Source organism: Rhinatrema bivittatum, chromosome 15 (genome assembly GCF_901001135.1).
Source record: "Rhinatrema bivittatum chromosome 15, aRhiBiv1.1, whole genome shotgun sequence".
In the NCBI taxonomy this organism is placed as follows: domain Eukaryota; kingdom Metazoa; phylum Chordata; class Amphibia; order Gymnophiona; family Rhinatrematidae; genus Rhinatrema; species Rhinatrema bivittatum.
The window spans coordinates 23,480,875-23,724,667 of NC_042629.1; the positions used below are offsets into that span (position 1 = coordinate 23,480,875).

At 46.2% G+C, this 243,793-nt stretch overlaps 1 protein-coding gene across 3 annotated transcripts; it reads left to right on the forward strand.

Annotated features, from left to right (window-relative positions):
- The first annotated feature begins 91,259 nt into the window (after positions 1-91,259).
- On the forward strand, positions 91,260-227,873 carry USP25 (ubiquitin specific peptidase 25). Of its 3 annotated transcripts, XM_029577895.1 has the most exons (26): positions 91,260-91,433; positions 95,334-95,411; positions 97,608-97,752; positions 102,776-102,899; positions 104,873-105,035; positions 137,470-137,556; positions 138,002-138,139; positions 139,266-139,342; positions 142,363-142,436; positions 142,939-143,087; positions 150,927-151,054; positions 157,176-157,271; positions 159,696-159,857; positions 163,422-163,639; positions 163,919-163,989; positions 165,108-165,336; positions 166,196-166,396; positions 172,326-172,465; positions 182,039-182,152; positions 183,822-183,917; positions 208,544-208,722; positions 209,044-209,122; positions 212,341-212,420; positions 214,186-214,309; positions 220,314-220,509; positions 227,116-227,873. In XM_029577895.1, exons 1-26 carry the CDS (start codon positions 91,392-91,394, stop codon positions 227,286-227,288), a joined length of 3,363 nt encoding a protein of 1,120 aa, XP_029433755.1. In that variant the 5' UTR covers positions 91,260-91,391; the 3' UTR covers positions 227,289-227,873. The 3 variants fall into 3 exon arrangements, with proteins under 3 accessions (XP_029433755.1, XP_029433756.1, XP_029433757.1); XM_029577896.1 differs by lacking the exon at positions 183,822-183,917; XM_029577897.1 differs by lacking the exons at positions 182,039-182,152; positions 183,822-183,917.
- Positions 227,874-243,793: the final 15,920 nt, after the last annotated feature.

Genomic DNA, 243,793 nt, shown 5'->3' on the forward strand with positions numbered 1-243,793 from the left:
CCCAACCATTTGTACCTTTCACAATAAACCAAATATGACGTCTACTTGCTGATAGTTGGAACAGAGTGTCAGCTGCTGAGTGACAACTAGGGAGGAGGGTTGAGGGAGTATTGTCATATCGAGAATGTCCACAGGCAGCAGCAGCTCTCTAGCAGAGGTCTAGAGAGCTGCTGCTGCCTGAGACCAGGCAGACTTCCACAGACTGGCTAGAACCCCTATACTGGCATGGCTTGGGGATCTGTATAATCTGTATATAGGTAATATCTAGATCCCGAGGGCAGTCCACTATTGGGATGGCAGTCAGTCTGTGGAAGTCTGCCTGGTCCCAAACAGCAGCAGCAGCAGCAGTTTCTAGGCTCTCAGCTCTTCACCTGTGGACATTCTCGACAAGACACTACTCCCTCACTCCTCCTCACTAGTTGTCACACAGCAGCTGACACTCTGTTCCAACAGACAGTACACAGCGATGTAGACGGAAACGGTTGATTAGTGTACAAGTAAAGTGCCGAAAATGCTAAACAAAACCTGTCCCCTCTTGTATGCACAGGAAAGCTATTGACCTACATATGGCAGAAAGAAGGTAGCCCTACCCTGCCAGCGCCTACAATGTCAAATGATGCGGCCTGGAGGGGCAGCCTCTATCTCTGCTGTGCATGATATGATCAACAGAAAGGAGGCTAAGGAGACCAGTGACTGAAAAAAGAGATTCTCAAATAGCACTGCCTCCAGACCTCTGGCACCCACCGCCCACCAAACCAACCCCGCCCCCACCACACACACAACCCCTTGCACTGGGTACCTTACGATATGCTGCCACTAAACCCTCATCCATTCATCTGCATCAGCCCAATATCTATGCTATTAGGTGGTTCTTGCCACTCCACGTTCCTGCCATCCCAGCATACCCACATTCAGTGGAGAGCTTCTTAACACCCACTTCCTCCCTCCCTAAAGTGACAAGCCTCAGTGACAGCTTAAGCTCTGGGTAGCCTGCACACCCTCATATAACTGGACTATTAGGCCCACTCCAAGTACTAGGTCGAAAAGCCTCCAATGCGGGAGTTGCATGGTGTGCATTACAGGCAATTGTCAACTAATATGCACACTTGTAAGACTTGATATAGGATGTGTTACACTGGCAAGGTTTACACCTCTGCCCTTCTCTCAATGCTAGGTATAAACAGTGAACAGACTAGGGGAAACCTTAGAGTACAAGGTCTGAGGCCATGCATACTGCAACCCATACGGTCAACTCTCAGAGGTGCCCCTTCTCAAGAGTGAAAGCACTCGATCACTGCTGTCCAAAAGCAGCAAGTACAAAATGAATGCACACACACTGCCTGCTCTGGGGAATGGATTGTTGTGGTAAGGGAGGGATCTCCTAGTGCATCAGCACCCCCAGAGACAGAGATTGACAGAGGGTAACACAGCATGTCACTCATCGAATTGCACATTGACACACTTATCTTTTGAGTATTACTAGCATCAGTAGTGTGGGATATACTTAGTTTTTGGATACTTGTCATGTACTTGTAGCCTGGATTGGCCACTGTTAGAAACAGGATGCTGGGCTTGATGGACCCTTGGTCTGGCCTAGTATGGCAATTTCTTATGAGTACGGACTACCTGTAGCAATTTGTGCACCTATACATGGGCAATGCATATGTTCCTGGAATGTTTGTCATCAAACAACATTGATGTGTGTGGCAGCTTGACCATAACTGCTAATGAGGTAGTTGGATTCCTTCCTCAGCACTGACTGTATACCTGGCCACATAAAACACACCTGTCAGAGGCATATATTACACCTACTTTGTCTGAGGTACTAACATGGGCCCCTCAAGGCCTTAGGTGGCAATAAATGCGTGTCTGGCAAGAGAACAACACAGAAAGGCCATTAACCAACATAGCAACCACATGAGACTTCTGGGAGTAGGCCTATACATTCAGCACTGTGTGCTGTGTACTATGGAGGCAGCTTGTAGGCTCATGAAGTCATCAGCTGACAACAGTTTCTCTAGCCTTAATGCTTTACCCAGAGCAGATCATTGAAAGTGTAGGAGCACACCTGCCCTGCTCACCATTAACTGTAAAAGTGACTTATACCACATGTGTTGCGATCCCGGGCCGTCCCCGGGACCGCCACTCACCCTGTCACGGTGCCCCTCCAGTTCCGCCGCGTTTTCGGGCCGTGCAGGCCCCAAGAGCGGCGCTACCACGCCGCGCTGGCTGCCGGTGTTCTCCGCGGATAGGCCCCAGCTTTTAAAGGGGCCAGCGCGGGAAACAACGGCACTGCCCCCCGGATGACGTCAGACGCTCAGGGTATTTATACCCTGCACCGTGAGGCCTTCCTTGCCTTGCAACGAGGTTCCAGGTTTCCTGTCTTTAGTTGCTGCATCCTGTGCTTCCTTGGTTTCCTGATTCCTGATTCCGGACTGGCTTACGACGACCCTCTGGCTCCTGATCCTGATCTGGCTTACGACAACTCCTCGGCTTCTGACTCTGGACTGGCTTACGACGATTCCCTGGCTCTCAACTCTGGACTGGCAAGCGGCGATTCCCTGGCACTCGACTCTGGACTGGCAAGCGGTGACTCTCTGGCACTTGACTCTGGACTGGTGAGCAACGACCCTCCGGCACTCGACCGCGGATCCCATCTGACTCTGCCCCCGCTGGCTCTCCTAAGTCCCAGCGGCCGGGTTCCTACGGGCTCCTCCTGGGGGAACTCCGGCTTCCAGGGTGAATCTCCTAAGTCCCAGCGGCCGAACTCCTACGAGCTCCTCTCGGGGGAGGCTCGGCTTCCAGGGCGAAGACTTCCTCACCACTGTGTCAGCTCCATCCGTCTTCCTCTCCCTTGCCTAGCCCTTGGTCGCAAAGGGCTTTCCAGGGCCTTCCTCGGGCCAGCCACTTCTCCGTCCTTGCCGCCTCCCGGTCGGGGCTACTGCTACTACCTCGCAGTACTCCATCCTCCGGTCCCGACCGGCCCAAGGGTCCACGAACCCAACAGATTGCAAGGCCATGGACCCGGCGGACCTGGCCGGCCTCAAAGCCATCCCGGGCATAGCCCAGAAACTGCAACAACAACAGTCCTGCCTCGATACTCTGATGTCAGCAGTCCAGCGCCTGGCGGATCGCGTTGAGGGGACCTCTGCAACTCGCCCTGTAGCATCCTCGTCCCAGGCCAGCACCAGTTCGCCTGTCCCGGTACAGATGCCAGCACCGCCTAGATATTCCGGAGACCCGAAGGCGTGTCGGGGGTTTCTCAACCACTGCTATATCCGCTTTGACCTTCTGCCTGCTCAGTTCTCTACGGACCGGTCCAAAACGACCTACATCATTTCTCTCCTGGACGGGAAACCCTTGACCTGGGCTTCTTCCCTCTGGGAACGCCAAGACTCCCGGTTGAGTAACCTTGTACTCTTCGTCAAGGCCTTCCGGAGGATTTTTGATGAACCATCCCGAGCCTCCACGGCCGCCTCAGAACTCCTCCAGTTGCGACAGGGTAATCGCCCCCTAGAAGAATATGCGATGGAGTTTCAGACCCTGGCCACTGAGCTGGCCTGGGGGGTGGACAGCCTACACGGGATATTCCTGGAGGGTCTTTCCCCTCGGCTCCAGGATGAACTCGCGGCCCGGGAGCTCCCGGACGACCTCCAAGAGCTCATCGAATTGGCCGGACGAGTGGATCGACGCATTCAGCGCCGTTTCCGAGAGCGAAGGTCCGTGCAGGGACCGGTCGCCCGTCGTACCACGCCACCTCGGGCCCGACCTTCACCTTCTGTGACAGCTGCCGTCCCGCCGGAGGAACCCATGCAGTTGGGCCGAGGCCCTCTCTCGGCTGAAGAACGAAGGCGTCGACGCTCGCAGGGCCTATGCCTCTATTGTGGTGGTAAGGGGCATTTCCTGGCTCGCTGCACAGAGCGTCCGGGAAACGCCAGAACCTAGAGTCTAGCGGGGAGTTGACTCTAGGCAGTATCTCTCCGGACTCCCCATGCACTGTTTCAGCTAAACTCTGTCTTCCTGGAGGAGGGTTCGACACCCTGGCGCTGCTCGACTCTGGGTCCGGGGGGAATTTTATCCTCCATGATCTGGCGCAACAACTGCAGCTCCAGATCCTGCCTCAAGAACCTCCCTTGCGGGTATCATCTATCCAAGGGGTCCCCCTTCCAGGGTCCATTACTACTCGTACGCGCCCTCTCCAGCTTCAGGTCGGGCTCCTTCATAAGGAGGAGATCTCTTTCCTCATCCTCGAAAGATCCATTCATCCGCTCATCCTCGGACTGCCCTGGCTAAGGAAACACTCGCCAGTAATCGACTGGCACTCGCTTCAGATCACGTCTTGGGGACCAGCCTGCTCCCACAGTTGTCTTCCGGCTCGTCCGCTTCAGACCCTTCCGCTTCTGACAGCCCCGCTGACAGTACCACCACAGTACCAGGCCTTCTGGGATGTCTTCTCTAAGGAGAAGGCTGAGTTACTTCCTGAGCATCGCCCCTTCGACTGTGCGATCGACTTACTGCCAAATACCACGCCTCCGCGTGGTAGAGTTTACCCTCTGTCCTTGCCTGAGACCAAGGCCATGTCTGCTTACATCAAGGAGAATCTAGACCGAGGATTCATAAGACCCTCCAAATCCCCCGCAGGCGCCGGCTTCTTTTTCGTGGCCAAGAAGGATGGGTCCCTTCGGCCCTGTATCGACTACCGGGGCCTGAACCAGATCACCCGACGAGACCGCTATCCGTTGCCCCTGATTCCGGAACTCCTAGATCGCCTGCAGGGGGCCCGTATCTTCACCAAATTGGACCTTAGAGGGGCATACAACCTCGTACGGATACGACCGGGAGACGAGTGGAAGACCGCCTTTAATACCAGGGATGGTCATTATGAGTACCTCGTCATGCCTTTTGGTCTCTGCAATGCCCCAGCTGTGTTTCAAAATTTAATGAACGAGGTACTGCGCGACCTCTTGTACACCTCAGTCATAGTCTACCTGGACGACGTGTTGATTTTTTCCCGGGACCTTGAGGAACATCGCCAACACGTGCGCCAGGTTTTGCTAAAATTACGAGAAAAACCGACTGTATGCCAAACTGGAGAAATGCCAGTTCGAAGAGGAATCCTTGCCCTTCCTGGGGTACATCATCTCCTCGACTGGTTTCCGCATGGACCCCGATAAAGTTGCAGCTATCCGGAAATGGCCACAGCCTATGGGGGTAAAGGCACTCCAGCGGTTCTTAGGCTTCGCCAACTTCTACCACCACTTCATCCCGCAGTACTCCACCTTGGTGGCTCCCCTTACGGCTCTCACACGCAAGGGTGCCGATGCCCGGAATTGGACTCCAACCGCCGTACAGGCCTTCCAGATTCTAAAGGAGGCTTTCCTTCAAGACACCTGTCTCCGGCACCCGGATCCAGTACGCCCGTTCATAGTGGAGGTGGATGCTTCCAGTGTGGCTGTAGGGGCCGTCCTGTCCCAGATTTCCACAGACGGTAAAGCTCGACCATGTTCCTACTTCTCCCGGAAATTTTCGCCTGCCGAAAGGAACTATGGTATCGGGGACAAAGAACTACTGGCCATTAAATTAGCCTTTGAAGAATGGCGCCAGTGGTTGGAGGGGGCCCAACACCCAATCGTAGTGTATACGGACCACAAGAATCTGGCGTACCTATCCCAAGCACAAAGATTTAACCCCCGACAGGCACGCTGGTCACTCTTTTTTAGTCGGTTCAACTTTTCACTTTGGTACCGACCGGCGGCCAAGAATATTAGGGTGGACGCTCTCTCACGTACTACTGAAATGGAAGACACCTCTGAACCCCCTCAGTACATTCTGGATCCAGCGAAGGTCCAATTGTCTGCCACCGACTTAGCACCTGCCGGGAGGACGGTAGTCCCACCGCTCAAGGAAAAGGGTCCTAGCTTGGGTGCATGACTCACTGACGGCGGGTCACCCCGGGATCTCCCGGACTCTGGAACTACTAACCGAGTTCTATTGGTGGCCACGGGTAAAGGAGGATGTCCGTCTTTATGTCCAGTCTTGTCCCACGTGTGCACAGCAGAAGTCCTTACCAGGCCGTCCCTGGGGTCTCCTTCAGCCACTCCCTGTACCCACGGAACCGTGGACGCACATCTCCACGGATTTTGTGGTAGAGCTGCCCCCGTCCCAGGGTAAAACGGTGGTGTGGGTCACCATTGACCGTTTCTCGAAAATGGCTCACTTTGTGCCTCTGGCCAAGTTACCCACGGCCCCGGAGTTAGCTGAACTGTTTATCCAGCACATCTTCCGTCTGCACGGCTTGCCGCAGCACATTGCCTCGGACCGAGGGCCCCAATTTACGGCGAAATACTGGCGGGCACTCTGTAGAAAATTTGGGGTTCAGTTAGACTTGACCACGGCATTTCACCCCCAGGGCAACGGCCAAGTGGAGCGCACGAACCGAACCCTGAAGGCGTTCCTCCGGGCTTTTGTAGGGGAACAGCAGGACAACTGGGCTGCCCTTCTTCCGTGGGCAGAGTTCTCTTACAATCGCCATCGACACTCTGCCACGCTACAGTCTCCCTTCAAACTGGTTTATGGAAAGGTTCCCAAACCGCCACTACCGTTATCGATCTCTACATCCTCGCCAGCGGCGCAATTGACGGCCAGCCAGATTCAGCAGCTTTGGCACTCCACACAAGAAAAGCTCCGTCACACCGCCGCACGCTTCAAGGCTTATGCGGATAAGTCTCGGCGACCTGCCCCAGTGTTTCTGCCTGGTTCAAGGGTATGGCTCAGCACCAAGAACATCCAACTTCGCCTGCCCTCCATGAGACTAGCGCCTCGTTACATTGGTCCTTTCCAGGTAGCCGAACGTGTTGGCGCGGTTTCCTACCGCCTGCGTCTTCCCTCTACCCTTCGCATCCATGACGTCTTCCACGTCTCTCTCCTCAAACCGGTGGTCCTCTCCCGCTTTCGACCCTTGCCTCCGAAGCCCACTGCTGTTACTTCTGACCCGGGAGCCACGTACACGGTTAAAGAGGTGCTGGATGTCCGGTTCCGTCGCCATCGCTGGGAGTACCTCCTGTCTTGGGAGGGCTACGGGCCCGAGGAGAACTCGTGGGAACCTTCCTCTCATATCCTGGATAAGGATCTCCTTCGCCGGTTCCATCTGGCGCATCCGGCCAAACCCCGGCCTCCTGGGAGGGGGCGCAGGGGAGGGGGTACTGTTGCGATCCCGGGCCGTCCCCGGGACCGCCACTCACCCTGTCACGGTGCCCCTCCGGTTCTGCCGCGTTTTCGGGCCGTGCAGGCCCCAAGAGCGGCGCTCCCACGCCGCGCTGGCTGCCGGCGTTCTCCGCGGCTAGGCCCCAGCTTTTAAAGGGGCCAGCGCGGGAAACAATGGCACTGCCCCCCGGATGACGTCAGACGCTCAGGGTATTTATACCCTGCACCGTGAGGCCTTCCTTGCCTTGCAACGAGGTTCCAGGTTTCTTGTCTTTAGTTGCTGCGTCCTGTGCTTCCTTGGTTTCCTGATTCCTGATCCCGGACTGGCTTACGACGACCCTCTGGCTCCTGATCCTGATCTGGCTTACGACAACTCCTCGGCTTCTGACTCTGGACTGGCTTACGACGATTCCCTGGCTCTCGACTCTGGACTGGCAAGCGGCGATTCCCTGGCACTCGACTCTGGACTAGCAAGCGGCGACTCTCTGGCACTTGACTCTGGACTGGTGAGCAACGACCCTCCGGCACTCGACCGCGGATCCCGTCTGATTCTGCCCCCGCGGGCTCTCCTAAGTCCCAGCGGCCGGGTTCCTACGGGCTCCTCCTGGGGGAACTCCGGCTTCCAGGGTGAATCTCCTAAGTCCCAGCGGCCGAACTCCTACGAGCTCCTCTCGGGGGAGGCTCGGCTTCCAGGGCGAAGACTTCCTCACCACTGTGTCAGCTCCATCCGTCTTCCTCTCCCTTGCCTAGCCCTTGGTCGCAAAGGGCTTTCCAGGGCCTTCCTCGGGCCAGCCACTTCTCCGTCCTTGCCGCCTCCCGGTCGGGGCTACTGCTACTACCTCGCAGTACTCCGTCCTCCGGTCCCGACCGGCCCAAGGGTCCACGAACCCAACAACATGAGGCACAGCAGAGGACATAAGCTCTTCCTGATTCCCCACAAGTTGTGGAAGGCATGTGGATCAGCAAGGGCCTGCAACCATTACATCATGGAAACATGTGGAGTGACATTGCAAATGGAACTATCTGCAAGCTGTTTGGTATAGGAGTGCTCAGCCTATGTGCTTTAAGGATGGTAACAGATCACACCAGGACCATAAGAGATACCAACTATTGCTCAAAGCAAAATACTCTACATATTTTCTGGGTACATACATACGTAGATACAGCTGCACCACATGACTTTCAGTGAGCTATAATGGTCGAGCTTTGCAGCACCCAGCTGAGTTGGGTGATTTGAAGGCAGGAGATTCAAACACACCTAACCATTAGCTTCTACGATGTCAACCTTTGCTCAGGAGAGATGTGTGTGCTCTTATTTTATTTTATTTATTTATTATTGTTATATACCGACATTCATCTCAATTGAGATATCACACCGGTTTACATTCAGGTACTGTAGGTATTTCTCTATCCCCAGAGGGCTTACAATCTAAGTTTTTTTGTACCTGAGGCAATGTAGGGTAAAGTGACTTGCCCAAGGTCACAAGGAGCAACAGCGGGACTTAAACCTTGGTCTCCTGGTTCATAGTCCACTGCTCTAACCACTAGGCTATTCCTCCTCCCAAAGGTCATTAAGGTCATTAGAAATTATAAGGTGATGGTGACATCTCTTGAGCTCATAGGAAAATACAAGTGAAGCCAGGACACCATCTGATTCCCAATCCTGCCTTCACAGAGCCGGACATGAATCCTGGTGTAAACTCACCGAGAAGCTAACCGAACTGACATGACATCACAACGGGCAAGACCCTCACCTTCTGCACATTATCATTTATAAATTGCATAGGTGGGTGTAGTATGGTACATGTGTGTCGGGGTGCATGCAGCCACTAAGAGGCATGCTACCTTGGAAGGACCTGTGCACATTGTGGGAATGGCACCAGGTAGCACAGGCCCTTTACCCAAGGCTGTAAGGGAAGACATGCTACTAGGGCACTCTGTTTTCAGCAAAAGGGTTGCTAACTGGCTCCAATTTTCAGGACAGGTAAATCCTGCCCTGGTTTGGAACCCATTACATGCAGGAATTTCATCGGATTTCCCTGTAGCTTTTCTGAGCAAAACCAAGACTATCAATACCTGCATGCATGGGAGAAAGACCAGGACTCTAGCAACATATCCAGGAAATCTGGATCCAGTTGGAAAACCAAGTCAGAAGTGGCTCTAAAACTGGTGAAGTAGTGGTGTCAGCTATGTCTTGGCATGCCCATGTGACAGTAAGTCGACCTAGTACAGGTGTATAACTTCACATGCACACATTTATCAGCTATGGAATGAGGCAGTAAAATGGGAACTCTGTCACTGAAGCCTTTAATTGTCTACCTGTACCTTTAGGCTGTGCTTTTAAGCTTCAGAGCTATTTGATATTTCAGCATTTCTAGACCTGTAGCTCTCCATGCTCGAGGACCAGCTGGGGTGGCATCACACTTGTGGCACTATCTTATCCACATGTGAGCGCTAGGATGGGGTCCGCAGGGAGGGCCAACAAGTGCTAGCTAGGCCAAACTATGAACACTGTGTTGGCAGTCATTCACAAACTCATGTGCCACAAATGACTCTTTTTGTGTCACTATGAGGCATAACACATTTTGGTAGCCACCTGATTTGATGTCATCTTTACTTTTACAACTGTTTTTCCAGAACTCTGAACAACTCATTATCAAGACGAATCCCAAGTAGGCATACATGTTTTCTATTACACAGTGACCCTGACAGAAAAACAATGAGAGAAAGAAAGATGATAGCGAGAAGAGCAGCAACTAACAGTCTACTGGCCTCCCTTCCCTAGAAGGGTATGTGGTAGGGGAGGCCTATCAGACAAAGTAACGTTGTATAAGGTTCTGGCGAAGCTGGCTGTCACTCAGTGTGGTGTCCTTGGCTCGTGTGGGGACACATGGGGGATCCGGGGGGAAATCCAGAACTATATCCATTCGAAGTCCATGGTGTAGAACAAGATTATGGAAGACACAGAAGAGCAGCAACTTTGGGAGGGGCATACATTATAGCTCCAACCATCTTGTCCAAACAATGAAATCGACTTTTGAGAACTCCAAAGGTGCATTCGATGACACAGCATGTAGCACATAAGGCCTCATTGTACCTCATCTCTGCCAGCATGTTGGGAATGGCAACGGGGTGAGAAGCCAGGTCCTGTAACCATACCCAGAATCTCCTGCAGCAACAACAGATTTAAGCCATCAATCATAGCATTGTTACTTGCAGATCTGGCTTGCAGACCACAGCATCCTATAAGACTGTATAAGGTAGTCTGTACCTTTCCCTGAGCCTTAAAGGCTGATTTGCCTAGCTTAAGTGCATGTCACATTGTTCTGGGCCAGTATATGTGCAGGATAGCAGCCAAAAGTAGCTCAGCTCTTCCGGACTACTAAATTGCAACTGGGAATTCCAACTAATGCATGCCAGGCCCTCGCAACTGAGCTAAGGCTACTGGTGTGTAGTAGGCTGCCAACCTTGAAGCAATTCATAAGAGCTGCCACACCTGTATTAGCTGAAAAAACGGTACCTCATTGCATGATTACGTATGTCCCTGCCAGCTCTGCAGTAGGTCCTCCATAGAAACCAATTTGTGAGCCCCGACACAGGGAATATGCCAGGCCTCCAACATGTACATCACATTGCTTCTGGTTGAGATGTGTGAGGCTCCAGACAAATTGTGGTCAACAATCTGGATGACGCATCACTAACCGGCCATACGTGATCATGCAGTGCTAGCAGTGTGGACAATTCAAGCTTGTCATTAACCAGTGAGATTGAAATAGCTCCCAATGGGAGGATAGGAACAGGGCCATTTTGAAAATTTACATGTTGAAAGTGTATAGTGCCTGTTCACACGCCAAGCTTTAGGGCCAGTGTATTGTTTGCCATCACAAGATTAGCAGGCCTCTGCAGCATGGGGAGTAAAAGCCAGGCCCTGGGGCAATGGCCTGCAGACGTAACTATACAAGCCACTTCTCATGGCAGTGATGCTTTTCCTACCCCCCTAGCCACCCTCCATGTCCGTGCCATTTGGCACAAACACATAGCCAGAGATGGAATATAGAAAGAAGTATCTCTCTTACCTATGAGCCAACAGTCACTGTACAGGCCATCCTCAAAATTTTCATACAGGCCTGATTGCCTAAGTATAAAGGAATCGTGTGTGGCTCCTGGCTATCTGGCCATCATGTCTCGAGCGTCACAGACCACCTGCACGTTGATGGAGTGGAAGAGCTTTCTGTTGCGGTACATCATCTCCTCCCTGTCATGCGGTGGGATGATGGCCACATGAGTGCAGTTGATAGCTCCCAGAATATTGGGAATGTTTGCGAAGGCATAAAGGCCTCTCTTCAAGTCCATCCTGTCCCGAGGAAATGCTATGTAGCAATTAATGTAATCTAGTCAGAGACTGCTGTGATGACCTGGTCCAGACAGCGTGAAAAAATGGTTTGGGTCATTCCCCCGATGACCCCTACTGTCATTTGGAAGGAGCCAGTTGCCATAAAATGCAGGGTGGCCAACAGTTTGGTGAGGCCAGGTACTACGTGGGACCTTTCGGTCACCGGATCCAAATCCTCTCAGATTTCTTCATATAATTCCAGGATAGCCTGAGAGCTGAGGCGATATCTGCAAACCACATAGTCCTCTGGCATGCCCAGCAAGGATGTTCGTGGAGGAAAAATACGTTCCCTGTATCTCCTCCGCCGTGGCCACCTGTGTGCCAGGCACTGCCCTGGGCTCCGACGCTGCGGGGCCTATGGCTCAGCCTCTGTGCAGGGACTTCCTTAGGAGGGCTTGGAACATCCCTTGCCTGTTCTTGAGGTTGTCTGCGACGAGCCTCCCAAAGTATCCAGTATTCCCAACAACTAAACTTGCCACAAACATTATGGCTTTAGGAAGCTAGACCAGGTAAGAACAAGTGTTTTTATTGGGGCAGGAAGGCCTGGTTGGTGTGTCTATCATTATTCCTCTTTTTTATCGCGCACAATAATACCGCGATCACTGATATCGGCTGCAAGAGTGAGATAAATAGTTTTTTCACTGTACCGAAAAAAAAAAGGTATAGTTATTTCCAGCATTAAATCCTGCGATAATGTGTATTACTCTATCGTACTCCGCACTAGAAGATCCTCATTTCCATTTACTCTGCCCAAACTCCTCCTACTCAAATATTCAGTTTTTAATTTGCATATGCATTTTGCATTGGATAATTTATTGTGCATGTTACGGCGTTATTGTGTGTGTTATGGCGTTATCGTGTGCAATAAGGCCCTAATGTTAAATGATAAATGACCCTGTGAGCCTGCAAGCTTTACGGAGGATGTTCGTCAATATGAATGCACAAGTTGCAGCCTGTTTGGGGGGGGACTCCCCTTTGCCGGCCAGTCCGTGGCACTGGCAGGCTCATGAGGAGATCCGTATGGTGGGGGTGGCCAAGTCCAGGTTGGGAGATGTAGGCCAATGAGAGATAACGGGGCGGGGGGGGGGTGCCATTAAGGAAGCGAGTGGCTAGAGCCACACTCTACAGCAGATGGCTAAAAGAAGGAAGATGTCAGGCCCAGGGATTGGGCCTTGACCTGCTCGCTGGTGGTAAGGCGATGGGGAGGGGTTTGGGTAAGCTTGCTGCATGGCGACCCACACAGGACTCCTCCTGGAGACTCCCTCCCTCACTCATACACGTCGAGGCTTGCGGGAGCAGGCCTCGGGACGATCCGCTTGGGTGGAGGCTTACTATGCATTTATTTGGCACCTACCAGGAGGTTAAGCACAGCTAACCCCGTAGGACTCGGCACCCCAAATTAGATTTCCTTGATAGGGCAGCTAATAAACAGCTGCGGCCATTTTGCATCCAACTACAGCGTTACTTTATATTTGTTTCCTGCTACTGTTTTGGTTCAACATCTGGGTGAGAGAGAAAGGGGGGGGGGAGGACCCCCGGGTGTCCAGGCTGCCCCAGTTATTACTTTGCTGGTTCAATAAAAATTATGTTGCAAAAAAGAAAATAATTAAAAAAATAAAACATAACACAGCATATACCAAATAATAACAAGATCACTGCCTATTCAGACATTACGACATGAACTGGCAAAAGGAGGATCTCCTTAAAAGAAAGGTCTTCAGGTCTTTCTTAAAACAAGACACTTTCCTTAACGAAAATGAATTCAAGAAAGCATGGGTTAAGCTCTGGAGATCACTGAGAGAGTGGTTGGGATTGTAGTGCTGAGGTGTTGGTGTGGAAGGGCAGACTGGATAGGATGCATGGTCTTTTTCTGCTATCACACCTTAAGGCACAGCTCAGGCATGCATGCATTTTGACTGTGTTCTTCCATTTTATAACATAATAGTTTCTTTTGAGATTCCAAGTCCCAGAAATCAAAACCAAATATTTTTGAAATTGTATTTCCTGGGAGTGCCATTTTTTTTAGTGTTTGCCTTTCTGGGAATGCACAGTGATATTTTTGTTTCTTATTTAAAAGGCACCATAAATATACACATCTGTAGGAAGTATTGAGGAAAGTTAGAGTTAAGGAGAAACAAATAAGGTATAGATCATTGTAAACAACAGACAATCACACAAAGTTGTAAGACTCTATGCTGAAGGCCTTCTAGTTTACGAGAAGAGAGTCCCCGGTGCTCAGGATGTATATGGAAGGGAACACAAGGCAGCGGTGGTTTACAGAGGTTGCATCAGAGAAGCCACAGCTTGGGTGGGGCGGGCAGATAACAAAATGGGATTTGTTTGGTCCGTACTCTCACTGCGATCACCGTTCAACAAAAAACCCAGGTGGTGGGCAGTCCATCTCCCCTTCTCCTGTGTGAAGAGTGATGGCACTGCCTGAAGCCAGACACTTGCTGTTGCCTGAAGATGTGAAAATGCAGACCTTTGACAGAGAAGGAAGTCATTAGCTTATTCTTATTCTCTCCCCCTTACTCTCTCTTTGCCCTTTTGGACAATGACAAAGAAAAAAAAATCATTTATTCCTCATCTATTGTCAAATGAATTCCTTAGCTCTGAAAATTCAATTTAACCCTGGCATGTTTTACAACAGATTAATCTGTTATTGGCACCATTTTGGCATTATACCAGCTGACAGATTAATTTGTCACTCTTGACTTAGGCTGGCAAAGCTATAAAAATATAGCATGGAAGGGTGCGTTCAACTTGCCCCCTTTCATTGACTCTATGGGATGCCTTTTCCTTAGCTAATGTCACGATTAGCATTTCTTAGAGCTAATTGTTTGTCTTTTGAGCCTGGAACAGCAGAAGTTAGAGCGTCCAACATAAGCAAATCACTGCTACAGCAGCATGCCAATGTCAAAGAGTTAATCTCTGTAAGATAAAACCTTTACTGCTAGAAACGCATGGAAATTTGTATTGCCAAATTTCTCTTTATCAGTTGATGCTGGTCAACATGTGTAGTTTATCTTTGTATTTCACTTTGCTTGTTCCATCGCTAAAATACCATTGTCAAGTCTTATTGAGTCCTTTGGTATTTCCTATAACGTCTATCCTTCCAAGATCCATTTCCCTTAGAGAACAGGAAATCTGTGATAGATTGTGCACAGCAAATATGCTGCCTTCATGAATAAACCATTGAAATCTCAAATGATTTGGATTATGTGAAAACTTCAGTCTGTGGCACTCAGTGATATTGATAGCTAGGCTGAGGCTAAAAGTAACTCAAGCAAAGCATAGTAACATAAAATAATAAACGGCCGTAGATAAAGACCATTAGGCCCATGCAGTCTGTTTCTCTCTCGTTTTTGACCACTTTGGGTAGCTGAGTATAAAACTTCAAATTGCCTACACCAATACCAATGTTTACATCACAGACAGCAAAACAGGGTATTTATGGGGAGCAACAAATATAGCTTTTATTTGCAATAAGATTTCATGGGAACTGATGGGAGATTATTTTAATTAAAAAATGAACAGGAGAAGGTTGGTGAGGGGAAATTACAGGATTCTCACATTTTTGTAAAACTATTACATTAATCACAAAGGCTATCCAGGGTCAGTTTATTTTAACAATTCCTCTAAAATTTGAAGATATCTAATACTATAATTTCTTGCTTATTACCGCCTTGAAAAAATTCGAATAAATCTGTGAACAGTGATCCAGGAAACACCGGACATCTTAATTTGCAGCAAAGGACTCAGTCACAACATGCGTGTAGTTCTCAGAGGTGAAATAAATGACATAGCCCCACAAAGTGCAGTCTTCTTCATACATGAGACTTCTGGTAAGGATGAGGGGGGAGGGAAAAAATCTCTGCTTCTCAAAAGCAAGATGAAAATCAGTTCTGTCTTAAGGAAGCAGATATTTCCTTCAGGGCTGATCCGGTAGCTCAGTGACAGTGCTGTGCATCACCAGTTAGAAGGTTCTCAATTTGATCCCCAAGTTAGATATTCCACTCGCCGGGAACAGGTGTTCAAAGTCCTCAGGGGGGCAGGGGAGAGGAGAATATCCTAATCCTTACTCCAGACAAGATTCAGGGCCCATGATTGCATGGTTCAGAGAGAGCCCAGGGCTATCACTGCAATGGCCACAGTGGGTACATTGGAGGGGGGTGGGGGAGAGAGATTTTTGGAAAAGGGGAAAATATCCCCAGGTAGTTGCAAATGAAGGCTCTTGGCGTCATTGTCCCAGCCCTGGTTTCAAATGAGCTGGAAGTTCAAAAGGGGCAGGAGAAAACTGGCTGCTCAAAAAAAACAAACCAAAAACAACTAGTCGATTGCAAAGATCTCGCTTTCCGGCAAATCAATTCTGAAATTAACGTGCAGGAAGGATTATTCACTGCTCACAATACAGACTGGAGTGGGAAGGTATCATTTTTGATCAAAACAGAGCGAGGATTGCTAGAGCCCTAGAGCCATACAAAAGGAAAGCATTACTAATACTATAAAGCTGGCACTATAGTTGCCTTATGTCTATGCCCATCAAGCTTCAAAGAATGAGTTTGCATTTTGGGGGAAAAAACATGTTTTTCTGCTGTAACTACTCCCACTTCCACTCCCTGTTGAGCATTAGCCCACTCATTGCAGGGGTGGGACAGGACAACTGGTAGGGCCCTAAAAGGGATCGGTCTTGAAAATAACCAGCACACACTCAAGGTGTTTTGCTGTAAACTCAAATCAAATCAAAGTTCAGCAGATAAAAACCTGTTGCGATTCCAGCCGCTTCACAACCGCTTCCACCAGAGGACCCCAATGAGCCCGGCTCCGAAATGTTCTCCAGCATTCTCTGGCTCCTGTCCTCAGCCTGTGTTTCTGCCTTCATGCCAACAGGGCATCTTCATGAGTTCATTCCCCTGGCTGACCAACCCCTTCTCTCCTGCCTGTACTACACCCAGACTCCAGCCCTGTCTTCGGCTTCAGCATTGAGTCCTTCTTGGCTCCCTGCTCTAGCCCTCTTTGCCTTGAGAAAGATCGATACTTCACGCATATCCAGCATAGCTCTCTGCTTCAACGGCAGGGGAGAAAGACTGCTACTTCACGCATATCCAGCATAACTCTCTGCTTCAACAGCAGGGGGAATGAAGAAAAGTGGATCTATATACAGACAACAACCAACAAGGACTGAATTACATAGTCTGGGTAAACAAATAAGCATGGGTGTAGCTTGCTTATTGCGGCGGTTACTACCCCTAACTAAGCTAGATATTTCACTTAGATGCAGTTCCAACACAGCTCTCTACATTAATGGTGGGAGTGGAAGGGAAATAGAACCAAAAGGTTACTAAGAGCCAAGAGAAACAGATAAGTATGAGGAAAAAAAAAAAAAGTGTGAAACTTGCTGGGCAGACTGGATGGGCCATTTGGTCTTCTTCTGCTGTCATTTCTATGTTTCTATGTTTGAGGCTTTCTCAAGCCATTCCAAGCTTTGTTTTATAGCCCTTAGGCCTTCTGACTCCAGCCTTGCTTTTCTCTATCTCCTGGCCTCTGGGCCTTCTGTTCCCAGCTTCCTAGCCTACTCTGCCTTTGGGTACTCTATGTTCCATGTTCTGTGTAGTCCTTGTTTTGGTTTGTTCTGTCTTGTCTTAGTCCCTATCTCCAGCATCCCACATCTACTCTGGCTTGCACTCAGTCCCTATCTGTTCCAGCGTTCCAGTTCCAGATATTCCTACATCCACTCCTCTCTTACCTGCACCAAGATCCAGTCTGTTCCTGCTGTTCCAGTTCCATCCTTACCAGCACTCAGGTTCAGTGTTCCAGTTCCACACTTACCTGCACCCAATTCCACTCTGTTTCTGCGATCCAGTACCACCCTTACTAGCACTCACTTCTAGTGTTCCAGCACTCCTGCCTCACTGGACCATCCACACTCCAGGAGGTGGTGTCTACAACATTCCTTCTCCAGCTGCCGTTCATTCACAACAAAATCTAGGCAGAAGCCAAAGTATAAACATCTAAAACAAAAAACAAGTTCTTCAAATTCAAAAGGCAAGAAAAGTATTAGTACAAATCCTTAGGCTGCTTAAGTTCCACAATGATAGGATCCCAGGGTCTTCCCGCAGAGGCTTTTATTTCTTCAGCCATAATGGGAACAGTCCAGGGCTACAGGGCAAGACAGAACTGAGCTAAGGATATTTGCCTATACCAGCCGCCTCCCTGCAGGTTGAGCCCTTGGGTTCTGGCAGCCGGCAGGACTTAGCCAGGGGCTGGTGTTGAGTGTAGTGCTGTACAGGAACCTGGACTGGACCTGGTGCTGGTGAAACTGAGTAGAAATGGAGTTGCAAGCTACAGGAATGGAAGCTGAGACCAGGCTGAGCTGGAGACTAGTGCTGGGCAGAACTGGTGATGCAGGCTGCAGGACTAGAGGCTGAGGTCAGGCAGGGCTGGAAGCTGTTACAAAACTGAGGTTGAGACAATGGTTAGGTACAGGAACAGGACAGGACAAGACACAGACAAGAGAGACTAGACCAGACAAATATCAGTGAAGGACCAGAGGCCATACACAGAAGACCAGAAGGTCACTTTGGCTAAAGGCCTGAGAAGGCTGCAGAGCTAAGCTGAAAGCAAAAGAAGCCACAGGGCTAGAGCCGAAGGCTTGGGAAATCCACAGAGCAAAACTAGAGCCGAAGGCTTGGGAAAGCCATAAAGAAAAACTGGAACAGAAGACTTAAGAAAGCCACAGAGAAAAACTAGAGCAGAAGGCATGGAAAGCCACAGAGCAAAATTAGTGCAGAAGGCTTGGAAAAGCCACAAAGCATTCAGAGACTTGGGGCCAAACAGAGAGCCGAATAACTCAATGACAAGGCCCCAAGCATAACCAGAGACAGAGTTAAATAGGCTGGGCCCTGCTGAGTCATGAGGTCATGGAAACTATAACTGGAGAGAGGGTAGGAGCAGCTCTCCGAGGACCTCTAGTGGTTGGAAGGCTGCATAACAGGCAGAATCACAACACCCTATGAGACCACTACTCCCCCCAAAATGATAAGACTAGCTGGCTTTACAATGAATGAAAAAGGAACAAGACAGTTTTTGTTTTGAACTGCTACTGAGGCCACGGATCTGCTGCAGGCTCCAAATCCATCAGTAACTTACAAAGGGAACTGAATATTATTTCATTTGATGCTGAAAACTGAATACCCCATTTGCTACAGCAACTGTAACGTTTTGGCCCATAAGAAATGCAGAGCATCTGCAAGAGTGCAAGGTTATCATGCCCTGAACATGACTTATTTTTTTCCCTTCTTGAGCTTACCATCTGATGTTAGCACCGGTCATTGTGTACGACTGAATATCTGCAATGAAAGATTGCAGATGCAATTTCTTAATATTCATTTGCAAATTCTTGCTTGCAAAAGTGCAAGGAAATCAGTTTTTATACATCTGTAATGGTTGAATGTCCCAATTAATTATTGTGAGCATGTTAAGAATAAAACATAATTTTTATAGTGCTACTGAATGTCTTCTGTATCATTTGTGATCCAGGTTGAGATCTGTCAATGGTTAACCTGAATTTGCTCAAATTATCAGGGGTAATTTTCATCCAGTTTGAATCTGACTTACTTTTTTTGTTGTTGAAATCTAGGTTTTCACAGCTTATTTTGGGTTTCCATGAATATTGGCAGTACTGAGCTGTTTGACAACAGTGCAAATCACTGAATACCTTAGATATTGGTGAGAAACTGAATGTTCACAATCACTGAATTTGAGCTGAGTCAAGAATGGTTCTAATTTATCTGAAATTAAGTCAAAGAAGAAAAAAACCCCAACCCCAAATACAATCCACCAGTTAACGGTACCATAAGCGCACTGTGGATCCTAAAATAAACGTCTTGAAGGGCCCAAGAAGAGCTGACACGGGGGCTGGCCTGGGCCCAATTTCTGTTTTTCTCAGGTATAATTGAGTCTGACAAGAACTCTTCGGGATTCTCCTAATAAATCTGCCATGCTACAACACTAAAAGCAAGTTGGAAAAGCCAAAAGCATTCAGAGACTTGGGGCCAAATAAGGAGCTCATCTTTGACCGCAGAGGACTGGGCTTAATAGTGCGAGCGTGGTATGAAGTAAATTAAGCAAATAACAGGGGGGGGGGGGGGCAGGTTTCAAAGCACATTCCTTGTGCAAATTTTCAAAGACAAACCATCCACATGCACCAGAAGTGTCCGTGTACTTTGCAAGCTGCTATTGGTGCGGATGGCAGAGACGGAGACAGAATAGTGAAAATCATATGTCCGCGTCGCTCTTTTTCTCCCCTGAGCTGAAGACTCCCACCATAGGAGTGCCCCCAGCCCCCTCCCCATCATAGCTAAAAGTCTGTACGCTCTGGAAGCCCAGCACATACTCTTAATTGCTCTGAGAAGGACAATTTTTAGACAAACCATAATTTGCCCTGGTACATCACTATTTACCTGTGCATATGGCTTGAAAACCCCCTCCCCCTTGCCAGTGCACATTTCAAGTGGTGCATGCTATGGTTCGCCAAGGGGAAGGAACCCTCAATCTTTGCAGACATCATTCTGCTTGGGTTTTCAGGCTATCTCTAACAGATATGTGTGAGATAGATTTGCACGCGCACTGCTTCAGTTCTTTGTTCATCTATCTCATGCACATTCACTAGAGGGGATTGCTGTGAACGAGAAATGGAGGTTGCCTGTTCCTGCTGCTTTCTTTCTTTTATGTCAGTGGCTGTGGTAGATAATAGCTGTAGGAGATGGCGTTGCATTGGAAGAAAGACAGTCATTTTTGTAAGGTAAAGATGTATACATAAGGGATTGGTATAATTAACTGAAATGACCATCAGATGCAACAGTCTGTTCAATCAATATTGCATTGTTTGACAAATAAAATGTATGTGACTGATACAATCTGAGAGCTGAGTTTATGTGTACACATGCATCTAACCTGTTGGTCCAGAATCTCACTGGTTACTTTCTGCATTTTATGGCAGTGCTGGTATTGATTGGAAACATTACTGTTCGGCAACCATTCGGAACAGGCTCCACGGACTTAAGAATTTACTTCCTTTCTAATTTTTGAACGGTTTTCAGAGGGCAGAGCTGCAAATCATGCTGTCCCCCAGAAACAGAGCACAGGAGCTGCAACCTTTACAGCCATTCCAATGATTCATTTGAGAAGTTTATGGCTTTGCTGTGTTGCTTAAAGAGGGCTTCCTTATAGGTAGAGTTCTGGCATAGAATTCAATTGTTGTTGCTGCTATTGTATTAAACATCTGATTAGATGATCCTAAAACTAAATGCCATCAAGTGAAATGTACAGTTCCAAATATTGCTAACTTTATATTCCCCATACCTTTATTTAAGAGGATTGGATTTAACGTGTGGAAGAGGTTCAACCAGATACTTTGTCTCTCTGACTGACGAGCACTGCCTATGGACATGCAATCAAAATTAAGTGCCATTGTGATGTCATTCAGAAGGGTGTGAGGACATCCCACCAACCAACTGCTCTGCTCCCGAGGAGATACGCATGATATCATGGCTGGTGTCATATCGAAGAAGGATTGACACAATGGGTGTTTCATTTGCCATCCATCTTTCACAAGGAAGGTTTTGTGACGAATTCTGCACAAAGGAATATTATTTCCAGGCCTTTGTGAGCACAAGAGGTATATTTATTCATTGGTATAACTGCTAGATGAACGGTAAGAGGGTAATCACATAATTCCCCCAGAGAGTACGTCGACAAAAGCATGGCGATTGTGTGCTGGAAAACATCTTAAGCCAAAAGAAATATGAAATTGCTCCAGAAAAAGTCTGTTTTCAATAAAACAAAGTCACAAGAGCCATTTTCAGATGGTCTTCTCTCATTTTCTTCCTATGGCAAAAGTGATCCCCCCAAAAATACAAATAAAATAATTCATCACTGACTCATTCATTTGTATCAATGATTTCAAACAGAGGTTGTGTGCCAGATGTTTGGGATAACTGTAACATAGCACTGATGGAGTTAACAGGTTGCTAGGACTGACCTCATTTCTTAAAGAATAGCTGCTTTTATGTCTGCTGTTGAAGCCAGAAGAAAAATATTAAATTATAAATTTTCTCATTTTATGGAAGGATTTAGAGCACTCTATTGTTTGCCAGTGACTTTATGTGTTCCAAAGATTCCTCATTCTGTTTAGGTCTTGCATCCACCAAGGCCAATATGCAAAAGTCTGGCATAGGAAAAATCAAATAATTCAAGCTATGTAAGCCAAACTTATTCACTATATCATTATAGTTCAGCTGCGATTTGACATGTATTAATTTATTTAATTAAACAGCAGGTTTTTTTGTTTGTTGTTGCTATTTTTGTTAGTTATTACATTCGCTGGTTGATTGTATTGGGGAGAAAAATATGAATCGATTGTAAAACCTTTTCTTATGTACTGCGATTAGTATCGCTCAGTGCATCAATGAATAAAAAAAAGATGAAATCTTAAACAGCTGCTTTGTAGCATGCGTTCTCAAAGAGTTTTCTGAAATATTGTAGAATGATTATTAAAATCCAAGCATTGGCTTGCAGGGAGGAATCACTTATTTAGTTCACCACCTCCTGCTCTTCAATTACATTGTAAATGTTTGCAGAAACCTTTCTCCAGGAGGAAAGTCTGGGAACTATCTCCCTGTTAGCCACCACTCTGCCTAAGTCCACAGAGACTTAATCCATTTACAAACGTGTGAATGATTGTAAATTGCTTTAGAGATCCTTTAAACCAATATTAGCTCTATCCCTGAATGTGAAAAGGGGAGCATAGGGGTCCTAGGCAGCATCCACAGCAAGAGAAAGACGGAGGTTTCTGTAAAGTAGGTCTCTCTTGGAGACTTTCCTGCCGCCTGGTTGTCCATTCCTAAGTCCTTGGAGGTCCCAATAATTGAGGAAGCACAGGAAGGAGGCTCTTCGACAGGTGGGTCTGGGCTTCCGGTACAAATGCAGGATTTACTCCACCCTTGAAAAGAGTTGCATGAAATGCTGCAGCAACTCTACCACATGCATAGCTGGGGGTGAGGCCATGTGCAACAAACCACGCTGATTAAAAGATAGAACGTTTATTTGCTTTTTTTTTTTTCCTCCTGTATTCTTCCTTCCAATTTTTGATTCTTTGCAGATTCTGACAGCTTTAATTGGATCCACATAAGAATTATCCAAAGACGATGCCAGAATGGAGACTTTGAGACCATTCGGGTCCCTTTTGGCTCCCTGCAAAACCTCTTTCCTTGCTTTCTCACATCCTGCCATCCCCAGGAAGTTGTCATGCACTGTCTGGAATAATGCCATCTCATGTAATTGAAAGAGCAGGCTTCATCTTTTCCTATTCTAGTGCTGTTCTTTGTCTGAGCACAGGCTTTACAGTAAAATGAGTATTTGACTCACAAAAGGAAGGTTAAATGAAATGGGAGAAGGAGTTCCCAAATTAGTTAAAGATACCAAGGTTTTAAAAAAACCCTTCAAATTCCTAAAGAAGGAAAGATAAAATGTGTGCTGTTCCTTGTGTATGTGTTGCCTGCATGTTGGGCTTCTGTGAACTGGAATGATTGATTCAGGGTTTTTTGAGCACGTAAAGACTAATTGTGTGAGGCAGATATGTGTCCAAGTGAAAGGCTGGAACCATTCCAAAGTTTAGTCACCAAAGCCGGCTGCTTAATGAAACACTGAGTATTGAAAGCTCTGTGCAAAATCTTGTGTGCTTGAAGCACCAAACAAAAACCAGGCAGAATGGGGAAGCAGAGCATTACGGCAAATTTTAGAACAACAACAAAACAAAAGAGAAACCAATTGATCTTTCATAATAGATTTTCTTTGGGATTTGGGTGCAATGCAAATGTGAAATATTCTAGTTTTCACGTGTGTTGTTTCTGGTGCACATCTGTTGTCCTACGGGTTTCCGGGTGCATCTCCTACCAAACATAAGTTTTTTTCAAAATCTCATCCATTCCATTTTGCAAGGCGTTTTTGGAAGACGTGCACTGTAATATAGGAATGTAACACATTCCTACTCCATCCTATTTCATGTGCATTCAGTAACACTCTCATGTAAAACTGCACAAAATAAAGGGACAAAAAATTCATGACTGGTGATCCACAAAAGTTGTTTTCATCAAATCTGAATCTGTGTGTTGCTGAATGAAGGAATGCTGCAGGAGAGCAGTATATCATCAGGACCCACTGATCCATATTGTTGAAACAATAAATAACCGGTCATCTGTGACTATCAAATCACAAGGAACAGCCTGGAAGGTGCCATGGACAGACCTATAAAAATAACCAGCCTTCTCCACCAGCGCCCTCCTCTGGAAATCTGTCTTCAAAAGAATTTCTTAGGCCTGGGAGAAAATCCTCCTTTTTTTGGGCAGCTCTTTTTGGTGAGAGCGAACTTTCCCCAAAATAGACTTGGAGGCCAATAGGGCTAGGAGGGACCTCATCCAGTCCATTTCGACCTCTAGGCAGGATCCGCTGCACTTAAACCATCCCCAGACATGTAACTGACCCCTTGCATCCCCCGCAGCCCCACACCCCTGCTTACCCTATTGTCATCAGAGAACAGCTGGTTACCATCCCCTCCTCTATGTATCCAAATATAATCTAGTCGGGTATGCTAATATAGTAAAGGCTATAGGGAGGGTCATCTTAGTGATAAAACCTGCATGTACAACTTTCAAGCTGATGAACTCTGTTGCAAAGGCTGCAGATACTTTTCACCCATGCGCACACCTTTTCTTTGAAAATTACCCTGGGCATAAGGTACCTGCAAACGTTTACACCTGCATTTTGTGTCCAGCTAGATTTTTAATGGAAAATTAGGAAATCCAATCTGTGTGTGTTATTTTCCACAACACCCGCCCCAGCAATAGCTCCCCCACATGTGGCTAAAAGCGTTGGCATTATGGGATGCTGCACATTCTGTTAAGAAGGGCAGTTTTCAATCATTTTTTGTGTGTGTAAATTTCTGCTGATGTTAGCGTTGTAATTATGGCTGCTCTAGGCTGATTGCCCCAGACTGCTTGAAAGCCTGATGCATATACATGCATACTTATGAAAAAAGTACAAGAAACACATACTGGCCACTTAAGCACACATCTTCTTGACAACAGAATGCAGTTTTGCTTAGTTATATGTAAGAATGAACCTAGAGTAATGACTCTCAACCTGGTTCTCAGGATCAGGCCCTGCCAGTTGGATTTTCAGGATATCCACAATGAATAAACATAACATAGATCTACATGCACTGACTCCATTGTATGCAAATTTGCATCTCATGCATATTCTCAACCAACTCTCTACACCCTACTCTTCACAGAAAGCCACAATTCAACTCAGAAAATTATGCAAGCAGGAAACCTTAATCTCTCACCTCTCTCCAGAGCTTAACCTTTTGGACCTCACAGACGTAGACACTGCCTTATCCTCATGGTCTAAAATAACAAGTAAAGTGGCAGACTTGACCTGCCCCCTTAAAACTAAGGTTATCCCCTCTAACAAGGACATGAAAAAACCTTGGTTCTCTCCAGAATTAAAATCCATTAAACGCGAACTTAGAAAAAGGGAACAGAGCTGGCGCAGGAATCCTTCCTCCTCAAACCTAGCATCTTTCAAATCGTTCATGCACCATTACAGGATCAAAATGCTTCAGACAAAAAAAGATTTCTACTCCCAGAAAATCCACAATTTCATCTTTGATCCAAAAGCCCTTTTCTCACTGGTTTCTTCTCTTACTAAACCTCCAGTTCCGGCTATCTCAGATAACAAAGCAGCTCTCAAATCCATTGAACTTGCCAACTACTTCAAAGACAAAATAACTAACTTACTGGTCGCCCGAACAACACTAACATCCCCGGGCCAATCATGTCCTCTTCTCACGGCACCCCCTCTCATCTCTAGGACTAATCAACCTTTCAAAACCTCATTGCCTCATACAGCATTCCTGGAGGAATTCGAATCAACTTCCTCACTAGAAATAGAATCACTACTGAGGAAACTAAAACCAGCCTCCCACCCTTTCGATGCGATTCCTGCCAACCTTCTCATCTCAAGCGCCACAGAAGTTTCTAAGCCCATCTCGCTTATCATCAATGCCTCCTTAGCACAAGGTCATGTCCCCGACCCTCTTAAACTGGCTATCTTAAAACCCCTTCTAAAAAAAAACTAACCTCTCCACCGACAACCCAGCAAACTTTCGTCCTATTGCAAACCTTCCTATCATCGCCAAGATCCTAGAAAGAATTGTCAACAAACAACTCTCCGAGTTTCTGGACAATAACAATATCCTCTCCCCAGCCCAACTAGGATTTCGTAAAACTAGAAATACAGAATCTCTCCTTATTTCTCTGTCAGATATCATCCTCATGAACCTGGAAAAGAAACGGCCCTGTCTTCTCATCCTCCTAGATTTATCGGCTGCATTTGACACAGTGAACCATCAGTGTCTCATGGACAGGCTAGCGGAGATCGGAATCAAAAATACCGCACTAAACTGGTTCAAGTCCTTCCTTCAAAATAGGCAATACAAAGTCAAGATTAACAGCAAAGAATCCCCCCCTTTCATCTCTTCCCTAGGAGTTCCTCAAGGTTCATCTTTATCCCCGACACTATTCAATATCTATCTTCTCCCCCTTTGCAATCTACTCTCCGATCTGAAACTTACATATTACCTTTATGTAGACGATGTCCAAATCCTGATACCGATCACCGACTCGCTGCAAAAAACCCTTCTCCATTGGAATGCTTGTCTCATCCACATCAACAACCTCCTCTCAAAGCTTAATTTGCTACTCAACACCGACAAAACAGAATACATCCTAATCACACAAGATGGCAGCGTACCACTAAATAACGTTCAATGTCCCCTACTTTCTCACCCAAGGTAAGAAACCTCGGGGTAATCATAGACAGCCAAATGACCTTCACAGGCTTCATCAACAACACAGTAAAGGAGTGTTATTTTAAACTCCAAGTTCTAAAACGCCTAAGACCCCTCCTCCATTTCCATGATTTTAGGTCAGTCTTACAAGCCATCATATTCTCCAAAATTGACTATTGTAATTCACTCCTTCACGGCCTGCCTGATATTTCACTCAAACCTCTCCAGCTACTACAGAACGCTACGGCCAGGATCCTCACAAAATCCAACAAGAGGGACCATATAACTCCAATTTTAAAGAATCTACATTGGCTACCAATTAAGTTTAGAATCCTTCATAAACTATTAACAGTCACTCACAAAGCCATACACAACATTACTCCTCTGGATCTTACAATACCTTTGCAACTCCACACCTCGGTCCGTCCAATTAGACTGGCCCAGAGAGGCACTCTTCAAGCACCCTCCATCAAGACCTCCCTCAGTAAGAGAGCTATATCCGCCTCGGGCCCCAAGCAATGGAACCTGCTCCCTCCTGAACTGAGGCTGGAACGATGTCCAATCACCTTTAAGAAGAGACTTAAGACTTTGTTATTCGAACAAGCCTTCCCATAACTACTCACTTCAGCCTTGGTTCTTATCCGCATCATGAGTACACTATCCAACTTGAGGCCTTCATAGTCCTCCCCTATTTAATTTCCCTGCTTTTCGCCCAAGTTATACAGACCCAATTCTCTATACTTGCTTCACCCATTTTATGTTTATCCAGGTTATTTCTACCCTATTCATTGTTTTAATCCAGGTTACTTCTACCCTGTTCATTGTAAAACAAGACTTTGTCTCTGTTATTTTTTGCTGGTTGTAATGAAAACCGAAGTGATAATTAATCTTGTTAATTGAGCCTCGGTATATAAAAAGTTATAAATAAAATAAATAAATATTCATTATGGATATCCTGAAATCCAGTTGGGTTGGTGGTCCCCAAGGAACTGATTGAGAACCGTCACTGGAGGACTGCTGAGAACTAGACTGCTGAGGACAGGGGCAACAACTGAATTGTGTAGTAAAGTTGAAGTACGATTTAGAATTTTCCGAGGCACCAAAGATCTGTACGGATTCTGCTTTTATCTACAATAATATTGACTATAGGCATGTGCATTATTTTAATTTGTTTTCAGTTTCTAGTGTGTGCTAAATTTTTTATTCTGCATTAAAATATGAGTGTGCATGAAATGGATTTAATGCAAGCTAAATCAAACTGAAAATGAAATGAGTAAGAAGAAAACAAAACAAATCAGGAAAAACAAAATGATTACCGAAAAAAACACACAAAAATGTACTGTACAGCACATATACTGTGCCTCCTGGCATTTAACTATCGTTTCGATTTGTGACATTTTCAAGGCCTTGAACCCCAATATTTGACTCTTACCCTTTCCTATATTATATGTAAACTTTCAAGGCACCAAGAACACACTCAGGAGGACTATGTAAAATATGTTATGATTAGTAGGGATAGCTGAATTAGCCTGACTTTGTCCCCTCCTGTGTAACCTTATTAATATTAAACTTCTGGTTTTCCATGAATTTCTAATCTAATCCGGATGCTTCCCAGGAAGCCAACGTTAGCATGAATTTGAAATCTTTGGCTTCTTTAGGTTCCATGGGCCTGTTGTCATATGATGTTCCCACACTATCCTTTTACTTTTCATCTTTTATATGTGACTTTGACATTCCACTTATGCTCTTAATGATTTCTTACACTTCCTTGATCACCCTCCTGCTGAGATAATGACTTCCATTTGTGATTCATCATACAAATATACCTTAGAGTCACCTTTGTAGACTCCATGCCCTACAGCTTTGTACTACCAAGTTTCATAAGTAAATTGTCACTGCTAATGTTTATATTGCTGGCTTTATCTGCCCTATCACTGTACTTTTATTGAGATGAGTAAAATCAGTAGTACTACATTTATAGTACAGGACTGGGGATCAGCTGAATTTTGATGTTTTAATAAAACATTGTAGGACTGCTCCATTTACAATGAAGTATTATACAACTGTGTAGTTAGTCATAGTTCATAGATTTTTTTTTGTGTAAATATTTTTATTGGCATTTAATATTTAACAAACATCAACTGTATACTCTTATCCATTTCTCTTATTTTAATACATAGAAAGAGATTCCCAATCCCCATTCTACCCCCATCCTTTGTCTGACACCCCCCTCCCCCCATTTAACTTTACATATCAATGCTGGGACAGTTACTGGTTAGTCTTTCTTACAATTCCCTCCCATTTCTCCAGCACCTGTATGAGACCTAGGGCCGGTAGATGTAGTATACTTGGATTTTCAGAAGGCGTTTGACAAAGTTCCTCATGAGAGGCTTCTAGGAAAAGTAAAAAGTCATGGGATAGGTGGCGATGTCCTTTCGTGGATTACAAACTGGCTAAAAGACAGGAAACAGAGAGTAGGATTAAATGGACAATTTTCTCAGTGGCAGGAGTGGGCAGTGGAGTGCCTCAGGGATCTGTATTGGGACCCTTACTGTTCAATATATTTATAAATGATCTGGAAAGAAATACAAGTGAGATAATCAAATTTCAGATGACAAAATTGTTCAGAATAGTTAAATCACAAGCAGATTGTGATAAATTGCAGGAAGACCTTGTGAGACTGGAAAATTGGGCATTGAAATGGCAGATGAAATTGAATGTGGATAAGTGCAAGGTGATGCATATAGGGAAAAATAACCCATGCTATAATTACACAATGTTGGGTTCCATATTAGGTGCTACAACCCAAGAAAGAGATCTAGGTGTCATAGTGGATAACACATTGAAATCGTCGGTTCAGTGTGCTACGGCAGTCAAAAAAGCAAACAGAATGTTGGGAACTATTAGAAAGGGATGCTGATGCCAGTAGGGCAGCGCTTCTCAACCAGTGTGTCGCGACACACCAATGTGTCGCCAAGCAACAGCTGGTGTGTCGCGGCTCCCAGTGTCCCACAGCCCCAGTTATATTTCCCTTTCCCTTTTTCCTGCCCCCGCGGGCCAATGGGAAACCTCCTCCCTTCTTCCTGCCCCCGTGGGCCAATCAGAAGCCTCCTCCCTTCTTCCTGCCAGTGGGAGAAGGAAGCCTCTGATTGGCTGGTGGGGCAGGAAGAAGGGGGGCATCTCATAGCCCAGGGGTGGGGTGGTTTGAGGGGGGCTGGGAGGAGTGACAATGTCCAGGCCCGTGGCAGCGAAGAAGCCCAACCCTGTGGCTGCTATGGGCTGGAAGTCCTGAAATTAAACACAGCGGCGAGCCACAAAGAAAAAAAGGTCAGCCGCGCCAGGAACCGCGGTAGAGTAGGGATTCCCCAAAGTGGCAGTGAGTCGCAAGCACGAAGAGACCGGTTGCTCCGGGGATTCTCTCCCCCCCCCCATTTTAATTATTGAGTATTATGTGATGTGTCTGCTATTTTGAAATATTTTATTGATATTTGGACAATTTTTAATAATTTTTACGAGTTCTAATTGTTTGACGTTATTCTGTTCATCAACTGTTTTGAAATATTTATTAATATAGTTTTACAGTTATTTCTCAGTGGGGATCTATAGCAGCTTGGCTTGTTCTGTTTTCCTAATAGGAGGTGTACTAGTGTTTAGGACCTGATTTAATATTTGCAGTGTTGCCTTTTCATAGATAGGATTGTTATGTGTTCCATAATGCAGGTGTAACTTTGTGCGGATTAGTTTGTGTGCATTATTGCAGATCCTGTGACTGTGTTAAGTGCTATATTTCTCTTTCCATTTCTCCAGGTTTGCACTGCATGCAGAGTGGCGTTTTTTGGTTTTCCATTCCAGTTTGTCTCCATATTTATAATGTTTGGTCTTTCTGTACTTGGTGAATTTAGGTTCTGTGTGTGTGCCCGAGCTGAGGTATTTTACTAGCAAGTAGACAATTGTATCAATCTTATTTGTTGTGTTTTCTCAATAGGATATGCATTAGTGGTAAATTACTGTCTTTTCATAAGGAGGGCTATTGTGCCTGGTAGTAAAGGGAGTTTGTTTTGCTTTTACTGAGATGTCATCAGAACCAGATTATCTTTTTTTTTGCATGGTGAGTTCTATGGGTAATGCCCTAGTTCTGCTCTGCATCCATTGTTAGGGGTCAAGGGTGTTCCCGTGGATGCAGAGTGTATGTTTACATATAGCCCCATGACGGTCATATGTTCAGTGTGTCACGCATGTGAGAACCATCTGTCAGGTGTGTCCCGGCCGAAAAAAGGTTGAGAACCATTGCAGTAGGGGGTGGGGATGGCGAAGGGAAGAAGAGGATGATACCAGAAGAAAGACATGATTATGATGCTGGATGAAGAAGGAAGGGAAACAATAATTTATTTATTTATTTATTTATTTATTTATTTTTAATTTTTATATACCGACATTCTTATATCAAATGCAAATCATACCGGTTTACATAAAACAGAAAAAGCAGAAAATATATTTCCATAGTCAAATACAATGAACATTTATAAAAAATTGTTAACAAGCCATAAGGTTAGAACTAGAGATGTGCATTCGTTTTTGCCGAATTGGAAAATTGCAATGAAATTGTCCAATTCGGCATGTTTCAGGGAGCCCGAAAAAAAATCAGGATTTTCCTGTTTTTTCGCAAAAATTCGTCTTTCCGATTAGTGCGCACTAACGGGAGTCAGTGCGCGCTAACTCCCCGTTAGTGCGCACTAAGTCCTGTTAGTGCGCACTAACAAAAACTAACAAAAAGTAACAAAAACTAACAAAATCTAACGGTTTTTGTTAGTGCGCGCTAACAGGAGTTAGCGCGCACTAACGGGGAGTTAGCGCGCACTAACTGGGAGTTAGCGCGCACTAACTAAAAATCGATTTTTCGCGAAAAAAAAAGACCCGAACTGAAAAAAAACGACATTTTCCATGGCGGCCGAAAAACGAAGAACGACACGAACACAAAAAACGATGCACATCTCTAGTTAGAACTTGGAAAAAAATAATGATGCCACATGGTGGGAGGAGAGTGAAGATAAGAGAAAGGGTTGATGAGGAAATGGGTGTTGAGCCACAATGAAGTGGGCCTTGTTGCAGGTGTGCCATAAAACCTAAATGTTAGGTGAAGCAGTGCTGTATTTATTTTTGCTCTGGGCCAAGGTGATCCCCCCAGCCCTCACTTACCCGGTCCAATGTGTAGGCACTGGTGAGGCTTTGATACAGGCCTAGGGCATGGAACTTCACCACAACCTCGCCCTCGTACAAAGCAAGGCTGATGGCTGCCCTTTGCCTAAACTTAGCCCATAAATAAGAGACGTAATGTACAGCTTACACACAACTAAAAACTTTTATTAAGCAAACAGAAAACAAATGTTGGTTCACAGACCGCACTGCACTGCCTTCATCCTTGACTGAGCTGATTAGTTCGCCTATCAGGCGGACCATTGTTGCCACTGCCGCTGCATTTTCTGTTCGAATTTTCTAGAGTTCCAAGGGTACAGGCTCCCAACCCTGGGCGACTGGCTCGTCATGATGCTTCACGCTTGACAGCAGGTTGACCACGAAGTCAGTGCCCAGCCCATCGATGGCAAAGACTGCCTCTCCCAGGTCATCCAGTACCGTTGTTGTCTCAGCTCCCCGAGTTTCATGGATAATCTGCAACAAGTTACATGTGATCAGTACCTCGGGCTGGGTCTTCTCGACAAAGGGGCTTGGTTGGCGCGGGAACTCTTCTGTTGAATTTGGAAAGGTGAAGTCTAGTGTTGGGGGAGACTGTGTCTCTCCCTCAACGCCATCAGCTTCACTGTTAACTCCTTGATCTGTGGAGATAGATAAACACAAGTCTAAGTTCTTTATATAGTTCTCAACTGTTGACCACCTAAGTGCCCAAAAGAAAAACATCATATGCAAACACAGTAGCACATTAAAAAATCATACCTTCACTCGGCCCTGTGTTGCACCTGTATGGTGCACCCATACCATCCACGACCTCTGGGCGAAGAGTGCTCAGGATTAGCTCCTCGATGGAAATCAAAACTATTTTGCATGGTGGCCCACCACCAGTCCTGCGGGCTGGCACCTCAATTTTTGTGGCCTTTTTTTTCACCTCCCTTCGTTTGTTATGCCAGCAGTGCTGGATTTGTTTGACATCTCTGTTTTTGAAGGACAGGGAGCTCACATCCACAGCTATGCTCTCCCAAATCCTTTTCTTGTTAGAAGAGGAAGCCTTTGATAGGAAGAGTATTTTGTAATTTTCACACACAGCTCGGCAAAGCAGTTCCTTCTCAGTGTCCAAGAAGCGAGCTTCATGTGATCGCTTCTTTGGTGCTTGGCAATCGCTGGGGCCTACCAGCTCTTCCTGAACTCCAGCCGTCTCTCTCCACCTGTACAAAGGGTTGCTTTTCAGCCATGATGATCTAACTCTCTACCCGTCGGAACTCTAAATGAAAAAAAATCATTGCATACATCAAAACGTTGTAAATCGAAATTACTTTGCAATTTTCAAAGTAACATGTAGGAATATCTACTGTCCACAAAGTGATGTCAATATAAATTTTCCCAGATGAATCCAACAAAACAGCCACATGGTTCAAAATTTTCAACAGTTAATGCAAGGACAACATGAACAAGGCACATGGGAGGGGCATTAACAGATAGCAGAACATGCATTTAATGGAAGGACAACAGGAGCAGGGCTCATGGGGGGAATTAACAGACAGCAAAACATGCAGTAATATGGTAGGAAAATAAAGCAGGCCACATATACAGCAGGAACTGCTTGGGTCCTGCTCCTCGCCTGGACGTCCAGGAAAGGGGCGCCTGGGTACAGGCCCATAATGAGTGCCTGGCTCCTGCTCCTCACCTAGACATCTAGGACTTGGGCACCCGGGTTCTGCTCCTAGCAAGGACATCCAGGAAAGGCGCGCCTGGGTACATGTCCGTAATGGTCACCCGGGTCCTGTTCCTCACCTGGACATCCAGGAAAGGCGCGCCTGGGTACATGTCCGTAATGGTCACCCGGGTCCTGTTCCTCACCTGGACATCCAGGAAAGGCGCGCCTGGGTACATGTCCGTAATGGTCACCCGGGTCCTGTTCCTCACCTGGACATCCAGGAAAGGCGCGCCTGGGTACATGTCCGTAATGGTCACCCGGGTCCTGTTCCTCACCTGGACAGCCAGGAAAGGCGCGCCTGGGTACATGTCCGTAATGGTCACCCGGGTCCTGTTCCTCACCTGGACATCCAGGAAAGGCGCGCCTGGGTACATGTCCGTAATGGTCACCCGGGTCCTGTTCCTCACCTGGACGGCCAGGAAAGGCGCGCCTGGGTACATGTCCGTAATGGTCACCCGGGTCCTGTTCCTCACCTGGACATCCAGGAAAGGCGCGCCTGGGTACATGTCCGTAATGGTCACCCGGGTCCTGTTCCTCACCTGGACATCCAGGAAAGGCGCGCCTGGGTACATGTCCGTAATGGTCACCCGGGTCCTGTTCCTCACCTGGACATCCAGGAAAGGCGCGCCTGGGTACATGTCCGCAATGGTCACCCGGGTCCTGTTCCTCACCTGGACATCCAGGAAAGGCGCGCCTGGGTACATGTCCGTAATGGTCACCCGGGTCCTGTTCCTCACCTGGACATCCAGGAAAGGCGCGCCTGGGTACATGTCCGTAATGGTCACCCGGGTCCTGTTCCTCACCTGGACATCCAGGAAAGGCGCGCCTGGGTACATGTCCGTAATGGTCACCCGGGTCCTGTTCCTCACCTGGACGGCCAGGAAAGGCGCGCCTGGGTACGTGTCCGTAATGGTCACCCGGGTCCTGTTCCTCACCTGGACATCCAGGAAAGGCGCGCCTGGGTACATGTCCGTAATGGTCACCCGGGTCCTGTTCCTCACCTGGACGGCCAGGAAAGGCGCGCCTGGGTACATGTCCGTAATGGTCACCCGGGTCCTGTTCCTCACCTGGACATCCAGGAAAGGCGCGCCTGGGTACATGTCCGTAATGGTCACCCGGGTCCTGTTCCTCACCTGGACGGCCAGGAAAGGCGCGCCTGGGTACATGTCCGTAATGGTCACCCGGGTCCTGTTCCTCACCTGGACAGCCAGGAAAGGCGCGCCTGGGTACATGTCCGTAATGGTCACCCGGGTCCTGTTCCTCACCTGGACGGCCAGGAAAGGCGCGCCTGGGTACATGTCCGTAATGGTCACCCGGGTCCTGTTCCTCACCTGGACATCCAGGAAAGGCGCGCCTGGGTACATGTCCGTAATGGTCACCCGGGTCCTGTTCCTCACCTGGACATCCAGGAAAGGCGCGCCTGGGTACATGTCCGTAATGGTCACCCGGGTCCTGTTCCTCACCTGGACATCCAGGAAAGGCGCGCCTGGGTACATGTCCGTAATGGTCACCCGGGTCCTGTTCCTCACCTGGACATCCAGGAAAGGCGCGCCTGGGTACATGTCCGTAATGGTCACCCGGGTCCTGTTCCTCACCTGGACGTCCAGGAAAGGCGCGCCTGGGTACATGTCCGTAATGGTCACCCGGGTCCTGTTCCTCACCTGGACGGCCAGGAAAGGCGCGCCTGGGTACATGTCCGTAATGGTCACCCGGGTCCTGTTCCTCACCTGGACGGCCAGGAAAGGCGCGCCTGGGTACATGTCCGTAATGGTCACCCGGGTCCTGTTCCTCACCTGGACATCCAGGAAAGGCGCGCCTGGGTACATGTCCGTAATGGTCACCCGGGTCCTGCTCCTCACCTGGACGTCCAGGAAAGGCGCGCCTGGGTACATGTCCGTAATGGTCACCCGGGTCCTGTTCCTCACCTGGACGTCCAGGAAAGGCGCGCCTGGGTACATGTCCGTAATGGTCACCCGGGTTCTGCTCCTCGCCTGGACGTCCAGGAAAGGCGCGCCTGGGTACATGTCCGTAATGGTCACCCGGGTCCTGTTCCTCACCTGGACGGCCAGGAAAGGCGCGCCTGGGTACATGTCCGTAATGGTCACCCGGGTCCTGTTCCTCGCCTGGACGTCCAGGAAAGGCGCGCCTGGGTACATGTCCGTAATGGTCACCCGGGTCCTGTTCCTCGCCTGGACGTCCAGGAAAGGCGCGCCTGGGTACATGTCCGTAATGGTCACCCGGGTCCTGTTCCTCGCCTGGACGTCCAGGAAAGGCGCGCCTGGGTACATGTCCGTAATGGTCACCCGGGTCCTGTTCCTCACCTGGACGGCCAGGAAAGGCGCGCCTGGGTACATGTCCGTAATGGTCACCCGGGTTCTGCTCCTCGCCTGGACGGCCAGGACTTGGGCGTCTGTGCTGTTCGTCTAAGAAAAACAAAACAAAACACCTCTTACATCTTGAAATCGAAGCTGGGTAGATCTGCCAGCAATAGCGAATACGAATGCCATGCACAAGTTTGCAGTATAGATGCAATCGAACTGAGCAAAAAAGGATTGTTCAATTCCTTGCAGCGATTTATATACTCCCCAAGCAGGATTATGATGCGAAGCATGATTCATATCGTGACGTCACGTAGGGGGAAAAATGTTACATTTCTAAATAATAATAATGATAAATTTGTAATTAACATTTCTCATGTTCCATAGACCCTATGCCCTTTTGCCAGAATTTCGGCGCACCAGCGATGCTATATGGACATCCTATGCAATAAAATGGATACCGTTAAGGATGCTTTTTTATGACCACTGTGCATGTTTTGGGCACCCTTTTCATTTGTGTTTCATTTGAATACTGCATCGAGTGCCCAGGAGAGGAGTCTGTGCGCGTGTTGAAACTGCAAGCACCCAGTTTGGACGTACAGTTATAGCGTGTCCGTATTACATCGACCTGTGCATTGGATGCCTTCTAACTTTCACACAGACTAAATGAGGATTAGGGTCCTTATCATCTGTCATATTCTATGTTTCTCTCGTCACCATCTTCCCCCTCTACCCTGAAACAAATTACTTGCAGACATCCCCTTCCTACCTCACTTCTGCATCCAGGTTAATAACTCATCTCTTCAGTGAGTGTTCCCATAACAATTAACTTTAGCTAGCCATCATTACCTTGCCTATGTACCATCAAAGATGCTTTGCTCAGCTGTAACCTGGGTAGGGCACCATACAAGTAATGAAATGTATGGCTCTATGTGGCTAGTTGCAGCATCAGGAAATCCAGGTTTCCTGTGAAATGGAACCCAGCTCAGGGGCCAACAAGGGTCTCTGGAGAGGGATTTCATGTCAGTCCTGGTTTTTTGATCTCCTGTTCTTGATTGCCATAGTGATGATTTCAGAATTTAATATACCACAATGCGTTGGAGTGTAGAGGTTAGGAAAAAAAGAGGAATGGACAAAACTCTTCGTCCAGAAACAGGGACATTGCGCGGTTCAACCAGATGAAAGGATGTAGCCCTATAGGGTCATCAGCACAGGCTTAGCTCAGTCCAGATTTTGCCTAATATGCTGATGGACTTTTCTTAAGAAATTGGAGCTACAAGTCCATAGAGGCTTAGCTTGCCTGCTTTTGGGGGGAGTTGGGAGAAGAGGCAAGGGGTAGGAAGGCTATATTAGTGGGGAAGGGGAGGAGACCAATTCAGCATCAACCAGGAACATTTGAGATCCCCCCAAACTATACTTAAGGCTGTATTTTAAACACAGGTGATCTTTTAGAGTTCAAAGACAAGAATTAAACTTGTAAATATGTAAAGCTTGCAGTGCCTGTACTGTAAATACTGCAGAAGATTGATCAGATGCATTCTGTGAAAGACAAGAACATGTCCTTAAATCTGGAACCTTTCAGCTATGTTTCATGATCCTTTTTCTAAGCAAAGATGTATCTACAAAACAGTATATATGTATCTCTTTGCTCTGTCCAGATCTCTCCCACAGAGCATGTTGGAATAATAGTATACATTTAGTTTTTAAAAGGCAGATTGGGTTTCAGCGAGCTGGAAAATTAAATTATCCTCGCCTACTTGCTTAATTGACTCTGAAACTACAGTATTTAAAAAATAATTTTGTTATATTCAACTCACAGTCTGCTCTCCCTTATATTATGTCCTTTCCCTGTCTTCATAAGAGACCTTGCACCCCAGGGAAATGGATGGACAAACCCATTCCCTGGTGCTTGACATCAACTGCAATCCCTAAGCAGCAGGAAATATCCAGGCCCTACAAAGTGGCAGGACCTCTTCTGAGTCTCTGCAGTGCTTCCTCTGCAGCATGCCCCAACCTTTTGACCCTTGCTACACAGGGAGCCCTGCTGCGGTGCCCATTAGCTGAGGCGCACGACAGTGGCCATCAGCCAGACTGCATATGTGCACATTGAAAACCCTGTCCAGTCATGCTTCTGCAAGCAATGCCACTACCCCGCCTTACTACTTGGAGAGAATTGTCGTTCAAGCAGTGTGTTCACCTCGTTTTAATGCAAAGGGTGCCCTCTAGTGGTAGGAGCGTGACAGTTAAAAACATGGATTTTAGATAACATTTAACCAAACAAAATCCCCCAACACATTTTTCTTCTAAACAATACATTTTTTATTAATTATTTTCTTAAAGAGCAGAAAATATGAAGATGTGCATATCGCTATCGATACTAGTCTGTCATCACAGTTTTCAATGTTATGGTAAAGCAATGTTTATATCCCAGGACCCACATGGATCTCGTGTGAACATCAGTAATGAGCTTTGTCTAGAAATCATAGATTATATCATCCCTCTAATCCAAGATGGCTGAAACTTGGAATCATTGGCCTGCAGAGGTGGTGGTGCCCAGAACAAAGACATAACTCAAGCATGCTTGGGACAGCAACAAAGGGGACGGTGGTAAAGCCAAGGTAAAGTTGAGGTCCAGATATTGAATAGAGTCTGCAGTGACACAGTAGGCTGGGATAAGTAGGCAGAGTGGATAGGCCAAGTGGTCCTACACTGTTGATGACATACTATTAGGCCATTACAGAACAGTGCGCTTTGCCGAGCGCACCGTTTAGCCCCCATTTGGCCGCGCGTTTTTGACTCGCTATTATTACCCCTTATACTGTAAGGGGTAATAGCATGTGGAAAACATGCGGCCAACCCCCCCCCCCCGAAACTAATAGCGCTCATCACATGCAAATGCTTGTTGATGAGTCTATTAGTTTAGTCACCCGAAATACAGAAAGTAAAATGTATGGCCAAGCCACACATTTTACTCTCAGAAATTTGTACTGAAAAGCAGAAAAAACTGCTTTTTTGTACACCCTCCGACAATATCATAGCGATATTAAGTCAGAGGCCCCCAAAATTAAAAAACACAAAACTTCTTTAAAAAAAAAAAAAAAAAAAAATCTGCCCGCGGGTTGGAAAACAGACCCCCAATTTGCTGGCGTCCGTTTTCCGATTCCATGGCTGTCAGCAGGATTGACAACCGACGCCGGTAAAATTAAGCGTTGGTTGTCAGACCCGCTGACAGCCGCCGCTTCCGCTAATAAGGAGGCGCTAGGGACGCGCTAGGGTCCCTAGCGCCTCCTTATTAGCACTGGCACAAATTTAAATACTGTATCGCACGCCCAGGAGAGGTGCCTGGGCGTGCGTCGAGAGAGCGGGTGCTCAATTCGGAGCGCTGGCTCTCCCACAGTTTTTTTTTAATCGGCCTGTGTGTTACATTTTTTTCAATTTAAAATATTTATTGAAAGAATCAACAAAGACAGCATATCACAAGCATATATGTCATGTTCCTCCAAAATTTATCATGTTTCCCCTGATCCCCCTCCCTATTGCGCTAAAAGCACAAACTGGGTAAACACAGCACATCATGCAATATAACTATAGATAAAAGATATCCATCAAACCACACATTATAATATTATAATCCGATTGAGAGTACCAATATAACAAACAGAAACGGAAGTTACATGACCATCTTCTCATGAGGGTCAGAAACTCTACCATAAGCCCTAATAAGTAGTGGCCTTCCAACTTATATAAGGGGTCCATACCTTCTCGAAATTAGAAACTGTGCTTTTACGCATAACAGTAATTTTACTTAAAATATATACTTTGTCAAGGTGCCGAATCATGTCTAATAAAGACGGCGCTCCTTGTGTTCTTCATTTTAGAGCGACCTCATCTCTAGCTGCAAGAAATATTTGATGTATTAGTAACTGATTTATAAAATTACCCTCAGAGATGGGAAAGTTTAATGACAGATTTCACATAAGGTGTCAATTCTAAACCTGTTAATTTCGCCACAAAAATGTAAACTGCTTGCCAAAATGTCATTATGGATGGGCAACTCCACCAAATATGATAAAGAGACCCCAGCACCCCACATGGCCTCCACCAACTATTACTAACATTGGGATACATGCAGTGTAATTTCTCTGGAGTCAAATACCATCTAAACAATAATTTATAAGAAAAATCAAAACCCAATCTTCTACAGCAATAGGTGCTATATCTCTCTCAGGCCACTATGTGGGATGTTTTTTTCTCTAATTCTTTGCTTAATAAGCTGTATATTTTGGAAAGTTCTTCCCTTTACTAGATCCTAGCTAACAACCAGAGAATGTAAAAAGTAACTCAGTTGTGCATACCTCAGAAAATTTTTATCATCTGAGGCATATTTACTCTTGAAGGCGTCCCATGATAGTATATGACTGCCCTCCCAAACCTGGCCAAGGTAAGAATACCTCTAGATACCCAACTCCTGTACTGATACACCTCCATTCCTGGAGAGTGGTCAAGGTTATGATATAAAGTTACTATAAAAGTCATTTCTTTGACCTGTAAGTGTCCCTCTCCATTGTGACCATATTCGCAAGGTATTAAGGGTGCTGGAAGGCATCACACGTATAAGTTGCCATGTTTATTTAGGCTGCCAAAACATCCCTGATATGGGCATCTCACCCACTAAGTTCTGTTCTTTGATCGCCCACTGCTTCTTTTTCCCTTGCCTATGCCAGTCAACCACCACTCATAGTTGGGCCGACACACAATACCAAACCAGATTTGGTGCCCCCAGACCACCTCTAAGTTTTGGTTGAAATAGTACCCTTTTAGCCCCCATAAGAGGCCATCGCTTCCAAATAAAGGAATAAATACATTTCTGCCATTGTTTCAAAATTTGGGTTGAAAGAGGAATTGGCAAGGATTGGAATTGATAGAGGAATCTAGGTAAAATATTCATAACCAAGAAATGAAACGTAAAACAGAACAGTAACTAACTAGCATATGATTCCCCTATGTTTAACAACTGTTTGAACCTTTTTTGAAACCCTGTTAATCCCCTTAACCTTGTAACCTTCGTATTTTTGTAAACCATTATGATGGCTTTATGATGATGAATCCGAATGACAGTATATAAAACTCGATAAATAAATAAATACATTTATGGTTGCTAATCTCCCAAGCCACAAGAGCCCTAAACTATCCCAGTGCTACAAATCCTTACATAAGGTATTCACCAGGAGTGTATAATTATATGCAAATAATTCTTCTGTTTTCTGGCCCAAATAAATCCCTAGATACTTAATATAGTCCATTTAAAAGGAAAAGCATTATGCAGAGATGCAATGGCATTCGTAGGGACCGAAACATTTAGAGTTTCAGATTTCTCAAAATTGATTTTAAAACCGGAGACCCTACTGAATCTATGTAATTTGGTCATAACCTCTTTTAGAGACTCCTATGGTTAAGATAGGGTAAACATAATATCATCAGCGAACAGTGAAAGATTATACTGCCCCTCTCTGATCGTAACCCCTTGAATATCTTTATTTCCTCTAATCCTTGAAGCAAAAGGCCATAAGAATAAAGAAAACAATAAGGGAGACACAGAAGACTGTGGAACCCAATCCGAAGGCCACGAGAAACTGAAGAGGAATCCCTTTTATAGGGCTGAAGCAGGAAGTTGTCATCAGGTGGAGCCAGCAACACTTCCTGTGGCTGGCCCTTTAAATATTGTGAAGAGGCGCGCGCCGGCGCCTAAAGACAAGCAGAAGAAGCAACATGGACAGCGGTGCTCTCCTGCACCTCGACGCAGAGACAGGCAGGCAGGCTTCAGAGCGGCCTCCAGGCCGCAAGACGACATCGGAGTGGCAGTGGCTCTTCCCTGCCGCTCAAGGAAGACTTCAGCGACGGCACCATGGCGCAAGAGCGCTGGTGGGTGCAGCCTCCAGGCTGCAGGTCTCGGCGGCGGCACTAGGCCATGAAGAAGGCAGGGAGAGGCAGGCATTGGCAGAGGCAGCCTCCCTGCACAGCAAGGACCCCGGCAGCGGCTCCCTGCCGTGAAGGAGGAGCAGCAGCGGCGGCATCAGCCCTGCCACGCAGGGCAGGAGATGGCCACGGCCTCCGGGCCGCGGTGAACGGAGTCGGCGGCGTCCTGCCGCGTCGGAGAGCGAGGAAGGTAGGGAATCTGTCCGCGGATACAGGCAGATTCACAACATGGACTACATATGGACTGTGCTTCTAGGATGGTATTTTTTAACAGTGTCCACATCTATTGCACACTTTGCCCTTTTAATTTTTTTAAACTATTTTTCTAATTTTAGCAAAGTTTCCCTTTTGAAAGTTTAGTGTTAGAGCCGTAGATTTACTTACTATCCCCTTCCAGCCATTAGTTCAAATTTGATCATATTATAATCACTATTGCTAAGCGGCCCCATCACCGTTACCTCTTTCACCAAATCCTGCGCTCCACTGAGAGATCCAAAATTGCTCCCTCTCTCGTCTGTTCCTGAACCAATTGCTCCATAAAACTGTCATTTATTCCATCCAGGAATGTTATCTCTCTGATGTTTCACTTACTGAGTCAATATTGGGGTAATTGAAGTCTCCAATGATTTCTGCACTACCAGTTTACAGGTCGATACTCTAAGGCCGCGGTAGAAAGAGTGCGGCAGTGCCTGGCGCACCCTCGTTCCCCGCACGCACAGTTCTCTTCACCTACCGCTCGATACTCTCTTCTAATTGCATGCAAATGCATGCCGCGTCTGCGAAGTGTTAGGGAAGCGATAGGCCCACGCAACCCATTTTACGGTATAGAGCGCCTATACAGTAACCTTGGTGCTCGGGCCTAACGCTTCACGGCCACGCTGGTATCTGTCATTTCAAATGTCATTTGAAATGACAGATACCAGGAAGTCGGGATTGCCGTCCCCTCTCCCCTCCTCCCGAAGCAAAAAAAAAGTGAAAAAAAAAGTTGTGAGAGAGAGAGGGGAGAGGACGGCAATCCTACGCTCGGCGACTTACTTTTGCAGCCCCCCTCCGGACATCGTGGCTTCCCCCGTGCCAGTTCCCCTTCCCCTCCTCCCGAAGCAGGGCGCGAAAAGCGCGAAGCGACTTACTTTTGCAGCCCCCTCCGGACATCGGACGACCTCTCCTGCCTCCAGCTGCTCGCGAAGAAGGACGCCTGCACGGCCGCTGAAGACGTGACGTCACATGCCTGACGCCAAACGTCGTGACATCACAGCGGCCGTGCAGGCGTCCATCTTCGCGAGCAGCTGGAGGCAGGAGAGGTCGTCCGATGTCCGGAGGGGGCTGCAAAAAGTAAGTCGCTTCGCCGCTTTACACTGCCAGTCCCTTCTTCCCTCCTCCCGGAGCAAGGCTGCTTTTCGCGCCCTGCTTCGGGAGGAGGGGAGGGGGAACTGGCATGGGGGAAGCCACGATGTCCGGAGTAGGAGGGCTGCAAAAGTAAGTCGCCGAGCGTAGGATTGCCGTCCTCTCCCCTCTCTCTCTCTCTCGCAACTTTTTTTCGCTTTTTTTTTCTTCGGGAGGAGGGGGGAGGACTGGGGCTGCCCCGGAGGCCAGCATCCATGGACGCGGCCAGGGCAGGTGAGAGGGGGCTAGGGGAAAGCTTGCCGCCTACCCTTACCCCTGCCTCTAACGCAGGGGTAGGGGTAGGCGGTAAGTTAGCAGGTTAAACGCGTGGCAAAATGGCAGCGATAGTCGGGGCGCGCGTTACAGTATCGGAGGGGAATAGCTAATTCCTTCATTATACAGCTAATTCGTTCATTTACATATCATATACATGCTGCGTGCGGAAAGGGTTATGCGTATGTTTTAAGAAGCGCTAAGGACGCGTGAAACTGGAGACTGTATCGCTGGATCGCCTTACGCGTCCGAATTGTGCGCTCCCAGCACGTTACAGACGGGAAATCTTCAACCGCACTTTACAGTATCGACCTGTTAGTTAGCTTCCCTAATTTCTCTCAGCATTTCACTGTCCGCTTCACCATCTTGGCCATGTGGATGACTGTATACTCCTATCACTATACTATTCCCCAACACACAAGGGATTTATTTATTTATTTAACAGCTTTTAATATACCGGCATTCATGGGGCACATCACGCCGGTTCACAATGAACTTGAGACAGGAGGAAATTACAAAAAACAGGGGTAGGGGGATGGAGCAGGCAAGAGAAAAGGGAGCGGGGGAGGGTGGGATAGACAGAGAGGAAGAGGAGAGAGCAGCAAAGAAGGTAGATAGGAGTAACCATAACTGAGAGGAAGAAATTTACAGCAGATTATAAGATACCAGTTGCAGAGATTAACTTATTTACAGCAGATTATTGTATACAAAAACATTCTTTTTGATAGTATGCTAAGGTGCAGGGGGGGGGGGGCAGGTGTCTAAGGGGGTTGGTCTCAGGGTAGGCCTGCCTGAACAACCAGGTCTTGATGCCTTTTTTGAAGGCGGGCAGGGAGGGTTCGAGACGGAGGTGTGTGGGGAGGGAGTTCCAGAGGGCAGGGCCTGCTATGGTGAATGCTCTTTCTCTGGTGGAGGAGAGGTGCGTGATTTTTAGAGGGGGGGTGTGCAGGGTGCCTGCAAGAGTGGATTTTGTGGGGCAGTAGGAAGAGTGGAAACGAGGCATTTCCTTGAGCCAGGTGGAGTTGTTTTTGTAGAGAATGTTGTGAAGTATGGTCAGGGTTTTATATTGAATGCGGAAAGGGATGGGCAGCCAATGCAGATCGATAAGAGTGGGTGTGATATGTTCTCTTCTATGGGTGTTAGTTAGGATTCTCACCATAGCATTTTGTAATGTTTGCAATGGTTTGATGGTAGAGTATGGGAGGCCTAGCAGGAGGGCGTTGCAATAGTCCAATTTTGAGAAAATGGTTGACTGCAAGACTAAACGGAAATCCTGTGTGTGGAGTAGTGCCTTGAGATTTTTAAGGATTTGGAGCTTGTAAAATCCCGCTTTCAGCAAAGACTTAATGTGTGGTTTGAAGTTGAGGTGTTGGTCTAGCGTGACTCCCAGGTCTCTTACCGATGTCGGTAGAGGGTGGGCAAGGGTGGAGAGGGGGGAGGTGGAGGGGGATGTGTGTTCATGTTTAGATATGATGAGTATTTCGGTTTTAGCTGCATTTAGTGCGAGGTGAATGTTGGATAATAGAGAGTTAATGGCGACTAGGCAGGATTCCCAGAAAATAAGGGCTTCATTGAGCGTTTTTTGTATGGGGATGAGGATTTGCACATCATCCGCATATATGAAGAAATATAGGATTTCAACCTATAAAAATTCAATTGTGCATTTAGTCACAATAGGGATCTTTATCCTGTTAGTCTCTATGCCATCCCGGACATAAAACACCACCCCACCATTAAGATGCTCTTCTCTGTCATTGCAATATAATTTGTACCCTGGTATAGCACTATCTCTTTGGTTATCCTCTTTCCACCATGTCTCTGAGATGCCAATTAAGTCTATGTCATCATTCACTGCTATACATTCTAATTCTCCCATCTTACTTCTTAGACTTCTGGCATTAGCATACAAACATTTCAAAGTTGTTTTTTGTTTGTATTTACATTCTGCTTTTCAGTTGTCTGGGATAATTTGAAATCTTTTAGCTCAGGTGATTCTTTACTTATAGGACTACTTAGACTACTTTTCTTATTATTGGAACCTCTCTGTTGGGATGCCCTAACTCTAATCATTCATTAGTATCCTTCGAATATTCCTCCCTTCGATCCATGCGCTGCTGAGCGACTGTCAGCTTGCCCCTTTGATTTAGTTTAAAAGCTGCTCTATCTCCTTTTTAAAGGTTAGCGCCAGCAGCCTGGTTCCACCCTGGTTAAGGTGGAGTCCATCCCTTTGGAAAATACTCCCCCTTCCCCAAAAGGTTCCCCAGTTCCTTTCAAAACTGAATCCCTCTTCCTTGTACCATCGTCTCATCTACGCATTGAGACTCCGGAGATTCTGTATTTCAGCTTTCTTCCTAAGAGCCTAAATTTGGCTTCCAGAACCTCCCTCCCACATTTTCCTATGTCGTTGGTGCCCACATGTGCCATGACAGCCGGCTCCTTCCCAGCACTGTCTAAAATCTTATCTAGCTGATGTGTGAGGTCTGCAACTTTTGCACCAGGTAAGCATGTTACCAGGCGATCGTCACATCCACCAGCCACCCAGCTGTCTACATTCCTAATAATTGAATAACCAACTGTGATAGCTGACCTAACCCTTCCCTCCTGGGCAGTAGCCCTGGGAAACAGCCTCGGTGCGAGAGTACAGTGCACCACCTGGAGAGCGGGTACTTACTACAGGATCATTTCCTGCTGCACCAGGTTGATGCTCTACGATCATGAGACCTTCTTCCTCCAAGGCAGCACAATGGCTGCCAGATTGGAGTTGGAACTTGTCTACTATGTCCCTAAAGGACTCATCTATATACCTCTCTGTCTGCTTCAGCTCCTCCAGATCTGCCACTCTTCCAGAGATCAAACTCATTCTCTGAGAGACAGGAGCTCTTTGCATTGCATGCACATGTACAATTTCTCACCGGAGAGAGATCTGTGATTTTCTTTTTAGTAACCATATTTGCTCCCTCGGCTATACTCCAGTACATCTAGAAATGCAAAAGCTCCTCTGGGTGCTAGGATTTATTTATTTATTTATTTATTTATTTAGGTTCTTTTAATATACCGATGCTCAAGACAGGTCTTATCGTACCGGTTTACAAATAACAAGGGGAAACCAATAAAAACATAGGAAGCGAAAAAAGTTACATTAAAACAGGGAGGTCAAACCTGGCTTTAGTAGAAAGAGAGAGATTAACAATTTCTTTTCTAAATGTAAAGAAGAGACTATCGGCAAGGGAGCCGTTGCTTTGCAGAAGAACTTAAATACATATATACATATATACATTGCAATGTTAATATACAGGGTGGTTCTAGAATAGCGGGTACTTAATGTAGATGTTGTAGGATATCTACTGCGGGGTAGAGTTCCTTACAGGTACCATGGATTTCTTCAGCGATAGGCTTGCGCGAAGAGCCAAGTTTTCAGTTTTTTTCTGAAAGTAAGATGACAATGTTCCTGGCGTATGTCTGGTGGGAGAGAGTTCCAGTGGTATGGTCCTGCTGTGGATAGCGCTCTTTTATCGATGGAGTTGTGTTTAGTTGAGCTGCAGGGAGGAGCTTGTAGGGCGCTTCTGTATGCATATCTGGTAGGTCTTGAAGAAGAGTGTAATTTGAGAGGTAAGGTTAGTTGTAGCGAGGATTGATGAGGCTATCTGGAGGTGGGAGAGGAGTCTCAGGTGGCCATGTAGGACAGTGATGTCCTTCCCCACCCCCCAAGCCGCACATTTTACTTTCAGAAATTAACGCCTTCCCAAAGGCAGGCATTAATTTCTGCCGGCACCGGGAAAGTGTACAGAAAAGCAGAAAAAACGGCTTTTCTGTACACCCTCCGACTTAATATCATAGTGATATTAAGTCGGAGGCTCCAAAATTTAAAAAACATACAAAATCAAAAACAAAAATTTTAAATCGGCCAGCGGCCCGAGGGTCGGAAGACAGACGCTCAATTTAGCCGGCGTCCGTTTTCCGAACCCGTGGCTGTCAGCAGGCTCGAGAACCGACACCAGAAAAATTGAGCATCGGCTGTCAAACCCGCCGACAGGCGCCGCTCCTGTCAAAAAGGAGGCGCTAGGGACGCGCTAGTGTCCCTAGCGCCTCTTTTTACCACGGGCCCTAATTTGCATCGTCTTCCCCCCTGAATCTCACACACAGGAGAGCGGACGCTTGCCCGCTCTCCTGTGACTTTTACTGAATCGGCCCGTATGTTACTTAACCCAAGTGAACTGTCTTAGCCTACACTGTTGAATAGACTATACATGTGTGTAGAGAAGGAGGAGAAGCATAGGAGCTTGAAAGAAATGCATGGGACTGGTATATACAATTTTTAGTTGAATGTGTACACCCTCTGTGTGTCTGTAACATCCATTTTTCCAAAAATTGTGGTTTAAAATGACTCAAAAGTGTGCTATTTAAAAGCAATAGGCAAATGGATGTTAATATGCAAAACATGTGCTGTGCTGTGTTTCTGAGGGTGAGGAAGGGTTCAGGTTTTGTGTATTAGTACCTGAAAATTCCCTTAATGATGATGTCATAGGGTGGTGATGTCATTCCTTTTTCCCAGACAACATTTACGAACATTCCTTTTTAACTAAAATAGATGTTTGAGCCATGTTCTACTTACATAAATACATGGAAGAGCTGACATAGCATTCATGAACACACAAAATCACTGAAAATGCTGCAGGGGTCAAGGTCATTCCAATTGCAGAAAGAAGGGGAGCAAGAACAGTGACATCTCCTTTCACCCTCTAACCAAATGCCCAGCCTTACTTTCGGCTACATGCACTAGCTTAATGTCAAGCTGTAATGAGCATTAGCGGCATTGCAGCTACTTCTGCACCAAGGCTCTGAGTTATAGCAAGAATACGACAGTTCCTTTAAGCAGAAACCCCAAAGCCCAGGCATATGCAGAGTTCAAATGAATGACTCAATTTTCCAGAAGGTGCATTCTGCACAGTTGAGCGTACGTGACTCAGGTTTATGAGCTGGCAAACAGTTCCTATTGCATGAGCTATTGGAAACCAGAAGTATATCATTGACTCGCACTGAATTGTTGTGGTCCGTGACAGATCTTCTTATTTCACATCCCATCATGCTCTATCGTGCTGGTTCTCGTTTTCATTTGCTATATTGTTTTTGGGTTGTTCTATGCTGAGATACAGAGACACCCATCCCCCTTCCTAACCAGAAATTTGTGTCCTGCTCAGTCAGGACTTACTTTGTTCCTATGGATCAGTCTTAGCAATTTGCACCTTTCAAAAATATCCCACATCAGACAGAGACCTAACTGCTAAAGTAGATCATTTGCATTGTATCCAGTATTACAAAATTGCAGAGCATCAATGATCACAGAATATTAAGAAACTACAGCAATACTGCCACCCACAGTACTGTACATGCATATTTGGATTTAACTGTTAGAAATTCACAATCATGGGTAGTCTTGTAGTCCATGCTTCTTAAATTTGTTTATAACCCTTGAAAAGTAGTCACAAATAAATGAAGTTATTCAAATAAAATGGCATCACCTACAGTTAGTTGGTTTTGCTTTAATTGTTCAAGTTGTTTATTAAAGAAAATAACAATACAGAAATAGCACATGGTATGCGGTGATCCTTTCGCCACATACAAAACAATGCATCTTACTTCCCCCTTGATGACAACATGTATATCTTACAGACAGGAACAAACCCCCTCCCCCAACCCCAGTCTTTCCGCCCACAGTAACACATTTGAGAGGAGGATACAGAACTATACCAAATCAAAGATGAGCAGCCTATCAGACCAAAAGAAATCATTTCCCAGCCATCCTGGTCCCCCAGGAACAGTGACTTCTTACAAGGATGGGACATCTAACACAGCACTGCGGATCTTAACAGGCAATATCTGAAAATATGTGTTCTAAACCTCCAAAAAATGTGTTTCCTTTTAGCCAATAAACCCGTTGCTGTCTTCTCCATTAGCATTAAGTTATGAAAGGCATGCCTCCATACCCGAAAAGAAGGAGCTTTTTCAGCTTTCCACATCAAGCTCTTCTTCTCTATTAGACTGTTACCTTTACCCTGAAATTGAAAAAGAATCAGGGTCATCAAATAAGACCCCTTCAGGAAAGAAAGAAATGTTTTGTCCAAGAATTTGTTCGAAGAATTCCTTAATCCCCTCCCAAAATTTGTGAATTGTGGTGCATGTCCCAAACACATGGCCCAATGTCCCATTGGCCAATTTACATTTCTGACATACATCTATAGCCACAAAACCAGCTCTGTAAGCCGGGTCCTAGCAGGAAACACATAAGCCTGTTTTAAAAATTGTAATTGCATTTCCCTGAAACTCACATTTGCTATTAATGCTTTGATATGTTTGAAACTGGCACTCAACTGACTATCTGTAAGTGTAATATAAAGGTCTCTATTCCACTTATCAAGAAAGGATCCAGAGCCAGGGTTGAATGAATATTGAGCAATGATTTATAAAGCCCAGAAATCCTTACCCTCCTGCAATCTTCAGACTGGAAGAAGTCCCTTAACTGATCCCAAAAGGACTCCTTCAAATAGGTAACTCCTAAACTATGAACATAATGTTGAAGTTGTAAGTATGCAAAACTATCTTTGAATGTGAATTCATATTTTTGCTGCAATTCTGGAAAAGATAAAATCATCCATCCACACCCAATACCTGTTGCAAATGAACTATACCTTTAGACCTCCACAAACCAAAGACTTCATAGTGCATCACTGGTAGGAAAGATTGGTTATCCTGAATCGGCAAATAAGGAGAAATTATTGGGGAGTGCCCCAACTGTGTACAGAGGTACTGCCAGGTTTTCCGCATTGTCAAAAAAAGGTCTCCAGTTTTAACTGAAGATGGTAAGTCCATATTGCTTGCATGCAATAAAAAATGCAGATGCAATGGTGAGCTTAAGTGTCTTTCCATTTCCAAGGGAGCATAATATTCTGTGTTCTGAAGCCAATCTTTAAGATGCCATAATTTACATGCCCAATTATAACGCTCTAAATCTGGAAGCCCAATAGCACCTCTTTCCCAGATGCCCACTAACTGGTTTATACTCAGGGTTTACATCTCTGCACAGGAATTTAGATGATTCAATATAACATCTGGAGATCTTTCTTGAAAACTCACAATGGCAGTAACTGTAATATGTATAACAACTTTGGAAAAATAGCCATTTTAAATAAATTAATCCTGCCAATCAAAGACAGTGTTGAAACTGTGGACCCTTGGACCGGGCCAAGGGTTGGTACTACCACTGAGGGATGGCCCCCAATGGTCCTCGTTGCCGGCTGGCGGTACAAGTGAAGATGACCCGGCTGGAGCTTCACCTATACCAGCCCTCGTTCCCCTCAGGTTGAGTACTTGGGTGCCGGGGCCGGCAGGTCTTAGGTGCAGGTCGCCTCGACGAGGACTGGAGCAGCAACAGGCAAATAAAAGGTCAGGAGTCCAGGTTGTGGCTGGCAGCAGAGGTGCAGAACGAGAATCCAATGCGAAGATCCAGGGCAGGAGGCAGACAGGCAAGATGAGGAACCAGGCCAAGGGTCAAGATGGGCAGCAGATGAGCAGAGACAAGGAAGCAAGCCGAAGTCAGAATCAGGAGATCAAGCTGAGGAAGGAAGCACAGGAACTGGAGGACGAGGAGAAGAACGGAGTCAGGAACGCAGGAACTGGAACGCCGGAACAGTACTCAGGAACCAAGGACAGGAACAGGATCAGAAACAAAAGACAGGAACTTGAAGACGTCAGGAACAGCAACTAGCACTCCGAGGAGGTGACCTGTTGCTAAGGCAAGGATCTGGAGACTGGGGTAGAGTTTAAATACCTCTCAGTCCTAACATCATCCATCGGGGCCGGGCCGAAGTTTCCCGCCATGGCCCCTTTAAGAGGCAGGATCTTCCAGGTACGTGCGTGCCTAGGGAGAGCCCCGCTAGAAGGAGAACGGCGTCATTCAGAGCCGCATGGGAGGTCGTGGCCAGCCGGCCAGAGGAGTAGCTGCGCCACGTCGGAGGAGGTAGGGGGACTGGCCGTGGCCTGCCATGGCCGGGAACCACAACAGATAGAGGGAGAGACTGCCAATGACTCGGTTTAGTTCTCGTCTGTGTGATGAAAGGTGTAATATTGAAATGATACAGTTTAGTGACATCTGCAGGAAGAAACAATCTCTAAATATAGAAACGAGTCCCCCGCCCATCTTAAAAGGAAATTCTAACTCCATAGGGGCTTAACCCGCGTCGATGTGCCCATAGCCTCAGATTTATCTAAATTGACTTTCAACCCTGAAAATGATCCAAAGGGAAAAAATTCACACATCAAGGCCTGTAAAGTCCCAACAGGGTCTGTAATGTGCACCAATATACTTGAACTCCACCTTCCCCATTACATCCGATTTAATAAAGTTCTAGAGAAAGAAGAAATAATGGGAGATAATGGTCAACTCTGTCGACTTCTTCTCTGAAGCAAAAACTTATGTGTCCATTCACCATTAATCAAAAGGGTAGCTTTAGGGGTGGACTATAACAATTGAATTGTTTTGAGAAATGTGCTCCCTATCCCCACTTTGTCCAAGACAGTGAACAAGTATTCCCAATTCACCCGATAAAATGCCTTCTCAGCATCAAAACTGATAAGTAAAGAGCCTACATTTGATCATCCAGTTGTCATTCAAGAAGCCAGGATCTTCTGAATATTCATCACTGAATTTCTATATCACACAAAACCCACTTGATTATCCAAAATTTGTTTGGGAAGCAAAGAAGCCAATCTCTCAGCCATTATTTTAGCTAGCAGTTTCAGATCGAAGTTAAGAAGTGATATAGGCCTATATGATTCAGGTTTATAGATATCCTTACCCGGTTTGGGGATCAGTAATCAACACCCGATTACCCCCAAAATGAAAAGTACCCTCTGCTAAAGCTTTCTCATATATAGCGGCTAAATGAGCCAACACTTTTCGCATAGTAACTGTAGAATTCACCTCCAAAACCATCCGGTCCAGGCGCTTTATAAATCTTAGCGTATTGAATAGTATATTGAATTTCATGAGTACTCACTGGTGCATTTAATCTATGTAGCATTTCTTCTGTAAGATGGAACATATAGATATTTTCTGAATATTCCATCTTACAGAATATTGTTTCATAGCAACTGAATCCTCTGCTTCCCTAAAATAATGAAGAATTTTAAGAAAACCTCTTATATTTGCTTCTTAGAATTAACTATAGATCCAGTATGATCTTTAACTGCAGCTATACATTTTTGCCCCTCCCATTTTTTAATGAAGGAGGCCAACAATTTACCCAGCCTGTAAATTTAAAGTAGAACATTGTGGTTTTGCTTTTAAAGAGATGATATTGATTGTACAATATCAGAAAGCATGCAATTAGGAGATAGAACAGAAACTATTTTTTTTCAGATGCACCCACAAGTGTCCTTTGGCAATACAACTCTAACCCTTAATTACCAAATCCATAGCCTAGGCGTCATAATATACTCCCAACTCACCACCATAACCCAGATCCAAGAAGTGACCAAAACAGTCTTTTCCCACCTCCGTCATCTACTGGAAGACACTGCCTTCACAACTGCTACCCGGGCCTGCATAATTTCCTGCCTTGACTACTGCAACTTGCTATATGCCAACACCTTAAACTACAACCTGAAGCTCATAGAGAACACTGCAGCCTGCATGATTATGATTGCAGAGTGAATCAAATAACTCCAATCCTGAAAACCCTACATTGGCTCCCATTACTCTACTGTACCATATTCAAAAATCTAGTCCTAATGTAACTCCCAGGCTAGTGTCCCATCTTAGAACCCCAAAGGCCACACCTCAAAGAGGGTTTAAAAGTATAAAGTCTTCTCCTGATGTTAAACCAGTCTGATGTCCAAGATTCCATGATGGGGGAGGGGGAGATGATCTTCTAGGTCCTTAGCATTGTTCAATAGTCAATTCAACATTAAAGTATCTTGTATATAGCAGTAAAAATCACATTGTTATAAATAGCAGTAAAAATCATACTGTTAGGTGATGGTGGTTTTCAATTTTTATTGATTAAGAATGGAAAGTTGACAAAATGTCCAGTTTCAAGTTACTATTGTTTACAATCCATTTTTACAGTTTCAGCTCTTCTCAATTAATCTGTGACTTTAAGGTTCCAGCTTAATTTAGGTTGTTACTGAGGTCAATTGATAGTTCTTATTCCTGATCCATTCCAACTAATGGGATACTAGTTTTGGAGCTTCCTCTCAGAATTTGGTGGGTAGGCTATTATCTTGCTGTAATGTTTGTCCGGTTGCAGGTAAGAACATAAGAAAATGCCATACTGGGTCAGACCAAGGGTCCATCAAGCCCAGCATCCTGTTTCTAACAGTGGCCAATCCAGGCCATAAGAACCTGGCAAGTACCCAAAAACTAAGTCTATTCCATGTAACCATTGCTAATGGCAGTGGCTATTCTCTAAGTCAGTGGTTCTCAACCTTTTTTCTGTCGGGACACACTTGACAGATGGTTCTCACATGCGTGACACACTGACCCATGATCATCACGGGGCTAGATGTAAAAGTACAGTTTGCATCCACGGGAACCCCCCTGACCCACAATAATGGATGTAAAGCAGAATTATGACATTCCCCATACAACTCACCCTACAAAAAAGATATTCTGGTTCTGGTGTCATCTCAGTAACAGCAACTCAAACTCCTTCTACTTCCAGGCTCAATAGCCCTACTTATGAAAAGACAGCAGTTTACCACCAATGCATGTCCTCTTGAGAAAACACAACAAATAAGACTGATAAAACTCTTACATGCTAGTAAAATATCTCATCTCGGTAACAGACACAGAACCGACCTAACATACTTCCAGGATCTGTAGTAATGCACATAAACTAATCCGCACACAGTTACACCTGTATTTTGGAATACACTCAAACAGGAGCAACCCTATCTATGAAAAGGCAACACTATAAATATTAAATCAGGTCCTAAAAACCAATACACCTCTTATTAGGAAAACAGAACTAGCAAGCAGCTATAGATCCCCACACAGAAATAATTGTAAAACTATACTAATAAGCAGAATAAATGTTTCTAAACAGCTATGAATAGAATAACATCCAACAATTAAAAACTCATAAAAACTATTAAAAATTCTCCAAACACCAATAAAATATTTCAAAAAAGCAGACACATCACATAATATTAAATAATTAAAATGGCAGTCAGTCAAGAAAAATAAACTTTAAAAGCCACCTTTACTTACCCCCTCCAGCAGCTCTCCTACTCCTCTTCCATGCAGGCCGTAGTACACACCAGAAGCAGCAGTAGAAGCTAAGCTCTATACTCATGGTCCTCTTCCTTAATGCCCATGTCTCTCACACACACACACACACACACCATACCAGTCATGCCCCCATGACCAGTTTCTGTCTCTCACACACCAATCATCTCCCAAACAGTCTTTGATACACACACCAGTCACCTTCCTGAACAGTTTCTCTCATGCCATACACACACACAGGCTTCCCACTCCTGTGTTCTACTTACATATACGGGCTTCTCACTCTCATAATCACTTTCTCTGTCTCACACACACTCACCAGTCTCTCACTCCCATGCTTGTTCTCTCCACATGCACAGGCTTCTCATTCCCATAATCACTTTCTTTCTCTCACACACACACACACAAACACACACCAGTCACCTGATCTCTCTCATGCATACACACACACACAGGCTTCCCACTCCCATGTTCTTTCAGATATACAGGTTTCTCACTCCCATGCTGTGTCTCACACACACCCAGGTTTCTCACTCCCATGCTCACTCTTCACATGCACAGGTTTCTCATTCCCATAATCACTTTCTTTCTCACACACACACACACACACACACACACACCAGTCACCTGATCTCTCTCATGCATACACACACACAGGCTTCCCACTTCCATGTTCTGTCTTACATATACAGGCTTCTCCCTCACATGCTGTGTCTCACACACACCCAGGTTTCTCACTCCCATGCTCACTCTCTTCACATGCACAGGCTTCTCATTCCCATAATCACTTTCTCTCTGTTACACACACACACACACACACACACACCAGTCTCTCTCATTTCCATGCTCGCTCTCCACTGCACAGGCTTCTCATTCCCTGAATCACATTCTTTCTCTCTTATTCACACAAACCAGTCTCTTTCTCTCATACTCACAGTCACCTTACCAACCAGTCTCTCACTCTCATGCATGCACACACACACAGGCTTCCCACTCCAATGCTCTCTCTCACATAATCAGGCTTCTCACTCCCATGCTTTCTTTCACACACATCCACCCCCACCCCCCTCAACAGCAGGCTTCTTACGCCCATGCTTTCTCACATACCCAGATTTCTCACTTCAATGCTTTTTTTCTCCCACACACACACACACACACACACACACACACACACACATCAGTCATCTCCCTGACTAATGTCTCACACTCTCACATACACATCAGTCATCTCCTTGAGCAGTCACTTTCATTGTCTCTCACATATACACACACATCAGCTCTCTGACCAGTTTCTCTCACTCACACGCAGGCTCTCAATCACACGCAGGCTGGCTGCTTCTTTTTCTCACTCACTTCCTCTTCCCCGCCCCTCCCCGAGCACAAATGGTAGCTGCAGCAGCCTCCTCCTCCAGCCCCCGCAAGCCAAGAAAGTAGAATACCATTGGCCGTGGGAGGCTCATGCTGCTCTCTCCTTTCCCGATTATTGTCTGCTTCAATTGCTCGGGGGCCAATGCTGCAGCCGCCGCTGCTACTTTATCACGCGGCACGGCTCTTTCTCCTTCCTGCGCACCGCTCAGTGCATCACTTCCTGTTCCGGGTCACGGGGGGGGGGGGGGGGCAGGCGCGGGAAGAAGAAAAGGCCAGCCACAAGTGCCACAGGTTTTTTTTAGCACTGCTGCCGTTCCCACTGGGCTTGAACGTGTTGATAGCCCGGCGGCAACGGCAGCAGGGAAGAAAGAGCAGTGGGAGAGACCCGGGAGCACGCGACACAGCCGCCGGTGCTTGGCGTCACACTAGTGTGTCGCAACACCGGTTGAGAACTGCTGCTCTAAGTGAACTTAATAGCAGGTAATGGACTTCTCCTCCAAGAACTTATCCAATCCTTTTTTAAACACAGCTATACTAACTGCACTAACCACATCCTCTGGCAACAAATTCCAGAGTTTAATTGTGCATTGAGTAAAAAAGAACTTTCTCCGATTAGTTTTAAATGTGCCCCATGCTAACTTCATGGAGTGCCCCCTAGTCTTTCTACTATCTGAAAGAGTAAATAACCGATTCACATCTACCCGTTCTAGACCTCTCATGATTTTAAACATCTCTATCATATCCCCCCTCAGCCATCTCTTCTTTAAGCTGAAAAGTCCTAACCTCTTTAGTCTTTCCTTATAGGGGAGTTGTTCCATTCCCTTTATCATTTTGGTAGCCCTTCTCTGTACCTTCTCCATCGCAATTATATCTTTTTTGAGATGCGACGACCAGAATTGTACACAGTATTCAAGGTGCGGTCTCACCATGGAGCGATACAGAGGCATTATGACATTTTCCGTTTTATTCACCATTCCCTTTCTAATAATTCCCAACATTCTGTTTGCTTTTTTGACTGCCACAGCACACTGAACCGACGATTTCAATGTGTTATCCACTATGACGCCTAGATCTCTTTCTTGGGTTGTAGCACCTAATATGGAACCCAACATTGTGTAATTATAGCATGGATTATTTTTCCCTATATGCATCACCTTGCACTTATCCACATTAAATTTCATCTGCCATTTGGATGCCCAATTTTCCAGTCTCACAAGGTCTTCCTGCAATTTATCACAATCTGCTTGTGATTTAACTACTCTGAACAATTTTGTGTCATCTGCAAATTTGATTATCTCACTCGTCGTATTTCTTTCCAGATCATTTATAAATATATTGAAAAGTAAGGGTCCCAATACAGATCCCTGAGGCACTCCACTGTCCACTCCCTTCCACTGAGAAAATTGCCCATTTAATCCTACTCTCTGTTTCCTGTCTTTTAGCCAGTTTGCAATCCACGAAAGGACATCGCCACCTATCCCATGACTTCTTACTTTTCCTAGAAGCCTCTCATGAGGAACTTTGTCAAATGCCTTCTGAAAATCCAAGTATACTACATCTACCGGTTCACCTTTATCCACATGTTTATTAACTCCTTCAAAAAAGTGAAGCAGATTTGTGAGGCAAGACTTGCCCTGGGTAAAGCCATGCTGACTTTGTTCCATTAAACCATGTCTTTCTATATGTTCTGTGATTTTGATGTTTAGAACACTTTCCACTATTTTTCCTGGCACTGAAGTCAGGCTAACCGGTCTGTAGTTTCCCGGATCGCCCCTGGAGCCCTTTTTAAATATTGGGGTTACATTTGCTATCCTCCAGTCTTCAGATACAATTGATGATTTTAATGATAGGATACAAATTTTTACTAATAGGTCTGAAATTTCATTTTTTAGTTCCTTCAGAACTCTGGGGTGTATACCATCCGGTCCAGGTGATTTACTACTCTTCAGTTTGTCAATCAGGCCTACCACATCTTCTAGGTTCACCATGATTTGATTCAGTCCATCTGAATCATTACCCATGAAAACCTTCTCCATTACGGGTACCTCCCCAACATCCTCTTCAGTAAACACCGAAGCAAAGAAATCATTTAATCTTTCTGCGATGGCCTTATCTTCTCTAAGTGCCCCTTTAACCCCTCGATCATCTAATGGTCCAACTGACTCCCTCACAGGCTTTCTGCTTCAGATATATTTTTAAAAGTTTTTACTGTGAGTTTTTGCCTCTACAGCCAACTTATTTTCAAATTCTCTCTTAGCCTGTCTTATCAATGTCTTACATTTAACTTGCCAACGTTTATGCTTTATCCTATTTTCTTCTGTTGGATCCTTCTTCCAATTTTTGAATAAAGATCTTTTGGCTAAAATAGCTTCTTTCACCTCCCCTTTTAACCATGCCGGTAATCGTTTTGCCTTCTGGCAGTATCCCGGGGTGAGTGCAGCTGGTCCCACGTCCAGCTGCACTCACCCTGGGATACTGCCAGCCCTCTCTGACGCCATTCTCCGTCTTCATGTTATGAACGCTGCCGCTCCTGCATGTGTGCTCTCACTAGGGATAAAGGTCCAGCAATGGGAAACGCAATTCGGCACCACTTGATGAAATCACCAGAGGCTCCCTAGATCTACCCAATAGCCCTGTTTCCCGGCACCTCAGCAACAGGTCCTCCTGCCTTGAAGTGTTTGTTGCTTTCTGTGGCTTGCCTCATTATCTTTCCTCATTGTCCTGCCTTGTCTTCTTGTCCTGTCCTGTCTTGCCGTCCCTTCTTGCATTGCCGAACTGTGTTGCCTTCTTGCCTTGCTCTGCTTTTCTGTTGCCTTGCCGCCTTGCCTTGTCTTGTCTGTCTTGACCTGATTCCTGGTTCTGATCTCTGATGTGGATCTTACTATGCTTTTGCCTGCCGCCTGGTACTAACCTTTGCTAAAGATGCTGTCTATTCCTCTGGACTGCCCCAGTCTTGGCCCAGACGTCGGATATTGATTCTCACTGCCTGCCCCTGACACTGGCATTGACCTGGATCTTGCCTACTCACTGCTAGCCCTTACTTCTGCCCGCATCCTGACTTCATCTGACTGCTCCTTACAGGACACTCGCCTAAGCCCTGCAAGCCCCTGAAACCAAAGGGCTCAACCTGCATGGATCGGGGCTGGTAAAGGTGAAGTTCCGGCTCCATTCCCAGTAAGGGTGTGTCCACCAGCTGTCGGTGCGGGCCTAGTGAGTTCTCCTACGAGGCTGCGTCAATTACACTACAGCCAAAGGGCTCACATCCGTGACCCTTAAATAAAGTCCCATTTTTCATACCTTAGTCCAAAGTTCTTACTCCTTTCCTTACTTCCCTCATTGGTACTGAGAAGGTGTGAGGGAGTATATACAAAACTCCCTCAGAACACAGCTATATGTACTGGTCTTCCTTAAGTGCCAACCCAGCAATGGATTGTGGACTAGGGTGGATCCTTGCAGACTGGGATAAGAGACCAAGGCCTAGAAGGATTAGGAGGGGCCCCAGAACGAAGCCTTGAGAAAGCGAATATAACTGAGCTGTAAGTTGCATTGCCACATTTATTTTGTTGAACTGCATGAAACAGCAATGGCTATTCTTGACCGTTCAGTACCACAGAAGGTACCTCCATGCTCCTTCTTCAACATCTTGCTGACATAGATGTGGGTAACACTGGATTGATGCCACCAATCTTCTTCTCCTTCTCCTCCCCAGGAATGAATCCAGGTCCATTCCTCCACCAGGACTTATGATCGTCCGCCTCATGCTCTCTGCTTGAGAGGTCCTGCTCCTCTCCCTGGCATACACTGGGCCTTGGGGACCTAGGGTTCTCACAGGACAAGCAGGATGGTTGTCCTCACAAATGGGTGACATCGAGGATGGAGCCCACCACGGAAAACTTCTGTCAAAGTTTAAACAGAACTTTGACTGGCCCCTACTGGGCATGCCCAGCAAGGCACTGACCCTGCAGCCAGCAGGGGTCTCCCTCCAGTCTTCTTTTTTCCGCGCAGCAGCTGCCACGCGGTGAAAGGAGCTCTCTTACCACGTTCCTGACAGGAATTCGGTTTTTTCTTTCCGAAGAAAATTTGCCCCTCAGGGGTCTCCCTTCGACAAATTTTTGTCACCTTCGCGGAATCCGGTAAGTTTTTTGCCGATTTTCATCGACTGCCGTCGATTTTGGCCCTTGAGGCCTGTTGGCACTTACCGTTCCCGCGGCTAAATTTGGCCCTAGGCCATGGCGACGGGGTTCCGTCGTTGTCCGGATTGCACCCGGACTATGTCCATCACAGACCCCCATAGGGTCTGTGTTCTGTGTTTGGGAAGTGAGCATGATGTCCTGACTTGCACTAAATGTGCCCTAATGACACCTAAGGGTCGTAAAGCCAGGATGGAGAAGATGGGGCTCCTCTTCCATGCACCCACCCCAACACCATCGATAGCATCGACGTCATCGGAACCGGCACCGTCGAAGTTGCACCACCACCGTCAACCCTCCGGTGACCGTCCACCACCGATGACTTCTCGGCCGTCGACTCCTGTCCCCTCCCCGGATGGGCGAGGAGATCGGAAGGACAAGCATCGCCATCGGCGGCACAAGTCTCGGCCCGTCGAGGATCCACAGCCATCGACCTCTGAACAGGCCGAGCCACCGACAAAAAAGCCTCGGTCAGACCTGGCACCGTCCACGTCTCGTTCGCAGGCATCGAGGAAACCCTCACCCTCTCGGGGTGTGGGAGCCGTGATCCCACCGGTTACGGTGGTCCCTCCGGCTCTGCCTCAGCCTCCCTCTCCCGTCGAGCCGGGTATCGTTACCCCTGGTCTCCGGGCAGAACTGGACCGGCTGGTCCAGGAGGCCATCGAGAAAGCGATGCAAAGGTTCCACCCTCCACCGGCACCGTCTCCGGCACCGATTCTGGCACCGCCTCAGGCACCGACCTCGGCACCGACTCCGCCACCGAGGAGGGAACCGACCACCAAGCCTCTAGTGGAAGCGCTGGCACCGCTACTGAATCGTATGGAGGCACTCATGCGGGCCCTTCCATCGGTGATTCCAGTAGCACCGACTACACCATCGTCTCCGGCAGGATTCTCATCGGCAGGAGAAACACCGTTTCGGATTCCCCCGTCCGGAGTAGTCTCATCGGTGCCTTCGCATACCTCTCCACCGATTTATCCCTCAGCTCCATCGATTCCAAGACCGGCACCGATTCCATCGGCAGCCCCGAAGCCCTCGATGCCGTTTACAGTTCCGCTTGCAGCACCGATTCCATCCAGATTTCCATCGATGCCTTTGGATCCTCAACCAGGTCCTTCAGGTCTGCAAGCCCCACATGATCCTTATGATACCTGGGGTGATGATACATCTTCTGATACAGATTTGCCATCCCCACCATCTCCTACAGAGAGTAGAAAACGATCTCCTCCTGAAGATCTCTCCTTTATTAATTTTGTAAAGGAGATGTCAGAAATTGTACCTTTTCAGTTGCAATCTGAAACCGATGACAGGCACCAAATGATGGAACTGCTCCAATTTCTGGATGCCCCAAAAATCATCGCTTCCATCCCCATTCACCAGGTATTTCTGGATCTTTTAAAGAAAAACTAGGAATCTCCTTCATCTGTGTCACCAGTTAATAAGAAAGCTGACTCCACATACCTTGTTCAGTCAGCACCAGGATTTCAGAAGCCTCAACTGGATCATCGCTCTGTTGTAGTTGAGTCTGCACAAAAGAAGGCCAAGCGCCTAAAACCACACTCTTCCACTCCCCCTATCAAGGACAACAAATTCCTAGATAGTGTGGGACGGAAAGTGTATCATGGGGCCATGTTGATATCTCGCATAGCCTCATACCAACTTTACATGACTCAATACAACAGAGCCATCCTTAAACAGATGCAGGACTACGCTGACACGTTACCGGACCAATACCAGCCACAGCTTCAAGCCCTTCTTCACAAAGGATTTGAGGCTGGGAAGCACGAGATCAGAACGGCCTACGATATCTTCGATGCTTCCACAAAAGTCTCAGCTACTGCCATCTCAGCCAGACGTTGGGCTTGGTTAAAGTCATCTAACCTTCGCCCAGAGGTCCAGGATCGTCTAGCCGATTTACCCTGCTTAGGGGACAATCTGTTTGGAGAACAGATTCAACAAATTGTGGCAGAATTGAAGGATCACCACGAGACGTTGAAGCAACTTTCGTCTGTTCCATTTGAGGTATCCTCCAAACCACCACCTAAGAAGGACTCTAAAAAGTCTTTTTTTCGGCCACGTCGTTATTATCCTCCGTCGGCTAGGCCTCGTCCGGCTCGATCCTCCACTAGACCTCAGCCACGCCAACCTCGAAAACAAAGACCTGCTGTGGCCCCACCTCCTGGGCCTGCGGCAGGCCTTTGACTTCCCGGTACGGAGCACATGCCACATCCCACTTCCCGACATCCCTGTGGGGGGTCGTCTGTGCCACTTTTTACAGCATTGGATACAGATTACCTCAGATCAGTGGGTGCTGGCAATTATCACACAGGGTTACCACCTCAACTTCATAACTCTTCCGGCAGACTCCCCGCCTCTTCAAGCATGGAGTCTATCCAGCCACTTGACTCAATTACAACAGGAAGTATCCCTTCTTTTGCAATCAAATGCTATAGAACCCGTCCCTCCCTCTCAACGAGGCAAGGGATTCTACTCCAGGTACTTCCTAATTCCAAAGAAGTCAGGGGGGCTACGTCCCATTTTGGACCTTCGGGCCCTCAACAAGTACCTTCAAAAAGAAAAGTTCAAGATGGTAACCCTGGGTGCGCTACTCCCTCTGCTGCAAAGGGGGGATTGGCTGTGCTCCCTCGACCTAAAGGATGCTTATACCCATATTGCGATAACACAATCCCATCTCAAGTATCTGCGGTTTCTGGTAGGCCGCGACCATTATCAATACCGAGTACTACCTTTCGGTCTGGCATCTGCTCCACGAGTCTTCACCAAATGCCTCATAGTGGTAGCAGCATTCCTCAGAAAGGAAGGTGTCCACGTCTACCCCTATCTGGACGATTGGCTAATCAGGGCCTCCACCCCTCAGATTGCCCACTCCTCCCTAAAATTGACAATCAACACACTCCTTTCCTTAGGGTTTCTTGTCAATTACGAGAAATCTTGCTTAGTCCCATCTCAAACCTTATCTTTCATTGGGGCAGACTTGGACACCTTACAGGCAAAGGCCTACCTTCCGCTGCAGCGGGTCCAAACTCTCATGTCCCTAGCTCGCCAGCTCCAGTCTCAAGACACGGCCACGGCTCGCCAATTCCTCATTCTCCTAGGACACATGGCATCCTCAGTTCAAGTCACTCCCATGACCCGACTAGCCATGAGAGTAACACAATGGACTCTGCGACACCAATGGATTCAAGCTTCTCAGCGCCTGTCCTCCATAGTCGCAGTTACACAAGCGCTTCGCCTGTCTTTAACCTGGTGGATGACTCAAATCAATCTCCTTCAGGGCTTACCTTTTCTCCTACCAGATCCACAAGTAATCCTGACCACCGACGCTTCCCACATCGGTTGGGGGGCTCTTGTGGACGATTTCCAAACCCAAGGGTTATGGTCACCAGAGGAAGCCGAACACCAGATAAATTTTTTGGAACTTCGAGCAATCCGTTACGCGCTCAGAACGTTCAAAGATCGTCTTTCGAATCAGATAATCTTAATCCAGACAGACAACCAAGTGGCCATGTGGTACATAAACAAGCAGGGAGGCACAGGCTCTTTCCTTCTGTGTCAGGAAGCTGCGCAGATTTGGGCAGAAGCCCTCTCCCACTCCATGTACCTCAGGGCCACTTACCTGCCGGGAGTAGACAATGTATTGGCAGATCAGCTGAGCCGGGTCTTCCAACCACACGAGTGGTCACTCGATCCTCTGGTAGCGACCTCTCTATTTCACAAGTGGGGTTCTCCCCACATAGATCTCTTTGCGTCCCCTCAGAACCACAAAATAGACAATTACTGCTCTCTCATTCGGAGCCACCACTCTCGGCCGAGGGATGCCTTCTCCCTCAAGTGGACATCAGGTCTGCTCTATGCATTCCCTCCACTTCCTCTTCTGTCAAGGACTCTCGTGAAGCTTCACCAGGACGGAGGAACCATGATCCTGATAGCACCCCACTGGCCACGCCAGGTGTGGTTTCCCATTCTTCAGGATCTCTCCATCCGCAGGCACATCCCTCTGGGAACGGATCCGCATCTGCTCACTCAGAACGACGGATGCCTCCTCCATCCCAACCTCCAAGCCTTGTCCCTGACGGCATGGATGTTGAAAGGTTAGTCCTTCAGCCTTTTAACCTTTCGGATTCGGTTTCTCGTGTCCTGATAGCTTCACGAAAGCCCTCCACCAGAAGATCCTATTCGTATAAATGGAAAAGGTACACATCTTGGTGCACTTCCCAGTCCCTTGATCCCCTTTCCTGTCCAATCTCTAAGTTCTTGGACTATTTATGGCATCTATCGGAATCGGGTCTTAAAACCTCTTCCATTAGGATGCATGTCAGTGCAGTAGCCGCTTTCCATAAAGGCATACAGGGTGTCCCTATTTCAGTACAACCCCTGGTAACACGCTTTCTTAAAGGCTTGCTCCATCTGAAGCCACCCTTACGTCCTCCGGCCCCATCTTAGGACCTTAATCTGGTTCTTGGTCGGCTAATGAAACCACCTTTCGAACCTCTACACTCCTGTGAATTAAAGTATCTCACATGGAAGGTATTATTCCTTTTAGCTGTCACTTCAGCTCGCAGGGTTAGTGAGTTACAGGCCTTAGTCACTATCTGCCTTACACTAAACTCCTGCAGGACCGGGCGGTACTCCGCACTCACCCTAAATTTTTACCTAAGGTAGTATCGGAGTTTCACATCAATCAATCCATCATACTACCTATCTTTTTTCCCAGGCCCCACTCCAACTCCGGAGAACAGACTCTGCATACCCTAGACTGTAAACGGGCTCTAGCATTCTATCTAGACCGTACAGTTTCTCACAGAAAGAGCACTCAATTATTCGTCTCTTTCCATCCTAACAAGTTAGGACAACCTGTGGGTAAGCAGGCTCTTTCCTCCTGGTTGGCGGACTGCATTTCTTTTTGCTATCAGCAAGCTGGCATTCCTTTTCAAGACCGTGTAAAAGCACACTCTGTGAGGGCCATGGCGACTTCGGTGGCACACCTTCGATCGGTGCCGCTTCCTGACATCTGCAAAGCTGCAACCTGGAGTTCTCTCCATACTTTTGCAGCCCACTATTGTTTGGACAAAGCTGGAAGACAGGACTCCATCTTCGGCCAATCTGTCTTGCGTAACCTTTTTCCAACATGATGTACCAACACCCTTCCACCTTCCCGGTAGGGTGCGGATGCCCTTACCAAATTCCACCCCAGTTGTTGTGCCTCTTGCACGTCGTTGGGTGCATTTGGTGCAAGTCGGGACATCCTCAGCTCGGTACTCACCCATTTGTGAGGACAACCATCCTGCTTGTCCTGTGAGAAAGCAAATGTTGCTTACCTGATGTAACAGGTGTTCTCACAGGACAGCAGGATGTTAGTCCTCACGAAACCCGCCCGCCACCCCGCGGTGTTGGGTTCGTTTTGTTTTTACTTTTTAGGCACTGCCTGTAGCTTTGAAAATCAGACTGGAGGGAGACCCCTGCTGGCTGCAGGGTCAGTGCCTTGCTGGGCATGCCCAGTAGGGGCCAGTCAAAGTTCTGTTTAAACTTTGACAGAAGTTTTCCGTGGTGGGCTCCATCCTCGATGTCACCCATTTGTGAGGACTAACATCCTGCTGTCCTGTGAGAACACCTGTTACATCAGGTAAGCAACATTTGCTTTCTCAAGCTGGTGAAAAAATAAATAAAATCAAAACCAGAAATAGAGAGCCAAAAATGTCCAAAAGGGTATTGTAATGGCTATCTTTAAGATGCCCTTTTTCCTAAACCCAGGTCTCATCCATAGAGTCTCAAGGATTCTTTCCTAAGAAAAAAACAAAAGGAACAAACATGGGCTTGATTTATTTATTTTATTTATTTATTTTACAGTTTTTTTATACCGACATTAAAATACACATCATATCGGTTTACATTATAACAGAAGATGGAAAATACAGAGAACAGGGGAGGGGGGTGGACAACCAGCAAACAAGGATTAGAGGGGCTCTAACAGAGAGCCCAAAGCATAGCGGAATGAGAAGGGGAATAGGGGATTGGAAACAAACTATTTACAAAGAAAACCACAGGGTGTGTGTAGCTTGTATCAGAGTTAATCTGGAAAAGCCTGGTGGAAGAGCCAGGTTTTTACATTTTTCTGAATTTAGTAGGGCAAGACTCCAGACGGAGGTGAGAGGGCAGTGCATTCCATTGGGTTGGACCAGCAATTGATAGAGCACGGTCCCTGGTTGAAGTGAGTCGGGCCTTCTTCAGGGGTGGGACTTGCAGTGTACATTTGTGGTTTGCTCTGATGGGGCGGGCAGATTGTGTGAGACGGATCGGTTCACTGAGCCAGGAGGAGTTATCTTTGTAGATAGCTTTGTGTATGATGGTGAGTGTTTTGAAAAGGATATGGGATGGGATGGGAAGCCAATGCAGGTCCTTGAGGATGGGGGTTATGTGGTCTGTTTTACCGGCATTGCTGATTATCCTTGCCGTTGCATTTTGAAGGATCTGTAGGGGTTTGATGGTAGAGTGGGGGAGACCAAGGTACAGGGAGTTACAGTAGTCCAGCTTGGATGATAAGGTGGCTTGGATGACCGTTTTGAGATCATGTGTGTGTGGAGCAGTGGCTTGAGCTTTTTTATGATGTTGAGTTTGTAGAAACCTCCTTTGAGTACGGAACTGATATGTTTTTTTAGATTCAGTAATGCGTCGATAAGGACGCCAAGGTTACGAACTGCGGGTTGCAGGGTGAGGGAGCGGGCCATAGGGGGGAAGGAGCTTGAGGGTCTGATGGTTGTGGATAAGGAGGAGCTCGGTTTTGGACGAGTTGAGGGCAAGTTGCAGGGATGTGAGTAGTGAGTTAATGGATGTGAGGCATTCCTCCCAGTAGCTTATAGTGGCAGCTAAAGATTCACGTAGGGGGGTGATGATTTACACATCATCTGCATAGATGTAGAATTTGAGGCCGAGATCTGAGAGGTGATGACAGAGGGGGAGGAGGTAGATGTTGAAGAGGGTAGAAGAGAGGAAGGAACCTTGGGAGAGGAACCTTGGGGGACACCTTGGGCGAGGGTAAAGTGTGAAGATTCTGAGTTGCCGAGTTTTACAGTCTGTTAGTCAGGTATGATTTGAACCAGAGGAGGGCCATGCCGGAGATGCCTATATCAGCTAGGTGGGAGATGAGGAGGTTGTGGCTTATCGTGTCGAAAGCCGCAGATATGTTGAGAAAGGCAATGAGATAGTTATGTCCTTGGTTGAGGTCAATGAGGAGGGAGTCCGTGAGTGATAGTAGGAGGGTTTCAGTGCTCAGGTTTTTACGGAATCCAAACTGGGAGGGGTGAAGGATGTTATTGTCTTCGAGATAGTCCATCAGTTGGGTGTTTACTACTTTCTCCATGAGTTTGGCAATGAGGGGAAGATTTGAGATGGGGCAGTAATTTGATTTACTAAGGCTTTTCTCCCATACTGTGTCTGTGGGAAAAATGCTTAGTAAATGACCCCCATAGTGACATGTTGCCCCTACAAAGTCCAAACTGTAAGATAGGGCATAATTTATATACTCTGGGACTCACCATCTCTGTCTCCCTCATGGTAAAGCTAAAACTCAATAATAATATTGCTCCTGTTCCCCTTAATGACAAATGGAACAGTTCTCTTAGCAGAGATTTTGTAGGATCTCTACACTAACCTACAAAACCTTCAAAGGCCTGACTGTACTCTCGCTCCACATATGCCTGCCCTCTAATTACGCTCTGTATATCAGGCTCTCCTAACGGTACTGTCCATCTTACTAACTAAAAGGCCGATACAGTACAGTGCGCTCCAATGGAGCGCACTGTTAACCTGCCCTTGGACGCGCATTTTCCCTTACCCCTTATTCAGTAAGGGGCGGAAAACGAGCGTCTAACCCGCGGCACCTAATAGCGCCCTCAACATGCAAATACATGTTGATGGCCCTATTAGGTATGCCCGCGCGATACAGAAAGTAAAATGTGCAGCCAAGCTGCACATTTTACTTTCAGAAATTAGCGCCTACCCAAAGGTAGGCGCTAGTTTCTGCCGGCACTGGGAAAGTGCACAGAAAAGCAGTAAAAACTGCTTTTCTGTGCACCCTCCGACTTAATATCATGGCGATATTAAGTCGGAGGTCCCAAAGAGTAAAAAAAGTAAAAAAAAAAAGAAAAAGCAAAATTTAAAATGGGACGGCGGCTGTCGGGCCGAAAACCAGATGCTCAATTTTGCCGGCGTCCGGTTTCCGAGCACGTGGCTGTCAGCAGGCTCGAGAACCAGCATCGGCTGTCAAACCCGCTGACAGCCACCGCTCCAGGTCAAAAGGAGGCGCTAGGGACGCGCTAGTGTCCCTAGCGCCTCCTTTTGCCCGTTTCTACCGCACCACCTAATTTAAATACAGAATCGCGCGCACAGGCAAGTGGCCTGTGCGCGCGCCGGGAGAGCGGGCGTTCGTCCACTCTCCCACGGACTTTACTGAATCAGCCCGTAAGAAAACAACCTTCCCAGGATCTCCCCAACTCTGGGGAATACTTTTTCCGTCACACATCAGACTCACTCCTGACCTCCCATCCTTCAGAGAACTGGTTAACACCTGGCTCTTCAAAGCACCTTTCGGCTCCAAATGATAATGTGAGCCTATGAAAAACTCTGTGTATACCCCCTACATCCTTTTGCACTTTCAATAGCCATTGAGAGACTCGTTTTCTGTTAAATTGTATAAACTGTTAAACATTGCATCTAATAGCTACTATACTATTGAAACACCTTTGAACTCTCCTGTTGGAAAGGTGTGCAATAAATAAACGATGATTTATTTATTTATTCATAAATTGGCACACCGCTTATCACTGATTCTAAGTGGTTTACAGTTTAACATTCATAAGTATTTGACTTGCTAATGAGACTATATGACCAATACTGCAACTTGCAATGCATTCAGGCATGCAGGAGGCGCAATATATTTATAACAGTAATCATCAATTTTATAATGCTGCTGAATGAATGCAGTGCTGTGCAGTGGTGATTAAAGATGTGCCAGCATTTTAAAACAGCATGAAAAAATAAATATTTGCCTTATTTTTCTTTTGTCTTTGTAGTGCATGCTATAGCATTTCATCATGCTATTTTCAAAAGTATAAAAAAAATAATAATACTAGCATGCGCGAAAAATGAAATACTGGTTTTTTCCCCAATCGCACCACTAAGCATTTAGGCATGATGAATCCCTTCCCCCAAAGAGCTTACTTGAGGGAATGGGAGATAAGATGACTTACCTGGGGTCCCAAGAGTATCAGTGAGGAAATTAGTTTCCCTAGTTCTCAGCCCACTGACTCCTCCTCTTGTTCCATAGATTGCACCACTAAATGACACCACACCCCTCCTTGAGGGATCAGACATGCATTGCTTCTTACCACATAAGTCCAGGCAAGTGCTAGGAAACTGCCATTTATGTTCCCACTGCGATTTTCCCATGCAAAGCACTATAAAAAAAAAAAAGTCATAATGTTCTATTCCATTGGAAGGCCTTAAAAATAAACCATGCATTAGGAAGCCAGCGTGCAGCTCATATTGACATCAACAGATCTGTATGTAATTCAAAGGCAGGCAATAAGGTCTGTGGAGGTTCACTTGGGTGGAGTCAGGTATCTCTTATTGTGTAATATTCTCACTTACATGTATGGGGCGAAGACTGGACCGGCGCTGAGGCCTGTCTGGAGCAAGGGCTTACGATTCCTCCCTCTCCCCTTTTTAAAATTGCCCGGGTTCCCACTTAATCTCTTCCTGGATCCTCCAGAAAGGGCAAGAGTGATGGCCAGCCATGATGCTTTAATAAAGGTGCCGTGCACCCGGAGCATGGCGCTGAAATGCTGTCATTTTGGTGCCTTCCTCCAGTGTGGCCAGCACCATTTTGCTGTGTGGCCATAGAAATGTATGCCAGACAAATGTCCCGCCAGACATCGGGACAACACCATGAGGAAGAACAAGGTTAGAAGCAAGTCAGAGAAAATGACTTCTGTAAGTGCAAAAAAGTTGTGTTTTATTCCACCCCATACGTCATCTTAGTTAACTCAGTGTTCTTTTCTGTATTTCCGTTTGCAGAGTTTGGTTGTCTCCACAGGCCTCCTTCAATTACGTGCCCAGATGAGAGGTAAGAATCTCCTACTTTAGCCAAAGAAAAGAAGTGCTTTAGGAAGGACACTAAGGAGATCTAAAGGCCTTTAGCACAGGCTCTGGTTGTGACATTACAGACCTCACACCTCACACCCTGCCATTCCTGATGCGTAGCTCTGTGTTGTGGTGCATGGAATGGATAAGGTGGAATGGGAGGCACTAAATTCAATGGATGGGTAGCCAGTGGCGTTATCGATCGCCTGAACTCCATCATTCCAGCAGTTAATCTGTCCCATGAAGCCTTCAAATTGTCAGAGCCGTGACTCATATCATTGGTCAGAGCTTTGATGGTCACTGACACCACAGAGTTCTTTCCTGACTGCTTCCAGGCCCTCGCACAGTATCATTCAGGCATTATTGCCACAATACAGGGTCTTTGGAGGAAGGAGTTCTTTGGGTGCAGAGCCTACCTTTACGTAGTTTTGAGAGAATGAGGCGGAACCAAGAAGAAAAGAGAACTAAGCATGATCTATTTAGCATGTACATGCTGTTTTATGTTATGATTGTGCTATATAGTGAGTGTACTTATGCTGTTGTGACTTGGATTGGCCTCTGTTGGAAACAGGATGCTGGGCTTGATGGACCCTTGGTCTGATCCGGTATGGCATATGTTCTTAGGGAATATACCCCATAGGGTCCATTTTCAGCTGCTGTGTAGCTCAGCTAGTTAGCCGGATAAACATATATATGTCTAACCGGCTAAATTTAGGACAGCCCTTCGGCCTGACCAGAGTTAGCCGGCTAGATTAAGAGGCTAACTCAGAATATCCGAGTCAGCCACATTCTTCTGCGGCTAACTCTGCTCCACCCGCACTTGGAATGCCCCCACAAGTTTTGTGGCTAGAATTTAGCTTCATATGGTGATGAATGGCTTTTGAGATGACCTCCCTGTGTTATGGGTTTAACACACATGCTACCCACATTTATATTCTATTAAGGTAAACTTTCAGTGGATTGGAACATAATTATATTCTTTCACAAAATATTATGTAAACACCATTAAGAAAAATTTGCTTTTATGTGGAGTGTTGGCATCAAATGTGGAAATGTGAATACAGCATACATATGTAAATCAATTTCAAGTACATTTTAACACATATTAAAAAATGTTTATTTAAACAACTTATTTACCAATTTTAATATAAATGTAATATTACATATAACTTATATTAGCACTTAAACAGACCAATCTGTATCAATACCATACATCAATTCACATGGTGTATATTCAAATACTCAAATATTTTTACAAAATATCTCATACAAAATAAAAAAAATCATACACAACATACAAACCAGGATATTCACCCATTTACACTCACCCTTTTTATGCAATCACCCATAAAAACCACTTACTACAAAAAATAAAATTAGAATCCCAATATTCAAAACTCAATCATACAAGAAATCTCTATAAAAAATGACGCTGTTTAAAATCAAGATGGTACCATTTTCCAACTGCAGTTTCCTCATATATAACTGCTATACTTCAAAGAGCAAACGCGTTTCCAATCTCTCATATGCAGAAAAATCCCAAGAGCCCGAGTTTCACCTCGAAAATGAAGCTGCTTCAGGGGAGCAATATGAAATATACTATAGAAAGTGAAACTGCTGTTAAAGCCAGTCTCTGTCGGACGGCAGAAATCCTTCAGACTAACTTTCACTGGTATTCACCGCCGGCATCAAAAGGACACAAGTAAGCTGTCTTCCCCAGATCAGAAATATCAAAACACAGACCGGCACTGAAGTGCTGAAATTTCAGAAATCATATCGCATGCTGCAGGATAACATCCTGGTGCAGTATGTGGTTTGAGGTCGTTTCACGTTAATGTAAAAATTTTTAATATGTGTTAAAATTTACTAGAAATTGATTGTGTACTTACTACTAATATTTAGCAGATTACGTGTTTGGGGATAGTAATTTTGATTTGCCATTATACTATTTAATACTGCATACGTCACAGAAGTGAGCTGATGTAATGGCTTTTTTGTGTTATGGATGATACATCCTCTGGTTTTTTTTTTTGAGGGGGGTTGCATTTGGCAAACTTTTAATGCATACACACTATAATTCAGTACATCGCCTGTTACATGTTGTTACATTTTTAATCACACATATGCTAAAACTATTAGCATGCATATCAGTGCATAGACCTTTTAGGATTGTGTAAACTTGGAAACAGAGCTCTCATACAGCAGAGTATACGGACCTTTCACAGGACTCTGGATGCAAACTTGCACGTCTGCTCCCCATGCTGTTCTCTTTCTGTAAATAAATGGTTGACTTTAGAGCTGTCTGATGTCCACCTGGCACCTGACACCTGGCAAATGCTATAAATTCATCACCCTTCAAAAGTCCTTCATATTATTAAGACAATTAAATTAAAATGTAAGATGTATAGGCCAACAGGCTAATTAAAAATATTTAACTAAATCATATGGAAAGATGATTCTTCAGTAATTAAGACTAGAAGGCCAGTATGAAATGATCTGGTGCTATCCTGGGATTTTAAAATGCTTTCCCTTCAGCACTTCAATTTAAATATGAATAATAATTAAACATGGACAGTATGGAAATCAAGCTTGTTACTAGCTAGCATGCTGGATAGGATTCTGTGAAAGCTCAAAATAAGTTACAGTATATGCTCTCCTGCCTCAAGAGCCTCATAAAACTAACAAAAAAAATGAAATAAAGTGATAAGCCCATGGACAATAAAATCACTTAGACGAAAACAAACAAAATAGTTGAGTAGAGATGACCCTTTATTAGATTATTGATCAGCTGTCTTGCTGGTGTTTAAATTTCTAGCTGGTGTCATTGCCACTTGGACCCTGACTTGCCTTTGTTCTGTCCTGATCCTGCCTTGCTGCTGTCCTACCTTGCCTCCTTGATCCTGCCCAGCCTTCCACGTCCTTTCTTGCCTTCTGTCTCCTCATCCTTCTCAGTCTCAACTCTTGTTGTCTAAGCTTTGCTTGGATAGTGATGCTGCTGCCTGATCACTGCCTACCTCGTCCCTTTGCCTGGATACTGTCACTGCCTGATATCCACCTGCCTCGACCCTGTGCTTGGATATCATCTCCACCTGACTGCAGCCTGCCCGTTATCTTGCTGTGGATATTCATCTAAGTCCTTCTGGCCTCAGAACACAAGGGCTCAATCTGCAGGGGAAGGGGGCTGGTTTAGGTGAAGGTCCTTTTGCCCCAGCCCATAGTGTATCTGCCTGCAGTCGGCGTGGACCCAGCTCGCCCCCATGTACTGGGTAGCACCAACCACTCCACAGTCAGAGAACTCACACACCATGACAATGCTTTATCATTGGTAGCTCAAGGCAAATTATGTTCAGGTACAGTAGGTCTAATCTGTTGACTTGGAATGTTTGCTACCATATTGATCATAGGAACATAGGATATTTTAGAGGTTGTGTTCTCTGTTATTGGACCAACAAAACCATGGTTGCTATTCTACATCAGCTTTTAGGAGCCTTAAAACTCATGGCAGCTAAGGGCAACTGCTGGGACGATAAGCCATGTGCACATCACGCATCTCATGAAGCCAACCAGTGCATCAAGAGGAGGATCAAGTGCTTTTCAGAGTGCTCTCTCTTTAAGATATCTTTCTGCCCTATAATGGAAGATGAACACAGCTGTGACTTATCTTCCCTTCCATCTTCCAAAATTTCTGCTACCATCACCATTTTCAAGCAGACTTTTGTTTTTAACAGATTTAATCCTCCTAATAATGGTATTGTGTCATGAATGGGGCTGGGCTGGCAGGACATTAGCACCCATTTTGTACAGGTTCTAAATCTTGGCCAAAGTATCGATAAGTGATGGTTCTCTCGTCACGGCTCAGACCTTGCCAAAAAAGAGGCTGAGACAACTTGCTTAGTGGGTGCGGGGAGGGACTGATGGTTGGCCAGATGTGAAAATCCTCCACATGGAAGAGCAATGGAGCCCTTAATTTATTACTAGTGCTATATCCATTCCAAGAGCTAATTGCCTTGTGGTATTTGTTCTCTTTCGTGGACTCTAATGATTTTTCATCCAGACAAGTTAAAGGAAAATGTGACTGTGGGCTGCTGTAGAAGAATTCCTGTTTCCCTCCCCATGCAAAGCCCTTCCCATCTTGTGGCTTGATGTCAAAATTAAGTTAGTAGAAGATATATTTTTCCTTTCACCTCTTTGCTACCCTGCATCATCAGATAATGAGCATACGATACTTGCATTCTATAAACAAACATACTTGCATTCTATAAACAAAAGCTCAAGACATGGCTATTCACAAAAGCCTACACATGATCTGCACATGTTCTTGCTTTACTCCCTTCTCCCTCTCCTCTCTACCTCTACCTCCTCTCTCTCTTTTCCATTGTTTAGCCTCGGAAGACGACACCCCCCTTTTTCCTCTAACCTCTCACACCTCCTCTTTACAACAGCCAACTCTAGGCTCTTTCCTACCTTTTTCACCCTAGCTCCTTCCTTTCCATTTATAAAACTGAAGAATTTGCTCATTTGCAGCCCCACTTGTATATAATCCCTTCCCCTCACACCTTTCTCTCTTCCTCCCCTACCCAAATTTTTATCCTCTCCTTCCCTTGCCCCTCCTTTATTCTCCCTTGACTCTGTTATAAATTGTAATGTTATAACTACTTTATATAATATTATCATTATATATCTATTTATATTTTATAAATTGTTTTGTTGTTGTTGTTGCATTTAACCGTTTTTAATGTAAAGTTTTCTCAGTTGTTTTTCTTACTGTTTTATGTAAAACGCAATTGCGGATTTTGTTCTATGTACACCGACGTGATATCTCTGATGAGCGGCGGTATATAAAAACCAATAAATAAATAAATAAATAAATAATGGAACAAAATCTGCTGCTATCATGATTATTATTATTAGGGGTAGGCGAGCCTTTGTGGCTAGAACAATGAGCTAGGAACCAGGGAAATCAGGGTTCAAATCTCCCTGCTCCAACAATCCTTGGAAGAGTCTCAGGTATTCTCTTACCGGGTCATTCATCAAAATGCGTTATGGCGTTAACACGTGCGATAAAAACAGCAACGCACAGTGCGAATGCAAATTTTTGGGAGGGGCAGGATCAGGGAGGAGTTTGGGCGGGACTCAGTAAAATGAGGGGCAATATCGCACTGTGCATGGCATAATGCATGCTATTGCACGGTTTTAATGCTGGAAATAACTGCACCTTTTTTCCTGGCTGTGCGATATGCCCGAAATGGCCATAACACAATTCGCGATAAATGTTTAGAATTGCATTTTGGCCATTTCTGGGCTTGGGAGGAAGAAGGGGAGAGGGGAGGGGAAAGAGAGAGAGAGAGCGCCTCTGGTGAGGACCTCACAGTGTACAACTATTTATATCTCTATAGGAGGGCTATCTAATAGCTCGAGGTGAGATGTTGGTGGTGCTTTAGGGTTTAGGGGCCAGTTTCTCATGTAGAGTGAGCGTATGAACAGCACTCTACATGAAGATTTGACGTCATTTGGAGTGAGGAATGTCTCACAAAGATGAAATTTTGTACTATGTTATATCGCCCTAGCTTGATGGTACCCTCTCTCTCTCTCTCTCTCTCTCTCTGAAATAGGAGTTATTGCGGGGTGCGATAAGTTTACCGCACCACGTGATGCTACCAATGCTTAATTTCCCTAAACATGCCCCTTTTTCTTAACATGGGCGTTATCAATGCGTTAATAACGCATTTTGATGAATCTAGGGGATAGATTGAAAGCTCTTTTGGTCTGGGACTGCTGAGATCTATTAGCCCTATAAAAAACTGTAATTATCATTATTTGGTAACTGAGTTACATGAACTTTGCTACCTAAAGAAAAGATGCTCTTCCTTAGATGTGAGCTACTGTAGAATGATTCTTATAATGTTACAGCTTGGTTCACAGTGAGTACACATCTATTTATGTCGAATAACTGGAAGAACACCTGTGGCTTGGAGAATTGTAAAGGAAGTTGGCTGAACTGGATTGAATAAAGCTTAAAATGTGAGTATTTTAAGACATGCAAATATGTGGGCTATAATTACATGTCATTCTGTCATTTTTATTGCCTATTGAACAAGATTTTTAGTACTGGACAAAAATTGTAAAATTATGGGAGGAACATGTAAAATAAGATATTTTTTGAAGAGAGAGAGAGAGAATCTTGTCAGATGTTAGATGATGCTCAACTAATTAATGAGACCTTGCAGTCACTGGTGATGGCTCTAATATGATGACAAGAATTTGCATGTTAATACAAACTCATTGGCAGTGAAAAAGTACCTTCAGCTATTAAAAGACATTATTAATATTCTAACCTTTTAAAGGTCGAGCGAGGAAACTGTTGCTGACAAGATAGATGCAAATATGCAAAGAGATAAAGCAATCTGCTGTTTATAGTAATAATATTTTATAGTTTGGGGGCTACTGGGGAGAGTCCCTGGGGGTGGGGAAAGGAGGTCCTATGAGATCCCTTTAAATTATTTCATAAAAACAAAGAGTGTTTCTGCACATGGAGCAGAGCTGGTGAGAGCCCCTTGAGAATCAATCAGTACCACATCACAATTTATACTAATTCAGATTTAGGAGTTTTGAGCTCTGCTGCTCGAGATTTCCAAGGCACAGAAATTCAGCTCCTGTTTAGGCGAGGAGCACACGAAGAGAAACTGTTCAGATTCATTCACCAGGCAAAATACGTCAGGATGACCTGAGAACTTCATTAGGATGTCACCTTATTGCTTGATCTTCCTCCAGTCTAGAAACGCCATGAAAAGGTGCGAGTGGGGAGGAGAATCACTGCAAGCGTTTATACTTGTTACGCTGCCAAGGCAGTCTGCTGTACAGAAACAGAATGTGATGGGCAGAAAAGGACTACAGGGCCCATCCTGTTACTGAAAATTTCCTCCTTAATCTACCCCACCTAAGAATGTGGGCCATGGGGGGATCCAAAATGGCCGTTAACTGAAAGGATGCAGTAGTGGAGCTCCTTTGGCACATTGCTCGTCATTACCAATTTTGGAGAAGAAATTTTAGAAGTTCTGATCTCTTCATTGTAGAAAGTAGGGTAAGCAGGTCTCCAGCGGGCCCAAAACCAGTAGCGCTGGCTGCTCCCTCAAACAGGCCTTCTTTGGTTAGACCTTCTTCCACAACTCTTGATTCAGTATGAACTGTTCTGAACTTCTTCGGATCAGGGAGTTTCTTTGCTACTGACTTTAACTTTTGACATCTATTTGCAAATACAGCCCAGCGGGAACTCCCTTGCCTCTCAGTTAGGCCGATGCAATTTCCACATGGGAAAAATGGGTGCTCATGATCGAGGGCCTGCTTTCCTAACACGCGCCCATCCACCACTCCCGGGCATGCGATGCAGTAGGCTAATGAGCTGCTGCGTTAAAAGGGAGCCGCTAGGGGAAATTGTGCATCCCTAGTGCCTCCTCGGCATCAGGCGCCCAGAAGTGGCTCTGCAGGAGTTAGGAAAACAGGTGATCAAGTTTACGCTCAATTTTTTTTCTTCACATTGCTGCTTCCTGTGGTTTCTTCGACTTAATATTGCCACAATATTAAGTCAGAGGAACCACAGCTTTTCTGTTCAACATTTGGGGCTCCTCAAGACTTAATGCCAGCTCCGGGGCAGGCGTTCATTTTTGAGAGTTAAGATGTGCACATTGGGTGCACAGTTATTTTTTATATTAGGGGTATTAGCTAATTGCCTCATCAACATGCATTTACATGTAATGAGTGCTATTAACTACACCCTGGTTTGGACATGCGTTTTGGATCCACCTATTGCATCAGGGGTTATGGATGCGCATCCAATCACGAGTTAACCTATACGCTAGCCTGAACGCACGGTATTGCATAGGCCTGAAAGAGATGAAGACCTCGTAACTGCAGATCACTCAGGTATTCAAAACTCAGTCTGATCCGGTGCAAGACAATTTAGAACTTACAAGTTTTTTTTTTGTTTTGGAAAGGTTGGTTGAAGAAGAAAAAATAGCTAGGGGGACACTGTTAGTGTTATGTTCTTGCAAGACAGAGATTTAGTATGAGACCGGTTTTTTTTGCAGCAAAATTTCTCTGTTGGCCAAAATGTTTGGCTATTTCCTGACATCTCAAGGTCTTTGCAGAAATATAGAAAATAATTTCTTATGATGAGAGAAATCGTTTAGCTCTTGGGGCATCGTTTATACTTTGTTTTCCTTGCAAATGTATTTTGAGATTGCATGATATAGTGTGGTTTTTATTATCCATCTCAGATTAAGTTTAATCTTGAGTCTACAAAGCTAGGTCTTGAGTGGGAACTGTAGATGGTGGAGGTTATGTCCAATAATGATTGGTTGATAAACCACTCTTATTCCACTTCTCTTTATTACTTTGGTACCTTGACTTTACGCCTAGAGTCTTTCTTCTTGGTTTTCCCGTCTCTTTTGCTCCTTTTTTTATATTAGATTTTGTAATCTCAATGGGTTCTTCCTTTTTCTGTATGCATTCTTAAATTACTGTTGTAATTCTTGAATAGTTTTTGAAAACTTTTATCAAATAAAATATTTTAAAAAGGAATAAGGGCCATAGCATATCTTCTTCATATTTTTCTAGCCATGCATTCTTTTGTATTTTTCTTTGATGTTTTCTCCGGGAATAATTGGTAATCACCACTGTGGCAGAACTGACTCAAAAGATGGTCCACACAAAACACCCCACCAGGCACTTACTCTGTGCAGGAAAAGGTGGGTCTGACTGTTGCGTTGTCTGTAACAAGGGTGGTCGAGGATATTACCGGGCCTAGTGCTCCCTTAGCCACACACCCCTCCCGGGCCTATCAGAGAGTCATATCAGTGACCACAGAGGTGAGCAGCAGAGTTCACAGATTCACAGGAGCTCTGCTTTGAATACTTCTGCAATAGCCTCCAGAACTGGTCCAAAGCCACCATGTAATTTCGAATCGGCCACCTGAGCTGGATCTGGTGCCCCAGTGTAGCACTGTCCTTCCATGAGGAGCATTCCAGTCGAGCAGGTGAAAGTGAATGGCCCATTAGTGGTCTCTGTGCAGTAATGACGGCAAAGAACAGAAATAGATCATCCTGCTTCCTAACCAGCTGAAGGTTCCCCTGCATATAACCTGTGTCTTCTTCACACGGCACTCACCCAATAAACACACACACGCACACACAAAATAAAGCATTGTTTAGATGGAATTTTGTAAAACAAAATATATATATATATATACATATTATTAGTTGAATTAACTTTTCTTGTGTCTTCTTTCAGTCTTTGGAGCTGCTCTTGGAAGAGCTCTGCTTTAAGGGGTGAGTGCAGGTTATGCCTATTGTGAGGGCACTGGGGGGGTAGGAGGTAGCGGAATATCTAGGCAATATTTAAAAAATGTGGGTTACGTTTGGGGGCAGCTTTGTGGTTGACAGGGCTCAGCTGTTCCTCCTGTCCTCCCTCAAACTTGCTTTTCCTGAATGCTCTTGAACCTATGACAGTACATGTGTGGGTTCCCCTGTATGTGTGTGACCACTGCTGATGTTTGTGTATGTCTGTCGCTGTGTGTGGTTTATGACTATGGTGCATGTCTGTGTATAGAGTGCATGTATTCTACTGCTCTCAGCTTCATAAATGTGGTGTGTGACTCTTGTGTGTAGTTCCAGTCAACATATTGTTGTGAAATGTTCTGCTCCGAGCTTTGAAGGTTTGGCACGTCTGTGTGTGTATCTGTGTAGTGTATGTGCGTGTGTTGCTGCACCAAGCTTCAGCTGTGCGAGTCTCGCTCTGTGCTATGTGGCTTTGGGCGCCAGATGTATGTCTATGTGTAGTATGCAACTGTGTTGTATGTTCGTGTGTGCACTGCTGGCTCCAAGATTCGTAAGCGTGCTGTCGGTGGCGCCAGCTACCAGACGTGGGTTTGTGTGTGTGTAGCTTGTGCCTGCTTTGAGCTTCAGATGTTTGGCATGTGTCCATGTATTTCTGAGAAGTATGTGTGGGGCTGCTTCAGGCACTGGATGTATGATATTTGTGTGTACATGTGTCAACTGCGCTGAGTTCTGGATGTGTGGTGTGTGTCTTGGTTTGTGGCTCCAACCACCAAATATATGAGTACGAGAGGTGCATGTATCTGGCCTCCAGCTGTCTGCATGTCTGTGTTTATGAGACTTTGTGTAGTGTTTGTATATCAGGTGGACTTGTAGGTTTGTCTGAATCTAGCTGCTGGATGTGTGTGTGAATGTTTGATAGGGATTGTGCACTTATTTGAAACAAATAAAGAAACTGAACCAAACATGGCCATTTGAAAAGAATGGAATCCCTATTTGTTCCAAAACCCCTGAAAAATAGCTGGTGTTCTTGTTTCGGAAAATAGTGCACAGTATTAACAAATAGCATTCACTCTTTGTCAGTAAAAAAAATAAACACAGGCCATGCCAGCTTTGAACCCTATGAACGTCCCCTGCCCCACCAATATTCCTGGGCCAGGGCCTACCTGGCAGAGTCTAGCCCAGCCCCCACTTATCCCTTCTGTGGGGGTCTGTCAGAGAGAAAGGGGCAGGAGCGATCCCCACTCCTATGAAAGATAGCTCTGGCCAGCCCTGAGACCAGCACCAAAGTGAATTAAAAATGGCGCCGCTCTCAGTTCTGACCAATGTATGCGTGATTTCCGCAAACTCCTGGGCTGTGTGCATCTGTCTGCTGGGTGTGTTTTTACACACACCCCAACTGTGTGTATGTGTGGTGTGAGTGCATTTGTCTTCTCCTCTTGGATGTCTGTCTTTCAATGCGTCGTTTCCCCCCTCCCCCAAGTATGTGTCCCTGTGTGTTGTGCCCAAACGTTTGGCTTTGCCCATCTAATTTATCCTCCCCATGAATGTGTCTCCATGTTTGTATTATGGATGTGTGTGTGTGTGTGTGTGTGTGTGTATCTACTCCTAGGTGTGCGTACCATTGTGTATGTGCATGCATCTCTGTATATCTTCCTCCAGGTGTGGTGGGTATATTGTGTGTCTCTGTGTCAGTTCCTCCAGGTGTGTGTTGGCGATGTGCGTGTGCCTCTGTATCTGCTCCTCCAGGTGTGGTGACGATGAGTATGTAGTGTGTGTCTCTGTGTTAGTTCCTCTAGGTATGTGTTGTGGATGCGTGTGTTGTAGGGTGGGTCTCAGTGTTTCTGTACTTCGGTGTCTATGTATGTGTCTCTGTATCAGTTTCTTCAGGTGTGTGTTGGGGATGTGTGTGTTGTAGGGGACGTCTCAGTGTATCTGTAGCTCAGTATCTATATGTGTGTCTTGGTGTCATTTCCTCCAGATGTGTGTTGGGGATGCGTATGTGTTATAGGAGGGTCTCCGTGTTTCTGTACCTCGGTGTCTATGTGCGTGTCTCTGTGTCAGTTCCTAAAGATGTGTGTTGGGGATGTGCGTGTGTCTCTGTATCTGCTCCTCCAGGTGTGGTGAGGATGAGTGCGTAGTGTGTGTCTCTGTGTCCGTTCCTCCAGGTGTGTGTGGAGATGCGTGTGTGTTATAGGAGGGTCTCCGTGTTTTTGTACCTCAGTGTCTATGTGCGTGTCTCTGTGTCAGTTCCTCCAGATGTGTGTTGGGGATATGCGTGTGTCTCTGTATCTGCTCCTCCAGGTGTGGTGAGGATGAGTGCATAGTGTGTGTCTCTGTGTCCGTTCCTCCAGGTGTGTGTGGAGATGCATGTGTGTTATAGGAGGGTCTCCGTGTTTTTGTACCTTAGTGTCTATGTGCGTGTCTCTGTGTCAGTTTCTTCAGGTGATGTTGGGGATGTGCGTGTGCCTCTGTATCTGCTCCTTCAGGTGTGGTGAGGATGAGTGAGTAGTGTGTCTCTCTGTGTCCGTTCCTCCAGGTGTGTGTGTGGAGATGTGTGTGTGTTATAGGAGGGTCTCCGTGTTTCTGTACCTCAGTGTCTATGTGTGTGTCTCTGTGACCGTTCCTCCAGGTGTGTGTGTTCTAGGCGGGACTCCGTGTTTCTGTACCTATGTGCGTGTCTCTGTGTCAGTTTCTTCAGGTGTGTGTTGGGGATGTGCATGTGCCTCTGTATCTGCTCCTCCAGGTGTGGTGAGGATGAGTGCGTAGTGTGTCTATGTGTCCGTTCCTCCAGGCATGTGTGGAGATGCGTGTGTTATAGGAGTGTCTCCGTGTTTCTGTACATCGGTGTCTATGTGCGAGTCTCTGTGTCAGTTTCTGCAGGTGTGTGTTGGGGATGTGCGTGTTCCTCTGTATCTGCTCCTCCAGGTGTGATGAGGATGAATGCATAGTGTGTCTATGTGTCCGTTCCTCCAGGTGTGTGTGGAGATGCGTGTGTTATAGGAGTGTCTCCGTGTTTCTGTACTTCGGTGTCTATGTGCGTGTCTCTGTGTCAGTTTCTTCCGGTGTGTGTTGGGGATGTGCGTGTGTCTCTGTATCTGCTCCTCCAAGTGTGCTGAGGATGAGTACATACTGTGTGTCTCTGTGTCAGTTCCTCCAGCTGTGTGTGTGGGGATGCGTGTGTGTTATAGGAGGGTCTCCATGTTTCTGTACCTATGTGCGTGTCTCTGTGTCAGTTTCTTCAGGTGTGTGTTGGGGATGTGCGTGTGCCTCTGTATCTGCTCCTCCAGGTGTGGTGAGGATGAGTGCGTAGTGTGTCTCTGTGTCCGTTCCTCCAGGTATGTGTGGAGATGCGAGTGTGTTATAGGAGGGTCTCCATGTTTCTGTACTTCGGTGTCTATGTGCGTGTCTCTGTGTAAGTTTCTTCAGGTGTGTGTTGGGGATGTACATGCGTCTCTGTATCAGCTCCTCCAGGTGTGGTGAGGATGAGTGCATAGTGTGTGTCTCTGTGTCAGTTCCTCCAGATGTGTGTTGGGGATGTGTGTGTTGTAGGGGAGGTCTCAGTGTATCTGTACCTCACTGTCTCTGTGCATGTGTCTCTGTATCTGCTCCTCCAGGTGTGGTGAGGATGAGTGCATAGTGTGTGTCTCTGTGTCAGTTCCTCCAGATGTGTGTTGGGGATGTGTGTGTTGTAGGGGAGGTCTCAGTGTATCTGTTCCTCATTGTCTCTGTGCATGTGTCTCTGTATCTGCTCCTCCAGGTGTGGTGAGGATGAGTGCATAGTGTGTGTCTCTGTGTCAGTTCCTCCAGATGTGTGATGGGGATGTGTGTGTTGTAGGGGAGGTCTCAGTGTATCTGTACCTCATTGTCTCTGTGCGTGTGTCTCTGTAACTGCTCCTCCAGGTGTGGTGAGGATGAGTGCATAGTGTGTGTCTCTGTGTCCGTTCCTCCAGGTGTGTGTGGAGATGCGTGTGTGTTATAGGAGGATCTCCGTGTTTCTGTACTTCATTGTCTATGTGCGTATCTCTGTGTCAGTTTCTTCAGGTGTGTGTGTTATAGGAGGGTCTCCTTGTTTCTGTACCTATGTGCGTGTCTCTCTGTCAATTTCTTCAGGTGTGTGTTGGGGATGTGTGTGTGTCTCTGTATCTGCTCCTCCAAGTGTGCTGAGGATGAGTGCATAGTGTGTGTCTCTGTGTCAGTTCCTCCAGCTGTGTGTGGGGATGCGTGTGTTTTATAGGAGGGTCTCCGTGTTTCTGTACCTATGTGCATGTCTCTGTGTCAGTTTCTTCAGGTGTGTGTTGGGGATGTGCGTATGCCTCTGTATCTGCTCCTGCAGGTGTGGTGAGGATAAGTGCGTAGTGTGTGTCTCTGTGTCAGTTCCTCCAGCTGTGTGTGGGGATGTTTGTGTGTTATAGGAGGGTCTCCAGGTTTCTGTACCTATTTGCGTGTCTCTTTGTCAGTTTCGTCTGGTGTGTGTGTCTCTGTGTCAGTTCCTCCAGGTGTGTGTGTGTGTATCGGTACGTGAGTGTGTGTCTCTGTGTCAGTTCCTCTAGGTGTGAGTGTGTGTATCTGTACCTCTGTGTGTGTGTGTCTCTGTGTCAGTTCCTCTAGGTGTGAGTGTGTGTATCTGTACTTCTATGTGTGAGTGTGCGTCTCTGTGTCAGTGCCTCTCGGTGTGTGTGTGTTTATCTGTACCTCTGTGTGTGAGTGTGTGTCTCTGTGTCAGTGCCTCTAGGTGTGTGTGTATCTGTACCGCTGTGCGTGAGTGTGTGTCTCTGTGTCAGTGCCTCTATATGTGTGTGTGAGTGTATCTGTACCTCTGTGTGTGAGTGTGTGTCTCTGTGTCAGTGCCTCTAGGTGTGTGTGTGTGTGTGTGTATCTGTACCTCTGTTTTTGAGTATGTGTCTCTGTGTCAGTGCCTCTAGGGGTGTGTGTGTGTGTGTGTGTATATGTACCTCTGTGTGTGAGTATGTGTCTCTGTGTCAGTGCCTCTAGGGGGGTGTGTATGTGTGTGTGTGTATCTGTACCTCTGTGTGTGAGTATGTGTCTCTGTGTCAGTGCCTCTAGGTGTGTGTGTGTGTGTGTATCTGTACCTCTGTGTGTGAGTGTGTGTCTCTGTGTCAGTGCCTCTAGGTGTGTGTGTGTGTGTGTATCTGTACGTGAGTGTGTGTCTCTGTGTCAGTGCCTCTAGGTGTGTGTGTGTGTGTGTGTATCTGTACGTGAGTGTGTGTCTCTGTGTCAGTGCCTCTAGGTGTGTGTGTGGGGGTGTATATGTACCTCTGTGTGTGAGTGTGTGTCTCTGTGTCAGTGCCTCTAGGTGCGTGTGTGTGTGTGTATATCTGTACCTCTGTGTGTGAGTGTGTGTCTCTGGTTCAGTGCCTCTAGGTGTGTGTGTGTGTGGGGGTGGGTGGGGAGGGTGTATGGGTGTATCTGTACCTTTGTGTGTGAGTGTGTGTCTCTGTGTCAGTGCCTCTAGATGTGTGTGTGTGTGTGTGTATCTGTACCTCTGTGTGTGAGTGTGTGTCTCTGTGTCAGTGCCTCTAGGTGTGTGTGTATCTGTACCTCTGTGTGTGTGTGTGTCTGTGTCAGTGCCTCTAGGTGTGTGTGTGTGTGTATCTGTACCTCTGTGTGTGAGTGTGTGTCTATGTGTCAGTGCCTCTAGGTGTGTGTGTGTGTATCTGTACGTGTGTGTCTCTGTGTCAGTGCCTCTAGGTGTGTGTGTGTGTGTGTATCTGTACGTGAGTGTGTGTCTCTGTGTCAGTGCCTCTAGGTGTGTGTGTGTGTATCTGTGCGTGTGTGTGTGTGTGTGTCTCTGTGTCAGTGCCTCTAGGTGTGTGTGTGGGGGTGTATATGTACCTCTGTGTGTGAGTGTGTGTCTCTGTGTCAGTGCCTCTAGGTGTGTGTGTGTATCTGTACCTCTGTGTGTGAGTGTGTGTCTCTGTGTCAGTGCCTCTAGGTGTGTGTGTGTGGGGGGGTGGGTGGGGAGGGTGTATGGGTGTATCTGTACCTTTGTGTGTGAGTGTGTGTCTCTGTGTCAGTGCCTCTAGATGTGTGTGTGTGTGTGTGTGTGTATCTGTACCTCTGTGTGTGAGTGTGTGTCTCTGTGTCAGTGCCTCTAGGTGTGTGTGTATCTGTACCTCTGTGTGTGTGTGTGTGTCTGTGTCAGTGCCTCTAGGTGTGTGTGTGTGTGTGTGTATCTGTACCTCTGTGTGTGAGTGTGTGTCTATGTGTCAGTGCCTCTAGGTGTGTGTGTATCTGTACCTCTGTGTGTGAGTGTGTGTCTCTGTGTCAGTGCCTCTAGGGGTGTGTGTGAGTGTGTGTGTCAGTGCCTCTAGGTGTGTGTGTGTGTGTGTGTGTTTGTGTATCTGTACGTGAGTGTGTGTCTCTGTGTCAGTGCCTCTAGGTGTGTGTGTGTGTATCTGTACGTGAGTGTGTGTCTCTGTGTCAGTGTCTCTAGGTATGTGTGTGTATCTGTACCTCTGTGTGAGTGTGTGTCTCTGTGTCAGTGCCTCTAGGGGTGTGTGTGTGTGTCTGTACCTCTGTGTGTGTGAGTGTGTGTGTCAGTGCCTCTAGGTGTGTGTGTGTGTATCTGTACGTGAGTGTGTGTCTCTGTGTCAGTGCCTCTAGGGGTGTATGTGTGTATCTGTACCTCTGTGTGTGTGTGTGTGTGTGTATCTGTACCTCTGTGTGTGTATCTGTACCTCTGTGTGTGTCAGTGCCTCTAGGTGTGTGTGTGTGTATCTGTACGAGAGTGTGTGTCTCAGTGTCAGTGCCTCTAGGTGTGTGTGTGTGTGTGTGTCTCTGTACGAGAGTGTGTGTCTCTGTGTCAGTGCCTCTAGGTGTGTGTGTGTGTATCTGTACGAGAGTGTGCGTCTCTGTGTCAGTGCCTCTAGGTGTGCGTGTGTGTGTATCTGTACGTGAGTGTGTGTCTCTGTGTCAGTGCCTCTAGGGGTGTGTGTGTGTATCTGTACCTCTGTGTGTGTGTGTGTATCTGTACCTCTGTGTGTGTATCTGTACCTCTGTGTGTGTCAGTGCCTCTAGGTGTGTGTGTGTGTATCTGTACGAGAGTGTGCGTCTCTGTGTCAGTGCCTCTAGGTGTGTGTGTGTGTATCTGTACCTCTGTGTGTGAGTGTGTGTGTGTCAGTGCCTCTAGGGGTGTGTGTGAGTGTGTGTGTCAGTGCCTCTAGGTGTGTGTGTGTGTGTATCTGTACGTGAGTGTGTGTCTCTGTGTCAGTGCCTCTAGGTGTGTGCGTGTGTATCTGTACGTGAGTGTGTGTCTCTGTGTCAGTGCCTCTAGGGGTGTGTGTGTGTGTCTGTACCTCTGTGTGTGTGAGTGTGTGTGTCAGTGCCTCTAGGTGTGTGTGTGTGTATCTGTACGTGAGTGTGTGTCTCTGTGTCAGTGCCTCTAGGGGTGTATGTGTGTATCTGTACCTCTGTGTGTGTGTGTGTATCTGTACCTCTGTGTGTGTATCTGTACCTCTGTGTGTGTCAGTGCCTCTAGGTGTGTGTGTGTGTATCTGTACGAGAGTGTGCGTCTCTGTGTCAGTGCCTCTAGGTGTGTGTGTGTGTGTGTGTCTCTGTACGAGAGTGTGTGTCTCTGTGTCAGTGCCTCTAGTTGTGTGTGTGTGTATCTGTACGAGAGTGTGCGTCTCTGTGTCAGTGCCTCTAGGTGTGTGTGTGTGTATCTGTACGTGAGTGTGTGTCTCTGTGTCAGTGCCTCTAGGGGTGTGTGTGTGTATCTGTACCTCTGTGTGTGAGTGTGTGTCTCTGTGTCAGTGCCTCTAGGGGTGTGTGTGAGTGTGTGTGTCAGTGCCTCTAGGTGTGTGTGTGTGTATCTGTACGAGAGTGTGTGTCTCTGTGTCAGTGCCTCTAGGTGTGTCTGTGTGTATCTGTACCTCTGTGTGTGAGTGTGTGTCTCTGTGTCAGTGCCTCTAGGGGTGTGTGTGAGTGTGTGTGTCAGTGCCTCTAGGTGTGTGTGTGTGTGTGTGTTTGTGTATCTGTACGTGAGTGTGTGTCTCTGTGTCAGTGCCTCTAGGTGTGTGTGTGTGTATCTGTACGTGAGTGTGTGTCTCTGTGTCAGTGTCTCTAGGTATGTGTGTGTATCTGTACCTCTGTGTGAGTGTGTGTCTCTGTGTCAGTGCCTCTAGGGGTGTGTGTGTGTGTCTGTACCTCTGTGTGTGTGAGTGTGTGTGTCAGTGCCTCTAGGTGTGTCTGTGTGTATCTGTACCTCTGTGTGTGAGTGTGTGTCTCTGTGTCAGTGCCTCTAGGGGTGTGTGTGAGTGTGTGTGTCAGTGCCTCTAGGTGTGTGTGTGTGTGTGTGTTTGTGTATCTGTACGTGAGTGTGTGTCTCTGTGTCAGTGCCTCTAGGTGTGTGTGTGTGTATCTGTACGTGAGTGTGTGTCTCTGTGTCAGTGTCTCTAGGTATGTGTGTGTATCTGTACCTCTGTGTGAGTGTGTGTCTCTGTGTCAGTGCCTCTAGGGATGTGTGTGTGTGTCTGTACCTCTGTGTGTGTGAGTGTGTGTGTCAGTGCCTCTAGGTGTGTGTGTGTGTATCTGTACGTGAGTGTGTGTCTCTGTGTCAGTGCCTCTAGGGGTGTATGTGTGTATCTGTACCTCTGTGTGTGTGTGTGTGTGTGTATCTGTACCTCTGTGTGTGTATCTGTACCTCTGTGTGTGTCAGTGCCTCTAGGTGTGTGTGTGTGTGTATCTGTACGAGAGTGTGTGTCTCAGTGTCAGTGCCTCTAGGTGTGTGTGTGTGTGTGTCTCTGTACGAGAGTGTGTGTCTCTGTGTCAGTGCCTCTAGGTGTGTGTGTGTGTATCTGTACGAGAGTGTGCGTCTCTGTGTCAGTGCCTCTAGGTGTGTGTGTGTGTGTATCTGTACGTGAGTGTGTGTCTCTGTGTCAGTGCCTCTAGGGGTGTGTGTGTGTATCTGTACCTCTGTGTGTGTGTGTGTGTGTATCTGTACCTCTGTGTGTGTATCTGTACCTCTGTGTGTGTCAGTGCCTCTAGGTGTGTGTGTGTGTATCTGTACGAGAGTGTGCGTCTCTGTGTCAGTGCCTCTAGGTGTGTGTGTGTGTATCTGTACCTCTGTGTGTGAGTGTGTGTGTGTCAGTGCCTCTAGGGGTGTGTGTGAGTGTGTGTGTCAGTGCCTCTAGGTGTGTGTGTGTGTGTGTGTGTTTGTGTATCTGTACGTGAGTGTGTGTCTCTGTGTCAGTGCCTCTAGGTGTGTGCGTGTGTATCTGTACGTGAGTGTGTGTCTCTGTGTCAGTGCCTCTAGGGGTGTGTGTGTGTGTCTGTACCTCTGTGTGTGTGAGTGTGTGTGTCAGTGCCTCTAGGTGTGTGTGTGTGTATCTGTACGTGAGTGTGTGTCTCTGTGTCAGTGCCTCTAGGGGTGTATGTGTGTATCTGTACCTCTGTGTGTGTCAGTGCCTCTAGGTATGTGTGTGTGTATCTGTACGAGAGTGTGCGTCTCTGTGTCAGTGCCTCTAGGTGTGTGTGTGTGTGTCTCTGTACGAGAGTGTGTGTCTCTGTGTCAGTGCCTCTAGTTGTGTGTGTGTGTATCTGTACGTGAGTGTGTGTCTCTGTGTCAGTGCCTCTAGGGGTGTGTGTGTGTATCTGTACCTCTGTGTGTGTATCTGTACCTCTGTGTGTGTCAGTGCCTCTAGGTGTGTGTGTGTGTATCTGTACGAGAGTGTGCGTCTCTGTGTCAGTGCCTCTAGGTGTGTGTGTGTGTGTATCTGTACGTGAGTGTGTGTCTCTGTGTCAGTGCCTCTAGGTATGTGTGTGTATCTGTACCTCTGTGTGTGAGTGTGTGTCTCTGTGTCAGTGCCTCTAGGGGTGTGTGTGTGTGTATCTGTACCTCTGTGTGTGTCAGTGCCTCTAGGTGTGTGTGTGTGTATCTGTACGAGAGTGTGCGTCTCTGTGTCAGTGCCTCTAGGTGTGTGTGTGTGTATCTGTACGTGAGTGTGTGTCTCTGTGTCAGTGCCTCTAGGGGTGTGTGTGTGTATCTGTACCTCTGTGTGTGTATCTGTACCTCTGTGTGTGTCAGTGCCTCTAGGTGTGTGTGTGTGTGTATCTGTACGAGAGTGTGCGTCTCTGTGTCAGTGCCTCTAGGTGTGTGTGTGTGTCTCTGTACGAGAGTGTGTGTCTCTGTGTCAGTGCCTCTAGGTGTGTGTGTGTGTGTATCTATACGAGAGTGTGCGTCTCTGTGTCAGTGCCTCTAGGTGTGTGTGTATCTGTATGAGAGTGTGCGTCTCTGTGTCAGTGCCTCTAGGTGTGTGTGTGTCTCTGTACCTCTGTGTGTGTATCTGTACCTCTGTGTGTGTCAGTGCCTCTAGGTGTGTGTGTGTGTATCTGTACGAGAGTGTGCATCTCTGTGTCAGTGCCTCTAGGTGTGTGTGTGTCTCTGTACCTCTGTGTGTGAGTGTGTGTCTCTGTGTCAGTGCCTCTAGGGGTGTGTGTGTGTGTATCTGTACCTCTGTGTGTGTCAGTGCCTCTAGGTGTGTGTGTGTGTGTGTGTGTATCTGTACGAGAGTGTGCGTCTCTGTGTCAGTGCCTCTAGGTGTGTGTGTGTGTATCTGTACATGAGTGTGTGTCTCTGTGTCAGTGCCTCTAGGGGTGTGTGTGTGTATCTGTACCTCTGTGTGTGTATCTGTACCTCTGTGTGTGTCAGTGCCTCTAGGTGTGTGTGTGTGTATCTGTACGAGAGTGTGCGTCTCTGTGTCAGTGCCTCTAGGTGTGTGTGTGTGTATCTGTACGTGAGTGTGTGTCTCTGTGTCAGTGCCTCTAGGTATGTGTGTGTATCTGTACCTCTGTGTGTGAGTGTGTGTCTCTGTGTCAGTGCCTCTAGGGGTGTGTGTGTGTGTATCTGTACCTCTGTGTGTGTCAGTGCCTCTAGGTGTGTGTGTGTATCTGTACGAGAGTGTGCGTCTCTGTGTCAGTGCCTCTAGGTGTGTGTGTGTGTATCTGTACGTGAGTGTGTGTCTCTGTGTCAGTGCCTCTAGGGGTGTGTGTGTGTATCTGTACCTCTGTGTGTGTATCTGTACCTCTGTGTGTGTCAGTGCCTCTAGGTGTGTGTGTGTGTGTGTATCTGTACGAGAGTGTGCGTCTCTGTGTCAGTGCCTCTAGGTGTGTGTGTGTGTCTCTGTACGAGAGTGTGTGTCTCTGTGTCAGTGCCTCTAGGTGTGTGTGTGTGTGTGTATCTGTACGAGAGTGTGCGTCTCTGTGTCAGTGCCTCTAGGTGTGTGTGTGTGTGTATCTGTATGAGAGTGTGCGTCTCTGTGTCAGTGCCTCTAGGTGTGTGTGTGTGTCTCTGTACCTCTGTGTGTGTATCTGTACCTCTGTGTGTGTCAGTGCCTCTAGGTGTGTGTGTCTCTGTACCTCTGTGTGTGTATCTGTACCTCTGTGTGTGTCAGTGCCTCTAGGTGTGTGTGTGTGTGTGTGTATCTGTACGAGAGTGTGCATCTCTGTGTCAGTGCCTCTAGGTGTGTGTGTGTCTCTGTACCTCTGTGTGTGTGTGTGTGTGTGTCTCTCTCTCTCTGGGGCGGGGCTGGCAGTGACGGGCTCTCCTCTCGGCCCGGCCCCCTCGCACTCCTCGGCTCATGGCTCCCGCTGCTCGCCGCACGGCCGCCCAGCGCTGACCCGGGGCCGCGCTCCCGACCTCCGCCGCTTCCTCCTCTTCCTCCGCCGCCGCGCCCGGGCCATGACCGTGGAGCAGAACGTGCTGCAGCCCAACTCGCAGAAGGTAAAGCGCCGCCCCCTCCTCAGGCCGCCCGACTCGCGCCGCTCCCCGGCCTGGCCGCCTAGGCGAGCCCGCAGCCCCGGGGCCTGCTAGCCTCGGGCTGGGAGAGCTCCGCGCCCGCCCTCTGCATGCACCGGGCCGACTCCGCCGGCAGCTTGCAGCCGCCCGCACTCTCCCCGGAGGTGGCTGCACAGGGGAGCGGGGGTTTGGGCGCCCTGCACGGACCCCTCGCCTGCTGCTTTGTCGTCCCAGAAGCTGCTGAGCGCGGCGCTTTGGAGGACCGGAGCCGAAAGCAAAGCCGCGCTGTGCCCGGGGCCGGCCTGTTTCCCCGGGAGCCTGCAGGAAGAGGGGCTGCTGCTGCTGCTGTGGGCGTGCCGGGCTCTCGCAAGATTTTTTAGGTACTACAGAGATGACGAAGAAAAGCAGAGCCGCTGGTAAACATCTAAAAGCAGCTCATCGCCCACCTGAATTTTGTAGCTGCTGGTGGTCCTGCAGCCTTTAAAAACTGTGCCATTTCTGTTTCTCATGAGTAATTATATATGGGCAGAGTTTAGCTCTGGCTGACCTACATTGCCCCCCCGGAAAGAGAGACATTTCCGATCGTGAATTGCATTTCTTTGCATCTGTCATCCAAAGTAGATTGCAGTGAGCGTTGCAGTTTACAGACTCAGTGTGTCTTTGTCCCAAAGATTCCCCAGTTTACTGGTATAAGCTCTTCATTTTGCTAATATTGCATCTATTTGATTTGTTTCAATATGCCCTTGATGGCATCTAATCTTCTAAGTAGTCTGTCTTTTTTGGGGGTCTTTCCATCCCCTTTCTCTTTCTATGTAAACTTTTGGAGTAGCTTTTTCTAGGACATTCTTACAAGGTGGCCAAACTGTATCATTTCTCATTCTCTGACTCCTCGTTTCTGTTATTCATAGCTTTCGTTTCTGGACTGTTAGAAACCATAGCTTTCGTTTCTGGACTGTTAAAACCAGAGGTTGTGTAACCTTAAATGCAGCACAGGGAGTTCAAGTGGCTTGCTGAAGGTCATATAATGACTGATGGATGGAGGGGATGAGCTAGGTTCTCTGCATGCACCTCTGCCACACTAAGGATGAAGTTGCTGGCATTTCCCCAGGGGTGCACATGCTCTCCAGCAGTTGTTCACAGCTCTCTTTCAGACACTGAACATAAGAACATGCCATACTGGGTCCGACCAAGGGTCCATCAAGCCCAGCATCCAGTGGTCAGTCCAGGCCGTAAGAACCTGGCAAGTACCCAAAAACTAAGTCTGTCCCATGTTACTGTTGCTAGTAATAGCAGTAGCTGTTTTCTGGTTTTCTTTTGGCAGTTTATTCCCTTATGGGAACAAATGGTGACACGATGGTCTTGTGTATTTGTTCATGTCGAGAGAGAGTTTTTCCTTTGGCATAATTTTCAGAGTTCCACAGGGAGAACTGAAGTTTAGGAAATAACTTTTACAAGATAGGTGCCTGAAAATGTACATACAGATCATATACACAGACATTCTGGGTTAACTGGAAATACTTCCAGCTAGTGCGACTGATGCTAGTGATAACAGAGGTTCTCCCTTCTGTTGTATTAATTGAATCTGCTGTGGACACTTGGAGTAGCTGAAGTGTTAATGGATGTATTTTATTGTTGTATTATTTCTGTGATGTATTTTGGTTGTTGCATTTGCTTGATGTAACCCACCTTGGGTTGAACTTGTTTTCAAAGAAGGCAGCGTAAAAGTATAATATAACATAGATCGCAGACAGCAAAGCAGAAATACTCATTCCCATATGGCAGCTGCTATCGGTGGTTATTTCCTCTTAAAGAAGAGCCTAGAGGAAGGAAAGATTTAAGAGAAAAAGTCTTTTATGTTTTTGCCTGCTCAGTTGTTGAGTTTAGTGGTTAACCCATTTTGAATAAAATACTTATTTTTTCCCCCTCAAAACAGGACATCTGGTTTGACATCTGTTTAGGGATCAATGTGGGATGCATTGTCTTCACTTCTAGAGGAATGGCACTTTCCAATTCATGTTTGAGCCTCTTGGATTATTTTCTCTTTCCAGAACAGGACGTCCAAGAGAAATGCTAACAGCCTGAAAATTAAAAAAAAAAAAAAAATAATTAAAGGTGATGTGAGGGAAAAATATTCCCACTTTTACCCTAGTCTTAACACTGCAACGCTGGGTGCAGTGTTGCTATAGCAGTGATGCATTCTGTCTGTCCATCTGGAAGCATGCTAAGCTCTGCAGAATTGCACCAATTGGTTCAAATCTTGGGGGAGGGGAGGTCTCCCATGCTCCTGCATGGTACTCTTTTGAAAATTATCAGTACTTGGAAAAGTTCAGATCATTTTCAGTAGGTTTGCTTTGAAAAGCAGCAGAAAATCATGCAAACGCACGGCTTGTGGATGTTTTAAGGATAGTCTCCCAGCTTCTAGTGTGCTTTGGCTTTCTGCATTTGATCGGATGTGTTTCTTGGCGTTCCTGCTTTCTCGCATCACAATAGTGTCACTTTCTGTATGTCCTACGACTGTGAGCATGTTGTGAAAAGGGGAGCAGGAATTGCTGACACATGGGGACGTGGGTTAGAGCAGGTGCAACAAACAATAAGAGGATTTTATATAGATAAAGACTATTAAAAAATCTGCATATACTTGCAAAGTCAAATATAGAATAACATTTTAAAATACAAGTATTCTCTCCCTCTCTCCTGCACAATCTGTAAACACAGTTCGTTTTGTATTTTGAGCGTTCTTGAACTGTCCGTGGCTTTGTCTTTATTTTTTTTTCCATGCTCTCCAGTGTACTTGGCTGAATGGTCTGTCTTTCTTTCTGGCTGTCAGAATAAGCCACCTTGCCTCATCCAGTTTCAGCAGCATCAGGAGGTGATGAAAGAGCGATAGAGGTTTGGGATTGGATGTTAAATATCCAAGGTTGCATCCCCGCTGACTGACAGGGAGCCAGATCAATAATAATATGATTATGTAACTCCAGTTTTACTTGCCCAACTGGTATACAATGTATGCCAATCCTACAGTGAAAGGACACACCCAAATGCAGGTTTGCCCAAGGAACCATGAGTACATGTCCAGGAAGAAATTGTCCTAATGTTGCTAAAGGTTGTGCATGCTGCGTACCTACTCTGCGAACTTAAGGACAAAACCTTTAGTACATAGGCACCTGGGACTGGCCTGGGGTTTTGGTACCAGTGATATGCTCTATTATGTGGATTCCTGGGCCTCTTGTTTGCTTCCCTGGTCTGACCGGGGCTGGGTAGGCTACAGGGGAGTGGGGAAGGAGAGAATGAGGAGGAGTCCTAGCCGTTGCCCAGTGGTGACACCTACTGGCCAGAACTAGGGTGTTCCGCCGGAAGCCATTGTCTGTGGTTCCTGGCCAAGGACGATCCTTGCAGTGTCTGGGTGGAGGGGGGGAGGGACGGGACTTCCCGGGTAGTTGCGTGCTAAGGCTCATGAAACCATTGCCTAGTAGAAGCTGGATCAGACTGAGCTGGAAGGCCCAGAGGAGCAGGGGAGAATTTCTGCATCAATAAAAAAATAAATAAGATAAAGGTCTGGAATAACAGCATTCTTTAGTGGGCCCTCATTATCTGAGCTGTAATAACACCTTTGGTTGTGTTTGACAGCATTAATGGATTTTCTTTAACGCTGCTGTCATGAATCTGTGACCAGGGCAGGATAGGTAGTCATTGTTTTTAAAGATTGACCATTCACGGAAGGTGTGAGAAAAAGAAATAATAAGCACCTGTGTCCTGTACCCCCACCCTGAATCCCACTCTTCTCCTTCCCCACCACTGTCCTAACCCTAGGCAGCTGCCCCTCTCACCCACTCCTAGTTCTGGCCCTGCCTGATTGATTGATTGACCTTTTGTTTTGTCTTCCAGCACCAGCAAACACTTCTGAATCAGCTGAGGGAGATCACTGGTGTCAGTGACATCCAGGTACTGCAGCAAGCCTTGAAGGTATGCCCTCGTTTGTCCTTCCTGTACAAGTGCACACCAGTAGACGATAGAGAGAGTGTGTGTGTGTGTGGGGAGGGAAGGCTGGGGGAAACAGGAACCACAGTGGAATAGCAAATCCCAAAACTTTGGCGCCCTGTCTGCAGCTTTTGATATCCTGTCCAGCATCGGGAATGGGGAGAGATTTTTTCAGGTCCTTCGTTTTCTGAGTCAGTATTGCCAGCGCTCTGATTTCAGTCAAGGAGGAAGCATATTACGGTAATTTCTAGTCCAGGGCTGAAACCAATTAAACAAAGGCAGCACCGCAGCATAGCTGAGGCCAAAGCATGCCAACGTGGTTTTCCCTCTCGTTTTACAATTATTTGCCTCTTTATTTCAAGGACCGTGCAGGAAAGGACCTTGGGATTCCCCCCTCCCTGCCATATACCACTCATGGGGGGGACGGGGGGGACAGGGAGTGTCCATTTACAGTAGTAATCTTTTTCCTTAACGTTTTACCCTTTGCTATAAAACCTTTCTTCAGGTAACCTGCAGGGTCATTTTCTGTTTCAGTCACCTCCATACTTTGAACTCCTTTTGGAGCTGAAACACTTTGAATGTTGTTTTTGGTTTTTTTAATGCCTAAAAACAGCTTGTTGGGTGCTGGGAGGAATGCTGTGAACAGCAGGCTGCTCTGATCCCCAGTGAGAGCGGGGATCGGGACATTAATCTAACCTCCAGGGGTCCGCGCTGTGTTCGCCATCCGGGTGAATGGCAGAGTTGAGGTTTTTGCAAGGTTTGCATTCATGGTTAGTTGGCAGTGCAGAGGGGCCAATTGGGCCTGCACTGGGATACTGAAGCAATCAACAAAGAGGAGAAACTTACCAGAGACATGGGCTCGGTGATACAGAATAAGTAAACTCAAGAGTCGGGGCATCTGGTCAGCAGGGGCCCAGTTTACTCCACTTCAGGCTAATCCAAAAGTGTCTGCATTAAGCATTGTGCAGATGCCAAAACCGTCTTTTTAATGCATCTTCTTGCCAGTCTGATGGAGGCTATTTCAAACTAGCAGTAAATTCTGGTAAGCCTGTTTTGTTAACAGGTGCATGTGCTGTTACCTTGTGTACGGCCGTGCAGACCGCAGCTCGCTCGCCGCCTTGACGTGGACGTATGGTGCACTGGATGGCTGGATGTTTGCAGGCCAGTGGCTGAGCAGCCAAATTCCCCTTCGCTTGAATGAAAGCCCAAGATCTTCCAAAGAAGATAAAAAAAAAAAAAGAGAGGAGCTCCGCCCGCTCTCTCTCAAGGTATAAATTGGGAGTTGGCAGTTTATTAGCTGAGCGCAAGCGCTGATGCTCAGAGTGATATTGCCACAGAGGCTGAGGATATGCACACAGACAGTCACAAACACTATCATTCATTTGTAAACTGATTTCTCTTACACACATGGATACAGTTAATTGAGTAGCTGAAATGTAGCAAAATAAGGCTCTCCCCCCTCGCAAACTTTTTAAAATCATTTGCTCCCCCTTGATCTGATAGCTATTTCTACTATTTGCAAACCTGGAGTAGCTTTAGGTTCTTGTGACGACATTTATACAGGGGGCAGTAATCAGACTGCCTATTTTGATGCTTATTTGGGGATTGCACCAACAATGAAAGCAAAACTAAAGGCCTAGTTACGCTTTGATTAATGCCCAGAGGGGAAAAAGTACGCGTGGAGATTTGCCCATGCTTTTTCCTGCTGGTATTCTGACTCTCTTGGAAGTAATGTGCGCCGGTTCTGAAAATGTCACCTATGTGTGCTACTTCCCTCCCCTGACCTAACCCTGCCCATGGGAACACCTCCAAACAACGCAGGTAAATTCTCCCCCTTTACACAGTAAGGTGCCAGTTTTCAAAGGGCTTTTACCCGCAGAAATGGCTTTGCATATTGTTCTCGTAATCTTTAAAAAAAAAAAAAAAAAGTCATTTATTTTTTTTGTATTTTGGAGCTTGACTGCCTAAATGTGCCTGAAATTGAGAAGAGTCTGTGCCCCTGTCTGCGCTAGTGCTCGTCACTGTGCTGTAATCTTCTGTACATGACTTTTTTCCTTCAAGCACGCTTACATTGTAAAACCCCAAATAGAAAAGGGCCTGTAGGACACCTGTATTTAGACTCCTTTATCTCTGTGGCGGGGAGACAGAAAAGAGTAATGCTGTTTTTCTTGGGATTTAAAGGACAGCAATGGGAACGCTGAATTAGCTGTGGCTTTCCTTACGGCGAAGAAGGCCAAACTTCCTCAACAAGAAGACGCAAGCTACTATCAAACGGCCCTTCCTAACAACGACCGATACATCAGCGTGGGCAGCCAGGCAGACACAAGTAGGTGTTTCTCAGCACGGAAAGTTCAGTATCTTCTGGCATTTTCTGGGTTTATTTTTATTTTTCAACATTCAGGGCTTTCTCTCTGCTTATCCTTTGATGCCAGGTGAAATCCAAGATTTTTCACCTTTAGAGATGTTTAGAGGAAGCTGAAGGGTCTGACTAGTGCTGACATTTTGCCGGAGAGAAGTTCTTTTGTGTGGTGTTGGGAACCGACGTGCACGCAGACGTGGCCTGCCGCCGTAAGGGGGGGGGGGGGGTCCGGCATCGGCTTCTCCGTTAGCACAGGAATCTGTGGGATGTTGAGGGCTCTCCAGGATCCTGCGGGAATCCTGCACATTTTCCGCTGCTTGGGAGTAGGCTCGTACTTCAATGCTGAGTAGATGGGACTGAGGCTGCGCTTATCCTGATTCGCCTAGGGCGTAGGCTTGCAAACGTACTTGGAGGGCCTTCCCTCAGTCCATAAGGAAATCCCAAATCCTCCCCATCTCTGATCACTGCAGCCTCCCTCTTGCGCTGCATTTCCTGGTTGCGATACCACCGGCCCTGGAAGAGTAAGGTGAACCTCTTGCCACAATCTAACTGTGGTTTTCAGGCGGTGGTGGGGTGGTTATTTCAAATGTTGGGGTTATATTAGGCTGTGTAGGTGTGGTGCTGTGGAAAATTGCCAGGTTTTTCTTTAGAGAAATAATATTTGCAATCAAAACCAAGCGACTGTCAAACTCATAACCAAATGAGTGCTAGTACTGTTTTTCCGGGGTGAGTGGCTTTCTTGGTAATTCAGACCGTGCTGCTTTGAACGTGCTGTGCGGTTGGGCTCTGGCCAGAGAAGCAGTGGGATTCCTCCGCTGGAATCTGCCACCATTGTGCTTACGAGCCACTTCTCCTTAAGAACATAAGAAATTGCCATGCTGGGACAGACCAAGGGTCCATCAAGCCCAGCATCCTGTTTCCAACAGAGGCCCTCAGCACTGTAACACAATTCTGTGGTTTTTTTTTGTGCAAACATTTGATTATGGCAGCAGATAAAGACTGTAAGGCCCATCCCATCTGCCCGATGTCATTCCTGGTGCAGTATTGATCTCTGACTTCCCCACCTCCATTTCGTAGCTAGGGATCCTCTGTGGTTTTATAGGGTTCAGTTTAAGGAGCATTTCCTGTTAGCAGAGAGAGAGGGAGAAAATCAGGTGAGATACCTCCCAATACGAGCGAGTCCTGCTAGATCCCAGAGTTTGCAAAATGGCTCTCATTTGACACGAGCTGATCTCATTACCTACCGCATGGTCCCTTGTTGGCAAAGGAGCTACTCCCAGCTTGTTGATGGCATTTTAGTGGCAGGGAGAGAGAGCTGCTTGAATCATCCTCGGATTCCCACAAATTTCCCTGGCCCCTTCCCCTGCCAATGAGTGAGGCGCCTGAACACATTGCACAGTCATCCTGGGACAGATGCTAGAGGATATCAGATCCAGAGAGATGCATGCCAGTTTCTCTGGCCAAATTCAGCTAGCAAAAGCAGCAAAGGCTGAAGAGTGACAAACATCACATCGCTCCCATGTTTTAAGCCAAGGTCCGTGCAGGGGTTGTGACCCCCTTAATGCAGTGCAGTTTGCAGACTTACCTGCTGTCTCTGCAGACTTTATGTATTTTTTGTTTGGTAAGTGACATGAGAAGTGTAGTTCATGGTAGTAACCTTGCCTCTCTTGTCCTGCCTTCTTACTTAACTAGCCAGCAGCCGCTGGTAACCTCAGAAGGCATTCCTCCTTTGGATACAGCGTGTGCCAGAATTTATAGCCTGTTGGCGTGGCGATGACAAGATCATTTTACGTAGAAATGGATCTTGGAGTTGGCTCCAGGGGGAACGGTGAGCTGTTTGCCGCTGCCCCAGTGTGGAAAGCCTGGGAATGTGTACGGTTTCGCTGTCTGTTTCCTGGATAAGAAGGGGGGGGGCCTGCTGTTGGTGGCCCGAGGGTTTAAACGCTGCAAGATTTCCTTATTAAATATCGTGACGCAGAATTAAATCTCTGGGGATTGAAAGTCCCAAACAGCTGAATGGTATTTGATGGGTCGCCTGGTTCTTACCGGGCAGTTTGTAAAACTACCTGCAGAGATGCACGGTCTTGTGCCTGTCCTCAAAGGGAAGGGTAAGAGCATCCCTCTCCTTTTGAGAAAAGGCCCTGCATCTGCGGTCTCTGCCAGTGCTTTTCCCCCTCCCCCGAGCTCGCCCACCTGTGGTGCTTATCACCCTCCCCCACACATACTTTTACTCGGGTAAGGGATGGCTGGTTCTCAAACAGGGAATTTACCTCTGACAATTGTCACTCCCATATAAAATATATATATAGAGAGAGGTTTATAAAATAGCATATGCACCGGAAATGATGAATATGCAAATTCATACCTCATAAAAAAAAATCACCAAACCCACTCCTGGCAATCCATTTTTATTTTCACCTGCATTGGACTCGATGTAAAAATGTAATACGTGCAGGTTGCTAAGAATGTAACCAGGTTTCTCTTATTCCGAGGGGAGATGCTGCAAACATTTTAATTTCATGGTGACAGAAAATTCTTTGTATATTAATTTATAGTGCTTTGTTGGGGATATTTAATTGGTTATTTTTAAAGCACGTTTCCACTTATCTGTGCGCTCTTGAATTCCTCCCATTTTAGCGCTCCGGCAAATCTTCACATACCGTTGACCTCTTCGTCCCAAGGAAAGTGCTCTCTTTGCTCCCCTTTCTCCCTGTATGTTGTAATCTATCTATTAAACGAGGCAGCGTCTTCGGGTGTCCTGCAGTAAGATTAGCTTCAAGTGATGGTCCCTGCAGTATTGGCTTCTTATCCGTTGCCTGTTGCTGCGAATATTCTTGAAGTAAATCTAACAGAAATTTAGGGGAAGTTTCGCAGAAAAAACATTAAGGGGCCGATGCATAAATGTGCGTAGGAAGCGGGTGCTGAACATTCAGCGCTTGCTTTCTTAATGCGCCCCCCAAGGGGGTGCCATACAGTATTTAAATTAGGGGGGTCGCGTTAGCAAGGAGCGAAACTGACACTGGGGGTTCAGGAAACGGATGCTGGTCAGTTGAGCATCCATTTCCTGCTTTTCTGTACTTATTTTAAATGCGCTCAGCTGTTAACGCCTGCTCCAGGTAGGCGTTAATTTCTGAGCGCTAAATGTGCATCCGAGACGCACAATTTTTTCCTTGTGCATCGGAGTGAATTCCTAATAGGCCTCATTCACGTGCCTTTGCATGTGATGAGCGCTATTAGATTCACTCTGCGTTGGACGCGCGTTGAATAGGCACTAATCCCCTTAATACATTAGGGGATTGATTAGCATCTATTAAACACGCGTCCGACTGCGGGTTATACAGGCTGAGCGCACTGTATTGCATCGGCCCCTAAATGTTTTCTAAGAGGTTTTTCTTTTTTTTTTTAAACTGCTTCTGCAGATTTTGTCTGATAATGCCCGACTGCATTTTTCAGCTGATTGGGTTGGTGGATAGAAATGTTCCATTTCTCATGTCTCTTCATTCATTCATTAATTATAAATACATTTTGGGGATGCTAGATATATTTCTAATAAGCATGAAATTATAGACAGAGCTTGTTAGGACAGCTTGGGAATATGTTATGGCCTTCGGCTGCGGCGGTCCGCTCACCCGTGGCGTCGGGCTGTCTCGGAGGCTCCTGCTGGAGCAGGCAGCCTCCCCGCGGCCTTGGCTGCTGTTGAAGACCGAGCACATGGCCCTGCTTGGCCAGGGTGACTCCTCCCCCTCCGGGTTTGTTAGAGCTGCGCGCACGGCTGAAAAATGTATTTAAAGGGGCCACGACAGGAAGTTGTCGTGGCTCCTTCCTGAGACTCCTCCCTCGACTCTAGTATTTAAGGCAAGGTCTGCTCCTTGATGTTTGGTTCCTGAGTTCTGCGCTTCTGATTCCCGCTCCTGGTTTTGTTCTTCGTCCTGCTTCTGCTCTCCTCCCTTGTTGGACTGATTCTTGGCTCGACCCTGGACCGGCTTCTGACCCATCTCCTTGCTTGCTCCTGTACCGGCTTACGACCCCTCTCCTGGATTCGACCATTGGACCGGCTCCTGACCATTTTTCGGCTTCCACTCCTGGACTGACTACGACCTGTCGGAGGCGCCAGCATCCAGACCTGTCTTGTCTTCAGTGAGTCTCCTAAGTCCCAGCGGCCCGGGTCCCTACGGGCTCCCTCCTGGGGGGACCACGAGCTTCCAGGGCGAAGTCTTCCTTCAGCTGCTGATTCACCAGGCCTTGCCCTCTGACAGTAGGGACCTAAGAGGGTTGATTCTCTCTTTGGTAGCACTAACCCTACCTCGGAACAGGGGTCCACCTTCTGATTCGTAACAGAATATTTATTTTTAAATGTCTTCACCGCCTCTCCCAAAAGGCTACAAAATGGTGTTACAAGTACGAGCGTAAAATAATTTCAGACAAAGTCAGATCAATTCCTAATCTCAAACAGACTTTAGCAAAAAGAAGAAAAGTCAACAGTTGATCCTAAAACATTGGCAGCGTGTTCACAAGAAGAAGTCATTTTCTTAGTTTCAACCAGTTTGCCGGCCACAGCTTTGAGCAAAGCTTATTATGACAAACATATGGTTCGAGTAGATTGACATAAACAGATAGTATCAGATAAATACGTGGAAGCACAGTTTTGCAGAGCAGTTTAACATCTCTTCTTTTGTATGATAGGAAGCCAGTGGAAAGACTTGAGCATTGGTTGAATGTGCTCGTACCTTTTAGATCCGGTAATTCGACAGGCTGCACTGTTTTGAATTATGCAATTGGTATTTGGGAAGTCGTCGTAACAGAAAATTGCAATAGCCAATGTGTGCTGAAATCAGAACTTGGACTAAAGTACGTAAATCAGTATCTGATAGAAACTAATAGAAAGGATAGCAGACCTGGTGTGCACAACTCCAGGTGCACCGTGCACTCTCTTCCCCCCCCCCCATCTGTTATTTTGCCTTATTAGAAATGACTTGCTTTTCTTTTGCAGATGTGATTGATCTCACTGGCGATGATAAGGATGATCTGCAGAGAGCGATTGCCCTGAGTCTGGAGGAGTCCAACAGGGCATGCAGGGAAACAGGAATAACTGATGAGGAGCAAGCCATTAGCAGGTAAAGAAAAGACTTCCAGAAAACCAAAATATGGTTACCGAGCCTAGTACATTAATATACACACTAAACCAAGGGAAATCTCATACTATCAGGCCATCAAAAAATTGTATTCCAGTTTAAACATTTATACATCAAAAATCAAAACCGACTTATCTACATAAGTGCAGGCTGCTGCACTTTCTGAAGTAACTCCCGAAGAAGCTGTGATAAAGAAGTATTTGCCCGGAGAATAGTGCGCAGTTTGTCTGGGATATACAAACTCCATCAGCTGCAAGTGGGATACGTGAACTCGATCAGCTGTGAGCCCTTTGGATGTAGTAAACCTTAAGGCTCCTTTGTGCAGCCTTTGGAATTAACAGCTGGAACACTGTATGAGCCGGTTTTTATTTAAGCCATTTTTAGTCTTTTTAATAAGTCTATGTTTGTGAATCCTTTGCTTGTCTGTTTGTCTTTGTTATATGTTGTGTGAGCCCTGATTTATTTAAATAATTAGGTTGGTCTGAATTCATGTGCAATAAAAGCAGTCGTGATAATATGTAGATAAGTCAGTTTGGAATAGCCAAAAAATGATTTTTTATGTATAAATGTTAAAATGGAATACAGTTTCTTTGAAAGAAAAGACTTTTACAAGATGCATATTTTACATCTATTAGGCAAGCAGTTGTAGTAAGCATTCTTAACATTTTTCTAGCCAATAAAATGCTGGTGTGGTTTCTTAAGTGAATCCCAGTCATGTGTTAATATTAACTGTCAACATGCCTTAGGTGCATTGTGAAGCAGCCCCAAGAAGTATTCTAATACCTAATAGAGTAGGTACATTGTAAGCTGTGCCTTTTTTTTGCTTTTTATAAGGTTCTTTTTGTTGATTTTCTTAAATTTTAAAGTTACTGTGATGTGATGTCATAATAGCAACTCTTACATGACCATTGTCATAATTGTACTTCAACAAGTGTTGGGACTATTTCAGATCCCTAAAAAACTGGATTTTTTTCCCAGGTAAGAATTTGGTGAGCTGTGTCTGCTTTGATCTGAAAAGTAGGGTCAGTATTAATGTAGCCAACCCAACTCAATGATGCCTGTTGATCAAAGATTTTCACGTTGTTGACCATGTGAAAGGCTACACATCATCCAATCCCTTCCCCAGATAATTGGTTGGAGCAAGTTACTTACATACTAAGAAATTTGAAATATGTGGAAGTTCTTCAGTGCCTTAGTGGTGGTTGACGGGATGTAGTTGCAAGTTGTAATGTAACTCAAAAATGGAACGGTCGTTAAAAGCAAATGAAAGTACTTTTTTTTTTTTTTTGCCATCAAAAACACTTTATTTGATGTATAATGCTGTTGGTACTTTCATTACAATGTTGTATTTATTCAAATTCTCAATAAAATATAAATTAAAAAAAAACACGAGGAGGGTAATTTTCTAACCACCTGCATAGGATAATTTTTTTTTTTTAAGGATTAGGAATATACAGAGCATGTATGCACCTGCATAATGAAATTTTGCCGAATAGGTTCATAATTATTTAAATATATCATAATGAAATACCACATTCCATAAACATAACATTACCAGCATGCAGGTCAGGACATCAAACGCTGAAACTGAGAAAATTCCATCTGCAACAAACATAGAATAAGCCATGAAGGTATTGGGAATAACTAATATGCAATTCTAGTGCCACTAGGTTGGCAGTTTAAAAAAATCCCTTGGATATAATATTGGATCCAGTGAATGAGTTCTCCTGGTTGTATTGGACCTGGAGAAAAATGAAGTCTTTCACTGGCTGATAAATGTTTAAGGAATTCGGGGGGGGGGGGGGGTATCCTAGTACATTAGCTTCAAGACTACCACATCTTTCTGGTTGAGCTTGTAACATGCAGAGAGCGTACAAGTCATTGAAAGTCATAATGTTGCTGTCCAGAGGACACTTTGCTTTCTGCCATTCTCACCTGCGTCTGTGCTTTCTAAGAGTTCTAGAAGCCAGCATAGCAGAAAACAAAGCAAGTCTGAAGAGGACACACCCGGAAGCATGGAGCGATTCTCCAAATCCCTACGATAGAAAGAGGCAGGATAACTGTCCAGTTGGGTTAAAGAACGTTGGAAATACCTGTTGGTTTAGTGCCGTTATTCAGGTAAGGATCGTCCTTATATATCAGCTTTACTAGTTAGTTTGTGTTACTATAAAAATATGTTGGAAAATCTGAAAAGAGTAAAAAAAAAAAAATATATCTATATATATATATATATATATATATATATATATCTTGCTAGGGTTAGTCATTGAAAGTCCAGCAGCTTTGTATAGATTTCCATTTAAATCCTTTCTTGCTGGTTTTCGATTATCATTCACATAAGAACATAAGAATATGCCATACTGGGTCAGACCAAGGGTCCATCAAGCCCAGCATCCTGTGTCCAATAGTGGCCAATCCAAGTCACAAGTACCCAAACATTAAATAAATCTCAAGCAACTAGTGCTTATTAATTAACATCAGTTTGTGGATTTTTCCTCTAGGAACTTATCTAAACCTTTTTTAAATCCAGTTATACTAACTGCCATAACCACATTCTCTGGCAATGAATTCCAGAGCTTAACTATGCGTTGAATGAAAAATAATTTTCTCCCATTTGTTTTAAATGAGCTACTTGCTAACTTCATGGAGTGCCCCCTAGTCCTTCTATTATCTGAGAGAGTAAATAACCAATTTACATTAACCAGTTTAAGTCCTTTCATGATTTTGTAGACTTCTATCATAGCCTCCCTCAGTCGTTTCTTCTTCAAACTGAACAGCTTAACTTCCTTACTCTTTCCTCATAGAGCAGCCGTTGCATGCCCCTTATTATTATTTATTATTTACAGATTTTTTATATACCGGGGCACGTAGGTAACATCACCTCGGTTTACATTCAAACATTAATTCAGCATAGCGCTTTACAATATAACATAATAACTGAAAGAATACAATACCATGTATAACTTTGTATTAATAGAATAATAAAATCAATATATGAGTGTCTGTGGAAATAAACTAGGATGAATAGTAGAGGATTCAGTTTATTAATAGTATGCTTTTTTGAATAACCAGGTTTTTAGGTTTTGTTTACATTTTTTGTGGCAAAGTTCCTGGCGTAATTCAGAGGGCATGGAGTTCCATATTGTGGATCCAGCAATGATGATTGAACGTTCTTTCGTAGTAGAAAGATTGGTCAGATTAGGTGCGGGGATTTTCAGTTTAGCTAGATGCTAGATGCTTACCATTTTGGTCGCCCTTCTCTGTACTTTCTTCAGTGCAGCTATATCTTTTTTGAGATGCAGCGACCACAGTTGCACACAGTATTCAAGGTGTGGTCTCACCATGGAACGATACAGAGGCATTTTGATATCCATTGTTTGTTTTATTTGTATGACATTTTCCGTTTTATTCAGCATTCCCTTTCTAATAATTCCCAACATTCTGTTTGCTTTTTTGACTGCCGCAGCACACTGAACCGATGATTTCAATGTGTTATCCACTATGACACCTAGATCTTTCTTGGGTGGTAGCACCTAATATGGAACCTAACATTGTGTAACTGTAGCATGGGTTATTTTTCCCTATATGCATCACCTTGCACTTATCCACATTAAATTTCATCTGCCATTTCGATGCCCAATTTTCCAGTCTCACAAGATCTTCCTGCAATGTATCACAATCTGCTTGTGATTTAACTACTCTGAACAGTTTTGTATCATCTGCAAATTTGATTACCTCACTTGTCGTATTTCTTTCCAGATCATTTATAAATATATTGAAAAGTAAGTCCCAATACAGATCCCTGAGGCACTCCACAGTCCACTCCCTTCCACTGAGAAAATTGTCCATTTAATCCTACTCTCTGTCTCCTGTCTTTTAGCCAGTTTGTAATCCATGAAAGGACATCACCACCTATCCCATGACTTCTTACTTTTCCTAGAAGCCTTTCATGAGGAACTTCATCAAATGCCTTCTGAAAATCCAAGTACACTACATCTACCGGTTCACCTTTATCCACATGATTATTAATTCCTTCAAAAAAAGTAAAGCAGATTTGTGAAGTCAGCATGGCCTTGGGTAAAGCCATGCTGACATTTTTCCGTTAAACCATCTCTTTCTATATGTTCTGTGATTTTGCTATTTAGAACACTTTCCACAATTTTTCCTGGCACTGAAGTCAGGCTAACCGGTCTGTAGTTTCCCGGATTGCCCCTGGAGCCCTTTTTAAATATTGGGGTTACATCAGCTATCCTCCAGTCTTCAGGTACAATGGATGATTTTATTGATAGGTTACAAATTTTTACTAATAGGTCTGAAATTTCATTTTTTAGTTCCTTCAGAACCCTGGGGTGTAGACCGTCTGGTCCAGGTGATTTACTACTCTTCAGTTTGTCAATCAGGCCTACCACATCTTCTAGGTTCACCGTGATTTGGTTCAGTCCATCTGACTCATTACCCATGAAAACCTCCAGAATGGGTACCACCCCAACATCCTTTTCAGTAAACACCGAAGCAAAGAAATCCATTTAATCTTTCCACGATGGCCTTATCTTCTCTAAGTGCCCCTTTAAGCCCTCGATCATCTAATGGTCCAACTGACTCCCTCACAGGCTTTCTGCTTCGGATATATTTTAAAAGTTTTTACTGCGAGTTTTTGCCTCTATGGCCAACTTCTTTTCAAATTCTCTCTTAGCCTGTCTTATCAATGTCATACATTTAACTTGCCAACGCTTATGCATTATCCTATTTTATTCTGATTGATCCTTCTTCCAATTTTTGAATGAAGATCTTTTGGCTAAAATAGCTTCTTTCATCTCCCCTTTTAACCATGCCGATAATCGTTTTGCCTTCTTTCCACCTTTCTTAATGTGTGGAATACATCTGGACTGTGCTTCTAGGATGGTATTTTTTAACAATGACCATGCCTCTTGCATACTTTTTACCTTTATAGCTGCTCCTTTCAGTTTTTTCTTTTTTTGTATAAACGTTTTTATTGGTGATAGCAAGTTAGCACTGTAAATAAACAATACAATCGTATCACCGTTTTTTTTCCATTATTTCCCCTGAAATCCCCTCAACCCTCCCCATGCCCTTATCCATCCTTATATTGTTGAAACAGCCCAATATACAATGAGTATTCCTCAAATTTATACATGGTACACATTGCCTTTGTAAGAGTCTAAACAGTATCTCACATCCCTTCTTGACCGTAAGCCCTAGGTGATACTTGAGTATCCTGTAAGATGGAAACAGTTCTCCAACAGGGTTAGTAGCATGTCCTTAAGTGTCCCAAGAGTTGCGCCATCGTAAAAAGGATCTCATGTTTGATGGAAGGTTCGCATTGTCCGACGTTTCTGTGCAGTCAACTTGTTCAACGTGCATACTTGGTCCAGATGTCTGAGGATGATTGCAAATGTTGGACTCACATTGTGCTTCCATACTTTTGCTATGTCTAGCCTTGAATGCAAAAAAGATGTACAGGATGTGACCCATCCCCGTCCATACTATGTAACAATGCACTTTCAATAGATAATTTTACTTTGATGGATAGTACTTTAACAAGAAAGTCTTCCAATTGTGTCCAGAGTGGTATAATGCAATCCCTTGCCCACCACATGTGTAAAAAAGTCCCAAGGACCTTGCATCCCTGCCAACATAACCCATCATAGCTCGTGGAAATTTTCTTAAGCTTTTCAGGGGTAACATACCGATGGTATAAAAGCTTATAACCACTTCCATTGGTACAAAGGAAAGCACTTCGATTGGTACAAAGGAAAGTCCCATTTTTATTGTAAAATGGCGGCAATTACAGCTGAGGTACACGACTCGGTGCCCAGGTTTCAAGCCATTTAGCACCCATTCATCAACTGGGAGAAGCAGCAAGCAGCCCTGTAACATTACTTCTTTATGGACCTAATCCAAATAATAGTTTACAGCCAACCTGGACAAATACAATCATTTCTTTACACTTCCCTTTTGGACTTTTATGTTAGTAATGGACTATCTTCTTGGCATAGCATGATTGAGCTCATGGATGGGGAGTGGGAAAGGGGGGGATCAAGTTGGGGTTATATGATGTGTTTGTTTGTTTTGCTATGTTCGCCATGCTTGCGTGAGACTATCGCATTGGTTTATGTCTACAGTATGGTGTATGTCACTAGTTATCACATACTCAATAAAATTGTAAATTGAAAAAAAAAAAAAAGCTTAACCATTTTCAATTATAGAAGATATAGAAGCTTTACTAATGCGGAGATAAATATCAGCCCAGGTTTCAGGAGTCAATTCCTTGGAAAGATCATTTACCCAAGCCTTAGCATATGGCTGTAACACATTAAGTCTGGTATTCAATAATTTTATATATTTTCGAGATAAGACCCTTCGGTTGAGCTGAGGGAGAACGGAATCCCTCAAACAAGGTTTTCCCTGATTTTAAGTCAATCTGAATGTTTTTACTCTGACAAAAATGGGATATCTGATGGTATGCTAGGAATTCTGTTGTGGGTAAATGATATTTCTTACACAGATAGTCATATGACAGTATTTTATCCCCTCCCCAAATATGTTCTAGCTTAGTCAATGTTCGTTCCTTCCATACCCAGAAAGCAGAAAAAGGAAGACCCAGAGAGAAATCAGTATTATGAAATAAGCTAGACAAGTAAAAATAATCTTTCTTACCTACCAACTTTCCCTTCCACCTATCCCAGGTCAGCATGGTTTGTCTAGTTGTTGGCAACATAGGACATGCCTTCCATGTTTTCCATGGTTGCCATGGTATAGAGGATAACGGCATTCCAGACATTCGTGACTTTTCTATACGAGCCCAATGTTTCACATCCCGTACATTATGCCACACTACAAAGGGTCGTAACTGAGCTGCAACACAATACCAAAGATAGTTCAGCATTCCTAGCCCTCCCTCCAATTTGGTTTGATAATGAACATTTCTACTAACTCTGGGCGGTCTTCACCTACAAATGAAGCTAAAAGTTTTATGTTGCCATTGTTTTAATAATACATTCGAAATAGGTATGGGAAGCGATTGAAACACATACAATAATTTGGGCAATATAGTCATTTAGATAGTGTCTATACGCCCTTGCCAAGAGATAGGTAGATTACTCCACTGGTCCAGATCTGCCAATACATTTTGCAGTAAAGGGGAATAATTCAGATTAAAAAACTCTTTTGGATGCTTGGACAAATAAATACCCAAATATTTGATTTTATGAGAGGCCCAACGAAAGGGGTGTGCTTGCTGCAGCATTTGAACACTTGATGTTGTACATGTGACGTTAAGGATTTCTGATTTTTCCCAGTTAACCTTGAACCCTGAGGCATCACTAAAGAGACGGAGCTCGTGCTCTATCCCCAACAATGATGTATGAGGTTGCGTGACCATAAACATGATGTCATCTGCAAATAAACAGAGCTTGTACGATTCGCCCCCTACTCGAAAACCCTCAATCTCTGTACTACGTCTGATATTGATAGCCAGGGATTCCAGGAACAGGGCAAATAAGATAGGAGATAGTGGACACACCTGTCTAGTTCCTCTACAAACTTCAAAACAATCTGAATAGCCGCCGTTAACTTTCAGACAGGCCCTAGGGTGTTCATATAATTTGGACAACCATTCGCAAAAGTAAGGTCCAAAGCCCATTTTTTTCAACACATCAAACAGAAAAGGCCAGTGCACCATATCAAAAGCCTTTTCGGCATCTATGGATACAAAAAGCGATTCTGTTTGGTGCTCGTGGGCCAACCACATTAAATCTATGAATTTCCTAATATTATCTTCAGCTAACCTCCCCGGAATAAATCCAGCTTGGATTAGGCTTGTAAGATACTTATTTAGTTGTTCCGCCAGTATTTTAGCCAATATTTTAAGATAGATGTTTATCAGAGAAATAGGACGATAAGATCCGCAGGAAGTAGGATCGTGTTCCAGTTTGGGTAATATTGTGATGCCCGCCTTATTAGCGATGGGTCCCAGGGACACCCCCCCCCCCCCCCCTTTGCGTAGGTGGTTAAACATTTTTTGTAAATGTGCAACTAAATAGGGGCCAAACAATTTATAGAACTTAGCTGTTATTCCATCAGGGCCCGGTGATTTCCCTTGTTTAAGGGATTTAATAATATTAAGAATTTCTGCGGTAGAGATCTCAGCATCCAAAATAGTCTGAGCCTCCTCCGTTAAGCTGGGCAGTGGGGTCCTATCTAAATAATCAACCTTCTCCTGAGAAATCGATTGGTTGGCACTATAGAGGTTTGTGTAAAAATTAAGAAAACTATTATGAATTTGTGTATTATTTGTGAGTATGATGACATGTTCATTTTCAATTTTAGCTATAAGATTTTGGTATTGGACTTTTTTTTAAATTTATTGGCAAGATGTTTTCCTGCTTTATTACTCCCCTTGAAATATTCCTGTTTTGTTAACATCATCTGATGATTCATAGAAGCAGATTCCAACCGAAGGAGATCTTCTCTGGCTTTGGTTAATTGAATTAAAACCTTTCCTGATCCTGAGGATTGATGGTAAGGGTCAGTATTTGTGCTTTAAGTGCCTGTGCCGCCTGTAGGTTACATTTTTTAATATAAGTGCCCCTCGCTATCAATAAGCCCCGCAGATAAGCTTTGAAGGCCTCCCACACCAAAGATGGAGATTTCTCACAGGACTAGCAGGATGGTTGTCCTCACAAATGGGTGACATCGAGGATGGAGCCCAACCACGGAAAACTTCTGTCAAAGTTTCAGGAACTTTGACTGGCCCCTACTGGGCATGCCCAGCACGGCACTAACCCTGCAGCCAGCAGGGGTCTCCCTTCAGTCTTCTTTTTTCCGCGCAGCAGTAGCCACGCGGTTTAAGGAGCTCTTCCACATTCCTGACAGGAATTTCTTCAATTAACTTCTTGAAGAAAAATTTGCCTCTCAGGGGTCTCCCCTCTTCAAATATTTCCTCCGCGGTACTTCGGTAAGTTTTTGCTGTTGTTTTTGTCGACTACCGTCGAGTTTGGCCCTCGAGGCCTGTTGGCAGTCGACCGTCCCGCGGCTAAATCTTTGGCCTATGGCCATGGCGTCGGGGTTCCGTCAGTGCCCGGACTGTACACGTACTATGTCCATCACAGACCCACATAGAATCTGTGTTTTGTGTTTAGGGAGTGAGCATGATGTCCTGACTTGCACCAAATGTGCCCTAATGACACCAAAATGTCGCAAAGCCAGAATGGAGAAAATGGGACTCCTTTTCCATGCCCACACTCTGACGCCATCGATTGCATCGACGTCATCGGAACCGGCACCGTCGAAGTTTCACCATCGTCGACACCCTCCCGGTGACCGCCTGCCATCGACGTCTCCGCAGCCATCGACTCCCGTCCCTTCCCCCAAAGATCGCGGGGATCGGAGAGAGAAACATTGCCATCGACGTCACAAGTCTCGGACCGTCGAGGAATCGAAGTCATCGACCTCAGTACTGTCCGAGCCTCCTCCGAAGAAGTCTCGACCAGAAGTGGCACCGTCCACTCCTGTCTCGCAGACACCGAGGCAACCCTCACCCTTCGGGGTTTGGGAGCCGCGACTCCATCGGTGACGGTGGTCCCTCCGGCTCAGCCTCAGCCTCCCTCTCCCGTGGAGCCGGGTATTGTTACCCCAGGTCTCCGGGTAGAACTGGACCGGCTGGTCCAGGAGGCCATCGACAAGGCGATGCAACGGTTCCAGACTCCTCCGGCACCGAGAGTGGAACCGGTCACCGACCCGATTCCAGCAGCACTGGCACCGCTGCTTGCCCGGATGGAAGCGCTTATGACTGCCCTTCCTCCGGTGATACCAGGGTCTCCGACACCTATCTCATCAAGTGGAGAAACACCGTACCGAATTCCCCCTTCGGGGGTAGTACCATCGGTACCATGTCGTCCCTCGCCACCGATACATTCCACGGGGGCGATACGCACATCAGCTCCATTGAGAATTTCGATGACGGCACCCATACCTTCGATGCCGACACTGATTCCTTCGATACCGGCACCGATGCCATCGAGGACCTTCTCGATACCCCCGACAATTCCTTCGAGTTTCTCGGAGCCTCAGCCGGGGCCTTCGGGTATCCAGCCCCCTCATGGTCCTACAGGTCAGCAACCTGATCCTTACGACACCTGGGGTGATGATACCTCCACAGACACCGATGATTTGCCTTCACCACCCTCTCCTGTGGGGAGTAGAAAGCGTTCTCCTCCTGAGGACCTCTCTTTCATAAATTTCGTGAAGGAAATGTCGGAGTTGGTCCCTTTTCAGCTTCAATCGGAACAAGATGACAGGCACCAGATGATGGAGTTGCTCCAATTCTTGGATGCCCCTAAAGTCATCACTTCTATTCCAATTCATCAGGTTTTTCTGGACCTTCTAAAAAAGAATTGGGAATCTCCTGGATCTGTTGCTCCAGTAAACAAAAAAGCTGACTCTACCTATCTTGTACAGTCAGCACCTGGCTTTCAGAAACCTCAGCTAGACCACCACTCTGTTGTGGTAGAATCAGCTCAAAAGAAAGCTAAAAGAATAAAGCCACATTCTTCCATACCTCCTACTAAGGAAAATAAATTCCTAGATAGTATAGGTAGGAAAGTATACCAAGGAGCCATGCTAACTTCCAGAATAGCCTCTTATCAGCTATATATGACCCAATACAATAGGGTCATTCTTAAACAGATACAGGAGTACTCAGATACCTTACCAGAGCAGTTCCAACCACAACTTCAATCCCTACTAAATAAAGGTTTTGAAGCTGGGAAGCATGAGATAAGAACAGCTTACGACATCTTTGATACTTCCACCAGACTTTCTGCTACGGCCATCTCTGCAAGACGCTGGGCTTGGCTAAAGTCATCTGACCTTCGTCCGGAGGTTCAGGACAGGCTCTCTGACCTGCCCTGTCTAGGGGATAATTTGTTTGGTGAGCAAATTCAGCAAATTGTTGCTGAATTGAGGGATCATCATGAGACACTTAAACAGCTCTCATCCATTCCTTCTGACTTACCTTCTAAACAGCCGTTCAAGAAGGACCCAAAAAAGTCCTTCTTCCGTCCACGGAAGTATTATCCCCCACAAACCAAGTTTAGGTCTGCGAGGCCTTACCATAAATCTCAGCATCGCCAGTCTCGAAAACAAAAGCCCGCAGCAGCTCCACAACCTGGCCCTGCATCGGGTTTTTGACTTTCACTTAGAGAGCAGTTGCCACATCCCTCTTCCAACCATACCAGTAGGAGGTCGGTTAAGCCACTTTCTAGAAAAATGGCATCATATCACCACAGATCAATGGGTGATAGCGATAATTGCACACGGTTACCACCTCAACTTCCTGACTCTCCCTTCGGACTCCCCACCCATGCAGGCGTGGGGACTCTCCGATCACTCTGTTCTTCTCGAACAGGAAGTTTCCCTTCTCCTCCAGTCCAACGCTATAGAACCCGTTCCTCCCTCACAACAAGGACTAGGGTTCTACTCCAGGTACTTTCTGATCCCAAAAAAGTCAGGAGGACTTTGGCCAATCCTGGACCTATGGGCTCTCAACAAGTACCTTCACAGAGAGAAGTTCAAGATGGTAACCCTGGGCTCGCTTCTCCTTCTGCTGCAAAGAGGGGACTGGCTCTGCTCTCTAGACCTAAAAGACGCCTATACTCACATTGCGATAACTCAACCTCATCGCAAATACCTCCGTTTTTAGTAGGCCGAAATCACTATCAATACCGAGTGCTCCCTTTCGGCCTGGCATCCGCACCACGAGTTTTCACCAAATGCCTCGTGGTAGTTGCAGCATTTTTCAGGAAGGAAGGTGTCCACGTCTACCCCTATCTGGACGATTGGTTAATCAGGGCCCCAACCCAGCAAATCGCTCTGTCCTCCCTGACCCTGACAATTCAAACACTACTTTCTCTAGGGTTTCTTGTCAATTACGAGAAATCCTACTTAATCCCATCTCAAACCTTATCCTTCATTGGGGCAGACTTGGATACCTTACAGGCAAAAGCCTTCCTTCCTCATCAACGAGTCCAAATCCTTGTGTCCCTAGCTTGCCAGTTGCAGTCTCAACCCACAGCAACAGCTCGACAATTCCTCATTCTCCTGGGACACATGGCCTCCTCAGTTTATGTGACTCCCATGGCCCGCCTGGCCATGAGAGTCATGCAATGGACTTTGATATCACAATGGATCCAAGCTGTTCAGCCTCTGTCCTCCATTGTTCGCATCACCGATGCACTCCGTCTGTCTCTTGTCTGGTGGAAAACTCAATCCAACCTCCTACAGGGCTTGCCTTTTCACCCACCAGATCCTCAAATAATTCTCACAACTGACGCTTCCAACGTCGGTTGGGGAGCTCATGTAAACAATTTACAAACCCAAGGATTCTGGTCTCCAGAGGAAGCCAAACACCAGATCAACTTCCTGGAACTTCGAGCAATACGACATGCTCTCAGGACTTTTCAAGATTGCCTATCGAACCACGTAATCTTGATTCAGACGGACAACCAGGTGGCCATGTGGTACATAAACAAGCAGGGGGGCACAGGTTCCTTTCTTTTGTGCCAGGAAGCTGCGCAGATTTGGGCAGAAGCCCTCTCCCGCTCCATGTACCTCAGAGCCACCTACTTGCCGGGAGTAAACAATGTCTTGGCAGACAAACTGAGCTGTGTCTTCCACCCACACGAGTGGTCCCTCAATCCCTTGGTAGCAACCACTCTGTTCCAGCAATGGGGTTATCCCCACATAGACCTCTTTGCGTCCCCTCAGAACCACAAAGTGGACAATTACTGCTATCTCATTCGGAGCCAGCACTCTCGGCCCAGGGATGCGTTCTCCCTCACGTGGACAACCAGTCTGCTTTATGCATTCCCTCCACTTCCTCTTCTGTCGAAGACTCTTGTGAAGCTCCGTCAAGACAAGGGAACCATGATCCTGATAGCACCGCACTGGCCACGCCAAGTGTGGTTTCCCATACTTCAGGATCTCTCCATCCGCAAGCACATTCCTCTGGGACGGGACCCACATCTGATCACTCAAATGACGGATGCCTCCTCCATCCCAACCTCCAAGCCTTGTCCCTGACGGCATGGATGTTGAAAGGTTAGTCCTTCAACCATTTAACCTTTCGGATTCAGTTTCTCGTGTCCTGATCGCTTCACGAAAGCCTTCCACAAGAAAATCTTATTCATACAAATGGAAAAGGTATACATCATGGTGCACTTCTCAGTCCCTTGATCCCCTTTCCTGTCCAATTTCCAAATTCTTGGACTATCTCTGGCTTTTATCAGAATCAGGTCTAAAGACCCTCTTCCATTAGAATGCATGTCAGTGCGGTAGCCGCCTTCCATAAAGGTATCGGGGGTGTCCCTATTTCAGTACAACCCCTTGTAACACGCTTCTTAAAGGCTTGCACCATTTGAAGCCACCTTTACGTCCTCCGGCCCCATCTTGGGACCTTAATCTGGTTCTTGGTCGCCTTATGAAACCACCTTTCGAACCTCTTCACTCCTGTGAGCTAAAATATCTCACATGGAAAGTGTTATTCCTTTTGGCTATCACTTCAGCTCGCAGGGTTAGTGAACTACAGGCCCTAGTTACCTATCCGCCTTACACTAAACTCCTGCAGGACCGGGCGGTACTCCGCACTCACCCTAAATTCTTACCTAAGGTAGTTTCGGAGTTTCATATTAATCAATCCATCATTCTACCTATCTTCTTTCCCAGGCCCCACTCCAACTCCGGGGAACAGACTCTGCATACCCTTGACTGTAAACGGGCTCTAGCATTTTATCTAGACCGTACAGTTGCCCACAGGAAGAGCACTCAATTATTCGTCTCTTTCCATCCTAACAAGTTAGGGCAACCTGTGGGTAAGCAGGCTCTTTCCTCCTGGTTGGTGGACTGCATCTCCTTCTGCTATCAGCAAGCTGGCATTCCTTTCCAAGACCGTGTTAAAGCACACTCTGTGAGGGCCATGGCGACTTCAGTAGCACACCTTCGATCGGTGCCGCTTCCTGACATCTGCAAGGCTGCCACCTGGAGTTCCCTCCATACCTTTGCAGCTCATTATTGCCTGGACAAAGCTGGAAGACAGGATTCCATTTTCAGCCAGTCTGTCTTGCGTAACCTTTTTCCAGCATAAGGTACCAATACCCTTCCACCTTCCCGGTAGGGTGCGGATGCCCTCTGCCAAATTACACCCCAGATGTTGTGCTTGTTGCTCGCCGTTGGGTACATTTGGTGCACGTTCGGACATCCTCAGCTCGGTACTCACCCATTTGTGAGGACAACCATCCTGCTTGTCCTGTGAGAAAGCAAATGTTGCTTACCTGATGTAACAGGTGTTCTCACAGGACAGCAGGATGTTAGTCCTCACGAAACCCGCCCGCCACCCCGCGGTGTTGGGTTCGTTTTTTTATTATGTTATTTTTCGGCACTGCCTGTAGCTTTGAAACAAGACTGAAGGGAGACCCCTGCTGGCTGCAGGGTTAGTGCCGTGCTGGGCATGCCCAGTAGGGGCCAGTCAAAGTTTATGAAACTTTGACAGAAGTTTTCCGTGGTTGGGCTCCATCCTCGATGTCACCCATTTGTGAGGACTAACATCCTGCTGTCCTGTGAGAACACCTGTTAAATCAGGTAAGCAACATTTGCTATCTCTCCTGTATCATTAGTATGAAAAAAATCTTTAATTTTTTCAGTAAGAGATTTATTAAATTCCTCATCATTTCGCAAAGATTCATTGAGGCGCCAGAACCGAATCCCTTTATCATAGTTCTTGAGATTAACATCAATAATCACTGCGGCATGGTCCGACCAAGCGATTGGTATAATGTCAGCCTTAAGAATATGGTTAAATAACCCTCTGTCTGAAAGAAAGTAGTCTATCCTGGAGTGTGATAAATGGGGAGCAGAGTCAAGTAACTGCCAGCTATCCATAAGCTCTTGCAATTGTATTCTATGTGACCGAGGGGCAGATACATGCCCTTTAGAGGCGTCAATGGATGGAGTCCGAACTAAATTGAAGTCTCCCCCTATGAGTAGCGCTCCCTTTCTATGTGTCAGGAGAAGTTGGTGTATCATATTTAGGAAATTACCCTGCTCCGTATTGGGAGCATAAATATTTACTAAAGTGTATACTACCCCATCTACTAAAATAACCATAGAAACATAGAAATGATGGCAGAAGAAGACCAAATGGCCCATCTAGTCTGCCCAGCAAGCTTCACACATATTTTCTCTCATACTTATCTGTTTCTCTTAGCTCTTGGTTCTATTTCCCTTCCACCCCCACCTTTAATGTAGAGAGCAGTGATGGAGCTGCATCCAAGTGAAATATCTAGCTTGATTCGTTAGGGGTAGTAGCCGCCGCAATAAGCAAGCTGCACCCATGCTTATTTGTTTTACCCAGACTATGTTATTAGCCCTTGGTTGTTTTTCTTCTCCCCTGCCGTTGAAGCAGGGAGCTATGCTGGATATGCGTGACGTATAAGTCTTCTCCCATGCCGTTGAAGCAGAGAGCCATGCTGGATGTGCATCGAAAGTGAAGTATCAGGCACATTTGGTTTGGGGTAGTAACCGCCGTAACAAGCCAGCTACTCCCCGCTTTGTGAGTGGGAACCCTCTTTTCTTCTCCCCTGCCTTTGAAGCAGAGAGCTCTGCTGGATGTGTGAAGTATCAGTTTTTCTTCTCCCCTGCCGTTGAATCAGAGAACTTTGCTGTATATGCATTGAAAGTGAAGTATCAGGCTTATTTGATTTGGGGTAGTAACCGCCGTATCAAGCCAGCTACTCCCCTCTTTGTGAGTGTGAATCCTTTTTTCCACATTTCCTCTTGCTGTTGAAGCTTAGAGCGATGTTGGAGTCACCGTAAGCCTGTGTATGTTTATTTAATAAGGGTATTGACTCCAGGCAGTAGCCATCATTCTGGCGAGTCACCCACTCTTCATTGGCAGCCTCTTGACTTTATGGATCCACAGTGTTTATCCCACGCCCCTTTGAAGTCCTTCACAGTTCTGGTCTTCACCACATCCTCCGGAAGGGCATTCCAGGCATCCACCACCCTCTCCGTGAAGAAATACTTCCTGACATTGGTTCTGAATCTTCCTCCCTGGAGCTTCAAATCGTGACCCCTGGTTCTGCTGATTTTTTTCCTTCGGAAAAGGTTTGTCGTTGTCTTTTGATCATTAACACCTTTCAAGTATCTGAAAGTCTGTATCATATCACCTCTGCTCCTCCTTTCCTCCAGGGTGTACATAAAAATGATGTAGCGTCCCATTGGGTCTTTAATATATAGTTGACAATCAAATACAAAATGCTAGGCGAAGAGTACCCCTACTCCTGCATATTTCGCTTTGTTAGAACTCTGAGCATAGAACTGATATGGGTAGGCCTGGGATTTCATTAAGGCTTCATATCTGGCTTTCAGATGTGTTTCTTGGAGAAATATAACATCTGCATGCAAATGACCCAATTTGTAAATAACAGTCGCCATTTAAAAGGGGTATTTAAGCCCTTCACATTCAGGGAGCCTATTCGGATCATGGCCATATTAAACTAAATTTTCCTACTCCCCCTTGCCAATTTGCCCCCAGTGTGGAGGTCCATACACTTGCAGCGTAGTCATATACAGCAATTACAATGAATATGCACCAATTTAGTAAAGTACTGTTAAATTGGATACTAAGAAGAAAGCTAATATTAGTAGGAATATCTCTAACCATGATGGATAAACCTTCCCCTCCTGTATTATAGATCTGTATTCACCTCCCCACAGATCCATAGCTCCGTATTATGTCGAGGAAGATTAATATCTAACATCAAACCCCCTTTTACCCGTTTGTGAACATTTTAACAGGAATTATACAGTAATAACATAACAGCTAATATAACACAGAACCCTGATTCCACCAGGATTCAGCGTTTCCAGGAAGCAACTCACAAAACCGGAGTCCCTGGACATCAGCGGACCGGAAGAAGAAGCCGCTCAGTAGACGACTTATGGCATTGGTCACAATCATGAGATTCCTTCCGCCCAAGTATTGGCGTCTGAATTTCTTTTCAGCCTGCTGTTACGTGCGGTAACTCTTTGCCAGCATGGGTGCGAGTTTCCTGACCCCAGTTCCTGAGGTAGCCGACGGTTGAAATCCTTTTTCCTGTAAAATGACTGGTTTCCTCCAGTGAGCGCAATTGGGAGGACACTCCCTCCCAGGTGAAAGTAAGCCCAAAAGGGTGCATCCAGCGATTATTTTACATTTTCCTTAGTGTTTGGGTACTTGCCAGGTTCTTATGGCCTGGATTGGCCACTGTTGGAGACAGGATGCTGGGCTTGATGGACCCTTGGTCTGACCCAGTATGGCGTGTTCTTATGTTCTTAAATTGTGTTACCTCCCGGAGGTCTGATCTATTTTGCAGGGTTGCCTGGGAGAAGTCAGCGTAAACAGATATCCCCTGATTTTCCCACTGCCACCTGATTTGTTTTCTAGCCACGGTTGCTATTTTCTCTTTCTAAGAATATTCATGGAAACAGACATTAATGTCCCATGATTTGCTGGCACCCACAGGTCTCAGTGCTCGGTGTGCTCTGTCCAGCTTAATGTCCATTAGAAAAGTCTGCTCACCGTTGCCATCTTTATCTAATAAGAAATTGCAGAAGTGGATGATAGCTTTCTCACAGTCAGCATTTTCTGGAGCCTCCAGAAACCCACGAAATCTCAGGTTTCCTCTCCTTGCTCTATTCTCCAGATCCGCCATTTTGGCCCTCATGCTGGCATTCTCATCCTAGAGCTCATTGCATACCTCTTGTAGCTGCTTTGTGAGTTCTGTCTGTCCAGCTAGTTTAATATCTATTTCATCCACTCTGTGGCCCATAGAGTTAAGTTCTTCATGGAAATCTTCAAGCATTTCGTGGATTTCTTTTTTTGTAGCTTTTTAAGTCATTTCTCAAGCTGCAAAACCAATTTCTGAATTCAGTACGCGTCAGTGCCTCCTCCTCAGCAATATTAAATGCGTCATCCGGCTCAGTCTCTGCCGGCGGTTTCCCTGTGTCCGCGCTAGGCGCGCCATCAGTCGGGCCTGGCTCACCGGATTTTTTATATGAGAAGCATTGAAAGTCGACTGACTTTCGTTTTGCAGCCATCTCCGTTGCGTTCTCTGGTGTTAAATGCTTTCGGGAGGGCAAAAGCAGCCTGCTGGAATTCCTGTAAGTATTATTTTAGTTCGGGTATCAAGGGAGCTCACAAGTTAGGCTGCCATCAGCTTAGATGTCACTTCCTCCCTTTCAGTTGGCATAGAGTCCAACAGGATAAACATCCTGCATGAGACTAAATGCACAATTGAATCTTTATGGGTAGAAATCACTTGTGTGTCGGGGAAGACTATAGTGATAGGAGTATACTACCGTCCACCTGGTAAAGATGGTGAGTCAGACAGTGAAATGCTAAGAGAAATTAGGGAAGCTAACCAAATTGGTAGTGCAGTAATAATGGGAGATTTCAATTACCCCAATATTGACTGGGTATATGTATCATCGGGTCACGCTAGAGAGATAACGTTCCTGGATGGAATAAATGATAGCTTTATGGAGCAATTGGTTCAGGAACCGACGAGAGAGGGAGCAATTTTAGATCTATTTCTCAGTGGAGCACAGGACTTGGTGAGAGAGGTAACGGTGGTGGGGCCGCTTGGCAATAGTGATCATAATATGATCAAATTTGAATTAATGACTGTAAGGGGGACAGTAAGCAAATCCACGGCTCTTGTGCTAATCTTTCTTTCTAAAGGGAAACTTTGATAAAATGAGAAAAAGTGTTAGACATGGTGGAAGGAGGAAGGTTGTCCTCCTTCCACCATGTCTCTGAGATGCCAGTTAAGTCTATGTCATCATTCACTGCTATACATTCTAATTCTCCCATCTTACTTCTTAGACTTCTGGCATTAGCATACAAACATTTCAAAGTTTGTATTTTCATTCTGCTTTTTAATTGATAGGGATAAGTTAGAATTTTTTAGCTCAGGTGAGTTTTTAGTTACAGGCACTTGGACTATTTTTCTAATTATTGGAACCTCTCTGTTGGGATGCCCTAATTCTAATGCATCATTAGTATCCTTTGAAGATACCTCTCTCCGAACCATGCGCTGCTGAGCGACTGTCAGCTTTCCCCATTGTTCTAATTTAAAAGCTGCTCTATCTCCTTTTTAAAGGTTAATGCCAGCAGTCTGGTTCCACCCTGGTTAAGGTGGAGCCCATCCCTTCAGAAGAGACTCCCCCTTCCCCAAAAGGTTCCCTAACAAAGCTGAATCCCTCTTCCTTGCACCATCGTCTCATCCACGCATTGAGACTCCGGAGCGCTGCCTGCCTCTGGGGACCTGCACGTGGAACAGGGAGCATTTCAGAGAATGCTACCCTGGAGGTTCTGGATTTCAGCTTCCTACCTAAGGTGTAGATTTTACAATCTGTGCGGGTGACGCACGCAAGGGTGGGGACTTTAGCAATTTCCACGTGGTGACGCATTCTGGCCTTCCCCAGTTCCCTCCCAGTCCGGTCCAATTAAGGAGCTACTGGGAGAGAACTTCCCTATCCTCCTACTCATTCTCCCTCCCTCTTCCTCTCTCTTACCCATCCCCTAAACCCTACCTTTTTTTTTTTCTTTGTTTTGCAACTTACTTCAGCTCCCGAGTTGCGTGCGAGTCTTCGTGACAGTGAACAATGGCGCTGTCCCGGCTCGCCCCCAGTCCCGCCCCTTCGAGGAAGCCCAGCACTTGTTCGCGTACCGAGCTTTACGCACGTGGCCGGGCCCCTTTTGAAAACTGGCTCGGCGCGCGCAAGGCCCGGCCATGTGCATAAAGCCCGGATTTTACACGTGGAGGGCTTTTAAAATCCGGGTTTAAGAGCCTAAATTTGGCTTCCAGAGCCTCCCTCTTACAGGAATCTGATGGCGGAACCTTAGGTCCTCTCTAATGTGTCCTGATTACGTCCTTTTATTTTGCTCTAGACCCCAGCTGATCACTGGCTTTCCTTTCACATCTCTGCAAAGATAGTCTTGCTTATCCCGTGCTGTCGTGAATTCTGCTACTGTTTTTGACTCTTATAGTTCTGATTTTACCTCGCTGTAAGAATGGATTTCCTTTTTTCTTTCTTTTTTTAGCTGGCAGTTTCTTCCTTCTCCCTCTGAGGCTCCAGCTCAATCGGAACCATGGCTGGGATCCTGGCCCCATGAGTCTTGGTTCTCTCTATTATAATCGCCCTGTCCTCCCACAAATGTACCTAAGTCTACACATTGTAGTAAGAATCTTGAGCCGGGGGCCCCTTGCAGTCAGAGGCCCTGAATCCAGCCATTGCGTGTCATCCTTTAAGCGACTTTGTAGTGGAACTGGGGAACTTGTGTATGGCAGTGCCACAGGGCTGGCCCAAACGTGTGTTGAAAACCAGTGTGTCAGGCAGGTATTGTGTGCCCTCATGGTACAGAGCTGCTGGCCATTGTGGGCAGATCAGTGGCTCTGTAACCAGTGAGAACACTGCCCTCATGAGTCTGACTGTACCACCAGCTTCTCAACATTTATCACAATCTTCGCATTATAGATGAACCCTTCCTAAGTCGCTCGCTTTTCAGGAAATGCTTTTTTAGTTTGGATTTTCTTTTTTTTTTTTTTTTTTGATGTTTAGCTAGATAGAAACCTCCTGACTAAAATATCTGACTTGCACGGACCTGAGAAGTGTTGGGTGCTTGTTTCCATTCCTGACAGACAGATGTATATCTTTACGTGTGTTCAGTAGCATGAGAGCAGGTAGGAGTGTGCGGGAGTGAGAATGCAGATGTGATGCTCTGAGAGCCCTGGTCGTGCATCATCAGTATTGGTCCCGAAGATATTTCATCCTGCCTTGGAGTTTTATGGAAACCAAAATAACCTTTATGTTCTCCAGCAAATGCTTCAGTATGCTCGGATGTGCATTCCTCCTCTTGGACAAAAATAAAACCTCTATCAGCGAATGTGTATCTGTGTGTCCCACCCGCACGATAAAATATAGCTTTCCGCCTCCGTCTGTCTTTATATGCGCATATCTTGGCGCGCTGCCCCACTGACCAGCTTTGGAGGACCGTGACATTAAGGAAACCTTGTGCCGCTGTCCCCCGGAATGTGGTGATTTTGTAAACAGGATTGGGGAGGGGGCGAGGGGCAGTATCAGCTATACAAAGCTATTTTAAGCTTTCCAGAGGTCTGTTTTGAAACCTGATCGATTCCGAGCAGAGGTAGGGATCTGGTGCGTGATTCCGTCGGCAGCAGGCAGTAAATACAGAAAAGGACCATTTAGAAGTTGCCTGCATTTCAGTCCTATTGCTGCAGTCTGGCGTGTAGCAGCGGAGCATTAACTGTGGAGGCAGGGTTTCTTTGTTGACCTGTGACATTTCATGGCGTGCACCAGGAAAGCTGATGGGCTTCTCCTGAGGGAAAATCGACGAAACGAATCTACTTTCCTGTTGAATTTGTTCTGTTCCTCCTCCTATGGGTTTGTTTTGTGTCTACACTGCCCAGCGCTGTTGCTGTGAGCTGTAGACACCTTGCAGCCGCTGTCATCTCACCTGCCATTTTTAATTTTTAAATCTGTTTTTTTTCTTTTGATGTTTTTCAGCTGCCGCTTTACATACTCATGCTCAGACGGCATTTGAAAATGGAAGGTTGCGATTGGGCAGTTCAGGTCACATGATCATGTAGTGCACTTAGTATTAGCACAGGTCATTTGGGTATACTACACACTGTGTCTATATGCATAGAAGTAATATATATACAGATTCATTGCTAATGAGCAAACAGCAAAACAAACTTTGGGAGAGAATGCAAATAGTCTGAGGTGCTCAAGACGTGCCTTGTACCTCCAGCACACAACTGAAGTTTGTAAGCAGGATTCACTTTACTGCAGACTCGCGCCTTCCTTATTCCTTGTGTTTCCTGGAAAGGAGGCTCCTGCCCCTTCACCCTGGCATCTGGTTGTGCGGGGGACATTTCTGCATATCCTGTGGGGTCGGATGAACATTTGATGACATTTCCTGGAGTGGGGAATCATGGCTGTGTTTTTCCTCAGTTGATATGCAACGTTCCTCCAGCCGATAGATGAGCCTTGAAGGCCTTAACACCTTCCCAGCTTTAGGAGGACAGGAGATGTGGTGGGGGGGATGAGTTCTAAGAGACAGTAATTAATTGAAAACCAACCTGGCACTGACCGTGCTTTCTTTTATCTTTTCTGTACCTGGTTACTACACTGTGGAAGTCTTAATTTGCACGGTGCGACAGAGGATTGTAGCAGATGGCACTGTGCTGAAACCACGCAGAGCTGTTGGTATATTTTTGTGTGGCGAGTGTGATCATGCTAATTATGCTGGAGGTTTTCATTTCTAAGAGGATATCATTTTCATGACAAAGGCTAAGGATCAATAGTGGGAGAGCCACAATGTGAAGGAAACTGGAGTCACTGAATTCAGATTGGTGAAACTGAGTGCTCTTCCAAACTTGCTATAGTCTTTTGTCATTAAGCTGTACGTGAGCAGACGGGGCCAGATGCATTGGGGGAGAGCAGTATTCAGAAGCCATTTACCTGGGCACGTGCTGTTTTTACCAGGGTGAAAGGACTGTGCAGAAATTGCCCGCCCTTAGCCTTGCTAAATGTATGCAGCGCTACCAGGGAGCATGCTTAGGTCGAGGGAAGAAAATAATGCACATGGATTACATTTCATACATGCACAGGGTACTTTTCATTGAAAGGTTGCCCGCAGAGAGAGGGCAGTGCAGATGTCCATGCATAGAACAATAAGTGCATTTTTGCTTTGATAATTGGCGCAGTTAAAACATATACGTGGATTATTCAGTAAGGTGAGGAGTTTGCAGATTGGCTCCTGAGCATTTTTCCCGTAGGCACAACATGGGGAAAAACCTTTTAGTATATTAGGACCACAGGCTGACCTTGTGGATACAATAAAATAGACCTGTTTGTGACCGACAGTCTGCTTTGGTGCCTTATCTTTGGAAAGTAGCAGAATGCTTGCTGGAGAAACAAAAGAACCTTGCATGATTGCTTAACAGCACATTCCAGAAAATGTTGGGGGTTTTTTCCCGTGCTTCACACAAGAAAAAGAATTTGAATTACACTGACTGGATCTGAATAAAGGAGGATATCTCTGCTCTCCAGTGCCACTGCAGGAAAGCCCTTCTATGTGTTGGGATTCTGAGTAGCAAATGCAGAGGCAGGTCAGAGAGCACCTGAGAATTGGCAAGAGAAGCCATGCGTGGCTGCTGTTTCATTTGCTTCTGTTCGGGACATCGGCAAAACGTTGGTTTACCCCACATCTGTAAAACTAGCTTGATGCAGGGAGTCCTGCCTTTGTTAAAGGTGTACTTTTGATGGATCTGTTTAGATGCAGAGCTGTGACCAAAAGAGTCTGTTTTGTAGCAGTACCAGTGGCAAGGTAACACGGTTGACAATGCAGGTAGAAATGTCTTAAATCTGCAGTGCCTTTTGCCTGTATATGGTCACAATTTAAAATGTCTGAACTCAACCTCCAGTCAGGTCACCATCTGGATATGATGCTAGAAATGTCATAATTTTAACATAAAATACATACGTATATATTGGACACATGGTAATGCATATGTTACAAAAAGGTTGAATTAGCATGAGTTAGAAACGTTTCAGCCCTGATGCCAGTTGCAAAGACTTCAGCCTTAGCTATTATTTAGCTTGCTTAATTTAGTTAAAAAGTCACTTTTAGCAGACTTAAAGCTAAATGATAGCCTTTACCTTAAAGGTGAGCCATTTCCTTTGATCTCTATGTAAATACTACCAGTAAACCCTTCTGCAGATAAACACAAGAGACCATCCCTGCTCAGTAGAGCTTACAATCTAGTAAAGACAGACAGCCTAGACAAATAAGCATTTGGGGAGAGGCAGGACTAAGATTTAAAGTCTCAAAGGTAGGTAAATAAGCAAGAAGTTGAATCTTGAGTGTCCCCCTACAACAATCTTTGGGACCGATGTAATACTGTGCGCTGCGGCTAATGCATGGCTTAACAAGGGATTGGACGCGCATTTTCGACAAGCGTCCATAACCCCCAATGCAATACAGGGACTAGCGTATCCAAAATGCGCGTCCAAATCACTGCATCGCTAATAGTGCTCATCACAGGTAAATTCTGTGTAGTTGAGGCTTTTAGCTAATCCCTGCGATACAAAAAAAATTTCCCTCATGGCCCATGCACCTAGTGTAACATGGAAAATTTTACGCAGCCCAAGGGCTCATTGATTTAAAAAAAAAAAAATCCTGCTTTCTGTGATTCCTCCTATTAGTATTGTCGTGATACTAAGTAGGAGGAACCGCAGAAAACAGATTCTGGTTTAAAAAAAAAAAAAAAAATTGTTTTTTAAGCCTTGGGTAAAAAAAATAATAATTCTGGGCACCCAATATAAACGCACAAGATAGACGGTCCAGGCCTCGTGTCTCGTATGAGCGTCCGTTTCCCCAACCCACACTGGCAGCCACTTCTCATGTGCACTCGATGTCGAGGAGGCGTAGGGATGCACGTTTCCCTAGCGCCTCCTTTTTAGCACCACCCCTCGTTTAAATATTGCATCGCATGCCCAGGAGAGGGGACGTTTCCTGCACACAGATATCGCATCGGCCCTTTTATAAGAAAAGAAGGAAAAGAGATGAGAGGCTGAGCGGGATATAGGTAACGCAGATTAGTTTTTCAAACAGAGCCTCAAATCAAAAGACCCCTGAAGACACAACTTTTGTCAAATGTCCAAGCAAATTTAAAGACAAATCTAAGATTCTAACTACTGGAGACAAAAGGTAACGTAGGGTGGGGGAGGATTGTAGGGAGAGAGAAGTAAAGAAAAGCAGAAAATAACCAATCTCCGTCCCTCCCAACACACACAATAACAAGATGCAAGAAAAAAAATAACACATTCTGACGAGTACCAGGTAAAGGCGAGCAGATGCAGCAGGCATGGGTAGGACACAGGCACCATGGCTTTGAACATCATGATAAAACTGACATTTTGGCTTCATTAAAACAGTGAGGGATGCTTAAACCAGCAGTTTTCTCTTGCTGCTTTGTACTTCCAGTTCTTCTAGGACAAACAGGATGGTAGTCCTCACATGTGGGTGACATCATCAGATGGAGCTCGACACGGAAACCTTTTGTCCAAGTTTCTAGAAACTTTGACTGGCACACTGAGCATGCACTATCTGCGCGTCCACGCAGGCTCCCTCTTCAGTTTTTTTTTTTTCTGAAAAATGTCTGCCTCGCGGTAGTAGAGCTCTGCTCTTTCATTCATTTTTCAAAGGTTTTGCGGTAAATCTCGGCCGTTACTGTGCCGGGTCCCTCATTCACCGGTCGGTTCCTTCCTGCGCCGTGGTAAGTATTTTTTTTTCCTTGTTGCGGTCGATTCCCAGTGTGTTGCTCTTCGGTGGCTGCTGGCCATCGACGGCTTGATGATGCCCCAGTACCTGTGGACCATGTCTATCACTGATCTGAATGAGGTCTGTATCCTGGGAGCGTCGCACCATGTCTGAGGGTGCGCTCTCTGCAATCAGATGATCTCCAAAGGCCGTCGTGCCCGGCTGGATAAGATGGAAAATCTTTTTGGGACCAAAATGTCTGATCCATCTACTCCGGCGTTGGCCTCCCAGGTTGATCCCCCGGGAGGAACCCTTAAATATGCCATCCCTTTCCACTCATCCATCAGGTCCCTCAAGAGAGAGGAGCCGGTTAAGCCATCTCCGGTGTCTTCGCTGTCCAAGATGTCTGGATCTTCACCACCTTTGTCGCCGGAAGCATCGAGGGAAGTCCCGCAAGCATCATTGCCATTCGCAGTCTTCACACAGCATCGGGACAGGTGCGGCATCGGTGGCTGCTGTGCCAGTACCGAAGCAACTCCATGGAGAGGAGGCCTTAGCCTCTGTCACGCCCAGGAGTCCCAGGTGTTCTCCACTGGTGACTGTGCTGGGCACCGAGCCTCCTCGGAGCTCCAGTGAGGCTCTAATGATGCCACCTCCTCCTCCTGCTCCTCGGTCTGTTTTTTCGACAGCGGATTTCCAAGAGGAGTTCGATCGCAGGCTTCAGCTAGTGGTGCTACAAGCCCTGCGGGGTATCGAGCCTCCATAGACACCGGTTCTGGTGCCAGAGCCTGCGCTGTCTCTCTTGGCACTCCTGCTAGAGCGTCGACATCTTTTTGGGCATATTACCAAAGTAACCAGTGCCCAGGGTACCATCTGTGCCCCAGTGGCCACCAAAGCCCTCCTCTGGAGCGATTCCCATCATTGGGTCCTCCAAAGAGGAAGAATCTATGTGACAGAGGGTGCCCACAGGGCAGCTAGAGCCATGGCCGCGATTCCCTGATCCTGGTCCCGGGCCATCAGGGATCGTGATGCTGTTGGTGCCTTTGGTGTGAAAACCTCCAAGTCAGCCCCCAGGGGACCTTAGCAAGGAGGAGACCCCATATGATCTGTGGGGGGGATGATACTTCTGAGTCCTCCTCAGATGACTCAGGTGACCATCTGTTGGAACTGTCTCCCCTGGACGAGAGGCATAGATCCCCTCTGGAAGAACTTTCCTTTGCGGGTTTTGTCTGGGTGATGGTAGAGGCCATCCTGTTTCAGCTTCTCACTGTAGAGGCCCGGCACAAAATGCTGGAAGACCTCCAGTGGCAGTCCAGTACATGACATTTTCAAGAAGCTACTCCTCAGGATCTGGGACCATCCTATGTCTGTTTGTCTGGTCAGTCAGAAGGCGGATGTGATTTACTTGGTGCAACAAGCGTTGGGGTTTGAGAGGAGTCATCTCCCGCATCAATCTGCTTCTGCACTTAAGCCTCTGCTCCTCCAGGTCGAGAGCATAGGGCATTGGATGCCTTGGGTAGGAAGGTCTACCAGGGCGCTATGCTCATCGCCCGCATTGCTTCCTACCAACTGTATATGACTCAGTACAACCAGAACTTGTGGAAGCAAGTCCAGGAACTGTCGGAACACCCGCCGTTTCAGCAATAATACAGCAGGGTCAGGAGGTGGGTAAACATGTGGTGAGATCCACCTACAATGTTTTTGAGACAGCAGCCAGGGTGGCTGCAGCGGGCATTGGCGCCCGCAGGATGGACCTCCATGAGATCCTTCAGCGCCTTTCGCCCAGTACTTCTAACCTGCCGTCCTCTGTCAGAAAATCCTCACAACAGGGTTCTAGGAAGTCATATCGGCAGAGGAAATATTACCCTCCTGCCTCAAGGGCGTGCACTCTACATGCAGCCTCCCAGGGTCGCTCCAAGCAACAGTGGGCCCCCAGGACTCAGCCAGCCCACCATCAGAGCCCTGCTACAGGGTTTTGACTGGGAGTGGGGGAGCATGAGCCAGATTGCCATACCATCTGTGCCCTGCCCTCCAGTTGGGGGCAGGCTACGTCTTTTTGTGGACTACTGGCCTCATGTTACCTCAGACCTGTGGGTCCCTTCCATTGTTTGCTAAGGGTACAGGCTAAATTTTAGGGATGTCCCCGTGGACTCTTCCTCATGTCCATCATTGGCCTCGTCCGCTCATCAAGAAATACTTGTGACAGAACTCTCTGCCCTTCTAATGGCCACAGTGGTTGAGCCTGTTCCTCTGTACCAATGGGGATGGGGGTTTCTACTCTCAGTATTTCCTGCTACCAAAGAGAATAGGGGTCCTCCACTCTGTTCTCGACCTAAGAGCTTTGAACAAGTTTCTTCAAAGGGAAAAATTCAAGATGGTCTCTTTGGGCACCCTGATCCCACTCTTGCAAAGAGGAGACGGGCTGTGCTCCCTTGACTTTAAAGATGCCTACGCCCACATCGAAATCTTCCCTAGTCACAGGAAGTATCTCTGATTCATTGAAGGCAGGGAAAACGTCCAGTAAAACGTGTTTGAGTCAGCCCCTCGGGTTTTCACCAAGTGCCTGGCAGTTGGGTGCATGTGTTCCTCTACCTAAACTACTGGCTAGTCAAGAGTGCCACTCAGCAAGGTGTGCTCCATGCTCTGTCTGACTATCGGGGTGCTGCAGTCTCTGGGGTTTGTCATCAGTTACCCCAAGACCCATCTCAGCCCATCGCCACACCTGGGCTTCATCAGGGCCAGGCTGGACACAGCTCAACCAGGACATTTCTGCCCCATGATCGAGCGCTTGCCCTGTCGTCCCTTGCGAGTTTGATCCACTGACGCTGGCAGGTTTTGGCTCACCTTTTGCTTCACCTTCTGAGTCATATGGCAACATCTGGCCATGTTTCATCCTTGGCTTGTCTGTGCATGTGCAGCGTGCAGTAGACACTGCAGTCTCTGGACGCAGGCATCCCAAGACCTCAATGCACTCTGCATTATGCAGCCTCTCCAGGTCTCCCTGTCTTGGTGAGAGGATCTGTCCAATCTGGAGCAGGGGGTTCCATTTCAAGTTCCCCCGCCCCAGGTCGTACTGTCTACCAATGCATCCCCCCTGGGTTTGGGGGGCGCATGTGGAGAGCCTCCATATGCAAGTTTGTTGGTTGGCTGAGGAATCTCAATGCCAGATCAACTTCCTGGAGCTTCGGGTGATCCCCTACGCTCTTTGGGCGTTTCAGGATCGCTTGTCCCACAAAGCGTTCCTGATCCAGACAATCAGGTGGCGATGTGGTATATAAACAAACAGGGGGATATTGGTTTGTTCCTCTGTCAAGGGGTGGTGCAGATATGGGCCTGAGCTCTGTCCCAAGGCATGCTCCTACGAGCAATGTACCTAGCAGGGACAGAGAATGTGGTTGCGAACCACCCGAGTCAAGTGTTCCGACCGCATGAGTGGGTGTTGGATCCAGCAGTAGCGGACCGGATCTTCCACCTGTGGGGAACCCTGGACGTGGACCTCTTTGCCTCCCCTTGCAACAGCAAAGTGAGCCACTTCTGCTCCCTGTTCAGGGCAGATGGCCTACCAACCTCTGACGCCTTTGTCCACCATTAGGGCAAGGATCTTTTGTATGCATATCCTCCACTTCCACTGGTACTGAAGATTCTCTTGAAGCTCCAGCAGGACCAGGGGACCATGATCCTGGTGGCTCCTTATTGGCCAAGACAGGTCTAGTTCCTACTCCTGCTCCTGTTGATCAAGTGCTGGGGACTCCCCCCGATCTGATTACGCAGGATCGGGGCAGGCTGCGTCATCTGAACCTCAGGTCGTTAGCTTTGACGGCCTGGATGTTGAGAGGCTAGTCCTGCGGTCCTTTGACCTCCTTTGATAACATGTCTCAGGTACTGGTAGCTTCCATGAAGCCTTCCACCAGGAAGTCTGACAGACTGAAGTGGAAGAGGTTCTCCATCTGGTGCGATGGTCATGGCTTGGATCCATTCGCATGACCCATTCCGAAGTTGCTGGACTATCTGTGGCACCTCTCGGAAGCTGGATTGAAAACCAATTCAATCAGGGTACACCTGAGTGCCATCAGTGCTTACCATCAAGGTGTTGCTGGTGCATCCATCTCTGTGCAGCCCATAGGAGGGTGGTTTATGCAGGAGTCTGCTTCAGTTAAACCATCCCTCCTGCCTGGGACCTCAACGTGGTATTGGCGCAGCTCATGTGTGATCCTTTCGAACCTCTGCACTCCTGCGATCTGAAGTTCGGACCTGGAAGGGCCTCTTTCTAATGACGGTCACTTCAGTGCGCAGTGTTAGTGAGCTTCAGTCTCTGGTTACATATCTGCCCTACATGAATTCTTCCATGATAGGGTGGTGCTGCGTACGCATCCTAAGTTCCTGCGTAAGGTGGTGACTGATTTTCATCTCAGTCGATCATTCTGCCCACCTATTTTACGAGGCCTCATTCACATCAGGGCGAATGGGTTCTGCACAGTTTGGATTGCAGGAGGGCCTTAGCTGTCTATCTAGAAAGCACAGCAGGCCAAAGGCAGTCCACACAACTCTTCATATCATTTGACAAGAATAGAATGGGATTTGCGGTGGGCAAGCAAAATCTGTCCAGCTGGCTGGAGGGTTGTATCTCCTTCTGCTATGCACAGCTGGGTCTTCAGCTTGGAGGCTGAGTCGAGGCTCATTCTGTGAGAGCTATGGTGGCATTGGTAGCCCACTTGCGGTCGGTTCCCGTCGCAGAAATCTGCAAGGCTGCGACATAGAATTTCCTACACATGTTCGCTGCCCATTACTGCTTGGACAAGGATGGTTGGCATGACAGTAGCTTCGGCCAATCTGTCCTTCACAATCTCTTCCTGCCTTAAACCCACCTAGGGCCCATTGTTAGGGTTCAGGCGGCCTCCCTTTGTTACCAGCAGCACTGTAGTTTCTTGTGCCTGTTGGCACCTAGTCAGGTGCTGTTGGTCATTGATGTATCCGGGAGTAGCCTGTAGCTTGGTATTCACCCACATGTGAGGACTACCATCCTGCTTGTCCTAGGAGAAAGCAGAGGTGCTTACCTGTAACAGGTGTTCTCCTAGGACAGCAGGATGTTAGTGCTCAGGAAACCCACCAGCCACCTCACGGAGTTGGGTTCTCCTGCATTTTATTATTTTTCCCTCGTGAATTCATTCTTACAAGACTGAAGAGGGACCTCGTTTGGACGCATGGATTGTGGCATGCTGGGCGAGCTCTGTGTGCCAGTCAGTGTTCCATGCTGGGCTCCATCTGATGATGTCACCCACATGTGAGGACTAACATCCTGCTGTCCTAGGAGAACACCTGTTACAGGTAAGCAACTGCTTTCTTTTGGAACCAGGGCTGGGATGAAGTGTTGTGAACTTTTATTAACTACCTGGGATTTATCTCCTCCCAGCATACATTTAGTCCTGTCATTACAGTGATGGGCCTGGGCCAGAGGCTCTTCTGGAACCCTGTGATCAAGGGCCCCACGTCTGGCTACCAGGTGTCACCATTGCACAATGCCTGGGCTTCTCCCCCCCCTTGCCCTCCAGGGGCTGTGACTGCTGCATCCAGAGCTGATCCAGGAGCCAAGAATCTTTCCCAGGTGCCTCTGCACTGAGCCAGTGCTTTCTTAATCTTGGAAACAAAGCAATTCAGCAGCTTCTAATATGTTTTATAAATACACCAAAAGTGTATAAACACAAGACATCTTGGATTTTCAGACCGCTGGGAAATGTTAAACCTCTTTCCCAGGGTCCTCTAAAGATGTTTCCCAACCAGTGTGCCACGAGATGTGATCAGGTGTGCCACGGAAAAGTCACCACTGCCTGAGGCTCTGATCCAGGCCAGACCTGAGCTTTGCTCTCAGTACCACTCAACAGCAAGAAGACACACCAACGGTGTGCAGCAAATTCTTCCAGCCTCTGGCTTATCCCCAGGCTAAGTGAGACAGGGAGGGCATGCACTGAGCACTGGATATGACGTGTTGAAAGCAGCAGCCTTGGAGAAGCTCTAGCAGCCACATTCGGCAGCCAAGATAACTGAGTGAGTTGCCTACACCACACCTTCTCCCTCCTCCTGCACTTGTATAGAGAGGGAGCTGGTCCACTCTGATGGGTCATGTGTGTCTCTGCCTCTTCATGCCTTTTTAAAATTATTTTTAAGAATTTGGGAGAGAGAGACTGGTGGGAAGCTTGAAAGCTCCCTAGCTCTTGTGTTGGCCGTATGAGCTATCTGCATGTCTGCACTGCCTGCTGTGCAGAAGGTGGAATGCCACACAGCATTATTGTTAATATAGGTGTGCCTTGAGCTTGAGAAGGTTGGATACTTCCATAAGGGAGCTCCTGCCTTGGTTTCGGTTGTTAGGCAAACTGAAATGTCATGTGCCATAGCTGTGAGCTCACAATGTTTTAGCACTTGCACATGTCCCTATGTTATCTGCATAGGACCTTTTCAAACACACATTGAAACATTGAAATGTGGCAGAAAAGGACCAAACGGGCCATCCAGTCTGCCCAGCAAGCTTATGGTAGCAACTGCCACGCCATACAGGTCACCTCTATACTTAGTTTCCCAAACCGTCAGTCAGGGCCCTTGTTGGTTGCTGTCTGAGTTGTTTCCCATTACCTTTTGCAGTTGAAGCAGAAAACAATGTTGGAGTTGCTTCTAAAGTATCAGGCTAATTGGCTAAGGGTTGTAACAGCTGCATCAGCAAGTTACCCCCATGCTTTTTTGTTTTCCCAGACCATAAAAAATGCAATGTCCTTGTTGGTTGCTGTCTGAACCTAATTCCCCTTTTTCCTCTTTTCCCCTGCCATTGAAGCAGAGAGCAATAATGGATTTGCATCAGCAGTATGAAGGCTTATTGGTTAAGGGTAATAACTGCCACACCTGCAAGTTACCCCCATGCAATCTTTTCTTCATTTCCATCCTCTAGCCTTTAGGGATCCACAGTGTTTATCCCATGCCACTTTCAATTCTTTCACAGTTTTTGTCTTCACCACCTCCTTCGGAAGGGCATTCCAGGTATTCACCACCCTCTCCGTGAAGAAATATTTCCTGTCATTGGTTCTGAGTCGTCCTCCCTGGAGTTTCATTACGTGACCTCTAATTCTACTGATTTCTTTCCAGTGGAGAAGGTTTATCAATTGTGCATCATTAAAATGTTTCAGGTTTCTGAAGGTCTGTATCATTTCTCCCCTGCACCTCCTCCAGGATATATACATATTTAGGTACTTCAACCTCTCCTCCTAAGTCATTTGAGGGAGACACCACCACCACCATTTTTGTCGCCCTTCTCTGAACCGCCTCCATGCTGTCTCTGTCCCTTTTGAGATAAGGTCTACAGAACACAATACTCCAGGTGAGGCCTCACCAAGCACCTGTACAAGGGGATAATCACTTCCTTTTCCTTACTGGTTATTTCTCTCTCTATGCAGCCCAGAATTCTTCTGGCTTTAGCTATCGCTTGTCACATTGCTTCGCTGTCTTCAGATCGCTAGATACTGTCGTCCCAAGCTCCCTCAATTGCTCAGTGTACATCAGTCTTTCACTCCTCCCATCACATACAGCTCTTTTGGATTACCATACCCAGATGTATGATTGCACTTGGCATTGGCATTGAATCTCAGCTGCAATATCTTTGATCACTGTTCAAGCTTCTTTAAATCACGTCTCATTCTCTCTACTCCTTCCAGCGCGTCTACTCTGTTGCAGATCTTAGTATCATCCGCAAATAGACAAACTTTACCTTCTATACCTTCCGCAATATTACTCACAAAGATATTGAACAGGACCAGTCCTAATACCAATCCTTGTGGTACTCTGCTTAACACCATTCTCCTTTTCAGTGTAGGTTCCATTTACCATCGCATGCTGTCTTCTAGCCGACAACCAGTTTGTATTCCACGCCACCACCTTGGTGCTCACTCCCAAGCTTTTAATTTTATTCACAAGCCTCCTATGTGGGTCCATATCAAAAGCTTTGTTGAAATCCAAGTAGATAACGTCAAGCGCTCTTCCTTGATTCAATTCTTTAGTCACCCAATCAAAAAAATTCAATCAGATTTGTCTGACAGGACCTTCCCCTGTTGAATCCATGCTGCATGGGGTCCAACAATGCTCCTGACTGTAGATAGTTTACTATCCTTTCCTTCAGCAGAGTCTCCATTAATTTTTCCACTACTGAGGTGTGGCTAACCGGCCTGTAGTTTCCAGCCTCCTCGCTGCTCCCACTCTTGTGAAGCGGGACCACCACCACTACCACTCTTCTCCAATCACTCGGCACCACTCTCATTTCCAGGGATCTATTGAACAGGTCACGCAGCGGACCCGCCAGCACAAGTCTGAGCTCTCTCAGTATCCTGGATGAACCTCATCAGGCCCTATGGCTTTGTCCACTTTCAGTTTTCCTAGCTCTGCCCATACATTCTCTTCTGTAAATAGAGTTTTGTCTACTCCACCCCCATCCACAGTCTTGCTAACTAGCAATGGTCCTTCACCAGGGTCGTCTTTAGTGAACACCGAACTGAAGTATTTGTTTAATATTTTCACCATTTCTTCATCTCTCTCCACACACTGATTCTTGTCATCTTTCAGTTTCTCTATACCACTTCGGACCTTTCTCTGATGTATCTGAAAAATACATCACCTCGCTTTATCTCTTTGGCCATCCTTTCTTCTGCCTGACATTTTGCTTTCTTGATTACTTTCTTGAGTTTCGCCAGATATTCACATGAGATTAAGTTGGTCTGGGACCCCCATAAAAGGTTTATACTGCACATCATTTTTCCTTCTCTTCAAATTGGGTGGGGGAGGGTTAAGGATCCCTCTTATTTTAAAAAGAGAAGAGCAATGGATTGAGAAGGCAATGTTTAAACCTTCTAATCTAAACTTGGCATCAGCTTTCAAGGAAGGGCCTTTAAACATGAGTTGGTTGCCAGTGTGGGACTCTTGGGTTGTACTAGGAGGGGCTTTCCATGTAACAGGGAATGCTCATTTGACGCACCCAGTAGGTTCTGGTCTTGGTTCCTCATAGGATGTATAAACCTCACCTCTGCCACGCCTTGTGCTGTTAATAGCGGAACTGATGATTGCACCGTAAGTGCCTATTTTATAAAATGTATATTTTTTTCTCCTCCTGTTTAGTCACTGTTTAACCTGCTGGAATTTCGCAGGCTTGTCCTGAATTACAGTCCTCCTGTGGCAACTCAAGACTTACCTCGCAACCAAAAGGTAAAAATTGGAGCATACTTTGTTGCAAATAGTTATGGGATGCCTTGGAGGTTCTGATGCGTTAGCTCGCAGAAACCTCTTTTCAAGACCAGTGATGACAGGAGGTACAGACAGGGCCCTGAAAAATGTAAAAGTATTCCGTCCAAGAATTTTTTTTTTTTTAAAAGAGAAGTTTTTATTTTTTCTGGTAATGTTTGATGAAAGTATTGAATTGCTTTAAAATAGTGACAGACTCCATGGAACCCTTGCAGACATAGAGCTGCAAGGGACCTGAGATTCGTGTATACTTTGCATTTGATTACCCTAGAAGGAGCCCCCATAAGCTTTATGTTTGTGTTCCTTGGGTTACAAGTTTATGCTAACAGATTTCTTTGCCTGCTGTGTTAATCTTTTTTTCTGAGGAGCTTAGCATAATTTTCTCTAATCAGATTTTTGTCCAATGCAGGAACATAGGAATTTACCTTTTATGCGTGAGCTGAGGTATCTTTTCTCACTTCTTGTTGGTTCCAAGAGGAAATACGTTGATCCATCTAGAGCTGTGGAGATACTCAAAGACGCATTCAAATCCAACGACTCTCAGCAGGTAACACTGAGCACCTTGGTGTTAAGCGACGCACTTTTCTGTTACACCTTTCCATCCAATAATAAGAATTGGTTTCCCGACGACGCGACTTGGTCTGAACTGTAGCTGATGCCTGCTGTACAGGTTACGCTTTGGACCTGCACAGAGGTTTTTCACATCATGTGAGCATGCCAAAAGCCATTTCAGAATGTGCTGCAGTAATTCACTCAGCAGCACATGCAGATATCTTTTGCATATTCATTGTAGATATCTGGGGATTTCCCAAGAGTTGAGAATCACTGCCCTAAACAGAGATCATTATTGGGGGGTTTTGGCCCAGCGGTTTGTTCTTTCTTGCCCTTCCAACTCCTTCCGAACCAGTTTTGGGATCCTGGCACTCTGAGCCTTCATTCGTAACCACCTAAGGATTTTACCCCTGTTTTAATAGACCCTTCCACTTTTCCTAGTCTGGTCATACCTGGACGCCATGCACCAGTGCTCCTTCTGTTAACTTGTATCATGGATTCCAAATCCAGCCACCAGGTGTCACCCTTAATGATACCTCCGCAGCAGCCCCAACCAGCCCAGGGTGTGGAAGTCGCAATCTAGAAATCAAACCAGGGACCTTTTGCATGGAAGTGCACAACACTTGGCACTGAGTCACAGAGCCGGCCGGAGAGAGCGCTCTCGTAACCCTAAATTGAGTTTTTCTCTGTGCCAGAGGTTTGCAAGGTTTTATCATTCTTGGGTGAGCAACAACTGGATTATGTGCTTTATTCTGCTGTAGCCCAGCAAAATACATATGGACCTTTAGCATTTCTTTGACCCTTTAACATATGAGGTTGTAGAGTTCTCAAAGGAGCAACATATATTTATTTATACTGGGGGCACACTGTAGTATCTTTTTGATTGGCTGGGCTGCTGCTCTATGCACCCATTGGCTGCCACCTCAAAGCCCAGATATCCCTGCTGTATGACCCTCATGGCTGTGGGGGATGTGAATCCAAACACACAAGTCTTGAGTCATGAATCTGATTTAACTGGCAGTCACACATTCTTCCCCATACCCGTTTTATGTATGATTTTATATATATATATATATATATATATATATAAATAATTTTTTTATTTTTTTATTTTTTTACAGCAAGATGTGAGTGAATTCACGCACAAGTTATTGGATTGGTTAGAAGATGCCTTCCAGATTAAAGCAGAAGAGGAAAGGTAAAATGTAACCGGGACTGTAGCTATCACACATGTAGAGTTCTTTGTTATACACAACCCTCAGTGCTGTTTAAGCATTGGGAAGGGCAAGCAATATTGGGATTGTAATTGAATATTTGAAAGCTCCGATACCAGTGCTGGTTCAGGTCTGTGCAAGCAAAACATCACTAAACATGGTCATCAAAATGCTATAAATGTAGCGGAAATAGGCCTGCGATGAAAAAGGGGGCGTGATTAGATTAATTTTCCTGCTACTACATCGCATAGGTATAGAGAGAGAGAGAGTCTTTATAGGGACCAATCTGTCACTCTAATATTTATATCATTGTGAGAGAGAGCACTATTGCCTCGGAGTGAGGTGTGGGCGGTGGGATAAGTTTTAGGGGGCAGTTTTACATACATAGTCAGAGGTATGAACAGCAAAGGTGCCATCGGTGAAGATTTTGTCTCCCCTCTCCCAGACCACTATTTGCAATAAATCCGTTGCGCTAGTGTTAAGGCCCTAACGCAAAATGATAAAAGATCCTGATGGTTTGGATAAGAAAAGAATAAAATTAAACACAGCCTTTGTCCATAATCTGCACTTTTACTTGCAGTGCCTGCTCTGCTGACTGTTTTACACTGGAGTTGTTAGGGCACAAGATGATATAATAAATCAGTTTATACTGTTCTCTTCAAAGCTGTTCCCCCTGGAAACAGAGCAGAGTTTTTTTAATTAGTATTTTAAATAAATGTGTTGTGTAAGGAGGCTGGATGCCATGGAAGGTGGTTCTCTGGCATCCTGGAAGAACCCACATCTTCTTAAAACTCCCGACTCAGGATCTTTCCTGAGTTAAGATCCAGTGCTCTAATTTCCTCTCTCAACGCGGTTGCAGAGCGAGAGTGTAGGAGTGTCGGTCTGCCAACAGCAGAAAACATTTTTTGGCACTTTAGGCATAAACTTGTGCTGGGCACTGAAAACAAGAGGGTGGGATATTCAATCTGCTTTTTACCCTGTGTTTCACATTTTCTGTGATCTGGAGGTTACTTTTCAGTTCACTTCACTTGGAGAGGTTTTCGGTATTTACACTTTTTTATATAGTGCTGGGTCTTCTTGTGTTTATTTTTTTAATCGACATTTTTCAAATTTACAAGCTGTTGAAACTCACAAATCAATGCAAAAATGTTCAATGTAATAACATATAATTGCCAGTTTAAGTAACAATGGAGAAACCATGCTCTTCCAGATGTACCTGGTTATGGCTTATTCTTAAGCTTATGAAGCATTCTTCAAAGAATAGAGTAGCAAATAAGGCATAAATCTAACAGCAACATTAAGAATTGCCAATAATACATATTGTGTACCAGATGCCAATATAGGCTAGAGCATTTTAAGAATTTGTGATGTTCAATGAACAGATCTTGCCACAGCATCAAATAAAGGGCCCATTTTCTGCAAGACAAGCTCCCAAAATTTTGGAACATTGGAATAAAAGTCCCCCAGCTGAATGGCAATGTGTACTAGGGATGTGCATTCGTATTGACCGCATATGTAAAACGCTGCTCATATTTTTTTTTAACTTAAAAAAAGGATTCGACATATACGATCGGATTTCCCACATATCCAACATAGCTATGTTGGATATGTTGGAAATCGCGATTGTTGAGCCAAAATAAAAATTTAAACCCCCTCACCCTCCTTAATCCCCCCCCCCCCAGACTTACCACAACTCCCTGGTGATCGAGCGAGGAGTGAGGACACCATTTCTGCAATCCTTGGCGAGAAGCATGTGACGTCGCGCCACGTCGAGTGACGCGGCGTCACGTAATTCCCGGCGAATTCGCGCCGGAAGGCTCGTTCGGCCCAAAAAGAACTTTTGGCCAGCTTGGGGGGACCTCCTGACCCCCCCAAGCTGGCCAAAAGTTCCTTTTGGGCCGAACGAGCCTTCCGGCGCGAACTCACCGGGAATCACGTGACGCCGGCGTCACTTGACGTGCCGCCGACGTCACATGCTTCTCGCCAAGGATTGCAGAAATGACGTCCTCACTCCTCGCTCGATCACCAGGGAGTTGTGGTAAGTCTGGTGGGGGGATTAAGGAGGGTGAGGGGGTTTAAATTTTTTTTTTGCACATATGGACATATACCCAACTCATTTAATTTTTTTTATGTCCATATTGACCGCAAATGGGGACCCCCTTTGGACATATGGACATATGGACATAAACTTTTGCTCTGCACATCCCTAATGTGTACTGCATTGTGTATCCATTACAGAGAAGACGCAGCCATTCCACAACAGGAGGAACAGACAGATCTCCAATGAAAAGCCACATTATGTCTAGCAGCAACAAGCATGTGACTAGTTAGGCTAATACCCTGCTTTGTTACAAGATGAAAATCCCCATGGAGGAGACCTAAAAGAATTACTAATGGGGCCAAAGGCAGTTTAATTCCCGTAATTTGATAGATACATGACAATATATCTGTATTATCAGACATTCCCACCAAGATTCCTTTCCTCCCACAATTTCCCCCTGAATACCCATCCTTTTTAATTAAGAAGGGGTATAGAAGTTTATATCCAAACTCCTGCTTAGTAACACAAATGACGCTACCCTTTGCTTACCGACAAATATTATCTCCTATTCCTCCTATGAAATATTTTGGGCAATATTAGTTTCCCGACTTGCTTTAACTTTCTTTAATGCATCACCTGTTTTGGATAGCAGCAAGCTAAAGCTTTTGAAATAAGACCTCTACCCTTGCAGGGAGAAAGCACCAATTGTGCAAAAGCAGTAAGCTTTCAACTGCAAGAATTCCTACTCAACAATTTGGTGAAAAATCCCTTCAGTTGTAAATATTGAAACACTGGAATATTTTCATAACTTACAATACACTAGGAAGAGCCTTGATTTCCCTTCCATTAATCTTCTAAAGGTTATTTGATTTCCATGCAAAAAAAAAAGGTTCCTTTCTTTGCTGTTGGCTAAGGAAAGGGCTGGATTGCTTTTGTCCAACGTGCCTCCGGTTTGCCTTTCAGGGATGGAGAGAAGCCAAAGAATCCAATGGTGGAGTTGTTTTACGGCAGGTTCCTAGCGGTGGGCGCACTTGAAGGTAGATGACCTTTTTATATTTTGGAAGCTGGAGTGAGCCATGCCGGTTGTAGTTTATAAAGAAGAGATGTTCTTTTGTTTTGAAACAACACAGAAACAATACTGAAATGTATTGTTGTGTCATTTTCAAAATGAAATTTAGTTTTGTTTTCCCGATTTGGTGCATGCTAAATGGTTTTAATGTGCCCTAAACTGAGAAAATGACGTAACCCACCCCCCCCCCTTCAATGAAACAAAATTAAACAAAATGAAAAAATAAGCGCCTGCACACCCCTAGTAAATGAGCCTGAAATGGAGCGATAGTGATGCTTAACTCTTTGCTGTGGCTCAGTTTTCAATAAGCAAAGCCGTGCAGGCCTCATTTCCCGTCCCGTTTATTCATTTGCACCCAGCTCCAGGAACACTACAATAGCACTGCTTAATGCATGGGAATGGTTAGACATGGGAGCCGCAAATGCTTTGTGAATTGAGCCCTAAACATCCATCCTCCTTTGCTTGCCAAGGTAAAAAGTTTGAAAATGCCGAGATGTTTGGCCAGTACCCGCTCCAGGTCAATGGTTTCAAAGACTTGCACGAGTGCCTGGAGGCCGCCATGATCGAGGGGGAGATTGAGTCGCTGCACTCGGAGAACTCTGGGAAGTCTGGCCAGGAAGTGAGTAGCTCTTTGCAGGGACAGCTCTCAGCTTGTCTACGGCTTTGCATGCTGGGGGTAGCAGATTGAAACGTCACCACAGTTTGTACTTTTAACAGCCTTCAGCTAATCTGGCAAGCAGTCACCGTGCAAAAATCATTTGATTTGTTTTTTTTTTCTTTGGGGGGTGCGGGACTATGAATAGGAATTTTAAACAAGTAGAGGAGATGTGTATTGAGAGAGAAAAAAAGCAAAACAGATCTCCATTAATCTGCAAGTAGTAAAATTCAGAAATTAATTTTGATTTTCAAAATTGATTAGATTTTCTGCAGTGTGACAGTAATGTGTGTACTAGTGGCAGACGAGTGACACTCTAGTCTCTAGAAGCAAAATGTACACTGAACATGCGTTCCATGCACTGCAGGAATCGGTATATGCAGTCTGCCTAAATTTGTGAGAGTGTATTACAAATAATGGCCATCCGCAGCGCAAAGCATCCCTGTAAAATTGCTTTAGTCGTGAATGCATATTGCCACATTGGTTAAGAGACACTTTTGTGCCTGTGTCTTTTAGGGACATTTCCAAGCAAAAGGTGGATTTAACATTTTTTTAAATCCTATTAACATGTTCAGACTTTGTATGGAATAGGTGACTTAAGTCAAGACACTTGGGAGCCATAGAAATAAAGTATGTGAGTGCTGATAGCATGCATAGTTTCTACTGATTTTCAGAGCTACGATGTGAGTATTTTCTCTTTGACACCGAGTGTAAAGTAAGCATGAGAAAGGCACTTGCATACTTTTCCACCTATTTTGTGTGAGCAACCAATGAGGGTAAAATGATGTTTGTACTTTTCATATGATGTGTGCGCGCGCTATTTTACTTCCCTGGGAACACCTCCTCGTGATCCTGTTAAAAGCGCATATGTTGTGGAAGACAGAGGAACTATATATATTGGAGGAGCAGATTGTATCCTTCCAGTTGGATGCAATATATTTGGACAATTTTGGGTAATGTAGATGGTTAAAAACAAGCAAAGGACCACTGGGGAAAATCAGGAATTGTGAGATAAACTGGGATAGATATTGACACCTATCTTTTTTTTTTTTTCTAAGTTAGCCAGATAGACTTATCTGGCTAACTAAGATGATATTCGTCAGCACATGCTACTTAGGCAGATAAGTCATACAGTAACTTACCCAGATATATTATCTGTCTAAGGCTGAATATTGCTACTTAGCTAGATAACATCCAGCTAAGTAGCACTGCCCCAATCTGTCCACTGCCTACCCACAACTTATCCAGCTATTCTGATAGCCAGGTAAGTGACTAATCCAGCTATGTAGTAGACACTGAACATAACCAGATATTCAGCAGCCACTACATAGCCAAATAAGTCCTATTATTCGGCTATCTAGCGTTTGAATATCGACCTCATGGTGAGTAGATCATTGGAAAAAGGATTTTGAGTAAGTAGCTTTCTTCAGAGGAGCGTTTCTAATTTGCGCAGTTAATGAAATGTACTGGAAAGGAACATCTTGTTGTTTTTGTGCATGAAAAAGTTCTGGGAATGAACGAGACACTTGGCTTTTGAGAGCCAGTGTGCAGCTATGTTTCAGATGTCTTTTCCAGCATGAAAAGCTACTAGATAGGGCTGCGACCTGACTGCTAGAAAGTCTACATTACGACCATTGCAGAAGTAAATACCAGTCCGTGTAAGGCGCCCTAGTCTGATTCAGCGGTTACCCAGTACCTTAGGAAAGCATTATTTTCCAATTCTTTTCATATAGCAGAAAAATTGCAATGGTACAGTCCGACTCGCTCTTTGCAATTGGCTTCTCAATTATTGCTTATTTCTTCACCACCCGATTCTTAAGTACGAAATAGAGCATTTTCCATTGCAGTGCTGATTCCTGGAATTCCTTACCACTAGAAATGCTTAGTGAAATTGATTATCTAAAGTTCCAGAAGAAATCAAAGGCTTTTTTTATTTACCTAGGATTCCCCTGAATGAGAGATGGTATATTTTTGGACAGCAAAGGTTATTATTATTATTATTGCTCTTTCAAAAAGTGCTTATTTTGCAGTTTTATTTTGTTTCCCTGTATGTGCCCAGATCTGGGTTTTGCATCCCTGTCAGCAAATGGAGACAGAGAAAGTTTAACTGACACTGCTTCATAACCGAGAGTGCCACCTGCAGTTCCTCGGTATTCCTCTGTCTCCATCAGATGGTAGAGGTGCAAACCTGCAGTTCTGCAGTCAGGAGACTAAAGTGGGTTTATGAGCTTTCCTCCCAAGGGGTTTTTGGGTCCTGGGGGACCATTACTTTTGGTTGAGGTGGACAAACTGGGAGTTGCTGACCCTTTTGTACACTCGCTCCTTGCTTCTGTGGAGTCTTAAATCTGGTGGTCCAGATCCCTCCCCTTCATGAGGCTGCTGAGGTGGCTGCAGGTTCAGACAGCAGTTTTTACAGGCTGTCCCTTTTGTTTTTGGCAGCTCTGTGTTCCGGCCTAGGAAATTTGATAAAGTGTATTAAAAAAAAAAAAAAGTGGTAGGAAACCTGAGTAGCTAAGGTCAGCCGGCTTCCTGCCTCTACTGTTTTAGTGGCTGGGGAGTTTCAGATTGCACAGTCTGCTGGCTTGTTAGCGGTGCCGAGGGAGTAATGGTACACAGATCAGTTTGCTGTGATTGCGGCTCAGCATGGTCACGACTCATCCGTGTTGGCCTGTATTCCGGTTGTTCTTCTGGAGATGAGGGGCCGTCCAATGGCCTGGTGACTGCAAAAGGAGGAGGCTGTTGCCTGCCCCTGTTCCTCCCACGTGTTTGGGTTCGCACTGGGTCAAGGCTCCTTTCTCCATCAGCGCGGGTACCGTGGCCACTTTGGAGACTCATGCAGCCCAAGCCGAGGAGGGGGATTTTCCTCTGGGAGGAGCGGGGAAGGGCAGATGGGAAAGATGATCCTATTCCTGGTTCTTCTCAGCATTTGCCTGCCACCTCCAGGCCTTTTTCCTCAGATTTTGTGTTGCTTTTGCATGAGGCCTATTTGGCTCAGCAGGAGGCGGCTGCGTCCAGTCTGAGGATCTGGATGCGGGTTCCATACCAGATCAGTCTCGGAGAAAGCTTCTTTAGTCCAGCATTTGTTGGGCCTGGCTCCATCTCTAGGGGTCACTATTGCTGGATCAGATGACTACAAGGGTCCTGAGGTCCTTGGGGGTGCCTCCTGCACATGATCTTGCGGTTGATCTGGATGTGGACGGCACAGCTCTGGGGGATGATCCCAAGGAGGTTTCGGTTTCCGAGGGTGATGACCCTAAGGTGGTCTGTCTCTTTTGCAAGGAAGAGACAGGGCAGTTGATTCCTCAGGTTCTTGAGGAGTTCAGTGTCAAGGTTCCTCAGGAGGACTCTGTTCTGGTAGGGGCTGATCCGGTCGTGGATGGGCTTCGAGGTCCAGCAAAAGCCTTCCCATATCATAAATCGTTGAAGAAACTGGTAGATCAGGAATGGGGTACTCCCAGCGCCGGCTTGAGGGTAGGGAGGGCTATGGTGAAGCTTTATCCTTTGCCTGAGCAGATGTTGGACCTTCTTTCCCTTCCTAAGGTTGATGCTGCGGTATCGGCTGTTACCAAGAAGACGACTATCCTGTTGCGGGGTCCACTGCTTTGAAGGATGTTCAGGATCGTAAATTGGAGGTGCATCTCAAGAGGATTTTTGAGGTGTCAGCTTTGAGTTTACAGGCGGCCATTTGTTCCATTTTTATGCAGAGGGCTTGACTGCCTTGGGTGCAGCAGCTCCAGGATGGCCAGTCAAAGTCTGGCGAGGAGGCGAGTAAGGCTGAGCATTTAGAAGCGGCAGTGGCTTACAGGGTGGATGCTCTGTATGACCTAGTAAGAACTTTGTCTCGGATTATGGTGCCAGTGGTATCAGCCAGGAGGTTGTCATGGTTGCATAGTTGGTCGGCGGATGTGTCATCCAAGTCTTAGTTGGGGTCTTTGCTTTTCAAAGACTGACTCTTGTTTGGTGAGACCCTGGAGCAGTTGATGAAGAATCTGGGCGAAAATAAGGGGCACAGGCTGCCTGAGGATAAGCCTAAGGGCAAGAGGTTTTTTCAGGCTTAGTCCCATTTTTGGGATAATAGGAGGTCTCACCCGACACGGGGGAGCTCCAGGTCCGCAGAAACAATTCTCCGGGGCCAATCTTGGGGTCAGCCCTTTTGAGGGGGCCGAAGACCCTTCTGGGACACCACAAGTGGTAGCGCAGCTGGGACTGAGCCCTCGCAATGAGGTGAGACTGGTCCACTCCATCGTTCCAGTTGTAGGAGGTCGCTTGGCGCATTTTTTACGGGGAGTGGGCCAAAATTACCAAATGCTCCCCAACCAGAAAGACTGGCATCCACAACTGACAGGTTGTAGATGCAGGTCCTCAGTATAGTAACAGAAGGCTAGGTGTTAGATTTTGCTCAGTCCATCCGAGATTTGTTTCTAGTTTCCCCTTGCGGGCCCTTAGACAAGCAGCTTGTGGTTTGAGAAACGCTGGACCAGTTGCAGAAGCTATGGGTGGTAATTCCAGTTCCCTGCGAGGAGCAAGGCATGGGAAGATATTCCATTTACTTCGTCATTCCAAAGAAGGAAGGCAACTTTTGCCGAATTCTGGACTTGAAAAGGGTAAATGCAGAGCTCAAGGTACCACGTTTCCAGATGGAGACCCTGAGGTCAGTTGTAGAGGCAGTTTGCAAAAGCAAGTTTCTGGATTCTCTAGATTTGACAGAGATGTATCTGCACATAACCATTCGTCCAGATCATCAACGGTTTCTGTGGTTCATGGTTCTGGGTCAGTATTTTCAGTTTCAGGCTTTTCCCTTCAGTTTGGCCATGGCGCCACTCACCTTTACAAAGGTTATGGTGGTGGTGGCGGCAGCTTTGTCGGGAAGGAGTTCTGGTGCACCTCTATCTAGACGACTGGCTTACAAGGCAAATTCGGAGGACCTTTGTCGTCAGTCGGTTCAGAACGTGATCAGTACACTCGAGTTACTTGCCTGGTAGTGAACTTGGCGAAGAGTCACTTGATTCAGTCGCAGTCTCCCTGGAGTATCTTGGTTCAACACATGGAGGGGCAAGGTGTTTCTCACAGAGGAGTGTGTTGAGAAGCTGCAGGGGAAAATTTGGCGAATGTTAGGGTTGCCGGTGCCCAAGGTCTGGGATTATTTGCAGGTACTGGGCTCGATGGCTTCAACCTTGGAGTTAGTGCCGTGGGCATTTGCACATATAAGTTCCTTGCAGAGAGCTCTCTTGTCTCTATGGAACCCGCTCTGAGAAATGTCATCTTTCTTTGCCACTCGAGGGTATTAGCAGGGACAGCCTATCTTTGTGGCTTCTGAGTTCCAGTCTGGTTCGTGGTGTGGAGCTGGAGGTTCTGGATTGGGTGATTCTTACTACCGATGCCAGTCTTTCTGGTTGGGGAGCATTTAGTCAGTAGCAGTCAACTGAAGACTGCTGGTCCGCGAAAGAGGCTTCCTGGTCTATCAATCGGTTAGAGACCAGAGTGGTGCGTTTCGCTTTACTTGCTTTTCTGCTGTTGGTGAGAGGTTAGTCGGTGAGGGCCCTGTCAGACAACGCGACGACGGTGGCCTACATCAATCAGCAGGGAGGAACCAAGAGTCAGGCAGTGGCCCAGCAGGATCGAGTTGATTTTTTGGGTGGAGCATCACCTAGATTGGATAGCAGCATCGCACATCGCAGGGGTCGAAAACGTCCAAGCGGATTTTTTGAGTTGCAGATTGTTAGATCCGGGAGAGTGGGAGCTGTCAGAGATGGCGATGCAGCTCATCCATGAGAGGTGGGGCTCTCCCCACATGGATCTAATGGCAACTTGCCAGAATGCAAGGCAGCTTGGTTTTTCAGCCGAAGAAGGGAGCACGGGGCCAAGAGCATCAATGTTCTGGTGATGCCTTGGGAAGTTCTGCTTTTCGTGTTTCCTTCTTAGCCTCTAGTGAGCAAAGTGTTGTGGCGGATAGAGAGACATCTGGGCAAAGTAATTTTGTTGGCTCTGGAGTGGCCTCGTTGGCATGATTCACGGATCTAGTCAACTTGGCTGTGGACAGTCTGCTACACCTTGGACATCTAATAGTCCTCCTTCGTCAGGGCCCCATATTTTTAGACCAGGCAGCTCACTTTTTTCTAGCGGCATGGCTTTTGAGTGGCAGCGATTGAGATGCAGGGGGTACCCCAAAGCGGTTATTTCTACGTTGTTGCAGGCTAGGAGAAGGTCTACTTCTCTTTCGTTTGTGAGGGTCTGGAAGGTTTTTAAGTCCTGGTGTATCACTAATGGAGTGCAAGCTCTAAAATCTACGGTATCTCATATCTTGTCTTTTCTTCAAGAGGTTTGGTCAAGGATTTGGCTTTGAACTCTCTTAGGGTCCAGGTGGTTGCTCTTGGTTGCCTTCGAGGGAAAGTAGAGGGTTCCTCTCACTCTCTGCTCATCCGGATGTTGTTTGGTTTCTCGGGGGGGGGGGGCGGGCAAAGAATTTGTGTCTACTGGTAAGGAAACTTTCTCCATCCTGGAATCTTAATCTCATCCTCCGAGGTTTGTGTGAGGGCCTTTCGAACCAGTCAGGAGAGCAACTCTTAAGGAATTGACCCTTAAGGGCATTTTCTTGGTGGCCATATATTCAGCTAGGAGAATTTCTGAGTTGCAGGCTTTTTCTTGGCATGATCCATTCCTTCAGATTTTGGACTGGGGGTGGGGGTGGGGGGTGTCATTATGGACAGTATCTTCTGTTTTTACATAAGGTGTTATCAGCGTTTCATGTGAATCAGACTGTGGAGCTTCCAGCTTTTCCTGTGTTGGACTTCTCCACACTTCATGCGAGGGAGCTTAAGCTTTTGGATGTGCGGAGAGCGTTGTTGAGTTAACAAATGACTTTAGAAAGTTGGATCACTTCTTTGTTTTGTGGAGTGGCTCGAAAAGAGGTTCTCAGGCATCTAAGGCTACTATTGCTCGGTGGCTCAAGGAGGCCATTGGGTCAATGATCATAGCTAAAGGTTGTCTGGTTCCTGAAGGTTTGTGAACCCATTCTACCCACACTCAGTTGGTCTTGTGCGTGGAGGCTCAGCTGGTTATAACGCAGGAAATTTGCAAGGCGGCAACTTGGAAGTTGCTGCATACTTTCCCAAGGCACTATCGTCTGAATGTGGGGGATCCAGAGTCCTGGTCTTTTGGCAAGAGTGTTTTGTGAGCTGGACTATCCAGGTCCCACTCTAAGTAGGGGTCTTTGGTACATCCCAGGAGTCTGGATTTATCTGGGTATGTACAGGGAATGGAAAGTTTGGTTCTTACCTTCTAATTTTCATTCCTGCAGTATCACAGATCAGTCCAGAGTCCGCCCAATCTGTGGAGGTGGAGACTCGTCCGCTTATTCTGTTTTCTTGGTATGGAAAACAGACTTGTTTAAAAAAAAAAAAAAAAAAGTTTGAGAGTTTTTGTCATTTGCTGTTTTTAAGCTTGAGTACAGATCAATACTGAGGAACTGCAGGTGGCACACGTGGTTCTATAGCAGTGTCAGTTAAACTTTCTCTACCTCCATCTGCTGGCAAGGATGCAAAACCCAGGAGTCTGGACTGATCTGTGGTACTACAGGAACAAAAATTAGTAGATAAGAACCAATTTTCCTTTATGTATTATCAATTGTTTTTACTTATGTGTGTTTTGCTGTAAACCACATTCATGGATTAAATAAATAAAATGCCTACAAACGACTTCTGGCTGAGCAGGGAGTATCCTTCATGTAAGAAATTTGACACATTGTGTCTCTGTGTAGTCTAAAACATTACAAAACTCTCTTTTCTCTCTTTTTCCCTCATACAGCACTGGTTCACAGAGCTTCCTCCTGTGCTAACTCTGGAGCTCTCTAGGTTTGAGTTTAATCAGGCTTTGGGAAGGCCAGAGAAGATTCACAACAAATTAGAATTTCCTTCCATTTTGTACATGGACAGGTAAAGCAAAACGTGACTCAGTCCTTACTGTTTGATTCAGTAGCATCATCTTTTAGTGAAATTGTGATCTTTGTCAAGAGGTTGTGCTGATAATTCTCCAGTCCATATTTTTCCTACCTTTGTCACTCTGTGAGCCTCTTCAGTTGAGTGTCTCAAGTCCCTTTCAGATGTTAACTTACTTCTAACCTTAAAAGTTAGTTCCCTATACGTACAAGGATCAGTCCAGAGAAATGGGTTATGTATCCCTACCAGCAGGTGGAGTCAGAGAACAATTAGACAAGAGTGCCACCTGCAGTCCCTCGGTATTTCTCTGACTCCAGCAGCTGGAAGACAGGCACCTGCAGTCTTAGTTAATTTTTCAGTTTAGTTAGATTATTTCTTTGGGTTTTTTCCCTTCAGGATTGCTTCCTGAGGTGTTAGGCACCTTCGTGGGCCATCTCTCAGTCGAAGCCGGACGCCTGGGTTTCATCCGTCACCACTCGGAGTGTGCAGACCAGGGGCTCCTGGTTACTCACTTCCGCGGCTGCTCCCCCAAAGCTGCTCCTTCGACCTTCTCTGCTCTCCAGGACTCAGTAAAGTTTAAAAAAAAAAAAAGTAAAACTGAGTGTCGGCATTTTTTTCTATTTTTTCCGTTCTTCCCCTCAGCTCCTGGGCCATGTGGCTGCGCGATTTTTTTCAAGGGGCCCTCGCTTTCTCTCCGCGCTCTGTCAGGCATGTGGGCACGAAGGCCAAATTTAGTTTTGTTTTTTCCCTCCCTTGTCCTTCCTAGGGATGGAGAGTTCTTTGGGCCCTGAGCCCTTCTCCCGGGACGGGACGGGGGGGGGGGGGGTCTTCATGCCGAGGCTCAAGGGAGGAGGGATCCCCCTCCAGTCTTAGCCCTTGTGGCGGAGAACAGCACTGGGGTCTTGGTGAACCAGCTCCTCAGGATCCCATTCCGGTAGATGGAGACCCGGAAGGATTTTCGATGGAGTTTGTCTTGTTAATGCACCAGGCTTTCCTGGCCAGAAAGCAGGCGGGCTTCAGGAGGCAAATTCAGTCAGTGGGTCTTTCCGAGCCGCCGTTCAAGAAGGGTCGACTCTAGGAACAGCAGGCCCGCGGAGGAAGTGATGGTCCCCAGGGGGCCGCAGACCCCTCCCCCCACCCTCCGGAGATCCGGGTTCGGCTCAGGTTCCTGATCTTGGGGACCCTGATCAAGATGCTGCAGATGATGATGATTTGCCCCCACAGAAGGGGATGATCCCAGCATGGTCCGCCTTTTTAAGCAGGAGGAACTACAACACCTTATTCCCCAGGTGTTGGAAGTTCTGGGGCTTAAGATCTCTCAGGAATAATCAGATAGTGATGGGGTTAATCCGGTTCTTGACGGAATACGGGGGCCCACTTTGTCCTTTCCACTGCCTAAAAAGGTTCGCAAGCTGGTGGACCCACGAGTGGGACACACCAGACATGGGGCTCAAGGTGGGCAGAGCTATGGCCAAGCTCTATCCTCTTTCAACGGATGTCTTGGATCTTCTGAAAATTCCGAAGGTGGATGCGGCGGTTTCGACTGTGACAAAGAAGACCACTATTCCGGTAGCAGGTGCTGCCGCTTTAAAAGATATGCAGGACCGTAAGCTGGAGATCCAGTTGAAGCGAGTCTTTGAAGTGGCTGCATTGAGTCTTCGGGCCACGATCTGCGCCAGCCTCATGCAGAGGGCATGTTTGTGCTGGGTTCAGGCCTCTAACACCACTACAGGAGCTGGCAGTGGTGCTGCCTTGGAGGGTGCTTGTTTGGAGGTGGGCATCGCATATGTAGCAGATGTGCTTTACAACCTAGTGCGAACTTCAGCGCGCAGCATGGTTTTTGTAGTGGCTACAGCTGTGTAACCTCCCGGTTAAGGGTAAGTTCCTGTTGGTGAGGAACTGGAGCAGTTGGAAAAGCTACTCGGAGTATCTAAGGGGCATAAGTTGCTGGAAGATAAAAGGCCCACCAGAAAGGTATTTCTTCGCGGCCGCGTTTTCAGGATTCATGCCGATTTTATTCCAGCAGGTATTCCTCTCCTTCCACGTCTAAGCCGACCTCAGGACGGCAACAGTCCTTTCGAGGGGGTCGTCCCCCCGGCCGGGATTCTGGACACCTCTGAACAGGAGGTAGTAAACCCTCCCAATGAAACCACGAGTCCCCATTCCATCGACAAAGCTGTCGGGGGCAGATTGTCCAACTTTTACACGGAATAGGCAAGGATCACCTCAGACCGTTGGGTCCTGGAGGTGATCAGAGAAGGCTACGCTCTAGAGTTTTCACGTTTCGTGCAGGAGGTGTTCGTGGAGTCCCGTGTGGCCTCACGCAGGAAGCGGTACGGGAGACCCTGCAGTGTCTGATCCAGCTACAGGCCATTGTCCCGGTTCCAGAGGCAGAAGAGGTTTGGGGACGTTACTCGGTTTACTTTGTGGTTCCTAAAAAGGAGGGCACATTTCGTCCCATCCTAGACATATAGAAGTTGAACCGTTGTCTCCGAATCTCTCGTTTTTGCATGGAAACCCTGCGGACGGTACTGGCTGCTGTTCGGACAGGGGAATTCCTTGCGTCCCTGGATCTTATGGAGGCTTATCTGCGTAGTCCGATACGGCTATATCACCAGAGGTTTCTACGCTTCAAGGTCTTGGGACAACACTTCCAGTTTCAGGCCCTTCCATTTGGTCTGGTGACGGCTTCTCGAACTTTCGCCAAAATCATGGTGGTGGTAGTGGCCTTCCTTCGCGAGCAGGGGATCCTGGTCCATCTGTACCTGGACGACTGGCTGATTCGCGCCAAGACCAGGGAGGACTGCGAAAGATCGGTTCACATGGTGATGTTCACCTTGAGATCGCTCGGATGGGTCATCAATCTTCAGAAGAGTCACCTGGAACCCACCCAAGAGCTGACCTATTTGGGAGCCCGTTTCGATACCTTGCGAGGCAGAGTCTTTCTGGCGTCAGACCGGGTAGCTAGGTTGCAGAGCCAGATACAGGTGCTTCTTCTCAAACACCCACTGTGTGGCATCATCTGCAAGTGCTGGGATCCATGGCGTCCACCTTAGACTTGGTTCCGTGGGTGTTCGCCCACTTACGTCCGCTACAGCATGCGCTGTTGTCATGGTGGAGTCCGGTGTCGGAGAAGTTCCACCTATCCTTGTCTCTGCTTCCAGAGTCCAAAGCCAATCTGTTATGGTGGCTTTTGCGTGACAGTCTGGAGAAGGGGGTGGGTTTGAACCCACCGAATTGGCTGATAGTCTCCACCGATGCGAGTCTGTCAGGTTGGGGAGCTGTGTGCAACACTAGATCCGCCCAAGGGCTTTGGTCTCCAACAGAGGGCTCGTGGTCCATCAATCGTCTCGAGACGAGCAGTACGTCTTGCCCTACAAGCGTTTCTACTCTGGATTCAGGGACTCATGGTTCGAGTGTTCTCCGACAATGCAACGATGGTGGCCTACATCAACTGACAGGGCGGGATGAGAAGTCCCGGAGTGGCGCTCGAAGCACGTCTTCTGTTCGCTTGGGCGGAGCATCATCTCGGGGGATTTGCCGCGTCGCATGTCGCAGGTGTGGACAAACGTGCAGCAGGCAGATTTTCTCAACAGGCGACAACTCGACCCAGGAGAGTGGGAACTGTCCCCCGAAGCATGGAACCGCATTTGTGCCAGATGGGGGGGGGTGTCCCCACAGTTGGATCTGACTGCTTCTTCAGCCATCGAAAAGAACAAGGCTCAGTCGGTCTCGACGCTCTGGTGTGCCTCTGGCCAAAGGGGATTCTGTTGTATGCCTTTCCCCCCTGGCCTCTCATCGGTCGGTTTCTCCGCATAGAACTCCACCCCGGAAGGGTGGTGCTGGTTGCTCCAGAGTGGCCATGCTGCCTATGGTTTGCGGATCTGATTCGCTTGACACTAGAGGGTCCTTTGCAGCTGACTCATCTACCGCATCCTCTTCGTTGAGGTCCCATCTTTTCGTATTGGGAGGATCGCTTCTCTCTCGCGGCTTGGCTTTTGAGAGGCGATGTTTACGATTGAGTGGTTATTCTGAGCAAGTTATTTCCACTCTATTGCAGGCAAGACGTCCGTCCACTTCCCTGGCTTATGTGAGGGTATGGAGGCTCTTTGAGACCTGGTGTCATCAGCGCTCTTGTGATCCTTTAACGGTCGAGGTCTCTCTGGTACTGGATTTTCTGCAACAGGGGCTCAAGAAGGGTTTGGCGTTCAATTCTCTTTGGGTCCAGGTAGCGGCTTTGGGAGCCTTGTGGGAAAAGTTTGCCAGTGGTTCGCTTGCAGCACACCCTGACATTGTTCAATTTCTCAAGGGGGTCAAACATTTACGACTTCCCGTCCGTGCGGGGTGTCCAGATTGGAGTTTAAATCTTGTATTGCGTGTGCTCTGTGGCGCTCCTTTCGAACCTCTACGCACCGCTTCCCTGAAAGATCTAACCTTGAAGATGGTGTTCTTGGTGGCCATTTGCTCGGCGCATTGGATTTCTGAATCGCAGGCCCTGTTGTGCCATGACCCTTTTTTGCGGATTCACGACGATAGGGTGACTTCACGCACAGTTCCTTTCTTTGTTCCTAAGGTGGTTTCGGCCTTTCATGTTAATCAGACAGTGGAGCTTCCATGGTTCCCGCAGGGTTCCAGGGGGTCGCTTCAGGACAAGGATCTTCTTCTTTTGGATGTACGTCGGGTCTTATTGCGTTATCTAAAGGTCACCAATTACTTCAGATGCTCCGATCATTTGTTCATTCTTTTCAGGGGTGCAAAGAAAGGGGACAAGGCGTCTAAAGCAACCATTTCTCGATGGATTAAAGAGACTATTACTTCAGCATACTTGGTCAGCGGCCGCCAAGTGCCGTTGGGTCTCCGATCTCATTCCACCAGGGCTCAGGCTACTTCCTGGGCGGAGTGTCAGTTGCTATCACCTCAGGAGATCTGCCGGGCGGCGGTGTGGTCCTCTTTGTATACATTTACTAAACATTATCGCTTGGACGTTAAGGCCTCTGATGAGGCTTCCTTCAGTGCAAGTGTTTTACGCGCGGGTCTTTCGGGTTCCCGCCCAGTGTAGGGTGGCTTGGGTACATCCCACTTCTCTGGACTGATCCTTGTACGTATAGGGAAAAGAAAATTGGTTCTTAGCTGCTAATTTTCGTTCCTATAGTACCAAGGATCAGTCCAGAGGCTCACCCCTTACTTTAGTTACCGAAAGACTGTGTTGGCTACAATTTGCCTAGTTTTTCATAGAGCTCCTTTTTTCCAGATTACGATTGTTGGAGCAGTTTTTTTCTAACAGTTTATTTACTCATGTTGTTTCCTTGGGGCGAAGTGGGGGACAGTGGTTTTTGGTCGCCCCTTCGCCCGTTAGTATTGGTTGTTTGGCTTGGGTACAGGTCCATACTGAGGGACTGTAGGTGGCACTCTCGTTATGTAGCAGTGCCCAAAGTTCTAATTGCTCTCTGACTCCACCTGCTGGTAGGGATACACAACCCACTTCTCTGGACTGATCCTTGGTACTATAGGAACGAAAATTAGCAGGTAAGAACCAATTTTCTTTTATAGAGTCCTTATTTTATGCTATTTAAAAGATATTCTGCAATGCAAGAGAGCCCTACTGAGACATCAAAGTGCTCTGTAACTTCGACCTGCATATACGACTTTCAGTCCATCATCCTTAAGGGAGACATGGGTTAAAGTCTTGTGTTCATGTGCAGTGACTCATTTTGGGCCCTTGGTTTTATAGCAAAAACTGTCCCATTGGTGTTTTGATTATATCCATTATACTAATTGTCCCCTAGCTCCAGAATTGCATAAGTAATGCTGTGAACCTCAGGCCTGCGTCTCCCAAATATATTGTGAACATGTGGAGCTGTTTGATACAGTGTGTATCAACAAGGGCCACTATGAGGTGGCACACATGGGTAAAGTCACCATGCGCTGCGTGATAAGCCGTACTGCCCAGGGTAATCTCTTTCCCTTGCATTAAACAGTACTAGCAATGCATAGTGAGAAAAAAGGACCTTGCATCACATGCCTCATCACTGCATTTGGTCACAATGACTTTTGGGTCTGGTACGTTACCAGTACACTGAGGCCGATTAGTGATAAGCTTTTTTTCTTTTTTTAATAGATATATGCACAAAAATCGGGAAATAACAAGAATTAAGCGTGATGAAATCAAGAGACTTAAAGAACACCTTACGCTTCTACAGCAGAGACTGGAACGGTACCGTAAGCTAATATTTCAGACTTAAATACAAAATGGTTAATAGTAGAACCTGAATTTGTGCCTTTTTAATGTCAACTATATTTTAATTTAATACAGCAATCTCTGGGCTTTATAATTTTACAGCAGGCACTGTTTAATTTCCAAATTTGTATTCCTGATTTTTCAAGAAGACTTGCGCAAAGTGGATCACACCAACTCCAGCATAATAAGGGCATACACGGCAAATATGCATTGCAAAAAGAATACATAAAAGATGTGTATCTCACAAAAAATATTCCTACCTAAAAATCCACATCGAGCAGTGGGCGTTCCATAAACACTGCTTCCACAACCTTGCATTCCCAGAGTTAATTTATTTTCTCTCTTCTGCCGTCTTTGAAGATTTCCCAGGAATGAGATTGCTTAATTCAAATATACTTAAGAACATAAGAAATTGCCATGCTGGGTCAGACCAAGGGTCCATCAAGCCCAGCATCCTGTTTCCAACAGAGGCCAAACCAGGCCACAAGAACCTGGCAATTACCCAAACACCTAGAAGATCCCATGCTACTGATGCAATTAATAGCAGTGACTATTCCCTAAGTAAACTTGATTAATAGCAGTTAATGGACTTCTCTTCCAAGAACTTATCCAAACCTTTTTTGAACCCAGCTACACTAACTGCACTAACCACATCCTCTGGCAACAAATTCCAGAGATTTATTGTGCGTTGAGTGAAAAAGAATTTTCTCCGATTAGTCTTAAATGTGCTACTTGCTAACTTCATGGAATGCCCCCTAGTCCTTCTATTATTCGAAAGTGAAAAATAACCGAGTCACATCTACTCGTTCAAGACCTCTCATGATCTTAAAGACCTCTATGATATCCCCCCTCAGCCGTCTCTTCTCCAAGCTGAACAGCCCTAACCTCTTCAGCCTTTCCTCATAGGGGAGCTGTTCCATCCCCTTTATCATTTTGGTTGCCCTTCTCTGTACCTTCTCCATTGCAACTATATCTTTTTTGAGATACGGCGACCAGAATTGTACACAGTATTCAAGGTGTGGTCTCACCATGGAGCGATATAGAGGCATTATGACATTTTCCGTTTTATTAACCATTCCCTTCCTAATAATTCCTAACATTTTATTTGCTTTTTTGACTGCTGCACCACACTGAGCTGACGATTTCAATGTATTATCTACTATGACGCCTAGATCTCTTTCTTGGGTGGTAGCTCCTAATATGGAACCTAACATCGTGTAACTACAGCTAGGGTTATTTTTCCCTATATGCAACACCTTGCACTTGTCCACATTAAATTTCATCTGCCATTTGGTTGCCCAATCTTCCAGTCTTGCAAGGTCCTCCTGTAATGTATCACAGTCTGCTTGTGATTTAACTACTCTGAATAATTTTGTATCATCTGCAAATTTGATAACGTCACTCATCATATTCCTTTCCAGATCATTGATATATATATTGAAAAGCACCGGTCCAAGTACAGATCCCTGAGGCACTCCACTGTTTACCCTTTTCCACTGAGAAAATTGACCATTTAGTCCTACTCTCTGTTTCCTGTCTTTTAACCAGTTTGTAATCCACGAAAGGACATCGCCTCCTATCCCATGACTTTTTAGTTTTCGTAGAAGCCTCTCATGAGGGACTTTGTCAAACGCCTTCTGAAAATCCAAATACACTACATCTACCGGTTCACCTTTATCCACATGTTTATTAACCCCTTCAAAAAAATGAAGCAGGTTTGTTAGGCAAGACTTCCCTTGGGTAAATCCATGTTGACTGTGTCCCATTAAATCATGTCTTTCTATATGCTCTACAATTTTGATCTTGAGGATAGTTTCCACTATTTTTCCCGGCACTGAAGTTAGGCTCACTGGTCTATAGTTACCCGGATCACCCCTGGAGCCTTTTTTAAATATTGGGGTTACACTTTTTTAAATATTGGGGTTACACTTTTTCTTACTATTTTATTTTCTTGTCCCCTGTTGGTTTGCTACCACCATTTGTGAGCTGTTCCCATGGAGCTTTTTTACACGTACGTTTGTGTTTCTTCAGGAAAGGGCCAGCCCCCCCCCCCCCCCCAAGCAGGGGAGGAAGAGCAGAGTTGAGTCGCGTTATCGCAGTGCTCCAGTGGGGTGGGGGTGGTTTCTCTATTGGAGAACACTGTGAAAAGGGGTCTGGTCCTCATCTTTACAGGAGCAAGGCCGGTGGGAGCTCCAGCAGTGTGTGTTTATAAAATGTATAACCTAATGCAAATACTCCATCCTGAACCTGGCTGTTACCCCAACTCTGCACTTCATTATAATTTAAATCCTTTAATTTCTTAAGTTTGGATATAATTTTATTTCTTTTAATGATAATTAGCCTTTATTTTCACTCTGTAGATTTCCTTTTGTGATCTGAATAGTGTTTTCCCTCTGAAAGGTATTTAAGTTACGGCTCTGGGCCTAAACGGTTCCCTTTGGCGGACGTTCTACAGTACGCTCTTGAGTTTGCCTCCAGTAAACCTATGTGCACGTCTCCGGTTGATGACATTGATACCAGCGCTCCCACCAGTGGTGCCGTCACATCACAGACAATGCCAAGGTAAGTGCCAGGTCTTCTGTGCATGGCTTTGCTTACTAGATCTATGATGTTCTCACTCAACTGTTTGTATGCTAGTGGATGAAATATTGGACACAAAACAGGACCATGCATTTATGGGAGAAGACTGCATATTTAGGTTGAAGTTCCTGTCCTCCCTTGCTGATTTGAGAACAGATGTCATTACCTCCCTCCCCACTGCTTCCTTTTTGCAGTGATCCCTCCTGACCATTTGTGTAAAATCTTATTTATTCAGGGACTGCCATAATAATACTAAAAGGGACAACACTTATTAGGGAACCAAAAATAAGAAAATAAGTTACAAAAGCATGCGTAGCATCCTGCGCTTATCAGGTTACAGAATTAACTCTAGAATCACATCAGTCTAGCTTTGACTTGCACATATAAAAGGCTGAAGAGCCATATCTTGCTCACCCACTAAACAAGACCTACAACACAAGGAACTACATTGGCGCAAGGCCCTCGCAGGCCTCCTACAAAGCCTCCATGAACCACTATAGCACCACTATTTTACGCACCAAGAAAGACTTCTTCGCCAAAAATATCCATAGCTTTCTCTATGACCCTAAGGCTCTATTTTCTTATGTCTCAGTACTCACTAAACCAGTCCCACCAACCATCCCAGAAGAAGAAGCCCAAAATAAATCCACGGAATTGGCCATATTCTTTAAGAAAAAAATCAACAACTTACTAGCTCCACTGATCACGTCAGCCAACCAACCTCCTCCTGTATACAACACACCCTGTCTACCCAGAAACCTTCACTCAAATCATTCGAACTCACATCTTCCCTGGAAATCGAATCCATACTCAAGGACATGAAGCCTTCGTCCCATCCTTCCGACCACATTCCTACTAAACTCTTACTTACCATCCCCAACACCATAGCCAAGCCTCTAGCAGATATTATAAATTGCTCCCTTTCCCAAGGATCTGTCCCCGACTCCTTGAAACTTGCATCACTCAAACCTCTACTCAAGAAACCCAACTTGGATCCAGAAAACTCTGCTAACTTCCGTCCCATCGCCAAACTAATGGAAAAAGTCAACAATCAACTCTACAATTACCTTGACGTCCACAACATTCTCTACCCTTCCCAGTTCGGATTCCGGAAACGCCTAAACAGGGAATCCCTTCTAATCTCGCTTACAGACAACATCCTATTGGGCCTAGATAAAGGCCAATCCTATCTATTGGCTCTACTCGACATCTCAGCAGCGTTCGACACAGAGAACCACTCAATTCTCATCAACCGACTTTCGGACATCGGCATCTCTGGCACCACCCTCAGCTGGTTTAAATCCTTCCTCAATAACAGGATCTACAAGGTCAGAATAAACAACAAAGAATCCCACCCCGTTTCTTCCACTCATGGAGTACCTCAGGGCTCGTCTCTTTCCCCTACACTGTTTAACATTTATCTGCTTCCCCTTTGCCAGCTTCTATCAACTCTTAACCTGACCCACTTCATCTATGCTGACGACGTGCAGATCTTGATTCCCATCTCAGATCCCATCGCTGAAACCCTAAATTTCTGGAACAGTTGTCTTCACTCCATCAACCGTCTCCTCTCCAACCTCAACCTTGTCCTCAATACTTCCAAAACTGAGCTCCTTTTCATCCCATCAGTGAACCACGTAGGAGACCTAGGAGCTATTCTAGACACCCGAATGAATTTCAAAAAATTTATAAACACCACCACAAAAGAATGCTTCTATAAGCTACATGTTCTAAAACAGCTCAGACCCCTCTTACACCATCATGATTACTGCTCAGTCCTCCAGGCCATACTGTTTTCAAAAATTGATTACTGTAATGCTTTACTCCTCTGCCTTCCTGCCTCCACAACTAAACCATTACAGATGATACAGAACGCCGCAGCTCAGATCTTAACCAATTCAAGGCGAAGAGACCATATCACCCCTATCCTCAAAAACTTACACTGGCTTCCCATCAACTATAGAATCCTGTTTAAGACCATGATCATTATCCACAAAACATTCTACCTTCAATCTACACTCCACCTCAAAATTCCGCTCAACCTTCACTCCTCCGCAAGACCGATCAGAGCGGCATATAAAGGATCTCTACACGAAATCCTCACTTCACCCCTCCATTAGGGTCCGGCACTGTCTACTGCCGGACCCTCCCAATGGAACTCATTACCACCAGAGCTTCGACAGGAACAATGCCCTTTCACCTTCAGAAAGAAACTGAAAACATGGCTTTTCAAACTAGCCTTCCCCTAACCAATTCATAATCCCCTGTCAGTTCTACTCTGTTCCATTATAACTTCAGTAACTCTGGCTGCCCTCTGGCTCCAACCTATTATTAGGCAAGCCACCCTGATAGATTCGCAGCCCCTCCCCCCCTTCACACACTGCCTGGTCTTTCTCCCTCCCCCCTCCGCCCTGACCTCGACATTTCCCTTCCAACCCTTAACACCGCCACCGTCAATCCCGTATAGATTTACGAGCCCCTGAAGAACTGACTGTTTGTTTGATCTCCTACATGGTTCCTCGTCAAGTTAAGTTTATAAACTACTTATTGTTTTCACTATAATAGAACTATGTTCAGCCAATTCTTCCTTGCTCTCTTGTCCCGAGTTGCATCACCCTGTTTTTTGTAACTTCCTCCTATTCGTTTGGTTATCCCCTGTTATGCTGTAAACCGGTACGATAAGATATTTATCTTGAGCATCGGTATATTAAAATATTCTAAATAAATAAAATAAATAAATAAATATACCAGACTTGCAGTGATGCACGCTCTCTGGGTCCTTAGTCTGAAACTAGAAAAGGCAACCTCTGTCACTGAAGCAACAGGGATTGTACAGCCCTCTAGTCACAAATATCTGTAGTGTGGGTCCAGCTCGGCTGTGCCCTTCGTCTCTGCAAGTTGCTTTTAGCCCAGGTGCAGGGAGGCTTAAGCAGCACTCGGATGGGTCGTCTCTTCTTCTGGATGGATAGTGATCGACTGACGAGGACCCTTAGTGCTTGCTCTCTGCTACTTTTACAGGGCTCACCAATGCATAATTCAGTGTCTTCATGCATAGTAATGAGGAGACACAAGTTAGAGTGATAGGCTCTCTGTTCGCGCCTTTCCTTAGTTCTGTGTCTCTGTCTCGTGGTTCAAATCAGGAGCGTCTTGAAGCTTACCAGTTAGCAAGTGGCATGTAACTGATAATCTTTCCTTCATAGATTGATCCCACTATATTCTGCCTCACAGGTTCACACAGTACCAATTGTCCTCTTATCTTTCCCTGCTCGCAGGGCACCTCTTTATGGCTGGCATACTCAGTAAATCTGCCAGTTGGGCATGTACATAGAGGTCTGGCAGATCTCTTCAGCTCTGCTTTATCCACAGAGCAGTATAGACCAATGTCCAGTTCTGCTGACGTCCCAGAATCTGTCTTTGCTGGTTATCCTGTTTAGCCAGAACTGGCTCTCCCCTACACTGCGATTCTGATATTTGTGATTGAAGACTCTGATATATAGCTGAGAGATAACAAAGTTCCTTATGTTGTTTCTTAATTTTTTTTGTTAGCACAAACAGCACAACAGAACAGCAGGGGCTGCCTTCTGTGGAGCTGCCCAGCACGTCCCCTTCTCAAAGATCAGTAATTCACAAACCCTTCACTCAGTCCCGAATACCTCCAGACCTGCCCATGCATCCAGCACCGAGGCACATAACTGATGAGGAGCTTGGAGTGCTAGAGGGCTGCTTACACCGGTGGAGGACGGAAGTGGAAAACGACACTAGAGGTACGACAATGTAGCCAGTAAGGGCTATTTTGTTATATTTTTATGCCACCTTCCTTGAAAGGAGCTCAACCCAAGGCACTTTGCATCAAGCAAATGTTGGGGGTGTATTGGATTTTTTGAGAAGTATTTTGTTATATTATGAAAGTTATTGTCTTATTAATATGGTTACTGCTGGTATACAGAAATGTGATAGTGTAAATAGATATATTCTGAGATCCAGTTAGGACATTTGTGAACTAGGTCTGACTCTTGGTTATCCTGGTGCCCTTCTCCCCTTAGATCTGCAGGAAAGCATCAGCAGAATCCATCGGACAATTGAACTGATGTATTCTGACAAGCATATGGTTCAGGTAGGTAAAATCTTTCCTTACTGTGCTAGAAAATACGATTAAAAAAATTGAGATTCAGATTTTTTTAAATGCATTTGCTCCTTGCTTATTTTATTTTACTTGTGGAGGTTATAACCATATAATGTATCCAAGCAGTTTGTGGCTGCAGTTTGTGGCTGCAATGACATTGTCCAGTGGACAATGCAATGACATTGTCCACTGGAAGGAAAAAAAAACCATTTATTCTTTCCTTTTTCTTCCTCTTCACCAAGTTCTGCCACCCTTGTTAATTGTAACTGTACTTTCGGTCACCTGAGTTCTAGTTTGATGTATTTAATGCACTCCCGTTTCATGTAAACCAGCAAGATATGTTCTCATGATTGCCGGTATATAAAAACCTTAAATAAATAAATAAATAAATAATTACCTTATTTTGCAGTGGAGTTAGACTGCCTAAACCCAGAAACCTTGTGCACTGGTGTATTCCTCTTCCATGGAAGAGTTCTCCACTGGATTGTTTCTCTGTTTGTAAGCACCGATTGTGTACCCAGTTAGCTTCTGTAGGCTGTAATAGATGGGAGCCCACAGTATAATTCATATTGAAGTTTTATAGGTAATGCTCCTCAAAACTGTGTGATTTCATAACAGGGAAGTTACTCTTCTATACTACTAGAGAAAACGTAGAACTGTACAAATCGCTGGTGAGGCCGGAATTATTCCGATGGTTCCCTTGAGATCTCACTAGATTTAGAGAAGTGCTTTCTAGTAGCAGGAACGGCATCTTCAGCCAACTTCTATGAAGTGTTCATGTTGTTTCCTTATTGAATGCCATAACATTAAGAAGAAACAGCTTGGCAATCCTCCTATAAGGGCACATGCAGGATTCAGTAGCCTGTACATTGTAATTCAACATGTCCCTAGATGGAGAATTTTGGCCAGCTAGGTTACACCTTCTGTATTGGGATTTAGCTAGTTACCATTCCTGCTCTTGTGAAAAGCGCTGCAAGGTCTCTGTCTTCCTCAGAGTAGGCAGAAGCTGATTTTTTAGCATCTTGGCCACAGTGATTAGATTCCCAGGGATGGGCTTTTTTGCCAGAAATGTGGTGGTCATATAAGCCTCTGTATGTTGCTATATTTAGGTTCCCTATCGGTTACATGCTGTGCTGGTTCATGAAGGTCAAGCTAATGCCGGACACTACTGGGCATACATCTTTGACCACCACCAGGAAAGATGGATGAAGTACAATGATATCTCTGTGGCAAAGTCAACGTGGGAAGAATTGGAACGTGATTCCTTTGGTGGCTACAGGAACGCTAGTGCATACTGCCTAATGTATATTAATGATAAGGAACAGCACTTAATACAAGGTGAGTAACCCTGTCACTATGGTACTGTGTAGCTTTAAAGGACAGGTAATACTGTATTTTTTTTTTCCCTAGGGTTGAATTCATATATTTCTTTTGGGGCTTAGTAGTATCACCTTTCAGGGGAGTTTGAGGCATCTTGGTAACCACCTTGCATCTAAATTTCATGCCTCCTTAGATTGAAATGATTAAAATCTTCTCATTACTCTTGCATTGACCCAGTGTGTTGCGGTGTGGCACTCAAAGCCTGTTGGTTGGGAGTAGGTATGAAGTGGTATGTGAGATCATCAAGACTGAAAGGGCAGAAGTGAAGCATTAGCACATGTAACATGAGCAAGACTAGGCAATGCTGTTTTTAACCTTTTGAGTATATAAAATATATTTTTGTCTAATTTGGGAGTGTTTTTATTTTATGGTATATTCGTGGTTAGGGTAAGGAAAAGGCACTGAGCCCAGTTCTGATTTGAATTTGACAGCCAGCCTGGTTGGCGCAGAGGTCCAGAGCCTCTCACTGATACCTGTGTATCTCCTTAGTGCCTCCCTTCAACTTTCCTTTCGTATGGAAAATAAGTGAGGGAAAGATGCTTGCAATTGAAATGCAAGCCCAAAACTAATCCGCATCTTAATCTGGCAGTAGGATATAAAGGGATGCCAGTTCAAGTTAACTAATCCAGAGAGAAATACTGGGGTTGTAGAGCGGGTAGGATACAATGAAAAATAATTCCATATAATCAGATTAAAAGGTGGTGTAAGATCATGTGTGCTAATTAATGTTTGTCCTTTCTCCTCCCCAAGCCCTGTTTGATCATTGTTTTGTTTTTTTTTTTGCTCTATGAAATGTGTGAATTATATGTTGTTACAGAGGAATTTGACAAGGAAACCGATCAGGTGCTTAACGGAATGGATGCCTTGCCTCCTGATTTAAGGAACTATGTCAAGGAAGACAACCGTCGCTTTGCGAGGGAGCTGGAGGAGTGGGATGCAGAGCAAACTCGTAAGGCACAGCAGGAAAAGACGGCGAATCTGCCAGCACCCAGGGAGCCTGAGCCCTCCAGCACCGCAGGTTAGTGCAGAGAGCCCGCCAGCAGGAAATACCACAGTGCACTGAAGATCAGGTTTGCTGGTCAGCGGCACTGCTTGCTGCTTGTGCATTGATCTTTCGATAGAACAGCGGGTAATCGAGCAAATAAGCTAAATTTGCTCGATTACCCACTGTTCTATCGAACAGCGGGTAAAGCGAACTTAAAAAAAAAAAAAAAAATCGCCGAGGCACACGGAAAAGGCAGAACACAGCGGTGAGTCTAGCCGTGCCCCTTCCACCGCAGCCGGCCTATCAGGAGCTGACCAAGCTCCCTTTAAAAAAGCAGTGATTCCAGCGGCCTCCCTCTTTGCCGTCCACCCCCCTGCGATCGGCTCCTTCATCTTTGCCGGGGCTCGCGCGATCGGCGCAGCCCATTCGGGGCAAGAGCTCGCTCACCCACGAGGGTGAGCCGTGCAGAGCAAACAGCCAAACTTAAAAAAAAGAAAAAAAAATCACCAAGGCACACGGAAAAGGCAGAACACAGCGGTGAGTCTAGCCGCGCCCCTTCCACCCCAGCCGGCCTATCAGGAGCCGACCAAGCTCCCTTTAAAAAAGCAGTGATTCCGGCAGCGTCGCGCGCCTGAAGGAGCGCGACCTAAGGGGCCTGCCCCCTTAGTGTGCCCCTTCGTGAGCCCCAGGGCAGGGCAGTAGCTCCCCACGCCTGCTACCATTCCCTTACATTACTACACCCGATCTTCAACCAACATCCCCTAGCATTCTTCCAGCCTCTACCAGCACTCAACCAGCATTCTGCCAGCAACAGCCAGCAATCTGCCAGCATTCTGCCAGCACTCATCCAGCATTCTTCCAGCCTCTGCCAGCACTCATCCAGCATTCTTCCAGCCTCTGCCAGCACTCAACCAGCATTCTTCCAGCCTCTTCCAGCACTCAACCAGCATTCTTCCAGCAACAGCCAGCACTCAACTAGCATTCTTCCAGCAACAGCCAGCATTCTTCCAGCCTCTACTAGCAACTGCCAGCATTCTTCCAGCCTCTACCAGCAACTGCCAGCATTCATCCAGCCTCTACCAGCAACTGCCAGCACTCATCCAGCATTCTTCCAGCCTCTACCAGCAACTGCCAGCACTCATCCAGCCTCTACCAGCAACTGCCAGCACTCATCCAGCATTCTTCCAGCCTCTACCAGCAACTGCCAGCATTCATCCAGCATTCTTCCAGCCTCTACCAGCAACTGCCAGCACTCATCCAGCATTCTTCCAGCACACATCCAACATCCATCTAGCCTCTACCAGTACCTCAACTGCTCATCAGACAGACATCTCATCAGACGGATACATATTCAACTCTCTCAAGCAACCCCTAACATGCTCAACCTACACTTCATCACAAAGACACTCTCCCATCCAACCCACTCATAGTGCTCCAGCACCAGCACTCTACCGAGCCCGCCCAGACCCCAACCAACTTCAGCAGACAGAAACTCTTTTTCAACCCTCTCAAACAGCTCCCTCCACACAAGCAATTCCCAACTCTCTCAGCCAACTCACCAGCAGTCATCTCTAAGACCGAATCAGACAGGAAACTCAAAGACCACTATCAACAGCTCATACACACAACAACCCTTTTTTCTACTCCATCTGAGAAGGCACTATGCAAACCTACCCCATCCCTATCATTTATCATCATCACACCCACCACTTGAAGATCTTACAACGAACCCCGAGCCATACTACGAGATCTCTCATCCCAATAATGACTTCTCCCCTTACCCAGCTATTAGGACTCACGATATTCTCCCTAACCCTCTTCAATGCCCAGTCTCTTACAAAGAAAACCTACATCCTTAACGATTATCTGCTGGACTCCAAACCAGACGTCTGTGCTATTACAGAAACCTTGTTCAAAAGCTCTGACATTCCTCTGATAAACCGATACGCCTTTATGACATTTTCTCAATCCCAAGACACAAAAAAAGAGGAGGCGGTCTGCTCCTAGCCACCAAAAAAGAACTCAATCTCAGCCAGCATCCAGTCAAGACATCATCCAAAAAACTGGAACCAGGTCTATTCAAGTCAAAACATATTCAAATTCTTCTAGTATATGCACCACCAGGATTACTAGACACAGATGCCTCCCCTCTTGTAGAAACCATCGCCAAACATATCAACACAGACTCACCAGCGATGATACTGGGGGACTTTAATCTACATGTTGACGCCTCACCACCCACTCCCAACTGTGAAACCTTCCTCACCACACTCGGGGCTATGGGCTTTGAACAAATTATCAATAAACCCACCCATAAAGCAGGACACATGCTCGACCTCATCTTCATAAACTCCAGCCTATTATACAATAACACTCCAGACTGCTCCCCTGTCCCCTGGTCGGACCATTCCCTGATATCAGCTACTCTCACGACTCAAGGAAATCCTATCCAGCCTCAACCTCATTCTACTATACACTTCAGGAAACCATGTGCCTCCGACACTCTCGTTGAATATCTATCCAAGGAACTCTCTAACCTCGATACCACCAACCCCAACTCAGCCCTTCAATCCTGGCGAAATATCACGGAGTCAATAGCCAATAAAATTTGCCCCAAAGCCACAAAAATAATCAACTTGACTCAAAAAAAGAAACAACCCTGGTTCTCACCAGAACTCAAACGGATGAAGCAAGTCCTCAGACACAAGGAAGGCATTTGGCGTAAGGCCCCCAACACCACAACACTATCCGATTATAAACGCACCCTCCATCTCTACAAGAACTCCATTTTACAGACAAAAAGAGACTTCTATGCCAGCAGAATTCATGATATCCAATATGATGCCAGGGCTCTATGCTCTTATGTATCCCAACTCACAAAACCCTCCGCCCCCACCATCCCAGATGACCAGGCTCAAACCAAAGCAAATGAGCTGGCACTCTTCTTTCAGGATAAAATTGCAAACACTCTAGCACTTCTCCCTACCAACTCCATCCCCCCCGTCCCAAACTCCAACACTCCATCTTACCCTGGAGCCACCCTCGACTCCTTCGAGCCCACAACCCCCCTGGAGATAGAGTCCCCTCTCAAGAAGTTGAAACCTTCCAGCCACCCGATGGACCACATCCCAACTAAACTTCTGCTCCTCATCCCAGGCACGATTTCCAGATCACTGACAAACATCATAAACTGCTCCCTAGCCCAAGGAATCTACCCGGATGAGCTAAAAATGGTGTCCCTCAAACCCCTTTTGAAGAAACCCAACCTGGACACAAAAGAACTCGCCAATTTCCGACCCATATCCAACCTCCCTTTTATCGCGAAACTCACAGAGAAAGTGGTCAACACACAACTCTGACTACCTGGAAGAACACAATATCCTATACCCCTCCCAGTACGGCTTCCGTAAATCATCCAGCACAGAAACCCTCCTCATCTCCCTATCAGACCACAATCTCTTGGGCCTAGACAAAGGGCTCTCTTTCCTTCTAGTCCTCCTAGACATCTCTGAGGCTTTCGACACCGTTAATCACGCCATCCTCCTAAATCGCCTCTCAGACATCGGATTATCAGGACACGCCCTCAGATGGTTCAACTCTTTCCTCAACAACAAAAGCTTCAAGGTCAGAATCAATGACAAAGAATCCCCAAACTTCAAATCAACTCGAGGCGTCCCCCAAGGCTCTTCTCTATCACCTACACTCTTCAATATCTACCTACTGCCCCTCTGTCAGCTGCTCACGAACCTAAACTTAATTCACTACCTCTATGCAGATGAAGTACAGATCTTTATCCCCATAAAGGAATCCCTCCCAAAAACTCTTACATACTGGGAAAATTGCCTCAAGTCCATTAATCACCTCCTCTCCAGCCTGAACCTGGTTCTAAATGCAGCCAAGACTGAAATCCTCCTAATCTCCCCCGACCACTCAGCTCTGACAGATCAGACATTCCCCAACTCCCGGATCACACAAGTAAAACCTCTAGTTTAAGGTTATTGTTTTTTGCTAGTATCATGTCCCTACATCATAATTACTATCTTTAAGATATATATATTATTATAGTTGTCGAAGAAACCCTCTTTCATACTCCGTTATTATATACTTATATATCCCTTGTATATTGTTTCATAGAGATTGTTACTTAGACCTTGTTACATAGACCTTTGTATATTGTTTCCTAGAGCTTTTAATTTCTCATATACCTCTTGTATATTTGTTTCACACTTTACTTTTACTGTCCGATGTAAGGGCTATGCCCACAAGTTATTAGTTGTATGTAAACCGATATGATGTGCAAACGGTTATCGGTATATAAGAAACTCCAAATAAATAAATAAATAAGAGACCTAGGAGTTTTCCTCAATAACCATCTGAATCTAAAGAAATCCATCAACACCACCACTAAGGACTGTTTCTATAAGCTTCAAGTTCTGAAAAGACTCAAACCCCTTCTTCATTTTCAGGACTTCAGAACAGTCCTACAGTCAACGCTGTTCTCCAAAACTGACTATTGCAATGCTCTCCTCCTGGGGCTACCCATCTCCGCCACCAAACCACTACAGATGCTCCAGAACGCAGCAGCTAGAATCTTGACCAACACTAACCGGGGAGCTCACATCACTCCCATACTCCGAAACTTACACTGGCTGCCAATAAAATACAGAATATTACACAAGGTACTCACCATAATTCACAAAAACATCCACAATCAATCACCTCTAGACCTTCAGATCCCACTCAAACTCTACGCTTCCGCAAGACCCATCAGAGAAGTATACAAAGGAACTCTATAAGTCCCTTCAACTAAATTCACACACCTAACATCCACCAAAGATCGTGCATTCTCCACAGCGGGCCCTCTCATTTGGAACAATCTGCCGACTGACCTAAGACTGGAACCCTGCCTTCTAACCTTCCGAAAAAAAACTTAAGACCTGGCTTTTCCTCCAAGCCTTCCCCTAATCTCTAAAATGCCAACATACCTCCCAACCAGGATCCACCCCACTAACTAATCTCCCAGCCATTCTCAATGCTTACATATATATTTACCCTCAAGTTTTTTGCTGTCCTTCTACTTCCCGGCTTCTCTAGCCCCCCAAGTTCGATACCCTTGTTATATGTAACTTGTTTTTGCCTTCTTGTCATATGGCTATTTATTTAGTTAGTCCCTAAGTTCCATGTAAACCGATTTGATATGAATCTTTTCATGAAGGTTGGTATATAAAAATGTCAAATAAAATAAATAAATTAAACATGTGGGGCAAGAAAATGCTGAAAGCGGAGGGCATGTTGCATGCAGAAGTGTGGATGGTTTCTCCTGAAAAAGTTGGAATCATTTATAAACTGATTTGGAAACTGGCCTGCTTTGTGATTCACCCTCTGTTGCTCCTAAGCTTGGTTGATGCTTATAAAACGTAAGAAATTATTCATTAGCAATACATCTTTATTAAAATTTATGACTCGCTTATACACATGTACGTTATCTTTTGAGAAATTCACCCAAAAAAGGGAGATCATGAGTAAGGTGTTTGTCATGATAGCTTCCTGAATTTGTCTGCAAATATAGCAGCCTCATGTCGCCGTCTCTTATCTGCTGAGCCTTCCACAAAATGTTGTGGAAGCTTTGCAAAGCAAAACTTAGAAACCCAGCGTTATCAGCGGATCTTGGGAAAATAAAGAAACCTGGAAATTTTAGTTTCATTATAACCAACACAGTATATCCGTAGTGCACACCACTTGACTGAAAAAAAAATGCATCCCTAGAAGGGTTCCATAGTCCTGCAACCTTAAAATATTGATCCTAAGGGCCTGCATTAGTCTGCAGATGTACATATCGAGATCTGTCTCTCCATATAGCCTTCAGGATTGTTTGGGAGTATTAAAAATGTTTTTGCAGCGCGAGCATTGGTATTTCTGTTGGCGCTGGTACACCACTGCTGCTGATGTGTTTCTCGCACAGTTCAAGGAGGAGAGCCAGAGTACTTGGAGCAGCCAACGCGGACGGACCTCTCCAGCCAGCCGAGAGAAGAGACGGTGAAGGTGATCGCTAAAGTGGTGGCAGAGCACGAAGAGGATAGCCCCGAAGCCGTCTTAAGCATGGTTAGAATACTTTTAACAAAAGCACTTACATTTCGGTACGCTTGTCTTCACTGTCCAGAAAAGGGGAGGAGAGTGAATGCCACAGCAAAAAAAAAAAAAAGGTAAACTCGTGCAGCGGTGAGGGAAATTTATAAAGCTCTGCCCCACCCCCAAATCACTTCCAGCAGCACTGAGAAGAAAAAAAAAAAAGAGTGCGCTGCCCAGCTCCTGCCAGAGCCTTGGTGGAACATGCGCTTGCATTATGTTGCATAACAGTCTCGACTTCAATGGGGAGAGTCAAACCAAAATCCCCAAATAGACGTCTCTCTTTCAGATTTTATTTCTGGTCAAAGGAATGGATGCAGGAATCATGTGTTCTTTCTCACCGAGGAGGATAGGTGGCATGTGCTTGTGGCGGGAAACTAATCCAACAAAGCACACGCAATTCAGCCAAGATGTCAGGAAGGGTTCTATACAAAATGTGAAAGTGTCACTTCATTTTAAGCACACCTTGAAGCTTCAATTTTTTTTATTGATTTAACTACACTAGTTTTCAAATTTTGGGGTACGTTATAAGTTACGTAACAGTATTCTAAAATTAAAGTATGCGGAATAGTTTTATGTGCCCTCTACCTTTCCACTTCCCAGAGAGCTGTAGTTTCCAGATGTTTTCAGGGGGTGTTTGGGGCTCTCCCAAAGTAGATGTATTGCATTTTATTTTATTTGATATAGCATTATTTCAAAAAAGATCAAAGTAGTATACAATAAAATTATAGAAACCTTCCAAAACTGAAAGAATTCCAAATCATAATTAGTAACAGATGCATGAAAAACTGTGTACTTGAAACCTTGAAATAAAACTGCAGAGCTTCAGGGTATAGAAACTAGAGCTAGACCGTGTTCTTTTAGTTTAAAGTGGCCAACAAATGCGTGGAGTATTTGGCCCACTTTTTAGTTTCTCCCCATAGTCCCTGAAAGTCAGGGCCCCAGTATTGCCAGAGAATGGTTGGAAGCAGTTAAAGGCCTATGTATAGGACAGGGGCTGGATGGGAATCCTCCGAGGCTGAACGCATTGGGTGTTTCCCGCACTGTGTGTAGGCGCTCCCACTACCATCCCCATCCCTGTGGTGCATCCGATCCATGCACCAGCCTTTCTTTGCATCTCTGGGAAACCCAAACAAAGCTTCCTGAGCTGTATTGCTGCCCTCTAGCCAAGGTGCTAGGTATTTCTTTTTTAAAATAATACGGATTATTTGTTTGCTTTTTATCCCCATTTAGAAGCCTAAAGTGAGGGAAAGTTAAGTTTTTAATAGCTGCTTTTGGTGTCTTGACATATGCTTAATTTGGTTGTGGGATAAAAGGGACTTTCCATGCTCCATAGGAGTTATGGCCTAAGGAGAAGCTGATGGGGGCAGTGGTAGCATGTGGTGGCCAGGAGATGCGTGTTTGAAGGTCATGTTTCATGTGGATGGCGTGGTGCGGTCATGCCACGGAGATGAGGTGCTTGGGGGAAGGGCAGGTGAGTCTTTACTGTGGGACAGCTTTGCTGCCTCTCAAATACACTGGCAGATCCAGTCTGAGAAGAGTTACCTTTCAGCTGTCAGCCAGCAAAGGGATCAAGTCTCATTTTGGAGAGGTGGGAAAGAAAAATGGGGTCAAAATCTGAAAAATAAAAACCTATGGAGTCAGACTGGGAGGATCATGAGTTCACGGTCCGTCATTTTTCATGGCTGCTGATCCTTGTCTTTTCCCTGATTACCTTCCTGAAGTCAGTGAGTAATCAGTGCAATAAATTGGGTTTCCCTGTACGTACCCGGATCAGTGCAGACACCTGGGTTTTGCCTCCCCTCCAGCAGATGGAGACAGAGAAGTTTTACAAAACAAACCCTGGCATATATACCAAGGTGCCACCCACAGTCCCCCAGTCTTACTCTGTCTCCAGCAGATGGCAGAGGTGCAAAACTCAGTCTCTTCTGATTTAAAAAAAAAAAAAAATTAATTAGGAATAGTTAAGGACTTTTTTGTTCCTTTATTTGTTTTAAAAAAAAAAAAATAGAAAAAGAAGAAGGCCTGTTAGTCTCCCAGGGGGTTGGCAGGTCCTGAGGGGACCATCCTCCCTGGTCGAGGCAGCTGCTCAAGAGGGTCGAGGGCCCTGCCTTGGTGGAGTAGCAGCACTGGGGTGATACCGGGGAGCCCGGCTCACTCACCCCAGCAGCAGCAGGACCTGTCCAGAACCAAGGACAGCGCGGGGGCAGGTTTGTGATTTAAAAAAAAAAAAAAGCTTCGGTTGTTAATTTTTTTCCCCACACCGACTCTCCGATTACCCCCCCCCCCCCCCACCTCAATCTGCGTCGCAGTCTTTTCTTACGATTTTTTCTCCATTTCTCTGTGGCGTTAGGTCCTTCTTTCTCTCCGGCAGCGATCATGCCCCGAGGCTCGTCTTGCCGCTCATGCGGCTCCTCGTGCGGCCGTCTGTCGCGCGACAGCCTCTGCGCTTCTTGCTCGCAGGGCGGTGAAGGTCCCTCCATTTCTCCGTGGGAAGGCCCGATTTGTGCGCCCCAGTCGTCCACGCGGTCCCAGACGGGTCGACTCAGCTGCGCCGTTCCCGATCAGCACGGGAACTGTGGCCATTTTGGGATCGCTGCAGGCAGTGATGCGAAATGCGGGGGGGCCTTAGGGGTGCCCTCCCCTGAAGCGCTGGCCTTCAGGGGAGGGCACCCCTAAGGCTCCGGAGGTTTATTTAAATGAGGATAACCCTGAGGGGCTGTGGATTCCTCATCTGACTCCTCCTTTTCATCAGAATTTCTACTTCTGATGCACAAGGCTTTTAAAGCCAAAAAGTCTGGGAAAAGACAGGCTGAGGAGCAGCTTCTGTGCCCTCCATCCCGCAAGCGGTCTCGGCGCCATTCTGGCTCCAAAGGTGAGACAGAGCCCCCTAAGGGAAAAAGGCCTTTGCGCACAGGACTCGTCAACATGGACACGGACTTTTCTTCGTCAGGGACTCCTGATAATCAGTCCCAGCCCACACGGAGGGGACGGAGATCCTGACTCCCAGCCCAAGCTCATCCAGGGGGGTTCAGTGCTGGAAGGGGATGATCCAAAGGTGGTTCGTCTCTTTAAAAAAGAGGAGTTGAACCCACTTATCCCGGTCATCCTGGGGGAGTTAGGTTTGGAAGCCCCTCCGCCGGCGTCACGTTTGGGGGTCTATGGATCCGGAATTACTGGGTCTCAGGGGCCCCACAGTGTCTTTCCCTTTTCGTTTTTCAGCTACAGACCTTCTCTTTTGGAAATGGGACACTCCTGATTTGGGGTTAAAGGTCAGTAAGGCAATGGATAAGATGTATCCCCTGCCGGAGGATGCTTTGGACCTGCTGAGAGTTCCGAAGGTGGATGCAGCGGTGTCTGCGGTTACCAAGAAGTCAACTATACCGGTTACGGGAGCGACCGCCCTCAAGGATTTGCAGGACAGAAAGTTGGAGATACAGCTCAAAAAGGTGATTGAGGTCTCCGCGCGGCAATGTGCAGTAATTTCGCTCTGCGTGCGGGTCTTTGCTGGGCCCAGCAGCTCCAAGCCAGGTCGGACCTCTCTGAGGGGGAGGCTAGCCAGGCGAACCGGCTGGAGGCGGTCATTGCATATAGCGCCAATGCTTTCCATGACCTCCTATGTGTACATCGGCCAGATCCACGGTGTCGGCGGTGTCCGCGCATCAGCTGCTCTGGTTACGGCATTGGGCTGCGGATACTTCGTCCAAGTACCACCTTGGTTCCCTTCCTTTTAAAGGCAAGTTGTTGTTCGGGAAGGAATTGGAGGATATGATCCAATCGCTGGGTGAGAACAAGGTTCATAAACTGCCAGAGGATAGGCCTCGGGCCAGGGGATTGTTTACAGCTCGATCTTGGTTCTGTGGTAATCGGAGACCTCGACCGGCGCAGTCCTCAGGCTCCTCCTTTCGTTCCAGTTCCACCAGACAACAGTCATGGAATCAGTCCTTTCGAGGCAGGCGTTTCGGCAAGCCAGGCAATTCCCCGACAGCAGCGGGGACTAAGGCCTCACAATGAGATACGGCCAGTCCATCCCTCGGTACCCATCCTCTACCATGTGCCAAACGTGGGTGCCAGGCTGTCGCTCTTCGAGGAATGGACCAAATTAATGTCGGACCAGTGGGTCCTCACCGTGATAAGTCAAGGTTACACTTTAGATTTTATACGGCGTCCTTGGGACAAGTTCCTGATCTCTCCCTGCGGGTACCGAGAAAAACGGGAGGCAGTACAAGGAACACTCCAACACCTGCTGGCCCTGGGGGCTATCACGCTGGTTCCGTCCGCAGATCTGCGCAAGGGATGTTACTTCATTGTCCCGAACGTTCTGCCCCATCTTAGATCTCAAAAGAGTCAATCGATGTCTTCGGATACCGCGTTTCCGGATGGAGACTCTTCGGTCCATCGTCGCCTCGGTACGACAAGGCGAATTCCTGGTGTCTCTGGATCTCACGGAGGTGTATCTCCACATCGGCATTTGGTCATCTCATCAGATTTCTCAGGTTCTGCATCCTGGGAAAACATTTTCAGTTTCAGGCTCTACCCTTTGGTCTCGCCACAGCTCCAAGGACGTTCACCAAGGTGGTGGTGGTGGCCGCGCAACTCCGGAGGGAAGGCCTGCTGCTGCACCCTTACCTAGACGATTGGCTGATTCAGGCGAAGTCCAAGACTCTGTGTCACACAGCCATCCGCAGAGTGCTTCAGCTCTTGCGCTCCCTCGGTTGGGTAGTCAACCTTGCCAAGAGTCATCTAGTCCACTCGCAGTCTCTGGAGTTCCTGGGAGCTCTGTTTGACACGGCACAGGAGAGAGCGTTCCTCACCCCAGAGCGGATAGTCAAGCTTCAGGGTCAGGTGAGGGACCTGATGTCCATGCAGATACCCAAAGTGAAGGATTACTTGAGAGTCTTGGGGTCCATGACATCTACCCTGGAATTGATGCCCTGGGCCTTCGCTCATATGCGTCCATTACAATCAGCATTGCTGACCCATTGGAACCCGGTGTCTGAACAGTTCCATCTCCCGCTACCGCTTACAGACTTTGCAAGACACAGTCTCGACTGGTGGCTGGTCTCCGACCATCTCGAGTGGGGAGTTCCCCTGGTAATGCCCGACTGGACGGTCGTCATCACAGATGCCAGTCTCTCCAGCTGGGGAGCGGTTTGTCTGGGGAAGTCTGTGCAGGGGCAGTGGTCACTCAACCATCTAGAAACCAGGGCCGTAGCTCTGGCCTTAGAGGCATTCCTTCTGCTCCTTCAGGGGAAGTCGGTCCGGGTATTGTCAGACAATGCGACCACAGTGGCCTATATCAGTCGCCAAGGAGGAACCAGGAGTCGTCCAGTGGCGACGGAGGCTCATTTATTAATGGACTGGGCGGAACTACATCTCGTCAGCATTGCAGCTTCCCACATTGCTAGGGTGGACAACATGCAGGCGGACTTTCTCAGTCGCCACCATCTCGATCCAGGAGAATGGGAGCTGGCCGACGAGGCCTTTCAGCTCATCTGCGACTGGTGGGGCACGCCGTGCATGGATCTGATGGCCACGTTTCAGAATTTATTTATTTTATTTATTTATTTATTTATTTAGAGTTTTTCTATACCGGCATTCGTGATTAAAAATCACATCATGCCGGTTTACATATAACAGGGGGTGTGAACACATAAATGGAACATTGACAAGTGCAAAGAGTTCTTAAAGTTACATTACAACAGGGATCGTATAACTGGGTAGAGAAATAGAGTAAGATAACCGAGCAGTTAATATAACTATTTACATTATATTGTGAAGTCTCTTATAAGATGTTGCTGTCATTCAATTGGGATCAGGGAAGGCTTGCTTAAATAGCCAAGTCTTAAGCCTTTTTCTGAAAGTAGGTAGGCATGGTTCTTGTCTCAGATCCGGGGGAATAGAATTCCATAGTGAAGGTCCGGCTGTGGAGAAGGCTCGGTCTCTGAAAGTTACGTGGAGAGTGGTTTTGGTTTGCGGAACGAGGAGTGATCCTCTGTAGGCTTCTCTGATGGGTCTAGTGGATGTGTGTCGTCTAAGTGGGATCTGTAGATCAAGTGTAGTATGGTGATGGATAGCTTTATAGATGATAGTGATAGATTTGTGGAGAATTCTAAAGTGTATTGGCAGCCAGTGTAAGTTCTTGAGAGTGGGAGAGATGTGATCTCTTCTCCTGGTGTTAGTCAGAATTCTCGCAGCAGAGTTCTGGAGCATCTGAAGGGGTTTAATGGAAGCGGAAGGGAGACCAAGTAGGATAGAATTACAATAGTTTATTTTAGAAAAGATAACTGCTTGAAGAACCGTTCTGAAGTCTCGCACATGAAGGAGGGGTTTGATTCTTTTCAGAACCTGTAGTTTATAGAAGCCGTCTTTTGTAGTTTGTTTGTTTGAAGGATTTTAAGTTAAGATGTTTGTCGATAATTGTTCCTAAGTCCCTTGTTTGAGTAGTAAGTGGGTTGGTTGGAAGGCATGGAGAGGGGTTACTGTTTTCTGGTGAGATAAGAAGTTCCGTCTTAGCCGTATTTAATATCAAGTTTAGACTAGTGAGGAGATTGATTTCTTGAAGGCAGATTTCCCAAAATTCAAGAGTTTTGGTGATGGTTTCTTTGATGGGGATCAGGATCTGCACATCGTCGGCGTATAGGAAGTGAGTTAGTTTCAAGTGGGTTAGCAGTTGGCAAAGCGGAAGAAGTTATATATTGAAGAGCGTAGGGGAAAGGGAGGAGCCCTGAGGAACTCCTAAAGATGAAGTATAGCGGGAGGATTCTTTGTTATGGATTTTGACCTTATAGCCTCTATTGCTGAGGAATGTATTGAACCATGATAGTGCAGTTCCTGTAATTCCTATGTTTGCCAGTTGATTGAGGAGGATGGAGTGGTTAACGGTATCAAATGCAGCCGAGAGATCTAAGAGAATAAGTAGAAAGGATTGGCCTTTGTCAAGACCCATGATGATATGATATGCCAAGGCTCCGCGGTTCTACAGTCGGCGCAGAGAGACGGGGCCGAGGGGGTGGATGCCTTGGTACTTCCCTGGCCGACGAACATCTTACTGTACGTGTTTCCTCCTTGGCCGTTGATCTGCAAGGTGCTCAGGAGAATAGAGCTCCATCCGGCAGAGGTGATTCTGGTCGCTCCGGAATGGCCGAGGCGTCCCTGGTTTGCGGATCTGCTCAATCTGTCCACCACGGCTCCCCTGTGGTTTCGGGAGTCCGCGGCTCTTCGTCATCAAGGGGCCCGTTTGTTTGGAAGAGGTGGATCGCTTTTGTCTCGCGGCTTGGCTTTTGAAAGGCAACGCTTGAAAAGTAAAGGTTACTCTGACGCGGTGGTCGCCACACTGCAGCGGTCGAGAAAACCACCTACTTCCCTGGCTTATGTTAGGGTCTGGAAAGTTTTCGAAGTTTGGTGTTTGGATTGCGAGGTGGATCCTACGAGGGCATTGGTCTCTGACATCCTGGCTTTCCTGGAAGCTGGTCTTACTTAAAGGTCTTTCATGTTGTTCCCTCCGTGTACAGGTTGCGGCGCTCGGTTGTCTCCGAGGCAAGGTCCAGCGGGTTGTGTTGGCCTTACACCCGGATGTGGCACGTTTCCTATGGGGGGCGAAGCACTTACGCCCTCCGCTTCGCCTTCCGTGTCCTTCCTGGAACCTCAATTTGGTACTTTCGTCCTTGTGTGCGCCACCTTTTGAGCCTATAAAGCGGACGACGCTAAAGGATCTTACGCCGAAAGTGGTATTTTTGGTGGCGATTTCTTCGGCACGTCGGGTGTCGGAATTGCAGGCATTGTCATGCCGGGAGCCCTTCTTGAGGATTTCGGATTCAGGGGTGTCCTTGCAAACTGTCCCCTCCTTTCTCCCAAAGGTGGTATCGTCTTTTCACTTGAATCAATCGATCGAACTTCCTTCATTCTCCGATGTGGATCGATCGGATACGATGGCCAAGGATTTACAGAAGCTGGATGTCAGCAGGGCTCTGATCCGGTATCTGGAGGTTACGAATCCTTTTCGAATATCGGACCATCTCTTTGTTTTGTGGAATGGTCCGCGTAAAGGCGGGATAGCCTCCAAGGCTACCATAGCTCGTTGGTTGAAGGAGGCCATCGGTTCCGCGTATTTATTGCTTGGTAAGACCGTACCGGTGCTCATTCGCGCTCATTCTACTCGTTCACAGGCCGCTTCTTGGGCGGAATCTCACCAGGTTTCGCCCCAGGAAATTTGCAGGGCGGCTACTTGGAAATCTTTGTATACTTTTGCAAGGCATTACAGATTGGATATGAGAGCTTCAGAGGCTGGGGGATTTGGAGAAGGGGTGCTCCGTGCGGGCCTTTCCGGCTCCCACCCTCTGTGAGTTGGCTCTAGTACATCCCAGGTGTCTGGACTGATCCGGGTACGTACAGGGAAAGGAAAATTAGTTTCTTACCTGAATTTTCGTTCCTGTAGTACCACGGATCAGTCCAGAGCCCCTCCCTATAGCTGTGTGCACTTAAGTAACGGAGAGTCCGCTCGTATAAAGTTTGTTTTTTGTGTATGGTTATTTACCATGCCTTCTCGCCTGTTCTATTGGTTCTGTCTGTTCTGTTCTCAGTTGAGGTTTTCAATGAACCTTAAGTTAGTTAGCTGTTGAATTGGGTTTTATTCCGTTCTGCTTTGACATTACATAAGACTTGAGGGACTGTGGGTGGCACCTTGGTATATATGCCAGGGTTTGTTTTGAAAAACTTCTGTCTCCATCTGCTGGAGGGGAGGCAAAACCCAGGTGTCTGGACTGATCCGTGGTACTACAGGAACGAAAATTATCAGGTAAGAAACTAATTTTCCTTTCATTGGCTCCATAAAATACAAAATAAAATAAAAAGTAAAAAATTATCAACCCTAAGAAAAGAGTGAGTATGAGAACCGGATCAAGGTTTTTTGTGGTATTTTAATTTTGTGGGTTTAATTTCGTGAGTCTAAATACTTATGCAAGCATTTGAAGTGATACACCCGATTGCAAAAGTCCATGAAGATCCATATTCAGCATTAGATGTTTTTATACTTATATTATACCTCCCCATGTAGATGGCCTTGAGAAATTTTAGAGTCCCCTCCAATTGAGATCTTTGAAAGGTTTTGCTTCCTTATTTTTTTTGTGTTTGAACACTAACCCAAAACATTTGGGTTAAAGACGTAGCTTGGTGTTTGCTGTAAAAGTTACATTTCATGAGAAGTTCTCAGCTTAGTCCTGTGCATCCAAGGCAGTATTAAAGTAGTTTGCTCCCTCTACAAGGGAGCATAGGTCAAGTTTCCACTGTACATTATCATTAGCAGACAGATCTTCATAAAGTACATTGATAATTTGTATACAACACATTGGCTAGCTGATGGAAAGTAAAGTACTGTAACTTGAAGTATTCTTTTTTTTTTTTTGTTCTACAAATTCACTGTAGGCTATTCCCTCGGACTCCCAAATCCTTTTAAAATGTCAAATATCGTGTGCTCAGTTTGTCATTTCATAGTGTTTTTTTCTTCGTTGCCTTTTCCTAACGTTTCCCACCCCTGGTTTTCTTCTGCAGACCACTGATAACGCCCCAGCTCAACCAGTTCCTAGCCAGCGAGTTGTTGAGGTGGCGATCCCTCACGTAGGGACTTTTGTGATTGAGTCAGAGGAGGGGGGTTATGACGATGAGGTACTTCTTGACTGCAGCTCTGTGCGCCATTTTCTTCCATGGTGCTTTGGTTTTTTGCTGCGTGATGCACCACAGCGTGCCTGGCATGTGTGTACCTTGCAACACTTCTAATGCACCTCTGAGTAACAGTTTGCTTGCTCACAGACTGCAATGATCACTAGCAAATATGCAAAGGAAGATGTGGTATTGTGCAAGTTATACTTTGCTGTCATTTGGATGTTTATGCATGCGCTCGCCATCAGTAACCCCATAGACATTTTTAAATGCCAATTTTGAAAGTTTTTGCATTGGTTCAAATGTGTGTTATAGATAATATTTACTTTGTATGTAAGAAAAATGGTCTCACAATAAGAAAAAGCACCGACAATGTTCAAACCTCTAAAATTCATTTTGATTAAAAAAAAATGAAAAAAGAAGCAATAAGTCTTACCAAATGAGTATTGTCATGGCAGTGGCTCTTGCACTGCTCTTGTGGTTGTTGTAGTCTGCAGGGCATATTGTAGTTGCTAGCTAAAGCATTTAATCTCTCAGTGCTTAATTATTGATAATTTAAATATGTTGGCTAATCAATGTTTGATTTGCTCAGGCCCTTCCCATGGAATCCTGTATTTTTAAGTGCTTGGCAGAGAAATGTTTTGTGGTAGAGACGGGGAGATGATCCGCTTCATCAACCTAATTCATCTAAATTCTGTATATTTACTAAGATGTTTCTAAAGTGCCTGGCCATATGAGATGAGACTAAAGGATCTAAATATGTTGTCTCAGAGGAGAGATCAGGGTGATATGACAGAGATACTCAAATACCTCAAAGGTGCAGAAAAAAATGCTCCAAAATAAGAGACTCCAAGGAGGAATAGACAGAGAAGCAGCATCAGAAAATATGGATTCATGGAAGGGGTGGGTGGATAGAATGACTTTCCAAGGGAGATGATAGAGGAGAAATGGTAACCAAGAGCAGAAAATCCTGGGATAAACGTAGAAGATTCATATACAAGGAGAAGCCAGAGATCAATTGGGTTTCAATGGCTATGCAGCAGGAATGGTGCCACAAGAAAGTCTTTTTCAATTTTTAATCACGGAGACGTAAAATATCATGTACAGGTGCCCTTGTACATGATATTTTACGTCTCTGTGATTAAAAATTGTGACTTTCTTGTGGCATCCTTCACTTTGTTATTTCCTTACGGCTTCACTGGATTGCCTACCCTGCTGTTTTTTTTTGTATGCAGCAGGAATGGCATTGGGAAGACGAGACGGACCTTACAGTCCTTATTTGCCATCCTGTTCTTATGAATGCACGGGCATTTTTTTCTCCCCAAATCAGATTTCCCAAGCAAAACGCAAACATCTGTAGATGTTTAAAGTTTGGGATTTCTTTATAAAGAGAACTACCACTGGAACTGCCCTTGTTTCATGTAACAGAATTAAAGAAATGGAACCTTCCAGACACATAGTGCACACCCCAAAAACGTTGGAAATCTCTAGCCAAGATAGACACGAGGATCTTGTTCCTGGTATATACCTGGGGGAGAAACATTTACTTTGCCATTTTAGAGTATGCATGCAGCAGCTTGCTTTCCTTACCATGCATGTATGTGATGGCACATTGACTCGACATATGTGGATTCTATATTCATTGCAAACTTTACCCTTAAATCCCTTATGGCAGGTCATGATGGCCCCGAATATGCAAGGCATAATCATGGCCATAGGTAAAGCCAGGAGTGTGTATGACAGGTGTGGGCCTGAAGCAGGGTTCTTTAAGGTACACACAACATTTTTCATCTTTTCTTTTACATTTGTTTGTTTTGTCAAAACTGTGCTTTTTGGTGATCCGCTTTGTTGTTTTTTGACTTTAGATGCCAATGTTAACTTGTATGTCCACGCCGAGAAATTTTAAATGTGCAAACACTGAATCTTTTGCTCTCTCTTCTTTTTTTATCATTATTTTGGTTTTCATTTATTTATTAGGAATGGTATTAGGATGTGTGGCTACTGTTGGGGTTTAGGAGAGAGCTTTATATAGGTGACCATAATCTGCTTTTAAAAGGAGCGCTCTCTATGCTACTTCTGTCAGACCCAAGTAAAATATGAATGAAATCAGCAACAGAGAAAGATTCAGGTGTATAAACCTCAAATTGTCCTGTTGTTTTAAGATTTTTTAGGAAGAAAGGTTTTACTAACCCTTAAGTTATTTTGAATGTCTTAATTTTGTTTTGTTCTATTTTTACTTGAGGCATTTATTTTTTTAGATTTTGGATAAAGATTGTTGAGAAAAGGATGCTAAAGGGCTTTGAATCACCTTTTAAAGTAGTCGTGATTGAAGATGGGTTAATTAGCTTTGGAGAAGAAATTACTAATTAAAGATCTTATCAAAAGAAAGACTTTCATTTTCACAGGACCAACAGGATGGTAGTCCTCACATATGGGTGACATCATCAGGATGGAGCCCAATCACGGATCACTTTTGTCAAAGTTTCTAGAACTGTGACTGGCACCTACTGGGCATGCCCAGCATAGCACCAGCCCTGCATCCAGCAGGGGTCCCCCTTCAGTCTTCTTTTTTCCACGCAGCAGTAGCCGTGCGGGTTAAGGAGCTCTTCAGAGATTCCTGACAGGAATTTTTCCTCATGGAACTTTTTCAAAAAATTTCAAATAATTATACCCCACAGGGGTCCCCTTATCGATACCTTTGCTCCGCGGTCGAATGGTAATTTTTTTTTTACAGGTTTGCGGTCTATTCCCGTCGAGTTTTTCCCTCGCGGCCTACCGTCCATTGACCGCACCACAACTAAATTTTTGTCGAGGCCATGGCGTTGGTTTCTGTCGGTGCCCCGACTGCACTCGAACAATGTCCATCACTGACCTTCACACGGTCTGTGTGATGTGTTTGGGGTCCGACCATGATGTCCTTACTTGCACGAAATGTGCCCAAATGACACCAAAGGGTCGCAAGGCTAGGCTGGAGGAGATGGAACTTCTCTTTCAGTCAAAAACCCCGACTCCATCGATAGCTTTGACGTCGTCCAAACCAGTACCGCTGACTTTGCACCAGCACCGGGAAACGGCTGCTGCCCGACCGGCTTCGACAACTCCGCAAGTGTCGCCCCCCCCCCCCCCCCCCCCCGGTTCCTCCTCAGGAAAAAGACCGAGGAAAAACATCGACACTGCCATCGGAAAGCTCTGGCCACCTATACAGGCAAGCCTTCAGCATCGACGTCGTCTAAGCCACCAACAAAGAAGTCCCATACAGAAAAGGCCCCGTCCTCTTCTGTTTCTGGGTCACCGAGGCATTCCCCACCTGGACAGGTGCCGGGAGCCGCGACTCCACTTTCACTGGTGGACCCTCCGGCTACGCCAGTGCTGCCTCCTACTCAGGAACCGGGTATCCATGCCCCAGGTTTCCATGAGGAATTGGATCGGATGATCCAAGAAGCCATCAGTAAAGTACTCCAGGGGTTCAAACCTCCATCGGTGCCGTTTCCCGAGCCGGCCACCGATCCAATACCCAAGGTGCTTGCACCGCTGTTGGCGAGAATGGATGCGTTAATCAATGCCCTTCCACCAATGGATCCGAGGGAACCGATGGCCCCGATTCCTTCCTCACCACTACCCTTGTCATCGGAAGAAGAAACATAGATCTCCATTCTGCCCTCGGGAGTGCTGCCATCGATGTCGCCTAATCCATCGGTGCCTCTATGCCTCCCTCGATGCCTTCAATGCCCCCATCAATGTCTTCAATTCCGCCTCTGAGGCCATTGATGCCTAGGCCCGGGCCTTCCGGGATAACACCGTTACTCCCTTCTGATGAACATATGGGAGCTGGTGATGAGCCTTACGATCCTTGGTCCGATGATTCGTCCCAGGATACTGATGATCTTCCTTCACAGCCCTCTCCTCCTGATGAAAGGAAGTGTTCTCCTCCAGAGGACTTGTCCTTTATCAACTTTGTAAAGGAAATGTCTGGAACGGTTCCATTCCAGCTTCAGACTGAAGAGGACTCTAGGCATCAGATGCTGGAGCTTCTCGTTTCTCAATGCTCCAAAGGAAATCATGTCTATCCCTATTCATGAAATCCTTCTGGACCTTTTAAACAGAAATTGGGATCACCCTGGCTCTGTGGCACCTGTCAATCGTAAGGCAGATGCCACCTACTTAGTTCATTCAGCCCCTGGCTTCCAGAGAACTCAATTAGATCATCACTCAGTGGTTGTGGAGTCAGCCCAGAAGAGGGCATGAAGCTCCAAACCTCATTCTTCCATTCCTCCAGGAAAGGGACAAAAATTCCTGGATGCATTTGGAAGACGTGTATTCCATGGCTCAATGCTGATCTCTCGCATTGCTTCCTATCAATTGTACATGTCCCAATACAACAGGGCCCTGTTCCCGAAGATTCAGGAATTTGCTGAAGCCTTACCTCTGCACTTCCAGGACCAGCTTCGTGCCCTAGCACAAAAAGGCTTAGATGCTGGCAGACATGAACTACGGTCTGCATATGACATCTTCGACACCGCCCAATACTGGATCTTCGCACCTTAAACAAATATCTACAAAGAGAAAAGTTCAAGATGGTGACCTTGGGTTCTCTTCTTCCCCCTTCTCCAAAGGGAAGACTGGCTCTGCTCTCTAGACCTCCAGGACGCCTACACACGCATTTCAATTACTCCAAAACATCGCAGATTCCTGCGGTTCCTAGTAGGCCCAAAACACTTCCAATATCAAGTGTTACCATTCGGCCTAGCATCTGCTCCACGAGTCTTCACCAAGTGCCTCATAGTGGTAGCTGCCTTTCTCAGGAGTCAAAGTGTCCACGTCTACCCCTATCTCGACAATTGGTTGATCAGGGCTCCCACTCAGCAAACTGTACTGATGTCCCTATGTCTCACTTTGCATACCCTGATCTCCCTAGGGTTCCTCATAAACTATCCAAAATCCAGGCTAGTTCCTTCTCAAATCTTGTCGTTCATAGGGGCCGACTTGGACACCCCAAAAGCAAAAGCCTTCCTACCTCAGGATCGAGCTTTCACTCTCGCTTCTCTGGCCCATCGACTGCAGTCTCGACAACATTCAACTGCACGTCATTTTCTGGTCTTACTGAGTCATATTGTATCCTCTGTGCATGTCACTCCCATAGCTCGCCTTGCCATGAGAATAATGCAGTGGACTCTAAAATCGCAGTGGATTCAGTCTTCTTAGCCAATGTCCACCATTGTCCACATCACCAAACAGCTCCGCTTATCGCTAGCCTGGTGGGCAGACCAATTCAATCTGCTACAAGGCCTTCCATTTCAGGTTCCAGAACCTTGACAACAGATGCTTCCAGCCTCGGCTGGGGTGCACATGTTGGAAACCTGCAAACTCAAGGCATTTGGTCTCCAGAGGAAGCCAAACACCAAATACATTTCCTGGAGCTTCGTGCAATCAGATATGCTCTCAGGGCTTTTCAGGCTCACTTTTCCATCCAGGTCATCTTGATTCAGACAACCAACCAGGTGGTCATGTGGTACATCAACAAGCAAGGGGGAACGGGCTCCTATCTTCTGTGTCAAGAAGCTTCACAGATATGGGCGAAGGCCCTTTCCCACTTGATGTACCTCGGGGCCACCTACTTGCCGGGAGTGGACAATGTGTTGGCAGACAAGCTGAGTCGCACTTTTCAACTGCACGAGTGATCTCTCAACCCCACTGTAACGGACTCAATATTCCCGACGTTGGGGTTACCCTCACATAGATCTCTTTGCATCAATTCACAACCGCAAAGTAGGGAACTTCTGCTCTCTCACCTGCAGCCAAGAGACACGGTCTCCTTTATGCATACACCCTCCACTTCCACTCATTTCAAAGACTCTCGTGAAGTTGCAAAGGGACAAGGGGCTAATGATTCTGATAGCCCCTCATTGGCCACGCCAGGTCTGGTTTCCAATTCTCCACGACCTATCAGTACACTGGCACATTCCTCTGGGGAAGGACCCGCTTCTGATCACTCAGAACAACGGCTGCCTTCATCACCCCAACTTCCAGGCCCTCTCCCTGACTGCCTGGTTGTTGAAAGGTTAATACTTCAACCTCTTAACCTTTCAGAGCCGGTTTCCTGTGTCCTAGTAGCTTCACGAAAGCCTTCCACAAGGCAATCTTATCGTTACAAATGGAACAGGTTTACGGTATGGTGTACTTCCATGTCCATCGATCCCTTCACTTGTTCCACACCAAAGTTTCTGGATTATTTCTGGCACCTGTCAGAGTCAGGCCTCCAAACTTTGTCTATCAGGGTACATGTCAGTGTGGTAGCCGCCTTCCATAAAGGTGTCGGGGATGTACCTATTTCAGTACAACCCCTTGTAACACGCTTTTTGAAGGGTTTGCTCCACCTTAAACCTCCACTGCGCCCTCTGTCCCCTTCCTGGGACCTCAACATGGTTTTGGGGCAGCTCATGAAACCGCTGTTTGAGCCTCTCCAATCCTGTGATCTCCGCTATCTCACTTGGAAAGTGATTTTTCTTTTGGCGATCACATCCGCTCGCAGAGTTAGTGAGTTACAGGCCTTTAGACACCTACCCGCATTACACTAAACTTCTGCATGATAGGGTAGTACTCCGCCTAAGGCAGTATATGAGTTTCATATCAATCAATCCATTATACTACCCACCTTCTTTCCCAGGCCCCATTCAAATCCAGGAGAACAGGCTCTGCATACCCTTGACTGTAAACGTGCTCTAGTATTCTATCTAGACCATACAGCTGGCCACAGGAAATCCACTCAATTGTTTGTTTCCTTCGATTCCTTCAAATTGGGTAAACCTGTGGGTAAGCAGACTCTCTCCTCCTGGTTAGCGGACTGTATTTCCTTTTGCTATCAGCAGGCAGGTATTCCCCTTCAAGACCGTGTCAAGGCACACACTATCAGGGCCATGGCAACATCAGTAGCGCACCTACGCTCTGTGCCACTTGCTGACATCTGTAAGGCTGCTACCAGGAGCGCTCTCCACACCTTCGCAGCCCATTATTGTTTAGACAAGGCTGGCAGACAAGATTCCATCTTCGGCCAGTCTGTGCTACGCAACTTATTTGCGAACTGAGGTACCAACATCCTTCAGCCAATCCGTTAGGGTTCAGGATGCCCTCTACCAAATTCCACCCCAGTTGTGCCTGTTGCACGTCTTTGGGTACATTTGGTGCATTGCTCAGGCACCTCAGCTCGGTACTCACCCATATGTGAGGACTACCATTCTGCTTGTCCTGTGAGAAAGCAGAGTTGCTTACCTGTAACAGGTGTTCTCACAGGACAGCAGGATGTTAGTCCTCACGAAACCCGCCCACAACCCTGCGGTGTTGGGTTCGTTTACATTTTCTTATTTTATTTTCGCATGTACTTTTTACTATAAGACAAGACTGAAGGGGGGACCCCTGCTGGATGCAGGGTTAGTGCCATGCTGGGCATGCCCAGTAGGTGCCAGTCAGTTCTAGAAACTTTTACAAAAGTGTTCCGTGATTGGGCTCTATCCTGATGATGTCACCCATATGTGAGGACTAACATCCTTCTGTCCTGTGAGAACACTTGTTACAGGTAAGCAACTCTGCTTTCCCTGTACGTACCCAGATCTGTCCAGACCGTGGGTTGAGCCTCCTGTCCAGCAGGTGGAGACAGACCAAAACTGTGAGGGTATCCTATATCAGGACAGAGCCTACCCTACTCTCCTTCAGTATTCGTCTGTCTCCAGCAGGTGCAGGCAGCTGAACCTACAGTTCCCCTTCTTCTTCTTCCCTTAGTTTCCCTGAGGGGATTTTCTTTGCTTTTGGTCTGGATCAAGCAAGTATTTAATTCTTGTTTAAAAAAAAAAAAAAAAGAGGACTTTGAATGTTTTCTCACTTTTTTCCTCACAGAGGTAGTTCGGTCTCCTCGCTCTGCTGGGAGCCTGGGGGCTTGCCCATCCTAGTCCCCTTTTTTCCCGGTGACCATCTGGGGTGATACTGGTGGTCCAGTCCCTCCCCCATTATCTAGCTGTCCACTGTAAAACAGGACCCTCTCAGGGAGTGTTTTTCCCATGGCTTAGCTGAGCAGTTAAAAAAAAAAAAAAAAAAGGTACAAGCAGGGCTGTATTTGTTACTTGTATTTGTTACTTTTTAAGAACTGTGGACAGCTCCAGCAGCTTGCAGAGTTCAGTCACTGCCTCCACTGACAAGACTTCAGCCCTGCACAGCTCAGCTGTTTTTACTTTTTTAACGATTTTTTTTTCTTCAGCGCTGATGCCGCATTCCAGCGCCTGTAAAGCATGTGGAGATTCTGCCACACATTTTTTCCGTGGATGCCTCTGTTCAGAGTGCCTACTGGCACTCTGAACAGATGGCCTTGATCTTGATCTTGATCTTGATCAAGGCACAGATGGCCTTGATCTTCATGAACGATGACTAGAGACTAGAGCACCTCTAGGTTAAAGCACTCTTAAGCTTTAACCCGTATCCTCCATTGTATTTCTTAATTATTTCCACCTTTACTTCCTTCCAGCTATATAAGCTTCCAAGTTCCTTACCCTTGTTGAATGTAACTTGCCTTATTCATTTCCTTTTGTTTAACTTTCTTAAGTTATGCTACAGTTATACCCTTGTTAAATGTAAACCGATCTGATATGGTTATTACTATGAAGGTCGGTATAAAAAAAGTGTTAAATAAATAAATACTGGGTGGGGAGGGTCCCTCATCGGTCCCCTTGCCCACAGCGACCCGGGGGCGAGTTCCCCGCTGTGTGGCCAGGCCGTTCCCCTCCCGGAAAACCGCGGGAACGGTGGCCATCTTGGAAGCAGGCTCAAATGCAAAATTGGATGTGCAGGAGGAAGGTGAGCCCGATTTTTTTTTAAATTTTTTTTAGTTTCTCCTCCGGATTTGAGCCCCCCCTCATGCCCTGGAGGGGGTGCCTGACCTTTCCCTACCTCTCCTCCTACCCCTCTCCCCCGGGAAGTCTAAGCCTTGTTTCTCTGCAGAGTTTGTGCTTCTTATGCACGTCCTACTTAGCCAGCTTACAGCAGGAGGAAGATCCATCCCTGGATCCCCCACCAAAAAACCCGCAAATTTCTCCTCCGCAACCTCCAAAGGTGCTGGAGGGCCAGGGCTTTGGTTAGGGTGGTCCCGGGGGTCCCGCCGCCTCCAGATCCACCACAGCCGCCGCCGGTCCCAATTCCAGATCCAGATGTTGACCCACTGCTTCCTAACCCCCCCCCCCCCTCGAGGGGGTCGATCCTTGGGTGCTACGCTTATTTTAAAAGGAGGAACTAGAACCGCACATTCCCTTCATTTTGCAGGAACTGGGAATTGAGTTGCCCCCGGCGGATACGGTTATGGCCTCAATGCCTGCCAAATGGACCCGGTCCTGGCGGGACTTAGGACTCATGTACTTTTCCTTTTCACCCTATGCATAAGCTGATGCTCCTTAGGGAATGGGAGTCCCCTGAGGCGGGACTCCAAGTGGGGAGGGCTATGGACAAGCTCTACCTCCTTCCTGAGGACTTAAGATGCCCAAGGTAGATTCCTCTGTCACGGCGGTTACCAAACATCCCGATGTTTGGGGCTACAGCTCTGAAGAATGTCCAGGACCACAAGTTGGGATTTTACCTCAAACGCATATTTGAGGTCCTGTCCTTGGGAGTTCGGGCAACAATCTGCGGCAGTCTCAAGTAGCGGGCAAGCCTCAAGTGGGTTCAACAATTACTCAGCACCCAAGACCTCCCATCTGCAGAGGGCGGAGCAGGCGGATCACTTGGAGGGAGTGATTGCGTATGGAGCGGACGCCCTGTACGATCTTCTGCGAGTGCAAACCAAGGCAATGGTCTTCGCGGTCTCGGCCAGGTGCCTCCTCTGGCTGAGAAATTGGTCTGCGGACGCCTCTTCCAAAGTGAGGTTGGGAACCCTTCCTTTCAAGGGCCAGTTGCTTTTTGGTGAAGATCTAGAACAACTTATCAAAACCCTGGGAGAAAATAAGGTTCATAAGTTGCCGGAGGACTGTCCAAAACAGTTCTTCTTACCCTTTCGCACTAGATTTAGGGGGCAATGCCATTTTTCCTCCAGGGCAAGGGGCTCGTTCCCGAGGGGTAATGCTTCCCGATCTCAATCCTGGCCTCATTCCTTTCTGGGACGTCAGCCTTTCAGGGATAGTAGCTAGCAACACTCATTCACCAAGTCCTCCTCTCATTGAGATGGGGCTGGCTCATTCCTCTGTTCGAGACTTAGGTGGACGACTGTCCCAGTTTCTCGGGGAATGGGCCACCATAACGACGGATCAGTGGATCCTAGAGGTGATAGAAAAAGGCTACGCGTTAGAATTTGCTCGAGACATTTCGGATCTTCACCTGATCTCCCTCTGCGGAAGTCGAAAGAGGCCTGCGGTCGAACAGACCCTGCGCAGGCTGCTGGAACTGGGGGCCATTGTCCCAGTCCCAGTGGAAGAACAAGAGTCCGTCCAATATTCCATCTACTCCGTCGTGCCCAAAAAGGAGGGCTCCTTTCGTCCAATTTTGGATCTCAAGCGCGTCAACCGGTCTCTCAAGGTTCCCCATTTTCGGATAGAAACCTTAAGGGCGGTGATAGCAGCAGTTCGATCCAGAGAATTCTTGGCCTCGCTCGATCTGAAGGAGGCCTACTTACACATCCCAATTCTCTGCGATCACCAGCGGTATCTTCGGTTTGAGATACTGGGCCAACATTTTCAGTTTCGAGCACTCCCCTTCGGTCTTGCCACGGCGCCGCACACTTTCACCAAGGTAATGGTGGTAGTGGCGGCCACCTTGCGTTGAGGCGGAGTCCTCGTCCACCCTTACCTGGACGATTGGCTCATCCGGGCCAAATCAAAGTCTCTTTGCCAGCTGGCGGTCAGCAAGGTCCTGTCATGTCTGACCTCTCTGGGTGGGTCATCAACTTTCCCAAGAGCAAGCTTCAACCCTCCCAGACATTGAAATTCCTGGGGGTGCGATTCGACACTCGAGTAGGCAGGGTGTTTTTTCCGGAGGACCGATCGCTCAAACTCAGAGGCCAAGTGTGCAATTTTCACTCTCTTGCTCTGCCAGCGGCCTGGGATTATCTCCAGGTTCTGGGGTCCATGGTCTCCACTATCGATCTGGTCCCCTGGGCTTTTGCGCATATGCGTCCATTACAGAAAGCCTTGCTATCCTGCTGGAAACCGGTATCGGAACAGTTTCAGACGCCCCTGCCGCTCTCCGAGACTACCGTCGCAGAACTGCCTTGGTGGCTATCGCCTGCCCATCTTCAGAAGGGGATGTCCCTTCTGATGCCGCAGTGGATCGTGGTAACAGACACCACCCTCTCCGGCTGGGGAGCTGTATGCTAGACCCAGTCTGCTCAGGGGTATTGGTCTCCGACCCAATCTCGCTGGCACATGAATCGACTGGAAGCTCGAGCGGTCCGAAAGGCTCTCAAGGCCTTCCTTCCCCTACTCCTCCACAAGGCGGTGCGGGTCCTGTCGGACAATTCCACCACTGTAGCCTACATCAATCGACAAGGGGGCACCAGGAGTCGCCTAGTTACTCTGGAAGCCAGCAGGCTCTTCTCATGGGTGGAACATCACCTAGAGCGCTTAGCGGCGTCCCATATTGGGGGGAAGGAGAACGTTCAAGCGGATTTCCTCAGTCGCCAGAGGTTAGACCCAGGCGAGTGGGAATTGTCAGACGCAGCGATGAACCTGATCATCCGCAGGTGGGGTCCCCCTCACTTGGATCTGATGGCCACCATGACCAATGCGAAAGCTCCTCGGTTCTTCAACCACAGACAGGAACATTGTGTGGAAGGGGTGGATGCCCTGGTCCTTCCCTGGCCCCGCGACATTCTACTGTACGTGTTTCCTCCCTGGCCGTTAGTGGGCAAAGTACTCCGAAGAATCGAGCTTCATCGTGGGCCTGTCATTCTAGTGGCTCCGGAATGGCCCTGCAGACCATGGTTTGCGGACCTCGTAAATCTAGCCACGAACGATCCCCTACGCCTCTTTCCCATCTTCTTCGGCAGGGTCCTGTATTTTTCGATCAGGCGGATTGCTTCTGTCTAGCGGCCTGGCTTTTGAACGGCAGAGATTGAGAAGGAAGGAAGAAGTAATATCCACTCTATTGCGGGCCAGGAAGCAGACTACCTCGCTTGCTTATGTCAAAGTATGGAAGGTTTTTGAAAATGCGTGTCTCACCTTGGATATCTCAGCTTGTAAGGCTCCGGTTTCCCAGGTCCTTTCTTTTCTCCAGAACGGTCTCGCCAAGGGGTGGTTGTTCAGTTCCTTGCGAGTGCAGGTCTCTGCTCTCGGTTCCCTCTTAGGCACCATTGACGGTTATGCAGTGGCGGCTCATCCTGATGTCGTCCGTTTCCTCAAGGGAGCCAAGCACTTGAATCATCCAGTCCGGGTTACTTGTCCTTCGTGAAGTCTTAACTTGGTTCTCCGGGTTCTCTGCAAAGCCCCTTTTGAGCCCTTAAGGAGGGCTATGCTCAAGGATTTGACTCTCAAAACAGTCTTCTTGGTGTCCATTTGTTCAGCCAGAAGAATCTCAGAGCTCCAGGGGTTGTCGTGCAGAGAGCCTTTCCTATGTTTCTCAGATTCAGGGGTATCCCTTAAGACGGTACCCTTTCTTGCCAAAGGTTGTGTCGTCTTTTCATGTCGATCAGTCCGTGGAACTTCCGGCTTTTTCTTCGTCAGAAGTAGCAAATACAGCTGGTGGTGATCTGCGGCGCCTCTATGTGAAACGGGTCTTGCTGCGTTACCTTCAGGTTACAAATGAGTTCCGGGTCTCTGACCACTTGTTTGTTCTGTGGAGTGGGCCGAATAAAGGTAATAAGGCTTCCAAGGCCACTATCGTGCGTTGGCTAGAGACCATTGCGTCGGCCCGTGCCGGAAGGCTTAAAAGCTCATTCCTTGTAGTCTCAGGATACTTCTTGGGCGGAGAGTCAATCGGTCTCTCCGCAGGAAATATGTAGGGCAGCTACTTGGAAATCCCTGCATACTTTTGCTAGTCATTACCGTCTGGATGTGCAGGCTCCAGGTTTTGGCTCCTTTGGGCGGCAGGTGATTTGAACAGGGCTATCTCGGTCCCACCCTGTTTAGGGAAGCTTTGGTACATCCTACGGTCTGGACTGATCGGATACGTACAGGGAAAGGAAAATTGGCTCTTACCTGCTAATTTTCGTTTCTGTAGTACCACGGACCAGTCCAGACACCCACCTGTTCTAGATCTGATACGTCCGCTCAAATGTTCTGTCTTTCTTTACAGGGTTTTTTTTAGTTATCTGATTTTTTTGTCTACTATTACTAAAGGCACCGGAAGCATCTAACAAATGAAAATAAAATTGTATGCAAGAGCGTTTTTATTCATACAGAATCCTTTCAATTGTTCACTTGTTCAATTTGTTAGTTTTTTCTTATTGCTTGCTTGATCCTTGGGAAGTTATATCTGCTTTGAAAGTACTTTGTACTGAAGAGATATAGGGTAGGCTCCGTCCTGATATAGGATACCCTTACAGTTTTGGTCTGTCTCCACCTGCTGGACAGGAGGCTTAACCCACGGTCTGGACTGATCCGTGGTACTAGAGGAACGAAAATTAGCAGTAAGAACCAATTTTCCTTTATCCATCAGTTCTGCATAGCACATTAGGATGTGATTTTCTATATATATCTATAGATTTTTTTTATTTTTTTTTTTACTTTTGGATTTCCTAAATATTTATCCTAAACATATTTTTCAGTTAGAAATTGTGCAGCAGAATATATAATAGTATTTATAGATCTCTGCAAATATGCCACAGTGTTGTATTAAATTGTAGGATCCCAGGGGACCAGAAAATTTTCAAAAGGATTTATATGTGTAAAAGTAATCATATATTATAGCAGTTTTTAAAAGCCCTTCTATACGCATAAAGCCCTTTGAAAATTATCTCCATAGTCTATATTTGAGCACGGGGAAAAGTGACCTGAGCAGGATCTGAGCCAGTGTCTTAGGTTTCAAGTCTATGAGCTATAGCTTTTCCACTCCATAGATCACCAAGTAGATTTCTATTAGTGATAATTTAAAAATAGTGATTCTGGTCAAGGTTTATTTTAAGTCAGATGATCACCCTCCTTTTTAGTTTTGCCCCTAAACTCTATTCCCATAACCTTTTGTGCAGAAAGGTCTGTGGTTTTAAGATGAAACCCCATAAATACAGATGGCACACACTTTGGAGCATGGCTCTGCCTACAAATTAATTGGAATTAGACAGAGCCCTGATGAGTTTTGGAGGGAACTTAAAACATATTTTACATGATTCGCCCATCTTTATGAATAAAAAATTCACCCAACATGGGGTGCAACATATTAGAAAGCCAGTATACAGCCAGACCTGTAGGGATAACATCTTAACAATGAAAAATCATTTCCTCTGGGCATTCAGCTGCTTTTTAGCAGAGAGGATGGCCAGTTGGAGTTGAATGCAGTCAGACCAGGGAGTACTGACCATTTGACCATTTAATATTTTAAAAGGATCCTTTAAAATTTTCAATCTGTATAACTTTTTTTTTTTAGCCTTATGCAACAGAATAAAATACTTTGTACAAGAAATGATCAATTTTGTTCTTTGGGCTTATGGGAGCTATGCACTAATCTATAAGTTACTGGTTAACTTCAGTGGCATGAATACCTAATTCTAGGCAGGTCACACAAACAGAAAAAGAAGTATCCGTGAAAACAAATTAAACTGGGTATCAAGTGGGGTGATGTGCTGAGGAGGAGGTGTTTCCTTTCAGCTCCGGGTGCCGTGCTCCCGTATCCACCGGCATCGACATAGGCTCGTTTATACTGTGGTTTTATGTCGATAGTACATTTTATGCAAAAATCACCTCAGCCGATGGCTTCTCGCTGCGGAAAAAAGAAAAGGAAAAAGACAAAGGGAAGTTGGCCGAATCCAAGATGGCGGCAAACTCCAGCGACTCAGTCATCTCCGTCGGGCTCGCTCACAGTGGCGATACCCTGGATGACAAGCTGGCGAGTATTGCCTTGCAATTAACAGAAGTGAGAGACGCGCTGGCAGAAATAGGGCCCAGAATAGACCAAGTGGAAGGGCGGGTCTCCCTCTTAGAAGATGACATGACGGTGGTCACAGCAAAAGTTGAATCCCACGCAGCGGCCCGTAAAGACTGCCAAGACAAACTAGACCTGGAGAACAGGTCAAGACAGGCCAACTTATGCTTCTTGGGGCTTCCAGATTCAATTGACGACCAAAACCTTGATAAATTTCTGAAGAGATGGCTGCCGGAGGTGGTGGACCTAGAGGACTTGAAGGGCCTACTAAGTATCAAACATGCTCACCGGCTTGGCGCGAGATGGGCATCAGATTTGCCCCAGAATTCCAATAGCAAGGGTTTTTAACTTTGCCCACAAACATAAAGTATGGCTGGCGTATCGCAATAAAAAGGAGCTGAACTACAACGGGAACCGAATACGTGTTACACAGAACTACTCGGCACAAGTCTCGCAAGCACGGCGCAAATTTTCTACCACCTGCTCCTCCTTGGTAGTAAAATTTTCACTCCAATACCCAGCCACTTAAAAAATTTGGTTGAACGACACTGTGAAGACCTACACCAAGCCGGAAAAAGCCCAGGCCTTCGTGTAGAAAAATCTGAAATAAGCGCAGGAATAGCTAGCCTGGGGACAGTCTTAAGGATTATTACCATCTCTCAACACTAGTAAGTCAATCTTAGCAGGGCTTCGATCCATCAACCTTTAGAACAGTTAACCACTGGCCCAGCCGGAGTGGGTTGCAGCTTACCACAGGGAAAACTTCATCAAGGCTTGGGCACAAAAACTCACAAGCACCCGTGGCACTCCTGGCAAGCTCCGCCTTCGGCCTTCTACTGCTGGGGAGGCATTAGTGCATAGCCATGAAGACCTTACCCGTTTTTCCACCACTTGACTACCCCACTCTTAGAGCCGGTAGAGGGGACAGGCCCTCTTACTTGTTCCAGGAAAAACGACAGAATGCGGCTTGAACGTGGGCAAGATAACAACAGACAGGTTTGATGTGTGTTTTGGAATGCCCGCCAACAATCGGACAAGGCCGATTTCCCGTTAGAAGCATAAACACACACTGGGCTAAAGTACCCCTTATCAACCTATTTTCTTGGGTGCGCTGCTGCCTTCAGTCCCAGATTAGAACGGACCTATTTCTTTTTGTCCCCCTTTTCGTTGACCAGAACATCGGGAGTATGACTGATATCGAAGGGTTTACTAGGCTGGGGACTCTGTGGCGGTGCACCCAGAAATAGCAAGGGTGCGAGGGTGCGGGGTACCTGGACACTCTAATATGTGATCTCCCTCTCTCTCTCTGGTTTCAGAGAGGATGATATATGTTAAATTGTTGGGAAAGTTGGGGATGGGAGAGGGGGGCAGGGGAGGGATAGTGGGGGCATTCGTTAGTCACCATCAGGCATTTAGTGTGGGGACACGGAGTAAAGAAAAGGTAAAGGGAAGGCGGGGTAACCGGAAGAGAAAGCGTGGGGTGAAGGCCTCGCTCAGGTCGACTCGGAGGGGGGGAGGAAGCAGCATGGAAGACGCAGCGGGGGGGGGTTGGGGTGAGGCTGTGCACCTATTCCTGGGTTGATAAGCCTCCACGGACAACTGCACAGAAAATACCGCTGGGGGTTACATGACAAAACTGATGTCTTGGAATGTCCATGGCCTGGGTACGCCAATAAAAAGAAAAAAAAGTTCTCAATCATTTAAAAAAAAAAAAAAAAAACTGGGAAACTGGAAAGGCAGTTTTAAGGGGGGATATAATTGCCTACCTTAGTGCGAGGACGAAGAAAATGGATAGGGACATTCTGCAGCTAGAATCACAATTGAAACAACTGAAAGCGGAAATGGTGACCTCGCCCGCCCCCGCGCTTAGGAGAGCCTATCACACCACCCTTCACAGGTTGAATACGATCTTACATACCCGGGCATTCCGGTCACTCCAAGTAGCTCAACATAATTTCTTTAAATTCGCCAATAAGATCGGGAAACCTTTGGCAAATTTGGTTAGAGCGACCCGCCCACACATGTTTATCAAAAAAATGCAAACGCCACACGGAAAGTGGGTATCTCAAACAGATATGTGAAATATTTTGCGCATTTTGTGAGGCCCTGTACTCGGAGGACCCAAGAGACCCTAACAACACGGAAGAGGCCTTTTTTTCTGATATTCACATCCCCCAACTGTCTCCAACACCGGGAATTTCTCAAGCGACCTATCCAAACGTATGAGGTCCTACACACGATCAACATAGTGCTACAGGGAAGTCTTTGGGACCAGATGGGTTCTCATATGACTTTTACAAAATTTTAAAAGAACAGATTGCAGTCCCCCTCACTAGCTACTATATTGAAGGGCTAGCCTGCAACAAATTTCCAGAATCCTTTAACAGCGCTCACATTATAGTGCTACCGAAACCTGGTAAAGACCCAAACTCACCGACCTCATACCGCCCTATTTCACTCCTGAACAGCGATTTAAAAATACTAGCCAAATTTTGGCGGACCGGTTTAGCATAATACTTCCCCAAATGATCTCGGACCATCAGGTGGGATTTGTGAAGGGGAGACGGGCAACGGGCACATAATCAAACTGCTCACGGCCATGAAATTTTGTCAGGAGAAGAAACGTAGCACCTTAACTATCGGATTCAACTCCGAAAAGGCTTTTGACAAGTGTGTCTTGGGCTTACCTGTTTTCGGTCTTACATCGATATGGCTTTTCTGGGTCCTTTATAAAATATTTACTGCTCCTTTATGCTTCCCCATATTCACGAATCATAGTTAATGGTCTGACTTCACTTAAATTGCACCTGCAACGGGGGGTTCAGCAAGGGATGCCCCTTATCCCCGCTGCTTTATATTTTGTCAATAAACCCGTTGTTACATAAAATTGCCTCACACCCAGACATAAGGGGTTTCGAAAGGGCAGGGACAGAATTCAAGGTGGCTGCCTTTGAAGACAATGTCTTGGTGTTTCTGTCCTCCCCTAGTGAGTCCCTTCCCCATCTGCTAGACCTCCAATTGCAATTCAGTACCTTTGCAGGCTTGAAAATTAATGGGGCAAATCGGAGGTCCTGGATATTAGCCAAAACGTGAGAGGCTTGGCAAGGCTTTACCCCTTGAAATGGGCTCCGGGAGAACTTAAATATTTGGAGGTGGCAATACCGGAATTGCTTGATTCTATATACAAATTAAACGTCCTCCCCAAAATGAAAACCATGATAGATGCCTTTGCCCGCTGGCAGGCTTTGCCACTATCGTTAAGAGCGTATACATTTTTCTCACAGGACAAGCAGGATGGTAGTCCTCACATATGGGTGACATCACAGGATGGAGCCCAATCACGGAACACTTTTGTCAGTTTCTAGAACTTTGACTGGCACCTACTGGGCATACCCAGCATGGCACTAAACCTGCAGCCAGCAGGGGTCCCCCTTCAGTCTTCTTTTTTCCGCGCAGCAGTAGCCATGCGGGTTAAGGAGCTCCACAGAGATTCCTGACAGGAATTTTCCTCACGGAATTACTAAAAACTTTCATACCCCACAGGGGTCCCTCCTTCAAATTTTTGACTCCGCAGTACTCCAGTAAGTTTTTACCCGTTTTCAGTCTGTTCCCGTGGAGTTTGGCCCTCGCAGCCTCCTGGCCGTTTACCATACTGCGGCTAAATTTTTCAAAGACCATGGCGTCTGGGTTCCATCGGTGCCCGGACTGTACTTGCACCATGTCCATAATAGACCCTCATAAAGTCTGTGTGATGTGTCTTGGGTGCGAGCATGATGTCCTGACTTGCACCAAATGTGCCTTAATGACACCAAAAGGTCGCAAGGCCAGAATGGAGAAATGGAACTTCTCTTCCATTCTCAAACTCCGACGCCATCTATTGCATCGACATCGTCTGAACCGGCACCGTCCACTTCGCGCCAGTATCTGCCACCGGCCGGTGACCGTCTGGTGTCGACGACTTCTTGGCCTTTGATGTCCTCTACTCCCCCTCAGGACCGAGGGGATCGTAGAGAGAAACATCGGCATCGACACCGCAAGTCTCGGACCATCGAGGAAGGAAAATCTTTGACCTCGCCATCGTCCAAGCCGCCATCGAAGAAACCCCGTCCAGAAAAGGCACCGACCCTTTCTGCGACCGGGTCATCAAGGCAACCCTCACGTGGATGGATATCTGGAGCCGCGACTCCGCCTTTAACGGTGGTCCCTCAGGCTATGCCTCTGCCTCCTCCTTCCCTTCCGGAGCCGGGGCTGCTTGCTCCGGGTCTCCATGAAGAACTGGACCAGATGGTTCAGGAGGCCATCGATAAGGCGATGCATAGACTCCAAAGTCCCTGGCGCTGAAATCGCTGCCGGTCGCAGAACCGACCATCGATCCCATTCCTGCAGCATTGGCATCGCTGCTCTCGAAGATGGAAGCGCTCATAGCTGCTTTTCCACCGATGGATCCTGGGTCACCAATGGCTCCGGTGCCTTCCCCGCTTCCCCTGTCATCGGGAGGGGCAACACCGTTCCGCATTCCTCCATCGGGAGTCCTGCCGATGCCTCAACCATCGATGTCGATGCAATCATTGATGTCGATGCGCCCATCGGCGCCACCGATCCATCCATCGATGCCCTCGATGCCTTCATCGGTGCCTCCAGTACTTTCCTCGATGCCTTCAGATCCTAGACCAGGACCTTCAGGAATACCATCGTCCCATCCTTCTCAGGTTCTTAACAGGGACAGGGGCTGATCCCTATGACACCTGGACTGACTATTCATCTCAAGACACCGATGATTTACCATCGCCACCTTCTACTGAAAGTAGGAAGCGTTCTCCAGAGGACTTGTCCTTCATAAATTTTGTGAAGGAAATGTCTGAATTGGTTCCATTCCAATTACAGACTGAGTAAGATGATAGGCATCAAATGATGGAGCTGTTTCAATTCCTGGATGCTCCCAAGGAAATAACCTCCATCCCTATTCACCAGGTTCTTTTGGATCTCCTCAAAAAAGAACTGGGAACACACTGGTTCTGTTGCTCCAGTCAACCAGAAAGCTGATACCACTTATTTGGTCCAGTCAGCCACCACTTATTTGCTCCAGTCAGCCCCAGGATTCCAGAAACCTCAGCTGGATCACCAATCTGTGGTTGTAGAATCAGCCCAAAAGAGGGCAAAAAGATCAAAACCCACTCTTCCTTTCCCCCAGGTAAGGAACAGAAATTCCTGGATGCCATTGGCCGGCGTGTCTTCCAGGGATCATTGCTTATCTCTCGAATCGCCTCCTATCAGCTGTATATGACCCAGTACAACAGGGTCTTATTCAAGCAGATACAGGATGTTGCAGAGTCCCTGCCTCAGCAATTCCAGGATCAGCTTCAAGCCCTGGTACACAAGGGCTTCGAGGCAGGGAAGCATGAAATCAGATCCTCTTATGATATCTTCGACACTGCTTCCAGGGTATCTGCAACTGCTATTTCGGCAAGAAGATGGGCCTGGCTTGTCGGACTTGTGCCCTGAAGTACAAGACAGATTATCTGATCTGCCCTGCATAGGTGACAATCTGTTTGGTGAATAGATTCGGTGGACGGTGGCGAAACTCAAAGACCATCATGAGACCCTTTGCCAGCTCTCTCTGATGCCCTCTTGAGTATTCCTCCAAACAGCCTTTCAGGAAGGATACTAAAAAGTCATTCTTCTGTCCAAAGAAGTCCTATCCACCACAGTCTAGGACTCGTTCCACGAGACCTTTCCAAAAGGCCCAGTCTCATCAACAGCGAAAACAAAAGCCGCAGGTAGCTCCTCAGCCGGGCCCTGCTTCTGGTTTTTGACTCCTGCATAGAGAGCAGCAGCCAGTTTCCACTGCCTCAGATACCAGTGGGAGGTCGACTGTGCCATTTCAACAACAGGTGGCACACAATCACCTCAGACCAGTGGATCCTTGCCATAATCTCTCAAGGTTATCACCTGAACTTTCTCTCCATCCCACCGGACTCCCCACCTCTACCGACGGGGAGAACATCTGACCATTCACTACTCTTGGAGCAGGAGGTCTCCCTCCTCCTCCAGTCCAGAGCAATAGAGCCAGTGCCCTACTCCCAACAAGGCCTAGGATTCTATTCCCGGTACTTTCTAATCTGCCTCGACAGCGAGCTCTCACTCTCATCTCTCTCGCACACCAGCTACAGTCTCAGCACTGCACGCCACTTCCTCATCCTGCTAGGACATATGGCGTCCTCAGTACAGGTTACCCCAATGGCCCGCTTGGCCATGAGTCATGCAGTGGACTCTTAAGATCACAATGGACTCAGTCCGTCCAACCTCTGTCGACCACTGTCCACATTGCCGACTCACTTCGTCAGTCTCTAGCCTGGTGGCAAAATCAGATCAACCTCCTCCGGGGCCTGCCCTTCCAGGCTCCAGACCCTCAAATAATTCTCACCACTGATGCTTCCAACCTCGGCTGGGGAGCCCATGTTGCCGATTTGCAGACACAAGGGACTTGGTCTCCAGAGGAAGCCACCAAATCAATTTCCTGGAGCTTCAAGCAATCAGATATGCTCTCAGGGTATTTCAGGATCACCTTTCCAACCAGGTCATCCTCATTCAGATGGACAACCAGGTGGCCATGTGGTACATCAACAAACAAGGAGGGACGGGCTCCTACCTACTGTGTCAGGAGGCTGCGCAGATATGGGCGGAGGCCCTCTCCCATTCAACGTACCTCAGGGCCACCTACTTGCTGGGATTGGACAATGTGTTGGCGGACAAGCTGAGTCACGCCTTTCTACCACACGAGTGGTCCCTCGACCCCACTGTAGCGGACTCTTTATTCCAACGTTGGGGTTACCCCCACATAGACCTCTTTGCGTCACCTCAGAACCGCAAAGTAGAGAACTTTTGTTCTCTCACTCGCAGCCAACTCTGTCAGCCAAGAGATGCATTCTCCCTCTCATGGGCAACCGGTCTCCTATATGCATTCCCTCCACTTCCACTTCTCTCGAAGACTCTCGTGAAGTAACGTCAGGACAAGGGACCCATGATCCTCATAGCACCTCACTGGCCTCGCCAGGTGTGGTTTCCAATTCTTCAAGACCTCTCCATTCGCAGGCACATTCCCTTGGGAAAGGACCAGCTTCTGATCACTCAGAACGACGGGTGCCTACGCCACCCCAATCCTCGGGCCTTGTCTCTGACGGCCTGGATGTTGAAAGGTTAATTCTTCAGCCACTTAACCTTTCGGAGCCAGTTTCCCGTGTCCTGATTGCTTCATGGAATCCTTCCACGAGAAAATCTTATGTTTATAAATGGAACAGGTTTACATCATTGTGTTCTTCTCAATCCCTTGATCCCTTTACCTGTTCCACCACGAAGTTTCTAGACTATCTCTGGCACTTGTCAGAATCAGGTCTAAAAATCTCCTCCATCAGAATGCATGTTAGTGCGGTAGCCGCCTTCCATAGAGGTGTTATGGATGTTCCTCTTTCAGTACAACCCCTCGTAACACATTTTCTGAAGTGCTTGCTTCACCTCAAGCCTCCACTGCGCCCTCCGGCCCCTTCTTGGAACCTCAGTCTGGTTTTAAGAAGGCTCATGAAACCACCATTCGAGCCTCTCCAATCCTGTGATCTTCGCTATCTCACATGGAAAGTGATTTTTCTTTTGGCAATAACATCTGCTCGCAGAGTTAGTGAGTTACAGGCCCTAGTTACCTATCTGCCTTACACTAAACTTCTGCAGGACAGGACAGTACTCCGCACTCACCCTAAGTTCTTACCTAAGGTAGTTTTGGAGTTTCACATTAATCAATCCATTATACTACCTACCTTCTTTCCCAGGCCTCACTCCAATCTGGGAGAACAGGGTATGCATACCCTTGATTGTAAATGCGCTCTAGCATTCTATCTAGACCGTACAGCTGCCTACAGGAAAAGCACTCAATTGTTTGTCTCCTCCTCCTGGTTAGCGGACTGCATATCCTTTTGCTATCAGCAAGCAGGCATTCCACTTCAAGACCGTATTAAAGCGCACTCTGTGAGGGCCATTCAGTAGCACACCTACGCTCGGTGCCGCTTCCTGACATTTGCAGGGCTGCTACCTGGAGTTCTCTCCATACCTTTACAGCTCATTATTGCTTAGACAAGGCCGGAAGAAAAGATTCTATCTTCGGCCAATCTGTCTTGCGCTACCTTTTTACAACTTGACGTACCAACACCTTTCCGCCTGCCCGTTAGGGTTCAGGATGCCCTCTACCAAATTCCTCCCCAATCCTTGTGCCTATTGCACATCTTGGGTACATTTGGTGCATTTCTTGGCCATCCTCAGCTCGGTACTCACCCATATGTGAGAACCACCATCCTGCTTGTCCTGTGAGAAAGCAAATGTTGCTTACCTGTAACAGGTGTTCTCACAGGATAGCAGGATGTTAGTCCTCATGAAACCCGCCCGCCACCCCGCGGTGTTGGGTTCGTTTTCTTATTTTATTTTTCGGCACTTCCTGTAGCTTTACACAAGACTGAAGGGGGACCCCTGCTGGCTGCAGGTTTAGTGCCATGCTGGGCATGCCTAGTAGGTGCCAGTCAAAGTTCTAGAAACTTTGACAAAAGTGTTCCATGATTGGGCTCCATCCTGTGATGTCACCCATATGTGAGGACTAACATCCTGCTGTCCTGTGAGAACACCTGTTACAGGTAAGCAACATTTGCTGTATCAAATGGTAATACTCCCGAAATGGATGTATGTCCTTCAAATGCTTCCTTTGTAGCTTAAGACACGAGATGTCAGATTGTTGAACCTGTGCGCGCGATTCAGTATTTTAATTTATTAAAATTAGGCCTGGCGGTAAAAAGAGGCGCTAAGGACACTACCGCATCCCTAGCGCCTCTTTTTTGATGGAAGCGGCGGCTGTCAACGAGTTTGACAGCCGATGCTCAATTTTGCCGGCGTCTCAAACCTGCTGACAGCCACAGGTTCGGAAACCGGACGCCGGCAAAATTGAGCGTCTGGTTTTCGACCTGCCAGCCGCAGGCCTATTTAAAAATTTTTTTTATTTTTTACTTTTTTAAACTTTCGGGCCCTCCGACTTGAGCAGTTTTTACTGAGCACTTTCCCGGTGCCCGGTGCACAGGAATACCTAATAGGCCATCAACATGCATTTGCATGTTCGGGGGGGTTGGACGCGCGTTTTGGACGACTATTACCCCTTACTGAATAAGGGGTAAAGCTAGCGTGTCCAAAACGCACGTCCAAATGTATTGGCCTGTAAGTTTGTGCCTGAGGCAATGGAGGGTAAAGTGACTTGCCCAAGGTCACAAGGAGCGACAGAAGGACTCGAACCCTGGTCTCCTGGTTCATAGCCCGCTGCTCTAACCACTAGGCTACTCCTCCACTCCACATGTAAAATATATGAGCGTGTATTTTTAAAATAGGAAACGTTTGTGTGTTCAATGCATTATGGGATTAATTCACAATACGCAGGTTAAATATCAGACTGAGAGTTAATGATAGTAACTTTGCTTTATTTCATTTACTGTCTCTTTTTAAGTTTTGAATTTAAATATTTTTAGCTGAATTTTATTTGTATTGAATGGTTTTATGTAATTTGTATTCAAATCTGTCTTTTATTTTTTATTGTTTTATATTATTATGTAAACCGTAGAGAGAGAGACTTGGTTTTCTGTATAATGGTATAGAAAAGTTGCATAAATAAATAAAAAAATAAATAATATATATTCTTTCAATACATCGCTTGTATTGGTGCCTATATGTTGCTGGGTCGAGATACATACATTTAATAAAATGTGCATATCCTATTCGCGAGTTGTAAAATACTAGCGTAGATCTGCTCCTGGCAGTATACCCGCATCTATGCCACCATGTGCATTTCTTTGAAAGTTGTCCCTGCTGTATATAATTTTGCTTGACACATGCTGGAAGAACAGCAGAGACCGTCACTCTGCATCTATAGACCAAGACTCCTTTATGGCCTTGAACAAAATCACTTTTCCTCCCTGTGCTTTGCTGTCTCTGACTGCTGTTAAGGCAGTTTCTTCTTCCCTTTCCCATCTGGAAATCTTCATGGTTCAGACGCAGCGAACGTGCAGCTAGACCTTCCATCCCAGAGGTGGTTGTAGATATTTCTGCCTTGCCGCATTATCTGGAGGACGGTCGCAGCTTGTGCCAGCCCCCACCACAGCAATAGTGGAGCTTCCCTTTGGTATTAAGGGGGCACATTTCAGAGGGCTTCTCCGTGAGTTAAACCCGTGTATCTGCAGAGAAGGCTCCCCCCACCCCATGAGGAAAAGGGGTGAGGCTGGAGCAGGACTGGGGTCTCTTCCTGCAAGGTGCGTGCGGGGAGTTTTATTTTAACTCCCTGTATGTACTTCCCGGGGAGGGAGTGTGCATGTGCATGTACTTTTGTATGTGCAGCCACCACCAGGAGGTGATTTTATAAAGGGAGTTTCCTTTTTAAAATATGGGCTTACGGGCCCTTGAGTGCAAAGTGCCCCTTGGCCTGAAAGCATTGCCAGCTCGCTGAAAATTGCCTTCTAAGTTAATACATATTTTGTTATTATCTCTTTATTAATTTTCAAAACAGTTCAAATAAGGATTTCTTACCTTACCATCAGGTATAGCATATTTAATACAGTTACAAAGGTAAATTAACATCATAACCCAAACCATAATTATTATGCTATAACCTTATGTATTACCATGAAATCTGGGAGATCATAATAAAGAAATAAAGGAGCATAATGTCGTTCCATCAATACTTTTACATAAGTAGAAAATGGTGAGAATAATACTAAATTCCTAAGTTACCACAGATATTAGGTATTAGATATTGATACATATTTTGGAAATAAGATGATGAAACGGAGCAGTTTAAGGCATTGTAGAATTAAAGTGACAGGACCTGACTGAAACTGTATACATTTTTTTTTATGCTGCTGACTGCTTTACTCCGTGCTTAAGTTTGTAAAAGTATTTCTTATACTTTAAGTCATCTGTTTTGAAGTCAATAAGGAAATCATGCGGGCAGCTCGGCGGCCCATGAGCCTGCAAGCGTTTCTGTTTGAAAATGTAAGCGGCACGCGCACGGCGGGTAGTTTGCTACCTGTGTGGTTCACACTTGCATGCGAGCAGGTGCGAGATAAAACCACTGCATGAACTTTGTCTCAGCTGGCACAAGTCCATGCCCGTGGAGCGGCGTGCATATTCAAAGAGGAACATTGGATTATTGCACTCTTTTTAAGTTTAATGTTTTGTAAATTATTAGTACTTTTCTGTTATATGTGGTACAGGATTAGTTTCTATTTCAGTTCAGTACATCTGTATTATATTAACTTTGTTGTCTATAATTTAATATTTTTTTTGCAGGCCATTAAACTGGAGTACAGTCGTCTAGTAACATTAGCCCAGGAGACTTCCCTGCCAGAGCGTGATTACCGCTTACACCACCCTGTCATTTACTTCATCCAGAATCAGGCGCCAAAGAAAATCATCGAGAGGACATTGCTGGAGCAGTTTGCAGATCGCAATTTGAGTTTCGATGAACGGTAAAAAAAACATAAAAAATCAAGAAGTGTGATTTCCTTGCCGGGTGTTCTTTCTATTCTGTGTTTTTCCACTGGCTCGCATTTTGCTTAGTTGGTGGGGTTTTTTTTGTTATTTTTTTATAATCAAGAAAGCTTCTCTTATTGACTTTTTTTCTGAAAGCGCTGCTTGCTCCAGCCTTCTCTCTTTCACGTGTGCAGATTGCAGAGGCCACTTGCAGCATCTGACCACATCGGGTCTCCATGTACCTGAGAGGGGCCACCACCTCGTAAAAGAACGGCAGCAGCTGTGGCTTTGTCTCATATTCTGTACTTCTTTTGAAGGTGCCGTAGCATAATGAAGGTGGCCCAAGCCAAACTTCACTTGATAAAACCTGATGAAGTGAACATGGAAGAATATGAGGTTAGAATAATTTCTAAATGTATTCCAAGTGGTTTAAAAAAACAAAAAAGACTGTAATATAGAAGTGAACATTGTTAGTACAATCTCGCTTGACTTGCTTTCTTGTGCAGTGCCATATGCTTGAATTGTATCATATGTCATCACTTATTGGAGGGATTTGTGTAAGCAAAAAGTGTTTTATCCATGTAAACCAGCTATCTGAAAATTGCCAACCCCCAGTGGGTAAAAGGACACGTGTTGTAGTGCACTGTGCAACCTTTTTTTTTTTTTTTTATCAGTCACATTTATAAAACTGCCCCACCCCCAATAGTTTCTCTGGGCAAAAACGTAACATACAACATAAAATAGAAATAACATAAACATAACTTAAATTCCAAACATACTTCATAAATTAACAATTCATCGAAATAAAACTAAAATTAAACTAAATTCAAAATATAAATATTGCAGAAAATAATAAAATCAAAGAGAATGCCAATTTCTTCTGTAAGAGTAAACATTAGCCAGGTTTTCCATGGTTTGTCAAAAGTTAGTCGATAGAGCTCCAAAGAAATAGGGCCGTCTGTCAGACATATAATTTTAATATTTGGAATTTCCAACAGCAGTTGTTGAGAAGAATGTAGGCTTCTCCTTGGGTGATATTGACATATCTGTTCAGCTAAATATTTCAGGACTTGTACATGTAAGATCTTAAATACAATTAATAGAATTTTAAACTGGGCTCTGAAAGGGACCCGAAACCACTGGAGGGAGTTGAAGGCTGGAGTAATGTGATTGTGCCACCTCGGACCACACCAAATTCTGAATGATCTACATGTGAGTCCATTATGTAGTGAATTGCAATAAACCAAGCAAGTTACGATTGCTGATTGGATCACTAACTAAATGTTATTTTGAAAAATATGGTCGTAAACTTCAAATTAGATATAGCTGATAAAAAAGTAGGAATGAACTACATTTTTAATACGAGTTTGAAATGAGAGAGTAGAGTGCGAAAAGATTCCTAAAACCTGAATCTCCAATTTTCACTGGCAGCACAGTCCCTGCATAATGATATCAGGCACAAAGAGAGAAAAGGAAGGTCTAGAGAGCCATAAGAGTTTCTTCTTCAGTGGGTTCATGTCCAAGGTGGTGACCAGTCTTTATGTATTAATACAAAAATCAGCATATGCAAGGCCCCTGAAGAGCAGGAGTAGCACCACGGAATTTCCAGTTCGATCCGTAAATGCCAATGGATAAGATCAAATAAACTAAATTACCTAATAAACAATCAAACATGTATTGCAGTTAACATCATACACATGAACCATCATAGAAACCAGATCTCAGGGCCTGCAATTCATTATTGCCACTGAGGGAGTTACCGTATATATCACAGCAAGCAGCAGAAAATTCCAATTTCTCTTTATTGGCAGAAAGCTCTTATCTCTCTCTATTACAAAACGTTTAAATAAAAACGTGAAAGTAAAAATGTAACCAGTTTGGTAGTATTGGCTGCAAAATTAGAAGTAAGCATCAGAAAAGTAAAACAAAAAAAAAATCAAACATACATTCGAGTAGATTTTAAAAGGTGCGCGCACGCGTCCATATGTGCGTGGATTTTTATAACATGCACGCGCCGGCGCGCATGTGTTATAAAATCCATGAGCCGCGGGAGGGGTGAATTTTAACAAATTACATGCGGTGACGCAATTGGGCCTCACCCAGTTCCCTCCCAGGGAACTACTCTACCCCCCTGCCTAACTTTCCTTCCCTTTCCCATCTCCACCCTGACCCCTACCTAACTAAAACAATTTTTAAAACTTTTTTACTTACTGCTCCATCCTTTTTCAAGGCCCGGCCCTTGTGCGCATGTCGGCACTTACATGAGTGGCCGGGCCCTTTTGAAAATGCGCGCGGCACGTGCAGCGCCCAGCGCACTCGTAAGTGCCGATTTTGACGTGCGCACCCATTTTAAATTTCGGCCGATTACCGTTAATCATCTGAATCATAAGAATATGTAAATTCTGATTTGTCAGTCTGCAAGATGTTTGTAAAAACAGTATTGTGTATCCTAAACATTTCTTCTTTGATACAGAGGACCTGTGGACAATTTAGAAGAATGTCATGGTCCACTGTATCAAAGGCAGCTGAAAGGTCAAGAAGGATCACCAGTGAATCCATCCTCCCTTCCCACCCCCATCCAACCCTCTGCGCAGGTCATCAGTCAGTGCTAATACAGCGGTCTCTCTACTATAAGTCTTTTGAAAGCCAGATTGAGAAGTAGCTGGAAATTCTTGCTCTTCCAATATTCTAGATTAAGCGTTACCGCATATTTGCAAAGATGCGTTCCCGCAAGTATGGTTAGGCTGGGGGAGGAAATATACAGATCGTGCTTTCAAAGCCAAGCTCGTTCTTTTCCAGCACAGTTCTGCCTCCACGAGAAGCAGGTGCAAGGGTCCGCACACCATTTCAAAGTGAAATTCCGTCCGTGCTTTCCCTTGGAAAATTGATGCACAGACTGTGTCCCGGATTTTAAAAGCGTGTAAATTTCGGTGTTTACGCGCGTGCCGCACCGGCATTTTGTAAAGGGCTGGGGAAGCGCACCTCGGTATTTGGCCGGCCATGTAACTTCTGTTCTGAAGGAGCAGGTAAGTTATGAAACAAAAAATTAAACCTACTTGTAGTTAGTATAAAGGGGAAGGAGGTTAGGCAGGGGGTTAGGGAAGTTCCCTCCCAGTCCACCCCTTAATTGGACTGGACTGGGAGAGAACTGGGGAAGGCCTGATTGCATCACCACGCGTCATTTGCAAAAATCCCCCCCCCCCCCCCGTGCGCCGCCCACACATACACACGTGGCCACCAGATTTTATAACATGCATGTGCATCCATGTACGCGTGCCAGGAACCACGCGCACATGGACACGCATGCGCCTCTTTTAAAATCTACTCTTGTGGGTAAAAAAAAGTGGGCCTGCCCCTCTCAACAATGCAGGCAGGATGAGTATTGCCCCATCAACTAGAGTGTGAAACTGTACCTTGCGTGGCAATAAGCAGGGCGGGTGCTAAGGTGCCAGTGACAGCCCAGTGGGCCTGAGAGTTTGGAACCCCCTGCTGGGTCGGTACGTTGAAGATCTGAGTTTCAGGGAAACAGTACAAGAGATTTCGGCGCTACCATGATGTTGTTGTGCTCGATATGTTAACAAGCCAAAAACCCCGACTGTTCTCTGCTTGTGCAGATGTGGCACCGCGATTATAAGATCTACAGAGAGATCACCATGTATATCATGACAGGACTGGAATTATTTCAAAGCAAGAGGTAGGAGGAAATCCTTTATATATGCATCCTTGTCTGTGAATGGCATATTGGCGTATGGAGCTTTTGGTTTTTTGTTTATTTTAGAACTTTGCCGCTGTATAACCAAGTTCTGTAAAACCATTAAACATCTTAAGCATAAGGGAGCAGAGGCTTCAACTTATTTCTTATCTTGGACTTTATTCTGAAGGGACTCTTCCCCTGTTCTATACCTATGGAAAATAATTGTCATTGAATAATGCCCAGAGAGTTCAGGGCAAAGGCAGCTGGGCTAGATTGGGACAGCTTTTTTCCCCTGATCTTATTTTTAGTTTAAAAAGAAAAGCATTTGCTGCAGAGGTAGCATTCCCAGCCTCTGGGTTGCGGGGAGGGCTGGATTTGGAACCCACGAGGCAGCATTCTGGAAGGGCCTCAGGAGCGTTGTTGCAGTGACCAGACAAGGGACATTGGAAGGGGGAAGGGTCTAGAAAAGGAAAATAACTCGCCGAGTAATTGCAAATGAAAGGTAATGGTGACAGATCCTGGCCCTGGTGCTCAGAGCTGGAAGAAGAAAAAGGAGGAACTATCGGAGCAAAAAAAAAAAAAACAAAAAAAAGGCCATGAAAGGTCTTTGTTTCATGAGCGGCTCTTGAAGTTGAATTCCATTCTGGTAATACTCGTGTCTCTGCTTATTCACTTCCTAGCAAGTTTCACTGATTAACTTGCTGGAAAGAGGCACTGCTCAGATACTGTTTTACATCGATGCAAACGTTTTGGCAGGCAGATCTTTCTCCAGTGTCTCTTCTGCTTCTCCCTAAGCTAATTTAGATAGGGCAAAAAAGAAATATATGTAAATAAGTATATTTTAAACATGGGTCCTCTAGAGGGCAATGCTGATATTCTTTTTTCAGTTTAATATTGTGGTCTTATGAATAAAAATAACCTTTACTAATTGGTCACATGCCTCTACAAATACAATTAAATACAATTTTGGAGTGAGTTCAACTTGAAGCCGCTCTAGGCAAATGGTTTGGAACGTGTCTCGAGTAATTCCATTACTTGCCCTTGGTCTCGCGCCCTTCTATCAGCCTGCGTGCGCTCTCTGGATATTCCTACAGTAAGGCGCGCGCGTGCCTCTCAGAAACGAGAGGGTGCTTTTTCTGTGGCAGCCCCAACATTGTGGAACTCGTGCCCAGAAGAAATGTGCCTGTTTGAATGTTTGAAGACATTCAAGGCTTAGCTAAAAACTTTTCTCCATAAGCAGGACTATTGATAAGCTGGAAAAGACAATGCTGTGCAGTCACTTTGACATGTTCAGAGGGCAGTGGTTTGATATCTGCTTTAAATGTGCTGAAACATGAATATTACATTGTGTACATCGCTTAATCCGTTTACGTATAAACGAGTAACACATTTTACTAAAGATAAGTATTTTTACATGTTCTGAATACAGCTGCAGGCTCAAATCCTACTGTCTCCAATGGGAAGGACAGGCTGCAGTGAGCGTGAAGTCCTCATGGAATTCCCTGTTTAGATTCCGAGTGCGAGCAATGGGAAAGGAGACAGTTTGCATGGCAGAAAAATTAAAGATATTGCAGGCAAATACGCCAAGCACTTTTTTATTTTAAAAAAAAAGTGTGTATTATATATTTATATATATATTTCCACATACGTACAGTATGCTCTTGTTGCACGAGTATCATATTCTGTTGGGAAAATAAAAGATTTCAATATTGCACGTGCCTGTTGACATCAAATACTTTTTTCTTATCTTTTTTCCTGGCCATAGTTATGTGGAAGCCTTGGTGTATCTCCTCTACGCCTACCAGTATAACAAAGAGCTTGTATCCAGAGGCCTGTTCAGAGGACATGACGAGGACTTAATTGCACATTACAGGAGAGAGTGTTTGCTAGTAAGTCGAAAAGACGGTCTTTCTCAGGCCCTTTTTGTATGGTGTCTATTGTGTGCAATGCACTTCAGCACCGAGTCAAGTTAGCGTTTGCAACAACAATTGTTTGCTTCTCAACTTGTTATGCTTCACTTGTATTCTTTGTCTACGGTGGCAAATTGTAGCACTATTGATGTATAACATAAAATAATTTGTATTGCGGGTCAGAGTTCTGGGAGCTGGATTGGTCGGAAAAAATTGGAAATTGTTTTTCACTTGGCGATCAACAGAGTTATCCAAACAGAACAATGTACATGAGCTTTCAGAGCACAGAGGTTTCTGCTCTAATAATCTGCAGTTCTGCCAGCCATGCCTGCTCTTAATTTTATTGGCATACTTTACCTGCTGATTTCCTCATTTTTGTGCAGGGTCTTGAGTTGTTTTTTTTATTATGTTAATGGTTATTGACGCAAGAAACTTGGTCGGGCCATCCGATGCGTAAGCGCTGATCTAAAAGTAGCGAACCATTCTGAGCTCTTGTATGTAATGCAGATAACCCACCAAGATGATGTTATTGATGGGGATCACACAATGCCAAACCCTTCCAGTTTTATTACATATTGTGTTGGGGAAAGTATTGTGGTTAATGTGTTAATCCACAGAAATATGGGTGAACAAACTGGACGAATTCAGTGTATCTGTGACCAGCTTTTGATAGCTATGTTCCGTTCATCAAGTCAGTATTGGGTAGATGGAATGAGTCAGCCTTGATGAATTGTTTACGAAGCTCCCTCAAAAGTGAGGATCTGGTGTTTGATGCAATTATGATTGAATGTGTAGCCAGAAAACCTTTGCTGTGCACTGCATTCCCCTAAGGAACCAAACTGGGACCCAGCCACATTTCTCAGCCATTAGCACTGAATTCAAGTTTTGCATGCTTGAGGTATGTTAATTTCTCCTTGAGCATGGGGCTGTGGTACTTCAGGAAGCACTACGAAGAAACCAGACTGGACCCTCCTCCCTGTGGTACCAGTATTGCTTCTGGCTGATAGATTCTGCCTTATACTTGGTTGCTGTCTTTACATGTGTTCATTTTCAGTAAATCTTTGACTGCAATTGAAACAAAAATTAATTTAAATCACCTCCAAAATATCTTACTGCTGTTTTATAAGTAACCTTAAATATCTCTGCTTGCTTATTTTCCAGTTTATTACCCATTTTTCCCTTAGGCTCAAAGCAGAGTACAATAATGAAAAACATAAAATGCAATAATCAAAATAAATAATAAAATTAATAAAACATATCAGAACATTAAGTACCTAAAAACCAAATCCAAATTTCCAAGTGAATAGACCATCCATTAAACGCTTGCTAAAAGAGAAAAGTAATCACCAAAGCATCTAAAGGTTCAGTAATTTCTTGTTATTAGTGCCTCGCTTGGAGTTTTACAAACAAGGGATCACGCCAGTAAAAGCATTTAGTCGAATCCCCACTAATTTCCTCTTAGAGCAGTAGAACACAGAGAAATGATGCTTAATGCTGTGGTAAGAACTTAAAAGGCAAGATGGTCTCTGAAGTATGTCAGGCTAACACCATGCAAGACTTTAAAGGCTGCTGATCTTTAAATTGTGTGTGAAAGTGCACAGGTAGCTTATATAGCCCTTTCAATATTGATGTAGTACTCGCATGTTAGCATGCACCTGACAATAGAAGGGCTGCAGCATTTTGTGCTAACTTTTCAGTATTAATCTTATTAGAAAGAGAGTTTCAGTAGTCCAACCAAGATGTCATCAGCATATGTGTGACAGTTGCTGGATTTGATCCATTAAAAAATGGACTCAATTTAAGTATTTGCTTCAGCTTAAAGAAAAATCAGCCTTTGAAAGTGACGTAACTTGATTATTAATTAAAGCAGAATCCAAAGAACTCAAAGTGAGTACCTAAGTCTTTAGTGGGGGGACACGCCTCATAAAACTGAAAGCGTAGAAGTTAACCATCCTGAAAACATCTGTATTTTTTTGGGTTAAGCAACAACTTGTTGCGGGTGCCTTTTCTCTCTTGCTTTTAGACACTCTGACCACCAAGTTACTGCCTTTACTGATCCCGACTTCACAGATAAGTAAAGCCCTATATCATTGGCACGAATGTGATATTTTACCCATATGATTGACTGATCTTCCCCAAAGGCTGTATATATTTCTTTTTATTTTATTTAATACATTTATATACCGTTTCACCAAGTACAAGAGATGACCGAAGCGGTTTACAATATTTTCAAAAAGAAAATTAAAATAACGTAAATTTAATAAAAATAAAAAAAACACAAATGAGATAAAACTAAAAAAACAAAAGTTACATTAAAACATGATCAATATCCAACAAAACAAAATAAAAATAAGAAATAGAAGTAACTTTAACATTAATTTATAAATAGAAATTAAAACAAAACAATTTACAGAACTTATTTGATTTTTTCGATGGCTGAGTGACTAACCTATCTAAAGGTCTAAACAGTATCTAGATTACTGAAAGCTTCTTTGAAAAAATGAGTTTTTAGGGCTTTTTAAAATTCTTTTTTATTGTAAATTTGCCTTAAGGAGTCAGGCAAGGTGTACCACAGTATAGGTCCCGCAACTGAAAATGCTCTTTGTCTGGTGACATTTAAGACAGCCTTTTTTACTGAAGGGACTTCCGAAGATTTTTTTCTTTTAATCTAAGATCCCTAGAAGGTTTATAAATTCTAAGTTCAGAACAAAGCCAAGTAGAGTCAATATTGTTTAGTAGTGAGTGAATAAGATTGAGAATCTTATATTTTATTCGATACTTCACCGGCAACCAATGTAGCTTCTGTAAAACTGGGGAGATATGTTGCCTCATCGGAGTAGCTGTAAGTAACCTCGCTGCAGAATTTTGAATAATTTGAAGTGGTTTAATGGAGTCTATGCCAGAAAGAATTAAAGCTTGCAAGACTGATCTAAAGTCATTAAAAAATAATAAAAGTCTCAATCTTTTAACCACATGTAACTTAAAAAATGAATTTTTCACAACCTTAGAGATGTGTTGTGAAAGTGATAAATTTGAATCGATCCAAACTCCTAAGTTCCGGGCGATTTTGGTAATTTGGATGGTATCTTTACCCAGCTTAATATTTACAGGAGGAGCATTATTAGAATTTGATATAAAGCTCAGTAGTAGAATTTCTGTTTTCTTTTTGTTTAATTTTAAACGGTTATGAGCCATCCATTTTTCGATGGTACTTATATATAACTGCACCATAGCCAATGTTTCTATCCAAGAAGATTTATACGGTATATAAATGATAAACCTATGGAGTACCCCACATGTAAGAGCCCAGTACTGTAATAAAAACAAAATTCAGTCACACATTGCAGTTTATCCTCTAAAAATGGAGCACAACCAATTATAGCAATACCACCAATATCTATCTGTCGGTTGGTGAATTGTGGTTTCTTTTACAGGGTCTGCATAATCCCCCTCTAACAAGAAGGTTAAATGTAAGATCCTGTCTGAAAGCCCTCTTCTAGCAGATCAAATTAGTCAGGAAAGACAAAGATCTAATAAATGTGACCTCATCTTTTTAAACACTCTAGCCCTAATTTTAAAAAGCCCGTGTGCGCAAAACCGGGGGATAAGTACGTGGCTGGCTGTGCATTCGCCAAGTGCATTTTAGAAATGGCCCAGCCACGCACGCATCTCCCGATACGCGCAGAGGTGCCGGGCTTGGTGAAAGAGGCAGTCCTGGGGTAGGGGCCAACCCGGGACAGCAGCCATTAGGCCCTGTCCTGGGGAAGCATGCGCTGGCAGCTGGCTGGCGCACAACTTACAACTGCTGAAGCAAAGTGATTACTTAGGGTTAGTGTAGGGGTTGGGGAGGAGAAGAGGAAGGGGTGGGTAGGTAGATAGGGGGATAGGAAAGTTCCCTCCCAGTCCGCTCCTTAATTGGAGCAGACTGGGCGGGAGCTGGGCAAAGGACCAATCGCGTCGCTGCATGTACTTTAAAAAAAAGATCCCCCCCGTACGCGCTAGCCGCGACCTGCCCGAACGTGCGCATGCCGATATTAAAATTGGGTGCGTCCATGTGCGCGCGCCTTTTTAAAATCTAGCTTTCTGTGAATGACCTCGTGTTCAATCCGATTAAAGGAATCCTGCAGCACCGTTGGTCTTGGGTAACTGAGGGGACCAGAGAAAAATTAGAATCCAGAACTTTACTTGGCAAACAGACTAAATTCTTGCAGTTTAGATTAAACTCTCATCAGTCACTGGTTGGGCTGGGTCTAATAAATGATTGATTACAGAAAACAACTGCTTTGTTGAATTTTGAGTTGATGACATAACATTTGGCAGACTTTTTGGCAGACATAATCACCAACATTTTAAATATAATGTATATTGGGTTGAGATTTCCTCCATCTTCTCTCTCACTGATGTCCAGCATGCTTTAAACCATTTTGAGGAAGAAAGTTATCTTGGTTTCAGTGGATCGATTTTATTACGGTACTTGCCGCCCTCTTTAGTCCACTTTTCAAGTAGTAGATCAGTATAGCTGTCTGTCAGCTTCAATGAAGAATCACTAAAAGATCATCTGCTATCATTTTGCCTCTAGCAGGGACTTCCCTCATTTTATCTAGCCATGCCTTACATTGGAGCATATCCTTAAGTTCAAATGCCACCAGATGGTGTTTGGATTTTATCAACATTTGGGTCTAGGTTGCCCATATAATAAAATACTAAGCCTAGAGTCTGCCCAGTCATATGTTTATCTTCCTTAGTAACTTGAGAGAAACACAAAGTAGACATACTGGCAAAAAAATTAGCTGCCAAATCGAGACTGTTTGCTGCATGAATATTAAAATCACCCAAAATTATAAGCCTTGGAATCTCAGTGCTGTATCTGCAGTAACTAAAGAGGATTCATTAGAGCTCTGTAAACAGAAAAGTTGCATAACCTATCCAGGCCCACTTTGACCAGCAAACACTCGGAACCAGTAGCTTGATGAAGAAATATAATTGAGCTAGGTAGGAATTAAGATTTAAATGATATATGCATGGGTTTGTGCAGCAAAGTAAAGCAATCAGGCATACTCTTCATAAAAGCCACTTCAAGGTGTGTGAGCACAAAAGTGCTGTATTGGCTGTTAAAAAATCCTGAAATAATTTAGAGTGGCATGTCATGAACCGTTTGCACTTCATACTGATTTATATTCTCGTACTATATTCCCAGCTTAATGGTAAAAAGCGTTTGTGAAGAAGGGAACCCTACATAATAAAATAGTTGGAGGTGCATTCATTTGGGACCCCTTGACTCATCCATTCTTCCCACTTGCTCCCTGCTGACTGTATCAACACAGACCACCTACTCTATCTTCAGTCATCTCCCTTACTCACTTTATCACCATCTCTATCTGCCCCAAGCATGCTTGAATTCTGTCAGCATATTGGGGATATCATTTGCAATCTCACGACTTTTGGGAAAGAAAACTCCAATCAGTTCAGCACTGGCAAATATACCATTGGTGAGCATGTAACCTGAAAAGATTTAAGGAAAGCACGAGCATATTAAACACCAGTAGAATGGTCCTTGTCCAGGATCAGAGAGTTAAAAGCTTAAGGAGTCACCATACTGGGTCAGACCCGAGGGTGCATCAGGCCCAGCATCCAATAATGGCCAATCCAGGATACAAGCATCTGGCAAATACCCAAACAGTAAATAAATCCTGTGCTACTGATGCCAGTAATAAGCAGTGGCTATTCCATAAGTCAACTTGACTAATAGTTTATGGACTTCTCCAGGAACTGGTCCAAACATTTTTTAAACCCAGCTATGCTAATTGCCTCAACCACATCTTCTGGCATTGAATTCAAGAGCTTAATTGTGCATTTAGTGAAAAATAATTTTCTACTATATGTTCTTAAGCACTCTTGCTTTGCAGTAGAAGAGGATGCTGTGCAAAGGATGTTGACTATTATGTACTTATTGGTGTTTCTTTTTCTGTGGTGCTGCATGAAGAAGTTGAATGAATGTGCCGCAGCACTGTTTGAGTCGGGAGAAGATCAGGAGGTAAACAATGGGCTGGCCATCATGAATGAATGTATTGTCCCGTGCCTGCCCTTGCTCTTGGTGGATGATCTGGAAGAGAAAGACATAGTTGCTGTGGAAGATATGAGAAATCGGTGGTGCTCGTATCTTGGGCAGGAGATGGAACGTAAGTATTTGTGCAAAAACATTATTAAAATATTTTTCTCTTAGGACAAGCAGGATGGTAGTCCTCACATGTACGTGACGTTATGCGATGGAGCCCGGCACAGAAATCTTTTGTCAAAGTTTCTAGAAACTTTGGCTGGCAGACTGAGCATGCCCAGCCTGCTACTATCCGGGCATCCATGCAAGGTCCCCCTTCAGTCTCTTCTTTTCCATGGTGCAGTTGCCTTACAGTCCATGGAGCTCCAAATTTTCGATTCTTTTCCTCGATTTTTCGAGTTGCCTTTCAATTCCTTGTCGGGTCCCCATTCACGGTCGGTGCCCTCTCAATATGGTGGGTCCATTTTCAACCTTTTCTTCAATCTTGTGGTTGATTCCTGACTCTCCACCTCCCGGTGTCCGTCAGCCATCAGCTACACACTGGGTCTTTTTCATGGCATCGACCAGTTTTCGTCGGTGCCCCCAGTGCCCGCGGACCATGTCCGTCATGGATCCACATGAGGTTTGCATCCTCTGCCTGGGGTTCTCGCACGATGTCCGTGGGTGCCGTCTGTGCGATCAGAAGACACACAAAGGGCATCAGGTGCGCCTCGACAAAAGAGAAACTTTTTGGAACCCCGAAATCCTCCACACCTGCGACCAGTTATTTTGACGCCCAAGGATCGCAGGGAATCGTCTCTGGCTCTCGTGATCCCTCTAGTTAGCACCCCCAAGGATTGGGGAGAGGGAGTGGTCTCTCCCATCCCCCAGACCTCGGGGTCATCAACCTCCTCAGCACCGGGGAAAGACTGGGCTGAGCATCGGAAGCGATCCCGGAAGTACCAGCACCGATCACTGATCCCGGTTCCGGAGCAGCATCGGCGGCCGCTGAGCCGCCACTGGAGGCCCCATCCTCAAGTGCCCCTGGTAGCCCAAGGCGTTTCCCACCGGTGCAGGGCGCCGTACCACCTCGGGGACCTAAGGATGAGCCGGCGATGCCTTCTTCCCCTCCTTAAGTCCTGACCACTCAGGACTTCCAGGAGGAGTTGGACCGCAGAGGTGCAATCAGCGGTGCTCAAAGCACTGCAGAGCTTTGATCTGCCAGCGCCACCTGCCCCCATACCGGAGCCTGAGCTTCCGCGATCGATGTTGGCACCCCTGCTAGAGCATCTGGATGTCCTTCTCTGAGCCCTACCAACACAGCCAGTGCCCGAGGGGTCTTTGATGCTCCATCGGCTACCGACGACCTCCACCAGAGCAATCCTGATCCAAGGAGGAGGATGAGGCCACCGGGACTGGGCGTTCTCACCCACGGTTCTCCGAGCCGCTACTGGACCCCTCCAGCTTGCCACGGCTGATGACCCCCTCAATGCTGGGGGATCCATTGATTCCCCTGCACCCTCTGAAGCCCTCGGAGACCAGGGTTGATGCCCCTCATGGCCCTGGCCCAAGTGAGGAAGAGGATCCCTATAACCCTTGGGATAATGATTCCACAGACTTGTCCTCCAAGTACTCCAACAACTCTCTCTTGGGGCCTTCACCCCCTGAGGAGTGGTGCCGGTCACTGCCTGATGACCTGTCATTTACAGGGTTTGTCAGGGCTATGGCTGAGGCCATCCCCTTTCAGCTCCTTATGGAGGAGGATGCACGTCACAAGATGCTGGAAGTCCTCCAGTTCGTTGACGCTCCAAAGGAGATCATGGCAGTTCCGATCCACGCTATTTTAAAGGAACTTCTCCTCCGTATGTGGGAGCACCCCATCTCCTTCTCCCCAGTTAACAGGAAGGCCAATACCACCTACTTAATGCAACAGGCCCTGGGATTCGAGAGGAGGCAGCTCCCCCTCCAGTCAATGGTAGTGGACTCTGCCTTAAAAAAAAAAAAACAAAGTCCTGGTGTTCCCGCACCCATGCCTCCACTCCTTCGGGACGTGAGCATAGGGAACTCTATGCCATAGGGAGGAAAATCTTCCAAGACTCCATGCTGGTTGCCCGCATGGTGGCTTACCAACTTTACATGACTCAATACAACTGCAATCTCTGGAAGCGAGTCCAGGATTTTGCAGAAGGCCTTCCCCAGCAGCAGCAGGAAGCACTTGCCGCCATTGTGTCACTGGGTCTGGAAGCAGGGAAACATGAGGTGCGTTACACCTATGATGTTTTTGAAACTGCAGCCCACTTAGCCGCCATGGACATCAGCACCAGACGGATGGCTTGCCTCAAGGCCTCTGACCTCCAACTGGAGTCCAGGATAGGCTCGCCGATCTCCCCTGTACAGGGGAGAATCTGTTCGGGGACAAGGTCCGGGATGCGATGGCACAGCTGAAAGACCATCATGACACCCTCCAGCAGCTCTTCTAGTCCCTCAGAAGGGCCATCCTCAGCCAGAAAATCCTCCAGGCAAGACTCTCGTAAATCCTACCGGCAGCAGAAATATTACCCTCCGGCCACTCGCACGCCCCGGACCAGTTCCAGGGGTCGCCTCCGCCAGCAGCAAGCCTCCAGACCCCAACCAGCATCCCTGCAAGCCCCAGCCATGGACTTTTGACTGGCGGCAAGGGAGCTTAACTCAGCTGGCAGCTCTCCTGGCGCCCGATTCCCCTAGTCAGCGGCAGGCTCCCCAGCTTCACCTGGTACTGGGAAGGGATCAAGTCAGACCACTGGGTTCTCTCCATCGTCCGCCAGGGGTATCATCTGCACTTCAGCCAGCTCCCAGAGACCTCTCCCCCATGTCCATCTTGGGGTTCATCCGCCCATTTGGTCATTCTTCAAAATGAACTCTCCGCCTTCCTCACAGTGGGCGCAGTGGAACCGATCCCTCACGAACAGGGCCAAGGGTTCTCCTCGAAGTATTTCCTCATCCCGAAAAGGAATGGTGGCTCGCACCCCATTCTCGACCTCAGGGTACTGAACAGATTTCTCTTAAGAGAAAAATTCAAGATGGTCTCTCTGGGCAGGCTGATCCCCCTCCGAAGAAGCGGAGACTGGCTTTGCTCCCTCCACCTAAAAAGGCATACGCACACATTGTGATTGTCCCCAACCACAGGAAGTACCTTTGCTTCCTGGTGGGGAATGCACATTTTCAATACAGAGTGCCGGCATCAGCCCCTCGCGTCTTCACCAAATGCTTGGCGGTGGTGGCTGTCTACCTCAGGTGTGGCTCAGTCCATTTTCCCATACCTGGATGACTGGCTGGTCAGGAGAGACTCCCGCTCCGGTGCCTTGCAAGCTCTGGCCCTGATGGTTCAGACTCTGCAGACAGTGGGGTTCATTATCAACTTTCCCAAGTCGCACATCTGTCCGTCCCTGTACCTAGACTTCATAGGCATCAGGTTGGACACGGCACAAATGAAGGCTTTTCTGCCCAAGGGCCAGGCGATTGCCCTCGCCTCACTGGCCACCCTCATCTGCAACAGCAGGAGGGTGCCATCCCGTTTCCTGCTCAGTCTGCTGGGCCACATGGTGGCCTCCATCCACGTGACTCCCTTAGCACTCCTCTGCATGAGGAGCCCTCAGTGGGCCTTGCGGTCCCAGTGGCAACAGGCATTTCAGGATCTGGAGCTCCAATCACCGTCATGGACCCTCTCAGACTATCTTTCACCTGGTGGGAAGCCCTCTCCAATCTAGAACGCGGCTTCCCTTCCAACCCGCTTTGTCCCAAGTGACCTTCACCACTGATGCTTCTCAGGGGTGGGGAGCCCACATGAATGGCCTACACACTCAAGGCCTTTGGACCGCTGCTGAAGCACGTTGACTGATAAACTTTCTTGAGTTTCGGGCATTAGGGTACACCTTGTGGGCATTCTGGGATCAGTTGTCATCCAAGGAAGTTCTGGTCCAGACGGATAACCAGGTCGCAATGTGGTACATCAACAAGCAGGGCGGCACTGGCTCGTTCCTCCTCTGCCAAGAGGCAATGCAGGTCTGGGACTGGGCCCTCTCCCAAGGAATGTATCTGCGGGTGACCTATCTGCTATGTCACCTCCTCAATATGCTTGCGGACCGTCTCAGCCAGCCCTTCCAGCCGCACGCATGGTTCCTCAACCCAGCGGTTTCAGCCGGCCTCTTCTGCCGCTGGGGGATGCCGGATGTGGACCTGTTCGCATCTCCTCTCAACCACAAGGTGAGCAGGTTCTGCTTCCTAGTAGCGGGGAATGGCCATCTGGCCTGTGATGCCTTCTCCCTTCACTGAGGGCAAGGCCTCCTGTTTGCGTAGCTGCCTCTCCTGCTCCTCTCGAAGTTTCTGTTGAAGCTTCAGGACAGGGGGGATCATGATTCTTGTGGCACCCTCCTGGCCTCAGCAGGTTTGGTTCCCACTCCTCTGTGCATGCGCCCATTCCGCTGGGGACTGCGCCCAACCTCATATCACATAACCAGGGCACCCTGCGCCACCCGAACCTCCGGGCACTGGCCCTAACAGCTTGGATGTTGAGCACCTGATCCTCCAGTCCTCACAGCTCTCGGACTGTGTTTCCCGAGTCCTGATCGAATCCTTCGACCAGGAAGTCCTACACCTCAAAGTGGAAACGTTTTTCCATCTGGTGCGGGGAGCAGGGGCTGGACCTTTTCTCCTGCCCTTTCCCCCAGCTGCTGGACTACCTGTGGCACTTGTCTGAGTCTGGGCTCCAGACCAATTCCGTCAGGGTGGTACTCAGTGCTGTCAGCGTGTACCACCGAGGTGTTGCTGGTACACCTGTTTCGGTCCAGTCCCTCGTTGGCCTTTTCATATGGGGTCTCCTCCAAATGAAGCCCCCTCTTCGGCCACCAGCAGCATCCTGGGACTCTCAATGTTGTCTTGGCGAGGCTGATGCACCCTCCATTTGAGCCTCTGCAGTCCTGTGATCTGAAGTTCCTCACCTGGAAAGTCATATTCCTGGTGGCGATCACTTCTGCTCGCAGGGTCAGTGAGCTTCAGGATCTGGTTACATTCGCACTATACCCGAAGTTCTTCCATGACTGTGTGTCTTGCGTACGCATCCTAAGTTCCTGCCCAAGGTGGTGACTGATTTTCACATCAGTCAGTCGATTCTTGCCCACCTTCTTTCCGAAGCCACGTTCCCACCCTGGACTGTAAACGGGTGCTAGCCTTCTACCTAGATCACATAGCAAGTCACAGGCAGTCCACCCAGCTCTTCGTGTCATTTGACCCCAACAGTGGGTGCAGCAGTGGGTAAGCAAACCCTTTTGAACTGGCTGGAGGATTGCATCGCCTTCTGCTATGCCCAAGCAGTCCTTCAGTTAGCCAGCAGAGTGAAAGCACACTCTATGCTGGCCATCTCAGCGTCGCTGGCCCATTTGCAGGCAGTCCCAGTCGCAGAAATCTGCTGGACTGCAAGCAGGAGCTCTCTCCACACGTTGGCAGCTCACTACTGCCTTGACAGGGATAACTGTCAGGACAGTGCCTTTGGTCAGGCCATCCTGTGCCACCTGTTCCAGACCTGAACCCAACTCTCTCTTCTTGTGCTCCTTGTGGGACCAGACCACGCCCTGTTTCTCCACATTGCCGCAGTTGTGTTGTGCTCGTTGGCACCTTTTTCGGCCGCATGTGAGGACTACCATCCTGCTTATCCTAGGTGAAAGGGCAGTTGCTTACCTGTAACAGATGTTCTCCTAGGACAGCAGGATGTTAGTCCTCAGGAATCCCACCCACCTCCGGATAGTATCACGCTGGGCATGCTCAGTCTGCTGACCAAAGTTTCTAGTAACTTTGACAAAAGTTTTCCGTGCCAGGCTCAATCTGATGAGGCCACCCACATGTGAGGACTAACATCCTGCTGTCCTAGGAGAACACCTGTTACAGGTAAGCAGCTGTGCTTTGCACATGGTTGGTGCATTAGAAATGGCTTTACAACTAGCTGGCTTATTTAAAATAACAATTTGTTGAGGGAAGGGGTTTCAGATTTGTTCCAGATTTATTTGTAGGTTTCCTTTGTTTTATTTCTTATATCCACTACGTTTTGGATCTGATGTGTGTGGTACTTTAAGAGAAAAAATAAATTGCTATAGATATGCCTTCCGTTTCCCAGACTTTCCTCCCTGGTACCAGATCTTTGGCAGTTCTTGTGGGCTTCAGTGTCGTGCTTTTTCGGTAGTGCATCAGTCATTATTGTCTGTTTCAATTATGTACGAATAACTGTTAACCACCGTGGAATATAAATATTTTAAAGATCAGCATATCAGCGCTTCGAGTTCATGGAGATTCACAGTGGTGAAAGTGATCCAGTACAATGTGCTTTCAAAGGCTTTAATGAGCAATAATCCAGTCAGATCAGAACCAATATCAGGGAATCTTTATTCATTTTAAGGAGTAGAAGAATTATCTTAAAAAATAAATTGGAATAATTAGGTTAAACTGCACTTAAGTTGGAAAGCATGTATCTTTGCTTTTGATGCATGTTTCAATGTAAAAATCTCTCTCGCAAATGCTAGCAAACTTTTGTGACCTAACTATTTTCTCTGAGTTGAACACCCATTTCTATTTTCCCAAAACTGTTTTTTGGGGGTTTTTTTGTGCATCTACTTATCTAGAGCTATAGAGATTATAGGTATTTAGAATTTACAGATTAAAAAAGACCGTTCTGCGTAGCCGGCTGAGTTGTCTCTTTTTTTTTTTTTTTATGCATAATTCATAGCACACTTACAAGAGAAGCTGACGGACTTCCTGCCAAAACTGCTGGACTGCTCCACGGAGATCAAAGTTTTCAACGACCCGCCAAAGCTCCCTTCCTACTCCACACACGAGCTGTGTGAACGATTTGCCCGCATCATGCTCTCACTCAGTCGAACGCCAGCCGATGGAAGATGAACGTCAGCTGCCCTCTTCCCCCCCCCCCCCCCCGCACATTGTATAAACTTTTTAAAGTTCTTAACCCTCGCCTTCCTGTTACAGGGTTTGCTTATTGCTGCTAGAGTTTTAAACTTTTTTAAAATTTTATTTTAATTAACGATAGCAGATGGCGATATGATTGTACAGACTTTTATCCCGGCTGCAAATGGTAACTCTGCATGGCGCTCTTTTTTTTTTTTTTTTTTTTTCTTTTAATTGGAACTGTTGAAACTGAGAAACCATTATGGCAAGGTTGCTCTTATTGCCACTTATCTGTTACAATGTTACTTTTGCTTTTATCTTAAACGTTTTATTTTACTGACAGCTTTCTTTTCGCTCTGAATCATTCCCTGACTCGCAGCCCCGTTGTCCAAGTGCCGTGTCAGTACATGGTGCCTGGTAGCTTGTAAATGAGAGAATAAAATTATATTTATGGCTACTTCTGTTTGCAAACAGGTATGTTGTACATCAGTGTATTAATATATAAATATTTTTAGATTGAAAAAAAAAAACCTATAACGAGTTTGTAAGTAAGGCGCTCGTGCACAAAATTCTTGTATTTTCTTGGCTGATTTTTTCTGTTTTAAGCATTATATTTTGAAAAGATTTGATTGGCACAAAGTAGATTTTTTTTTTTCTTTTAAGTAAAATGGGCAGTTTGTTTCTGAAATAAAACTTCCCAGTGCTTTTTTTTTTCTTTCAAACTGATGCAGGTATTTTCTCTTTGAGTGCATTTACCATATCACGTCTGCCTGATACGCAATGATGTGTATGTGTGTGTGAAAGCTACATTTTATATTTTTCCTGTTACAGTATATTTTGATGTATGTGGCTAAGTACTAATATTCCCTGCTACCTTGAGTTTATGCATTTTGTGTGGTGGTCTGTCTAGGGGGCAACTTAACCAAGCATGAACAGACAATTAGGAAACGGTACGAATGCTAAGGGTGGCATGATGAGCTGATGAGAGAGTTTTCAGTCTGAAGAAGGAGGGCTGTGTGCAAAGTTTTGGCGACCTGTACTGTTATAGTTGTTGCCAATTTTCCAGACCGTTATCTATTTCACTTTCATTCCCTCTCTTAAATGGAAATAAACACTCCAGGGGGAGGGGGGGTGAGGATCATTGGAAGTGGAGACGTGGAGTAAGCAAGATTTGGGACCATTTGTCTAGACACATCTTTCACAAAACATGGTACCTCGTTGCACAGCCATGGATGTCTTGTGTACCTGGAATGAAGAGCTGTGTGTTATATTTTTACCCGTGAAATTGATGACACTTTCCTGTGGCAAACTGAGCAGCGCTCAAGAACAGGTCTGTGTATACTTTAAGGGATCTGCTGGGTACTTGCAACTCGGATAGGCCACTGTCAGACTGAGGATGATGAGCTCGATGGACCTTGGTTTGACTCACTTCTTATGTTGAACGCAGGAGTGCAGGTCTGTGGATGTTGAACATTTTTTCTTTTTTGTTAAAAGATTTGAAATAGTTTAAAAAATGTTACATTTTTCTTTGTTGTTCTTTAGATGTAGTAGATTTGCTGTGTGTATTATCCCGTAACTCGACAGAGTGTACACAAAGATTTCTTGCACTCCAATCAAGATCCAGCCCAGAGGCTTAACAAGGCAAGAATTTAAGGAAGAGCCCATGTGTGAGAGATGACCCAACGATGATTCTTCTAAACAAGAGAAAATTTTAATAGATGAGAATATCATGAATGAGCACAGAGAGAAAGATGGCTCCCTCTTCTGTAATTCATGTTTTTATTTATATCTGTGAGAGGTCAAGTTCATGGGTGGAAGGCATTTTACCTCCATTAATAGACTGAACATTGCCCCCTCTCAATGGAGCTAAATGTTTGCCCGTTCTTGCACAACACAGGGAGAAGATGTTCCTAAGGGGACATATTTAGTTTGGGGAGGGGAAAAATACGTGTGCAAATTGCATTTTCAAATCTTCATGCTTATTTATCCAGCAAAATTGTACCCACAGCGGTATTTCAGATTCCGTGCTTCATTGTGAAACTGAACAGTAATGTACACGTCCTGGCATGGAAAGCATCATTAGTCAACAAATCAATAAACATTTCTGCACCGCAATGCTAAGATCTATGCTACTACGCTACACGACAAAGCAATGTGAAACTTCTTATAAAAGGGTTTTCATCGTGGTGGCTTCGAAACCAAGGGCCACTCTTCACATTGTATTTTTCATTTGGGAGGGGAGTAGTGAGAGGAGGAAGAGGAGGTACTTTAGTGTCAAATGTATTCATCTCTTCCACTGCATGCAACTGCCAAGTAGAAGCCAGTACAAGATTCTGGATTAGCATAGGCCCACTCCATTTATTATTTTACTTTACTCACTGGATTCTAGCTCACCATTTATAAATGAGCTTGTGTACAGTTATTACAGTGGGTGAGGCGATGCAGTGGTTCATAGCAGAGACTCAACTGCGAAAATAGACCATTGTGCCAGGAAAAGAATTTCCAGTACACAGAGATGAAAGGAAGATCCCTGCGTTGGTTTGCAGTCTTCATGAGGCATCTCGGTGAAGCACTTTGTGATGGCACCAGCATCCTTCAAGTGGGCAAACAGCATTCTTGTCATGTTTCTCTCTCTCTTCACATTGTGTGCACCTTCTGGAGTTTGTTACTTGAGAGTAGTTGGCGGGTACCACAGTGCCCCTTTTAATTGTGAGTCAGTTACTGCCGTCATAAACTGTTTGTGTTTACCTAAACAAAGAAAATGTGTATTGCTGCTATCAGATCAAGGGCTTCACCTCATGCTCCTGCCTCTTGCTGTGAGATTAGACCATGAGATGTTCCTAGTTAAAATTCCAAGATCCCATTCACTGTAATAGGAATTCTATTTCTCCAGTTAGATTTCTGGGGTTTTCATATTTTGTTTTCTGCTCAAGATGTGTAGCCTTCACATGTCTAACATGAATGATGAATTTTAAGATTTACATGATGATAAAGATCAAGAAAAAAAAATTAAGGTGGTACTTTTTATTGGACTAACTTTATACATTTCTTGACCTTTATATCCACAAGTGGAGTTAAACAACAGCTGCATGGTGTTAGCTAAGATTATACAGAAATTTTTCAGTATAGCAGAATAAACATTGTGCAAAATATTACTTAATGTATGTTGAATCACTTGCAGATTTAAAGCCAAATCGACAGCTACTGCTCCTCTGGGAATCAAAGTTGTGGGAAATAGTTGATGAAACAAATCTGGCCTTTATTAACATTTGTTTCTAAGAGAAAGTGTGATGATCAAGCGGGGGTGCTCATCTGATTAGCATCAACTACGGTAAAATAAATTGATGAGCTAATAAGTTTACCATGGGCCTCTACTTTGACAGTATAATGCAGATTGATTCAGATTTAGTAATGGTGGCCTTGACTTACTCAGTATAGGGTTTCCTTCATTCTTCCAGCAGTTATTGTAGTTAATCTGAAAGATGATTTGTTTGTTTAAGAATTTATATATTGCTACAAACTAAGGCATTTTACAAAAAATTAACATATAAATATGAAGTTATTTCTCCATAGAGCTTATGATCTAAGTGGGTGCCTGAGTAACTCTAGGACCAGGGACCAATATGTCCCTTCTCATCCTGATCAAACCCCCCCCCCCCCCCCCCCCACACACACACACACATTCTTACATCCAATTAAAAACATGATATGGTATTGCAAAAAGCCTGCAAATAGTTGGCTGAAAAGGCCGCAGCTTTATTAACAATAAACAGAATAATAAAAACACCTACCCCAGCCGTGGTCATGGTTACTGGGGATGTACCCCCAAGTCATTCACCACCTGCCGTGACAACCAAGCAAGGCAGCAATCTTCAGCCACCGGCTCCCTGCCTTGGTACCAAGCAAGGGGGGGCCACTCGTCCGGGCGTAACCATGTCCTCCAATTCTGCTGTAGAGGTGTTCCCTTGACAGCTGTCCTGTTGCCGTGATGCAACACTTATTCAACTCGGCTACCCGCCTTAGGCATGAGGCATGCTTTTTTCCATGCCTCATTCCCACCCACAAACAATGTTTGGGACCAGCATCGATGACTTTTGAATAGGTCCTTAACTGCCTCCTGCAGTGTTATTGAAGATGTCGTAACCAATGTCGGACAAATGTGTTTGGTCTGGCCTGAACAAACCATCACATTGCACATCTGCCCAGTCATGCGAAATATGCGACTCTCCCAACCTTTATATGCCCACCTGGCAATTCACCTTTTTGCGACTCCTCCCCCATAGCTTTATATTGCCCCCATTTTGGATGTGGAATGATGTCTGACCATAACAGAAAGGTATTTGGCCACCAGGCACCTATTTCAGCAATGTCAGTCTTCATCCTCTTATTTAGTTGTTTGCATGATAGACTGCCCAGATTGTAACCCCTGAGATGTACTATTAATGCATTTGGGGGGGCCGCTGAATCCCTGCAATGATGTAGGAGAGGTAATAACTGGTTTGATCACATATCCCTCCAGCCCATCCAGACTATGGTCACGCCTGAAGGAGCCAAGGATTGCTAGCCCTCCTGGCAGCCCAATGTACGAAAGAGTGTCCAATAATGCACATGGTCTAAAGAAAATGTGACTCATGTGCAATGATATCAAACGTCATGAGTGATATTACTTGTGTGATCAAGTCTCATATATGCATTAGCTACAGAGGACTTCCAACATCCTATTTGCTTTATTGTGTCCATCTGTAATCCTGCCTGTGCTGCACTGCTCACAGCTCTGATTCTGAATGAGTGAGATATGAACTTGCTGTGACTGAGACCCAATCTGTCTGTTGCAAGACAACATACAGCAGAAAATTGGTATCAGGTGAGTGGAACCCCATTGGCGTGAATAAGCAAATGCGCCCCTTGTTGGGGCCGAATGGCCAAGTAGTTCTTCATGTTCTTTTACTGGGCTGGTAACCGGAGTGCCAATAGATTTTAATGTAAGCAGGTCTCCCTTACAGGCCTGATCTGTCTTGCACTGTGTATCCGTATGGAGATGGATGACAGTGCGCATGTCACATACTCAAATAATATGCCATTGAAGCCGGAGTTGCAATGCTTACTTGCAATGCTCCAAAGAATGCCAATGAGAAAGCCAAGCAAAATAAGCAAGCCTCAAAGTTTGATACACATATGGTTGGCAATAGCATGCCCAATTTTTCCAGTAGGTCATGTGTAATTGGGAAGCGAGAATCATTCGTCAGTCTGTCTTTTCTGGCCCAACCTACGAGCATTCTCTTAACTGCAAATGACTTGGGGTCGCTCCAGCCGCGTGCCTTTGCAAAGAAGGCTAGTCCTCCTAAGTGCTTAACTACGGACTTCCTGGAGCACCTGAATCCTTAGCATGAGAGACATATCTGATAATGAAGTTCTCCGGTATAGGGCCAGCCACCTAGCCAAGCTCATTTAAAAATACCTTCATGTGTTAGTAGCTCCTGCAGTAAGCTGACCATGTGCAACCAGCTGACAGTCCTTTTATGAGGTCTCTGGTAGTCTGAGACCAATCTCCTGTAAGTGTTCTGGCAATCTCCTGTAAGTGTTTGGTTCCTGTCTCCTCTGCTGTGGGTACCTGTTTATGAAATAATTCCCACTTAGCTCGTGATAAAGTATCTGCAACCCCATTACTAACCCCTGGTACATGTCGCGCTCTAATGGTGGTATTGCTGCGTAAACTAGCCAGTACAACCTCTCCTAGGCAGTTCTGCTACGTGCGGACACTTAGCATATTGACTGTTGAGCACATGGACGACCGCTTGATTGTCACCCCAAAATATGATTTGCTTTTTCTGCAACTTTGCCTTCCAAAGCACTAGAGCCATCAGTAAGGGAAATAACTTGAGGATTGTAATGTTCTGAGTTAATCCTGCCTCCACCCATGTGTCTGGCCAAGGAGTGGCAGACTATGCACCCTGGCAATACAACCCGAAATCCCATCCTTCAGACGCGTCAGAGTATATGTTTAAATCTTTACTGGAATGTGGGGCTCTTGCCAAAGAGATACCCCATTGAAGTCAACTAGGAAGGATACCCAAATGGCATTGTCATTGCGCATGGGTCTTTGGGTATCACTCTACAGGCGAAATTCAGGCTGCCCATGATGGATTGCAATTCATGGGGAGTCAGCTTCTTTGCACTTGCAACTTCATTCAACATATCCTGCAACTTTACCACATTATCCTATGGTAATCTGGATGTCGTTATCTTGAAGTTGAGCTCGATGCCCAAGAAATGGATACAGGTGGTGGGGCCTTTGGCCTTCTCCTGTGCCAAAGGGACTCTGAAATCGGTTGCCATAGCCTGAAAATTTGGAGTAGGTGTGAACAGCAGTCTCGCTCGGGCCAACAAATAAGAAGTCATCCAAGTAATGTATGGTTTATCGACCCTGGAATGTTGGACCGATGCCCAATGCAGAAAAGAGCTGAACAGTTCGGCACAAGACAGAGAGCAGCTCCTAGACATGCATTTGTCAAAATAGAATTGCTTCCGGAATCGAAAACCCAAAAGTGGGAAACTATTGGGGGGTGCACTGGCAGCACCTGAACGCGGACTTGATGTCTACTTTTGCCATCAAGGCACCCTTTCCACACCTTAGCACTGCTATGGCACTGTCGCACGATATGTATTGAACCATGCACTCCTTTGGGGGTAAAATAGTCATTTACGGATTCTTCCTTGGGATAGACAGGTTCTGTATGAGCCTGAATTTACCAGGCTCCTTCTTTGGAACTACAGCAAGCGGCAAGAGAATCATTTTTGTAAAAGGAGTATTGAAAGGACCCACTACCCTCCCTATAGCCAGCTCGCCATCAGTTTTTCCTGCACTATGTTAGTATGCCGTAAGGATGATGGGGCATTGTTCGGGGTAGCACCCTGCAATTGCCCTCAAAATGGGATGCGAAAACTTTCTCAAAAACCTTACTCAATACGAAGTGCCTCATTGTGCTTGGGGTAGCTGTCCAGCCAAGAAGACATAGCTGCCAAAATTATGGGAGATGGGGTCTTGCTGAAAACTGGAAACTCATTTGAACTTAGTGAAAATCCTCCCCCCACTGCTGTCTTCTTGGTGCACTTGTTCGCTGGATGCGAGACGAAACAGGCTGAACATACATGCCTGAATATGCAGTCTTGAAAGTTGCAGCCCGATTCATTGTACTTCCAGAAGACGTTCTTCAGCAATTGAGTAGGAGGGGGGGGTTGTGCTGTCGCTGTGAAACTTTTTCGTGAAGATAGAGTGTGAGCGCTCGCGTCACTCACTTTCTTCATCATTTGTTTCAACCACAAGCTGACATCTTGAATCCCCAAGACACAAATTGTTTTTCCTCCATTTTATCACTGAATCACTCCTTGTAATTTAACCACGCCCAACCTTTGTACTCCTTGTACGCTCTGAGGATAGTGTCTGCATAGGTAAGCATGGGCCATACTGGGCTGGGTCATATTGTCCTATCATGCTCATCATCCTGAAGAATGCTCGCGTCCAATTAATTATATTTCTTGGGACTTTCTTGTCAAGAACAGATGTGATGTCCACCTCCTCATCCTTTTTACGCATGATTGGTCTTCTTCCCTCCAATAAGTGGAAAATGTCTATGTAAGTCAATTTGCAGATCTTCTTGCGAAGAGATTTCAGTACACTCCCAGAGCTGCGACAGTGTAGTGAGTGCTAGTGGCCCCCCTGGAAGCCTGCTCGTTCTCCGCTGCTGAATTATCTGAGTCAGACATGTCTGTGGTGCTACTCGAACTCTAACTGGCCTTGCGCTTGCGCTTGGTTTTGCCTTTTTTTATTGGTCACTGGTGCTGATATCCCCCCCCCCCCTTCGAGATGAGCATTACCACCCATACTCACCGTGGCTGTGCTTGTCCCGTGAGCACTCGCACTGAAGGCCACAGGTGAGTTCGATCATCCCCCGATTTGAGTTTCTGAAGGTGTGGCCGGAATCTGCTCCCCAAATGAGGAGGAGGAAGAGCTGGTCGCATCACCAATGGTTTTGTGCAAACCAGGTGCTGTTGCGGCAGTGTCGGCGGTGCAATTTTCTGTGTGTGTGATGGTGTTTCCAGTCATAGCAATGGTAGATTAGATTTTGTAGGCCAGCATCCCCAAGAGTATGCAGCAATGGGGTACAAGCCCGCAAAACTGGAGGGAAATAGAAAACCCCACTGAGGACTGGGTCCCCAACTGGGACTGAGTCCACCCACCTCCCTGTTGCTGCGTTGCCAGCACAATGAGCCCACTGGCTAGAAAGCCTGACCAATAACCTGGTGCCGCACTGTCATGTCCCTGATGCCACCGCCCACCTGCGACATTGTGCACAAGTGGAAGACCAGATGCAATGGAGGGGAGGGAAGGGTGCCGTTAACTGAAGATCTGGAGTGCATTGTATGCTGCGATGGGATGACGCCAAGTGGCTGAGCACTCCCCGGGGGGCTCTGGTGTGAAGTTAAAATTGACGGTGCCCCCCTGGGGAGTTTTGCTGCTGGTGAGATGCTGTACCCTGGTGCTGGCTTGTCACCATGCCCAGTGGAGAATCATGTGCTGGCCTGCTGCTCATTGAGGGCTCTATGTCACCTCCATTGTCCCACATGAGTTGGGGCTGCCACAAGCAACCCAATGCTACTCTTCTTCCCCAACTGCCTCTGCTCCAGCCCCCCTCCCCTTCTGTGCTCCCTGATGGGCATGCTTGCTGCCTGCTTCTGGATCTTGATCCGCAGCCCTGAAACTCTGGCTCTCCTCCATGCTATGCGAGAGCTGGCTTTATTATGCTGGAGTGGAGAAAGCCGGCATGCTGAAAATCTGTGCACATACGGGCGGATTTTAAATGCCCTGCGCGCGTAAATCCGGGCGGATTAACGCGCGCAGGGCCCTCGCGCACGCCGGTGCGCCTATTTTGCATAGGCCGCCGGCGCGCACAGAGCCCCGGGACGCGTGTAAGTCCCAGGGCTTTGTCAAAGGGGCGGGGAGGGGGCGTGTTGGGGCGTTCCCGAAACGATGCGGCGTTTTGGGGGCGGGCCCGGGGGCGTGGTGCCGGCCTGGGGGGCGTGGTGCCAGCCCGGGGGCGTGGTCGAAGCCTCCGGACAAGCCCCCGGGTCGGGTGACGGCGCGCGCAGATTTACGTCTGCTTTTAGCAGGCGTAAATCTGCCAACAAAGGTAAGGGGGGGGTTTTTAGATAGGGCCGGGGGGTGGGTTAGGTGGGGGGAGGGCGGAGGGAACAGGCAGCGCGCGCTGGGCTCGCCGCGCGCAGGTTGCACAAATGTGCACCCCCTTGCGCGCGCCGACCCCGGATTTTATAAGATATGCGCGTATCTTATAAAATCCAGCTTACTTTTGTTCACGCAATTTTTTAAAATCTACCCCATAGTGTGGGGGAACTTCCTATTCTATTTTTTTTTTTTTTTTTTTTTAATTGAGAGCGGGAGTCAAATCCATGGTCACTCTATTTATTTATATTTCGCTTTTCAAACTTTTTCAGCACTTCAAAGCGGATTACATTCAGGTACTGTAGGTATTTCCCTATCCCCAGAGGGCTTACAATCTAAGTTGGTACCTGAGGCAATGGAGGGTAAAGTGACTTGCCCAAGGTCACAAGAAACAACAATGGGATGAACCCTGGTTCATAGCCCACTGCTCTAACCACTAGGCTACTCCTCCACTCTTGATCTGCCTCTCTCCTACCGTGCTGAGCCACCCATTTGCGAAGAGAAGGCACAGGCAAAGAGGAAATATGGCGCACGGACCTTGAATTTAAAAGCCCTACGTGTCATCGGCATGTGCCGGTAGTCCCACACTGCCGATGTCATCTGAGGCGGCCTGGCGCCCCCCCCCCCCCTCATGACATCAACAGTGAGCCAAGGATGCGATATCGCACAAGGGAGGGCGAGCCCCCCGCCGATGGCAGACCTGCCGTGGTAGGGGGGACTGCAGCAAGAACCCTGCCGTGCTCCAGGTTATGCGCAGGCTTCCGCGCACATATTGGGAGATAAATTGAGTTGCCAAGATCAGAAGGCGTGGCCATGGCAGAGGCAGGATTTGAAACCAGGTTGCCTGGTTCCCAGTCCATAGTTTTAACTATTAGAAAAGATTGCATCAATCCTCATATTTTTCATTCTCTGATTCCTACCATGTCAGGTTATTTTATTGGAATTTGGTACTGTACTTAGCAAAATAAGGTATAAAATATTTCATGTTCAAAATTATTTTTCTTATGTAATGTAACAAAATTACCATTGTACATTAACTGGTCATTTCTTATTCAAGTCTGAGAGTAAAGATCTCAGTTTTGGCCATAGGGATAGAAGGTGGGTGTAGTTGAGGCCTTTGGCGTGCTGAACCTCCTAGTAAGCCGCATATTCATCAAACCCTAGTTGCTCAGCATTATAGAAGATCTGTAATAATATGACCGAATTTTAAAATGGCCACGCTTGCAAATATTGGCACTTACGTGTGTGGCCAGCCCTGTGTGCGCTGCACACATTTTCAAAAGGGCCCAGCCATGCGTGTAACTGCCAATACGTGCACAAGGGCCTGGCCCTGAAAAAGGGGAGGGTGGGGCGGGACTGAGGCCGGCCAGGACAGCGGCCATTAGCCGCTGTTCCAAGGAAGCCCAATCCAGCAAGCGGCCAGCGCATACAAGTTGCTACTGTGCCGGAGTAGTAAGTAAAACAAATTGACACCTTAATTGGAGCAGACTGGGAGGGAACTGGGGGAGGCCCGATTGCATCACTGTGCATAATTCGATAACATTCCCCCCCCCCCCCCCATGCACATATGTGCGCGGATTATAAAATCTGCGCGAGCATGTTATAAAATTGGTGTGTCCATCTGCGCGTGCGCTTTTAAAATCTACCCTATATTGCATTAGCTTTATTTATTTGCTTCTATTTTATTGCATTTGTACTTACTTTAATAAAAGTGGCTACCTAATTCAATCTGTTGCAAAATTACTTGCCTTACAAATAATCATTAATTAAGCAATTCAGTCTCGCGCTGCAGTCCTATATTGGCCAAATAAGTTACGGTAGGGATATATGCCAAGATTAAATGAAGAGTACTTAACTCCACACCCTGGATCCTCAGTGATTGCCTAATTACTTTTATATGTCAAGGCAGACCTTTTCAGTTCTTGTTCTCATGACAAAAGTATTTGGCCCTCTGCTGAGAACATAAGTTCCTCTGGCTAAAAACTATGGGTCTGATTTTCAAAATGTGTTTACACTCTTAAACCTGGACTTTACATTTGTAAGTACACTTTACCCATGTAAGTAAGCTTTTGAAAATTGCTTCAGTATGTGCGTTAAGTGTATTTAACACAGGTAAATGGGCTTTTGAAAATTGCTATGATAGTATGTTACATTTACATGCATAACTTCTTTGAAAATTCACCTGTAAATGTTGTAGGGAGAAAAGGAAGGCAAATGTGTTTTATAGATTAACAACATTCTGTCGGCAATGGTGCTGTAGGCACCAATAGGAAGAGCTGAATCACAGCCTAGCTGGCCAGTAGGATTGGCACCACCTTTAATTAAATTGAAACTGTCTTTTTTTTTCTTATTTGCTTGTGTTAGGGTTAGATGGTTCTTTCCTTCTTGCATGTACCTACTTGAATGTAATAAAAAATATGACCTTCAGGTCTGGGCTTCCTCTCCCATCCTCTTGTGGAGAGAAATGGTCACAGCAGGGATCTCTGTTCTGTATGTGCCAAGGTTATGGGAGTAAATCTGCTAAAGCCAAGCTGCAAGCAGTTTGGGGCCCGAGTATGCACACCATGTCCATGTGCAGAGAGAGGATGAATGAGGAACAGATGAGGAAACACTAGCTGCTCACTTTGGATTCCTTGAATAAAGCTGGCAGTGCATTTTGTTTTTACTGTCAAGGAGAGCCTCTCCTGCTTGTCACAAGACTGTTTTACCTTGTTTTCTCTTTCTCAGTTTCGGGCCGATACAATAAAGCGCAGCCGGGCTTGCGCATTTTAGGCACGTAAGACGGACGCGCAATTCATTATATGCTGTAAAGCTGGGGCAATGAAGAAGCACTATGGGCCGACTTAAAAAAAGATGGGGCATCCATTTTTATTAGAGTGGTTTACAGGCCTCCAAACCAAAAGGAAGAGCTGGACAGAGATCTGGTTGAAGACATCCACAGGATAGGAAAGAAAAGAGAAGTGGTGATCGTTGGAGACTTTAATATGCCGGATGTAGACTGGAGAATCCCATCTGCAGAATCTAATAATAGTAGAGAAATAGTAGATGCCCTGCAAGTAGCTTTGTTCAAACAAATGGTAATGGAACCCACGAGAGAAGGAGCTATACTCGACTTAGTGCTCACTAATGGAGATAATGTCTCAGACGTCCAGGTGGGTGCCCACCTCAGCACCAGTGATCATCAAACGGTATGGTTTAATATCACAAAAAGGACACGGAAAAGAAGCACAAAAACCCAAGTTTTGATGTTCAAAAACACAGACTTTGATGAAATGGGGAAGTACCTGGAGGAAGAATTAAAAGGCTGGGAGAAAGAGAGAGATGTGGATCAACAGTGGACCAATCTAAAAGGAGCAATTACCAAGGCAACTAATCTATATGTTAGAAAAGTAAAGAAAAGCAAAAGAAAAATGAAACCTATCTGGTTCTCAAAGGAGGTGGCTGACAAAATAAAGGCTAAAAGAACAGCGTTCAAGAAATATAAAAGATCCCAAAAGGAGGAGCACAAAGAAGAATATCTGGTAGAACTGAGGGAGACAAAGAAATTAATCAAGATGGCAAAAAGTCAAGCGGAAGAGAGGATTGCCAAGGAGGTAAAGAGTAGAGATGTGAATCGGAACTGATATCGGATCCGATTCTGGTTCCGATTCACATCTATAGAGATGTGAATCGGAACTGATATCGGATCCGATTCTGGTTCCGATTCACATCTCTAGTAAAGAGTGGTAACAAAACATTTTTCAGATACATCAGTGAAAAGAGAAAAGTTCAAAGTGGTATATTGAAATTGAAAGGTGGAAAGGATCAATGTGTGGAGAGAGACGAAGAAATGGCAGAAATATTAAATTAATACTTCAGTTCTGTGTTCACTAAAGAGGACCCTGGAGAAGGACCATCACTAGTTAACAAGAAACTGGAGGGGAATGGAGTGGATGTAACTCCATTTACAGTAGAAAATGTATGGGAAGAGCTGGTGAAACTGAAAGTGGACAAAGCCATGGGGCCCGATGAAGTTCATCCCAGAATACTGAGGGAGCTCAGAGATGTGCTGGCGGGTCCACTGTGTGACCTGTTCAATAGATCCCTAGAAACGGGAGTGGTGCCGAGTGATTGGAGGAGAGCGGTGGTGGTCCCGCTTCACAAGAGTGGGAACAGAGAAGAGGCTGGTAACTACAGACCGGTTAGCCTCACTTCGGTGGTGGGAAAAGTAATGGAGTCACTGTTGAAAGAGAGAATAGTGAACTATCTACAGTCGGGAGAATTGCTGGACCAGAGGCAGCATGGAAGATCCTGTCAGACAAATCTGATTTTTTTGACTGGGTAACCAAGGAATTGGATCAAGGAAGAGCACTCGATGTCATCTACTTGGATTTCAGCAAAGCTTTTGACACTGTCCCACACAGGAGACTGGTGAATAAAATGAGAAGCTTAGGAGTGAGTGCCGAGGTGGTGGCCTGGATTGCAAACTGGTTGACGGACAGAAGACAAAGTATGATGGTAAATGGAACTCTCTGAAGAGAGAGCGGTTTTAAGCAGTGTACCGCAGGGATCGGTGTTGGGACCGGTCCTTTTCAATATCTTTGTGAGCAACATTGCAGAAGGGATAGAAGGTAAGGTATGTCTTTTTGCGGATGACACTAAGATCTGCAACAGAGTGGACACGCCGGAAGGAGTGGAGAGGATGAGACGGGATTTAAGGAAGCTGGAAGAGTGGTCGAAGAAATGGCAGCTGAGATTCAATGCCAAGAAGTGCAGAGTCATGCATATGGGGAGTGGAAATCCGAATGAACTGTATTCGATGGGGGGAGAAAGGCTGATGGGCACGGAGCAGGAGAGAGACCTTGGGGTGATGGTGTCTAATGATCTGAAGTCGGCGAAACAATGTGACAAGACGATAGCTAAAGCCAGAAGAATGCTGGGCTGCATAGAGAGAGGAATATCGAGTAAGAAAAGGGAAGTGATTATCCCCTTGTACAGGTCCTTGGTGAGACCTCACCTGGAGTATTGTGTTCAGTTCTGGAGACCGTATCTCCGAAGAGACAGAGACAAGATGGAGGCGGTCCAGAGAAGGGCAACCAAAAAGGTGGAAGGTCTTCATCAAATGACTTATGAGGAGAGATTGAAGAATCTAAATATGTACACCCTGGAGGAAAGGAGGAGTAGAGGTGATATGATACAGACTTTCAGATACTTGAAAGGTTTTAATGATCCAAAGACAACGACAAACCTTTCCGTAGGAAAAAAATCAGCAGAACCAGGGGTCACGATTTGAAGCTCCAGGGAGGAAGATTCAGAACCAATGTCAGGAAGTATTTCCTCACGGAGAGGGTGGTAGATGCCTGGAATGCCCTTCCGGAGGAAGTAGTGAAGACCAGAACTGTGAAGGACTTCAAAGGGGCGTGGGATAAACACTGTGGATCCATAAAGTCAAGAGGCCGTCAATGAAGAGTGAGTGGCTTGCCAGAATGACGGCTACTGCCTGGAGATAATACCCTTATTCAATAAACATACACATGGTTACTGTGACTCCAACATCACTCTAAGCTTCAACAGCAAGAGGAAATGTGGAAAAAAGGATTTGCACTCACAAAGCGGGGAGTAACTGGCTTGTTACGGCGGTTACTACCCCAAACAAAATAAGCCTGATACTTCACTTTCAATGCATATCCAGCATAGCTCTATGCTTCAACGGCAGGGGAGAAGAAAAACTGATACTTCATGCATATCCAGCATAGCTCTCTGCTTCAACGGCAGGGGAGAAGAAAAACTGATACTTCACGCATATCCAGCATAGCTCTCTGCTTCAACGGCAGGGGAGAAGAAAAACTGATACTTCACACATATCCAGCATAGCTCTCTGCTTCAACGGTAGGGGAGAAGAAAAACTGATACTGCACGCATATCCAGCATAGCTCTCTGCTTCAACGGCAGGAGAGAAGAAAAACTGATACTTCACGCATATCCAGCATAGCTCTCTGCTTCAACGGCAGGGGAGAAGAAAAACAACCAATAAGGGCTGAATAACATAGTCTGGGTAAAACAAATAAGCATGGGTGTAGCTTGCTTATTGCGGTGGTTACTACCCCTACTAGCCCTAACTAATCAAGCTTGATATTTCACTCGGATGCAGCTCCATCACTGCTCTCTACGTTAATGGCGAGGGTGGAAGGGAAATAGAACCAAAGAGCTAAGAGAAACAGATAAGTATGAGCAAAAATGTGTGAAGCTTGCTGGGCAGACTGGATGGGCCGTTTGGTCTTCTTCTGCCGTCATTTCTATGTTTCTATGTTTCTTAGTGCGTGCTGAAAACGACACGTTACAATTAGCACCCACCGCATGTAGATGGTATGTTAATGGTATTTAATGACCGGATTAGCTATTCCCCTCGATACAGTAACACGCGCCCAAAATATCGCGTCTTTAACCTGCACATTTTCCGCATCTTTTTACCCTCCATTTTTACCGCCTATCCTGACCCTGGCGTTAGTGTGGTGCTGTGCTCTTGACAGTCAGTGAATATCCAACGGACAGCATCGGACAGCGTCATGGACTACATGTATATATTGGCTTTGGTGATCTTTTTTCTACGGGTGAGAGCCAGATTAAGAAATGCTCTGCGAGCAAATTCTAGATGAGCTATTGGCGACAACAGCCAACAAGAGAACCCAGCACAAAGACCGGAGGAGGTATGTATATGTGTTGTTTGTGAATATCCAACAGTAACATTTTTCTGTCTGGGTGTCTCTGAGGGTCCAGCGGTGACACGGACGCCTCTACGGATGCTGGGAGAAGGACGCTGCACCCGACCTTCCTCCGGTGTCTTAGAATTAGGCATCTGGGGGTCTGCGGGTCCGGCGGAGACATGGACGCCATAGAGGATACCAAGCTAGGCCTTCCGCCAGCGTCTAGAATTAGGCATCCCTGAGGTTCCACTTCTATATTTGTTAAATGAATAATCAAGATGTATTAGGTTATGCTGATTTTCTTGTGTTGTTTTTCATGCAGGCAAAGCGGGACAGAGTCGTCCGTGCACAGGACAGGGCCATGGCAGACCTGGACGTATCATTTGCCCACGGACAATTCTCTTTGGTATGTCCATGCGAGATGTAGTCCGAACCTACCGGCTGAGCTCATGGGCAATCCTGTTCCTCTATGAAGATCTGCGCTGCGACCTTGAGCCCCTGGCCAATCACCACCATGCTGTGCCAGGGTTGACGAAACTTCTTGGTGCCTTAAATCTTTTTGGTACCGGAAGTTTTCAAAC

What these genes read in the sequence shown, in the direction of transcription:
- USP25 (XM_029577895.1), top strand. Translation starts at nt 91,392, where the DNA reads ATGACCGTGGAGCAGAACGTGCTGCAGCCCAACTCGCAGAAG. An exon ending in ATTAAAGCAGAAGAGGAAAG is followed by an intron (nt 139,343 to 142,362) that starts GTAAAATGTAAC and finishes TTTGCCTTTCAG; the next exon opens with GGATGGAGAGAAGCCAAAGA. An exon ending in AGTGGAAAACGACACTAGAG is followed by an intron (nt 163,640 to 163,918) that starts GTACGACAATGT and finishes TTCTCCCCTTAG; the next exon opens with ATCTGCAGGAAAGCATCAGC.